The sequence below is a fragment of the Amblyraja radiata genome, chromosome 37, assembly GCF_010909765.2.
Source record: "Amblyraja radiata isolate CabotCenter1 chromosome 37, sAmbRad1.1.pri, whole genome shotgun sequence".
NCBI classification, from domain to species: domain Eukaryota; kingdom Metazoa; phylum Chordata; class Chondrichthyes; order Rajiformes; family Rajidae; genus Amblyraja; species Amblyraja radiata.
In genome coordinates, this window is record NC_045992.1 from 17,462,805 (window position 1) to 17,713,350 (window position 250,546).

Genomic DNA, 250,546 nt, shown 5'->3' on the forward strand with positions numbered 1-250,546 from the left:
ACAGTGGAACTGGTAGGACGACCAGGGTGGGAGAGGGCAGGGAATGCAGGGGTTACTTGAAGTTGGAGAAATCCACGTTCATACCGCTGGGTTATAAGCTGCCAATGCAAAACATGAAGTGCTGCTCCTCCAGTCTGCGTGTGGCTTATCTCTGGAGAATAAGGATGGGTGACATTTCTGGTCAGGATCTGTCTTCAGAAGCATCTTTTCTCCTCCCATCCTTTTTCTCCAGAGACACTGCCTGACCCGCTGAGTAACTCCAGCGTTTTGTGTCTATCTTTGGCATAAACAAGCATCTGCAGTTCTTTGTTTCTACAATCTGAGTTGTTGAGGAGGCATCTAGAAAGATTAACCAAGGCAGAGCGTTAGGCCATAAGGATTAGGAGTAGAATTAACACATCAAGTGTACGCCATTCAATCATCTATCTCCCTCCTAACCCCATTCTCCTGCCTTCTCCCCATAACACTTGGGATGATACACTTGAACATTAGTAAAACTTTTGACAAGATTCCGGTTGGCAAACTGGTCCAGAAAGCCAAGACACCCCTGGATTCTGAGGCAAGATGGCAAACTAGGCCAGATGTTAGCTTGGTGATAGTAGACAAAGGGGAGTTTGATGAGTTTTTCTCATTGAAAGTCTGTTACAAGTGGTACAATGCAGGGATTGCTTCTGGGATCAATGTTTTTAATAACACGAGAGAAATCACATGGAAATTGGTGGCATTTAAAGAAAGGATGTTTTTACGAGGATGTTGCCAGGACTCAAGGGGCTGAGCTATAGGGAGAGGTTGAGCAGGCTAGGACTTTATTCCTTGGAGTGCAGGAGGATGAGGGGTGATCTTATGGAGGTGTAGCAAATCATGTGAAAAATAATTTGGGTAAATGCAATCTCTTGCCCTGAGTAGGGGAATCAAGAACCAGAGGACATAGGTTTAATGTGAGGGTGGAAGGATTTAACAAGAACTGAGGGGCAACTTTTTACACAAAGGGTAGTAGGTGTATAGTAACTTTCCACCCAAAGGGTGGTGGATGTATGGAACAAGCTACCGGAGGAGGTAGTTGAGGCAGGGACTATTGCACAGTTTAAGAAACATTTAGACAGGTACATGGATAGGACAAGTTTAAATGATATGGACCAAACTCAGGCAGGAGGGACTAGTGTAAGGTGGGTCAGTGTGGGCACATTGGGCCAAAGGGCCTGTTTCCATGCTGTATGAGTTTCACCTCAAAAACAGCTACACCGACCCCTCAGTGCAGAAGGGTGGGATTCCGGGAGTTCCCGGCTGCTTGGAGCACACTGGAGTAGTCACGCAGCTCATTAGAGAAGCCCATGAAAACAGAGGCGACCTGGTTGTTCTGTGGTTGGACCTCGCCAATGCCTATGGGTCCACACCTCACAAACTGGTTGAGCTTGCACTACACCGACACCATGTTCCCAGCAAGATCAAGGTCATGATCTTGGATTATTACCATAATTTCAGGCTGAGAGTGACTTCTGGGTCAGAAACATCAGACTGGCATCGGCTTGGAAAAGGAATAATAATGGCCTGCACCCATTTCTGTTCATCTTTTTGCTCTTGCCATGAACATGGTGGCCAAGCCAGCTGAGGTGCAATGCAGAGGCCCCCTAACCAAGTGTGGTGTACAACAGCCCCCAATAAGAGCTTTTATGGACGACCTTACCATCACCACAACATCGGTCCCAGGAAGTAGGTGAATCCTACAAGGACTTGAGAAACTTATCACTTGGGCAAGGATGAGTTTCAAGCCAACAAAGTCAAGGTCCATGGTGCTGAAGAAGGGGAAGGTGACTGACAGATTCCATTTCTTACTATCCGGAACTGCCATTCCTCCCATCACTGATCCATCACCTGTCAAGAGTTTGGGGAAGGTTTTTGATGCAACTCTGAAAGACTCTGCCGCCATTCAAAAGTCCATTGAAGACCTTGAAGCCTGGCTTACCAAAGTCGACAAGTCAGGTCTGCCAGGCAGATTCAAGGCCTGAATCTATCAGCATTCCATCCTGCCCCGAGTCCTGTGGCCTCTGCTGGTTTATGCTGTTCTATTGACCACCATTGAGTCCCTCGAAAGGAAGATCAGCGGCTTTCTCCGCAGGTGGCTTGGCCTTCCCCGCAGCCTCAACAGTGCTGCACTGTATGGGACCAGTAACAACTTGCAGCTCCCATTCAGTGGCCTCACGGAAGAGTTTATGGTGGCGCGAACAAGAGAAGCTCTGCAGTACAGGGACTCCAGGGACCAGAAGGTGTCATCGGCTGGCATCGAGGTGAGAACATGGAGAACGGAGAAAGCAGCGGAGGTGGCAGAGTCACGCCTGAGGCAAAAGGCATTGGTGGGAGTCATGGCAACTGGCAGAGTGGGTTTGGGATACTTCCCTAAGACCAGGGCAAGGAGAGACACCATCTAATCCAGGAAGAGGTCCAAGCAGGTGTGGAGGAAGTGCATGTGAGCAGGACGGTGGGGCTCGGGCAGCATGGAGCGTGGACAAGGTGGGAGAACATACCACAGCGCAGGATTGCCTGGTCAAACATCATGCAGGCAGACTTCCAGCCCGTATGGTTCCTTGTCCAAGCTGTCTACGATGCCCTACCAAGCCCAGTGAACCTCCACGTCTGGGCCAAGAGCGAGACACCTTCCTGCCCACTTTGCTCTGGAAGTGGATCATTAGAACATCTCCTCAGCAGCTGCCCAAAGTCCCTTGGGGAAGGTCGCTATCGGTGGCGCCATAACCAGGTGCTCAAGGTGGTTGCTGAGAGCATAGCCACTGCCATCGGTAACAGCAAACACCACCACGCCCCAAAGAAATCAATCACCTTTGTCAAAGCTGGAGAGAAGCCCCGACCACAACCAAAAACAAGGACGGGCCTCCTCTACACAGTCACTGACTGGCAGCTGCACGTCGATCTGGGCAAACAGCTGAAATTTCCACAGCAACATCACTCCGGCCAGACATCATCACCTCCAAAGTGACAAAACAACTGATCATTCTGGAGCTGACAGTGCCCGGTGAAGAGCGTATTGAAGAGGCTAACGATAGGAAACGTGCAAAGTACCAAGAACTGGTGGAGATGTGCCAGGACAGAGGCTGGGAGACATACTATGAGCCCATAGAGGTGGGCTGTAGAGGCTTTGCAGGATGCTCACTCTGCAAAGTCCTCAACCAGTTGGGCATTATGGGGCTGGCAAAGAAGAGGGCCATTCAATCCGCAAGCGAAGCCGCAGAGAAAGCCACTAGGTGGCTTTGGATTAAGAGGGCTGATCCATGGGCGGTTGCTGCTGGGACGCAAGACGGGGCTTGATCAACCCCGGCTGGGTCGCCTGGGCGAGGATGTCTCTTGTTGTGAGACCCGAAACACCTGATGACCCCAGGTCACATCACTGAGGATGCACCTCAGCGCATCTAGAAGATGTACCTTTCACACTTCACATATTCTAACTGGTACAATGCAGGGATTGGTTCTGGGACCAATGGTTTGAATAACGGATGAGAGACATGACACAAAAATTAGTGGAGTTTTAAATAACAAAGAAGTTTTACAAGGATGTAGCCAGGGCTCGAGGGGCTGAGCTATAGGGAGAGGTTGGGCAGGCTAGGCCTTTATTCCTTGGAGCACAGGAGATGGTGGGGTGATATAGGTTTTAGGTGAGAGAGGAAAGATTGAATAGGAACCTGAGGGGCAACTTTTTCACTTAGGTGGGTGGGTGCATGGAATGAGCTGCCAGTGGAGGTAGTTGAGGCAGGTAGTATAACATTCTCTTTCATTCTCTGTATCTCTCTTTTTAGGGTTAGCAGGCCTTTCAGCCCCTTTGTCGGTTCGTGCCCTCTAACAGCTGAGATATCATGGCTATTGTTCATATTATTCACTGCTGCTACTCATATCCTCACTTCTGCCATTCAAACTCTTCTGGGTACCTCTCACAAATCTTCCCCACTTCTTCTTTCCATCCCTCCCCCTGACTAACCTCAAACCTGCATTCCTGACAACCAGTAGGAACATCTGCAGATATATAAGATGTTGGTGAGGCCACATTTAGAGTATTGTGTTCAGTATTGGTCACCCTATTATAGGAAAGATGTTGTCAAGCTAGAAAGGGTGCACAGAAGATTTACGAGGATGTTGCCAGGACTCGGTGGCATGTGCTTATAGGGAGAGGTTGAGCAGCACGGACTCTATTCCTTGGAGTGCAGGAGGATGAGGGGTGATCCTATAGAGGTGTCCAAAATCATGAGAGGAATAGATCGGGTAGACACACAGAGTCTCTTGCCCAGAGTAGAGGAATCGAGAACCAGAGGACATAGGTTTAAGGTGAGGGGGAGAAAAATTAAGCGGAACCTGAGGAGTAACTTTTTCACACAAAGGGTGGGGGGTGTATGGAATGAGCCATCGGAGGAGGTAGTTGAGACTGGGACCATCACAAAGTTTAAAAAACATTTGGACAGGTATGTTGATGGGACAGGTTTAAAGGGATATGGGCCAAACGCAGGCAAGTGGGACTGGTGTAGATGGGGCATATTAGTCGGCACGGGCAAGTTGGGCCAAAGGGCCTGTTTCAATGCTCTATGATGCAAGATGACTGATGCAATACCAGAACAGGAAGCTTTGCGTAGTAATGGAGCAGAGGCGAGCTGAATAGCAGCATGAACGGTATTGAGGTAGATTCAGAACAATTTACCGGAATTATACGAGGGATGAAAATCTGTAGATACAGGGAACTGCAGATCCAGGTTTACACCAAGTGCTGGAGTAACTCAGCGGGTCAGGCAGCATCACTGGAGAACATGGATAGGTGATGTTTCGAGGCCCTTCGTCAGACTGATTGTTGGTGGGTGGTGAGGGATGAAAGGAGGGACAAAACCTGTTAAGTAATGGGTAGATACAGGTGAGGATGGTTTTTTCACAGGCAGGTGGTGGACGAAGGCCAGAGACGGCACAGTAGCGCCAGAGACCCAGGTTCGATTCTGACTACGGGCACTGTCTGTACTAAGTTGCATATTCTCTCCGTGACTGTGAGTTTTCTCCGGGTGCTCCCATTTTGTAAGTTAATTGGCCCTCTGTAAATAGTAAAATTGTCCCTAGTACGCAGGATAGTACTAGTATACGGAGTGATCGCTGGTTGGTCGAAGGACCCTGTTTCCACGCTGTATCTCTAAAGTAAAGATTAAAAGGCGGAAGCTGTGAGACAAAAGGATTGAAGAGTTGTAAATTGTGAAGCTAGATGAAGGAATATGCATGGTAGAGGGGGAGGGAGAAATAGGTGGGGCACGGGAGGAGGAGGGGGTGGTGGAGAAGGGAGAGGGGAAGGGTTTTGTAGTTACCTAAGCTTGAGGAGAATTATTTTACATCAAGAATTGATGTGGTCTGACTTTGGACTTTGGAGATACAGTGTGGAAACAGGCCGTTCAGCCCACCGAGTCTGCTGCACTGACATGGAAGGTGATGGACACCTGTAAGGCGCTGCCAGGGATTATTTGGAGGCAGAGATTACAGTGGCATGTATGAGACATTGAGATGAGTATACAGGGAATGGAGGGATATGGATCACATGCAGGCTGAAGGGATTTGTTTAATTTAGCATCACGGTCATAGAGTGATACAGCATGGAAACAGGCCCTTTGGCCCAACTTGCTCATACCGCCCAAGATATCCCAACTACACAAGTCCCAACACATCCCTCCAAACCTGTCCTATCCATGGATCTGTCTAACTTTCTTAAATATTGGGATAGTCCCTGCCTCAACTACCTCCTCCGGCAGCTTGTTTCATACACCCATCACCCTCTGTGTGAAAAAGTTACCCATCAGATTCCTATTAAATCTTTTCCCATTCATCTTAAACCTACGTCCTCTGGTCCTTGATTCGCCTACTCTGGCAAGAGACTCTGTGCATTTACCCGATCTATTTCTCTCATGATTTTATATACCTCTATAAGATCACCCCTCATCCTCCTGCAATCCAAGGAATAGAGTCCCACCCTACTCAACCTCTCCCTCTAGTCCTGGCAACTTCCTTGTAAATCTTTTCTGTACCCTTTCCAGCTTGACAACATCTTTCCTATAACATGGTGCCCAGAACTGAACACAATATTCTAAATGCCAAAAGCCTTTTTGACCATCCAATCTACCTGTGACTTCACCTTTAGAGACCATGCACCTGAACTCCTAGATCCCTTTGCTCTACAACTCTCCCCAGAGGCCTGCCATACCCCGTGTAGGTCCTGTCCATGTTAGACCTTCCACATTGCAGCATCTCTCATTTCTCTGTATTAAATTCCATCAACCGTTCCTCAGCCCACCTGGCCAATCGATCAAGATCCTGCTGCCACTTTTCACAACCATCTTCAATATCTGGAAAATCGCCCACTTTTGTATCATCAGCAAATTTGCTAATCTTGCCATGTATGTTCTAATCCAAACCATTAATGGGCCCAGTAGCGAACCCTGAGGCACACCACTAGTCACAGGCCTCCAGTCCAAGAAGCAACCTTCCACCATCAGCCTCTGCTTCCTTCCATGGAGCCAATTTTCTATCCATTCAGCTATCTCTCCTTGGATCCCATGCGATCTAACCTTCCAGAGCAGCTTACCATGCGAACATTGTCGAATTTGCTGAAGTCCATGTACACAACATCTACAGCTCTGCCCTCATTAACCTTTTTGGTCATGTCTTCAAAATACTCAATCAGATCTGTGAGACACGACCTCCCATGTACAAAACCATGCTGACTATCCCTAATCAGCCCTTGCCCATCTAAATACCTGCATAAACTATCCCTCAGAATACTCTCCAGTAACTTTCCAACTACAGATGTTAAGCTCACCGACCTATAGTTCCCAGCATTTTTCCTGCAGCCCTTCTTGAATAGAGACACAACATTTGCCACCCTCCAGTCTTCCGGCACCTCTCCTGTATTTAAAGACGACTCTTAAATTTCAACCAGGGCTCCGGCAATTTCCTCTCTAGTTTCCCACAATGTCCTTGGATATATCTGATCAGACCCTGGAGATTTGTCTACCTTCATACACGATAGTACCTTCAGCACCGTTACCACCATAACACAGACTGCTCTCAAGACACTTCCATTGATCGCCCCAAAGTTTCTCCATCAGTAAATACGGAGGACAAATACTAATTGAGGACCTGTGGCTCCACACAGAATTGACCGCTTTGATTCCTGAGAGGTCCCACTCTCTCTCTAGTTACCCTTTCCCCCTAATGTATTTATAAAATCTCTTGGGATTGTCATTAATGCTAACTGCCAAAGCTATCTCCTGGTCCCTTTGTGCCCTTCTGATTTTTTTTAGTTTGCTTCTTAGTTCCCAAAATACCTCCAGGGATACACTTGATCCCAGCAACTTTTGCCACACCAAACGAGTCGACACTGTCCTTAACTCTGCAATGAGCGTCATCACAGGGATGCTTAAGTCAACACCTTTGCAGTGGCTCCCTGCCCTCTCTCACATCGCCCCTCCCAGCATACGCAGAAGGGAGAGGATGTTGAAAGATTGGTGCACCATCGAGGCCAACCCTGACCTTCCCATCCATGCTGACTTGAACAAACTGCCCAACATGTACCTGAAGTCCCGCAAACCCTTCTGGCCTTCAGTCAAATCCCTGGAAGACTGAGTGGCGCAGAGCCTGGAAAGATGCCAACACCAACAACGGAGAGGTGATCACAGACCCCACAGTGAAACCACCGGGATTTGACCTCCATCGCAAGCAATGGTTAACCCTGAACAGAATCCACACCCTCCGTGCAAGAACAGCCCATCACCTGCATAAGTGGGGGATGATGGACAGCCCTGCTTGTGACTGCAGACATCCCACACATCATGAATGACTGCTCACTGAGGCTTTTCCCTGGGGGCACCAAAACCATCCACCCAGCAACTGAAGCTGTCCTGGTCTGGATGCCTACCCTTGACCTACAACTTTAGGCTGTGCACGCCTTACGCAAGAAGAAGCAACCTATACCTGTCCCATGCATCCTTCTTATTCTTGACCAATGCCTCAATTTCCCTCATCAGCCAAGCCTCCTTACATTTGCCTGCCTTTCCCTTCACTCTAACAGGGACGTGGATATCCTGGGATCTTGTCAGCACACTTTAAAAAACATCCCATTTGGCGGATGTTCCTTTCCCCTTCAAACAGCCTGCTCCAATCAACTTGAGCAAGAACTTCACTCACACCCTCAATGGTTGGCACAGACATTGTGGCCACACAGTATGACCATATTAATCTATGAGTGAGCTTTGTAAAGCAAAATCCAGAAAATGCTCAAACTTTTAAATAAAGACTGATGGCATGGTGGCGCAGCGGTAGAGTTGCTGCCTCACAGTGCCAGAGACCCAGGTTCGATCCTGACTGCGGGTGCTGTCTGTACGGAGTTTGTACGTTATCCCCGTGACCGCGTGGGGTTTTCTCTGGGTGCTCTGATTTCCTCCCACACTCAAAAGGCGTACAGGTTTGTAGGTTAATTGGCTTCGGTAAAATTGTAAATTGTCCCCTAGTGTGTAGATAGTGTATGGGGTGATCGCTGGTCGGCTCGGACTCGGCAGGCAGAAGGGCCTGTTTCCGTGCTGTATCTCGAAACTAAACTGATAAAGCTGCAGGGACTCAGGAAATTGTGCAGCTACTCAGGAAATTGTACAGCTTACGAGGAGGGAGAAAGAAATTGGGGCTCAGGTCCTTGTCTTCTGATTAGAGTGTGGAATATGGGGTGATTATAAATTGTATCAATGTGTCCTGGCACTACAGTCAACATGGTCCACCACCAGGTGGTGCTATGGTGCCTCTTTCCAGTGCATTGGTCCCTCCATTCCCCAGCCCCCACTGCTTAGTTTAGTTTTAGAGATACAGCGCAGAAACAGGCCCTTCAGCCCACCACATACGTCCCAACCAGCGACCCTCGCACATTAACATTATACTTCATGTACTAGGGACAATATTCAATTATATCAAACCAATTAGCCCACAAACCTGTAGGTCCTGGGAGTGTGGGAGGAAACCGGAGCAGCCCAGATAAAACCCACGCGGGTCGCTGCCGCTGTAACGCAGCAACCTTACCGCTGTGCCTCCGTGCTGCTCTCAATAACAACGGGCAGACTCCAAACATAACCTGCTCACAGTGAAAGGAGGCACAGGGAAACCAAACAAATGCTCTGCTGCAAAGGTCCAGATGAGGAGTTGACGATTACAAAGCAGAGATAGCACATTCAGGAATATCCAGGCACGGTGGTGCAGTGGTAGAGTTGCTGCCTTACAATGCCAGAGACCCGGGTTCGATCCTTACTATGGGTGCTGCTGCAACGGAGTTTGGATGTTCTCCCTGTGACCTGTGTGGGTTTTCTCCGGGTGCTCCGGTTTCCTCCCACACTCCAAAGCCGTACAGGTTTGTAGGCTAATTGACTTGAAAAAATTGTAAATTGTTTCTAGTGTGTAGGATGGGGCTAGTGTACGGGGTGATCGCTGGTCACTCAGTAGCCCAAAGGGCCTGTTTCCACGCAGTATCTCGAAAGTCTAAAGTAAAACACAGGAAAATTGAGACACAAGTAAATGAAGATGCTCAAATCCTGAGGAAAACACAAAGTGCTGGAGGAACTCAGTGGGTCAGGCAGCATCTGTGGAGGGATGGGATTTGTGACATTTTGGGTCTGGACCTTTCCTCAGACTGAGAGTCAGGAAACACTTCTTGATTCCACGGGCCGTTGAACTTGGAATTAGGTTTCTATAGACTCATGCAGCACGGAAACAGATTCTTCACCCATCCAGTCCAGGGCAACCATGGATCACCCACTCACGATCCCTGCAATTCATATAACCATATAACAATTACAGCACGGAAACAGGCCATCTCGACCCTTCTAGTCCGTGCCAAACACGTATTCTCCCCTAGTCCCATATACCTGCGCTCAGACCATAACCCTCCATTCCTTTCCCGTCCATATAACTATCCAATTTATTTTTAAATGATAAAAACGAACCTGCCTCCACCACCTTCACTGGAAGCTCATTCCACACAGCCACCACTCTCTGAGTAAAGAAGTTCCCCCTCATGTTACCCCTAAACTTCTGTCCCTTAATTCTCAAGTCATGTCCCCTTGTTTGAATCTTCCCTACTCTCAGTGGGAAAAGCTTATCCACGTCAACTCTGTCTATCCCTCTCATCATTTTAAAGACCTCTATCAAGTCCCCCCTTAACCTTCTGCGCTCCAAAGAATAAAGCCCTTACTTGTTCAACCTTTCTCTGTAACTTAGTTGCTGAAACCCAGGCAACATTCTAATAAATTTCCTCTGTACTCTCTCTATTTTGTTGACATCCTTCCTATAATTAGGCGACCAAAATTGTACCCCATACTCCAGAATTGGCCTCACCAATGCCTTGTACAATTTTAACATTACATCCCAACTTCTATACTCAATGCTCTGATTTCTAAAGGCCAGCACACCAAAAGCTTTCTTTACCACCCTATCTACATGAGATTCCACTTTCAGGGAACTGTGCACAGTTATTCCCAGATCCCTCTGTTCACCTGCATTCTTCAATTCCCTACCATTTACCATGTACGTCCTATTTTGATTTGTCCTGCCAAGATGTAGCACCTCACACTTATCAGCATTAAACTCCATCTGCCATCTTTCAGTCCACTCTTCCAACTGGCATAAATCTCTCTGTAGACTTTGAAAATCTACTTCATTATCCACAACCCCACCTATCTTAGTATCATCTGCATACTTACTAATCCAATTTACCACACCATCATCCAGATCATTGATGTACATGACAAACAACAGTGGACCCAACACAGATCTCTGTGGCACCCCACTAGTCACTGGCCTCCAACCTGACAAACAACCATCCACCATTACTCTCTGGCATCTCCCATTCAGCCACTGTTGAATCCATCTTGCTACTCCACCATTAATACCCAACCATTGAACCTTCTTAACCAACCTTCCATTAGGAACTGATTGTCAAAGGCCTTACTGAAGTCCATATAGACATCATCCACTGCTTTATCCTCATCAATTTTCCTCTTCAAAAAATTCAAGAAAATTAGTCAAACCTGACCTTCCAGGCACAAATCTATGTTGACTGTTCCTAATCAGACCCTGTTTATCCAGATGCTTATATATATTATATCTAAGTATCCTTTCCATTAATTTGCCACCACTGACGTCAAACTAATAGGTCTATAATTGCTAGGTTTACTCTTAGATCCCTTTTAAAACAATGGAACAACATGCGCAGTACGCCAATCCTCCGGCACTATTCCCGTTTCTAATGACATTTGAAATATTTCCGTCATAGCCCCTGCTATTTCTACACTAACTTCCCTCAATGTCCTAGGGAATATCCTGTCCGGACCTGGAGACTTATCCACTTTTATATTTCTCAAAAGTGTCAGTACGTCCTCTTCTTTGAATCTCATAGTTTCCATAGCTACTCTACTTGTTTCCCTTACCTCACACAATTCAATATCCTTCTCCTTGGTGAATACCGAAGAAAAGAAATTGTTCAATGTCTCCCCCATCTCTTTTGGCTCTGCAGATAGCTGTCCACTCTGACTCTCTAATCGACCAATTTTATCCCTCGTTATCCTTTTGCTATTAATATAGCTGTAGAAACCCTTTGGGTTTACTTTCACCTTACTTGCCAAAGCAACCTCATATCTTCTTTTAGCTTTTCTAATTTCTTTCTTAAGATTCTTTTTACATTCTTTATACTCCTCAAGCACCTCATTTACTCCATGCTGCCTATAATTATTGTAGATCTCCCTCTTTTTCCGAACCAAGTGTCCAATTTCCCTTGAAAACCATGGCTCTTTCCGATTTTTACTATTTCCTTTCAACCGAACAGGGACATAAAGATTCTGTACTCTTAAAATTTCACCTTTATTTTTTTTATTTGTTTATTTTATTAGAAGTTAATACAATACAAAACAATACAGTGGCACCTAATTTTAGATGCCAACTATGTCATACCGTAATCCATTCTATGTACAACCTCTAGTTTTATGTTATGAGAAGGAAGTAAGCAAGACAAGAAAAAGAAAACAATAGAAAGGGGAAAGAGTGGAAAAATAGATGGTAGAAAGTAGAAAAATGTGAAGTGTGTATATAAAAAATAAAAATTAAAATTAAAAAAAAATAAAATAAAAAGAAAAGGTGGAAAGTAGAAATAGAAGAGAAGGCCCCTTAAAAGAGAATTTTTCAAATCTTTATTCGGAGATGTAGATCCATCCACGTCATGAACTGAAATCAGCAATCCTTATGGCACCGCTGCATCACATGATTCCAAAAAGTCGATGAAAGGAGACCAACTCCTTAAGAATTGGTCATATTTATCTATTAGTCGGAGTCTCATTTCTTCAAGGCGTGCTATGTCCATCATATTCCTAATCCACATTTTAACAGTTGGTATGGTTGTATTTTTCCAAAATTTAAGTATCAATTTCTTTCCAATTATTAACCCATAATTAAAAAAAACATTTTGGTCTTTATTTAAATTGGTATCTTCTCCTATTATTACAAATATAATCCATTCCATTTTGGGTTCTATTCTTGACTTGAAGAGCTTTGTAAATATATCAAATATATCACTCCAAAATTCATTCAACTTTGTACATCCTACAAATGAATGTGTTATATTAGCGTTATGAAACAAACATTTATCGCATCTGGGAGAGACGTTTGGATAAAATTTATTCAACCTCGTTTTTGAATAATATAGTCTATGTAATAATTTGAATTGAATTAAATTATGTCTTGTATTAATAGAACAGTTATGTGTATTCATCAAATACTTTTCCCATCTATCCTTCGAGATCTTTATCATTAGCTCATGTTCCCAATCTTCCCTTAGTGCTTCTGTTGAGGGTGATTCTCTATATAATATATTATTATAAAAGTATGATATTAATTTTTGTGAATCAGCCTTAATATTCATTGCTTCTTCTAAAGGGTCTAAAAATATAGTTTGAAATCTATGTGTATATTTCGTCATAAAGTCACATACCTGTATATATTTAAAATATTGATTATCCTTCAATTTAAATTTAAATTTTAAATGTTGAAATGATACCAGTTTACCCAATTCATACATATCCCCTACTTTCCTAATCCCCAGTCTATCCCATTGTTGATATGTGTTGTCGATGAGAGAAGGTTTGAATGCGGGGTTGTTCAATAGTGGGGTTAGTACTGATAAATTATTTAATTTCAAGGATACTTTTATTTGTTTCCAAATTCTTATTATATTGTGAATAATTGGGTTCTTCTTATATATTATACTATTCAATTTTATCGGTGAGAGCAGGATCGTTCCTATATCGTGCGGATAGCACTCCTCTTTCCCCATTCTTATCCACTCCAACTGCTAAGTGGAACTATCCAGCCAGTACATTATGTTCTTAATATGTACTGCCCAGTGGTAATACATAAAGTTAGGTAATGATAAACCCCCAACTTCTTTAGATTTGCACAAATGCTTTAGTTGAATTCTATGTGTTCTGTAATCCCATATAAAATTAGTGATAGTGGAATCTAGGTTTTTGAAAAAATATTTTGGAATATATATTGGGATCGCTTGAAACAAATATATTAATTGTGGTAAGAAAGTCATTTTTATAGCGTTAATTCTACCTATCAATGAGAGCGGAAGTGTTTTCCAAAATTGAATCATATCATTCAATTTATTTAATAGTGGTATAAAATTGGCACTAAATAATGATTTGTGTCTTCTCATAATTTAAATACCCAGATACTTGAATTTTTCTGTTGCAATTTTGAAGGGGAATTTTAGTAAGTGTCTCGAATCCTGTGGTTTTAAAGACATAATTTCGCTTTTATTCCAATTTATTCTATATCCTGAAAAAGAGCTGAATTCCTCAATTAGTGTTAATAAGGTGGGTATACTCGTTTGTGTATTAGTAATATATAAAAGAATATCATCAGCATATAGTGAAATTTTATTCTTTGAATCCTTAGTGTTATATCCGTGAATATTCGGGTGATTTCTAATCCTTTCGGCCAACGGTTCTATCATAAGGGCAAATAGCAATGGTGATAAGGCACACCCTTGCCTATTACCCCTTGATAAGTAAAATTTTGGAGATAGCGTATTGTTAGTTAATATTCTTGCCGTAGGTCTATCGTAAAGCAGTTTAACCCATCTAATAAAATTCTCTCCCATATTGAATTTTTGGAGTACAGGTGCACAACCTTTTATCCGAAAGCCTTGGGACCAGACACTTTTCGTAATTCAGAATTTTTCGGTCTTCGGAATGGAAATTTTTTAGCGTAGATTTTAATGGCTGGCTCAGTGGTAGAGTGCTCGGCTCATATCCGCAAGGTCGCGAGTTTGCGCCTTGATCCTGGCAGTTACTCGATCGCGAGTTTGAGTCTTCAATGTCGTTTTTTCTTGCAGAATAAATGTTTGTATGAAATACAGTGTAGGAGAAGTGTACTGACTGTGTGGGCAGAACTTTGGAAGTGATTGCCCACCAGTCTAAAAAGCCGCTGTGTCTCCCTGTCCCTGGGATAGCAGGGGGCGATCAAACAGCACAATACCCCCTCCAACTCCAGAGGAATCCGCTCCCCGATGGGCCGCTACCAAAGATCATAGAGGAGCTCCTCTATGATCTTTGGCCGCTACAGCGACAAGTGGCAGTTCGCCCACAGCCCGAGCTGCGCCCCCTCATCCGCCACCCCAAGAACAAGACGTACCTTGCACACCATCAGCTTCTGCCCCTACGTGTTCCTCTGGAGTTGGAGCGGGGCTGGGCTGGAGTTGCTGCTGGCTGTGGGTCTCTGGGATCTCCGTGCTTGCAGTGGGCCTGGGGGTCGGTGGGCGGCGGTGGGAGCTGTGGACCTACGGACCTACCTCCGTGGAGCTAGCCAGCTTCGGAGCGTGGAGAGCTGCGGGGGCGAGCTGCTGCGACCCGACGCCGGTGGATGGTGACACCAGGAGCTCGCGGGTCTCCGGTGGGAGACTGCTTTGCGGGGCACCGGCAACGGCGACTTCTCCCGCCCGAATTACGGGGTTGAGAGCAAACATCATAGAGGTTGAGAGTGACCTGGAGGGGGGCCTTACAACGCCCGGCGCGGCTGTAAATTGCCGCGGACTTGCTAGCGCCCGCCGGGGGCTCCAACATCAAGACCGGGGCAGGGCCCTACATCTCCCGGCGTGGCTTTGAGTGGCCGCTCCCCGATGGGCCCCTACGACGCCCCGAGCTGCGCCCCGTCATCCGCAACCCAGGTTCCTCTGTAGTTGGAGTGGGGCTGGGCTGGGCTGGGCTGCTGTTGGCTGTGGGTCTCTGGGATCTCCGTGCTTGCGGTGGGCCTGGTGGTCGGTGTCCAATTGGTCCTGGCACGGTCCTGCTGCAATCGCCGATGTGAAGACAGTGCAAAGCCCCCGCGCCGGTGCAATGGGCGGGGAGCTGGAGAGGGGAGGGAAGGGGTCGCACACATGGCCGGGAAGCAGAGGGGTCTAGGTGGGGTGATACTGAAGCGAGCGACAATCTGCTGCTGCCTGCCCCGCTGAGTTAAAAAGTTCCCACGCAAGACTCACGAAACACTGTATATCATGAGTCTACCGTGGGAACTTTTTAACTCAGCGGGGCAGGCAGCAGCATATTGTCAATTATTAACCCTCCCGCGCAATATACCCTCATCTTCTCTTTTATGAATGGGGATTTAGTTCCCCTTTCTTCGAGGACTGACCGGAGGTTCCGCTGTCACCTCTGCGGGCCGCCCTCGGTGAACGTTTTCAAGGACCTTTCTTCAAGGACCGAAAAAATGGCCGCTATTCGGAGGTTTTCGTTATTTGGATCTTCGGATAAAAGGTTGTGCACCTGTACCTTGTATAAATACTGCCATTCTACTTGATCAAATGCCTTCTCTGCATCCAGCGTGAAAACTGAAATATCTTCATTGTCCTCATTAGAGTACATTATATTGAAAAGCCTTCTCAAATTATTAAATGATTGTCTTTTGGGTATAAATCCCGTTTGATCCGTATTTATTAAATTGTTAATATAATTATTTAGCCTTCTAGCTAGAATCTTTGCTAAAATTTTCTGATCCGTATTTAGTAGTGAAATAGCTCTATAAGAACCCGGTTCATCTAAATCTTTATCTTTTTTTGGTATAAGTGTTATTGTTGCTTCTGCTAGGGTTTCTGGTAGTTTATTTTCGGTATAAGCCTGCGTGTATAAATTGAATAATCTTGGTATAATTGACTCCTGAAATCTTTTATAAAATTCATTACTAAAACCGTCTGGTCCTGGGGTCTTCCCATTTTTCAGTGAGTTTATTATTTGTTTTATTTCTTCACTAGTAATCCGTGCTCCTAATTGCTCTTCTAAACTATCCAATTTTGGGAGCTTGCAATTATCTAAAAAATTTGTAATTTTACTTACATCTGCATTTATTTTAGATGTATATAAATTGTGATAAAATTGGGCAAACCTCTTATTAATATCCTTAGGCAGTGTTAAAAACTCACCCTTATCCGATTTAATTTTAGTAATAGTTTTTTCCTTTTCTCGTTGCTTCAGTTGCCTCGCAAGTAATTTATGTGGCTTATCCCCAAATTCGAAGTGTGCTTGTTTTGTAATTTGGAATAATCTTATTACTCTAGCCGATAGTATTCTATTGACTTTATATTTCAATAAAGTTATCTTATTATGTTTATTTATGGTTGGGTCAGTTGCATTGTCCAGTTCTAGTAGTTTTATTTTCTGTTCTATCCGCTATGTCGCTCTTCCAGGGAGATGCTAAATGCATTTCGTTGTCTCTGTACTGTACACTGACAATGACAATTAAAATTGAATCTGAATCTGAATCTGAATCTGAATCTGAATCTGAAGTTCTCTTTTATTTTCCTTATTTTGAAAACTTTGGTAAGAAATTATGACGCCGCGAATATATGCCTTGAAGGTTTCCCATAATAGCGGTGCAGAAATACCCGGCGTGTCATTTATTTCGAAAAAAAGTTTTATTTGTTCTTTTATAACCCTGCGGGTTATTTAATATATGTACATTGAATCTCCAAAAAGGTTTTATACTCGGCATTCCCTCAATTTTAAGTATAAAAGTCAATGGTGAATGATCAGAAATAATACTATTATGATAGGATGGTTTATTCGTATACGGGATTAATTTTGTGTCCAATAAAAAATAGTCAATTCGCGAATAAGTTTTGTGAACTGATGAATAAAATGAGTATTCCCTACCGCTTGGATTTGCTATTCTCCAAATATCAGCTATGTTATTATTTTTTATATAAGTATTTAAAAATTCACAGGTCTTAGTTTTAACAAGACGCTTCCCTAGCTTTATTGATTTATCTAAGTATGGATCTATAACACAGTTAAAATCTCCCCCCATTATTATATTTTGATAATTATGCTCTGCGATTAAATCTATTATTTTCCTAAAAAATTGTGGGTTATCAAAATTAGGCGCGTAAATATTAATCATAGTTAATGGTGTATTGTAAATTTCTCCCGTGACTATTACATATCTTCCCTCTTTATCGGATATAGATTTCTTTAATTTAAAAGGTATACCCTTCCGAATTATAATAGCCGTGCCTCTTGCTTTAGAGGTGAATGAGGAGTAATAGGTTTGACCTATCCAATTTGCCCTTAATCTGATCTGAGTTTGTTGTTTCAGATGTGTCTCTTGTAGGAAAGCAATATCCATATTTAATGATTTTAATTGTGCCAGAATTTTACCCCTCTTAATTGGCTCATTCGCACCTCTGATGTTCCAACTACAGAAGGTGAGACCTCCGATATTTATTCGACTATTATCTTGCATTGGCTATTATTACCAGACTGTATGATTCATGTGATGCAGCCAAGTACCTCGGAATCCCGAATCCAGAGTTGTCCTTCATAATTTCTACAGTAGTTCTACATCTCCTGACACTATTAAACATAATTAAGGGAAAGAGAAAAACATAAAATAAAGTGTACATAAAAATTGTTAAGTCACACAACAAATAATTGTGAATAAACAAAAAAAGTGAATGTAATTTATCAAAAAAGCAATAAATTACAAAAAAGCCACCTAAGGTAGCTAGATTTGTTTTTAAATTGACCTCCGTCGATGAGATTATGCACTGGGCCTTATCCCCCTATTAGAATTTGACCCAACGTTAGTCGGTTCCCTCTAATTGTTACCAAAATTATCATATCAGGTCAATTAATCGCTGAACAGCTTAAAATAGAATAAAATAAAAGGGAAGGTAGAAGATTTGGATTAAAATTAAAGAAATTATGGGTTAAAGTACCTCGTCAATAATGACACTTTTCATTTACCTGTATGTTAATTAATTCATAATTAGTATTTAGTATTTAAAATATATGTCTAACCTCCCCCATCCTTCCTGCTATATAGTTAGTCGTGTTAGTATAGTACATTACACCTTTAACGTTAGTTGAGTTTATTGCGCGTAAGTGGTTAATTAGTTAGTTAATTATATATATAAATAATAGGTCATATAGTGTGGAACAGATGCCTCATAATGGCCATTTCAAAAGGAGACGGTCACATAGTTCTCCGTGCTGAGGGGTTTGTTGACGAGCTTGCGACCTTGAGCTTCCATCTGTGCTTTCAGTTCAGAAGTTTAATTCGGCCTCTGTTATTGAACAACACATTCTTGCCAGATAAGCCTGTCTGGTAACCGTCTGAAGCGTTCTAGTGTCTTAATTGAAACAGAAAAAACAAAGTTCCACAGATAAAATGTCTATTATTCTGTTCCTCCTTGAATTTTGTTTAAAATCTCCTGGGCGTATTTGCAAGCAGAGTCCGGGTCCGTAAATGAGCGTTGCTTGCCCTTAAACGTAATTAGCATTTTCGCTGGATAGATCATGCCATAACGAACTTCAGAATGTCCATATAAAATACTGCTTGCCCTTTTAAACTCGCGTCTTTTTGCCAAAATTTCCCGAGGATAATCCCTGTAGAATCTTACGATATTATCAGCAAATGTAAGATTTTCTCCATAGGTTATCTTCTTTAATAGAGTTTCCAAAGTTGAAATATCCAGGAACTTTACAATGATTTGCCTTGGTTTAGCATTATCATGTTTTTGGAAGCGACCCACTCGATGAGCCAGATCTATCTTTGGTTTTTCTGGAAGTTTGAAAACATCTTTAAGTAGATTAGTAATAAAATCACGCATTTGAAGGCCGTGTTCAGCACCCTCTTTAACTCCTACTATTCTCAGATTTTGCCTCCTTGACCTGGCCTCTAAATCTTGACATTTCTCATTCAGTTTATTCGTTAGCTCCCAATTAGTATCGTGTTGTTTTTTCAGACCTTGTATTTCTTGGCTCATCTGTTCCATTTCACCATCCATCTCTTCCATCAATTTTTCCGAGTCTGAGCAGGGTGTCATGTTTATTGTTATAATCTTTCTGCATACTTTCCAATTCCTTCGCGTCCTGGACTCCAAATCTTTAAACTGCTGGTTCAGGGCTACATAAAGCTCTTTTACTTCGCCGCAGCTATTATCAATTTTCTTAGAAAGATTGCCCTCCATAGTGGAGAAGTTGTTCTGAATTGTAGAATTCATTTTGGCAAATTGCTTCTGAAGATCTTTAGTAATATCTTTAAGAATATTAGATCTTACCGTTAAATGTACTCCATTTCTCTTCCACATCTTTCCCATAAAACAAAATGTCCCAATTTACTCCTTTTAAATCCTTTCGCATCTCCTCAAAGTTAGCCTTTCTCCAATCAAAAATCTCAAGCCTAGGTCCAGTTCTGACCCTCTCCATAATTATATTGAAACTAATGGTATTGTGATCACTGGTCCCGAACTGTTCCCCAACGCATACCTCTGCCACCTGACCCGTCTCATTTCCTAACAGGAGGTCCAGCACCGCCCCTTCTCTAGTAGGTACTTCTATGTATTGCTGCAAAAAACTATCCTGCACACATTTTACAAACTCCAACCCATCCAGCCCATTTACAGAATGTGTTTCCCAGTCTATGTGTGGAAATCTCCCACAATCACTACCTTGTGCTTACTACTAATATCTGCAATCTCCTTACATATTTGCTCTTCCAATTCTCGCTTTAGTTTTAAGGTGAGGAGGTAATGATTTAATAGGAATCTGAGGGGTTGTAACAATTGACAATAGGTGCAGGAGTAGGCCATTCGGCCCTTCAAGCCAGCACCGCCATTCAATGTGATCATGGCTGATCATCCCCAATCAGTACCCCGTTCCTGCCTTTTCCCCATATCCCCTGACTCCACTATTTTTAAGAGCCCTATCTAGCTCTCTCTTGAAAGCTTCGGCGGCGGTGCAGCGCTGGAACGCTATCGCAGAGCGGAGCGGGCGATGCCTTGCCTGGGTCGTCGCGCTGGAGCTCGGGTGAGCTGAAGACCGGCGATAAAAACATCGCGGAGCTGCGGGTCTGCGGAGCGGGCAGCTGCGGGCGGCGGCACTGACTTCAACATCTGGAGCCTGGGATCTCTCGATGAGATCGCCAGTGGTGGAGCTCCAACCGTCGCGGCCTTGTCGGCTTCGGAAGCCGCGGCCTCCAGTACGGAAGCGGCCGTTCCAGGTGTCCCTAGCCGCTGAGAGGACTCTCCCGACGCCGGAGAACCATCACCCGGCGAGAACGGCCTGGAACATCGGGCCTCCATAGAGGCAACTGTGGAGGCCTCAATTGGCCCGACTATGGGTGAACTGGGGATGGGGACTGGACATTGTGCCTTCCCCCATAATGGTAACCATTGTGGGGGGATGTTTCTATGTTAAAGATCCTTATTGTTCCGTTTCCAAGATGGCTGCCGGAAGGGAGAGTGAACGCTGGCGCGATTAGCTGCCGCTGCTCTCTTTGAATTGTGTCTTTGAATTGTGTCTTTGAATTGTGTATTGTTGATGTCTTTACTATTTTTTTTATTTTTTTTTGTCGTTATTTTTGGTTTTGTTTCATTCCGCTTACATGTTTTGTATTCTGTTTACTAAATTTTGTAAGGTGTCCTTGAGAGTCTTGAAAGGCGCCCATAAATAAAATGTATTATTATTATTATAATTATATGTGGAGAAGGCAGGAACGGGGTACTGATTGGGGATGATCAACCATGATCACATTGAATGGCGGTGCTGGCTCGAAGGGCCAAATGGCCTACTCCTGCACCTATTGTCTATTGTTACCACAGAGTGATTTCTTACATGGATAAAATTGACCTCTAGACGGCTGTAAAAACACAGAACCTGCTGCTGACACGGATACAGCCTGGACAGTTGTAAACACATGGATAACATCAAGTAACAGTGGCACGGTGGCGTAGCAGTAGAGTTGTTGCCTTACAGCGCCAGAGACCCGGGTTCAATCCTGACTACGGGTACTGTCTGTACGGCATTTGTACGATCTCCCTGTGACCACATGGGTTTTCTCCGGGTGCTCCGGCTTCCTCCAACACTCTAAGGAGGTACAGGTTTGTAGGTTAATTGGCTTCGGTAAAAATGGTAAATTGTCCTTCGGTGTGTAGGATAGTGCTAGTGTACGGGGTGATCGCTGTTCTGTGTGGATTCAGTGGGCCGAAAGGCCTGTTTCCACGCTGTATCTATAAACTAAACTGAACTATTGTGTTTACCAGCTTATTGTGCTGCTGCATGTAGCAAGGACTTCAGATACAACACGGACTACTGCCACCTGCAGGTTTTCAGGTGAGTCTGCAATTGTGGGCTGCATCAGTGAGGGGAGGGAAGCTGAATACAGAGGTGTAGTCAACGACATTGTTGGGTGGTATGGGCTGAATCACCTGCAGCTCAACACCGACAAGACTGAGGAGTTAGTGGTGGACTTTAGGAGGAGAGGAACACCCCTGTCCTCAGTCTCCATCAATGGTGTGGATGTGCAGTTTACCAGGGAGTACAAATACCTTGGAGTTTACATTGACAGTAAACTGGACAGGTCCAGGAACGCTGAGGCCCTGTACAAGAAGGGACAGAGCCGGCTGTACTTTTTGAGAAGGCTCCGCTCCTTCAACGATTCCTACAGTGAGATGCTGCAGATGTTCTACCAATCGGTGGTAGCCAGTTCCATCTTCTTTGCTGCCGTGTGCTGGGGCAGCAGGCGAAGGCTGCGGATGCCAACAGAATGAACAAACTCTTCAGGCTGGCTCCATCCTGGGGGCGGAGGTGGATTTATGGGAGGTGGAATTGGAAGAGAAGATGCTCCTCAAACTGTGGAGCATCCTGGACAATACAGTTCATCTCCTCCATGACACACTGGTCAACCTGAGCAGTACTTTAAGCAACAGACTGGTTCCACCAAGATGCAGCACAGAACGCCACAGGAGATCCTTCTTCCCTGTGGCTATCAAACTGTACAACTCTTCCCCCTACTGTCGTGGGGTAGTCTGACTTCCTTCCACCTCCCAAGCTTTGTACATCCCCAAAGCGTTACCACCCGTCACTTTACTTTTGTGTATCTTGTGTTTAATGACTGTTGGCAGACCAATTTCCCTCCCTGGGATAAATAAAGTTGTATTGCATCGTAAGAATCTGAAGAAGGGTCTCGACCCATAACGTCACCTACTATTCTCCAGAGATGCTGCCTCAACCGCTGAGTTTCTCCAGCATTTTTTGTCGGCGTAAGAATTTATTTGTTGCATTTGACATTTGTACACGCGACATTTAAACATTCTTCACTTTTGAGAATGGATAGTCATGCAATCCCACGCTGTTCATTGATGCTCTCCAATGAAAGAAATCTGCTGCCAGGCCTACGTTAACCATATGTGGGTGCTCTGCCCATTGATGGGTGGTTGGCCATTAATGCATCTGCAGGTACCCAACCAACCACTCTGTGGTGTCCAAATGCTGCATTGAATGCAGGAGGACCAGAGCCAGCAGGATCCTGGCCAACCAACCTCCCTTCCATTGATTCCATCTGCATTTCACACTGCCTCGGCAAGGCCAGCAGCATAATCAAGGACCAGTCTCACCCCGGTCACTCCCTCTTCTCCCCTCTGCCAAGAGTAAGAAGCAAGAGTTGCAGATGTGTGAAAACGCACACACTCTAGATTCAGGGACAATTTCTTCCCAACTGTTATGGCACAACTGAACCATCCTCTCACCAAGTAGAGAGCTGTCCTGACCTCCCGTCTACCTCTTTGTAGACCCTCGGACTATCTTTAATTGGACTTAATTGGGCTTTATCTTGCACTAAACATAATACCCTTTATCCTGTATCTGTACACTGTGGACCACTTGATTGTAATCACATATTGTCTTTTCCTTGCCTGGTTAGCACGCAACAAGAAAGCTTTTCACTGTACCTTGGTACATGTGACAATAAACTGAGCTCAACTACCTTAAGCCCAGTCAACCTTGTGACATCCTCATCACCAATCTGTGGGGATTGATTCCCTGTTTGGTGGCACAGTGGTGCAGCAGTAGAGTTGTTACCTCACAGCACCAGAGACCCGGGTTCGGTCTGACTACGGATGCTGTCTGTACGGAGTTTGTACGTTCTCCCTGTGACCAGCATGTTTTCTTCGGGTGCTCCAATTTCCTCCCACACTCCAAAGACGTGCAGGTTGGTAGGTTAATTGGCTTTGGTAAAATTGGAAATTGTCCCTAGTGTGTGGGATATTGTTGGTCGGCGCGGACTCAGTGGGCCGAAGAGCCTGTTTCCGTGCTGTATCTTAAACTTAACCATGAAGAGGAAGTCCAAAGTCAAATATTCCCATTATCAATAACTGCATATGGGAATCAAAGGTCGATGAACGAAACCCTGACTCAGTCTCTTAAAATATAATCCTGATACTTTATCCATTGTCCCATGCTTCCTGGCCTCGATAAAGCCAGGTGCAGGAAATGTTGCTATCTAGAATAGTTCCAGCTCCCAACTATAGACATTGATCTACAGCTAATATCACCATGGCCCTTCCTTGAACCCAAACGTTCCAATGGATGTGACCTTTGAACATAAAACAGTACTACTACATCAGGCAACAGAACCATCCTACCACAACTAGAGAGCGGTCCTGAACTATCTACCTCATTAATGACCCTCAGACTATATTTGATCAGACTTTACTGGCTTTAACTTGCACTAAACATTAATCCCTTATCATGTATCTGTACACTGTGAATGGCTCGATTGTGATCATGTATTTTCTCTCTATTGACATTATTGGAACCACTGACGTAGAGATACGGTGAGGAAACAGGCCCTTCAGCCCATCAAGTCAGCGCTGACCAGTGATCACCCTGTACACCAGCACTATCCTACGCAGTAGGGACAATTTTTCAAATTTTACTGAAACCAATTAACCTGCACATCTTTGGAGTGTAGGAGGAAACTGGAGCACCTGGAGAAAACCCACACTGTCACAGGGAGAATGTGCAAACTCGACATGGGCAGCAGTCAAGGTCAGGATCGAACCTGGGTCCCTGGCGTTGTGAGGCAGCTGCCCTACCCGCTGCGCCACAGTGCCACCTTGTGATTTGATGCCCAGTCGCTTTGACCAAAGCTTGCTCACGTGCTTCCTTGATGTCATCTTGCCTCAGTTCTGGATTTCATATCTTTGGTTAGAAAAATAGATGGCATCCTGGGGTTTATCATAGAACTCAGAACAGTACAGCACAGGAACAGGCCCTTCGGCCCACAATGTTTGTGCCGAACAAGATGGCAAGTTAAACTGATCTCTTCTGCCTGTACATGATCCATATCCCTCAGATCCCTGCACTGCCATGTGCCTGTCTAGAAGCCTCTTAAACTTCAAACTTATGTGATGGGAGCAGAATTAGGCCATTCGGCACATCAAGTCTACTCCACCATTCAATCATGGCTGATCTATCTCTACCTCCTAATCCAATTCTTCTGCCTCCTCCCATTACCCCTGACACCCGTATTAATCAAGAATCTTTATGTATTTCAGCCTTAAAAATATTCATTGACTTGGCCTCCACAGCCTGCGGTGGCAGAATTCCACAGATTCCCCACCCTCTGAATGAAGAAATTCCTCCTCATCTCTTTCTTAAAGGAACATCCTTTGATTGTGAAGCTAAGACCACTAGTCCTGGACTCTCCCACTAGTCGGTAAACTTCAATGAGGTATCCAATCATCCTTCTAAACTCCAGCGAGTACAGGCCCAGTGCCGACAAATGCTCATTATATGTTAACCCACTTGTTCCTGGGATCATTCTAGTAAACATCCTCTGGACCCTCTCCAGCACCAGCACATCTTTCCTCAGATATGGTGCCCAAAATTGCTCACAATAATCGAAATGCGGCCTGATCAGTGCCTTATAGAGCCTCAGCATTACATTTTTGTGCTCTCTGTAAGTCTCTGTGATCAGAAGATGCTTTTTGAAGTCGAGCTAGGCATACCACAGAGTTGCCTTGAGATCAGTACTGGGACCACTGCTTTTACTGCTATAGGTGCATCAGAACAAGGACAAATAGACTCAAGAACAGTTGCTTTCCAAAAGCCATAACCTCTCTGAACTCACACATGCACTGACTTCACAACCTAACCCCCGGACTTCCATCTATCCACCTACTGTAATTTGTACTGTAACTGTAATTTTTAATATGTGCAATAACCCATACTGTATATAGGAATCCTATTTATTCACTCTATTCACCCATTGTCTTTTTATAGATATGTATATAGCGCCGCAGAACTGTGCACCTTATCCCCCCCCCCCCCCCCCTTTGTTTTTGTTTTTTGTTTTTTGAACTAATTACATGTTTGCACTGAGTACGAGCTGCTTTTAATCTCATTGTACATGTGTATAGTGACAATAAAATGGCATTCTATTCTATTCTATTCTATTCTACTAGTATACTGGAAAGGTCACAGAGAAGATTTACAAAGATGTTGCCTGGGCTAGAGGATTTGAGCTATAGGGAGAGGTTGAGCAGGCTGGGACTCTATCCTTGGAGTGCGAGGATGAGGGGTGATCTTATAGAGGTGTATAAAATCATGAGAGGAATAGATCGGGTAGACGAGTCTGTTGCCCAGAGTGGGTGAATCGAGGACCAGGGGACATAGGTTTAAAGGAAAGGGGAAAATTTTTGAGGGGTAACTTTTTCACACGAAAGGTGGTGGGTGTATGGAATAAGCTGCCAGAGGAGGTAGTTGAGATATTAATTATCGCAACATTTTAAGAAACAGTTTTTTGGGTACATGGATAGGACAGGTTTCGAGGGATATTGGGCCAATCGCAGGCAGGTGAGACTGGTGTAGCTGGGACATGTTGGTCGTTGTGGGCAAGTTGGGTCAAATGGCCTGTTTCCACGCTGTATCACTCTATGACTCGATATTGTGGCCAGGACTTCAATTTACATCTATTATTTTTAGATAACAAGAAAAGTAGAGGTAGAACAAACTAAGCAGGATCGTAATGGGCATAAAAGAAGCGTAGAGAGTCAATAGATGTCAAATTAAATTCAATGGGGAGAAATGTGAATCACTCCATTTTGGTAGGGAGAACAAAAGGTGACAATCACAAGTAGAGGGCAGAGTTCTCAAGAGAGCTGAGAAATATCGATGTGTTTGTGCCCGGTTCATTGAAAGTTGCAGGGCACATTGAGAAGACTTTCTATTTCAGGGTGGCATGAGGCAGCACCCAGTGGCACGGTGGCACATCGGTGGAGCTACTGCTCTACAGCGCCAGAGACTCGGGTTCGATCCTGGCTACGGGTGTTGTCTGTATGGAGTTTGTACGTTCTCCCCGTGACCTGCGTGGGCTTTCTCTGAGATCTTCGGTTTCCTCCCACATTCCAAAGACGTACAGGTTTGGGGGTTAATTGGCTTGGTGTAAATGTAAAAAATGTCCCCAGTGTGTAGGATAGTGTTAGCGTGCGGCGATCGCTGGTCGGCGTGGACGCGGTGGGCCGAAGGGCCTGTTTCTGCGCTGTATCTCTAAACTAAACTAAAACACTTCCTCTTTCCCGATACAGACGTTCCCGGAAACATCACCGTATCCCACCCTTAAGTGGCCAGCTTCCGTCCTTCACTCCAATGAATACCAATGAGAAATATTCATTTAGGATCTCGCTTACACTCTCTAGTTCCACATTGCGATTAACCCTTTTGTTCCTGAGGGGAACTACTATTTCCCCTTCAAAATTGTGCATATAAACATGGTATTTACATGGGGGCATGTTGGTCAGCATGGGCACATCGGGCCGAAGGGCCTCTTTCCACACTGTATGGCTCTTACATAATAACGTGGAAACTTTCCCATGTAAAGTTGGTCAAAAACCAGAAGTCAGGCAAATCAGAGGATGATAAGGTGAGAGGGGAAAGATTCAAAAGCATCCTGAGGGGCAACTTTTCACACAGTGTGTGGTGGGTTTATGGAACGAGCTCCCAGAGGAGGTAGTTCTATAGACTCTCTGCACCCACAATCATCTCAAACAGGTCCATAGAGTCACACAACGTGGAAACAGGCCCTTCGGCCTAACCTCCCCACGCAAACCAACATGCCCCATCTACACTAGTCCCACCTGCCTGCGTTTGCCCTTATAAACCTGTCCTATCCATGTACCTGTCCAAACTGCGATAGTCCCTGCCTCAACTACCTCCTATGGCAGCTCATTCCATACACCCACCACCCTTTGTGTAAAAGAGTTGCCCCACAGGTTCTCCTTGAATCTTTCCCCCCTCACCTTAAACCTATGTCCTCTGGTTCTCGATTGCCCTATTCTGGGCAAGAGACTGTGCGTCTACCCGATCTATTCCACTCACAATTTGTACATCTCATCCTCCTGTACTCCAAGGAATAGAGTCCGAGCCTGCTCAACCTCTCCCTTTAGCTCTGGCCCTCGAGTCCTGACACTATCCTCGTAAATCTCTGCCCCGAACAGTGACATCTTTGTAACAAACTACACCTGAACTGAACGGTTTGTGAGTGAGTGTTGGAACGCTGGAGCTTCTGTGTGTAACACATGGGCCCTGATGCAAACACATGCCACAGGGGTCACCATCTGTGTGTGGAGGTCATCTGTGGGTCCTGTGTGCCAGGGCAGGGGAGAGAGGGGGTGGTAGGGGAGTGAGAGGGGGAGGTGAATGGGAGGAGGGGAAGGGGAATGAGGGGAAGGGGGGTGAACTGAAGAGGGAAGGAGTGAGGTTGGAGAAGGGGAGTGAGGGGGGGGAGGTGAATGGGAGGAGGGACCACGGGAAAGGGAATGAGGGAGAGAAGAGGGAGGAAGTGGGACGAGGGAGAGAAGGGATGGGAGAATTAGGGGATGGAAAACGGGGTAGAGGTTGGGATAGGAGAGGGGATGAAGAGGAGCAGGAGGAGGCAAGAGAAGAGGAGGCGTAGTGGGGAGGGAGAGGGATAGGTGAAGGGAGGGGAAGTGGGGAATCAGAGAGGGAAGGAGGGGCGGGGGGCGAGCGGACAGGGGTTAGGAGAGGGATAGGGAAGTGAAAGGGGATGAGGGGAATGGGAGAGGGAGGTGTGGAGAGGGGTATGTGGAGGTGGGGTAGAGAGGGGGGGGGGGGTTAGGCGGGGTGAGCGATTGGCGAGAGTGCGAGGCTAGTATAGGTGCGCGTAGGCAGCTGGGCTTCTAGAAGAGGAGGAGAGTCTAGGGAGGAAAGGGCGAGTGTTGGGGGGCGGCCCTCTGAGGAAGGAGGCTGAGCCTCGCTGGAGGGAGCAGGAGGCAGCGCGTGCCGCTGAGGTCCGAACCCGGCGCCGCGTGGAAACTGCCCCGGCCCAGCAACCATGTCCGCCGCAGGTAACCCCCTCCCCACCATCCCCTCTCCCCCCCACCCCCACCTCCGGACCCTCTCTCCCTCTCCTCCAGCGGCTCCCTGGTCCCGGGACGTCCCGTGGGGGTCATGGGGCCGGTGGAGCCGTCACCCTGGCTCACTCGTCCTCTCTCTCACACAATCTCTCCCCCTCACATTACCCCTCTCTCCCTCTCCCTCTCCCTCTCCCCCTCTCCCCCTTTCTCTCTCCCCCTCTCTCTCTCCCCCTCTCCCCCTGCCCCTCTTCCTCTCCCATTTCCCCTCTCTCCCTCTCTCCCTCTCCCCCTCTCCCCCTCTCCCCCTCTCTCCCTCTCTCCCTCTCCCTCTCCCCTCTCCCCTCTCCTCCCTCTCCCTACTCCCTCTCCACCCTCTCCCCCTCTCCCCTCTCTCCCTCTCTCCTCGCTTCCTCTCCCTCTCCCCTCTCCCCTCTCTCCCTCTCTCTCCTCTCCCCCTCTCTCCCCCTCTCCCTCTCTCCCTCTCTCCGCTCTCTCCCCCTCTCCCTTCTCTCCCCTCTCTCCCTCTCTCCCTCTCCCCCTTTCTCTCTCCCCCTCCACCCTTTCCATCTGCCTCTCCCCCTCTCCCCCTGCCCCTCTTCCTCTCCCATTTCCCCTCTTCCCCGCTCTCTCTCTCTCTCCCTCTCTCCCTCTCTCCCTCTCTCCCTCTCTCCCTCTCCCCCTCTCTCCCCTTCTTCCCTTCTCTTCCTCCCTCCCTCCCTGTCACTCTGTGACTTTGACCCATGCCGCTGTGGCCATTGCGTGCTGAGACCTGCTCTAGTGGGTGAGATGTACATGAGGAAACTCTGAGCACTTGTGAGACCTGGGTTATGTTTCAGGACTTCCTGACCAGAATTGTCAACGTTGACCAGATAGATTCAATAGAAACAGACAATATTGACTGTACCTTGTACCTTGTACTCATCACTTCATAAGAGTCCACCACGGACTATACTGGAAGTTGGATAATTTATACAGGGCAATTTTTACATTTACACCAAGCCAATTAACCTATGAACCTGTACGTATTTGGAATGTGGGAGGAAACCGAACATCTTGGCGAAAATCCACGCAGGTCACGGGGAGAACGTACAAACTCCGTACAGACAGCGCTCGTAATCGAGATCGAACCCGGGTCTCCGGCGTTGCATTTTTGTTGTAAGGCGGCAACAAGGTAGTGGTGAATCTCTGGAACTCTCTGCCACAGAGGGTAGTCGAGGCCAGTTCATTGGCTATATTTAAGAGGGAGATAGATGTGGCCCTTGTGGCTAAGGGGATCAGAGGGTATGGAGAGAAGGCAGGTACGGGATACTGAGTTGGATGATCAGTCATGATCATATTGAATGGCGGTGCAGGCTCGAAGGGCCGAATGGCCTACTCCTGCACCTAATTTCTATGTTCTATGTTTCTATGTTTCAACTCTAGCGCTGCGCCACCGTGACTGTAGAAACTAGTAACTTGAATTATAAGCAAAACATTCAGTGCTGGGGGAACTCAGCGTGTCGGGCAGCATCTGTGGAGGGACTATGGATGGACCATGTCTCGGCTTGGGACCCTTCTTCAGATGTTAACGTGTTTAACGTGTACAACTGAGTGGCTCCATTGCAAAAACTGCGGTTAAAACGGTTAGAGGTTGCACAGTGGCGCAGCGGTAGAGTTGCTGCCTCACAGCGCCAGACCGGGTTTGACTTTGGGTGCTGCCTGCACGGAGTTTGCATGTTCTCCCCGTGACCTGCGTGGGTTTGATCTGGTTTCCTCCCGCATCCCAAAGACATGCGGGTTTGTAGGTTAATTGGCTTCTGGAAATGGCCCCTAGTGTGTAGGGAGTGGATGAGAAAGTGCAGCACGGAGGCACAGCTGGTAGAGTTGCTGCGTCACAGCGCCAGAGACCCCGGTTCGATCGTGACCACGAGTGCTGTCAGTTCAGAGTTTGCACGTTCTCCCCGTGACCTGCGTGGGTTTTCTCCAGGAGCTCCAGCTTCCTCTCACACTCCAAAGATGTACAGGTTTGTTGGTTAATTGGCGATTGTAAATTGTCCCTAGTGTGTGTGTGTAGGATAGTGTTAGTGTGCTGGTTGGCGTGGGCCGAAGGGCCTGTTTCCATGCTGTATCATGCAATCAAACATCGCGGGAGGTCGTAGCTGTTTCTCCCAGCATTGACCTGTGGTGTCTCTGAAATCCCCTTCAGGAACTTTGCTGTTGTTAACTCTGTAAAGAGGGGAAAGTTCCCCTCGTTATCTTTCTTAAAAGACGTCAACAGCTAGTTGAAACGAGGAAGAATCAATAGTTCCGATGTACAAACACACAGTGTTCAAAATAAGGAAGTAAAAAGTTGCTTTACAGTAATGGTTTCAAGGCAAGTATTAACTTGGCTTCAAACTGTTTTTGTTATTTATCTACTTTCAAGGTTAACCCGGTGTTTAGTCTGAGTTTTACTCCCCTGGACTGTGGACCTAGAGATTGAGAGAAAGTTTGTGTGTCTGGTGTGAAAGGTTCAGCAGCATAATGCTCCTTAAAAAGGTTTCCCACTTGCCAGGTTTGTCCCGCCTTAACATTTTTCCAGTATTCCCCCCCCATTACCCCCCCCCCCCCCCCTCTTCCCTCCCGACAATAATCAGTCTAAAGCTGTCTCAACCTGAAACATCACCTATCTACTTGAACCATCCACATTTTCTAGATGAGCATCTGCTTTGATCCATCCTTTTCACACCTTACATTCTCTTTGTACCCTTCCATATCAGATATAGACACAAAATCCTGGAGTAACTCAGCGTGACAGGCAGCACCTCTGGATAGAACAAATGGGTGACGTTTCGGGTTGAGACCCTTCTTAGTTTCCCTTCCCCATGACTAATAGTCATGGGAAGGGTTTCCACCCAATACATCACCCATTCCTTCTCTCCAGAAATGCTGCCTGTCTCGCTGAGTTACTCCAGCATTTTGTGTCTACCTTCAGTTTAAACCAGCATCTGCAGTTCCTTCCCACACAGCATGGGATCCAAGGAGAGATAGCTGAATGAATAGCAAATTGGCTCCATGGAAGGAAGCAGAGGGTGATGATGGAAGGTTGCTTCTCGGACTGGAGGCCTGTGACTAGTGGTGTGCCTCAGGGTTCGGTGCTGGGCCCGTTACTGTTTGTCATCTACATCAATGATTTGGATAAGAACATACAGGGCAAGATTAGCAAGTTTGCTGATGATACAAAAGTGAGTGGTTTTGCAGATAGTGAAGATGGTTGTGACCAATTGCAGCAGGATCTGGATCGATTGGCCAGGTGGGCGGGGGAATGGTTGATGGAATTTAATACAGAAAAGTGTGAGGTGTTGCATTTTGGGATGTCAACCAAGGGCAGGACCTACACAGTGAATGGTAGGCCTCTGGGTAGTGTTGTAGAGTAGAGGGATCTAGGAGTACAGGTGCATGGTTCCTTGAAGGTCGAGTCGCAGGAAGATAAGCTGGTCAAAAAGGTTTTTGGCACTTTGGCCTTCATCAGTCAGAGTATTAAGTATAGAAGTTGGGAGGTCATGTTGCAGTTGTATAAGACGTTGGTGAGACTGCGTTTAGAATATTGTGTTCAGATCCGGGCACCATGTTATAGGAAAGATATTGTCAAGCTTGAAAGGGTTCAGGAAAGATTTATGAGGATGTTGCCAGGACTAGAAGGTGTGAGCTATAGGGAGAGGTTGAGTAGGCTGGGTCTCTATTCCATGGAGCACAGGAGGATGAGGGGAGATCTTATAGAGGCGTACAAAATCATGAGAGAAATAGATCGGGTAGACGCACAGAGTCTTTTGCCAGGAGCAGGGGAATCGAGGACCAGAGGACATAGGTTCAAGGTGAAGGGGAAAAGATTTAATAGGAATCTGAGGTGTATGGAACAAGCTGCCAGAGGAGGTAGTTGAGGCTGGGACTATCCCATTGTTTGAGAAACAGACAGGAACATGGTTAATACAAGTTTGGAGGGATATGGACCAAACGCAGGCAGATGGGACTAGGGTAGCAGGGATATTGTTGGCCAGTGTGAGCGAGTTGGGCCGAAGGGCCTGTTTCCATCCTGCATCACTATGACTCTGACCCTCCGCTCTCTTCCATATACCCCACTTGAATGCGCACAAATTTCTATATTCCTGACCCCTCTCATATCCGCCCCGCATATCTCTCTCCCCCGTAATCCTCTCCCCCGTATCTCCCCCCATCTCCATATTTCTGCTCCCCCCCCCATATCCCTCTCCCCCCCCCCCCCCCCCCCCCATACTTCAATTATTGACATGACCCTGTAGTCATCGAGTCACAGCATGGAAACAGGCCCTTCGGCCCAACTAGCCCATGCTGACCAATATGTCCCATTTACAATAGTCCCATTTACCAGTTTGGCCCATATCCCTCTAAACCTGTCCGATGTATGAACCAGACCATATATGTTCCTGCCCCCCCGTATCCCTCTCTCCCCCCCACATATCCCAGGGAAGAGGGATGTGGAGGGCAGAAGGGAGGGGAGAAGGAGGGAGAGAGAGGTGGAGGGGGGAGCAAGAGAAGTGTAGGGAGAGGGAGAGGAAGAGAGGGTGGGCGGAAAGGTGAGAGAAGCAAGATTGAATCGGAACGCGAGATTAGAACATATACCAGTGCATAGGAATACACTCTTGAGCCGATAATGTGTTTTGTGAACATGATGCCAAGATAGTTCATCTCCTCTGCCTGCATGTGATCAGTATCTCTCCATTTCCTGCAGATGTATCTGCCTATCCAAAAGCCTCTTAATCACCACTATCCTATCTGCCTCCACCACCACCTTTGGTATCACGTGCCAGACACCCACCACCCTCTGTGAAAAAAACCACTCTGTTCATCTCACTTACAAGCTATGACCTCTCGTTTAGACATATCCATCCTACCCTATCTATGAAAAGGCGAACTAGAATTTTTTTATGGTCCAAGGTTAATTTGATCGGCAGAAACACCAGTTGCTGGTTAAGACACAAAAGGACACAAATTCAGCGTGCAGTCTGTGTTTCTGTGTGCCGTGATATTAGAGCTTCAGGTTACTGCTAGCCACCTCAAGACCTGATCTCCGTTTCCGATTACTTGCCCCGGCGGAAGAGTTTATGATAAACACGGTGTTTCACAAAACAAAATGTGAAAGTTATTTTTGTGCTGATCAAGATGAACAAAATGTACAGCTGAAGAAATGTTCATGTCAGCCACAAGACGGATAACTGCTGAGTATAATTCCCCTCACATGGTCCCACTCACATGCACTTCCTCCAACCTCATCTATGGAGTCGGCATGGTGGTGCAGTGGTGGAGTTGCTGCCTTACAGCGGCAGAGACCCGGGTTGAATCCTGAGTACAGGCGCTGTCTGTACAGAGTTTGTACGTTCTCCCCGTGACCTGCCGATACAGTAGCACTATCCTACACACTAGGGACACTTTACAGAAGCCAATTAACCTACAAACCTGTACGCAGCACCTGTAGTCAGGATCGAACCTGGGTCTCTGGCACAGAGGCAGCGGCTCTACCCTTGTTCTTGGATTCGTTGGTCACAGTTTTCAGCCCTTCGGCCCATCGAGTCCACGCCGACCATCGATCACCCGTTCACACTAGTTCTATGTTCTTCCACTTTCCCATCTACTCCCTACACACTAAAGGCAATTTAAAGAGGTTTGATTCACCTACACACCTGCCCATCTTTGGGACGTGGCCTGTACATAATTGACCTGCTGTTGAAAGAGTTGTAGTGGGCAGCTCTTTTTAAATAGATGTCGAGGTGATGTTTCAAGTGACCTCTCTTTATATCTGAGGTTTTGATGATACTATCAAAATAGCTCCACTGAAAATCAGGAAGTCCTTAGCACAGTTTGAGGCTGTCAGCAATTCTATTGAAAATTCTCAACAAGACGACACAGTGGTGCTGCTGCCTCCTGCGCCAGTGCCCCGGGTTCAATCCTGTCCTCGGCTGCTGTCAAACGGAGTTTGTACGTTCTCCCCCTGTGACCGCGTGGGTTTTCTTTGGAAGTTCCGGTTTCCTCCCACATCCCAAAGACGTGCGGGTTTGTAGGTTAATTGGCCCTCTGTAAATTGCCCCTAGTGTGTCGGGAGTGAATGGGAAAGTGGGATAACATAGAACTGGTTTGAATGGGTGATCGATGGTCTGTGTGTGGCAGGGCCTGTCTCCATACTCTATAACTCTATGCCAACCTAATTCCAAGTTGCACAGACCCATGGTAACAAGAAGTGTTTCTTGACTTTCAGTTCGAGGCAGTGTTGCAACTTGTCGCCTGTCCATTCCCTCCGCAGATTCTGCCCAACCCGCTGAGTAGCTTGAAATTTCCGCTGTAAATGATATGTAGGGAGTGGGAAACATAGATCTGGTATGAATGAGCGTTTGATGTTCAGCATTTACCCTATGGGCCAAAGGGCCTTTTTCCCTGCTGTATCTTTCAATCAATCAATCAATCAATCAATCAATGTTTTTCTAGTTATTTAGATGCAGCATTGAAATAGGCCCCTCGGCCCACTGCATCCGTGCCGACCAACATTTACCCATACACTAGTTCTCTCCTATGCACTAGGGACCATTTACAGAAGCCAACTATCTTACAAACCTCTGCGTCTTTAGAGTGTGGGAGGAAACCGGAGCACCCGGAGGAAACCCACCTTGTCACGGGGAGAACGTACAAACTAAGTACGGACAGCACCCATAGTCGGGATCGAACCCCGGTCTCTTGCGCTGTGAGGCAGCAACTCTACCGCTGCGCCACCCCTGATCTAGCAAGGTGTATTTGGAGTTTGCATTTCTGAATATACATCCACAAGTAAACTGGGTTTGTGCTCCTTAGAATGGTTGGTTAGTTTGAGTTGTATAGGAAGGAACTGCAGATGCTGGTTTATACCAAAGATAGACTCAAAGTGCTGGAATAACTCAGCGGGTCAGGCAACATCTCTGGAGAGGAGGAATAGGTGACGTTTTGGGAAGAAGGATCTCCACCTGGAACGTCACCCATTCCTTCTCTCCGGAAATGCTGCCTGTCCCGCTGAGTTACTCCAGCATTTTGTGTCTATCTTGGGCTGAATGCAATTTGGTTTCACTTGGAATCTTTGTGGAGAGGTGGTTGTGAGGGGGGCAGATTACCAGGCTACGGAGAATGTGTTTGGAGCCTTGGCCATTGGGTTCCTCCAGCACAAGACCAATGATGAGCCAAGTGGTTTAGAAGGGACATAGTGGGGGTTCAGGTTCCCAAGCGGATGGCATGATTGGGGAATCTGGGATGACAAGGGGTGCTGAGAGGTGAATGATACAGCGTGTGCAAGAGAGAGCGTTAAAAAGAAATGAGACCGGCAAGGAGGGCTGTGAAATATCAACAGTAGATAATATTCATGTGAATCCCAAGGTATTCTCTAAGTATGTTGTGGGGAAGAGAATAATTAAGGAATGAGTTAGCTCTGAATAAAAGGAAGCACTTTCAGAAAGGAGATGATGAGGAATGTCTTTAGCCAGAAGGTGGTCAATCTGTGGATGTCATTGCCATAGACGGCTGTGGTTGCCAGGTTATTGGGTATTTTACAGGCGGAGATTGACAGGATTGGTACGGTTGTCAGGGGTTACGGGGAGAAGGCAGGGAAATGGGGTTGAGAAGGAAAAGTGTATTCTGAGGCTGTGCCCTCTAGTCCTAGACTCTCCCACTAGTGGAAACATCCTCTCCACATCCACTCTATCCAGGCCTTCCACTATTTGGTAAGTTTCAATAAGGTATCCCCCCACTCATCCTTCTAAACTCCAGCGAGTGCAGGCCCAGTGCTGTCAAACGCTCTCCATTCATTAACCCATCATCATAGGGATCATTCTTATACACCTTTCGATAGACGCAAGATGGATATCAGCTGGAAAGTCGCGTGGAGCCGGGTCAATAACAATTTCCTCCTGACAGGTGTCGGAAGTTATGGGGAGAAGGCAGGAGAATGGGGTTAGGAGGGAGAGATAGATCAGCTATGATTGAATGGCAGAGCAGACTCGATGGGCTGAATGGCTTAATTCTACTCCTATCACTTATGACATGAGAAGTGTGAGGTGAGGAATTGTGGAAACAAGAGGACGGTAATGTTGATTAACAGAGAGGTTTTGGGGTGTATCCATGGATCCAAAAGAAGGAGCGCACAATGGACAAGGTGGCAAAGATGGCACAGGGGATGCAGGCCTTCACCGGCCTGGCGTACAGCATGTGAGCTGTTGGTTCAACCACCGCTGGAGTAATGTGCACAGTTCTGGTCGTCACATCTCAGGGGGAGATGATTGCACTGGAGGTGGTGTAGGGGGACCCACCACCATCGTGCCTGGGATGGAGAGGTGGGACAGTTGCAAGGAGAGACGGCACAAGCTGCTGTCATTTTCCCTGCAATGGGGAAAGCTTTCCCTGCAATGGGGAAAGCACCTGTATGATGTCATAGCGTCATCCAGTACGGAAATAAGCCCATCGGCCCAACGTTCCCCACCTGTCCCACCTGCCTGCATTTGGCCCATATCCATCCAAACCTGTCCTATCCATGTACCTGCCTTAACTACCTCCTCTGGCAGCTCGTTCCATACACCCACTGCCCTCGGTGTAAAAAAAGTTGCCCCTCAGGTTCCCATTAAATCTTCCCCCCCACTTCACCTTAATTGTATGTCCACTGGTTGTTAATTCCCCAACTCTAGTAAAAGACTGTGCATTTACCCTATCTGTTCCTTGCATGGTTTTGTGCACCACTATATGGTCACCCTCATCCTGACCTCCAAGGAATAGAGTCCCACTCTGCTCAGCCTCTTCCTACAGCTCAGGCCCTCGAGTCCTGGCAACATCCTCGTAAGTCGCTCCTGCACCTGGTCCAGCTTCAGAACTTCCTTCCCATAACAGGGTGAACAAAACTGAGCGCAATACTCTAAATGTGGCCTCACCAATGTCTTGGACAACTGTGACCTGATCTCACAACTTCTCTACAGGACCCTGACTGCTGAAGGCCAATGTACTGAAAGCCTTCATGACCACCCCACCGACCTGTGACACCACTTTCAATGAACCATGTGCCTGCACTCCTAGATCCCTCTGCTCTACAACACTCCCCAGGGCCCTCTTCACTGTCTAGAGTCACACGGTGGTGGGGAGTGATGTTGGGGAGGTGGTTGTAGCAGGAGTTGATGAGTGGAGATGGTGTGGAGATATCAAATCGGGCTGGAATAAAATATCTTTTATTTTAGTTTAGTTTAAAGATACAGCACGGAAACAGGCCCTCTGGCCCACCGACCAGTAAACCCCGTGCACTAACACTATCCAACACGCACCAGGGACAATTTTACATTCATACCAAGCCAATTAACCTACAAACCTGTCCATCTTTGGACTGTGGGAGGAAACCGGAGCACCTGGAGAAAACCCACGCAGTCACTGGGAGAACGTACAGACTCTGTACAGACAGCACCTGTGGTCAGGATCGAACCCGGGTCTCTGGCGCTGTGAGGCGGCAACTCTACCGCTGCGCCGTTGTGTCGCCCTTTTTGCCCAGTAATTAATAGCAATGAATTTCTCTTTCAGGTCAGGTGCCTGATGTGGTGATCTTTAACACAGAAGATGCGAGGGAGTGGGTGAATTATCTGGGCAACTTGCTGACCACGACACGTGGCCTTGACGTTCTACCCTACTCTATCAGCGAGGACACCGCCTTCAGCAGCCAGGACTGGGCGCGGTTTAAGAGTTGTAAGTGCCTCCTGCTGGTGCTGTCGCCACAGTTGCTGGACTGGCTTGTCCAGGCTGGGATGAGGTGCGGACTGCACAAGGCGCTGAGGCCTCCGCACAAGGTGGTGGTGCTGTTGTGCGGCGCGTACGAGACCCCCCAGCTACGGTCCTTGTTCGGGGACTGGCCAATGTGGACACACACGTCGTGCGACGAGGAGCCAGAGGTGTTTGCCGCTGCTGTAGACGTGGCCATCACTGAGAGTAAGTCTTCAACTTCAACTTCAACTTAAGGGTGGCGCAGCGGTAGAGTTGCTGCCTTACAGCGCCAGAGACCTGGGTCCGATCCTCACTACAGGTGCTGACTGTACAAAGTTTGTACGTTCTCCCCATGACCTGCGTGGGTTTTCTCCAGGTGCTCCAGTTTCCTCCCACACTCCAAAGACGTACATATTTGTAGGATAATTGGCTTGGTGTGAATAATATCCTAGGGTAGTGTTAATGTGCGGGGATCGCTGGTCGGCACGGACTTGGTGGGCCGAAAGGCCTATTTCCGCGCTGTATCTCTAAACTAAACTAAACGTGAACTTGAACATGATGGATCTCGTGGCGAACACCCCCCTCCATGGGGATAAGGCAGGAGAATGGGGATAGGAGGGAGAGATAGATCAGCCATGATTGAATGGCGGAGTAGACTTGATGTGCCGAATGGCGTAATTCTGCTCTTATCATGTAAGAACTTAAGACTTAGCAGCACACAGTTCGCAGCTGGTAAAGCCGCTACTTCACAAATCGCCAGAGACCCGGGTTCGATCCTGACCTCCGTGTGGAAGACACTGTGGGAAGGTGGAGAAGAAACTACAGGAGCCCTAAATGAGATATATGATCGGTCGACATATACAGAAGCCAAATTAACCTACAAGCTTGTACGTCTTTGGAGTGTGGGAGGAAACCGGAGCATCCGGATGAAACCCACATGGTCAAGGAGAACATACAAACAGCACCCATAGTCAGTATGGAACCTGGGTCACTGGCGATGTGAGGCAGCAACTCTACCGCTGCGACACCATGCAGCCTATTCTAGTTGAAGTATTCTTTCCCTTCCCCAAACCAGGAACATTAATGTTAGTAAATAATCTCTCTGCCATCCTGCTGTGGATCCCGTAGCTTTGAGGTGGAATCTGGTAGGTGCTGGTTATCTGATCCCAGGTATGGTTTAGAGCTTTGGGATTGGCACATGAACTTTACGGATGAATGCAGTCATTGCAGGTTGTGTCACAGTGGGTATCGCTGTATCCTGGGGTACAGGCGATCCCAGGCCATGCTCATACCTGGTCTCTTCCCTCGTCTCCTGTCAGTTGCTGAATAAGCTGACCAAGGTGGGTGGCATCAGCACTGCCCAGGACATCGATGACCCCACTCCACCCAGTGACACGGACATAGACTTCTGCATGTTTTCATGTTGCATTTACACACAAAGTTAATAGACCACATTGGGATTTTTGAGTATGTTGTCGTCACCCCATTGTGGACGCAAATGAGACTCATTGAAATAATTAAATAAATATTGATTATAATACTAGACCAAGTGGACCTTGTTCCCCCAACGCAATAATCCCCCAACGCGACCCGTTCCCCCAATGCAATAATCCACCACTCACCCATAGCCCCGAAGGGAGGCCTGGTCCCCTAACGCAATCTGTTCCCCAACGTAAGATTCTACCACTCCCCTGGACTTTAAATATAAATGCACTTGCACTTCCCCTGCCTCCCCCAGCACTTCAAATTCCAATTCCACTTCCCCTGGCCCTTCCCCCTCCCCCTCCTGTTCAATCACTTGCTGCCAGGACCACGCCTAAGTGTTTTGTGATGGCAACATTGTTGCAAATGTCGGGTGGAGGACTGTGAGATCCCATTGTGACGTCATAGCTGCAACTGCCAGCACTGAAGTGTTGCCGTGATTATCAAAGTGGATTTAGTAAACTTAAAAATGTGATAACTTGTGAAATATAATATAAGTCTGAGCGAAATTGATACAAACAACCACAGGTGAGTAAGGTGGTGCAAAAATGTTTGCGCTATTGTGTATCATTTTGGCGTAGTTCCTTGAGATTGCACGCACGCAGACAGACAGACGTCCAAACAAGACAAGAATTTTAGTAATATATAGATGGCTGGATTAACATTTACAAAGATACATTAATGGATAACCAAATGTTTATTGAAATGTTTCAAAAATATTTTTTGATAGATGAATCAAAAAATATTGTTCAATGCACAATAATGTAAGTACACACGAGGGGCTGAGGAATGGCTAATGCAGGTTAATTCAGATAAGTGTGAGGTGTTACATTTTGGGAAGTCAAACCAGGGAGTGGTTCATTGTGAATGGCAGGGCCCTCGGGGAGAGTTGTTGAGCAGAAACCTGGGAATGCAGGCACATACTTAAGTGGCGGTCCAGGTGGTCAATAAGGCTTTTGCCACATTGGCCTTCATCAGTCAGGGCACTGACTATAGATGCTGAAACATTATCGTTGTACAACATGTTAATGAGGTTACACCTGGAGTATTGCGTTCCGTTTTGGTCACCCTGCCATGGGAAAGAATCCATGAAGTTGTTTATAGCGCAGAGAAGATTTGCGAGGATGTCGGCAGAACTCGAGGGCCTGAGCTATAGGGAGAGTTTGAGCAGACCGGGACTTTATTCCTTGGAGTGCAGGCATCCGAGGGGTGATCTTCTGCAGGTGTACAAAATCATTAGGGGAATAGATAGGATGAATGCACAGTCTTCATCCCAAGAAAGGGAATGAAGACCGAGAGGGCATGATAAAGGTGAAAGGAGAAATATCTAATCAGAACTTGAGTGGCAACGTTGCACACCGAGTTTGGTGGGTGTATGGAACAAGCTGCCGGAGAAGGTGGTTGAGGCAGGTACTAATCATAGCGTTTAGGAAACTTTTGGACAGGTACATGGATAGGACAGGTTTAGAGGGAACTGGCCAGATGCGGGCAGGTGGGACTTGTGTGAATGAGACATGTTGGTCGGTGTTGGCAAGTTGGGCCGAAGGGCCTGTTTCCACACTGTATGACTCTATGTCTCTATAACACAAAGTGCTGAGTAACTCAGCGGGTCAGGCAGCATCTGTGGAGGGACTGACGAAGGGTCCCGACCCGAAAAGCCGCCTATCCTCGTCCTCCAGAGTTACTCCAGCACTTTGTGGACTATGCCAGATGAAGTAGTTGAGTCAGAACATATTCTGAAAGGTACCCAAGAGGTGGCATGGTGGCACAGCGGTAGAGTTGCTGCCTCACAATGCCAGAGATCCGAGTTCGATCCTAACTATGGGTGCTGTCTGTACAGAGTTTGTCCATTCTCCCCGTGACCATAGTGGGTTTTCTCTGGGTGCTCGGGTTTCCTCCCACACTCTAAAGACGTACAGGTTTGTAGTTTAATTGGCTTGCTAAAATTGCAAAATTGTCCCTAGTGTGCATGGGATAGTGTTAGTGTGCGGGGATAACTGGTCGGTGTGGACTCGGTGGGCCGAAGGGCCTGTTTCCGTACTGCATCTCTAAACTAAAAATTCTAAACTAAACTAATTCCATTAAGAGACACCAGCTAACATTATCACTTGAAACTGAGGACAACCTAGTAACCTGGTTAGGAACGGTGAGAGTTGAAGTAAACACTGTCTTGTCGATAATCTGTATGAGATAAATGATGCCAGGAGTTTAGTTTTTGGGTCTTGCTTTCTCAAGTCAAGTCAAGTCAAGTTTATTTGTCACATACACATACGAGATGTGCAGTGAAATGAAAGTGGCAATGCTCGCGGACTTTTGTGCAAAAGACAAACAACCAAACAACCAAACAAACTATAAACACAATCATAACACACATATTCTTTTACATAATAAATAATGGAAGGAAAAACGTTCAGTAGAGTTAGTCCCTGGTGAGATAGGCGTTTACAGTCCGAATGGCCTCTGGGAAGAAACTCCTTCTCAACCTCTCCGTTCTCACCGTATGGCAACGGAGGTGAGAACGGATCTCCTATGTGTATCCATGACTTGGATAAATGATTCAAAGCCACAGAAAGCCACTTCTATTGACAGAGGGTGGTGAATCTGTGGAAGTCTTTGCCACAGAAGGCTGTGGAGGTCAAGTCAGTGGGTATTTTAAGGCAGAGGTAGATAGATTATTGATTAGAACAGGTGCCAGAGGTTATGGGGAGAAGGCAGGAGAATGGGGTTAGGAGGAAGAGATTGATCTGCCATGATTGAATGGAGGAGTAGACTTGATGGGCCGAATGGTCTAATTCCTATCACATGACCTTGTGAGATGTGACACAGTGGTGCAGCTGGTAGAGCTGCTGCCTCACAGCGCCAGAGACCTGGGTTCGATCCTGACCTCGGGTACTATCACAGGTAGATAGGGCGGTCAAGAGGACATTCGGCATCAGTCAGGGTATTGAGTATAGAAGTTGGGAGGTCATGTTGTAGTTGTATAAGTCGTTGGTGAGGCCACATTTGGAGTGTTGTGTTCAGTTTTGGTAACCCTGTTATAGGAAAGATGTTCACGTGGGAAGAAACCTGAGCACCCGGAGGAAACCCACGTGGTCACGGGGAGAACGTACAAACTCCCTACAGACAGCACCCGTCGTCAGGATCGAACCCGGATCCCTGACGCTGTGAGGCAGCAACTCTACCGCTGCACCACCGTGTCTACCTAAATCTATAGCTGCGTTTGAAGCTGTGCCTCTGCTCCATAGATGCTGCTGCACCCGCTGAGTTTCCCCAGCAATTGTGTGTACCTCTGATGTTTGAACCTGGTCTTTGGCTGCAACTCCACGTGTCACTGTTGTCCCCAATAACACAGTCCATAAATTACAGGGCAGAGTGGTTGTGTGGGCAAGAGAGACAAACGAGGATGTAGGAGATGAAACGTGTATCAAATGGTGAATATTTCACTTGTACGGGTTGCAACGTGTAATGTGTTTTCCAGATTGTATTGGCTAACAACCACAAAGGGATTGATTGGATGAGAGATACAGCAGGGAGCCAGCCCCTTCAGCCCACCGAGTCCACACTGACCATCCATCACCCGTTCCTATAATATACCACTTTCTCATCCGCTCCCCACACACTAAGGGCAATTTACAGAGGGCCGCTTAAACTATGTGGGATGTGGGAAGAAACCTGAGCACCCAGAGGAAACCCACAAGGTCACAGGGTGAACCTGCCAACTCCACCACAGAGAGCAACTGAGGTCACCATTGAACACTGGTCTCAGGCACTGTGAGGTAGCGGCTCTACCCGCTGCAGCTCTTATTTTCCAGGGATAACAAGGAGAATTATAAAGGGGGGGGGGGGGGGAGGGACAAAGTTAGTGAGGTTGAAGGTAGAGCGACTGTGGACAGCCCCCCGGGACTGGGGCACAGCTGTCTGAGCAGCACACTCTTCTCTCCAACACAACCACAGTTTCAGTTGCTGAGATATAAATGGGGTAGTGACTGAAAGAGGAAGCCCATGAAACACAGGATATGTAGAACTGCTGATCCTTAACTGATGTTACAGGCAAGCACCAAAATAACATCTTGAGGGGTAGACAAAGTGCAGCCTAGAGCAAAAACAGAGAGAGAGAGAGAGAGCTTTGGCAAACAAATGCAAATGTACCCTGGGATCCAAAGTACCAAAAGGCACTGTGGAAATGAGATGCAGTGCATGAATCTGCCTCATCAGAATCTCTTAAGGTTTGAGCAAATGCATTTGGGAGAAGTTTTGTTTTAAGGCATTGGTGTAACTCTTTATATACAGGTCCCACCTCAGTAGCAAAAGATGCAGTAAAACAGTCTTCACTTTGAGGTGAAGACTGACACAAAACGCTGGAGTATCTGTGGAGAGAAGGACTGAGTGACGTTTCGGGTCAAGACCCTTCTTCAGACTGAGTTTTCTCAACCCGAAACGTCACCCATTCATTCTCTCCAGAGATGCTGGCTGTCCCGCTCAGTTACTCCAGCATCTTGTGTCTTTCTTCAGTGTAAACCAAGATCTGCAGTTCCTCCCGACGCAGTGTTTATCTTTGGTATTTTTATTGACTGCCTTTAGTTCACTTTTAGTTTGGAGATACGGAGTGGAAATAATATCAAGAAGTGTTTCCTGTCTCAGTTCAAGGAAGGGTTGCAATCTGAAATGCCGCCTGTCCATTCCCTCTGCAAATACTGCCTGGCCGACTGAATTTAAGTTTATGTAGGGCGTGGGATAACGTTAAACTAGTGTGAACAAGTTATCAATGTTCGGCATGGATCAATGGGCCGAAGGGTCTGTGTCCATGATGTATCTTTCAATCACTCAATGCTTTTATTTAGCGGTTTAATATTTTTTAGAGACAGCGTGGAATTAGGCCCTTCTGCCCACCGAGTCTGTGCCGACCAAAGATTCAGATTCAGATTCAGATTCAATCTTTATTGTCATTGTGCAGTGTACAGTACAGAGACAACGAAATGCAGTTAGCATCTCACCCAGAATAGCGAACATAGAATAATGAGCAATAAAGTATATATATATGTACAACAATTGTAGTAATGCAATTTTTCTGGGGGAAGGAGTGTCCGGGGGGGGGGGGTGACTGGCAATCACCAAGGTGCAGAGTTAAGTAGGGTAACAGCCGCAGGGAAGAAGCTGTTCCTGAACCTGCTGGTCCGGCAATGGAGAGACCTGTAGCGCCTCCTGGATGGGAGGAGGGTAAACAGTCTGTGGTTGGGGTGAGAGCAGTCCTTGACGATGCTGAGCGCCCTTCGCAGACATCGCTTGCTTTGGACAGACTCAATGGAGGGGAGTGAGGAACCGATGATGCGTTGGGCAGTTTTCACCACCCTCTGCAGTGCTTTCCAGATGGAGACAGAGCAGTTGCCATAGCATACTGTGATACAGTTGGTAAGGATGCTCTCGATGGTGCAGCAGTAGAAGTTCACCAGGATCTGGTGCACCAGAAAGATCACCCGTTCACACTTATTCTATGTTGTCCCAGTTATACGTCCTGCACACTAGGGGATGATTTCCACAAACCAATTCACCTACAAACCTGCACGTCTTTGGGATGTGGGAGGAAACCGGAGCACCCGGGGAAAACCCAAGCAGCCACAGGGAGAACGGACAAACTCCGTACAGACAGCCACCCATAGTCAGGATCGAACCCGGGTCTCTGGCGGTGTAAGGCAGCAACTCTACCGCTGCGCCACCGTGTCAGCTTTATTTCTTATTAGTAATAGAGGATGGAACAGTACAGTAAAGGGCCCTCTGGCCCACAATGTTGGTGCCAATCATGATGCCAGGTTAAAGTAATAATAATAATAATAATGGATGGGATTTATATAGCGCCTTTCTAATACTCAAGGCGCTTTACATCGCATTATTCATTCACTCCTCAGTCACACTCGGTGGTGGTAAGCTACTTCTGTAGCCACAGCTGCCCTGGGGCAGACTGACGGAAGCGTGGCTGCCAATCTGCGCCTACGGCCCCTCCGACCACCACCAATCACTCACACACATTCACACACAGGCAAAGGTGGGTGAAGTGTCTTGCCCAAGGACACAACGACAGTATGCACCGAACCTTCCGGTCGCCAGCCGAACACTTAGCCCATTGTGCCATCTGTCATCCTGCTCAACCTATCGGCCTGCACATTATCCACGTTTCTCCATTCCCTGCACATCCACACGCACATCTAAAAACCTCTTCAACGCTACTATCATACCTACCTCCACCACCACCCTGGCAGCGTTTCAGGCACCCTCAACCATCTGTGTAAAACACAACTTGCCCTGCACATCTCCTTTAAATGTTGCCCCTCTCACCTTAAAGCTAAGCCCTCTAGTCTTTGACATTTCCAACCTGACAAATAAAACCTTCTGTCTAATCTCAATCTCCCTATATAAGGTCAATATTGGCGCTGGTGATAAATAATTCTTCAGAAACAAGGAACTGCAGATGCTGGTTTACAAAAGGAGACACAAAGTGCTGAAGCATCTCAGCGTAGTCGGGCAAAAATTCACAGCGATAGATTTAAAGTTGAATAAGGCACTCTGTAAGTTTTTAACAATGGGGACACAAGAACAATATATGTTATGTGTAGGAAGGAACTGCAGATGCTGGTTTACACCAAAGATAGACACAAAAAGCTGGAGTAGCTCAGCGGGACAGGCAGCATCCCTGGAGAAAAGGAATAGGTGACGTTTCGGGCCGAGACCCTTCTTCAGACTGCAAGTCAGGGGGGAGGGAAACCAGAGGTATGAAAAGGCACAGAACAAATCAGAGCCGACACCGATGACCAAGGGAAGGTGGAGCCCACAATGGTCCATTGTTGGCTGTGGAAGAGGTGATAATGAGGCGATACGAACAGTGAAATTAGTAGGATGACAGTGAGTTTAGTAAAAAAAAGACGCAAAGAGCTGGAATAATTCAGCGGGTTAGGCAGCAGCTCAGGAGATCTTGAATAGGTGATGTTTCAGCTTGCGACCCTTCTTCTGATAGAATTGCTAATACATAATTATTTGATTGTTTAATGTAAAGTTTCTTTGCTTTCCAACGGATGTGATGGGTGTGTGCATGCTGATGTTGGGAGGGAGGCCACGGGTGAGAGGAGGGGTGGAATGACTGATGTTGAAAGCTCCTGTGATGAAACCCCAGGATATTTGTAACCGAAACGTCACCTAATTCCTTCTCTCCAGAGATGCTGCCTGACCCGCTGAGTTACTCCAGCACATTTAGGGAGGCCACGGTGGTGCAGCGGTAGAGTTGCTGCCTGACCCGCTGAGTTACTCCAGCACATTGAGGGAGGCCACGGTGGTGCAGCGGTAGAGTTGCTGCCTGACCCGCTGAGTTACTCCAGCACATTGCACATTTAGGGCGGCCACGGTGGTGCAGCGGTAGAGTTGCTGCCTTACAGCGAATGTAGCGCCGGAGACCCGGGTTTGATCCCGACTACGGGTGCTGTCCGTACGGAGTTTGTACGCTCTCCCCCGGACCTGCGTGGGTTTTCTCCGAGATCTTCGCTTTCCTCCCACATTCCAAAGACGTACAGGTTTGTAGGTTAATTGGCTTGGTAAATGTAAAAATTGTCCCTAGTAGGTGTTAGGATAGTGTTAATGTGCGGGGATCGCTGGTCGGCACGGACCCAGTGGGCCGAAGGGCCTGTTTCTGCGCTGTATCTCTAAACTAAACTAAAATAGTAAGATTAAACGAGAACTTACCAGTTTGAAGTTTGATCTGTATTTTATGAGGAGTTACGATGAGGGATTACGTGAAGAGCCCGCTCAGCACGCATGCGCGGCATACTTCAAAGCAGCGGTGTGGAATCACAGATAGACACAGTTATTGAAGTAAACATAGTAAAGAAAAGGAGACATCAGTTTATCAGTTTGACCCATATTAATGAGGGTGGGAGCGGAGGGCACGTAATCCCTCATCGTAACTCCTCATAAAATACAGATCAAACTTCAAACTGGTAAATTCTCGTTTAATCTTACTATTTTACTTCGGAGACACGTGAGTGACTACGTGAAGACTTCAAAGCTCTGTGATTTCAAACCGTGTAACAGTTATTACTTCACGCACTGCCGAAGTCCTTGAGGGAGGAAGTGTGTTATCGTAATCAACCAATGAATCTGTTTGTAGAAAAACACAATGGTATTTTTTAACAATAACAACAAAGAAATTAAATTGCTCCCCTGGGCTTAAATTAAATATTTGCAGTCAGTAAAAAAAAATGTTTTGCAAATAAAGCAGGTTTTGCCAACGGCTTATTATAAAATTTCTGAACGGTCTTGACCCCTGACCATCCTGCTGTAGCCAGGATGTGGTCTATAGGCACGTCCATTCTTTTAGCCGTCGACGTGGATGCTGCCCTGGTGGAGTGAGATTTGTACATGTTAGTGTTTATCCCAGCAGCTTTTAGCACCTGCTTGAGCCATCTCGAAATGGTTTGGCTCGTCACCCGACCATAAGGTTTTTTATGACTGACCCACAAGGCTTTTCATCTCCCTCGAATATTTTTGATTGTGTCTATGTAGGATAGTAGGTGGGTCATGGCACATAACCGTGGTTCTGGCGGGTAAACCCGGAATTCCACGACTGGATTAGGTGTTCCTCGTGTGCTCTGTTTGATCATTCCCTGGATAACGACAGAGATCTGGTCTGGAGTTGTGAGCATGCTGTCCAGTCGCAATAGGTGTAGTGACTGCAGATACAAGTGCCATCAACATGAGTGTTTTGAGCATAGATTGTTCCAGGTTGAGGGATCTGGCTGGTGGCCATCCCCTGAGGTATGTCAGGACCACACTGACATCCCATGTATGGGTGTACCTTGGTCTAGGGGTTAGAGTTGTAAATACCCCTCATTAGTTTGACCACCAGCGGGTGGGACCCCATGGCCTGTTGTCCTGGAGCTGGTTTTAAATAGACAGACAGGGCACTTCTAGCTGTGTTGATGGCTCTGTAGCTGCGTCTTTCATCGTGGTGAAGGTTCGCCAGGAATTCCAGTACGTTGGTAACTGTAGCGGTTGAGTAGGTGGTCCCTGTATCCAAGCAGTACTTCTCCCATTTTTTGATGCTGGACAAGTGCTGTTTTTTAGTGGATGTTCGGAGGGATGCTGACATGGTGTCGACGGTTTGTTCTGATAATCCCAGTCCCAGAAGTGGTTTGTGCAGAATCTGCAACCCAGTAGTTTGATTTGTTCATGGCACGGGTGGCTTGTGCCCGACATTGGGTGTTAATAACTCTGGGTCACTGGGGAATACCATCGGAGCTTCAACAACCATGTCATGGAGTATTGGGAACCATGGCTGTGTAGGCCAGTCAGGTACTATCAAAATACCTGAAGCAGAGTCCATTTGTATTGTGCGTAGTCCCCGACTGATGAGGCAGAAGGGAGGAAATGCATAGAAGAAGAATTTCCCCAATCCAGCGCGAACGCATCTACCGCTGCTGCCTCAGGGTCTGGTTCCCAGGCGACATACATAGGTAGCTGGTGATTTAGCCTTGATGCAAATAAATCGATATCTGGCGTGCCATATTGCTTGATAACTTTTGCAAATTTTTTGGGGTTTAACATCCATTCGATGTTGTCATTAAATTTACGTGACCTGGTGTCTGCCACTGTATTTAGCTTACCTGGCAGGTAAGTTGCTGATAGCCACATATGTCTTTCGACACACCATTGCCAAATTGTGTTGACCAACTTGTCGCATGATACCGATTTTATGCCGCCCATATGGTTAATGTAGGCCACCACCGTAGTATTATCTATTTGTAACCGTACATGCAAGTGATGCATATTTGTGCATATGCTTTTAAACCATAAAAGTCACCCAACATCTCTAGATAATTAATGCCCAGTGTAAGTGGTATTGATGACTCTGGGTTAGTCCATCTACTACCTGTGCTGGATATAGAGTTAGTTGCTTCCCAGCCTTGAGCACTGGTATCTGTTTGGATAACTAACGTAGGGTTGGTGATGATAATAGGGCTGAAAACTATGCCAAACGTTTTTTTGCCCACCACTGTAGTTCTGATATTGCTTCAGTGGGTAACTTCATGACATGTCGTTTTGGTGCCTGTACCTTTGCTCTTTGTAAGTTTTGACAGTCAAAGGTCCGAACTGTGTAGCCGGAAATGCTGCTACCATTTTCCCAATTACTCTGTTACTTGTCGAATAGTTGGTAGTTCGTTGACCATTAAATTGTTGCATGATTGTGCCAATTCAACTGTTTTGTCTCTTGGCAATGTTACAGTCACGTAGACTGAATTAATTGTGAAGCCCAAGTAGTCCATGATTGTGGATGGCTTCAACTTAGATTTATCTGGATGTAAGACAATCCCAGGGTTTCGAATAACTGTTTGGTAGCTGATACAGCTAACATAGTCAATTCCATGGTCTTGCCTACTATTTAAGATATCATCAAGATATGCCATGACAATATGTTTTTGTCTTCTGAATATTGCCAGAGCTGGTTTTAGTATCTTGGTGAATAATCTTGGGCTGATGTGAACCCATTGGGTAATGCTTTAAACTGCCATAGCTGCCCCATCCAGGTAAATTTCAGGTATCTGCGATGATCCTTGTGAATGGTACTAAATAGTAAACATCTTTAAGATCAATGCTTGCCATGAAGTATCCTTTAGAAATTAGTTGTTTGACAGTAACAACCATTTCCATTTTGAAATGTATATACTTAAAAAACATATTTAGTGAAGTTAAGTCAATGATGATGCGACATACACCATCTTTTTTGGGTTTAGTGAATATATTTGATACAAATTCCAAGGGTTCATGTTTTCCCATGATATCCTTTGTAATTTGTCTCACCAGTTCAGCTTGTCCCTCTCGTTTCTTTAACGGAGGGGGGAAAAATACCCACTGGGGTGAATGTTGAACTGGTGGAAATATTTCTAGTATGAATTGTATTTGTATCCACTAATGCCATTGAGTATATACTGAGCACTCGTGAGACTCCCGTGCTTCTTTAAACAGGTGAAATCTCCCCCCTGTTAGTATTAAGCCCCTATTTTCTATATGCTGGTAGGAACCAGACCCACCTACCTCCATGGTTATGGGTATTGTTCTGTTTCCTGCCGGTCCAACGAGTCTTGCACGTCGTTTGACGTGGCGGTGATGTTGGGGGGTGGCACATTTTCCATGGGGTCCGCTCTGGGCCCTGGTCTAAAGAAGACTTCCGGGGATAGAATGCGGACCCCGAGCTTTACACCAGTCCCATATGGTAGACGTCGACTGATGGACGCGATGGGGTGCTACTGCTTAGGAATGATTGTTTTTGGTTTGCTCGTCCCGGGGCCTGCCCTCATGAGACCGAAAGTTTTTTAAGGCCTCTTCCATATCCTTCATATGCTTTGTGAGGTTTTTGCCAAAGAGCAGTGGGTCTGGCTCAGTGGCTGGGGTATGCACAACCCCGCAAATTTAGGATTTTATGGCAGGTCTTTGTGATTTGTTTACGAAGGTTGTGGTAATCTCCGTATTTGTCCACGGAACGAGGAAACGATGTGATGGCTGACGTCAGGAGCCTGAGGATCCGCTGCAGTTTTAGCTCCTGGTTCCGAATATGTGCCCCAACGTGCCCCCACTTTTGGCTGTTTACAGCCGGCACTTTAAGGGACTCACAGTTCTCTGGAGCTGTATATGTTTCTAAGGCCTCATTGACCACCTCTCCTGTAGGGGCCTGAAAAGCAGAAGGCTCCCTGTGAAAGAAAACCCGACCTCAGAGCTTACCTGACGGTCCGTTCTTTCACCCCGTAGCGGGAGCGCCTGATTCCCGATGCGGCCGCTGTTGCACTGCTGAACGTAATGCCGCGCATGCGTGCTGAGCGGGCTCTTCACGTAGTCACTCACGTGACTGAAGTAAAATTGTGTCTGTCTTCAGTTTAAACCAGCATCTGTAGTTGCTTCCTTGCTAAGAGAGGGTGCAGGGGGCAGGGGTTGGCCAATTGCAACAGTTATTGGCACACAAACTTTCACTCAGTGTGCGTGGTTCGAGCTGACTCGATGAAACAATCGTTTTGATCACGAGCAGACTGAGAATTATTTTTGCCTCACTCGAGGTTCCTGTTCGAAAACGAAAACTGCATTTTTTTATTCCCGCAATTGTACGAATAAGAATAAGGAGTAAGCCATTTAGAACGGAGACGAGGAAACACTTTTTCTTACAGAGAGTCGTGAGTCTGTGGAATTCTCTGCCTCAGAGGGCGGTGGAGGCCGGTTCTCTGGATGCTTTCAAGAGAGAGCTAGATAGGGCTCTTATAAATAGCGGAGCCAGGGGATATGGGGAGAAGGCAGGAACGGGGTACTGATTGGGGATGATCAGCTATAATCACATTGAATGGCGGTGCTGGCTCGAAGGGCTGAATGGCCTACTCCTGCACCTATTGTCTATTTATAAGGCCAGTGCTTGTAGAATGGACACGAGGAGGAAGTTCTTCAGTTAGAGGGTGGAGGATTTGTGGAATTCATTGGCACAGATGGTGTTGGAGGCTGTAAAAAAACAGACAATAATAGTGGAAAATAAGCCAGAACCAATGCTCCCAAGTCTATGGAACTTACTTGGAGGTTGTAGTGTTTAATAGCCTGATGGCTGCAGGGAAGAAGCTGTTCCTGAACCTGGACGTTACAGTTTTCAGGCTGCTGTACCTTCTTCCCGATGACAGGAGTGAATTGAGAGCGTGACCAGGGTGGTGTGGGTCTCTGATGATGCTGGCTGCCTTTTTGAGGCAGCGACTCCTGTAGATCCCTTCGATGGTGGGGAGGTCAGTACCCGTGATAGACCTGGCAGTGTTGACCAGGCGTTCGAGTTCCTGAACCAGCCCGTGATGCAACCAGTCAATATGCTCTCTACTGTACACCTGTAGAAGTTCAAGAGAATCCTCTCTGACATACCCACTCTGCAATCTTCTGCTGCCTGACCCGCTGAGTTACTCCAGCACTCTGTGTCTTCTTTTGTACACCTGCATCTACAGTTCCTTGATTTAACGTTACCAGAATGCTGTCTGGATTTGAGGGTATTAGCTGAAAGGAGAGATTGGCTTGGTAATATTGTAAATTGTCCCTAGTGTGTGTAAGATTGTGTAAGTGTGCGGGGATCGCTGGTTAACGCGGATGGTGGGCCGAAGGGCCTGTTTCTGTGCTGTATCTCTAAACTAAACAAAACAAAACTAAATGAAGGTCCTTTCCATTAAATGAAGACCATATTGGATTCAATCACCCGCTCACACTCGAACTAATGATCGATGGTCGGTGTGGACTTGATGGGCTGAAGGGCCTGTTTCTATACTGTATCTTGTATAATTACATTCATAATTTAAGATACTTTTTTAATTCATCTACCATCACCTTGCTTCTGATTAGTTATCCCCCACAGTCACTCTAACATGCTCAATCCTTGCCTCCATAACATTTTTATAAAAGTCTCTGCAGATGTTCTTGTTACATTTGACAAGCACTTTATATTTTACTTCCTTGTTTATTTTTAGCCATTCGATCTTATCTTTTGAATTCTGTTCAATTTCTGACTGCCACGCATCTTTACGCAATTAAGTACATTTACATTTGATGCTATCAAATGTTTCTTGTTACCAGCAGAAAGGCGACCGTCATTGGAGTTTTTCTTTCTTCGTTGAATGCTCTTTGTGAATTCTGAAAGTTTGCCTGAAATGTTTGCATGGTTTTAGTTTAGTTTTCGTTTTAGATATACAGCGTGGAAACGTGCCCTCTGTCCCACCGAGACCATGCCCACCAATGATCACCCATACACACTAGTTCCATGTGTAGGATCGAACTGCAGACACTAGTTTACACCAAAGATAAACACAAAATGTTGGAGTAACTCAAGGGGCAGGCAGCATCTCTGGACAGAAGGAATGGGTGACATTTCAGGTCGAGACACTTCTTCAGACTGAGAAGAATCTTGACCTGAAACATCACCCATTCCTTCTCTCCAGAGATGCTGCCTGTTCTGTTGAGTTACTCCAGCTTTATGTCACACTGGTTCTATGTAATCCCAGTTTTACACTCTACACACCAGGGGCAGTGGGCATGTGCTATAGACCTGCACGGGAAGGTAGACGCTCCTGCCCCCACGAGTCTCGGGCAGATGGGGCTAGTCAACCTGGGTAGGCAGACCATCTAGGAGAGGGAAAAGGTTGTAGACAATGACAAACTGCCTATGAGGCAGCATCTCTAGCACTTCGCCACCGTGTCCTTTTCTTGCAAGGATCTGGAAGGGTTGTTACAGAAATGATGAGGAAGGTTTCGGCCCGAAACATTGCCTATTTCATTCGCTCCATAGATGCTGCTGCACCCGCTGAGTTTCTCCAGCTTTTTTGTGTACCTTAACCATCTTATATGTTTCAATGAGATCCCATCTCATCCTTCTAAACTCCAGAGTGTACAAGCCCAGCTGCTCCATTCTCTCAGCATATGACAGTCCCGCCATCCCGGGAATTAACCTTGTAAACCTACGCTGCACTCCCTCAATAGCAAGAATGTCCTTCCTCAAATTAGGGGACAAAAACTGCACACAATACTCCAGGTGTGGTCTCACTAGGGGTCTGTACAACTGCAGAAGGACCTATTTGCTCCTATATTCGATTCCTCTTGTTATAAAGGCCAACATGCCATTCGCTTTCTTCACTGCCTGCTGTACCTGCATGCTTCCTTTCATAGACTGATGTACAAGGACCCCCAGATCCCGTTGTACTCCCCCTTTTACCAACTTGACGCCATTTAGATAGTAATCTGCCTTCCTGTTTTTGCAGCCAAAGTGGATAACCTGTCATTTATCCGCATTAAACTTCATCTGCCATGCATCTGCCCACTCCCCCAACAGTCTGCGCACTAGTTGTTGTGAGCAGATCCAGGCGAGCCCCAGGCTGCTGCAAGGCCTCCATCCTTGGACGCCACGTCCCCCTACTCGCCCGCCCACCTTTGTTCCCCGGGAGGGTGGGAGCCTCCGGCAGCTGACCTCGAGGGCGTGGTGGGCAAGATCCCGGTTCCCTCTCCTCTCCCACCGGCCTCGCTCCTGGCCCGTCATGTCCACCGTCATCACCGCCGGCTCCATCCTCCTGCTCTCTGGTCTCCAGGCGATGAGCAGCGGCCGGCCCAGTGGCTTCCACACGCCTCATAGAAGAAAGACAGGCTTTGGACAGGTTGTAGACACAGTCCAGACCAGCATGCAGACCATCACGCAGACCATCATGCAGACCATCATGCAGACCATCACGCAGACCATCATGCAGACCATCACGCAGACCATCATGCAGACCATCATGCAGACCATCACGCAGACCATCACGCAGACCATCACGCAGACCATCATGCAGACCATCACGCAGACCATCACGCAGACCATCACGCAGACCATCACGCAGACGAGAGAGCAACGAGAGAGCGGTCCTGACCTCCCATCTACCTTATTTGAGACATTCAAACTATCTTTAATCGGACTTTACTGGACTTTATCTTGCACTAAACGTTATTCCCTTTATCCTGCATCTGTACGTGGCTCAATTGTAATCATAGATAGCTTTTCCACTGACTGGATAGCACGCAACAAAAGCTTTTCACTGTACCTCGGTACACGTGACAATGAACTAAACCAAACCAAACTATTCTGGAAGATGGAAAAAAACATGATAATTTTTTGTTTATTAGCCGTCTCTGAGGAACAGGATTTGATTACAATTTTAAGTATCTATTGCCAAAGTTTAAAAGCATGATTAAATTAAATCCTTTTATGATCGTTAAATAGAAACTTCCGCTCAATGGTGTAAGCTTACATGTGCAATTCTGTATTTCCTCAATGAGTCATTGGGGTGATGGTGGGGATTCCCAGCTCAGTCCCTTCACTCGGACATTGCCCTTATTTCACAACAGTTCTACTTTTAGTCCACCAAGCTGCCTATTAGAACATAGAACAGTAATAGCATAGTGTAGGAAGGAACTGCAGATGCTGGTTTAAACCGAAGATAGACACAAAATGCTGGAGTAACTCAGCGGGACAGGCAGCATCTCTGGAGGGAAGGAATGGGTGATGTTTTGGGTCGAGACCAGACTGAAGAGACCAGAAATGTCACCCATTCCATCTCTTCAGAGATGCTGCCTGTCCCGCTGAGTTACTCCAGCTTTTTGTGTCTATCTGCAGTACAGCATAGAACAGGATGCCTAGTTATCATGTATTACAATGATCATATATTATCTTTCTGCTGATTGGCTAGCACGCAACAAAAACTTTTCACTGTACCTTGGTACACATGACAATGAACTAAATTGTCCGGAACTCATCTCTTCTGCCTGCACATGATCAATATCCCTCTATTCCCCATTTCCACGTGCCTATCTAAAAGCCTTAAACACCATTCTCTCTGTAAAAAAACTTGTCTCATACATTTCCGTGAAACTTTTCTCCACTCACCTTATAGCCGTGCCTTTTCATATTGGACATTCCCACCCAGGGAAAAAGAATCTGACTATTTTTGCCTCTCATAATGTTATATACTTCTCCGACGTATCCCTTCAACCTCTGATGTTCCAGAGAAAACAATCCAAGACGATCCAACTCTCCCTGTAGCTGAAACCCTCTTCTCCAGACAGTATTCTGGTAAACCTCCTCAGCTCCTTCTCCAAACCCCCCCCACATCATTCCCATAATGGGGGTGACCAAAACTGCACCCAATACTCCAAGTACAGCCTGACCAAAGTCCTATAGAGCTGCATATTACTTTCAACACACAGACACCATGTCCAAAACATTCATAGCATGGCTTGGGAACAGCTCCATCCAAGACTGCAAGAGATTGCGGATAATTGTGGATGCTGCCCAGACCATTCGGTACACCGAGTCCTTTCTGATCATCAAACACCCATTTACACTCATCTCATTTTACTCTTCCCTCATTCCCATCAACTCCCCGCAGATCCCATCATGCACTTACTTGGGACAATTTACACTGACCAGTCACCCAACAGACGAACAAGGACCAGTCCCAGTCCTACTTCCTCTTCTCCCCTCTCCCATCCGACAAGAGGTACAGAAATGAAAACGCACACCTCCAGATTCAGGGACAGTTTCTTCCCAGCTGTTATCAGGCAACTGAACCATCCTATCATCAAATAGAGAGTGGTGCTCAGCTACAATCTAATCATTGGAGACCCTTGGACTATCTTTAATCGGACTTTACTGGACTTTATCTTGGACTAAGCGATAATCCCTTTATCACGTACCTGGCGTGTGGATGGCTCAGTTGTAATCATGTGTTGTCTTCCAGCTGACTGGTTAGCACGTAACAAACACATTTCACTGTACCTCGATACACGTGACAATAAACTAAAGCTAACTTTAACTTACCTTTAACTAAACTAAACTTAACTTAATCTATACATAACTAAAACTCTGATCTTGTGCCCTTCCGGTGTGCACGTTTTATCTATCTGCACAAAAACGGTTCGCGATAGCGCTACGATTTTTCGCCAGCTCACTCACCGTTCTCCTGTGCTGCGAGTGTAACAAGTTTCGTTCCGATCGGTGATATATTGTAAAAGTTAGCGAGGTTTAAAAATCTTAAAAACCGCACGTGCGCAGATCGATCTCTTCTCCTGCCATTCAGCGCCGCGTGGATTAGTCTCTTCGCCTGTCACTCCGCGGGACGGTCCGCCCCTTCATGCGCCATCGCGTCTTTACTGGAGCTGAGGATGGCCGGCGGAGGTCTTCAACTGGACACAATTTTCGGAGGGACTGGAAGCGGTCCGGCACGGCGCGGCGATCTCGCCAAATGGGAAGCGGAGAATCTGATCCCGGCGGAGACCATCCAGCGCCAGCTGTGGGTCACAAACGCAACGCCATCACAATGCCTAGCAGTTCCAGCCCCTTCCCCTCTGGTCTCCCTCGCTGGCTCCTGCCCCCCTCCCCATGATACCCCCCTCTCCCCCATGGCTCTTCCCCAGTCTTTCCTGCCAAGCTATCCCGCCCGCACGCCGGCGCAGCCGTAGCTGCTGGTACTTCCGAGCCGAGCCGAGGATGCGCGCCGACGGCTGATGCTCCTCCAGGGCACGCAAGAAGGGAGAGGAGCAGCAACGTCAAGATCCTGGGGAGGGAGAGTGGGGGAGGAGAGGGGATAGAGGTAGAGGGGAGGAGGGAGAGAGGTTATGGAGTGAGGGAGGGAGTGACTGAGGGTAGGGGAAAGGAGAGGGAGAGAGGTGAGGGAGGGATTGGGAGAGGTGAGGAGGAGAGGGGAAATAAGAGGGAGGGTGAAGAAGAGGGGAGAGAGAGTGCTAGGGATGAGAGGAAATGTGCTGCGCCTGTGTAGTTGGGGTGCTATGGGTGAGTGGTGGAATATTGCGTTGGGGGACCAAGCCTCCTGTGTGAAAGAGACCCAACGGGTCCCACATCCAAGTTCAAGTGAAAAAAGCTTCCATGAAAGAATATAAACATGCCTTGAGATCTGCTTGGCGACACACAGTTTGTGTTCCAGCAGGTTGAGATGACTTCACACCTTGCTGTCGCCTTGCTCCAAACTTAGTCCTAGAAGCTGGATTTCAGAGCTGCAGTGAGAGTGGCCGGTTTTGCCGTTGAGACTACAGATGAATGAGTGCATTGTCAACAAACCCCAAAGCAAGGAGATAAAGCTAGAAAGCTGCAACACGATCTCCTGACTTTATAATTTAGAGATACAGCATGGAAAAGGGCCCTTCAACCTGTAAGTAGCTCGTTCTAAGCTCCCCCCAGTCTAGTTTCAGTCAATAAAATACTGAATCAAGCACTTGAGCAACTATCCTTTATTTTGAATAATACAACACAAATTCCCCTATACAATACCTAACCACCGCGGGTTTGATCCTTATATCTGCTTGGCCAAGCCCTTCTAGCCTCGTGCAAGCAGAGACACTCCAAAAGGTCACGCAGTCCCAAGCGTTTTTCCAGAAGATCGACATCAGACCTCGTAGGAGCTACTTTTTATAGGTCCCTGAACCTTGAGGGGCCGAACCACATGGGGGTGGTCTCTTTATAAAACAATTAAACATATTGATAATAACAGTATATAATTGACAGTTCTCTAACCCAATGATACAATCTTGAATACATTGTATTTGAAAGAAGCTTTTAGATGGAGGCAAACTAGAATAAACAGTGCAACATGTGCCCTGGGATTCAAACAGTTTCTCCAAGGCTTAACATTTCAACCAATCAATGGGATAGCCGTCTCGCAACATTATTTATACTATTTGCACTGCATTTGCAGCGGTCCAATCGAAATTATGCATTTAAGGTTTGTTTGCAAAACTGCTATACATTTTATCGTTAGGAGAAACAAGGAGAACACCTGGATCCCTCACCATCCTCAATATCAGTCTGAGCCTAGACTGGCTGGCGCCATCCAAAGCCTGTAAATTTCAGCTGATAAGGGTTAAGCAATTCTGACAAGTGCAGGGATCCTCCATTTTATGGTATCTTTTATGGCCAGTTTTATCATTTTTATCCCCCGTTTTATCATTCATGATAACCCTCATCATTAATGACAGCTCAAAATACAATGATGACTACTTTACTTTAACAAATGTTCCAACAAGAAGATATTGATGTAGCTTCTCAGAATTTCATCGAGCTTCCCGAATTGTCATGGGCGTAGCTCCATGATTCCGTCTGATGAGTCTTCACCTCCCGAATTTTCGTGGGCGCGAATCCTATCCATCAATCTTGACACTTCATTGGTCCTTGAATTGTAATAGAGTGGAGAATTCCTAAGAAAACATTGGAGGAAACAAGTTAACAACCTATACCTTCACTAATACTTTTACAATGATGAAGATGCACCCAGGCATTTCTTCCCTCTACCTTTACTGCTGCTAGAGTCATTAGCAGAACCTGGTAAGGTCCTTTCCAACGAGCTTCCGATCCTTTCCTCACCCAATTCTTCACGAGGACGTAGTCTCCAGGTTTTACTTTAATGGGAGTTACTAATGAAGGCATATCCGCATAGGCTGCTGTCGCTTTACAATGTAAATCCCTTAACGCTCTGGTCAAGGCTAAGATGTAGTCGGTCATCTCCGCAGTCATATGGTGGAAATTAACTATTTTCATCGCATTCTGGTTCCAAGGGGTTTTTAAATGCCTACCGTAAATAATTTCAGCTGGGCTTAATCTAGATTTCTCTGCAGGTGTGACTCTCATCTGAAATAGGGCTATTGGGAGTAATTTAATCCATCCAAGTCCAGTCTCCGCTTTTAATTTGTCTAATTTGGTTTTAAGGATCTGATTTGCCCTTTCTACGTCCAGCAGCATGCGATAGATAAGCACTGTGTAATTGCTGCTGGATCCCCAGATTACACAAAATTCTGTATTGATCTGTCCAATAAAGTGTGCACCGTTATCTGAGCTAAGTCCAATGGGGATGCCAAATCTAGGGACAATTTATCTCATTAGCACCTCGACAACAGTAGCCGCTTTATAGTCAAGGGTTGGGTATGCTTCGATCCACCGGCTGAATACATCAACTATGACAAGCACGTATTTGTATCCTTGGCACCTTTCTAGTTCAATATAGTTCATTTGCATTGTCTTAAAAGGACCCATAGGTAATGGTGTTTTCCCTCCTTCACATCCTATTCCTTTCCATGGGTTGTATTGCTGGCAGACCAGACAATTACTGTTAACCTTCTGAGCAAAAGATTGTAATTTTGGATGCCACCAAGTAGCTAATAGAGTGTCCCCTACTGGTCTTGCACCACAATGGGTTGCATAGTGCACACACTCAATAACCCATACGGCCAATGAGTCTGTCATGCAAGTTTGCCCTGCTGGAATGGTCCACAGCCCAGTCATACAATCCAGTACACATCCCAGTTGTCTCAATCTCTCCTTATCTCCTTCAGTAGCCTCTTCCTGTAATCGAACGATTTCTTGGATAGTTGGCATCAGTTTCGCCAAGGGGGACTTGTTACATACTTTTAGTCTGCCTCATCATTTTTGGTACCACCACCTAACGTTCCCATGATACTTTCTTAGCTACCAAGTCAGCATTACGATTCCCAATGTCTACTGGAGTCTGTCCTTAAGTATGGGCGCTACATTTTATTACAGAGATTTGTCTGGGTAGCATTAAGGCCTTCAATAAATCTGTCACTAATTGTTTGTGTGATATTTGGGTACCTGCGGAAGTTAGGAATCTATTTTTCCATAATTGCACAAAATCATGCACCACCCCGAATGCATATCGAGAATCAGTGTAAATATTTACTTTTAGATTTTCCCTGATAATACAAGCCCGAATCAAAGTGAATAATTCAGCTTCCTGTGCTGAATAAGGTGACTCAAAGGCAGCTGCTTCTACAATTTCCGTCTTTTGATCAACAATTCCATACCCAGACAATCTCTCAACCCACAGTCCAATGGATGCCCTCCTGTCCACATATAATGTGTTGTCAGAGTCCTCCATGGGTGCATCCCTCAAGTCATCTCTTACCGATGTTTCTTCCTCCATAACAAATAGACAGCCGTGTCCTGCTTGTGATTGCTCTTCTGGGGGTGAAATAAGAAAGGAGGCTGGGTTAATCAATGTACAATGTTTGAATTGCAATTTCAGATTATTCAACAGATAGATCTCATACTTATTTTAGCGGGCCATTGTTAAGTGCTGGATTTAAAGCTGCCCCAACAATGCCGGTACCGAATGTGAGCTGTACACTACAATTTCCTGCCGGAGTGTCAAATTAGTGGCTGATTGTAAACTATTATAGATAGCAGTTAAAATCTGAGTGCAAAAGCGATGTCCCCTGGCTACTGGATCTAATTTAGAAGAGTAATATGCAACTGGTCTATGTCTATCCCAATGCTTTTGAGTTAGCACTGAAGTTACACAGTCAGAGAGAATTGTACAACAGAGCTGAAAAGGTCGGTCGTATAATGGTCTTCCCAATGTCGGGGATTGCTTACCTTCTGAGCAAAAGATTGTATCAATGATCTTTTTAAGTTTTCAAAAGCCTCCTGTGCTTTCTTTGTTAATTTAAATTCACCCTCCTTGCTGGTATAGGGTGTTAGCTCGTTGGTTTCCAGAGGTATATTTGGAATCCAGGGTCTGCAATAATTAAACATGCCCAGCCATTGCCTCATTTGTTTGGCTTCTTTTGGGATTGGAAATTCGCAGATAGGTTTTTTTTAATTTTTTTAAAAATTATTTTTATTAGAAGTACGGTAAATTACAATAACACACAACACATATATCTTAATACATTTTTTGTACCGCTTCATTTTTTTTTTTTTTGAAGCTTTAAGAAAAAGATAGAAGTAAGGAAAGTAAAGAAGGTGCGCAAGAGTTGTGAAGTGCAAGAGAGTGTTGGGAAAAGAAAGCCCCTTAGAAAAGAAGTTAGAGAAGGAAGTAAAGTAAGAAAGTAGACCCTGGAAAAGAAAGAAAAAGAAAGTAAGGACAATCGCTCTATTATAACATTAAACTCCGCAGAAAGACTACCAACCAAGTCTGTTTTTGTTGTTTTATCTCCCAGTGCCAGGTCCTGATACCATTTATTTATTTATTTATTTTTAAAATTACTATTGCACCTCATGCTTGTAATAGGTCCATAAACGTAGACCACGTCTTTTGGAATTGGTTTGCTTTACCTGCTAAGAGGAATCTCATCTCTTCCAGATGTAATGTTTCAAACATATTTGATGTCCACATTTTTATTGTTGGTGTGGGCGCATTTTTCCAGAATTTAAGTATGAGCTTTTTTCCCATTATTAGCCCAGATTCGCAGATAGGTTTGAGTCTGCTATTCTCAACACTTCTTTCGGTGGCTGAAATTCTAATTCCTAGACATTTTACTTTCTCCTGGGCTACCAGTAATTTTGATGGTGAGACCACATATCCTAGATCAGCTAAATGGTTTAGTAGTTGTGCAGTGTCTTTCCGATTACTGGATTCATTTTTGCTGGCCACTAATAGATCATCGACATACTGCACTAATGTTGAATTCATTTTGAACTTCAAAGTACTCAGTTGGTCCTGCAGACACCTGGAAAATAAAGTAGGCAAATTAATAAATCCTTGAGGCAACCTGGTCCAGGTGTATTGTTGGCCCATATATGTGAAGGCAAACAAACATTGGCTGTCTTCATGAAGAGAAAGAGAAAAGAATGCAAGTTGACTATCGAGAAGACTTTTGCTTCAGCCGGTATTTGGGCTAGGGTAAGGGCAGGGTTTGGCACTAGGGCGTGGAGTGGTTCCACAACTGAATTGATTTCTCTCAGGTCTTGCACAAGTCTATATTGGCCCTCCTTTCCCCATTTTGGAACGGCAAGAAGAGGGGTGTTACAAATTGATTGGCACTTCACCAATGTTCCTTGTTCTAGCAAACCCTGAATTAATTTGTCAATGCCTGTAGTTTTAATGGATATTGTTGGGTTGAAGGAAGTGTTACCTCTTTCTGGAGAGTTACACGGATGGGACTGATGTTCACACATCCTACCTGAGCTGTGTCTTCTGCCCACACTTGAGGGTCCACATACTCGTATACCTCACTCCCTAGATGATGGCGTAAGTGGGCAACAACCTTCCTTGGGGCCTGGTAAAATTCAACAACATATTGATTAGACAAATTTTGCTTTTGATAATTATTCGGGTCTGCCTTTCTTACCATCGTTCCTAGGTCTTTAGTTCTAGCTGGGAAATTCACCTTTCGGGTGATGTGAGGAGCAACTTCTTCAGATCTTTTCCATAACTGTGCTGGTATTTTAGCATATTCGACAGCTCCCTCTTTCCCTTCCACCAGTGCCAACACTTCTACCTCCCAATCCTGTCCTTCGTATGATTTAAAGAAGGTTTCCAGCTCTTTGTCCTTCCCACTCCTATCGTAAACCAGTGTAATGTGAAGTGGGGGTTCTTCGTCCAGATCTAAGGACCACCATTGAGGGGTCACTATGGAGTAACATTGTCGAGCATGGACCCAGGGGTCACTACTATACCTCTATCACCGCATTCTTCGGAGGGGGCGCTGCTCTGGCAGCAGCCATGTCATGCAGCTCGTCAGTTTTTCAACTTTTTAATTTTTTTTTAGTATGTTTTAAAGTCTGTATTTAATGTTTCTTTGTGTGTTTTGTGTGGGGGGTGGGGTGGGGGGGGGGGGGGGGGGAACCGCTTCGGTCGCCTCCTCCACGGAGAGGCGAGTTTTTCCAGGTCGCCTCCCCCGTGGCCTAACATCAAGGATCGACGCGGCCTTTCCCGGAGACGCGCCCGGGGCTTCAGCGGCGGGCGCAGCGTGGACTCTCGGCGTGGAGTGGGTGAGCCCTCGCTGGGGCTCGCTGGAGGGGAGCGCTCCGTTTCGCTGGCCCGGGGCAGCCCGCAGCCTGAAGCCGCGGTCTGCAGAACTCCAGCTCGTGCGGCGTCTACAGCCCGGGATCTCACGTTGGGGACCCGGGGGAAGAAGAAGCCATCACTGCCGGCCCGCGGCCGACTTCTACCGCGGGTCCGGCATGGACTTACCATCACCCCTGGAGGGGAGCTTCGACCGCCGGCCCTGCAGTCTACGGTGCTTCTGGCTATGGCGGGGACTTAAATCTTGACCGCCGGTCTGCGGCCTACAACAACTAAAGCCGCGGTCTCTGGTGAGGAAGAGCCGATCCTGGACTGACTCTGGACTCTGGGCCTGACCACGGGGCGAAAATGGAGGAGGACTGGCCAAATTTTGTGCCTTCCACCACAGTGATGAATGCTGTGGTGGATGTTTGTGTTACAGTTTTGTTGTGTGTTCTTTATTATTGTATCGCTGCAGACAACCCAAATTTCCACCAGCCTGGCTGTGTGGCAATAAATTATATCTAATCTAATCTAATCTATTTTTAGTTGGAAAGCACAGAGCAAATCTCTACCAATCAGGTTGCAATCTAATCCGGTGGTTATCACAAATCTATGTCTGATTGCTTCTCCTCCATCGACTGACGCAGAGATGGGATACTGGCAAACTTGTCCTTGAAACCCAGACAGATTCTCAACTTCTCTTGATTCTGCTAAATTATAAATTGATTGAAGAGATTACATAAAAGCACCTGTGTCTACTAGGAAGGTGCAGATTTTACCTTCAACCTGTAGAGACAAATAGGTTCCTCATCAGACTTGCATCCAGTCTCTACTAGGTTTGCTAATCATAGGTGTGTAAATGGGTTATTCTGGGAAAAGGAGATTTGTCCCCTTGTTTCTTGATTTTCCTGCCAGTTCTCTAGGACCTCCATACTCTCTAGGATCTCGTTGATCCCTCCATTCTCTTTGATCTTGGAGATTTCTTCTGTGACCCCCCCCTCTGTCGTTCCTTTCTTTATTTGGGCACCCCCTACTCCAGTGACCTGCCCCTCCGCAACTATAACACTGGCCCACTCCTGATGTCCTCGACCCTGGTCTTTGGTAGACTGGCTCTAGGGCAGATGTTTCTCTATGATATCGGTCTAGATACTCCGGAACTCTAACTTCTCCCAGTCCATAGTTTGCTGGTACTCTGGCGTCGAATTTTGGCATTTCTTTTCTGATCACATATTCAGTTTTTTGTTTTACTGCAGGCGGTCTATCCTGCTTCTTTATGTCCCTCCAGTGACATCTTACAGCCCTAGCCATTTGCCTGGCACTATTTCTGTCCAGTCCATGTTTTTATGGCTTCTGCTACGTTGGTAGGAAGGCAATTCAATAAGATGGTACAATATTGAGGGGAATTTACTCCATTTCAGTAATTTACTGTAAGTCACCCGATTGATCCATATATAATTCAAAGAATCGCTCTAACAATTCATTCGCTCCCTCTCCCCTTTTTGGTATTACATCTAATATTCTGGCCAAATCGATTGGTTTCTGAAGGGTGTTTGCAAGGGCTCCTCTTCCCTTGCACCATTGTCCGCTATTATATTTGCGAGAGCTTCTTGCGACGGATGCCCTAAATTTGTTAGGAATCTGGCATGCTCACTTGGGGTTATTATTTGCTGGATCACTGCCCATAAACCTCGGGAATCAGCGTGATAAACGCACATTGTAGGTCTTAAGTGATCCACAAAAGAAGCGGGTGATTTTCTATGATCGGGTATTTGACTTAAAATGGCCATCATCTCGTTAGGCTTCCATGAGGAATAGACTCTAATTGTACGGGGATTATTTGCACTCCCCGTTTTACCTGCTCAAAAGGATTTCCTTCTCACCTGCTTGGCACAAGGTGTCAGCGCCTAGCCTCTTCGCGCTGGCAGTCGATGCCGAGTTTCGGAACGTACCTTTCCAATCAGTGCTCCAAGCAACGACAGGTTAAATGCTTCAAAACCAAACTGGTTTTCAATATCCCACCAATTGGATACCAAATCTGGGTAGGGCTTTTAACCCAAGTCTGAATTTATGGTTTTTGCCAGAAGCTGCAGTCTGCCAACTACGACCAAGTTTTGGGCCTCTGTCCCTGGAAGGGGCCTCTAACCCAACCCCAGCGGGGCCTCTAACCCCACCATGGTTTTATGGGCCCCTAACCCAAAGAGTGCTCTCAACGACCCCCCCCCACCCCCCTCCTGTGCTTGCTAGACTCTGTTCTCAAATCTTGTTGGGACCCTTTCCCAAGCCTGCGAATGATCGATCCGCTCCGACTAGCAAAGTGCTGAAAATCAATGCGAAAACCGCACCGTGGCCGCAACCAACCGCAACCAACACCCTTAATCGCAAACTTGTGGTTGGTTGCGGTTGGAAAAGGACCCTTCAACCTGTAAATAGCTCTTTCCAAGCTCCCCCCAGTCTAGTTACAGTCAATAAAATACTGGATCAAGCACCTGAGCAACTAAACATTATTTTAGATAATACAACACAAATTCCCCAATACAATACCTAACCACCGCGGGTTCGATCCTTGTGTCTGCTTGGCCAAGCCCTTCTAGCCTCGTGCAAGCAGAGACACTCCAAAAGGTCACGCATCCCAAGCATTCTTCCAGAAGATCGACATCGGACCTCATGGGAGCTACTTTTTATAAGTCCCTGAACCTTGAGGGGCCGAACCACATGGGGGTGGTCTCTTTATAAAACAATTAAACATATTGATAATAACAGTATATAATTGATAGTTCCCTAACCCAATGATACAATCTTGAATACATTGTATTTGAAAGAAGCTTTGGCTGTCAGTTACGAGACAGGTCGGTGGCACGCGAAGATTCCATGCAGGATGAAGTCCACACTCCTCCACACCACTCCATGCGCCCGTCCCGTGCTACCCACACGCTACCCACACGCTAGCAGGTCGTGTAAATGGCGCGCGAATGACGGCCAAGTGGGACAGGCCCTTTACATTCGACCTCCCAAAGTACATCACCTCACATGATACAATACGATAGAACTTTATTTGTCCCGGGAGGGAAATTGATCTGCCAACAGTCATAAAACAAGAAATACATGAAACATGAAATTAAAGTGACGTGGAAAGGATTGGGGATGTGCAAAGATTGAGGAGGGGGAGAGTGGGGGGGGGGGGGGGGGGGGGGGGGGGTCAGTCTACCCCATGCCAGAAGGGGGAGGAGTTGTACTGTTTGATAGCCACAGGGAAGAAGGATCTCCTGTGGCGTTCTGTGCTGCATCTTGGTGGAACCAGTCTGTTGCTGAAGGTGCTCCTCAGGTTGACCAGTGTGTCATGGAGGGGGTGAGCTGTATTGTCCAGGATGCTCCGCAGTTTGAGGAGCATCCTCCCTTCCAAGACCAACCTCCCTTGAATCCAGTAGGATGGGTGCTACCACTGTAAGATGCCTGCTACACACTCACACACACAGGAGTGAGTTCGGACAGGAGGTTCGAGGGCTGGCAGCGTGATGTTTAGGCTATCATGGGGCTGACGGAGAAAGGGAATCGGCAGCTGTGAAGATGGACACAGAAAACGGGTGTAACTCAGCGGGACAGGCAGCATCTTTGGAGAGAAGGAATCAGCGACGTTTTGTGTCCAGACCCTTCTTCAGATTGTCACAATTCCAGTCTGAAGAAGGGACTGGAACTAAAAAGTCATGTAGTTGACATGTAGTTACTCCAGCATTTTGTGTCTATCTTTGGTTTAAACCAGCATCTGCAGTTCCTTCCTGCACGGATTGGCAGGTCCGGCGGGCGGAGACCGTGGCAGCCGACAAATGTCCTGACAGCAGCGTCGGTGACGGTGACGAGACATTGATGTAACCGGAGGAAGTTGCCCCACATCTCATTGAGGAGGGGGGAGGGGGCAAGATCCTACACACACTGGGACAATTTACAATTCTACCAAGTCAATTAATCTACAAATCTGCACGTCTTTGGAGTGTTTGAAGAAACCGGAATCCAGGAGAAAACCCACGCAGTCACGGGGAGAAAGTACAAACTCCGTACAAACAGCACCTGTGGTCAGGATCGAACCCGGGTCTCTGGCGCTGTGAGGCAGCAACTCTACCGCTGCACCACCCTTGCTGCCCTTTGTACCATGGATGTTGTTTAGTCTAGTTTATTGTCACGTGTACCGAGGTACAGTGAAAAGCTTTTGTTGCACGCTATCCAGTCAGCAGAAAGACTAGACATGATTACAGTCGAGCCGTTCACAGTGCACAGATACAGGATAAAGGGAATAATATGAGTAGCCGGAGGAAGTTGCTCCACATCTCGGCTGTCGACGTTACGGAGGTGGGAGGGTGCGCGACCGGCTGTCGATGGAATATCTCGATATTCTCACCCTGCGTGTATTGGATTAACCTCAAACCCTGGTGGAGGTGAACCTGAGGAACCCGGAACCAGGCGAGAGGAACGGGGCCGCAGGTTGATCCTTGGGGTGGGAGAGCTCGCATGGATCGGTGAGGGTTGGAGCAGAGGTATGTCTGTGCCACGGACAGAGGCATCCACCATAAAAATGGCTGCATCCACCATGGTGGTGAGGTGGTAGAGCTACTGCCTCACAGCGCCAGAGACCCGGGTTCGATCCCGACTACAGGTGCTGTCTGTACGGAGTTTGTACGTTCTCCCCATAAGTTGTCTCCGAGATCTCCTTTCCTCCCACTCTCGAAAGATGTACAGGTTTGTAGGTTACTTGGCTTGGTATAAATGTAATATTGTATCTAGTGTGTGTAGGGTAGTGTTAATTTGTGGGGATCGCTGGTTGGCATGGACTCGGTGGGCCGAAGGGCCTGTTTCCATGCTGTATCTCTAAACTAAAATGAACTTAAAGGACCGGCTGACTGGGCAGCCTGGATCTGCCCCTATTTTCCTGACATATTGTTATGAAGCAACATGCTGTGGGTATTGAACCGTAGGGCTGACGATGGGGTGTGGCTGAAGAGTTGTGGGCTCATCTCAAAGCGGAAACATGAAGTACATGCTCATTTTTGTATTGAACAGCTTGATTGCTGGACCATTAGTTGAGAACAGCGGGCAGGATGCGCAATGGCTCAGCGGTAGAGTTACTGCCTCACAGCGCCAGAGATCCGGGTTCATTCCTGACCTCGGGCGCTGCCTGTGTGGAGTTTGTACGTTCCCCTGTGCCAACGTGGGTTTTCTCCGGGAGCTCCAGTTTCCTCCCACCCTCCAAAGAAGCAGAGGTTTGTCGGCGAATTGGCTTCAGTAAAATTGTAAATTGTCCCTAGGATAGTGTTAATGTGCGGGGATCGCTGGTCGGCACGTACTCGGGCCGAAGGGCCTGTTTCCGCACTGTATCTCTAAAGTCTAAAGTCGAAAATTTGATGTGGAACATTTGAAGGACTGCATTCAAGGTTCTTCTGTGTAATATTGCAGAGCAATGACAGGTAAAGGGGGTTGAGGTAATCCTGCGACTCTTGCTTCTTGGTTCTTGGTCCTCCAAAATATTCCAAATAGAATTTAAACTGGAGGTGGCAGAGGGTGGACTTAAGCAAAAAAGGGTCCTTGGAGAAGAAGAGCTACCTTAAATGTAGTTGCGTCTGGTTGGGTAACTATGGTAGGGTGAAGACTATTCCATGCTTTAATTGTGCGGTGGAAGAATGCTGTACACATCTGTCTTGGTAGCTGGTATCTCAAATTGGATCGAATGGGAAAGACTCTTCCAGGCAGAACCACCTTTTTGATCATGGTCGTTCCCCTGCCAGGTAAGTGGGCCTGGGCCTCATCCATTGTCAGAGTGAGGCCCAGCACAAATTGGAGGAACAGCACCTCATATTTCGCTTGGGCAGCTTACAGCCCATTCCAAAAGCATAGAAACATAGAAAATAGGTGCAGGAGGAGGCCATTCGGCCCTTCGAGCCAGCACCACCATTCATTGTGATCATGGCTGATCGTCCCCTATCAATAACCCGTGCCTGCCTTCTCCCCATATCCATTGACTACTCTAGCCCCTAGAGCTCTATCTAACTCTCTCTTAAATCCATCCAGTGACTTGGCCTCCACTGCCCTCTGTGGCAGGGAATTCCATAAATTCACAACTTTCTGGGTGAAAAAGTTTTTTCTCACCTCAGTCTTAACTGTCCTCCCCTTTATTCTAAGACTATGGCCCCTGGTTCTGGACTCGCCCAACATTGGGAACATTTTTCCTGCATCTAGCTTGTCCAGTCCTTTTATAATTTTATATGTTTCTATAAGATCCCCCCTCATACTTCTAAACTCCAGTGAATACAAGCCTAGTCTTTTCAATCCTTCCTCATATGACAGTCCCGCCATTCCAGGGATCAATCTCGTGAACCTACGCTGCACTGCCTCAATCACAAGGATGTCCTTCCTCAAATTAGGAGACCAAAACTGGACACAATACTCCAGATGTGGTCTCACCAGAGCCCTATACAACTGCAGAAGAACCTCTTTACTCCTATTCTGAAATCCTCTTGTTATGAAGCATACTGGTTTGTGGGAAAATTGGCTTTGGTAAAATGGTAAATTGTTCCTAGTGTGTAGGATAAGTCATGGGAGAAACCTGCCACTAACATCACCCGGCAAGCCCTGAAATGGAACCGCCAAGGAAAAGGGAAAAGAGGTCACCCCAGGAAAAGCTGAAGAAATGTGTGTGATTGGGCTCAACTGGGGAGATCTCGAAAGAACGGCCAACAACCAAGTGAGGTGGAGGACACTTGTCAATGGCCTATCCTGGGATGTCAGGACTTTCATATGAAGAAAGACTGGATAGACTCGGCTTGTACTCATTAGAATTTAGAAGATTGCGGGGGGATCTTATAGAAACTTACAAAATTCTTAAGGGGTTGGACAGGCTAGATGCAGGAAGATTGTTCCCGATGTTGGGGAAGTCCAGAACAAGGGGTCACAGTTTAAGGATAATGGGGAAATCTTTTAGGACTGAGATGAGAAAAACATTTTTTACACAGAGAGTGGTGAATCTCTGGAATTCTCTTCGACAGAATGTAGTTGAGGCCAGTTCATTGGCTATATTTAAGAGGGGGTTAGATGTGGCCCTTGTGGCTAAAGGGATCAGGGGGTATGGAGAGAAGGCAGGTACAGGATACTGAATTGGATGATCAGCCATGATCATATTGAATGGCGGTGCAGGCCTGAAGGGCCGAATGGCCTACTCCTGCACCTATTTTCTATGTCTATGTCTATGCTCCCTAGAGGAGAAAAAGGCTTAAGAAGAAGAAGTAGAAGAAGAAGAAGAAGAAGTGTGTAGTATAATGTTAATGTACGGGGATTGCTGGTTGGTGCAGATCCGGTGGGCCAAAGGGTTAGTTTCCTGTATCTCTAAAACTAAAAACTAAAACTAAAAATCTAAATACTTGTAAATTTTGTATTATGGTGGGGGGTGTTTTGTTATTTTTTGATGCGTATATTTTTTTGTAAATATATTAACATTTGTAAAAATAAGCGAGACAGCTCAGTTGGTGGGGATTTGTCTTTGGGCATCAATCTGCTGAAACTTTACAGTCTTCTCTGCAGAGTCTGTGTGCCTGTCCCTTTACCTCCCCCCTCGACTCCATCCAACGACCCAAGCAGTCTTTGAAGGTGAGGCAGAGGTTCACTTGCACCTCCTCCAACCTCATCTATTGCATCCGCTGTTCCAGGTGTCAACTTCTCTACATCGGCGAGACCAAGCGCAGGCGAACACCTTCGCTCAGTCCGTCTTAACCTACCTGATCTCCCGGTGGCTCAGCACTTCAACTCCCCCTCCCATTCCCAATCTGACCTTTCTGTCCAGGGCCTCCTCCGTTGCCAGAGTGAGGCCCAGCACAAATTGGAGGAACAACACCTCATATTTTGCTTGGTTAGTTTACACCCCAGCGGTATGAACATTGACTTCTCTAACTTCAGATAGCCCTTGCTTTCCCTCTCTCTCCATCCCCTTCCCCTTCCCAGTTACCCCACCAGTCTTACTATCTCCGCATTCATTCTATCCTTGTCCCGCCCCCCTCCCCTGACATCAGTCTGAAGAAGCCAAAACGTCACCCATTCCTTCTCTCCAGAGATGCTGCCTGTCCCGCTGAGTTACTCCAGCTTTTTGTGTTGCCGGTCCTTTATGCTGTCCTGTGACAGTGCCTGTCTCCCCACAGATCGAGAGTCTTTGTTTAGTTTAGAGATACAGTGTGAAAACAGGCCCTTCGGCCCACCGAGTCCGCCCCGACCAGCGATCCCTGTACATTAACACTACCCTACACACACTAGGGGCCTTTATATTTTACATTTATACCATGTTAATTACCCTACAAAATTGTACATCTTTGCCATGCGGGAGGAAACTGAAGATCTCAGAGAAAACCCACGCAGGACACAGGATGGAACCCAGGTCTCTGGCGCTGTGAGGAGATCTCCATCTCCTCCGCCTCCTAGACCTTCCCTGATGTTAACGTTAACAAATCAAGTTTAGTTTAGTGTTTAGAGATGCATTGTGGAAACAGGCCCTTTGTCCCACCTAGTCAAAGTTGCGTCACGGTGGTGCAGCGGTAGAGTTGCTGCTTCCCATGCAAGAGACCCGGGTTCCATCCTGACTACGGGTGCTGTCTGTACGGAGTTTGTACATTCTCCCTGTGACCTGCGTGGGTTTTCTCCGGGTGTTCCAGTTTCCTCCGACATCCCAAAAGCGTACAGGTTTGTAGGTTAATTGGCTTCGGTAACAATTGTAAATTGTCGTGTAGGATAGTGCTAGTGTACGGGGTGATCGCTGGTCGGTGCTGACTCGCCAACACCATCTTTCCCTCTCAACCCCATACTGTTGCCTTCTCCACTTAATCCCTGACACACTTACTAATCAAGAACCAATATCAACCGGCTAGGAGGGTTTGAGCAGATGTAACACAACAGTCTAGTTCCTGTGTAAATGGTTGCGTGCAACCTTCTTCAGGGTCAAAGCAGCCACAGGTTTGATCACATAGTTAAACGGAAACCCTTCAGGGAATTGTGCGTGTGTGTGTGTGTGCTGTGTGTGTGCAAATGAACATTGTGTTTCTCCTTTTAGGGGACATTTTATGACGTTTGTTTCAATAATATTATCCAGTCCCTCGGTCTGGTTTGTTGTCTGGTGAGTTATTCTGAAAGGGAAGGAGAGCGGAACATGGTGTGAATAAGCTACACGTCTGGTTAATGACCCTGGACAACAGCAGACTGTCGATGTGTCCACTAGTGGGAGAGTCTAGGACTAGAGGTCATGGCCTCAGAATTAAAGGACCTTCTTTAAGGAAGGAGACGAGGAGAAATGTTGTTAGTAATAGGGTGGTGAATCTGTGGAATTCTTTGCAACAGCCAACTGTGGAGACCAAGTCAGTGGATATTTTTAAGGCAGAGATAGATAGATTTGTGGTTACTATGGGTGTCGGAGGCTATGGGGAGAAGGCAGGAGAATGTGGTCAGGAGGGAGAGATGGATCAGCCACGATTGAAGGGCGGAGTAGACTAGATGGGCCGAATGGCCTAATCCAATCACTTATGAACTCACCTATTCCAATTTCCTTGTCGAACTTTGATGAAGGCCCATATTTGTTTTCTTTCCTTATTTGCCACAAGCATTTGGTACGTTTGTCCTCCAAGCTGATCCTCAGAATCTTTCGTAAGGAACTTTGATGCTATTGTTCCAGGGCTCTCAGGTGCCTGCTGTAGGTGGTCCATGACTCAGCTCCATACAACAGGGTGGAGAGGACAACGGCTTTGTAGACCAGCAGTTATGCTGAGTCTTTAGGTCTCGGTCTTCAAAGACTCTTTTCCCGAGTCTGGCGTAGGCTACGCTTGCACAACTCAGGCGATGGTTGACCTCAGACTCGATGTCAGCTTTTGAGGAAAGAATATTGCCAAGGTAGGGGAAGTGGTTACGTTTTCAAGAATGGTGTCGTCCACAATATAGTTGTCTGAGTAGACGGCTGCTTGGGTGGAGGTTGATGTAGGAGCTGGGTCTTCTTGATATTTAAGGCTAGGCCCATGGCTCTGTGTGACTTGGCAAATGCATTCAGGATGCCCTGGAGGTCTTCTGCAGAGTGTGCTGCAATGGTGCAGTCGTCTGCGTACTGAAGCTCCATGATGGCGGTGTTACTGACTTTGCTCTTGGCCTTCAACCTATTAAGGACACATTAGGATACCCTACACACTACCCTAACATCTTTGGAGTGTGGCTGGAAACCGGAGCACCCGGAGAAAACCCACACAGTCACAGGGAGGACGTACAAACTCCGTACAGACAGCACCCGTAGTCAGGATTTGAACCCGTGTCTCTAGCGCTGTAAGGCAGCAACTCTACCGCTGCGCCACTGTGCTGCAATATTTTCCCCTCTCAACCCAATTCTCCTGCCTTCTCCCTGTAACCTGCACACTGAGGATGACTTGATTGGAATCATGTATAGTTTTTCCGCTGTCTGGTTAGCACACAACAAAAACATTTCACTGCACCTCAGTACACGTGACAATCAACTAATCTAAACTAATCAAGAACCTATCAACCTCCACTTTAAAAGCACCCAATAACTTGGCCTCCACAGCTGTCTGTGGCAATGAATTCCACAGATTCACCACCCTCTGGCCAAATAAATTCCTCCTCATCTCCATTCATAAGGGACGTCCTTTTGTTCTGAGGCTGTGCCCTCTGGTCCTAGACTCTCCCACTAATGGAAACATCCCTCTGGTTGTAAGCTATCCAAGTGGAATATGAGGTGCTGTTTCTCCAGTTTGCGTGCAACATCACTCTGGCAATGGGGGAGTCCCAGGACAGATAGGTCAGTGTGGGAAAGATAGACACAACGTGCTGGAGGAATTCAGTGGGTCAGGCAGCATCTCTGGAGAAAAGGACGAGGTGACGTTTTGGGTCAAGTCCCTTCTTCCAGAACTTCCAGGACTTCCAGAAGGCTTTCGACAAGGTCCCACATAAGAGATTAGTATACAAACTTAAAGCACACGGCATTGGGGGTTCAGTATTGATGTGGATAGAGAACTGGCTGGCAAACAGGAAGCAAAGAGTAGGAGTAAACGGGTCCTTTTCACAATGGTAGGCAGTGACTAGTGGGGTACCGCAAGGCTCAGTGCTGGGACCCCAGCTATTTACAATATATATTAATGATCTGGATGAGGGAATTGAAGGCAATATCTCCAAGTTTGCGGATGACACTAAGCTGGGGGGCAGTGTTAGCTGTGAGGAGGATGCTAGGAGACTGCAAGGTGACTTGGATAGGCTGGGTGAGTGGGCAAATGTTTGGCAGATGCAGTATAATGTGGATAAATGTGAGGTTATCCATTTTGGTGGCAAAAACAGGAAAGCAGACTATTATCTAAATGGTGGCCGACTAGGAAAAGGGGAGATGCAGCGAGACCTCGGTGTCATGGTACACCAGTCATTGAAAGTGGGCATGCAGGTGCAGCAGGCAGTGAAGAAAGCGAATGGTATGTTAGCTTTCATAGCAAAAGGATTTGAGTATAGGAGCAGGGAGGTTCTACTGCAGTTGTACAGGGTCTCGGTGAGACCACACCTGGAGTATTGCGTACAGTTTTGGTCTCCAAATCTGAGGAAGGACATTATTGCCATAGAGGGAGTGCAGAGAAGGTTCACCAGACTGATTCCTGTGATGTCAGGACTGTCTTATGAAGAAAGACTGGATAGACTTGGTTTATACTCTCTAGAATTTAGGAGATTGAGAGGGGATCTTATAGAAACTTACAAAATTCTTAAGGGGTTGGGCAGGCTAGATGCAGGAAGATTGCTCCCGATGTTGGGGAAGTCCAGGACAAGGGGTCACAGCTTAAGGATAAGGGGGAAATCCTTTAAAACCGAGATGAGAAGAACTTTTTTCACACAGAGAGTGGTGAATCTCTGGAACTCTCTGCCACAGAGGGTAGTCGAGGCCAGTTCATTGGCTATATTTAAGAGGGAGTTAGATGTGGCCCTTGTGGCTAAGGGGATCAGAGGGTATGGAGAGAAGGCAGGTACGGGATACTGAGTTGGATGATCAGCCATGATCATATTGAAAGGCGATGCAGGCTCGAAGGGCCGAATGGCCTACTCCTGCACCTAATTTCTATGTTTCTATGTTTCTTGAGAGTAAAAGATAGAGGTGGTGGGAACAAAACAGGGCTGACAACAGATTGTGGCATTCACGCCCTCGTTGGTTTAGCATACAGCCTGTCACCGCTAGCGACACACCAGCAGCCTCACGAGAAGGTCCAGCCACAAGAGAATGACAACTCTAAGGTCAGATGCACTAATTGGCCTTATCTACCCATGGGTAATGATTAATGAGAATGTAGATAAAAGGGGCTTCTGGAATAAACGTGACACAAGGCGTCTGGCTCAGCTAAGTGTCGTTTGTTCGTTGCTTTCTGTCGTGAGATTCAGTTGATCCTACAACTAGTGACCCCGTTTCTTCACGCAACCTTCCACTTACTCGCAAAATGTATGAGGATAAAAGTGACAAGGTGTCAGCCCACGAAGTAAAACTCGACGTCCCAACTCTTTTTACAACCAACAAGAGTGTGGTTTTCAATACCAGAAGCTCGAGTTCACCCGCTCAATGTCACGAGCCAACGGACAAAATTCACGTTCCCAGCAGCTCGGCTTCCACAAGCACCTTTTACCTACATTCTCACCAATCATAACCCGTGTGTAGATAAGGCCAATGAGTGCATCTGACCTTAGAGTTGTTATTGAGCTGTCGTGGCTGGAACTTCTCGTGAGGCTGCTGGCAGGTTGCCAGCAGTGACGGGCTGTATGCAAAACCAACATGGGCGTGAAGGTGCCACAAGACAACTCTGGAAGGGTGGGTTCAGATCTGTTGATTGACTTGGCCGCTCAAGAAATGACCATTTTTTAGCTTTGAAAAACTCCTATGTTGCTTTAGCAGTATGTTTGGGATCATTGTCTTGCTGTAGAATGAACCGCCGGCCAATGAGTTTAGAGGCATTTGTTTGAACTTGAGCAGATAGGATGTGTTTATACACTTCAGAATTCATTATGCTACTACCATCAGCAGTTGTATCATCAGTGAAGTTAAGTGAGCCAGTATCTTCAGCAGCCATACATGCCTAGGCCATAACACCCCCACCATCGTGTTTCACAGATGAGGTGGTGTGCTTTGGATCTTGGGCAGTTCCTTCTCTCCTCCATACTTTGCTCTTGCCATCACTCTGATATAAGTTAATCTTCGTCTCATCTGTCCACAAGACCTTTTTCCAGAACTGTGGTTGCTCTTTTAAGTTCTTCTTAGCGAACTGTAACCTGGCCATACTATTTTTGCAGCTAACCAGTGGTTTGCATCTTACAGTATAGCCTCTGTGTTTATGTTCATGAAGTCTTCTGCAGACAGTGGTCATTGACAAATCCACACCTGACTCCTGAAGAGTGTTTCTGATCTGTCGGACAGGTGTTTGGGGATTTTTCTTTATTATAAAGAAAATTCTTCTGTCATCAGCTGTGGAGGTCTTCCTTGGTCTGCCAGTCCCTTTGCGATTAGTAAGCTCACCAGTGCTCTCTTTCTTCTTAATGATGTTCCACACAATTGATTTTGGTAAGCTTGAGGTTTGGCTGATGTCTCTAGCAGTTTTATTCTTGTTTCTCAGTCTCATAATGGCTTCTTTGACTTTCATTGGCACAACTTTGGTTGACAAACCGCAATAAAAGTTTCCAAAGATGATGGAAAGACTGGAGGAAAGACCAGGTGCTGAGAGCTCTCTTCTACCTGTATTTAGGAGGCAATTAAACACACCTGAGCAATTAAAAACACCTGTGAAGCCATGTGTCCCAAACATTATGGTGCCCTGAAATGGGGGGACTGTGTATAAACACAGCTGTAATTTCTACATAGTGAAACCAAAATGTATAAAAATGGTCTTCAATAAAATCTGACAATGTGCACTTTAACCACATGTGATTTTTTTTCTATTGCAAATTTAAAATTGTGGAGTATAGAGGCAAATAAATAAATGATGGGCCTTTGCCCCAAACATTATGGAGGACACTGGAGCAGGATGACTTGGGGAGAGAGGGGGAAGAGATGCAGGAGTTGAGATTGTGGTCAGTATGGGGACGGGAAGGGGAGTTTAAATGCTATAGATCGACCATACTTGCTGTTTGTGGGATCTTGCCGAGTCTAATTGCACTCAACTGTCAATTACCAGTTGGTGGCAAAAGATCTCGGGATTGTGAAAAGGGCGTTATAATTTTCAATTTCATTAACTCGGTAAATCGAAATAAAAACCTTTAGGCCAGTTCCTGCTGACAGATTATTTTCTTCGTACTCTCAACTTTCTTCGTAGCTAAGTTAACTATTTTTAGCAAAGCTTTGATCTTGCATTGATAAAGCTAATTATACACTGTGGTGGATCACAGTTGATTTAACATCAAAGTTTCCAATTATAAATGCTTTCGGTTGTATTGTGAGCAGTTCCTTGCTGCAGGTCTGGTCACACTGTGTGAGCAATGCAGTCTCTCAAGCCACTGATGGGCGTTTCGTTTACTTTTTGAGAAACCGTGCGGAAACAGGCCCTTTGGCCCACCCTGTTCACAATCCCCGTACACTAACACTATCCTGCGCACACTAGGCACAATTTACAATTTTTCCGAAGCCAATTAACCTGCAAACTTGTACGTCTTTGGGATGTGGGAGGAAACTGGAGCACCTGGAGAAAACCCACATGGTCACGGGGATAACGTACAAACTCCGTACAGACAGCACCCGAGGTCAGGATCGAACCCGGGTCTCTGGCGCTGTAAGGCGGCGACTCTACCTGCTGCACCACAGAGATACAGTGTGGAAACAGGCCCTTCAGCCCACTGAGTCCATGCCAACTATCGATCACCCGTTCACACTAGTTCCATGTCATTCCACTTTATCATCCACTCCCTATACACGAGGTGTTGGTTTATACTGAGGATGGACACACAGTGCTGGAGTAACTCTGCGGGTCAGGCAGCATCTCTGGAGAGAAAGAATGGGTGACATTCTGGGTCAGAACCCTTCTTCAGCCATGATCACATTGAATAGCGGTGCTGGCTCGAAGGGCCGAATGGCCTACTACTGCACCTATTGTCTATTCAGACTACAAGCTAGGAGCAATTTACAGATGCCAATTAACCTACAAACCTGTAGGTCTTTTGCATGTGGGAGGAAACCGGAGTACGCGTAGAAAACCCACATGGTCACAAGGAGAAAGTGAAAACTGAAACTGATAGTCAGGATCGAACCCGAGTCTCTGGTGCTGTGAGGCAGCAACTCTACCGCTGCGCCACTAAAGGAATAACAGTCTGGTACTCTGACTGTGAATCCTATATCCACCAAGTTTTCAGGAATGAGGTAAGCTCATACAATGGGAAAAGAACTGTGAACCTGATGGATGAAGGAGTTATAGACCATTTGAAATCGGAGCATAATTAGGCCATTCAGCCCATCGAGTCTACTCTGCCATTCAATCATGGCTGATCTATCTCTCCCTCCTAACCCCATTCTCCTGCCTTCTTCCCATAACCCCTGACACACTTGTAGAATGTTGCTTCCTTCCCCCACACGTGACCCCCAAGTGACCAGACCAGTGCTCTGTGCTAACATCGTCCCTTCCTCGTGAACCCTCGATGCTGATCAACCAGGCCGCACTCTCCCTTTACTCACACATCTCCTCCACTGGAAAAACCCAGCCGTGCCCTTTACTTAACACTCCATCCATGCCCCTCCTGGGGGCAAGCTTCAATATGGTCAACTATGATACTGCTGGCCTTGCCGAGGCAGCGTGGGGTGTAGATGGAGTCGCTGGGAGGGAGGTTGGTTTGTGTGATAGTGTGGGTGCGAACTAACCTCCCTTCCATTGGCTCCATCTACACCTCACGCTGCCTTGGCAAGGCCAGCAGCATAATCAGGGACCAGTCTCAACCCGGTCACTCCCTCTTCTCCCCCCTCCCATCAGGCTCGAGGTGCAGAAGTGTGAAAACGCACACCTCCAGATTCAGGGACAGTTTCTTCCCAGCTGTTATAATGCAACTAAACCATCCTCCCACCAACTAGAGAGTGGTCATGACTTCCCATCAACCTCATTGTGAGACCTTCAACGTATTGTTAATCGGACTTTATCTTGGATTAAATATTGTTCCGTTTATCGTGTATCTGTACACTGTGGACGGCTCGATTGAAATCATATATAGTCTTTCTACTGACTGGTTAGCATGCAGCAAAAAAGCTTTTCACTGTACCTCGGTACACGAGACGAGAAACTAAACTGAACTAAGTGGTGTATGTCTCAAACATGACCACAACCGAGGCACTGCATCTCCTGAACTGGGCTACATTCTCTTACTAGGTGCCACCACAGTGATGCCATCTACAAACCTAGACTCTTACAGCACGGAAACAGGCTCTTCAGCCCAACTTGGCCGTGCTGACCAAGATGCCCCATCTAACTAGACCCATCTGCCCGCATTTGCCCCATATCTCCCTAAACCGTTCTTATCCATGTACCAGCCCAAGTATATTTTGTGCTGTTATAGTTCCTGCCTCGTTCGATATTCCCACGCACATTTGAGAGGTTGTTGCCTTGACACCATGTTGCTAAGTTCTCTAACTTCATCCTATACACATCATCGTTGATGACCCGGCACATTACAGTGGTGTCATCTGCAAACCCCTGGCCCCTCTATCCATCAGTGGTGTGGATGTGCAGTTGTACCAAGGAGTACAAATACCTTGGAGTGTGGCTGGACAGTAAACTGGACTGGTCCAGGAACGCTGAGGTCCTGTACAAGAAGGGGCAGAGCTTTGCACATCTTGGTCAGCATGGGCAACTTGGGCGTAAGAGCCTGTGTCTGTGCTGTAAGAGTCTAGGTTCACAGATGACACCACTGCGGTGGTACAGAGGATACGAGTGTGAAACCCAGTTCAGGAGATGCAGTAACTCAAGTCGTCAAGTCAAGTCAAGCCAAGTTTATTCGTCACATACACATACGAGATGTGCAGTGAAATGAAAAGTGGCAATGCTCGCGGACTTTGTGCAAAAAGACAAACAAACAAACAACCAAACAAACTACAAACTCAGCGGGACGGGCAGCGTCTGTGGAGAGAAGGAATGGGTGACGTTTCGGTTCGAGACCCTTCTTACTCCAGCATTTTGTGTCTACTGATTTTATCCAGCATCTGCAGTTCTTTCTTACACATAAGGAAATGCATTGGCTGGCTTGTGGTCTTGTTTGAGAGGTAGGCCCCATAGTTTAGTTTCCACTACTCAATTTCATTTCATCTTTCATGTGTCTTGTGTTTTATGACAGTTGGCAGATCAATTCCCCTCCTGGGATAAATTAAGTTCTATCGTATTGTATCGTAAACCTGGAGTCATACGGCGTGGAAACAGGCCCTTTGGCCCAACATGCCCATGCGGAACGACATGCCCCATCTACACTAGACTCACCTGTCGAGGAGTCAAGGGATATGGAGTCAAGGGATATGGAGTCAAGGGATATGGGGAGAAGGCAGGAACGGGGTAAAGATTGTGGATGATCAGCCATGATCACATTGAATGGTGATGCGGGCTCGATAGGTGATCTACTCCACCTATTGTCTATTGTCTATTGTCCCTGTTTGCCCCATGTTCCTCTAAACATCTACGATCCATGTATCTTGCCAAATGCCTTTTAAATGCTGTTATAGGACCCACTTTAACTACCTCCTCTGCTGCACGTTCCATTTAGCCTTCACTGAGTGAAAACATTGCCCCTAAATCTTTCCCCCTCTCACCTTTAACCCATGTCCTCTTGTTCTTGATTCCCCTACTCTGGGTAAAAGACTGTGCATTCACTCTATCTTTTCCCCTCATGACGTTATATACCTCTATAATATCACCCCTCAGCCTCTTGCTTTGTAAGGAACAAAGTCCGAGCCTGCCCAGCCTCTCCCTTTAGCTCAAGTCCTGTGTCCTGGCAACATTCTTGTAAATCTTATCTGCACAAATTCCAGTTTAACAACATACTTTCTGTAACAGGGTGAGTAAGATTAAACACAATACTCCAAATGTGGCCTCACCAATGCCATGTACAACTGTAACATGACCTCCCAACTCTGAAGAAGGGTCTCAACCCGAGACGTCACACACTCCTTCTCTCCAGAGATGCTGCCTGTCCTGCTGAGTTACTCCAGCATTTTGTGTCTATTTCTACACTCTGCGCCCTGCCTGATGAATGCCAATGTATAACTCTGCCTCACTACACACCAAGGAATGCCATGATATGCCTATCCCATTACGACAGTCGATGAAGTACTTAGTGTGGGTCGTCTCTCTCGCAGTTGCCATCCAACCGAACGGCATTGTGACCATGTTACATTTCCGTCAGCTCAAGTCAGCTACACAATAACCAGATTAAATGAAACCCTGGGATTAACACCGAACAATGCAGCTTACAAATACTAAAGATCATAATACTCAGCTATCTGAGCAAACTCGTAACCTTGGCGATTAGCTGTGTGAATCGTGCGGCACGGTGGCGCAGCGGTAGAGTTGCTGCCATACAGCGCCAGAGACCCGGGTGCCATCCTGATTACAGATGCTTGTCTGTACGGAGTTTGTACCCGTAGTCAGGATCGAACCTGGTATCTGGCGCTGTAAAGCAGTAGCTCTTCTGCTATGCCACCGTTGCAAACTTCCTCAGCCTTCTAAGGAAGCCGAGGCATTGGTTGGGATCCTTCTTCAGACTTATAAACCAGCATCTGCAGTTCGTTTTATTATCCCTAAAATTAGTTTATCTGCACAAGTCATTATCCAATCTTGCGGCAGCAGCAGCTTGCTCTTTGTTTTACTTCCATATATGGTTGAACAAAGAACACAGAACGGTACCGAAAGTCCTGGAGTAACAGTAAGTCAGGCAGCATCCGTGGAGAATGTGGAGAGGTGACTGTTTGGGGCGGAACCCTTCTTCAGACTTATGTATCGAGGCCCTTTGTCTGACTGTCGACCTATGTTAGTCCAACCTCTCCTTATAGCTCATAGCCTCTAACCCAGGCAGCTAATGCCTTCCCATCTACTCATAAAGGCTGTGCATATGGATATACAGTGAATAGAGGGATATGGATTATGTACAGGCAGGTAACAGTTGGTCTGGGCATGATTCTAGGCTCTTGGGTTGTCCTGTCACTTGTGATATTATTCACCATTGTTGACCTGCCACATTGATGACTTTCTTGTTCCTATATTGATCTCCAAACCAGATAGTTGTGCCTCTCTCTGTTTTTATTCGAAGGGAAACACTTTCTTTAGACTTTACTTTAGATTTTTTTAGACTTTTTTTAGAGGTACAGCACGGAAACAGGCCCTTTGGCCCTTCGAGTACAGGCCGACCAACGATCGCACCGTACACTAGCACTATCCTACACACTACACGATTTTTAACCAAAGCTAATTAACTACAAACCAGCACGTCTTTGGAGTGTGGGAGGAAACCGGTGCACCAGGAGAAAAACCCACGCGGTCACAGGGAGAACGTACAAACTCCGTATAGACAGCAACTGTAGTCAGGATCGAACCTGGGTCACCGGCGCTGTGAGGCAGCAACTCTACCGCTGCACCATCGCGCCACCCCTCAGCAAAATGCGATCTGTCTTCAGCAGATTGTTCATTCAGTTTAAAATGGTGTCGGCTTCACAAAGCATTCAGGATCCTTGGTCAAGCTACAGGAAGTTGCCATTACCGGCATAGACCCCACCTTACTACTGCGGTGTCACAGTCACAGGCTCATGGTTAATGATGCACCCAGTTGCTGCACAACCGATTCACAGTTCTAGCAGCTACATAGATCATAAAATCATAGATCATAGCACAGGAACAGGCCCTTTGGCCCACAGTGTCTGTATCGAACATGATGCCAAGACCATACCTGCACTTAATCCATATCCTTCCATCCCTGTGCATACATTTTCAAGGTTAACTCATCTCATCTTCCTGCATATAATCCATATCCATCTAATCCCTGCATATCCATATATAAATTAAATTCATCTCATCTTCCTGCATATAATCCATATCCATCTGTTTCCTACATGTCCATCTAATCTATACCTACATCTATATAACTAAAAGTCTCATCTTGACCACTTCCTGTCTGCGCTGTATATTGATTTTAGAAAAAACGCTACCCTGTATCGCTATGATTTTTGGCCCTTACTAACAGTCCTCCTCCGCTGAAGCAGCCCCGAGGATTTTTCCAATCGATGAAAAATAAAAAAGTTATGAGCGTTTAAAAAATCTTGAGATCAGCTGATTGGCCCTCTCGCCTGTCAATCACCATGATGAAGGTAACACCCCTTGCAATGAGCTGGTTGGCCTGCCCTCTGCTTGAAACTGCAATGGAAATGTAAATGAAATGAACATGCAATTAGCTGTTTGGCCTGCCCTGTGCTTGAAACTGCAATGGATATGGAAATGAAATGAAAATGCAATGAGCTGTTTGCCCTGTCCTGTGCTTGAAACTGCAATGGAAATGGAAATGAAATGAAAATGCAATGAGCTGTTTGCCCTGCCCTGTGCTTAAAACTGCAATGGAAATGGAAATGAAATGAAAATGCAATGAGCTGTTTGACCTGCCCTGTGCTTGAAACTGCAATGGAAATGGAAATGAAATGAAAATGCAATTAACAGTTTGGCCTGCCCTGTGCCTGAAACGGCAATGGAAATGGAAATGAAATGAAAATGCAATGAGCTGTTTGGCCTGCCCTGTGCTTGAAACTGCAATGGAAATGAAATGAGCTGTTTGGCTTGCCCTGTGCTTGAAACTGCAATGGAAATGAATGAAAATGCAATGAGCTGTTTGGCCTGCCCAGTGATTGAAACTGCAATGGAAATGGAATTGAAATGAAAATGCAATGAGTTGTTTGACCTGCCCTGTGCTTGAAATTGAAATAGAAATGGAAATGAAATGAGTTGTTTGGCCTGCCCTGTGCTTGAAATTGAAGTGGAAATTAAATGAAATTAGTTGTTTGGCCTGCCTGAAACCACTAATTTCGGCCCACAAGGCCCCTATTAGCTGTGAAACCAGTCCCTTTTGCCCAAAATGCCTGTATTTGCCCAAGAGGAGCATTTCGGCCCAAAAGGCCCGTGCCAGGCCAGGAAAAGTCCAGAAAAAGTGCCTTTCACTGAGATTTCACTCAGACTTTGTTTAAGAGCCTCTTCGGCCCATCAGGCCTGTACTAGCCCCGGAGGAGTCCCTTCGGCCCATCAGTAAGTATTCCCCCTGAAAGTATTAAACCTCACCCCAGTATTTTTCTCCCTCCCTTCATTTGCTCCCTGTGAGGATAGACTTTCCTCCTTCATTGCTGTGATCTGCAGAAAAAGATGAAAAATGTCTAAAATTAATTCTCCATCCTCTCCCCCTTCTCTCTCACAGTCTCTCACCTGTTTTGGTCAGAATTTTTGGCAATTTCTGAGCTGCCAGCCCACCAGGCCTGAGTGACTGAGCAGCCAGCCCACCAGGCCTGAGTGACTGAGCAGCCAGTCCACCAGACCTGAGTGACTGAGCTGCCAGCCCACCAGGCCTGAGTGACTGAGCTGCCAGCCCAAGAATCCATTTGGCCCACGTCCATACTAGACCTCTGGAAACCAGTCCCTTCAGCCCACCACACCCATACCTGTGCTCCAGAAAGCCCCCCCCCCCCACTGGCCACCAATATTGGAATTGGTGGAGAGGTGGAATATTGCGTTGGGGGACCAGCCCTCCCGTGTGAACATGGGATCAACGGGTTCCACATTTTTTTCTTTTTTCTTTTATTTATTTTTTAAACAAGGATAGTGCATATTGATAAACATTTACATGTAAAAATGCAAGATTATAGCCAGTAGCTAATTTCCATCTTTAGTCCCTTTGGCAGGTTGATGTTAAATAATCGTTAAACACATCACAATGCAATCAATCAATAAGAAAAATGTATAACAATAAAATAAGAAAATTAACAATAAAGAGTACAATAAACAAACAGATGCTGCTTATGACAGACCAGATAGCGGTGGATAATTTTAAGGTATATTATGAGTACAGTATTGATTTTCCAGTAACCATGTTTTGAGATGTTTGGTAAATGAGGTAAAGGTTGGCAGATCCCGTTTGACGCATGGTATCGTGTTCCAGGTCTGCGACGCTCAATATGAAAACACTGACTGCCCAAAAACACTTTTCCTAAATGGGACCAGCCAATCACATCTGGAACCTGCTCTAGTCGACCTATCTGTGTTTTTCTTCATAAAGTCCTTTAACGGAGTTGGGGCTAGTCCATGGAAGATTTTGTAAACCAAAATAGAATCTGCATATTTTATTACGTTTTCCCAGCTCAGCAGATCATATTCCTTCAGCATAATCATTGCATTAAAATATAGTTTAGCTGATTAGTCTAGTATAATCTATATCCCATGATTCCCTGCAAATACCTATACGTTAAACAAATCTCCTCTGCCTGCACTTAATCCATATCATCAGATCATAAGATCATAAGTGATAGGAGAAGAATTAGGCCATTCGGCCCGTCAAGTCTACTCCACCATTCAATCATGGCTGATCTATCTCTCCCCCTTAACCCCATTCTCCTGCCTTCTCCCCATTACCTCTGACACCCATACTAATCAAGAATCCATCGATCTTTGCCTTAAATATATCCCCTGACTTGGCCTCCACAACCTTCTGTGGCAAAGAATTCCACATATTCACCACCCTCTGACTAAAGAAATTCCTCCTCATTTCCTTCCTAAAAGAATGTGCTTTAATATTGAGGCCGTGAGCTCTAGTCCTAGACTCTCCCTGGCCTCAGAGATCGTCAACTAATGGGTCAGAAAGTCAAGCATGTGGAGAGGATGTTTCCACTAGTGGGAGAGTCGAGGACCAGAGAGAACAGCCTCAGAATAAAAGGACTAAGGACGTGCCTTTAGGAAGGAGGTGAGGAGGAATTTCTTTAGTCAGAAGGTGGTGAATCTGTGGAATTCATTGCCATAGATGGCTGTGGAGGCCAAGTCAGTGAGTATTTTCAAACCGGAGATTAACATGTTCTTGATCAGTAAGGATGTCGGGGAGAAGGCAGGAGAATGGGGTTGGGAAGGAAAGATAAATCAGCCGTGATTGAATGGAAAGTAAACTAGATGGGCCGAATGGCCTAATTCTGCTCCAATAACTTATGAACTGATGAAGTATTCTATCTCTGACCCTCTACATCTTATAACCCTCATCCCTCAGTCTCTGGTGGTCTAGTGAGAACAAGCCCAGCCTGTCCAGTCTCCACTTGTAACTAAAACCCTCTCCTCTGTGCCTGCTCTAACACTACACGATCCTTCCTGTACTGTGCTGACCAGAACTGCAAACGACACTGCAAATATTACGTGATCCAACTCCAGGTTCAAGAAAACCATCTTCCCAACAACCATCAACCTCTTGAAAACTGCACAATGAATGTCAACAATGAGCTTTTAGTTGCCTTTAGTTTAGTTTAGTTTAGTTTAGAGATATAGCACAGAAATAGACCATTCGGCCCACCAAATCAGTGCCGACCGGCGATACCCACCACACCGTATTATGCGCAGTTTTCGTCCCATAATTTGAGGAAGGATATTCTTGCTATTGAGGGAGTGCAGCGTAGGTTTACAAGGTTAATTCCCGGGATGGCGGGACTGTCATATGCTGAGAGAATGGAGCAGCTGGGCTTGTACACTCTGGAGTTTAGAAGGATGAGAGGAGTTCTCATTGAAACATATAAGATTGTTAAGGGTTTGGACAACCTAGAGGCAAGAAACAAGTTCCTGATGTTGGGGGAGTCCAGAACCAGGGGCCACAGTTTAAGAATAAGGAGTAAGCCATTTAGAACGGATACGAGGAAACACTTTTTCTCACAGAGATTGGTGAGTCTGTGGAATTCTCTGCCTCAGAGGGCGGTGGAGGCAGGTTCTCTGGATGCTTTCAAGAGAGAGCTAGATAGGGCTCTTAAAAATAGTGGAGTCAGGGGATATAGGAGAAGGCAGGAACGGGGTACTGATTGTGGATGATCAGCCATGATCACATTGAATGGCTCAATGTTTGTACGTTCTCAAAGGGCCGAATGGCCTACTCCTGCACCTATTGTCTATTGTCTATTGCACTATCCTACACACTCGAGACAATTTACAATTTTTACTGAAGCCAATTAACCTGCACACCTGCATGTCTTTGGTGCTGGAGGAAGCCGGAGCACCCGGAGAAAACCCACACGGTCACAGAGACAATGTACAAACGGCGTATAGACAGCACCCGTAGTCAGGATCGAACCAGGGTACCTGCCGCTGTGGGGCAACAACTCTACCGTTGCGTCACCGTGCTTGTAATGATGGGTGAATCAAAAGTAAAACGTCGTGGATATCTTCATTAAGGGCGGCACGGTGGCGCAGCGGTAGAGTTGCTGCCTCACAGCGAATGCAGCTCTGGAGACCCGGGTTCAATCCTGATTACGGGTGCTGTCTGTAAGGAGTTTGTACGTTCTCCCTGTGACCTGCGCGGGTTTTCTCCGAGATCTTCGGTTTCCTCCCACATTCCAAAGACGTACAGGTTTGTAGGTTAATTGGCTTGGTAAATGTAAAAATTGTCCCTAGTGGGTATAGGATAGTGTTAATGTGCGGGGATCGCTGGTCGGCACGGACCCGGTGGGCCGAAAGGGCCTGTTTCCGCGCTGTATCTAAAACTATAAACTAAACTACATAAATGGGGAACTATCACAGCAACTGGATTCTGAAAGAGGTCCTGTAGGTTTTTGCAGCTTCCAACTAAAGTCCATTTACCTGGTTCAGATTGTGCTGAATCAGCTTTATTTTGACCCCGACTCTCAGTCTGAAGAAGGGTTTCGACCCGAAACGTCAACCATTCCTTTTCTCCAGAGACGCTGTCTCACCCGCTGAGTTACTCCAGCTTTTTGTGTCTATCTTCAGATTTATTTTTAGCTCTGTTTGTCACAGGGAGAACATGCAAACTCAACACAGACAGCACCTGAGGTCAGGGTCGAACCTGGGTCTCTGGTGATGTGAGGCAGCAACTCTGCCACTGTGCCACCCTTGATGATCATTTAGTGAGAAAAGTGAGAAAATGAAAGAGTTTTAAGTTTACAGATATGTGGACTGCAAAGACTTGAAGAGATTTGGGCCAAACTCGGACAGGTGGGACTAGCATAGATGGGGCATCTTGGTCAGCATGGACTTTGGGCCGAAGGGTCTCTTCCCACACTGTAGGACTCTAAGTTGTAAGGGCTGGAAGAGGTTAAGAGTAAAAATAGGGACTTCCCTGACAGGGTTGTGACGACATGGTATAGGTATAACAAACACTGTTTGGCGGCTTGTGAGAGAGTGTGATGAAGGCTTGTGGATCATTGCTGGTCTGTCTAGAGTAGGTGGATACAGAAGTGATGAGGGAGATATAGAGGGGAAGGGGCCAGTATTAGAAAACAGGACACAGTAAAAACCAAGCAGGTCAAGCAGCATCTGTGGAGAGAGAAACTTTGTTAGTTTATTTTAGTTTAGTTTGGTTTAGTTTAGAGATACTGCGCAGAAACAGGCCCTTCATCCCACCATGATGTAAGATGGACAAGCAAGGGAACGACAGGCTGACTGACGTCAGTGGTGGGTAAGTTGTTGGAGGGGATTGTTTGTGTTTGGATCGGCACGGACTGATTACAGATTAAGGGCAGCACGGTGGCGCGGCGGTAGAGTTGTTACCTCACAGCGCCGGAGACCGGGCTTTGATCCTGACTATGGGTGCTGTCTATACAGAATTTGTACCTTCTCCCCGTGACCATGTGGGTTTTCTCCGGGTGCTCTGGTTTCCCCCCACACTCCAAAGACAAGTTAATTGGCTCCGGTAAAACTGTAAATTGTCCCTGGTGTGTACGATATTGCTAGTATGCGGGGTGATCGCTGGTCGGCACGGACTCAGTGGGCCGAAGGGCCTGTTTCTGCACTGTATTTCTAAAAATCTACAAGTTAAAAAGAAAGTAAACAATGGCGAAGCAAAAAACTGCAGATGCTGGTTTACAAATAAAGACGCAAAGTGCTGGAGTAACTCAGAGGCTCAGGCGGCATCTCTGGGAGAACATGGAGAGGTGACGTTTTGGGTCTAGTCAGCATGGCTGTATGCATGGGCAATCATGTCTCAAATCTGATGGAGGTTTTTGAGGAGGTTCCATGAGGATTGATGAGGGCAGGGCAGTGGACAGGGGGTATATGGACAGATATGGACAGGTTCAGAGGGCTTTGGACCAATGCAGGCACATAGGACTAGCCCAGTATGCCAACTTGGTCAGCATGGGCTAAAGGGCCTGTTTTTGTGCTGTTCCATGACGACAGCTCTGAGGCTGGTTATCTGAAATTGTTTAAACTAATGCGCTACGGTGCTGAGACCATTGTGTGAATTGTGTTGATGTCCCATCTTCTCAGGCAACAGCAGAGACTCTGGCTGCGATACGACGGAAACAGAAGGGGAGGCACACAACAGGGTGCGAGGCAACATGGCCAGACCAGCGGACGCTCCACATAGCACGTCCCCCGCGGAACATCGAGAGAACATGTTGAAGGTTTTACCCGAGAGGATCCAGTGTGGGGTAGGTGACAAGCAGCAACCGGCCGCAACCAGCACACCGTTCCTGGGAGAGGGAGCACATAGAGGGGAGAGGGGAGGGGAGTGGGGGGGGGGGGGGGGCAGTTGTGCAGAGAGGAGGGGAGGGGAGATGAGGGCAGGGCAGGTGAGGGGAGGGAAGGAGAGGGGAGGGGAGAGGAGGCTGGGGGTGGGGAGGGATGGTGTGGGGGGGAGGGGTTGGAGGAGAGGCAGGGCATGTGAGCGGGGGGGTGGGAGTGGGGGAGGGGAGGAAGGGGGCATGGGGTGGGAGAGGAAGGGGGTGGGAACGGGGCAGTGGAGGGGTGTAATCCGGAGGTGGATGGGGGAGGAGGAGCGATGGATGCAGGGGGTGGGATAATGGGGAAGCATGGAGGTGAGGACTGAATGATGAGGAGGAGTATGAGCTGAGAGATGGGGGAGTAGAGGGGTGTGGGGGATGGGCGAGGAGGAGGGAGTGTAGTTTGAGGGCAAGGAAGAGTAGTGCGGGGTGCGGGGAGGTGCACTCAGGATGGGCACAAGGGGAGTACCGAATGAGGAGTGAGGAGAGGAGCTGTATGCTCTGTGATGCAAGTTTGCGTGTCGAATGAAATGGGCAGGGAGATGGCAGATGGAGTTTAATGCAAGAAAGAATGTCTAACGAAGTGTTTACAGAAAGGAAGGGTGAATAGCCAGGCTGACACAGCGTGCTGTCCACCAACTACAGATTGGTGACGGAAAGACAAGCAGGGAGAGAGAGAAAGACGGGTAGAGTAAGGAAGAAAAGAGTGGGAAGTTGCTCTTTATCAATTTATCAATATGTTTCTACATTTCTATATTTCTATTTATCCTTGGGATGGTGAGACTGTCATATGAGGAAAGATTGAAAAGACTAGGCTTGTATTCACTGGAGTTTAGAAGGATGAGGGGGAATCTTATTGAAACATATACATTTATAAAAGGACTGGACAAGCTAGATGCAGGAAAAATGTTCCCAATGTTGGGCGAGTCCAGAACCAGGGGCCACAGTCTTAGAACAAAAGGGGAGGTCATTTAAGGCTGAGGTGAGAAAAATACTTTTTCACACAGAGAGTTGTGAATTTGTGGAATTCCCTGCCACAGAGGGCAGTGGAGGCCAAATCACTGGATGGATTTAAGAGAGAGTTAGATAGAGCTCTAGGGGTTAGTGGAATCAAGGGATATAGGGAGAAGGCAGGCACGGGTTATTGATTGGGGACGATCAGCCTTGATCACAATGAATGGCGGTGCTGGCTCGAAGGGCCGAATGGCCTCCTCCTGCACCTATTTTCTATGTTTCTATGTTTCTATGAGGTGAACAAATAATTACACCTAAAAAAGACACAAATAAACTCAGCAGACCAGAGAGCATCTGTGGAGAACATGGATAGCTGATGTTTTGGGTCGGATCTCTTTCCGAAAGAAAGCTGACAGAGAGCAGAGAGTAGGATGGCGCAGCGGTAGAGTTGCTGCCTCACAGCGCCAGAGACCTGCTTTCGATCCTGACTTCGGCTGCTGTCTGTACGGAGTTTGTACGTTCTCCCTGTAGCCTGCGTGCGTTTTCTCAGGGAACACTGGTTTCCTTCTACGCTCCAAAGACGTACAGGTTTGTAGGCTGATTGGTTTGGTATAATTGTAAATTGTCCCTCGTGTGTGTAGGATAGTGTTAGTGTGCGGGGGTCGATGGTCGGCACGGACCGGGTGGGCCGAAGGGCCTGTTTCTGCGCTGTATCTCTAAACTAAACTAAAAAAATGGAAAGGAGTGGGAAGCATTGCTTAATCAATGAGAAGTCAACAAATATTTACAGCTAAGAAAGTGCCAGACAGCATCTTTGGAGAATATTTTGGGTCGGGTCTCTTCTTTAGACTGATTCTAAGGGGAGGAAAGAAAGCAGGAAGAGAGGAAGGCGGGACAAAGTGTGGCAGGTGAAAGGTTGAAACAGGTGAACGGGGTTTTGAAAGGCAGATGGGGACAAAGAACAGAGATGAAAAGAAAGACTACAATCGGTCTGACTCCGGAAAGGCAACTTGGTCAGTAGGGAGGAGTTGGGCCGAAGGGCCTGTGTCCATGCTGCACGATCCAATGACATTGTAATCATCTCCACCTCAGCTATGAGGAAGAGTGTGGGAGATAATTGGCGTGACCACAACTGCTGAATTTCCTCAATAATCTGCTTTAATTCCAGGTCCCGCAGCAGGTTTTTGTTATTCTAAAGGTCAAACTGGACAGCGAAGTAAGAAACGAAATGGACTTTGTGTTGGATACGACGGCGTCTGCACGGGTCCCCGCACTGTTTGTGAACGAGTACACCCTGTCTGCTGATGCTCCAGGTGGGTGTCAACCTCCAAGTGGCCAACATGAAATAGGAAGGGACTGCTAGTTTATACCAAAGAAAGTGCTGCAGTAACTCAGTGGGTCAGGCAGCATCTCTGGAGAAAAAGGATGGGTGATGTTTCAGGTCGGGACCCTTCCTCCCAGTTGCCAATTATTTTAACTCACCTTCCCATTCCTACACTGACCTTTCTGTCCTGGACCTCCTCCATTGCCAGAGTGAGGCAACACGCAAACTGGAGGAACAGCACCTCATATTCTGCTTACGAACCTAGTGGTATGAATATGGAATTCTCCAATTTGAAGTAACATACTAACTCTCCCCTGGCCCTTTTCCTCCACCCATGTCATTTAAACCAGTTCCACAGTTCATTACAATGTACCCCCCTTACGATCACACTCTCCCTGGACAACACTTAGCCTATCAGGAAACCTGAGGTCATCGGTAGACAAAAGTGCTGGAGAAACTCAGCGGGTGCAGCAGCATCCATGGAGCGAAGGAAATAGGCAACGTTTCGGGCCGAAATCCTGCAACAATCTGAAGAAGGGTCTTGGCCCGAAACGTTGCCTATTTCCTTTGCTCCTTAGATGCTGCTGCACCCGCTGAGTTTCTCCAGCACTTTTGTCTACCTTCGATTTTCCAGCATCTGCAGTTCCTTCTTAAACAACCTGAGGTCATCTTTTGCCAGCCTGTTTTGTCCTGGTCTTTTCTCGCCTCTAGTTCTTCTCCCCCCTCCCCCCTTACTTTAAATCTGAAGAAGGGTCCTGACCTGTTCATGTTCTTCAGAGATGCTGCCTGACCCGCTGAGTTACTCCAGAACTTTGTGTCTAACTCCAAACTGCCAGTGTGGTTTAAGTTCAGATTCACATTCAGTTTTATTTCTTGTTTTGAAGCCACTTATTTACACAATTCCTCCTTCGCCTCCAGTTCTATTATTACTGAGAGGAATATAGTTTAAACCTTTCTCCATTGATGTTGATCTCCACTGTGTAATGTTTAGCAGTATCAGCGTGTGTTCAACATTGGCTTACTTTCTTATACTTGTGCTGGCTGTTGTCAGTATCTGTTTACATAACCTCCTTGTCCTGATCACAGGCCTCCAGTCTGTAAAATGTCCTTCAACCACTTCCACCCACAAAGCCACAATTCTCTATTCTGTCGTTCACCATTTCAACTTCAAACTAGACCACATGTAATTCCAGAAAGTTGTGGATGTAGCCCAATTCTTGCTATTGAGGGAGTGCAGCGTAGGTTTACAAGGTTAATTCCCGGGATGGCGGGACTGTCATATGCTGAGAGAATGGAGCAGCTGGTCTTGTACACTCTGGAATTTAGGATGAGAGGATATCTTATTGAAACATATAAGATTATTAAGGGTTTGGACACGCTAGAGGCAGGAAACATGTTCCCAATGTTGGGGGAACCAGAACCAGGGGCCACAGTTTAAGAATAAGGGGTAAGCCATTTAAAACGGAGATGAGGAAACACTTTTTCTCACAGAGTTGTGTGTCTGTGGAATTCTCTGCCTCAGAGGGCGGTGGAGGCAGGTTCTCTGGATACTTTCAAGACAGAGCTTGATAGGGCTCTTAAAGATAGCGGAGTCAGGGGATATGGGGAGAAGGCAGGAACGGGGTACTGATTGTGGATGATCATCCATGATCACATTGAATGGCGGTGCTGGCTTGAAGGGCTGAATGGCCTACTCCTGCACCTATTGTCTATTGTCTATTATCCATCACACACCCCGACTCCCATCTACACTTCACCCTGCCTCGGGTAAGCAGCCATCATAATCTGGGACCACTCACACCCCAGTCATTCCCTCTTCTCACCAATCCCATCGGACAGAAGATGCAGAAGCGTGAAAGCACGTCGTGCCAGCTTCAGTCTCTCTCCAGAGATGTTTCAATGTAAGTGCAATGTACATCAAGTCATTGATGTGGATGTCAGTGTGCGGGAATTGCTGGTCGGCACGGACTCGGTGAGCTGAAGGGCCTGTTTCTGTGCTGTAAATTAAACTAAACTAAACCAAACCAAACTAAATTTAACTGGGGAGCACATAAACAAAACGTCACTGTCTTTTGATACACAAGCCAATACCATTAATGTATTGACACTTAAGGAACTTTAAAAGCTGGAATCTTAAGCAAAACACAAGCGCTGGTCAGGCAGCATCCGTGGTGATAATGGATAGGTGACGTTTTGGGTCGGAACCCATCAGACTGATTGTAGTGGGGGGGGGGTGGGAACAGGATAAGGACTAGTGTGATAGGTGGATACAGGTGGGGGGGAGGGTATATTTGGCAGATGGGTGGACAAAGGCCAGAGATGAAAAAGAGACAAAAGGGTGTGAAATAAGGGGAGAAGAGGAGTGAAATGTGCCGTTAGAGGGAGGGGTAGATGTGGAGATGGGGAGGAATTTCATTTAGCCAGTGAATCTGTGGAATTCATTGCCACAGACAGCTGTGGAGGCCAAGTCAATGAGTATTCTTAAGGCATTGAGATTGACAGGTTCTTGATTAGGAAAGGCATTATGGGGTGAAGGCAGGAGAATGGGGTTAGGAGGGAGAGATAGATCAGCCATGATTGAATGGCAGAGTAGGCTTGATTGGCTGAATGGCCTTATCTGCACCTATGTTTTATGTTCTTAAGATGGGTTAAGTGGGGCAGGATAGTGGGAGGAATCTGTGTGCCCCAGAGAAGGGGGTGCTATTACAAATAGAGAGGGGGAAGGGGTAATTAAAATAATGATTGCACGGGGAAATGGGTGATCAAAACAATGGACATTCCCCACCATTTTTTATGTGCCAAATTAATTTTCATCAATTATTTACAAAAATGAAGGTAGACACAAAATGCTGGAGTAACTCAGCGGGACAGGCAGCATCTCTGGAGAGAAGGAATGGGCGACGTTTCGGGTCGAGACCCTTCTTCAGACTGCTGTCAGGGGAGGGGGCTGGACAAAGATAGAATCTAGTAGGAGACAATAAGACTAGTGGAACTGGGAAAGGGAAGGGGATGGAGAGAGGGAAAGCAAGAGCTCTCTGAAGTTAGAGAAGTCAATGTTTATACCACTGTGGTGTAAACTGCCCAAGCGAAATATGAGGTGCTGTTCCTCCAGTTTGCGCCGGGCCTCACTCTGACAATGGAGGAGGCCCTGGACAGAAAGGTCAGATTTGGAATGGGAGTGGGAGTTGAAGTTCTGAGCCACCGGGAGATCAGGTAGGTTAAGACGGACTGAGTGGAGGTGATCACCGAGCCTGCGCTTGGTCTCGCCGATGTACAATACAAATGATATGTACAATACAAAACAATACAAACAAACTCACCACCATAATACAAACTGAAACAAATATTCTAAAATACTAAATAAATGATTCTACAACTGTATCCCCATCTTTATTAAGGATGTATTCCACCCCCCGCGGTGCCCAGCGGTCCCAGACATCCCCCAGGGGGCCCGTGGACAGCGCATAATCCCTCTCTAACACAACCCAGGCACCATTCTCGTGCATTAGTATTGGTGATGAGATCTTTCGGTGTGGAATTTGTAACTCCTCTTAATTTTGGACAGATATGCCTCCTGGATTGGTCACACTCACCGTCTACTCTGGAGACTTGAAAATATGTTCGGCGACTTTAACCTACCACACTGACATGGAGGAAATTGAGAACCTCTTGAACAATGTTATCAACCCCGTGGAATTCATGTGCCAGGTAAGGGGCATCGACATTTATGTAGCACGTCTGAACCAGCCTCTAAATGTGTCTGTGTTGGGAGGAACTGCAGACGCTGGTTTAAACTGAAGATTGACACAAAAAGCTGGAGTAACTCAGCAGGACAGGCAGCATCGCCGGAGAGAAGGAATGGGTTACGTTTTGGGTGGAGACCTTGTTCGGCTTCTAAATGTGTCTCAATGTACTCAAGGACCAAGCTCATCTTATTCAATGGTCCTTTTATTTGTCACAGTGAAATCCATAATTTTCAGCAGCAGAATAAGGCCATTTGGCCCATCGAGGTCACTCCGCCATTCTATCATGGGTGATCTATCTGCGGCACTCGCTGGGAGCTTCCTAATGCCAGGGAACTATCCAGCCGTTCCCTGGGTCACACTGGGGGGCTTCCGGTCATTTCACACTCCGGAGCTGCCTCTCACTGGGGGGCTCCCGATAACATCACCAACTGGCCTCAGTGATACGAATCATCATCGTAGAGTCACACAGCATGGAAACAGGGCCTTCAGCCCATCGAGTCCGTGCCGACCATTGATCGCCCAAACACTACCATACACACTAGGGACATGTTTTTACACCTTACTGAAGCCAATTAGTCTACAAACCTTCAAATGTGGGGGGAAACCGGAGCACCCAGAGGAAAAGCGCGTGGCCACAGGGAGAACGTGCAGACTCCGTACAGACCGCACCAGTGGCCAGGATCGAACCTGGGTTACTTGCGCTGTGAGGCAACAACTCTTCTGCTGTGCTAGAGTGTCACTCTCTAAGTTGCTTTAGCCCAGGGTAATCTCCATCTACTCTGAGCTGTACCTACCCTGGGAGTAGCACCCAAATGCTGAGCTATTTACTCTGGTTTAGAAATTCCTTCAGCAAGGTTATCCTCATTATTTAATTGTACACAAATGGTTCACGTGTCCCCATGTAACATGGGATTGTGTTTCTGTAGATAGTTCAGTGATAATCCTACTGTACATGACACACAAACATACCAAGTACAAGAGTGTACAACAGTAGACCACACTGAATCTGTCAACAAGAGTCGCCATGTTTTAGTTGCCATTCAGGGTGGCACAGCAGTTAGAGCTGCTGCCTCACAGCGCCAGAGTCCCGCCTTCCATCCTGACCTCGGCTGCTGTCTGTGCTGAGTTTATATATTCTCCCTGTGACCGTGTGGGTTTTCTCCAGGTGCTCCGGTTTCCTCCCACATCCGAAAGACGTGCAGGTTTGTAGGCTAATTGGCCCTCTGTGTTTGCCCATGGTGTGTAGGATGGGAAAGTGGGATAACATAGAACTAGTGTGAATGGGTGACCGATGGTCAGTGTGGACTTGTTGGGCTGAAGGGCCAGTTTCCATGCTGTATCTCTACATCTCTGAACTAAATTCCCATCATTCCCAGAACAAAAGTCCCAGGTGATGGTTTCCAGGTTGAATAGGATGCTCTGGAAGTTCAAGTGTTTTCCACTTCAGTCAAAGTGACTCTTTTTCAATGGAGACACAAGAACTGCAGAAGCTGGTTTACTGAAAAAGGCACAAAATGCTGGAGTAACTCAGCGGGTCAGGCAGCATCTCTGGAGAACGTGGATAGGTGATCTTTCAGGTCGGGACCCATATCATCTCCACTGATGCTGCCTGATCTGTTGAGTTACTCCAGCACTTTGTGTCTTTTTCTCTACTCTTGTACAACGTTGACAGGGAAATTAGTCAGCGTAGCTGTGGTGGGGTCCCATAAGCCAAAGTCTTACTCACTCTGCTTGCTCTGTAGCAATGCGATGCAAACAGGCCTCCCGGAACAAATTGTACACAGCCATAACCAACCTTCCTCACCCATCATCTTCCCAAGCTGACTGTTGCCCAACCCAATGCTCCCCACCCCTCCACTCCCTCCCCAGTTGACTGTTACTTGATATAAGGCTGGTTGCTGCCTTACAGCGCCAGAGAACCGGGTTCAATCCTGACTACAGTGCAAAATTTGTACGTTCTCTCTGTGACCTGCGTGGGTTTTCCCCAGGAGCTCCGGTTTCCTCCCACACTCCAAAGGCGTACAGTTTTGTATGTATAATTGTAACTTGTCCCTCAGATAGTGTTAGTGTGCGGGGATCACTGGTCGGTGCGGACTCGACAGGCCGAAGGGCCTGTTTCGGCTTTGGCACTATAAGACAACAACTCAACCGCTGTGCCACCATGCCGCTCAAACCCGACTCCCCGTCAGGGAATTGAACCTGGTTTCCCGGGTGATAGGTGGGGATTCTAACCACTATACTAATGAGTAGAGAGAGCCAGGATTTTGCCATAAATGCCATGTGCATTTTCATGCCTTTTTTGATGATTTCAGGAAGATAATGCCTTTTTCACGATCGAGTGCCTAAATCAGTCTTTTTTGCAGTTTTTACCGTAACTTACATGAGAATTTACACCACCGGGGCAAAACCCAGCTGTAAGTGGGTGTTAAGTGGTGATTGGAGAGGGGTGAGTGGGAAAGGGTCCAGTCTTTGCAGACTGGAGTCATGCTTTAAGTAGGTGGTGATTGGGGAGGAGTAGGTCTTTTCAAACTGGAGTCAAGCTGTGAGTAGGTGTGAAGTGTTGGTTGGGGTCACCAGGGTTAAGTTCCTTTTTGTCGAAACTGCACTAGAACTCGTTCAGGTCGTTGGTCAGCTGACGATTGTCCAAGGAGCGGAGGGTTTTCCTCTTGTGATTTCTTGCAAACCCTTCCACAGTGAAGATGAGTCATTTGCTGAGAACTTGCTCCTCAACGTCTCAGAGTACCTTTCCTCGGCAGCTCTGATTCCTCTTCTTAGCTTGTACTTGGCCTGCCTGTAGAGGTCTGCATCCCCGCTCCTGTAAGATCTACCCCTGCAAGCGTCAAAATAGCTAAAGTCAAGTCAACGCCTTGTAAAATACTGAACGATTTGGTGAGAGTGTACTGGAGGGATATATTCTCTACAGGCAACTGTGTGCTGTTTTGCAATGCATGTGAGAAAGCAGTGAATCGTGAGAAAAAATATTTCATCTCCATGCATGTACAGACAGCTAAACACAAGTTGGCGACAGAGAAACAGAAGGTAGGAAATACACAAGCTTGGCTCCTCACAACATTTATTGCTGGCTCCAATCGCAAATCTGAATTTTTGAGTGATCTGTGCAATGCATTCATTGATGCTGGAATTCCACTGTGGAAATTGGAAAACAAATCTCTCAGAGGTTTTTTACGGAAATACACAGAGGAACATATACCAAGCGAGTCATCATTACGGAAAAATTATGTTGACAGCAACTTCAACATTGTTGTGTAGAAAATTAGAGATGAAGTTGCATGCAACAAAATATGGATCTCAATAGACGAGATAACTGATGCTGTGGGGAGATATGTTGCTAATGTGGCCATTGGTACAATGGAGGCAGGTCAACCATCAAAGGAGTATTTCTTGACATTGGAAGTATTGGAGAAGTCAAAGATCTGAACTATTGCTCAGTTGTTTACATCTTCACTTGCTGTACCAAGTACTTAAAGTTCCTGGCGATGTAGGTGAAGACATACAAGGAATATGTGAGAGGGTGATTTTAGCTAACAAAGATCTTGAAGAAGTACAAAACATAGATAAAGTTCTCAAAGGTAGTTGTAATGCACAAGATATCGACATGAATATATAGTCAGTAGCTTGTTTTGGGTATGCACCAGTGACCTCAGCTGAGGTAGAAAGAAGTTTTTCACAACTGTAGCATATTCTGTCTGACAGATGGCATAGTTTAACACCAGATAATTTGAAAAAATGCTGGTAGTAATGTGCAACCAGGCAACTTTGGTTCTGTAAGTCACACACACGCATGCACAAACACAGTGCGCACATGGAAGGGGTCAGGCACACGCATCCACGGTCAAACACATGGACACGGTTGCACACACATGAAGATGGTCACGCGTACATGTGGACAGGATCAGATCGACATGTTCATGCACACGCACCATTACGATTACCCACACGCATGGACACGGTGTCATACATGCACGGACACACACACACAGACACACACACACATACACTCAGACAGACAGACACACACACACACACACACACACACACACTCACTCGGACAGACAGACACACACACACACACACTCAGACAGACAGACACACACACACACACACACACACACACACGGAGACACCCGCAGACCCACTTCCCCCACGGGACAAACAGCGACAGTGCGTCGGACATTTCCCCATCCAATTGGTTCTCGTGAATGAACAGTGTGTGTTCACCTCCTGTGGCCTTGGACCTGGCATATGCTAGGCTCTAGATTAACTTGTAAAAAGCTCATCACTAGACCTGCCGCGGAGAGAGGTCTTTGTCGTTCTGCTTTAGATTCAGGCTGTAGGTCGTCGTGACAAAGGAACTTGAGTGAGGCGTGTACCCCTCGGATCGGCTGCTTTGGTTAGATTGTTAGGGCGGTTTGTGGTCTGTTTGATGGTTCACCTCTGCGGTGTAACCACAGCGTACCTACACCAACCTAACCAAGACACCAGTGTCGAAAGCCAGTGCTTCATCTTCATGGCCGTTCAACTGTAGGGAGTGCAGTCACGCAAAAATCAATCACATGGCCGTACCAGCTCAAGTCATTTAATGTGGTTTGGTTTGTTATCACGTGTACCGAGGTACAGTGAAAAACTTTATTGTTGCAGAAAGACAATACATGATTACAATCGAGTCATCCGCAACATACATATATGTAGGATAAAGGGACTAACGTTCAGTGCAAGATAAAGTCCAATTGAAGATCATCAGAGGGTCTCCAATGAGGATTCTATCATCAAATCTCCAATTTGATTCTTAGTTTTATTTTAGTTTTGTTTAGAGATACAGCGCGGAAACAGGCCCTTCGGCCCAGCGAGTCAGTGCCGACCAGCAATCCTTGCACACTAATTCCATCCCGCACATACTAGGGGCTGTTTACAATTTTTACCGAAGCCAATTAACCTACATACATGTACGACCTTGGATGTTGCAGGAAACCAGAGATCCCAGAGAAAACCCACGCAGGTACAAACTCTATACAGACAAGCACCCGTAGTCAGGATCGAACCCGCGTCTCTGGCGCTGTAAGGCAGCAACTCTACTGCTACGCACCCGAGCCGCCCAGAAATTCTATCATCCTTTGCTGAGTGGTTTTGTGAGCTGCCTCCCCAGGTCACCAGCCACCCCATCACCTGATCTGTTTTAGCATTGATTTCCCATGTTTCAGGTTGCGTATGAACAGTGCCATGCACGTGCCACATAACTGTGTCCTTGCATCACCTCTCACTCCCTCCCTTCCCCACCCTAGTCCTCTTGCTAATTTCACTGTTTGTATCCCTTTGTTATCACCTCGTCCCCAGCCAACAATGGACCATTGTGGGCTCCACCCTTCCTTGGTCATCTGTTGCCGGCCCTGCTTTATGCTGGCCTTATCCTGCCTCCAGTTTCCCTCCCCCCTCACTTTCCCCCCGCCCTTGGTTTTCAGTCTGAAGAACGGTCTTGACCCAAAACATCACCCATCCTTTCTCTCCAGGGATGCTGCCTGACCCGCTGAGTTACTCCAGCATTTTGTGTCTAGCTTTGGTATAGACCTGTATCTGTTCCCCACATCTTCAGTAAAGCCACGACTTCCACACCTGGTTTAGTTTAGAGAAACTGCACAGAAACAGGCCCTTCGGCCCACCGAGTCCGTACCGTCCCTGCACACTAACACTATCCTACACACACTAGGGACAATTTACAATTTTACGGTAAATTAACCTGTATGCCTTTGGAATGTGACTAGTGGGTTGCCTCAGGGATCTGTGTTGAGTCCTTTGTTGTTTGTCATGTACATCGATGATCTGGATGAAGGTCTGGTAAATTGGATTAGTAAGTATGCAGATGATACCAAGATAGTATCATGTTGTGGATAATGAAGAGGATTTCCAAACTCTACAGAGTGATTTAGGCCATTTGGAAGAATGGGCTGAAAGATGGCAGATGGAGTTTAATGCTGATAAATGTGAGGTGCTACACCTTGGCAGGACAAATCAAAATAGGACGTACATGGTAAATGGTAGGGAATTGAAGAATGCAGTTGAACAGAGGGATCTGGGAATAACCGTGCATAGTTCCTTGAAGGTGGAATCTCATATAGACAGGGTGGTAAAGAAAGCTTTTGGTATGCTAGCCTTTATAAATCAGAGCATTGAGTATAGAAGCTGGGATGTAATGTTAAAATTGGCATTGGTGAGACCAAATCTGGAGTATGGTGCACAATTTTGGTCGCCCAATTATAGGAAGGATGTCAACAAAATAGAGAGAGTACAGAGGAGATTTACTAGAATGTTGCCTGGGTTTCAACAACTAAGTTACAGAGAAAGGTTGAATAAGCTAGGTCTTTATTCTCTGGAGCTCAGAAGGTTAAGGGGGGACTTGATAGAGGTCTTTAAAATGATGAGAGGAATAGACAGAGTTGATGTGGACAAGCTTTTCCCTTTGAGAATAGGGAATATTCAAACAAGAGGACATGACTTCAGAATTAAGGGACAGAAGTTTAGGGATAACATGAGGGGGAACTTCTTTACTCAGAGAGTGGTAGCGGTGTGGAATGAGCTTCCAGTGGAAGTGGTGGAGGCAGGTTCGTTGGTATCATTTAAAAATAAATTGGATAGGCATATGGATGAGAAGGGAATGGAGGGTTATGGTATGAGTGCAGGCAGGTGGGGCTAAGGGAAAATAATTGTTCGGCATGGACTTGTAGGGCCGAGATGGCCTGTTTCCGTGCTGTAATTGTTATATGGTTATATGGTTAATGTGGGAAAAACCCAGAGCTCCCGGGAAAAACCTAAGCAGCTCACAGGAAGAACGTACAAACTAGTTACAGACAGCACCCGTAGTCAGGATCGAACCTGGGTCTCTGGCGCTGTAAGGCAGCAGCTCTACCGCTGCGCCACCATACCGCCCACGGTCTTAACATATGATGAGCACTTGACGGCGCGAGGCCTATATTCACTGGAGTTTAGAAGGATGAGGGGAGCATCATTGAAACATATCAAATAGTGAAAGGCCTGGATAGAGTGGATGATGAAAGGATGTTTCCACTAGTGGGAGAGTCTAGGACCAGAGGTCATAGCCTCAGAATAAAATGATGTACCTATAGAAAGAAGATGAGGAGGAATTTCTTTAGTCAGAGGGTGGTGAATCTGTGGAATTCATTGCCACAGACGGCTGTGGAGGCCAAGTCAATGGATATTCTAACGGTGGAGATTGACAAATTCGTGCTTACTGAGGATGTCAGAGGTTATGAGGAGAAGGCAGGAGAATTGGGTTGAGAGGGAGAGGTAGATGAGCCATGATTGAATGGCGGAGCAGACTTGTTGGGCCGAATGACCTAATTCTGCTCCTAGAACTGACAAACTAATAATGTGCACCCTCTCCTGACTTTTCCCCATGTGGTGTTTGACAGATTCTTAGAGCAGTGTAGGGAATGGATGGACGCATGTGGATCACGTGCGGGCCGGCAGTTCACTCTCTGAAATTGGCTTTAGACAGCAGAGACACAAGGAACTGCAGGTGCTGGTTCACAAAACAAATGACACAGAATGCAGGAGTAACTCAGCGGGTCAGGTTGCACCTCTGGAGAACATGGATAGGTGATGTTTATGATCGGAACCCTACTTTAGACTCAAGAAGGATCCTGACCCAAAACCTCCCCTACTCATCCTCCAACGATGCTGCCTGACCCGCTGAGTTACTCCTGCACTCTGTGCCTGGCTTTGGACAATCCCCCCATTGAAAGGTCTTTCAAACTGTTTCTGCTTTTTCTTATGATCACATATATGTAATACAGTTGAGCAGCGCTGAACTACTATCTACCTCTTTGGTGACCCTCAAACTGCCCTTGATCGGACTTTGCTGGCTTTACCTTGCACTAAACGTTATTCCCTTATTATGTATCTGTACACAGTAAATGGCTCGATTGTAATCATGTCTTGCCTTTCTGCTGACTGGTGAGCATGCAACAAAAGCTTTTCACTGTACCTCGGTTCACGTGACAATAAACTAAACTGATTTCACACAAATATATTTAAATAATACAAAAAATTCCAATTGACCATAAAATAAATTAGAAAATGAATGTACTTAGAAATTTACAAAAGCAGTACTGGTGCAGCGGTAGAGTTGCTGCCTCACAGCGCCAGAGACCCGGGTTTAATCCTGACAATTGGTGCTGTTTGTACGGAGTTTGCACGTTCTCCCTGTGTCCGTGTATATTATCTCCAGGTGCTCTGATTTCCTCACCCACTCCAAAGACGTACAGGTTGTAAAATTGTAAATTGTCCCCAGTGTGTGTAGGAGAGTGCTAGTGTACAGGGTGATCACTTGTTGGTGCGGACCCAGTGGGCCGAAGGGCCTGTTTCCCTGTTGTATCTCTAAACTAAACTAATACTATTCATTAATATCATGATGAAAAGCATCTACAACACTTACCTATTATGTTAATTGGGGTCTGTGAGCTATTGAAGTAAGTGACACTGCGCCACATGTCTAGCCATGCTGGGTGCAAAGTCACTCTCTTGAAGGTTATTAAATGCTGGCAGATGTTAGCAAAAAATTACTGAGGGGCCAGAACTGTAGTGCATCCTGTCTGTCAGTTCATGGTGGTTATGACTTCCTCTGGTCTCACCGGTGACTCCAGAGATGGGGTAAGAATTCAGAGGGGCCAGCAAGGTGAAGATTAGTTTAGTTTGGAGATACAGCATGGAAACAGGCCCTTCAGCGCAACGAGTCCGCCCAACCAGCGATCATCCAGTACACTAGTTTAGTTTAGAGATACAGAGTGGAAACAGGCCCTTCAGCCCACCGAGTCCACACTGACCAGCGACCCCTGCACATTGACACTATCCTACACACACTAGGGGCAATTTACTTTTATAGCAAGCCAATTAACCTACAAACCTGTACGTCTTTGGAGTGTGGGAGGAAACTAAAGATCTTGGAGAAATCCCACGCCGGTCACGGGGAGAACGTACAAACTCCGTCCAAACAGCACCTGTAGTCGGGATTGAACCTGGGTCTCTGGCGCTGTGAGGCGGCAACTTTACTGCTGCACCACCGTGCCACCACAGGTTGGCATGGACTCGGTGGGTGAAAGGGCCCGTTACCAAGCTGTATTTCTAAAGCCTAAACTGTAAAACATTACACAACGGAAAGTTATTTTCTGCAACAAGGTGGATAACAAAAATGTTTGTGTCGATCTGGAAATTCATCCCAGCGTGACGTGCCTTGTACCCTGATGTGTGTAGGAAGGAACTGCAGATGCTGGTTTATACCAAAGATAGACACAAAATGCTGGAGTAACTCAGCGGGACAGACCGCATCTCTGGAGAGAAGGAACGGGTGGCGTATACATATATTTCGGGTCTCAACTCAAAACATACTCTCAATCTGAAGAAGGGTCTAGGCCCGAAACGTCACCTATTCCTTCTCTCCAGAGATGCTGCCTGTCCCGCTGAGTTACTCCAGCATTTTGTGTCTGTCTTCGGTTTGTACGCTGATGTAGTATCCACACTAGGTTCATGTATAATCCCTCTTCAGCCTTGCTGTGGTCTGATAAATTACTTGTCTCCATGCCAACCACAACGTACTGGAAGCGAGATGAAAATGCAGAAACACAGGGGCCAGTGTCAATGGAACGAGAAACAGAAAGTGGTTTAAGCCAAACATGCTTCAGTTGGAATGGTAACAAAAGAGTCAGTGGTGTAGGGGTGAGGGGCACAGTGATGCAGCAGGTAGTGCTGCTGCCTGACAGAGAGAGACCTTGAACCAGAGAGACTAGAGAGACATTCCTGCTCGGGTGCTGTCTGTGTGGAGTTTGCACATTCTCCCTGGATTTCCACAGGATCCCACATCCCGAAGGCGTGCGGGTTTGTAGGTTAATCGGCCCTCTGCAAATTGCCAATAGTGTGTGGTGAGTGGATGAGAAAGTGGGATAGCATTGAACCTGTGTGAAGGGCCTTGTTTCCATGCTGTAATTTTCAATCAATTCAAATTTGTACATTGTCACATGTACCGAGGTACAGTGAAAAGCTTTTTGTTGTGTGCTATCCAGTCAGTGGAAAGACTATATATGATTGCAATCGAGCCGTCCACAGTTTCAGGCCCGTGCGAAGCTTTTCAAAATGGGGGTGGCATGACAGCATTACAAAAATTTAAATGTGAAATAATGTGCGCGCTGCGTACATCACGAGCGCGAAGCGTGAAGTCCCTCGATGCCGGGGTCCAGGGCCCTGGAAGCTCAGGGGTTTTAGATGTTCTCTGTTGCATTCTGAGCCTTATTTTGGAGCATTTTTGCACCAAATTTATGACCGATATTTCAGAAATTAACAGGAATCTGAGAGGTAGCTTTTTCATACAGAGGGTGGTGGGTGTATGGAACGAGCTGCCAGAGGAGATAGTTAAGACTGGGACTATCCTAATGTTTAAGAGACATTTGGACACGTACATGGATAGGACAGGTTTAGATGGATATGGGCCAAACGCGTGTGAGCGGGACTAGTGTAGATGGGACATGTCGGTCCGTGTGGGCAAGTTGGGCTGAAAGGCCCGTTTCCACACTGCATCACTCTATGACTAAAACGTTAAGAAGAAAAATGCACGTAGATAAGTAGAGCAGATTTGAAAGAGGAGCGAAATGTAAAGGCAGAGAGAGGTTCATGGGTGGAAAGGAACATAGGAAAGGAGGGGGGAGAGTGGGCTTGGGCGAAGGAAAAATAGTCACAAAGTGCTGGATAACTCAGTGGGTCAGGCAGCATCTGTGGAGAACATGAATAGATGACGTTTCACAGTGTGCTGGAGTAACTCAGCGGGTCAGGCAGCATCTCTAGAACATGGGATAGGTGACATGTCACAGAGTGCTGGAATAACTCAGTGGGCCAAGCAGCATCTCTGGAGATTATATTTCGTGTCAAGACCCTTCTTCATTAATATTCATGACGTGACATGCAGACATTCCTGAATGTTACCCAAACCATCGTGAGCTACTTTGTTACGGTGCTTGCCCTCTCCCATAATGTCTCTGCTGCCTTGGGTGATGCAGGACAGGACACAAGCTTTGGGACATGGTATGAAGCTGTTGCAGTCTGTCCCTGCCTGAGGAGGCCAAGTCAACGGACATTTTTCAGGAGGAGATTGATAGATTCTTGATTGATACGGGTGTCAGATGTAATGGGGAGAAGGCAGGAGAATGGGTTTAAGAGGGAAAGATAGATAGAGTCATAGAGTGATACAGTGTGGAAACAGGCCCTTCGGCCCAGCATGTCCCATCTGCACTAGTCCCACCTGCCCACGTTTGATCCATATCCCTCCAAACCTGTCCTCAGAACTGCTGTAGGTTTGGGAGCAACAACAGCAGCAGGAGTTTAGCAAGAGATACGACTGATTGGCTCTAGCCCAAGTGGGAGGAGAGAAGTGAAAACAATTAAAGTACAGGTCAAGGGACAGGCAGACTTGACTCAGAACTGCTGTAGCTTTGGGAGCAACAACAGCAGCAGGAGTTTAGCAAGAGATATGACTGATTGGCTCTAGCCCAAGTGGGAGGAGAGAAGTGAAAACAGTTTCAGTGCTGGGAAAACAGTTGAAAACTGAGGAATTTGGTTTGTAAATTGGTAAATCAGGCAATTTATCAGTCAATTTAAGCAAGACTGCTCTTAGTGAGCAGCAGTGAGTGAGTGGCCTTGTGAGGGAAGTGCCCTGTGAGAAAAGTGTGAGTCTTTGGCTCGAGAGTCTTCGGCGAGGAGATGAAAGAAAGAGATGTCAGGCAAGCTGATTCAGTGCGATGCTTGCAGTATGTGGGAGGTCAAGGACATCGCCGGTGCCTCTGGCTGCTACAAATGCGAGAAGTGCATCCAGGTAGAGCTCCTGAAGGGCCGTGTTGGGGAACTGGAGAAGCAAGTGGATGACCTCCGGTTCGTCCGAGAAACGGAGTCGTTCCTCGACAAGTCCTACAGTACGATTGTTACACCTAAGGTACTGGAAGAGAGAAGGTGGGAGACTGTGAGAACGGGAGGGAAGCATGGAATGCCAACGTCCCCGGGTGTTGTACCTCTTGTGAACAGGTTCACCCACTTAGAAGCTGTCGGGACAGAAGAGGTGTTTACACTGGGCGGCGGACTGGCTTGTGATGCGAATAGGGCTGTTGAGCCAAAACCAAAAAGGCCTAAGGCAGGCAACGCCATTGTAGTGGGAGACTCCATTGTGAGAGGTACAGACAGGGGTTTCTGCGGCAACAGACGGGATGCGAGGATGGTGTGCTGCCTTCCTGGTGCCAGGATCCAGGATGTCATGGACAGAGTGCAGAAAATCCTCAAGGGCGAAGGTGAACATCCGGAAGTGGTAGTGCATGTCGGCACAAACGATGTCGGAAAGAAGGGGATGAATATTCTGCAGCGTGACTTTAGAGAGCTCGGAAAAATGCTGAAAAGCAGGACCTCCAGGATTGTTATCTCCGGTTTGCTTCCAGTTCCTCGTGCTGGCGAGAGCAGGAACAGGGAGATACGGGACCTGAACGTGTGGCTGAGGAACTGGTGCACGGGCAGGGATTTAGATTCTTAGATCACTTGGATCTGTTTTGGGGTAAGGGGGAACTGTACAAAAGGGACGGATTGCATCTTAACAGGTGTGGGACCAGCATTCTGGCAGGCAGGTTTGCCACTGCTACACAGGTGGTTTTAAACTGAATAAGGGGGGTGGGGTGTCGAATGGGCTAGTGGAGGATGGAGTTAAAGGGAAAGGGTTTCTTAAATGTGTGAGCGTAGAGACAGAGGGGTGTAAAATGAGGGTAGAAGCAATAGGTAGCAAGGTGAAAAGTAAAAGTGGCAGGCCGGAAAATCCAGGGCAAAAATCAAAAAGGGCCACTTTTCAACAAAATTGTATAAGGGGTAAGAGTGTTGTAAAAACAAGCCTGAAGGCTTTGTGTCTCAATGCAAGGAGCATTCGTAATAAGGTGGATGAGTTGAATGTGCAGATAGCTATTAATGACTATGATATAGTTGGGATCACGGAGACATGGCTCCAGGGTGACCAAGGCTGGGAGCTGAACATCCAGGGATATTCAATATTCAGGAGGGATAGAGAGAAAGGAAAAGGAGGTGGGGTAGCGTTGCTGATTAGAGAGGAGATTAACGCAATGGAAAGGAAGGACATTAGTTTGCAGGATGTGGAATCGGTATGGGTAGAGCTGCGAAACACTAAGGGGCAGAAAACGCTGGTGGGTGTTGTGTACAGGCCACCTAACAGTAGTAGTGAAGTTGGAGATGGTATCAAACAGGAAATTAGAAATGCGTGCGACAAAGGCAAAACCGTTATAATGGGTGACCTCAATCTACATATAGATTGGGTGAATCAAATTGGCAGGGGTGCTGAGGAAGAGGATTTTTTGGAATGTATGCGGGATAGTTATCTAAATCAACATGTAGAGGAACCAACGAGAGAGCAGGCTATTTTAGACTGGGTATTGAGCAATGAGGAAGGGTTAGTTAGCAGTCTTGTTGTACGTGCCCCCTTGGGCAAGAGTGACCATAATATGGTTGAGTTCTTCATTAGGATGGAGAGTGACATTGTTAATTCAGAAACAATGGTTCTGAACTTAAAGAAAGGTAACTTTGAGGGTATGAGACGTGAATTGGCCAAGATTGACTGGCAATTAATTCTAAAAGGGTTGACGGTGAATATGCAATGGAAGACATTTAAAGACTGCATGGATGAACTACAAAAATTGTTCATCCCAGTTTGGCAAAAGAATAAATCAGGGAAGGTAGTGCATCCGTGGATAACAAGGGAAATCAAGGATAGTATCAAAGCGAAGGATGATGCGTACAAATTAGCCAGAAAAAGCAGCATACTGGGAGAAATTCAGAGACCAGCAGAGGAGGACAAAGGGCTTAATTAGGAAAGGAAAAATAGATTATGAAAGAAAACTGGCAGGGAACATAAAAACTGACTGCAAAAGCTTTTATAGATATGTGAAAAGAAAGAGATTAGTTAAAACAAATGTAGGTCCCTTGCAGTCAGAAACAGGTGAGTTGATAATGGGGAACAAGGATATGGCGGACCAATTGAATAACTACTTTGGTTCCATCTTCACTAAGGAAGACATAAATAATCTGCCGGAAATAGCAGGGGACCGCTGGTCAAAGGAGTTGGAGGAATTGAGTGAAATCCAGGTTAGCCGGGAAGTGGTGTTGGGTAAATTAAATGGATTAAAGGCCGATAAATCCCCAGGGCCAGATAGGCTGCATCCCAGAGTACTTAAGGAAGTAGCTCCAGAAATAGTGGATGCATTAGTAATAATCTTTCAAAACTCTTTAGATTCTGGAGTAGTTCCTGAGGATTGGCGGGTAGCAAACGTAACCCCACTTTTTAAGAAGGGAGGGAGAGAGAAAACGGGGAATTACAGACCAGTTAGTCTAACATCGGTAGTGGGGAAACTGCTAGAGTCAGTTATTAAAGATGGGATAGCAGCACATTTGGAAAGTGGTGAAATCATTGGACAAAGTCAGCATGGATTTACAAAAGGTAAACCATGTCTGACGAATCTTATAGAATTTTTCGAGGATGTAACTAGTAGCGTGGATAGGGGAGAACCAGTGGATGTGGTGTATCTGGACTTCCAGAAGGCTTTCGACAAGGTCCCACATAAGAGATTAGTTTACAAACTTAAAGCACACGGCATTGGGGGTTCAGTATTGATGTGGATAGAGAACTGGCTGGCAAACAGGAAGCAAAGAGTAGGAGTAAACGGGTCCTTTTCACAATGGCAGGCAGTGACTAGTGGGGTACCGCAAGGCTCAGTGCTGGGACCCCAGCTATTTACAATATATATTAATGATCTGGATGAGGGAATTGAAGGCAATATCTCCAAGTTTGCGGATGACACTAAGCTGGGGGGCAGTGTTAGCTGTGAGGAGGATGCTAGGAGACTGCAAGGTGACTTGGATAGGCTGGGTGAGTGGGCAAATGTTTGGCAGATGCAGTATAATGTGGATAAATGTGAGGTTATCCATTTTGGTGGCAAAAACAGGAAAGCAGACTATTATCTAAATGGTGGCTGACTAGGAAAAGGGGAGATGCAGCGAGACCTGGGTGTCATGGTACACCAGTCATTGAAAGTGGGCATGCAGGTGCAGCAGGCAGTGAAGAAAGCGAATGGTATGTTAGCTTTCATAGCAAAAGGATTTGAGTATAGGAGCAGGGAGGCTCTACTGCAGTTGTACAGGGTCTTGGTGAGACCACACCTGGAGTATTGCGTACAGTTTTGGTCTCCAAATCTGAGGAAGGACATTATTGCCATAGAGGGAGTGCAGAGAAGGTTCACCAGACTGATTCCTGGGATGTCAGGACTGTCTTATGAAGAAAGACTGGATAGACTTGGTTTATACTCTCTAGAATTTAGGAGATTGAGAGGGGATCTTATAGAAACTTACAAAATTCTTAAGGGGTTGGACAGGCTAGATGCAGGAAGATTGCTCCCGATGTTGGGGAAGTCCAGGACAAGGGGTCACAGCTTAAGGATAAGGGGGAAATCCTTTAAAACCGAGATGAGAAGAACTTTTTTCACACAGAGAGTGGTGAATCTCTGGAACTCTCTGCCACAGAGGGTAGTCGAGGCCAGTTCATTGGCTATATTTAAGAGGGAGTTAGATGTGGCCCTTGTGGCTAAGGGGATCAGAGGGTATGGAGAGAAGGCAGGTACGGGATACTGAGTTGGATGATCAGCCATGATCATACTGAATGGCGGTGCAGGCTCAAAGGGCCGAATGGCCTACTCCTGCACCTAATTTCTATGTTTCTATATTTCTATGTTTCTATGTTTCTATCCATGTATCTGTCTAACTGCTTCTTAAATGTTGCAATAGTCCCTGCCTCAACTACCTCCTCTTGCAGCTTGTTCCATACACCTACCACCCTTTGGGTGAAAAATATACCCCTCAGATTCCTATTAAATCTTTTCCCCCTCACCTTAAACCAATGTCCTCTGCTCCTCGATTCACATACTCTGGACAAAAGACTCAACCATATCTATTCAAATCATGATTTTATACACATCTATTAGATCAATCCTCATCCTCCTGTGCTCCATGAAATAGAGTCCCAGCCTACTCAACCTCTCCCTATAGCTCTGGCCCTCTAGTCCTGGCAACATCCTCGTAAATCTTCACTGGACCCGTTCCAGTTTGATGACATCATTCCTATAACATGGTGCCCAGAACTGAATACAATACCCTGAATGCGGCCTCACCAACTTCTTATGCAACTGCAACATCTACAATTGCATCGCAATATTCCACAACTTACCCAGAGTAGACACGAGGCATCAAAGTTATCGCTGATTGTGTGGACTGCAAAATGCGATTTGATCCCGCCCGGGCCCACTGCGCTCGCGCAGAGAGACAGCGTTATTTTGCGTCGCTACTGTGTCACCGGCTTCCCCCAACTGCGCAGGCGGAGATGGTCGCAATTTTTTTCCCCCAAAATCATCCAGCGGGCGGGAACCAGAATTTCGGGTAAACGCTGATTGCGCTCCAATTTTATTTTCCTCGGGATTTTTTCATACTGTGGGAATAAAAGGGGGGTGCGAGCGCACCCAACGCACCCCCTCTTTGGACGGCCATGAGTGTACAGATACAGGATGGCGTGATTATAATGATATTGGCATGTGTATTTTTTTTTATTTCATGGACTTGTTTCTGCATTTGGGCTGTGATAACTAAGCTGTTTTAAAGTAATTGTTATATGTGCGCATGTCCCATTTACACACTGCTCTGTCATGTACCTGCAGGCATTCCACATTATACCGTACAACAGAGAAACACTGGACAAACTACTGACAGAGTCATTGAGGGGCAACATGCCTGCCAATGGCCTTCATATATTTGGAATTAATCAGCTGGAAGAGGATGATGTGTCTACAAGTAGGTGTTGATGTTGTTCTGGGGACTTTGAAGAGATGTAGAGATTGACTTCAAACATTATCTAAGTGATCTATATAACGGTAATCTATATCATTAAAGTGAACTTGATCCTAATTGCCCCAATTCCTTTAACTTTATTCGCAAGGAATAGGAGTGGAATTAGGCCATTCTGCCCATCAAGTCAATCATGGCTGGTCGATCTCTCCCTCCTAACCCCATTCTCCTGCCTTATCCCCATAACCTCTGACACCTGTTATTGGCCACTTATGGCCCTGAAATCATGTTCCTAGTGCAAGCAACATCCTCACAATGGCTCACGACTGCCTCCTGCTCTTCAGCTCCCAACAAGACCCAGAAGATCTAGAGGGGCCAGGTTTGAAGTGCATCTAGGTCCATCAATCCATTGATTGGAGCCACCTCTGGGTTCAAGTGGTGACTCGAGGGAAGCAGCAAGAATTTGGACGGGCCAGTGGTCAAGGAAGGACTACCCGTTACAGGGGTTTAAGTTACTAAAAGAGAAGATAGCGTGAAACTCTTTGTTCTGGATCGAGCCGAGAGGAACGGTACGTTATGGGAAAAGCAATTGGGGATCATTTTTAGCAGAGATACAGCGCGGAAACAGGCCCTTCGGCCCATCGAGTCTGCGACAACCAGCGATCCCCGCACACTAACACTATCCTACACACACTAGGGACAATTTTTTTACAATTTTGCCAAGCCAATTAACCTACAAACATGTATGTCTTTGGAGTGTGGGAAGAAACCGGAACACCTGGAGAAAACCCACGTGGTCACGGGGAGAACGTACAAACTCCGTACAGACAGCACCCATAGTCAGGATTGAACCCGTGTCCCTGGCGCTGTGAGGCAGCAACTCTAGCACTACACCATCATGTGCCAAAGCACTTCCCACAGAGAGGCAACATTTCAGATACACTCTCCAAAACAGCCATTGGGACTGAGGGCCAATTGAAAATGTCAACACATTTTAGGCCAGTTAAGGTTTATAGAGCAAACACTGGGGTGACGGTCACACACGGATCAACCATTACGATGTTGAATGGGTCAAAAGGCTGAATAGTCCAGTATAGACAACAAATGGTGGACAGGCAGCATCTCTGGAGAGAAGGAATGGGTGACGATTCGGGTCGACACCCTTCTTCAGACTGAGACCAGTCCAGGATTGACTGATTACTATCAGCATCCACACCATCACACCAGCAGGGTCATAGGTGACGTCAGGGAGGGGGTGCATATTCTACCATCAGGTGGGTGAGGTGGGTATTGATGGGGGTGGGGGCTGTGGAGAGGCACAGGAAGTTTGATGGCACGTAAGAGCAGGAGGGATTTCCAGCCGCTTCCTGTGTTGAATGAATGACAATAGACAATAGGTGCAGGAGTAGGCCATTTGGCCCTTCGAGCCAGCACCGCCATTCAATGTGATCATGGCTGATCATCCCCAATCAGTACCCCGTTCCTGCCTTCTCCCCATATCCTCTGACTCCACTATTTTTAAGAGCCCTATCGAGCTCTCTCATGAAAGCATCCAGAGATCCTGCCTCAGAGAATTCCACAGACTCACCACTCTCTGTGAGTAAAAGTGTTTCCTCGTCTCCGTTCTAAATGGCTTACCCCTTATTCTTAAACTGTGGCCCCTGATTCTGGACTCCCCCAACATCGGGAACATGTTTCCTGCCTCTAGCATGTCCAAGCCCTTAACAATCTTATATGTTTCAATGAGATCCCATCTCATCTTTCTAAACTCCAGAGTGTACAAGCCCAGCTGCTCCATTCTCTCAGCATATGACAGAATGAACAATACTTTATTGTCACAATTGACCGGTCTCAGTGATATTCTTTGTTTTGCTCACCCAGGGTATGCAATGAGTCGCCACATAAAGGGCCATGTAGTTACAAAGTATCCCGCGACGGCTCCTCCTTTGTTCCCCCTCGCCCCTCCCCCCTCACCCTACGCCCCTCTCCCTCACTCCACCCCCCCTTGCCCCTCCCCCTCACCCCACCCCCCTCGTCCCACCCCCACCTCACCCCACCCCCTCGCCCCTCACCCCACCCTCCTCGCCCATCACCCCACCCCCCCTTGCCCCACCCCCCTCGTCCCACTTCACCTCACCCCTCACCCCATCCCCCTCGCCCATCACCCCACCCCCCCTTGCCCCACCCCCCTCGTCCCACCTCACCTCACCCCTCACCCCTCACCCCACCCACCTCGCCCATCACCCCACCCCCCCCGCCCCTCCCCCCTCACGGCGGCCCCCCGACGCAGAGAGAGTTATGGTTTCTCCCTGCGGTGTGGTGACGTGTGTTTGCTCTCCCCACAGTTCAGCGGGACAAGGAGCTGCCGACCCTGCTTCACTTTGCAGCAAAGTACGGGCTGAAGAACCTGACTGCTGTGCTGCTGCAGTGCCCCGGCGCTCTGCAAGCCTACAGTGTGGCCAACAAGGACGGAGACTACCCCAACAACCTGGCCGAGAAGAGCGGCTACAAAGATCTCCGCCAGTTCATCGACGAATATGTGGTGAGCGTACGACACATCTAGGTCTTAAGTGAAAGGAGCAGAATTTGGTCATTCGGCCCATTCAAGTCTACTCCGCCATTCAATCATGGCTGATCTATCTCTCCCTCCCATCCCCATTCTGCCACCTTCTAGCCATAACCCCTGACACCTGTGCTAATCTATCTGTACCTTAACAATATCCATTGACTTGGCCTCTACAGCCGTCTGTGGCAAAGAATTCCGCAGATTCACCACCCTCTGACTAAAGAAATTCCTCCTCATCTCCTTCCTAAAGGTACGTCCTTTAATTTTGAGGCAATGACCTCTAGTCTTAGACTCTCCCACTAGTGGAAACATCCTCTCCACATCCACTCTATCCAAGCCTTTCACTATTCTGTACGTTTCAATGAGGTACCCACTCATTCTTCTAAACCTCCTCCAGTCAGCACATTCTTTCTCCCAAAATTGCTCACCATACTCCAAATGCGCTGACCAGCTCCTTATAGAGCCTCAACATTACGCCGCTGTTTTTGTATTCTATGTATTCTAGTGCTAGCATTGTGTTTGCCTTCCTTACTACCCATGTGCTCTGCATCTCACAGGCAGACACAAAACGCTGGAGAAACTCAGCAGGTCAGGCAGCATCTTTAGTTGTAGTTTAGAGAAACAGCTCAAACAGGCCCTGACCAAACAGTCGGCGCCGACCAGCAATCGCCACACGTTAGCACTATCCTACACACACTTGGGACAATTTACATTTACACCAAGCCAATTAATCTACATACCTGTACGTCTTTGGAGTGTGGGAGGAAAGCGGAGAATTCCACAGACTCACAACTCTCTGTGAGAAAAAGTGTTTCATCGTCTCTGTTCTAAATGGCTTCTCCTTATTCTTAAACTGTGGCCCCTGGTTCTGGACTCCCCCAACATCGGGAACATGTTTCCTGCCTCTAGCGTGTCCAAGCCCTTAACAATCTTACATGTTTCAATGAGATGCCCTCTCATCCTTCTAAACCCCATAGTGTACAAGCCCAGCTGCTCCATTCTCTCAGCATATGACAGTCCCGCAATCCCGGGAATTAACCTTGTAAACCTACGCTGCACTCCCTCAATAGCAAGAATGTCCTTCCTCAAATTAGGGGACCAAAACTGCACACAACTGCAGAGTAGACGTGATGGGCTGAATGCTCTATTTCTGCTTCTAGAACTTTTGAACTTATGAAGTTATTCTTGAAACCGGAGGAAAAGGAGTTTTGAGGCTCCATTCTGGGGTGGTTGTGAAAGGCATGATGCATTTGAAGGGTGAGGGAGAGTTCACGGCACAGGGGACAGGAGTGTCAGATCATGGCGCAGATAGAGAGCATGGTGTTTGTTTCCAAAAGGCCCAGGCACCTGCGGTCAGATGTATGTGTGAAGACTTGTTCAGGATGTGTGAATGAATGGCCGCCAAGCTTCCCTGCTCCGTACTTTGGTGTTGCAGACTGATGCATGAAGAAACACATCACCACATTAACACACACCTCACCACTTTCACACTTGCTAAGGATGAGAGGGTTTCTCATTGAAACATATAAGATTGTTAAGGGCTTGGACACGCTAGAGGCAGGAAACATATTCCCGATGTTGGGGGAATCCAGAACCAGGGGCCACAGTTTAAGAATAAGGAGTAAGCCATTTGGAACGGAGACGAGGAAACACTTTTTTTCACAGAGAGTGGTGAGTCTGTGGAATTTTCTGCCTCAGAAGGCGGTGGAGGCAGGTTCTCTGGATGCTTTCAAGAGAGAGCTAGATAGGGCTCTTTAAAAATGCGGAGTCAGGGGATATGGGGAGAAGGCAGGAACGGGGTACTGATTGGGGATGATCAGCCATGTTCACAATGAATGGCGGTGCTGGCTCGAAGGGCCGAATGGCCTACTCCTGCACCTATTGTCTATTGTCTGTTGTCTATTGTCTCAGTATGTTAACAGGTCAGATCTGGCCGGGATGTTTATGAAAACTGCAATGCTGGAAAAATCAAAGGTGGACAAAAAATGCTGGATGATGCTATTGCATGTTTCATTGACTGAAACCATCTTTAATATTCAAAATGAAAGCATTCCTATACACCACAGTTTGCTGGGCTGCTGGTGAATGTCCCCCCCCCCTCCACCACCCCTCCCACAAACTCCGCGGCATTTGCAATGTTACCGGATTTAACGCACCATTGTCTTTAGTTTGCTGCTGCAAGTAAGGATTTAATTGTTCCGTAGATAGACGCAAAGAGCTGGAGTAACTCAGCAGGGCAGGCAGCATCTCTGGAGAGACGGAATGGGTGATGTCTCGGGTCCAGACCCTTTTTCATTTTTCCCTTTTTGGTACAAGTGACAATCAAACACTCTTGAGCCTTAAGTTTAGTTTAGAGATACAGCACGGAAACAGGCCCTTCAGCCCACCGAGTCCACGCCGACCAGCGATCCCCGCACACTAGCACTATCATACACACTACAGACAAACTTACAATTTTTACGAAGCCACTTAATGGACAAACCTGTATGTCTTTGGAGCTTGGGAGGAAACCGGAGCATCCGGGGAAAACCCACGAGGTCACAGGAAGAACGTACAAACTCCGTACGAACAGCACCTATGGTCAGGATGGAGCCAGGTCTCTGGTGCTGTAAGGCAGCAACTCGACCACTGTGCCACCGTGCCCCTATTCCCCTGCTGTATCTTTAACTCTCCCTAAACTCCAAGCGGTGAGACACTTTCTCCTTTAAGGCACTCTTTAAAAGTCCTCATTCTTGTTCACCTGTCCAGTGTCTGCTTGTATGTTTAGGGCCCTATGTTCCATGGTCCATGTCAGACCTTTATTAATCCTCTCGTGACACAAGATCTGGCCCGGATGGTCAAAGGGAAAGTGAACCAAGCTGGGATAATGGCAGTGAATGTTGTGGACATGTGTACGGAGGTTTAGGCCCAGGGCTAGGGGGCCACCAACGATCACTGCTGTCCGACATAAAAGCACTACCCTTTCCTTTAGACTCTGGAGACACAGAGTGGATACAGGCCCCATGGCCCACCGAGTCCACGCCGACCAGTGACACTAGCACTATCCTACACAATAGGGACAATTAACAGAATCCAACTAACCTACAATCCTGAGATACACACAACCTGCTGGTAGAACTCAGCGGGACAGGCGGCATCTCTGGGGAGAAGGAATGGATGACGTTTCGGGTCGAGACCCTTTTTCAGACTGCGAGTTAGGGGAGCATAACTCTCAGTCTGAAGCTGGGTCTCAACCGAAAACATCACCCAATCCGTCTCTCCAGAGATGTTGCCTGTCCCGCTGAGATACTCCAGCCTTCTCCTGTCCATCGTTGGTCTAAACCAGCATCTGTAGTTCCTTCCTCCACGACCTACACACCTACATACCTGCACGCCGGGAGGAAACTGCAGCATCCGGATTGTGAAGTTAGAGGAAGGAATGTAGGTGGAAGGGGTGGGGGATGGGAGAAATAGATGCCAGTCCAGGTGAGGCATAGGGAGAGGAGGGGGGGTTATATGGGTATAGAGGGGAGATGGGGAGGGTTATGTTGTTACCTAAAATTGGGGAATTCAATGTTCATTGTTGGGTTGTAAACTACCGAAGCAAAATATGAGGAGTTGTTCCTTTAGTTAGGGCTTGCTTCCAATTTAAAATCTGTTCCTGTGATACGGGATGGTGTGGGGGAGGGTGTGTGGTGCTGGACGATGGACAATTGGACATGGATCTCACACATTGGACAGTGGGCCATGTTACATCTCCACCCAGTTTAACCGGCTGCCACTGAGACTGAATGTAACCCACCTCCCTCCAATTTAAACCACACTCCCCTTGCACTTTCCCACCGCTGATATTGACTCTTTCCCCAGTAACGTTCATTCTGTTTCACTCCCGCTAATTTTGCCACACCGGCTGAACACTTCCTGCATTCCAGATACTGACAGGTTCGGTCGCAGCTCCTACTGCTGCTGGAAACTAATTTTGCTTATCAAAAGTTGCGGCACGATGGCGCAGCGGTAGAGTGGACCACGTGAAGATTGCAACCTTCCACCCCAGGACAGTGTTGGTATACAGGGACTCGGTGGGCAGAAGGGCCTGTTTCCATGCTGTATCTCTAAACTAAAGTTGTTCTATCACCTCCAGTTATTGTTTTAGATTTCAAAAGGCAACCAACCTCCTCCCTGCCTACACTGCCGTTCATTCACCTGTGGTCCTCTGCTCTCTCTCTTCCCTGCTCTATTGTCCTCCAGCCACCTCTCCCAACGTTGCCTTCTCCTACATGAATCCATCCACACCCTACCCATCTCCACCAGCCTTCTCATTCTACCCCAGTCCCCTTCCACTGGCTTTAGCTGCTGCCCTCCAAGTCTCGACCTCTTGTTGGTAGATTTGGACCCCTTAACTGTGGGGGGATGTGCTGGCATTGGAGAGATCCAGAGGAGGTTTAGAACAATCCCGGGGATGATTTAGTTACCTTATGATGAGCGTTTGACGGCACTGGGCTTGTAATCGCTGGAGTTTAGAAGGATGAGGGGGCACCTCATTAAAACTTACCGAATTGTGAAAGGCCTGAATAGAGTGGATGTGGAGAGGATTTCCACTAGTGGGAGAGTCTAGCACCAGAGGCCACAGCCTCAGAATAAAATAATGTACCTTTACAAAGGAGATGAGGAGGAATTTCTTTAGTGGTGAATGTGTGGAATTCATTATATAGAAGGCTGTGGAGGCTGTCGTTAGGTATTTCTAAAGTGGAGATTGACAGGTTATTGATTAGTAAAGGAGTCAGGGGTTATGGGGCGAAGGCAGGAGAATGGGGTTGAGAGGAAAAGATAGATCAGCCACGATTGAATGGCGGTGTTGACCCAAAGGGCCGAACAGCCTAATTCTGTTCCTATGATTATGAACATAAACTTGGGTCATTCCCTCCTCACCTTCTCCTGCACGTCCCACTCCCCTCTACTGACACCCTAAAGACATCCATAGTAGTCTATAGTTGAGGTTAGTGTTGGGCAGTGTTCTCCATCCTGATAGCTACTGGGAAGAAGCTGTTCCTGAACCAGGAGGTCACGGTTCCCAGGCTCCTGTACCTTCTTCCCGATGGTAGTGGCAAAATGAGAGTGTGGTCAGTGTAGTGTGGGTCTTTAAGAAGGAACTGCAGATGCTGGAAAATCGAAGGTAGACAAAAGTGCTGGAGAAACTCAGCGGGTGCAGCAGCATCTATGGAGCGAAGGAAATAGGCAACGTGGCACGTTGCCTATTTCCTTCGCTCCATAGATGCTGCTGCACCCGCTGAGTTTCTCCAGCACTTTTGCATACCTAGTGTGGGTAGGCATGTTGTGCAATGGCCACTGCCTATAACTCCATCCACAGCTGCTCTTCACTAAGCGAGTGCAACTCAGATTCCATTCGTGCATTTAGATCATGTCAAGAGTCAAGTGTTTCATTGCCACTTATACTGACAACACAACAATGCCATTCCTTCTTGCTGCTGCTTAACAGACCTGTAAGTGTAATAACACATGGATAAATATATAACAATAAAAAATACAATAAAGTAATAACCCTAATTCTAAGTCAAGAGTGTTTTAGTCATATGTCCCAGATAGAACAATGAAATTCTTGCTTGCAGCAGCACAACAGAACATGTATTCATAATAAATAATATGATAAACGAGAGAAAAACAAAGTTCAGTGTATATACATACACATACTCACATATGTTTATATATATTTGTACACACATACTCAAAAAAAAACAATAACAGTGCACCAGTAATAATAATTATAATAGTTTATTGTAGTCCAGAGCTTAGAAAACATAAAAAATAGGTGCAGGAGGAGGCCATTCATTGTGATTATGGCTGATCGTCCCCTATCAATAACCCGTGCCTGCCTTCTCCCCATATTCCTTGACTCCAATAGCCCCTAGAGCTCTATCTTTAACTCTCTCTTAAATCCATCCAGTGACTTGGCCTCCACTGCCCTCTGTGGCAGGGAATTCCACAAATTCACAACTCTCTGGGTGAAAACGTTTTTTTCTCACCTCAGTCTTAAATGGCCTCCCCTTTATTCTAAGACTGTTACAGCTTATGAGGTTGTAGTGTTTAATAGCCTGATGGCTGCAGGGGAGAAGCTGCTCATGAACTGGACGTGACAATTCTCAGGCTGTATTAATGTGACCTTAATGGTGCAGAACGGAAGTGGTAGTCCAGCTAAAGACAGTTCATAGTAGTCTAGAGTTGAGGTTAGTGTTGTGCAATGTTCTCCATCCTGATAGTTACTGGGAAGAAGCTGTTCTTGAACCAGGAGGTCACGGTTCCCAGGCTCCTGTACCTTCTTCCCGATGGTAGTGGCAAAATGAGAGTGTGGTCAGTGTAGTGTGGGTCTTTAAGAAGGAACTACAGATGCTGGAAAATCAAAGGTGGACAAAAGTGCTGGAGAAACTCAGCGGGTGCAGCAGCATATATGGAGCGAAGGAAGTAGGCAACGCTGAGACCGGAGATGCAACCTGACCCGCTGAGTTACTCCAGCACTTTGACACTTTTTTTTTGTAAACCAGCATCTGCAGTTCCCTGTTTCTATGGGGAAGGGATACAACGGGATCTTGAGTGCAGTCCATAGCTCCTTGGAGGTCGCAACACAATTAGATAGAGTGGTGAAGACGGCATGAAGCACACTTGTTTTATTGTTCTGGGGTGTCCAGTACAAATGTCAGGATGTCATGCTCCAGCTGTATGAAGCATTGGTTAAGCTGCTCAGCCTGTGGTGCGGTGTGAGTGGGGGAGAGAGTTGACTCTGACAGATTCACTTGCTGATTACAGGAAACGGCAGATATGCTGAAGACTCATCTCAAAGAGGAGATGTGCGACCAAATGAAGGGGAAGGAGAACGACGACTTGTACGAGTCGATGGCAACAGTGTCCAAAGACATCCTGATGAAGTGCAGCTTGAATCCCGGCTGCGATGAGGACATCTACGAGTCGATGATGGAGATGCTGCCTCCCTCTGGCATCATGGAGGACACCTGTGAGTCTGAGCACAGCCCTGTGGCTCCAGCACTGGCACAGAGACTGAATTATCTTCAGCTCAGTTCAATTCAGTTCAGTTTGGTTCATATTGGTTTTAATTTAGTTTTGTTCTGTTCCATTCAGTTCAGTTTAATATACAGTGCATTCAGAAAGTATTCAAACCCCTTCACTTTTTCCACATTTTGTTACGTTGCAGCCTTATTCTAAAATGGATTAAATTCTTTTTTTTATCATCAATCCACACACAATTACCCATAGTAAAAAAGTGAAAACAGGTGTTTAGAAATGTTTGCAAAGTAATTAAAAATAAATCTGAAATATCATTTACATAAGTATTCAGACCCTTTACTCAGTACTTTGTTGAGGCACCTTTGGCAGCGATTACAGCCTCAAGTCTTCTTGGGTATCACGCTACAAGCTTGGCACACCTGTATTTGGGTAATTTCTCCCATTCTTCTCTGCAGATCCTCTCAAGCTCTGTCAGGTTGGATGGGGAGCATCGATGCACAGCTATTTTCAGGTCCCTCCAGAGATATTCGATCTGGTTCAAGTCCGGGCTCTGGCTGGGCCACTTACGGACATTCACAGACTTGTCACAAAGCCACTCCTGCATTGTCTTGGCTGTGTGCTTAGGGTGGTTGTCCTGTTGGAAGGTGAACCTCCGCCCCAGTCTGAGGTCCTGAACACTCTGGAGCAGGTTTTCATCAAGGATCTCTCTGTACTTTGCTCCGTTCATCTTTCTCTCGATCCTGACCAGTCTCCCAGTTCCTGCCACTGAAAAACATCCCCACAGCATGATGCTGCCACCACCATGCTTCACCGTAGGTATGGTATTGGACAGGTGATGAGCGGTGCCTGGTTTCCTCCAGACGTGACACTTGGCATTCAGGCCAAAGAGTTCAATCTTGGTTTCATCAGACCAGAGAATCTTGTTTCTCATGGTCTGAGTCCTTTAGGTACCTTTTGGCAAACTCCAAGCGGGCTGTCATGTGTCTTTTACAGAGGAGTGGCTTCCATCTGGCCACTCTACCATAAAGGCCTGATTGGTGGAGTGCTGCAGATATAGTTGTCCTTCTAGAAGGTTCTCCAATCTCCGCAAAGGAACTCTGGAGCTCTGTCAGAGTGACCATCCTCCCTGACCAAGGCCCTTCTCCCCCGATTGCTCAGTTTGGCCGGGCGGCCAGCTCTATGAAGAGTCCTGGTGGTTTCAAATTTCTTCCATTTAAGAATGACGGAGGCCACTGTGCTCTTCGGGACCTGCAATGCTGCAAAAATTGTTTTAAACCTTCCCCCAGATCTGTGCCTCGACACAATCCTGTTTCGGAGATCTACAGACAATTCCTTCGTCTTCATGGCTTGGTTTTTGCTCTGACATGCACTGTCACTGCGGGACCTTATATAGACAGGTGTGTGCCTTTCCAAATCATGTCCAATCAATTTAATTTACCACTTGTGGACTTCACTCAAGTTGTAGAAACATCTCAAGGATAATCAATGGAAACACGATGCACCAAAGCTCAATTTTTAGTGTCATAGCAAAGGGTCTGAATATTTATGTAAATGTGATATTTCAGTTATTTCTTTTTAATTACTTTGCAAAAATTTCTAAACGCCTGTTTTCGCTTTTTTATTATGGGTTATTGTGTATAGATTGATGATTAAAAAAAATAATTTAATCCATTTTAGAATAAGGCTATAACGTAACAAAATGTGGAAAAAGTGAAGGGGTCTGAATACTTTCTGAATGCACAGTAGTTTAATTTTGTTCAGTTCTGTTTAGCTTAGTTCCATTTAGTTGAGAGATACAGTGTGGAAACAGGCCCTACGGACGACACAGTACACGCCAACCAGCAATCGCCCCATACACTGATCCTATCCAACATATTAGGGACAATTTACAGAAGCCAATTAACCTACAAACCTGCACACCTTTGGAGTGTGGGAGGAAACCAGAGCACCCGGAGAAAACCATTGTAGTCGAAGGGAGAACGTGCAAACTCCACACAGACAGCATCCATGGTTAGGATCGAACCCGGGTCTCTGGCACTGTAAGGCAGTGGCTCTATCATCGCGTCACCATGATGAGACCAGGCCTGATGTCTCAGAGCTCCTAGTCTCGGCCACTGGTCAGTGCGAAGTGTCAGGGCGTGGGGATGAATAGCCAGGACTATTGGCATAGATAATGTCAATGCACAGATTCTTTTATCCAAGATAAGTGAATCAAGACCCAGAGGACTTAGGTTTAAGGTGAGAGTGGAAAGATTTAATAGGAACCTGAGGGGCAACCTGTTCACACAGAAGGTGGTGGATGTATGGAAAGAGAGGTAGTTCCAGAATGTTCTCCAGAAAGTGCAGGAGTAACTCAACAGGTCAGGCAGCATTTCCGTGTGACTGCGTGGGTTTTCTCCAGGTGCCCCGGTTTCCTCCCACACTCAAAGACATGCAGGTTTCTGGTTTAATTGGCCTCTGTAAATTTTCTCCAGTGTGTACGACGTGAAACAGAGATAACATAGAACCAGCGTGCGGGGAAGCGCTCAAAATTATACATTTATGCCATAACACCAGGATAAGCGCTCAACCAAGAAAATCAGGCCCAAAGCCAACGTACTATCTAAACTGATTATACTAAGGACAATAACTAACTCTATATTCAATAATCAGCTACCTACATATTAACACAATTGTGTAAGATGCAAGTATATCATTGAGGTTAGATACAAAAAGCTGGAGTAACTCAGCGGGACAGGCAGCATTTCTGGAGAGAAGGAATGGGTGACGTTTTGGGTCGAGACCCGTATTCAGTCTGATTAAGTCACCCGTTCCTTCTCTTCAGAGATGCTGCCTGTCCCGTTGAGTTACTCCAGCATTTTGTGTCTATCTTCGGTTTAAACCAGCATCTGCAGTTCCCTCTTACATAAATCATTGAGGTTTTCAAATGGGTACTTCCCTTCACTGGTGATTTGTTGAGTTAGGCCTGTCACACCTCAGGAAGGCTCAACAGTTAGTTGTGGTGTCCCAGAACCTTCTGCTTAATGTATAAGCAGGTTTTGGCACAAAAGTTAATGTTTGAATTGATTGTGTGGTTTCTGTGTGACAACATTTCAATCAAACTTCTTGCAGATGTGTCTATGACCAAAGCATCTGATGTGGCCCCTTCATCTCCATTCTCCCCTCAATCCTTTGGCCCTAAAAAGGATTCCATACTGAGAAGCTTCCTTCAAGGTGAGTTGAATACTTACCCTTTCATTCCATCATAAGGTCATAAGGAATAGTAGAACTAGGCCATTCGGCCCATCAAGTCTACTTCGCCATTCAATCATGGCCGATCTATCTCTCCCTCCTAACCCCTTTCTCCTGCCTCCTTCCCATAACCTCTGACTCCCGTACTAATCAATAATCTATCTATCCCTGCCTTATAAATATCCACTGAGAGCCTCCACAACTTTCTGTGGCCAATAAATAAATGAACAAATCCTCCTGAAGATCTGCATGGGAACATTAGGCAGATGTTAGGGATACAGTGTGGAAACGCCAGGCCCTTCAGCCCACGGAGTCCATCTAGACCAGCCATCGCCGCACACCAGCACCATCCTACATACTCGGGACAATTTACAATCTGTACCAAAGTCAATTAACCTACAAACCTGTATGTCTTTGGAGTGTGGGTGGAAACTGAAGCACCCGGAGAAAACCCACGTGGTCACAGGCAGAACGTACAAACTCCGTACAGACAGCACCTGTGGTCAGGATCGAACCCGGGTCTCCGGCGCTATAAGGCAGCAACTCTATCTGTGCCAATCCCTGAATCTGATTAGAGTCATACATCGTGTAAACAGACCCTTCTGCCCAACTTGCCCGTGCTAACCATTAGTGGGCCTTGGGATATATGGGGAAGCTGCCGGGACCCCCATGGCCACGCACGGCAACAGGCCTGGCTCGCTGCTACAAAGGAAGAAGGAACCGGGGGGCCGCGGCCTGCGGGGGGAAGCTAGGAAGCCGCCGAACTCGGCCTCGGACACCGGCCGGAGAGTCAAGGAGGAGGGAGCTACTGGCCACGCCGGACGTGAGGAGTGGGCTTGTGGGAGAGGGATCGGGGTATTGCCCCCAGAGCCTTCAAGCTCGGATGCGGGAGGCGCCCCTCCCAGGACACAGAGGTGGTCGGGCGAGGAAAGGGACGTTGGTTGGCGGTCCGAGCCAGTTGAGGGTGATGGAGGAGGCCCTGCCGCAGCCTGGGGCTCGCCTGAATCGGGAGCCGCTCCAGTACATTGAGCGCCTGGACCGGACTTTGGAGTTTTGCAAAATATGGTGACTCGTGCATGTGTGACCTCTGCAAAATGAATTTCACTGTTACAGCACACGGGACTATAAGGCACCATTAAAGTATTGCCCATCTTCATCCAAAGGCTTGTTCCTTCCCCAGAGGGTCCAGTTAGATTGTGATTTGGTGCTTTCCTGCAGAGTACCCCAGTCAGTCAGCGACATGTTGACCTCCAAACCTGGCTTGGAGTGGGCCCCTCTCGTGGGCCAGTGGCACCAAACCCATCCTTGGCCCCTGGATCTACACATCATCCCGCTGGTCAGTGCTTCCTTCATGTGCTACACCTTGCTCTCAATGTCAGTAAGACCAAGGAACTGATTGTGGACTTTGGAAGAGGAGGAATGAAGACCCACAAACATGTCTATATCGACGGGTCAATGGTGGAGAGAGTCAAAAGCTCTAAATTCCTGGGCATGCACATTTTAGTTTATTTCGAGATACAGCTCGGAAACATAGAAACATAGAAAATAGGTGCAGGAGGAGGCCATCCAGTCTTTCATTGTGATCATGGCTGGTCGTCCCCTATCAATAACCCGTGCCTGCCTTCTCCCCATATCCCTTGACTCCACTAGCCCCTAGAGCTCTATCTAACTCTCTTAAATCCATCCAGTGACTTGGCCTCCACTGCCCTCTGTGGCAGGGAATTCCATAAATTCGCAACTCTGGGTGAAAAAGATTTTTCTCACCTCAGTCTTAAATGACCCCCCTTTATTCTAAGACTGCGGCCCCTGGTTCTGGACTCGCCCAACATTGGGAACATTATTCCTGAATCTAGCTTGTCCAGTCCTTTTATAATTTTATATGTTTCTATAAGATTGCCCCTCATCCTTCTAAACTCCAGAGAATACGAACCTAGTCTTTTCAATCTTTCCTCATATGGCAATCTCGCCATCCCAGGGATCAATCTCGTGAACCTACGCTGCACTGCCTCAATCTCAAGGATGTCCTTCCTCAAATTAGGAGACCAAAACTGGACACAATACTCCAGATGTGGTCTCACCAGAGCCCTATACAACTGCAGAAGAACCTCTTTACTCCTATACTGAAATCCTCTTGTTATGAAGGCCAACATTCCATTAGCTTTCTTCACTGCCTGCTGTACCTGTAAGCCAACTTTCAGTGACCGGTGTACAAGGATGCCCAGGTCTCACTGCACCTCCCCCTTACCTAACCTAACCCCATTGAGATAATAATCTGCCCCCTTGTTTTTGCCGCCAAAGTGGATAACCTCACATTTATCTATATTATACTGCATCTGCCACGCATCTGCCCACTCACTCAACCTGTCTAGGTCACCCTGCAACCTCCTAACATCCTCTTCACAGTTCACACTGCCACCCAGCTTTGTGTCATCTGCAAACTTGCTAGTGTTGCTCCTAATTCCCTCTTCCAAATCATTAATATATATGGTAAACAGTTGCGGCCCCAACACCGAGCCTTGCGGCACTCCACTCGCCACTGCCTGCCATTCTGAAAAGGTCCCGTTCACTCCTACTCTTTGCTTCCGGTCTGCCAACCAATTTTCTATCCATGTCAACACCCTACTCCCAATACCATGTGCTCTAATTTTAGTCACCAGTCTCCCGTGCGGGACCTTATCAAAGGCTTTCTGAAAGTAGATACACTACATCCACCGGCACCCCTTCATCCATTTTACTTGTCACATCCTCAAAAAATTCCAGAAGATTAGTCAAGCATCATTTCCCTTTCATAAATCCATGTTGACTTGGACTAATCCTTTTACTGCTATCCAAATGCCCTATTATTACCTCTTTAATAATTGACTCCAGCATCTTTCCCACCACCAAAGTCAGGCTAACTGGTCTGTAATTCCCCATGTTCTCTCTCGCTCCTTTCTTGAAAAGTGGGATAACATTAGCTATCCTCCAATCCACAGGTACTGTTCCTGAATCTATTGAACATTGGAAAATGATCACCAATGCGTCCACTATTTCTAGAGCCACCTCCCTGAGGACCCTGTGATGCAGACCATCAGGTCCAGGGGTTTTATCATCCTTCAGTCCCATTAGCCTACCCAATACTATTTCTCGCCTAATGACAATTTCTTTCAGTTCCTCTACCCCCTTAGATCCTCTGTCCTCCAGTACATCTGGGAGATTGTTTGTGTCTTCCTTAGTGAAGACAGATCCGAAGTACCTATTCAACTCTTCTGCCATTTCCTTGTTGCCCATAATAATTTCACCCGTGTCTGCCTTCAAGGGACCCACATTTCACTTTGCTGCTCTTTTCCCCTTAACATATCTAAAGAAGCTTTTACTGTCCTTCTTTACATTCCTGGCCAGCTTCCCCTCGTACTTCATCTTTTCAGCCCATATTGCCCGTTTTGTTTCCTTCTGTTGTCCTATTAAAGTTTCCCAATCCTCTGGCTTCCGGCTACTCTTTGCTGTGTTATACATCTTTGCTTTTAGTTTTATTCTATCCCTAGTTTTATTCTATCCCTAACTTCCCTTGTCAGCCACGGTTGCCTCCTACTCCCCTTAGAATCTTTCTTCCTTTTTGGAATGAAATGATCCTGCGTCTTCAGGATGCCCAGAAATTCCTGCCATTGCTGTTCCACCGTCATTCCTGCTAGGATCCCTTTACAGTCTACCTTGGCCAGCTCCCCTCTCATGCCTTCATAGTCCCCTTTGTTCAACTGCATCACTGCCACATCTGATTTAACCTTCTCCTTCTCAAATTGCAGATTAAAACTAATCATATTATGATCCCTACCTCAAAGAGGTTCCTTTACCTCGAGTTCTCTTATCATATCCTCCAAAGAGGCCCTTCGGCCCATCTTGTCCGCACCGACCAGTGATCACCGCACATTAACACTACCCAACACACACTAGAGACAATGTCAATCCAATTAATCTACAAACCTGTACATCTTTGGAGTGTGGGAGGCAGGAGCTCTACCGCTGCACCACCATGCTGCCCAGATCTCTGAAGATCGTTCCTGGACCCAGCACACTGATGCAATTATAAACAAAAGCCCATCAACCCCTCTGCTTTCTGAGAAGGTTGCAGAGATTTGGAATGTCAGAACGGCAGCCAGCATCATCAGAGACCCACACCACCCTGGCTACACTCAGCCAGCATCATCAGAGACCCACACCACCCTGGCCACAATCAGCCAGCATCATCAGAGACCCACACCACCCTGGCCACGCTCTCATTTCACCCCTGCCATCGGGAAGAAGATATGGGAACCTGAAATCTGTAATGTCCAGGTTCAGGTGCAGCTTCTTCCCGACAGCCATCAGGCTATTAAACACTACAAATAAGCTCCGAACAACCTCCAGATAAGCTCTGAACTGCATGGACTTGGGGGCATTGGTTTTGTCTTTTTGCACTATCATTGTATATATATATATACAACACATACATATATATGTGTACATATATATATATATATATATACACACACACATACACATACATACTTAATATATATATATATATATATATTAACACTTGTAAAGTTCCATCAGCGATGTCTTTGAAGCAGCTTAAATAGGGAAGGCAGAAGAACCAACGTCAGCGTGCTGAATGAAGCAAAAACATCTAGCATCGAAGCCTTCGTCATCAAGAACCAACTAAGATGGGCCGGTCATGTTGTTCGGGTGGAAGACGAGTGTCTACCAAAGCAAACCTTCTACTCCCAGCTTAAAGAAGGCAAACGTAATAGAGGCGGACAAAAGAAGAGATTCAAAGACACCTTAAAATCCAGCATGAAGAAATGTGCAATCGACATCGACAATTGGGAAACCAATGCCAAGGACAGGAAACTCTGGCAAACCATCATCCATGAAGGAACAGCGACCTTCGAAGCCAAGAGATGCGCAGAATTAGAAGAAAAGAGAAGAAACGGAAAGAGAGGCAGCAACAACTAAAGCCCGATCTGCCATCTGGAATTACCTGTCCTGAGTGTCGAAGAACTTTCAAAGCCAGGATTGGACTCATAAGCCACCTGAGAGTCCATAAATACAACAGAACGTACCCATCATCCTCGACCTCGAGGTGTACCCACGATACGATACATATATTTCGGTTCTCGACCCGAAACGTCACCCATTCCTTCTCTCTAGAGATGCTGCCTGGCCCGCTGTGTTACTCCAGCATTTTGTGCCTAACTCAGCGGAACAGGCAGCATCTCTGGAGAGAAGGAATGGGTGACGTTTCGGGTCAAAACCATTCTTCGTTATGTATTGAACTTCTTTTTACTTATTATACTGTTTACAGATGTACTATGTTTACATATTGTGTTGTGCTGCTGCAAGTATGAGTTTCATTGTTCTGTTTGGAACATACTGTATGATAATCAAACACTCTTGACTATACTGCAACTTTCCCTAGCACTGTCCCATGTAAAATATGATCTGCTTGAGGAACGCAGCGAGTCGACCCACATCCATTCAGGCAACGGGATGATCAGCCTTTCAGGCCCGAAACGTCGCCTATTTCCTTCGCTCCATAGATGCTGCTGCACCCGCTGAGTTTCTCCAGCATTTTTGTGTACCTGAGACCCTGTATGAGTCCTGATGCAGTCTTGATCTGAGAGGTTGCCTCCACATGTGCTGCTTGGCCCACTGAGCTGCCCCGACAGATTGGCCATTACTCCAGATACCATCTCTTGGTGCTGGAATTAAGAGATCAAAAGGTCATGAGTAATGGGAGCAGAATTAGGCCATTCGACCCATCAAGTCTACTCCACCTTTCAAGACAAGAGACAGTCCCGTGTATGGCCATTGTTTAACCTGTTTGCTTGCTTTCTATTGCAGGGCAGATGCAGTATGATGCTTTTGCAGAGGCAGAAGAGGGCACATACGATACGATGATAGAAGGCGGCCAGGCTCCAGAGATCGTGAACCGACCTCCAGCTCCTAACCCAAGAATGCCGCCCATCGGCAACATTGATGACGTGGTGCCCTACATTTCCAAAGGTGCTGAGGCAGTGTTCAAATTAACGATAAACTGGTTCTTGTTGGTTGGTGCTGACCCAGTGGGCTGAAGGGTCTCGACCCAAAACATCGCCATGCTTTAGTTTAGTTTATTGTCATGTGTACCGAGGTAGAGTGAAAATCTTTTGTCGCGTGCTATCCAGTCAGCGGAAAGACAACACATGATTACGATCGAGGTTATGCAGTTTATAGATACAGTACATGATAAGAGAATAACATTTAGTGCAAGCTAAAGCCAGCAAAGTCCGAACAAGGATAGTCCGAGGGTCACCAGTGAGGTAGGTAGGCTGATCTATTCCTATTCTCCAGAGATGCTGCCTGACCCGCTAAATTACTGCAGCTTTTTTATGTCTGTCTTTAGGCTGAAGGGTCTGTTGTTTGACTGTGCTGTACAACTTGTGTTTCTTCTGTATCGAAACTCAATGGAAAATTCTGTGTTACTTCTGCTTCTGTTTGCAATCACCTGACCTGCAAACACTTCCCCTTCTCATTTCAAAAGTTATTTATGAATGAGGCTTTTATTTCACTGAAATATCTCAGTTTCCTGTTTCCAAATAAGTTTTTTGTTTCCTTTAAGCCTTTTGCAAGTGTTGCAAGGGCTCGGAGGCCCAGTGGCCTTTGTCCCACAGACTGGACTTTGCAGACTAGTTCATTTTAGCAGTGGCTGGTTTTAGCTTAATGTTTGCATTACCTGGTGCATTGCAAGAGCAGTTAGCATATATATTAGAAAAATGTCTTCAGATTTTAGAAATACAGCGTGAAAACAGCCCACCGAGTCCTGCCGACTAGCGATCACCTGTACACCAGCACTAGCCTGCACACCAGAGACATTTTACCATGTTTACCAAAGCCAAAAACCTGCACATCTTTGGAGTGTGGGAGGATACCAGCGCACCCGTAGGCCAGCCAGGCGGTCACAGGGAGAACGTGCAAACTTCGTTCAGGCAGCACACGCGGTGAAAAGAAAGCCGAAGAAAAAACTACAGGTGCTGTAAATCTGAAATAAGTTCAGAGAATGTTGGAGAATGCTGTCCAGGTGTCACAGTGGCACAGCGGTAGAGCTGCTGCCTTACAGCGCCATTGACCTGGGTTCCATCCCGACTACGGACGTCTAGCCTAATCCTGCTCCTGCAATTTATGAATTTATGTGGGAGGAAACCCAGAGCACCCGGAGGAAACCCGGAGGAATGCGGTCACAGAGAGAATGTGAACATTCCAGGCAGATATTTGTAAGGTGGAGATTGACAGATTCTTGATTAATAAGGGTGTCGGGGATTATGGGGAGAAGGCAGGAGAATGGGGTTGAGAGGGAGAGATAGATCAGCCATGATTGAATGGTGAAGTAGACTTGATGGGCTGAATGGCCTAATTCTGCTCCTATCACTTATGAATTTATAAATCCCTTCCACTATCTCCTCCTTCTCTCCTTCAACAACCCTTCAACATTACTTGTTCAAGCATTTGGTGTGTTGCGTGCAGTTCTGGTCACCCCATTACGTGGAGGGTTTGGAGTATTATCTACAAGGAGAGCTTGGGCAGACTTGGGTTGTTCCTCTGGAATTGCAGCATTTGATGGAACACACAAAGTATATAAAATTATGAGAGGCATAGATAGGGCAGACAATCACAACCTTGCTCCTAGAGTGGAAATGACACATACTAGAGGGCACAGCTTTAAGGTGAGAGGGGCAAAGTTCAAAGGAGATGTGCGGGGCAAGTTTTGTTTCATGGTGGGTGCCTGGAACACATTGTCAGGGGTGGTGGTGGAGGCAGGTACGATAGTGGTGTATCAAAGGCCTTTAGATATGAACATAGATATACAAGGAAAGGAGAGATATTGGTCACGTGCAGGCAGTGGAGAGTAGTTTATCTTGCCATCTTGTTCGGCACAAACATTGTGGGCCGAAGGGCCTGTTCTTGTTCTGTGTTCTATAACCAGCCTTACTAATTTCTCTCAACTTTTAACATTTAGGTCTAGTAGTTCGGCTTTCGTTAGACTTTTAGGCAGCCTATTGCCCTCAGTAGGGAGCAAGACAGATTACTTGTTAAATGCCTTCTAACTAGCTCGAGACCCTCGGACTATCTGCAATCAGACTTGACTGGACTTTATCTTGCACTAAACATTATTCCCTTTATCATGTTCATAAGTTCATAGGTTATAGGAGCAGAATTAGGCCATTCGGCCCATCAAATCTACTCAGCCATTCAATCGTGGCTGATCTATCTCTCCCTCTCAACCCCATTCTCCTGCCTTCTCCCCATAACCCCTGACACCCGCACTAATCAATGTTAATTGTAATCACGTATCTGTACACTGTGGACGGCTCGATAGTGATCGTGTATTGTCTTTCTGCTGCCTGGTTAGCACGCAGCAAAAGCTTTCCACTGTACCTCGGTACACAGAGAATAAACTAAACTGAACCCTAGCTTGATCTTGCATATCTGCATCGGTCACCTGCTCAGCCCCCATCAACCCGCGCTCATTATTCACGCTGCTGTGTTTCACATTCACTTTGTGCTCTTGCCATTCTCCTCTCCCTGTCCTTTTCACTTCCCCTCTCGGCTTTCTACATGCCTCACCCGAAAGCAAACCTGCAGATGGCGGAATTCTGAAATAAAAACAGAAAGTGCGTTGGTGGCGGAGCAGAGAGAGAAGCAAGGTTGTCCGAGAGACCAGGGTTGTTCACAAGCACGCAATGCTGTGCGTGTCACCTCCGAGAGGGTGACTCTTGTGGTTTGGTCACCACAGGTCTGTTTGGGGGGGGGGGGGGGGGACGGAGATGAATGCAGACAGAAGAGAGAATAACTTTAACAGTGAGATTCAGAAAGTTGCAGTTCCCAGAAATCTCACATAACAGAGAGTTTGGAAAATACCCAGCCGAGTGGATCACCTGTGAAGAGAGAAAAACTGGGGTTTTAGTTTTAGAGATATGGCACAGAAGCAGGCCCTTCGGCCCAACGAGTCCATGCCGACCAATGATCACCCCGTATACTAGCACCGTCCTACACAATAGGGACAATTTACAATCTTTACCAAAGCCGATTAATGCACAAAACTGCACATCTTTGGAATGTGGGAGGAAACCGGAGCCCCCGGAGAAAACCCACGTGGTCACGGGGAGAACGTGCAAACTCTGTACAGACAGCACCCGTAGTAAGGATTGAACCCGGGTCTCTGCAGCTGTGAGGCAGCAACTCTACCACTGCGCCATTGTGCTATTTAATCAAAATAGCATGGATATCTTCCGGGTGCTCCGGTTTCCTCCCACATCCCAAAGACGTGCAGGTGTGGAGGTTAATTGTAGGTCTGTAGATTTCCCCCAGAGTGGATGAGAAAATGGGATATCGTAGAACTAGTGTGGAACGGGTGATCAGTGGTCGGCGTGGACTTGGTGGGCCAAAGGTCCTGTAATACTATTCATAGATACAAGCAAGCCAAACTCATGCAATAGTGGAGCAAATGGGAAGAAACATAGTGCAGAATATAGTCTCAGCATTGTAGCGCATCAGTTCCACAGACAAAACAATGTCCACAATGGGGTAGAGGTGAATGGGACAATACCCTAGCTTATGGAAGGACTGTTCAGAATCCTGATAACAGAGGGGAAGAAGCTGCTCCTGAGGCTGGTGGTGTGCGCTTTCAGGCCTTTCAGTGGAAGGAAGGCAAGTGCGTTGCCAGACACTGGAGTAATTCAACAAGACAGGCGACATCTCCGGAGGCCCTTCAGCCCACAATGTTTGTGCCAAACATGAAGCCAAGTTCAACTTGATCTCGTCTGCCTGCACGTGGTCCATGTCCCTCTATTCCCTGCACTTCCATCTGCCTGGCGAAAAGCCTCTTGAACACCACTATCGTATCTGCCTCCACCACCACCTCAGGAGTCCTGGCCCCCACCACTCTGTGCCCCACTCATCTCTATTCAACTTTCCCCCTCTCACCTTATGCCCTCTAGTGTTGGACAAGCTGGGATAAAGGTTCTGGCTGTCTACCCTATCTATGCCTCTCATAGTTCCTTTGCAAGCTACTCTTGAACTTTATATGTTAAACACTGTAACATTGGGTGATGTGGGCAGCACCCTGGTAATCATTTGGAATGTGGAACAGTTCTGTCTCCAGGTCACCAGAGTCCTCGTTACTTCATGATCCAAAACTCACATCTGGGGGGCACGATGTCGCAGCGGTAGAGTTGCTGCCTTATGGGCCTGTCCCACTTAGGCAACTTTTTGGGCGACTGCAGGAGACTATACTATCGCCACATGTTCGCGGGTGGTTGCCGGGGAGTCGCCTTCATGGTCGTGAAGAGTTCCCGCATTCTGGGAACTAGTTGCGGCCTCATTATGGTCGCCGCAAATTTTTCAATATGAAAGATTAGCGGCGACCAGAATGAAGCGCCATGGAGATTAGCGAGAATTCTCGTGCCGTAGGTGGGTCGCCAGGAGGTCGAAGGTTCTCGTAGGTTGTAGCTGGTGCTGACCGGTGAATTTCATTGGCTCATTGGGAAAAAAAACATAAGCAGTAGTTTTCAGAACCAAGGATAATCGACCTGTAATGTTAATGTCCAACGAGCTTCACAGCCGTGTATCTCTGGCTTCTTAAAAGTTATTTCCACTCCTTCTCCCTTCTTAATGACAGGGCCAACCTTCCTGTTCATTCCGGTGTGTGTCTGTATCACATTGGCTTTGCACCATGTGAATTTCACTCAGACAGCGCTCCCCCTGCTTGCCCTGTCCCCCGCCTGCATAACGGGCTGGTGAAGCAAGCGATGTGTGTGTGTGTGTGTGTTCCACTTGACAGTCGCCGGCAGTCGCCTGAAAAATGTCCTAAGTGGGCCAGGCCCATTACAGCGCTTACAGCGCCGGATACCCGGGTTCGATCCCGACTACGGGTGCTGTCTGTACGTTCTCCCCGTGACCTGCGTGTGTTCTCTCCATGATCTTCAGTTTCCTCCCACACTCCAAAGACGTACAAGTTTGCAGGCTTGATAGGGTGAATGCACAGAGTCTTTCACCAGAGTAGGGGAATCAAGGTTTATGGAGAGAGGAGAAGGATTTAATAGCAACCTATGGGGCAACGTTTTCACCCAGACAGTGATGGGTTTATGGAATGAGCTGCTGGAGGAGGTAGTTGAGGCAGGTATTATACAACATAATAAAGGACACTTGGACAGGTACATGGATAGGAACGGTTTAGAGTGATAAGGGGCTAAAGCGGGTAAATGGGATTAGCTTGGTCGGTATGGATGTTGGGCTGAATGGCCTGTTTCCATGCTGTGTGATTCTGTGATATAGGTTCAGTAAGAAACAGCAGCATTTGTACAGAATCTCTCCCTTGTGTCCTGTAGGCCCCAGGCCTGTCATATAACCAGCTGCAATAGTTCTGTTGCAGAAAGCAGGGCATTAGATGGGCAAGTGGGACAAATGTAGATGGGGCGTGTTGGTCAGTGTGGGCAAGTTGGGCTGAAGGGCCTGATTTCGAACTCTATGCCTAGTACTTGGATTTGAGTATAGGGGCAGGGAGGTTCTACTGCAGTTGTACAGGGTCTTGGTGAGACGACACCTGGAGTATTGCGTGCAGTTTTGGTCTCCAAATCTGAGGAAGGACATTATTGCCATAGAGGGAGTGCAGAGAAGGTTCACCAGACTGATTCCTGGGCTGTCAGGACTGTCTTATGAAGAAAGACTGGATAGACTTGGTTTATACTCTCTAGAATTTAGGAGATTGAGAGGGGATCTTATAGAAACTTATAAAATTCTTAAGGGGTTGGACAGGCTAGATGCAGGAAGATTGCTCCCGATGTTGGGGAAGTCCAGGACAAGGGGTCACAGCTTAAGGATAAGGGGGAAATCCTTTAAAACCGAGATGAGAAGAACTTTTTTCACACAGAGAGTGGTGAATCTCTGGAACTCTCTGCCACAGAGGGTAGTCGAGGCCAGTTCATTGGCTATATTTAAGAGGGAGTTAGATGTGGCCCTTGTGACTAAGGGGATCAGAGGGTATGGAGAGAAGGCAGGTACGGGATACTGAGTTGGATGATCAGCCATGATCATATTGAATGGCGGTGCAGGCTCGAAGGGCCGAATGGCCTACTCCTACACCTAATTTCTATGTTTCTATGTTTCTACTGGAAGTGTTGGCGATGATGCTACGAAGAGGCACTTCATTACCACGCAACCCTGTTGACTGTAGAATGTGTTTTCCTTCAGTGTTTTGCGGTGAAGAGAGGCGAGCGGAGAACCTTTACATCACGCCAGTGTCGACCACGATGACCGGACACTCCGGACCAGGTACTGAGCCCGTGATTCCTGCCCACTCGTGCATTCCCTCCCTCCCCTCACATCAAATCCTCACCCGGGTGGGAAGGTGGGAAGAGGCTGAAGGGAGGGTCAAGGGAATAATATCATGGAATGATGAATGGGTAGAATGTAGGAGGGATGGATGTCTGAAGGAATTGTGTTCACAGTTTTGTACTGTGACTCACTGATCCATGAGACCAACGAGTATCTGACGTGGGGGGGGGGGGGGGAAACTCTGTAGAGACAGCACCCATAGTCAATATTGAAGCCTGATCTCTGGCGCTGTACGGCATCAACTCTACCGTAAATTGGCCCCATTGTATGTAGGGTGGTGCTAGTGTATGGTGTGATTGCTGGTCAGTGTTCGATCCTGACTACGGGTGTTGTCTGTACAGAATTTGTACGTTCTCCCCGTGACCGCGTGAATTTCCTCCCGGTGCTCTGAATTCCTCCCACACTCTGGTGACTTGCAAGTTTGTAGGTTAATTGGCTTCTGTAGATTGGCCCTAATGTGGAGGATAAAACTAGTGTGAATGTGTGATCGCTGGTCGCTGTGGACACAGTGGGCCGATGGGCCTGTTTCCACACTGTATCATTAAACTAAACTAAACTAAACATGAACACAGAATGCTTGAGTAACTCAGCGGGTCAGGCAGCATCTCTGGAGAAAAGGAATAGGTGACATTTCTGGTCGAGACCCTTCTTCAGACTGAGAGTCAGGGGAGAGGGAAAATAGAGGTAAGAAAAGGTTCAGAACAAATCAGAGCCGGCACCGATGACCAAGGAAAGGAGGAGCCCACAATGGTCCATTGTTGGCTGTGGAAGAGGTGATAGCAAAGGGACATGGACAATGAAACTAGCAGGGCGCCTAGGGTGGGGGAGGGGTGGAGAGATTGGGAATGTGAGGGTTACTTGAAATGAGATCAGCTTAACAGCATCATGTTCGGCTCAGGCATCGTGGGTCAGAGGGCCTGGTCCTGTAGTGTATGTTCTGTTTAGTTGAGGGGGGAACCTCATTGAAATTTACCGAATAGTGAAAGGCCTGGATAGAGTGAATGGGGAGAGTGGGAGAGTCTAGGGGCAGAGTTATAGGACATTCCTTTAGGAAGGAGACGAGGAGGAATTGCTTTAGTCAGAGGGTGGTGAATCTGTGGAATTTATTGCCACAGACGGCTGTGGAGGCCAAGTGGATATTTTTAAGGAGAGATTGATAGATACTTGATTAGTACGGGTGTCAGGGGTTTTGGGGAGAAGGCAGGAGAATGGGGTTAGGAGGAAGAGATAGATCAGCCAAGATTGAATGACAGAGTAGACTTGATGGGCCGAACGGCCTAATTCAGCTCCTATCGCTCACGAACGTATGAACTGTGCGCTGTGGGGAAGTGAGTGTGTGGCTGGCCCTTGTCTTGCAGTCCTGCCGTCCCGCAAGAAGCAGTCTCTGGCCAGAGTTGCGTCCAGCGACTACGACCCGTTTGCGGGCATGAAGACCCCTGGGCAGCGGCAGCTCATCACCCTGCAGGAGCAGGTCAAGCTGGGCATGATCAACGTGGACGAGGCCCTCCTGCAGTTCAAAGAGTGGCAGCTCAATCAGAAACGGCGATCGGACTCCTTCCGCTTCCAGCAGGTAACTCACCTCATCCCCCTTCACGCACGCACACAGCAAGAGCTTTCTTTCCACCGTACCTCGGTACACGTGACAATAAACCTGACTAACGTAAACTTGGTGAAGAACATTTCTGCCAATGTTGGCATCGTGACTGATGGGCTAAATCATTTATTTGAATGTACAGCATTGGATCCCAGGAATGAGTGGGTTAACAGTGAAAAGCTTTTTTGTTGCGTGCTATCCAGTCAGTGGACAGACTATACATAATTACAGTCCAGCCGTCCACTTTCCATGTGATATGATCGTGATAAAGTAAGAAGAAAATAGAGATTAGGTGACGAGAGAGTGAGTATTTGGAGTATTGCGTGCAGTTCTGGTCGCCCCATTACAGAAAGATTTGGAGAGGGTGCAGCGGAGGTTCCCCGAGTGCCTCCTGATTAGAGGGTTTCAGCTACTGGGAGAGGTTGGAGAGACGTGAGATGGACACAAAGTGCTGGAGTAAAGCCCCTGTCCCACTTAGGAAACCTGAACGGAAACCTCTGGAGACTTTGCGCCCCACCCAAGGTTTCTGTGCGGTTCCCGGAGGTTTTTGTCAGTCTCCCTACCTGCTTCCACTACCTGCAACCTCCAGCAACCACCTGCAACCTCCGGGAACCGCACGGAGTGCTTTACATAAAACATTAAAAGCATTGGAAAGAAACACATATAAAATGACATTTAGATGTAAAATGATTATTAAATTATTCAGATAAAATAATTACAAAATTAAAAGCAATCAAATAAAATATTTAAAATAGAATTAAACCAGGAATAGAAGTTACAGTGCAGTATAGGTAATTAATAAATTGTATTGTTTACTGAAAGGCAGCGGCAAACAGAAAAGTCTTCAGTCTAGATTCAAAAGAGCTGAGAGTTGCAGCAGACCTGCAGTTTTCTGGGAGTTTGTTCCAGATATGTGGTGCATAAAAACTAAATGCTGCCTCTCCATGTTTAGTTCTGACTCTGGGGACACAGAGCAGACCTGTCCCAGACGATCTGAGAGGTCTGGGTGGTTCGTAGCTAAGCAGAAGATCAGAAATGTATTTTGGCCCTAAACCATTCAGTGCTTTGTAAACCAACAGTAGTATTTTGAAATACTACTTGTATTTCAAAATACTACAAAATACCTTCGGCCCACCAAGTCCGTGCAGATCAGCAATCCTAGTAGTACACTAACACTGTCCTACATACGAGGAACAATTTACAATTTTTATATTGTAATTGTAATTAATTTATTAGCCAAGTATGTAAAAACACACATGGAATTTGATTTGCCGTACAGTCATACCAAAAAATCGACAAGACACATAACTTCATAAAAGTGAACCTCAACAATGGATTTCCTCACTGTGATGAAAGGCAATAAAGTCTAAACTTCTTCCATCTTTATTCTCCTGCGGTCGGGGCAGTCGAAGCTCCCGTGGTTGGAGCTCCAGAGGTCGGTCCCTAACCAAGGGACCGCGAGCTCCACAATGTTAAGTCCGTTGGTTCTCGCGGTTGGAGCTCCCGAAGTCGGTCCCCAGCAAGAGTTCGGAAGCTCCACGACGTTAGGCCGCACTGTGGACGGAGATACGATACGAAAAAAGTTGCATCTCCGTCGAGGAAAGAGATTTAAAAATCGACCCCCCCCCCCCACACATAATACAAGATAGCACGAGACTAAAGAAAAGGACTAGACAGACTGTTGGCGAGGCTGCCATCGTACGGCACCATCCGAAGCCAATTAACCTGCAAACCTGTACGTTTCTGGAGAATGGGAGGAAACCGGAGCAGCCGGTGAAAACCCACGCAGTCTCAGGGAGAATGTGCAGACTCCATACAGACAACATCCGTAGTCAGGATTGAAGCCGTGTCTCTGGCGCTGTAACGTAGCAACTCTACTGCTGCGCCACCGTGCCGCACCAAAAATGGGAGGGTGAAAAGTAAGGGTGACATCGTGGCGCAGCTCTGAGAGCCGCTGCCTGACAACGCCCGTGACACGAGTTCCATCCTGACTTTGCGTCATGTCTGTGTGTACGGAGTTTGTATGTTCTTCCTGTGACCGCATGGGTTTCATCCAGGTGCTCTGGTTTCCTCCCACTTCTTCAAGGCATGCGGGTTTGTAGATTAATTAGCCCCTAGTGCGTAGGGAGTGGATGAGAAATTGGGATAACATAGAACTAGTGTAAACGGGTGATAGATGGTCGGAGTGGACTCTTCTGGGCAATTTTGCTGTATCTTTCAATCAATCACTGGAGACCCTCGGACTATCTTTAATTGGACTTTAGACACAAAATGCTGGAGTATCAGCGTGTCAGGCAGCATCTTTGGGGAAAAGGAATAGATGACGTTTCTGATCGAGACTCTTCAGACTGATCAGACTGTATCTGATGAAGAGTATCGACCCAAAACATCACCTATTCCTTTTCTCCAGAGATGCTGCCTGACCCACTGTGTTACTCCAGCACTTTGTGTCTATCTTTAATTGGATTTTACTGGATTTAATCTTGCACTAAGTGTTACTCCCTTTATCATGTATCTGCAGACTGTGGATGGTTCGATTGTAATCATGTATTGTTTTTCCGCTGACTGGTTAGCACGCAACACAAAAGCTTCTCGCTGTACCTCGGTACAGGTGACAGTAATAAGCTACAATTGATGGGATAGGCCTGTGAAAGTATTTGCATGGTGCAGATTGCTGATGCTATTTGGGGTGAGAACAGGGTGTATAATGCTCAGTGTTTGAGGTAAAAGAGAGGCCCAGAGCAGGAGTGAAACAAGGAAGGCAGCACTTGGGCCCGACAAGGGTTAATAGAACTGTACTTCCTCATCTGGTGGAAGTGAGTGGAGTGAAAGGGGAAGTGACTCAATGTGGGAGGGGATCAGACAAGCAGAGGCGGGGTGGGATGGGGATGGGGTTGGGGTGGTGTGGGGGGGGGGGGGGGGGGTGGGTTGGTGTGGGAGGGTGGGGTGGTGTGGGGGGGTGAGGGGGTTAGGAGACATCCCAAAGTATCGTGTCTACTTCCCCCACTGGCCCTGGCAGCCTGTTCTAGCACTGACATCTTGGAGGTGGATAACATCATGAGTGAGATAGACAGGGAGTCTTGTACCCAGAGTAGGGGCATCAAAAACTAGAGGATACAGGTTTAAGATGAGGGGTAAGATTTAATAGGAGCCTGAGGGGCAGCTTGTTCACATGGTGGGTATTGGGAACGAGCTGCCAGAGGAGGTAGGTTAAGTCAGGTACCATCACAACATCTAAAAGACACGTGGAGAGGTACATGGAAAGGAAAGGTTTCGAGAGATGTGGGTCAAACACAGGCAGATGGGGCTGGTGTAGATGGGACATCTTGGTCGGCAAGATCAAGTTGGGCTGAAGGGTCCATTTCCCTGCTGTATAACTTTAGACTTTAATTTAGATTTTAGAGATACAGCGTGGAAACAGGCCCTTCGGCCCACCAATTCCATGCCGACCCCGTACACCAGCACCACACCACATACATTAGGGGCAATTTACAATTTTACCAAAGCCAATGCCATATACTGAATATCGAAACCGGAACCACTAGACATCGGAGCAGAAATTAGTCATTCGGCCCAGCACGTCCACTCTGCCATTCAATCAAGTCTGATCTATTTTTCCCGCTCAACCCCATTCTCCCCATAACCCGTACTAATCAAGAATCTATCAATCTCCGCTTTAAAAATAACCAATGATGGCCTCCACAGCCGTCTGTGGCAATGAATTGCACAGAGTCACCACCCTCTGACTAAAGAAATTCCTCCCCATCTCCTTTCTAAATGTACGTCCTTTTATTCTGAGGCTGTGCCCTCTAGTCCTAGACTCTCCCATTACTGGAAATACCCGCTTCACAACCATTCTATCCAGGCCTTTTATTATTTGGTAGGTTTCAGTGAGATCCCTTTCATTATTTTAAACTCCAGCGAGTATAGGCTCAGTCAACAAAAGCTCCTCGTACATTAACCCAATCATCTCTGGGATCATTCTCGTAAACTGGACCCTCTCCAACGCCAGCGCATCCTTCCTCAGAAATATTTCCTTCGCTCCATAGATGCTGCCGCACCCGCTGAGTTTCTCCAGCATTTTTGTCTACCTTCGATTTTCCAGCATCTGCAGTTCCTTCTTAAACACCTATCTAGATCCACCTGCCTTTATTTTTTTCCTGGGCTGTTTTCACCCATCACCCACCAGCCTCTGACACTCCTCCACCCGGCTCCCTCTGCCCAGCATCCTTCACCCCTCCGTGACCCGTCTACTAACCTCCCCCCTCCTCTTTATATCACCCACCTTCCCTCTCCATTCTTAAAGTTTACTTTATTGCCACGTGTACCGAGGTACAGTGAAAAGCTTTTTTGTCGTGTGCTATCCAGTCAGCGAAAATAATCGAGCTGTCCACAGTGTACAGATACAGGATGAAGGGAATTAAAGATAGTGTGAGGGTCTCCAATGAGGTAGATGGGTGAGATTAATAGATGAGATATTCCCTTTATCTTGTATCTTGAACAGACAACAGAGGGTGAAGATACATAACACAATATCTCACCCCCTGCACCTTAGCACAGGAGCCCATCAGGGCTGCGTCTTGTCCCCCTGGTTATTCTCACTCTACACAAACCAATTCACATCCCAGCATAGTTCAGTTAAAATTTATAAATATGCAGATGACACAACCATCATTGGTCTCATCTCGAACAATAATGAAACAGAATACCGCACTCAAACACACAAAGCAGTCACTTGGTGCACAGACAATAACCTCTCACTTAACACATCAAAAACACACGAACTCATCATTGATTTCAGACGTAAGGCACAACCCAAGACCCCCCTACTCATCTCAGGCGAACCCATATCCACCACTGACTCATACAAATTTCTAGGCAATAACCTCAAATGGAAAATCAATTCAAATCACATCTACAAAAAAGCCAACCAGAGGCTCTTCTTCCTCCGCCAGCTCAAGAAGTTTAGAGTAAGGAAACACCTCCTAATCAAATTCTACACAGCCATCATCCAAAGCATGCTCACTTCATCAATTACAGTCTGGTTCAGCAGTTTAGACACTCACTCCCGTAATAAATTACAACGCATAGTTAACAAAGCATCCAAAATCATCAGCACTCCCCTCCCATCAATAGAATCACTCCATCACAAACGGTCTGTGTCAAGGGTGAAGAAAATCATCTCTGATCCCTCCCACCCAGCACACCACATCTTCCACCTGCTGCCATCAGGAAGGCGCTACAGCTCACTGTCCGCCAAGACATCTCGATTTAAAAACAGTTTTTACCCACACGCAATCCGAATTCTGAACACACTATAACAGCACATATCCTCCCCATGCATGTACTGTATATTGTATGATGTTGTGTTTTATGTTATGTTTGACGGGAATCAGCCTACCTTGTAACATCCTGTACTGAACCTGAATTCCACCAGCTTGACTGTGTGGTCATTAAATAATCTAATCTAATCTAATCTAATCTGCACACTGTGGATGGCTCGATTGTAATCATGTATTGTCTTTCCACTGACTGGTTAGCACGCAACAAAAGCTTTTCACTGTACCTCGGTACACATGACAATAAACTAAACTGCAAATTAAATTAGGTTAGGGCCGTTCTCTGGTCGGTGAGAGGACGGTTCAGTTGCCTGATAACAGCTGGGGCAGCGCGGTGGTGCAGCGGTAGAGTTGCTGCCTCACAGCGCCAGAGACCCGGGTTTGATCCCGACTACGGGTGCTGTCTGTACGGAGTTTGTACGTTCTCCCCGTGACCGCGTGGGTTTTCTCCGGGTGCTCTGGTTTCCTCCCAAGACGTACAGGTTTGTAGGTTAATTGGCTTCGGTAAAAATTGTAAATTGACCCTAGTGTGTGTCGGATAGTGTTAAGGGCCTGTCCCACTTACGCGTCCTTGGCTCGCAAATTACGCGATCTCGTGGTTGCTTGAGGCGTACGGGCACCGTATGACCGCGCGGGGCCGATCCCACTTAGAAGCTCGGAGGGGTATGGAGTTGTGTGGGGCCGGTCCCGACATCGCGCGGGGCTCCGAAATTCTTGCAGTGAACGAAATCTTCGCACGCCAACGGCCTGTCGTGTAACTGACGGCCAAAGTGGGACAGGCCCAAGACCCTGGCGCGACGCAACGTCTCACCTCCAACAGCAGCAGAACCAGGCAAACGATCGCCGAGCTCGGCCTGGGGCTCACGGCCGTTGCGGTCCGGATCCGCCCCCACTTCTACTCCCAGAGCGGGGCCAAGAAAATTGAAAATAGACACAAAATGCAGGAGTAACTCAGCGGGACCGGCAGCATCTCTGGAGAGAAGCAATGGGTGACGTTTCGGGTCAAGACCCTTCATTTCAGACTGAAGAAGAGTCTTGACATGAAACGTCACACATTCCTTCTCTCCAGAGATGCTGCCGGTCCCGCTGAGTTACTCCGGCTTTGGGTCTATCTTCAAATAACGTCACGCGCTCCAGACGGCTGTGCGGTCGAATGAAGTCGCGCGCGACCTTCGCTCGACCGTCTCGGCTCAACTCAACCACGAGGTCGCGTAAGTTGCGTGCCAAGGACACGTAAGTGGGACAGGCTCTTTAATGTGTGGAGATCGCTGGTCGGTGCGGACTTGGTGGGACGAAAGGCCTGTTTCCGTGCTGTATCTCTAAACTAAACTAATTTAAACTAAGCAAGCTGGAGTAACGATGTGAGATGTAACCGTGTCTTTACGCCCGCCAGGAAAACCTGAAGAAGCTTCGTGACAGCATCACCCGCCGGCAGTTGGTGAAGGGGCGAGACGGCAAGCATCGAGGTAACCTCACTCACTCACACCCTCCATCATGGCACCTTCTCTCTTCAGTCTGAGTCAATGTGCGTCATAGACTCATGACAAGGAAACCCCCCCACTCGGTCTGAAGAAGGGTCTCAACCCAAAACATCACCCATCCCTGTTCCCCAGAGATGCTGCCTGACCTGCTGAGTTACTCCAACACTTTGTGTCTTTCCCTCACAGTTACCAGCTGCATTGAGATGCCTGGGAATGAGGTGCTTTGTGACCATCGATAGACACAGGGCTGGAGTAACTCAACTGGTCAGGCAGCATCCCTGGGGAACATGGATAGGTGGTGGTTCGTGTCCAAAGAGGGTATTGACCCAAAACGTCACCCATCCATGTATTGATGTATTCAAGAGAGAGTTAGATATAGCGCTTAGGGCTAACGGAATGAAGGGATACAGGGAGAAAGCAGGAACAGGTACTGACTTTGGATGATCAGCCATGATCATATTGAATGGCGGTGCTGGCTCAAAGGGCCGAATGGCCTTCTCCTGCACCTATTTTCGTCCATGTTCTCCAGAGATGCTGCCTGTCCCGTGGAGTTCCTCCAGCATTTTGTGTCTACCTTCGATTTAAACCAGCATCTGCAGTTCTTTCCTACACTTTAGACACATTTTGTTCGATAGAGGATTTCAAAATCAGGATGGACTAAATATCTACATGTTTAGCTTCCAACTCCCTACAATTTCTGTCTCCAATTTGAAGATCAACAGCTAGCAGTTGTGGCACAGTAGCGCAGCAGTAGAGCTGCTGCCTCACAGCGCCAGACACCCGGGTTTGATCCTGACCTCAGGTGCTGTCTTTGTGGAGTTTGTGGGAGGAAACATAGAAACATAGAAAATAGGTGCAGGAGGAGGCTATTCGGCACTTCGAGCCAGCACCGCCATTCATTGTGATCATGGCTGATCGTCCTCTATCAATAACCCGTGCCTGCCTTCTCCCCATATCACTTGACTCCACTAGTCCCTAGAGTCTCTCTTAAATCCATCCAGTGACTTGGCCTCCACTGCCCTCTGTGGCAGGGAATTCCACAAATTCACAACTCTCTGGGTGAAAAAGTTTTTTCTCATCTCAGTCTTAAATGGCTTCCCCTTTATTCTAAGACTGTGGCCCCTGATTCTGGACTCGCCCAACATTGGGAACATTTTTCCAGCATCTAGCTTGTCCAGTCCTTTTATAATTTTATATGTTTCTATAAGAAAACGGAGCACCTGCAGGAAACCCACGCAGTCACAGGGAGAACGTGCAAACTCCACTCACAGACAACACCCGAGTCTCCGGTGCTGTGAAGCAGTAGCTCTACCGCTGTGCCACTGTGCCGCCAACAACCCAGATATGTGCGGATTGGTATAGTCATTGGCCTCTGTGAAAATTGTCCCTTAGTATGTAGCGGGTGAATGAGAAAGTGGGATAACATAGAACTAGTGTGGTCACTTGATTGCAGGTCAGTGTGGACTCAGTGGGCTGAAGGGCCTGTTTCCAGGCTGTTTATCCCTAAACACTAAACTCTGAACAGAGAGATGAACAGAAAAGTTGAGATATTGTGTATACGAACGTGAAATGCAATAAAATCCAAGCCTATAGCCCCGTTTCTCAGGAGGGTGGATAAATATTGAAGGATAATGTTCTTGGGAAAGAACAGGGAACCACAATTAGGTGGACAGACAGTTGCTACAGTTTAGAAACTAGTAGATTGTGCATTTCCCACGTTGAAAGTAACTTTTAATTCTGTTTTCTTCGAGTGGTTAAATAAAATGATTGGTCTCTATGTCTAATACATCAAGAACAAAGGTTTGAAGGATTTGATACGTGGGGGGTTCATGGAATCGCTGAAATTTGATGATACAAATGGAAATTGCATGTTTGTGCTGGTAAATAAGGGCCCAAAATACTGGAGTCACTCAGCGGGTCAGGCCACATCTCCAGAGAACATGGATAGATGACGTTTAGGATCAGGACCCTTCTTCAGATTATTGTGACAGGAGGGGAGAAAGCTTGAGGAGAGGTGAAAGCAAGGAAAAGTCCGGAGAGTGATAGGTGGATACAGGTGTGCGGGAGTTTTAATAGACCGTTTTTCACACAAAGGCTAGAAATGAACAAATAATGTAAGATAAGGATAGATGAGGTGCGAATTGTGGCGCCAGAGGAAGGAATATAGGTAGACGCAGTGGGGGGAGGAGATGAATGGGGGCATGTCCAGGTGGGGTACAGAGAAGAGAGGGGATAAAAGAGGGGGAGGAAGAAGGGGGGGTGTTGATAGGTAGGTTACTTAAATTGGAGAATTTACTGTTCATACATTGGCCTCCAAATTCTTCCCCCCCCCCACACCTGTATCCACCTATCACTCGCCAGGCATTATCCTGCCCCCACCTCTCTTCCGCATTCTTCCCCCTACTACAATCAGTCTGAAGAAGGTTCCTGACACGAAACGTCACCGAAACGTTCTCCAGAGATGCTGCCTGATCCGCTGAGTTGCCTGACCTGCTGAGTTACTTCAGCACGTTGTGTCTTTATTGTAAACCAGCATCTGCAGTTCCTTGTTTCTCCAGTCTGAAGAAGGGTGCCGACCTGAAACGTTACCTATCCATGTTCTCCAGAGATGCTGCCTGATCCACTGAGTTACTCCAGCACTTTGCGTCCTTTTTTTTTTGGTAAACCAGCACCTGCAGTTCCTTGTTTCTCCATGATTGTGCCGGTCACAACAGCAGGTTGTGTTTAAATGCAGTGACAATCTCTACTGACCATAGTCTATGTCATCTTTTCCCAAGGCTACAACTTTCTAGACCTAACAATATCCTGGTTAATCCCGGCTGTACCTTGCCCAGTGTTGCCGCATTATTCATGTAATGTAAGAACCAGAACTGTAGGCTGTGCTAAAGCCATGATCTACTAAAGCAGAAGTAAAATACTGCTGGTGCTAGAAATCCACCAGGACAGCATAGTGGCGCAGTTGCGCCTCGCAGCACCAGCACATAGTTGCTGCCTCACAGCACTAGAGACCCGGGTTCCATCCTGACTACAGGCGATATCAGTACGGAGTTTGTACGTTCCCCTTGTGACCTGTGTGGGCTTTCTCCGAGACCTTCGGTTTCCTCCCACACTCCAGAGTCCATGCTGACCAGCGATCCCCGCACACTAACACTATCCAACACACACTAAGGACAATTTTATATTTATACCAAGTCAAATAACCTACAAATCTGTACATCTTTGCAGGGCCGGCCTTAAGCCGATTTGACCGATTGCTCCCAATTGGGCCCCGCGCCTAAGGGGGGCCCCGCACTAATGTTCCGTATTTCGTACGGAAATACGAATTCTCTTTGTTAAATAAAGATTTTTTTTTAATTCGCCATCCGGATTTCTTTTTTAAACGAACATGTATAACAACCGCTGCACGGCCATCAGTTAACGATTTGTTAACTAGTGCTGTTAGCACTTCTTAACAGCAAGTAGTTAACAAGTCATTGTTGTCATCAATGTATCCATCCGCTTTCCTCAGTAAATGTTATTGTGTTTTGAACAAGTATTAATGACGCCGCGTTCTTTGAATAAAATTCACGCGGCGTCATTAATACTTGTTTAAAACACAATTACATTTACTGAGGAATGTAGATCGATGACACATTGAGAATTTCTTTAAACTCACCATCATGAGTGAGGGCCCCGGACTGCGAGAAGGGGCTTCTTCTTGGTGTGTAGGTTAGTCATTCTCCTACCGACCCACGTTGTGTCTCTCTGTGTCTTGCTCTCTCTCTCCCTCTTTCTCTCGCGCTCTCTCTCCCGCTCCCCATCTCGTCTCTCTCTAGCTCTCCCACTCCCTCTCTATCACCCTGTCGCCTCGGCATTCCCGGAATCATTGACGTTTAGCGGTAGACAAAAATGTTGGAGAAACCCAGCGGGTGAGGCAGCCGCCTTGCGCGTTGAGTTCCTCCAGCACTCTGTGTTTTTTGTTTGGCTCTGAATCTGAAGGTGGCTCAGCGGGACGGGCAGCGGCTCTGGGGAGAGGGTTGCGTTTCTGGTCGAGACCCATCTTCAGACAATCACAAGTACTCTCACCGACGAGAGTTCAGTTCAGTCTGAAGAAGGGTCTTCTCTCCAGAGTCGCTGCGCTGCCTGTCCTGCTGAGTTACTCCAGCTTTATGTCTATCTTCAATTTCAGAGAAATACAATTTCTCACGGGGGGGCTTATAATGTCTCTAAACCCCTCTGGGACCCTCTCCAAACCCCCTCCAAACCCCCTCCTATTTCCCTCCTATTCCCCTCCTATTCCACTTCTGAACCCATCTGAAGCCCTCTAAACATCTCTAAACCGTTTAAACCCCTCTAAACTAGGAGTCTACAAGGTGACATGGATAGGCTGGGTGAGTGGGCAAATGCATGGCAGATGCAGTATAATGTGGATAAATGTGAGGTTATCCACTTTGGTGGCAAAAACAGGAAAGTAGACTATTATCTTAACGGTGGCCGATTAGGAAAAGGGGAGATGCAACGAGACCTGGGTGTCATGATACACCAGTCATTGAAAGTAGGCACGCAGGTGCAACAGGCCGTGAAGAAAGCGAATGGTATGTTAGCATTCATAGCAAAAGGATTTGAGTATAGGAGCAGGCAGGCAGGAACTGCAGTTGTACAGGGTTTTGGTGAGACCACACCTGGAGTATTGCGTACAGTTTTGGGCTCCTAATCTGAGGAAGGACATTCTTGTCATAGAGGGAGTACAGAGAAGGTTCACCAGACTGATTCCTGGGATGTCAGGACTTTCATATGAAGAAAGACTGGATAGACTCGGCTTGTACTCGCTAGAATTTAGATTGCGGGGGGATCTGATAGAAACTTACAAAATTCTTAAGGGGTTGTACAGGCTAGATGCAGGAAGATTGTTCCCGATGTTGGGGAAGTCCAGAACAAGGGGTCACAGTTTAAGGATAAAGGGGAAATCTTTTAGGTCTGAGATGAGAAAAACATTTTTTACACAGAGAGTGGTGAATCTCTGGAATTCTCTGCCACAGAATGTAGTTGAGGCCAGTTCATTGGCTATATTTAAGAGGGAGTTAGATGTGGCCTTTGTGGCTAAAGGGATCAGGGGGTATGGAGAGAAAGCAGGTACAGGATACTGAGTTGGATGATCAGCCATGATCATATTGAATGGTGGTGCAGGCTCGAAGGGCCGAATGGCCTACTCCTGCACCTATTTTCTATGTTTCTATGACTGCGTCCAACTGCTGTCTGGTTCGTTGATCGGTTTGCTAGATATGAACTGTTTTGGGAGAGAAAAATGCTCATGGCCCCCAAACGTGTTAAACAGAAATTGGTCAGATATTGAGCTTTACACAATGAGAAATCATGTGAAATAAACACTGAATTTAATTTTAAATGAATGTACCTGCATGTTATACTGTTTAGTTTGGAGATACAACCAAATAGTCCACTGAATTCGCACTGACCAGCGATTTTTGTTTTCCTATTTGACAATTTTATTTGTCGGCCAATCAATCGCTGTCTCTAAGGGGGTTGCATCCAATCACCAACCAGCTTGCCGTAAAATTCCCGTCCAATCAACAAATAGGTCTCCTCCCATCCAATCAGCCGCTGTCTCCAAGGGCATTGTGTCCAATCATATAATGCAGTTTAATGGTCATTAGCTGCTACGGTAAAGGTTGGAAGCCAGCGGTCTACTGACAGGCAAACGGGAGGGAGCAGGAGAGATTCACACAGTGTATAATCCATAGCACCTAGTGTACAATTTCATAATATATACTAAATAACTGGGCTGACAGACCTTGGCTGGGAACCTGGGGTTCACCAAAATTGTTCCCAATTGGGCCCCGCATCCCCTAAGGCTGGCCCTGCATCTTTGGAGTGTGGGAGGAAACCGGAGCACCCGGAGGAAACCCACGCAGGTCACGGGGAGAACGTACAAACTCCGTACAGACAGCACACGTAGTCAGGATCGAACCCGGTTCTCTGCCGCTGTGAGGCAGCAACTCTACCGCTGCACCACCGTGACGCCCTCAAATATATCCTACGATTAACTCTTAATGTTGGTAATTGTGTATCATACGCATGTATATGGATGTATAATATTTTGATGGGGCCACTGTCGGAGGCTTGGGTACACGGTGGCCATTTGCAAAGGTGTTTCTATCCAGGCAGATTTGTCAGGTGGGATCAAGTGGACTAAACGGAGCTGTTTTCTTGTCTACCTAGTGATGGAGATCACCCTTCCTGCTCGTCCACAAGACCTTCCAGACAGCGCCGAGTGTGGCGTGTACGAGACCAACCCCAGGTTCCACCCACCCTTACCGGCCCAGGACGGGATTCAGCGAGGACAGTGGAACACAGGCAGCACCTCCAGCACAGCAAGTATGAGCATGTCTAAGCAACGTTCCGACATTCTTAACTCCGTCAGCATCCGCTGTGGGAAGCACTAGATGGTGGGGTGGATGGAGAATGTGGGAGCAGTGTGTCAGTTTGTCCTTACACACACTGTACACATGAAGCCACTCTCACACCCTGCGGCCTGCGTTGGCTCCTTGTTTAATTTAGAGATACAGCGTGGAAACAGGCCCTTCGGCCCGCCGAGTCCACGCCGACCAGCGATCCCCCCCAATCACAACATGGTTTGGGAACAGCTCCGTTAATGACCGCCAGAGATTGCAGAGGGTTGTGGGCGCATCACACAAACCAACCTCCCTTCCATCGACTCCATCTACACCTCACGCTGCCTCGGCAAGGCCAGCAGCATAATCAAAGACCAGTCTCACCCCGGTCACTCCCTCTTCTCCCCTCTCCCATCGGCCAAGAGGTACAGAAGTGTGAAAACGCACACCTCCAGATTCAGGGACAGTTTCTTCCCAGCTGTTATCAGGCAACTGAATCATCCTATCAACAACTAGAGAGCGGTCCTGAGCTACTATCTACCTCTAAGATATGCACAGAATGCTGGAGTAACTCAGTGCGTCAAGCAGCATCTCTTCTGCACTGATCCCACATCCATTGTTTCCCTCAGCATGCCGAGATCGATTGATGTTGGTCTTGTGTGTATTGAACCGCCAAACAACTGTTTTTGGGGAGTGAATTTCAAAGCACGGCACGGTGGCGCAGCCGCGAGAGTCACTGCCTCACAGCGCCAGAGACCAGGATCTGATCCTGACCTCGGATGCTGTCTGTGTGGAGTTTGCATGTTCTCATGTGACCGCGTGGGTTTTTTCCGGGTGCTCTGGTTTCCTCCCACATCCCAGATGTGTGGGGTTTGTGGGTTAATTGGCCCTCTTTAATTTGCCCCCTCGTGTGTAGGAAATGGATGGGAAAATGGGATAACATAGAACTAGTGTGAGCAGGTGATCGATGGTCGGCGTGGACTTGATGGGCCGAAGGGCCTGTTTCCATGCCTTATCTTTCAATCTATTGATCGTTTCACCACCTGGTGAGAAAATTTATTCTTGCCTGTCCTGAAAAGATCGTACTTATTTAGAAACCAGAATCCCTGTTTCAGTTTCAGTCTAGTTTATTGTCACGTGTACCGAATACAGTGAAAAGCTTTTTGTTGCGTGCTGTCCAGTCATCAGAAATACAATGGCATTTTTTGAAGATGTAACAAGTAGAATGGATAAGGGAGAGCCAGTGGATGTGGTGTATCTGGACTTTCAAAAAGCCTTTGACAAGGACCCACACAAGAGATTAGTGTGCAAAATTAGAGCACAAGGTATTGGGGGTAGGGTATTGACATGAATAGAGAACTGGTTGGCAGACAGGAAGCAAAGAGTTGGAATTAACAGGCCCTTTTCAGAATGGCAGGCAGTGACTAGTGGGATGCCGCAAGGCTCAATGCTGGGACCCCAGTTATTTACAATATATATTAACGATTTAGACGAGGGAATTACACGTAACATCTCTAAATTTGCGGATGACACAACGCTGGGTGACAGTGTGAGCTGCGAGGAGGATGCTGTGAGGCTGCAGGGTGGCTTGGATAGGTTGTGTGAGTGAGCAGATGCATGGCAAAAGCAGTATAATGTTGATAAATGTGAGGTTTGTCACTTTGATGGCAAGAACAGGAAGGCAGATTATTATCTGAATGGTGTCAGATTAGGAAAAGGGAAGATGAAATGAGACATGCATGTACATCAGTCACTGAAAGTAAGCATGAAGGTACAGCAGGCAGTGAAGAAAGCAAATAGCATGCTGGCCTTCATTGCAAGAATATTTGAGTTTAGGAGCAAGGAGGTCCTACTGCAGTTGTACAGGGCCCTAGTGAGACCACACTTGGATTATTGTGTGCAGTTTTGGTCTCCTAATTTGAGGAAGGACATTCTTGCTATTGAGGGAGTGCAGTGTAGGTTCACCAGGTTAATTCCCGGGATGGTGGGATTGACATATGATGAATGAATGGGTCAACTGGGCTTGTATTCGCTGGAATTTAGAAGGATGAGAGGTTATCTTATAGAAACATATAAAATTCCGAAGGGATTGGACAGGCTAGATGCAGAAAAAATGTTCCTGATGTTGGGGGAGTCCAGAACCAGGGGTCAAAATTTAAGAATAAGGCGTGGGCCATTTAGGACTGAGATGAGGTGACATTTTCACCCAGAGAGTTGTGAATCTGTGGAATTCTCTGCCACAAAAGGCAGTGGAGGCCAATTCACTGGATGTTTTCAAGAGAGTTAGATTCAGCTCTTAGGGCTTACAGAATCAAGGGATATGGGGGAAAAAGCAGGAACGGGGTACTGATTTTGGATGATCTGCCATGATCATATTGAATGGTGGTGCTGGCGCGAAGGGCCGAATGGCCGACTCCTGCACCTATTTTCTATATTTCTATGTTAATACATGATTACAATCGATCCATTTGCAGTGTATATGGATTACATGATTATGTTTCATGATAAGGGAATAATGTAAAGCCAGCAATGCCCAATGACGGATAGTCCGAGGGTCACCAAAGAGGTAGATTGGTGTTCAGTGCTGCTCTCTGGTTGTGGTCGGATGGTTCAGTTGCCTGAAAACAGCTGGGAAGAAACAGTCCCTCAATCTGGAGGTGTGCGTTTTCACACTTCTGTTCCTCTTGCCTGATGGGAGAAGGGAGAAGATGGAGTGGCCAGGGTGCGACTCGTCCTTGATTAAGCTGTTGGCCTTGTCGAGGCAGCGTGGGGGTATAAATGGTGTCAATAGAAGGGAGATCGGTTTGTGTGATGATCTGGGCTGCTTTCACGATTTGCTGCAATTTCTTGTGGTCTTCAATGGAACTGTTCCCAAACCAACCTGTGATGCATCATGATAAAATGCTTTCTATGGTGCATCTGTCGAAGTTGGTGAGAGTTGTTGGGGATATGCCAAACTCTCTAAGCCTTCCAAGGAAGTAGAGGCGTTGGTGTGCTTTTTGGTCGTTGCTTCAGTATGGGTGGTCCAGGAGAAGTTGTTGGTGATATTGACTCCTGGGAATTAGAAGTTTTCAACCATCTCTACTTCGGCACCGTCATAGTAAACTGGGGTATGTGTACCGCTTCACTTCCTGAAGTCCATCACTATCTTGCTGACATTGAGAGAAAGGTTGTTGTCTCGACACCAAGACACGAGGTTCTCAATCTCCTTCCGGGATGGCGGGACTGTCATATGCTGAGAGAATGGAGCAGCTGGGCTTGTACACTCTGGAGTTTAGAAGGATGCAACGGGATCTCATTGAAACATATAAGATTGTTAAGGGCTTGGACACGCTAGAGGCAGGAAACATGTTCCCGATGTTGGGGGAGTCCAGAACCAGGGGCCACAGTTTAAGAATAAGGAGTAAGCTATTTAGAACGGAGACGAGGAAACACTTTCTCTCACAGAGAGTTGTGAGTCTGTGGAATTCTCTGCCTCAGAGGGTGGTGGAGGCAGGTTCTCTGGATGCTTTCAAGAGAGAGCTAGATAGGGCTCTTAAAAATAGTGGAGTCAGGGGATATGGGGAGAAGGCAGGAACGGGGTACTGATTGGGGATGATCAGCCATGATCACGTTGAATGGCGGTGCTGGCTCGAAGGGCCAATTGGCCTACTCCTGCACCTATTGTCTATTGTCTATTGTCTAACTGTTCAGCCCAGTTCAGCTCCAACTCCACCTACACGTTGGCAGATGACACCACTGTGCTGGGATAGATCATGAACAATAATGAGACAGAGTACAGGAAGGGGATAGAGAGCTTCGTAACATGGTGTCAGGACAATTACCTCTCCCTCAATGAAGGAGCTAGTTATCGACTTCAGGAAGCATGGTGAACAGCATCAATGGAGCTGATGTGGAAATGGTTAACAGCTTCAAGTTCAAGTGTGGTGTAAATATTCCCAATGATCTGTCGTGGACTAAACCACTCCCCTGTTGAAGTCCTGCCTCCCCGTTCTCTGCCCCTACCTCACTAATCTCTTCAACTCCTCATTGTCCCAAGGAATTGTCCCCTCCGCTTTCAAAACTGCTGCCGTTACACCAATCTTAAAGAAACCTGGTCTTGATCCCTCCTCTCTCATTAACTACCACCCAATCTCAAACCTCCCCTTTCTTTCAAAAACCCTGGAGCGTATCGTTGCGTCGCAACTTCATTCCCACCTCCTTGCGTATAACCTACTTGAACCCCTCCAATCTGGCTTTTGCCCCCTCCATAGCACAGAAACTGCTCTCCTCAAAGCTCTCAACGACCTCCTCACCTCTGCTGACACTGGTTCCCTCAACATCCTCATCCTCCTCGACCTGAGCGCAGCCTTCTATACAGTGAACCATAACATCCTGCTCACCAGACTCAAAGACCTCGGCATTGAAGGCTCTGCGCTCAGCTGGCTCCGTTCCTACCTTTCCAACAGATCCCACTTCATCTCTCTCCACAACCACACCTCTGCTATAGCCGCAGTCACTCAAGGCGTTCCCCAAGGCTCCGTACTCGGCCCCCTCCTCTTCATCATCTACATCCTCCCCCTTGGTCAGATACTCCGCCACTTCAATCTGGACTTTCACTGTTACGCTGATGACACCCAGATTTACCTTGGCACCAAATCCCCCCACAACCCCCCCCCTCTCCCATATCAACTCCTGTTTGTCAGTTATAAAAACCTGGATGCAACATAACTTCCTCAAACTCAACAGCGATAAGACAGAATTCCCCCTCATAGGCTCCAAAGCCACACTCAGCAAAATCAATAACCCCACTCTCACCAACGACGGCACCACTGTCTCCCCATCTCCCCAGGCCCGCAACCTTGGCGTGATCTTTGATTCCACCCTCTCCCTTGAGCCTCACATCCGCCATGTCATTAAAACCTCCTTCTTTCATCTCCGCAACATCGCCAAACTCAGACCCTCTCTCACACCGCCCGCTGCTGAAAGACTCATCCATGCCTTCATCTCCTCCCGACTGGACTATTGCAACTCACTTCTCCTTGGCATCAGCTCCACCTACATCAACCGACTCCAACTGGTCCAGAAAGCAGCCGCCCGACTCATCACCCACACCAAATCCTGGCATCACATCACTCCAGTCCTCAAACAACTTCACTGGCTTCCCATCTCCCACCGGATCACCTACAAAATCCTGATCCTCACCTACAAAGCCCTCCACCATCTGGCCCCCCCATATCTCATTGACATCCTCTCCCCCTACCAACCCTTACGGTCCCTCAGATCCACATCAGCCGGTCTCCTCTCCATCCACAAGTCCAACCTCCGCAGTTTTGGGGACAGAGTCTTCTCCAGGGCAGCTCCCAGGCTCTGGAACTCCCTCCCCCAACTGATCCGCAATTCCATGTCCCTCACCATCTTCCAGTCCCGCCTCAAGACCCATCTCTTCACCTCTGCCTATCCTTAGCCCCACGTCCCCGTCCCTTTTCATCTGTGCATTAATTGCCTCATACTGTGTTTTGTATTGAATTCTGTCTTTACTTTGTGTACTAGTCATGTCTCTACTATTTATTTCATTCCCCTTACATGTTTTTCCTCTACATGCTCAATTTTTGTAAGGTGTCCTTGAGACTCTTGAAAGGCGCCCATAAATAAAATGTATTATTATTATTATTATTGATGCCACAGCCCAGAAGAGACACACCAATACTTCCTCAGGAGACTGAGCAGATACACCATGGCAAGCACTGCTCGCATCCATATATCCCTTCGTTATCACCTCTTCCCCAGCCAACAATGGACCATTGTGGGCCCCACCGTTCTTTGGTCATTGTTGCCGGCTCTGATTTGTTCGGAATCTTTTTTGTACCTCTAGTTTCCCTCTCCCTGACTCTCAATCTGAAGAAGGGTCTTGACCCGAGACATCACCTATTCCTTTTCACCAGAGATGTTGCCTGATTTGCTGAATTACTCCAGAATGTTGTGTCCATCTTTCTTGTTAAGTAATAATAATAATAATGATGGATGGGATTTATATAGCGCCTTTCTAATACTCAAGGCGCTTTACATCGCATTATTCATTCACTCCTCAGTCACACTCGGTGGTGGTAAGCTACTTCTGTAGCCACAGCTGCCCTGGGGCAGACAGACGGAAGCGTGGCTGCCAATCTGCGCCTACGGCCCCTCCGACCACCACCAATCACTCACACACATTCACACACAGGCAAAGGTGGGTGAAGTGTCTTGCCCAAGGACACAACGACAGTATGCACTCCAAGCGGGATTCGAACCGGCTACCTTCCGGTTACCAGCCGAACACTTAGCCCATTGTGCCATCTGTCGTCCCGTTAAGTAGCATCTGCAGTTCCTCCCTGCACATAGAAAGTATGATGTCGGGTTGCATCTTAGCTTGGTTTGGCAACAGCTCTGCCCAAGACTGCAAGAAATTGCAGAGAGTAGTGGATGGAGCCTAGTCCATCACACAGACCAGACCTCCCACCATTGACTCCATCTACACTTCAGAAAGCAGCCGACATAATCAAAGACCTGTGTCACCCCAGTCATTCCTTCTTCTCTCTGTTCCCGTACAGCACAAGACACAGAAGCTTGAACGCACGCACCACCAGACTCAGGAACAGCTACTTCCCCTCAGTTATCAGGCTTCTGAACAGTCCTACCATAAACTAAGATACTCACCTCTACCCCACTGCGGACATTGGACTTTGTCTCTGGAACTGAGCGCTACGATGCTGAGATTTATACTCTGCACTTTGTATCATCCCCTTTGTTCTACCTGTTGTACGAGTTTGATTTGATTGTATTTATGCATAATATTATCTGATCTGATTGGATAGCATGCGAAACAAAGCTTTTCACTGTACCTCAGTACACATGCCCATAATAAATCTAATCCTACCCATAAACCTAAACTGTATGTTTCTTTGAAAATAGATTTTATTCTTCTTAATAATAGTTTCCAGTCAGTCTTTGGTAGCGGGACAAAGCTGCATTTCCAGAATGCCACAGAGGGCTGTGGAGGCCACGTCAAAATACATGTTTTTAAGGGGTTGATTGATAGATTCTTGATTAGTACGGGTGTCGGGGTTATGGGGAGAAGGCAGGAGAATGGGGTTAGGAGGGAGAGATAGATCAGCCATGATTGAATGGCGGAGTAGACTTGATGGGCCGAATGGCCTAATTCTGCTCCTATCACTTATGACTTTGTGAATCGGATGAAGATTCATTGTAATTTCCCTGTTGCTATTTTAACGTTAATGTGGACATTAGATGATTCAATGGTTCAATGGTACTTTGTTGTCACATGTACCGAGGTACAGTGAAAATCATTACTGTGTACTTTATGTAAGCCCTTAGATACATCCTAGATAAGCGCCTCTCAGTTGGTGTATGTGTATAATAGTAATGCACTGAGCCAGTATACAGAGTCGCCAGATTTGGCACCATTTTCAAATCCCAGTTGTTATAGGTGTAGAGTTCTTAATCTGACTCTTATTAGAGTTCTTAATCTGGCAGGCATCTGGTAGAACTGCAGCTGCTGAAATTCTGAACGATTCACTAAGTGCTGGAGTGCTAACGCATCCCTGAAGATAGGTCCCGATCAGAAACGTCACCGATCCATGTTCTCCAGAGATGCTGCCTGACCTGCTGAGTTACTCCAGCACTTCGTGTCCTTTCTTGGTGTTTTTGTCCTTGCTTAGGTAGAGCAGGAAGAATGGTTCACATCATTCTAACTGTAGTCCCACCAGAGCTCTGTATAATTCCTGACAAACATTTGTCCTCACATCACCTTGCAATGAGGGCCAGTGCAATGCTTCTGTTTTTTGTTTTTTTAAATTTATTAGAAGCAAACACATATTATAAACATTTCATGTATATCAGTTGTACATTATTAATATTATCAATTGTGGATTGGTTCTGCTTCTAGTTTTTTTTTAAAGATAGGAAGTAAGAGAGAAAGAGGAAAAAACCCCACAAATGTCAATATTTTTTTTTAAATGGAATGATTTACTAATAATACATCTTTGGAGATTGGTTCGTGGATTATAAAGTATAACTTTACATCTAATCCTGAGTTCAAGCTTCAGTTAGGTTCCCGTGCTGAACCGATCTACCTCTTCAAATAGTCAATGAATGGAGATCATATTCTGATAAAAAGTTCTTGTTTTAATTGTGGGGGTTATAGGGCCTTTCCAAAATGTTAGTGTTAATTTTTTCCCAGTTATACTGTAGCCAAGAAAGTTTATTTGGCTTGTTGTGAGTGTTAGACTTTGTTCTGATTTGCCAAGTATTATTAGTTTTGAATCGGGATCCAATTTAGTATTGATAACTTCAGAAATTATTCTAAAAATATCAATCCAGAAATTTTTGACTTTTATACAATTTACAAAAGTATGTGCTAGGTTAGCCTCTAGATGCACACAACAAAAGCTTTTCACTGTACCTCGGTACACGTGACAATAAACTAAACTGCACTGATCTGCGCACATTCATCTTTAGTAATTCATGTACAGTTCCCTCTGTTCACCAGCACCTTTTGTTAGTTTATTTTATTTTAGTTTAGTTTTTCGTTTAGTTTAGAAATACAGCGCGGAAACTGGCACTTCGGCCCACCGGAGTCCATGCCGACCAGTGATCGATCCCTGCACATTACACTATCCAACACACTAGGGACAATTTACAATTATTACCAAAACCAAATTAACCTACAAACCCTGTACATCTTTGGAGTGTGGGAAGAAACCGGGGCACCTGGAGAAAACCTACGCAGGTCACAGGGAGAACGTACAAACTCCGTACAGACAGCAGCCGTAGTCAGGATTGAACCCGGGTCTTTGGCGCTGTGACGCAACAGCTCTACCCCTGCGCCACCGTGCCATCCAGCATTTCACTCTTTCAGCATTTTAAAAATACACTCTGCTTTTCCGTGTGTCCGCTCTATATTTATTTCTGTCACGTTCTCACTTAACCATGTCCCCACGATGACACTCCACATCTTGCATCAGAAGAAACTTGGGATACGTTGCATCTTTGACGTACGTTGGGGAGACTATGCAGCTCCGATCCTGTATCACCCTCATTCTGCCAGTTATACCCTCATAAAACTCACATCTGTCCACAATCTATTCATCTCTGATGACTCTATCCAATGCAAACACTATTATCTAAGTAAAACGCAAAGTACTGGAGTGGTGCAGCGGTAGAGTTGCTGCCTCACAGCGCCAGAGACCAAGGTTCGATCCCGACTACGTGTGCTGTCTGTACAGAGTTTGTACGTTCTCCCCGTGACCGCGTGGGGTTTCTCTGGGTGCTCTGGTTTCTCCAATACTCCAAAGATATACAAGTTTGTAAGTTAATTGGCTTGGTAAAATTGTCAATTATACCTGTATGTGTGTAGGATCGTGCTAGTGTACGGGGATCGCTAGTCAGCGAGGACTCTGTGACTGTTTTCGTGCTGTATCCCTTAGCTAAATTAAACTCAGTGGGTCAGGCAGCATCTGTAGAAGAAATGGATAGATGATGTTCCGCCTTAGGACCTTTCTTCAGAATCGGGTCCTGACCCAAAACATCACCTGTCCATTCTCTCCACAGATGCTGCCTGACCCACTGAGTTGCTCCAGCACTTGGTGTTTTACACAAGACAGGTACATGAATAGGACAGGTTTGGAAGGATATGGGTCAAACGCAGGCAGCTGGGACTAGTGTAGATGGGGCATGTTGGTGGGTGTGGGCAAGTTGGGCCGAAGGGGCCTGTTTCCGTGCTATATGACTCTATGACTATTCCATCATATGTGGTTCCTTGTGTCACTAGTTTCTAAGTGACATGTTCACTTGTGCCTGTTAATGGATGTTACCAGTTTCTCTACCACTGATGTTCTCAAGATCTCTCTTCCCATTCCCTGTCCGTTCCTACATTGGGGGCTTGCACCTTTTAACCTGTGGGAACGATTGCGGAATCCTGTCAGCTTTGGCCAATAGCAACCAGCGTTTCACTGTATCAGTCACCACCTCCTTCAAACCCATCAAAGGCAAGTTATAGTCTCACAGCACGGAAACAGGCCCTTCAGCCCAACTTGCCCACACCCACCAACATGCCCCATCTACACTAGTCCCAACTTCCTGCGTTTGGCTCATATCCCTCTCAACCTGCCATATCCATGTACCTGTCTAAATGTTTCTCAAATGTTGGGATAGTCCCTGCCTCAACTACCTCCTCCAGCAACTCGTTCCATACACCTACCACCCTTTCTGTAAAAATGTTACCCTTTAGGTTCCCACTAAATCTTTCCCCCCCCTCACCTCAAACCTGTATCCACTGCTTCTCAATTCCCCAACCCCTCATTCTCCTGCGCTCCAAGGAGTAGAGTCCCAGCCTAGTCATTGCGTTCTGGTGGTTGTTTTTCAGCTTCTGTCTAACTCATTTCTCCAATTATTATTTTTGTTCATTTTTGCCAGTTTCTTTGAGTTTGGAGATATTACACCTCCTTCCCTAAATCTAGACTATCTGCATCTTCATCCACCCAGGTCAGACAACACAATTCTGTTTAATTTCTCTGTCATTTTCCTATTCCCCAGCATAAGTCTGAGTGCATAAGATCTCGCAATATCTTTGCTAACCTTTTTGTTTTTAATCATCTATTATAACCTTCCACTGTTATGTTTGCTGCTGATAACTCTTATATTTTGCTTTCCTTTTGACTTCAGACTTTACTGTAGAGATACAGCACGGAAACAGGCCCTTCAGCCCACCAAGTTCGGACATTCCATTACTTGCACTAGCAATATCCTACACATTAGGGACAATTTATAATTTACAATTTACTGAAGCCTATGAACGTACAAACCTGTATAACTTTGGAGTGTGGGAGGAAACCGGAGCACCTGGAGAAAACCCATGCTATCACAGGGAGAATGTACAAACTGTGACCAGACAGTACCCGTAGTCAGGATCGAACCTGTCTCTGGCGCTGTGAGGCAGCAACTCCACTGCTGCGCCACTGTGCTCTTACTGTTACAACCAAATTCCTGGTTGTTCTTTACAGTGTTCTGAAATATTTCAAGTCCTCAGGCTTGTGATCATTTGTGATGCATCTCATCATTTGATATGCACCTTTTACCCAGAGTAGGGGAATCAAAAATCAGACAACATGGGTTTAAGGTGAGAGGGGAAAGATTTAATAGGAACCTGATGGGCGACAGTTTCACTGAGAGGGTGGTGGGTGTGTGGAACGAGCTGCCAGAGGAGGTGGTTGAGTTGGGTTCAATAACAGTATTGACATGCACTTGTACATGTGTGTCATTGTGCCGCCCTGCTCCAGAGTGTGCACCCGCTCCAAAGTTTAATAATAATAATAATACATTTTATTTTTGGGCGCCTTTCAGACATCTCAAGGACACCTTACAAAGATTAACAGGAATAAAAAACATATAATCAGAATAAAATAAATAATAAAGACATCACAGAAACACAAATTAAAAACAGAATTCAGTCCAAAAACAAAAAATCAAAAACACAATGTGAAGAGAGAGCAGCGGCAGCTAAAGCGCGCCAGCGTCCACACTCTCTTCACGGCAGCCATCTTGGACAAAGACTAACAGGATTACGTACAGACAAAAAATCAACCCCCCACAAAGGATACCACTGTGGGGGAAGGCACAATGTCCAGTCCCCAACCCGAAGTTCACCCAAAGTCAGGCCTATTGAGGCCACCGCAGTTGCCTCTACAGAGGCCCGATGTTCCTGGCCGTTCTCACCGGGTGCTGTTGCCCCGGCGTCGGGAGAGTCCACTCAGCGGCTGGGCCACCTGGAACGGCCGCTTCCTGACTGGGGACCGCGGCTTCCGAAGCCGACAAGGCCGCGCCGGTTTGGAGCTCCCAGGCTCCCGATGTTGAAATCGGCGCCGCCCGCTCCGCTCCGCAGACCCGCAGCCCGGAGGTGTTGAACTCGGCGGTCTCAGCTCACCGGAGCTCCAGCGCGTCGATCCAGCGCGGCGAACCAGGCAAGGCATCGCCCGCTCCGCTCCACGATAGCGCTCCAGCGCTGTGCCGCCACCGAGGCCGAGGTGCTGGGTGGTCCCTGCCAGGAAACGGCGCTCCAAGCCCGCTGGTAGGCCACGAGGACGGGTCGACGGGCAGCCCGGAGAAAAAGCTGCCTCACCGACCAGGTAGGGACCTAGAAACAAAATTGCCTCCTACCCCCCACATTTAAAAGTCCATTTCTCCAAACGGACGAGACACAGGACTAACTAAAACCTTTAAAAAAGCGAATTAAACGGACGGCTGCTGGTTAGCAGCCGTTCCCCAAGATGGCTCCTCCTCCAAAGTTTACACCCGCTCCAGAGTTTATATCTGCTCCAGAGTTTACACCTGCTCCAGAGTTTACACCCGCTCCAGAGTTTTACCCGCTCCAGAGTTTATATCCGCTCCAGTGTGTACATCCGCTCCAGAGTGTGCTCCCGCTCCAGAGTTTATATCCGCTCCAGCGTGTACATCCGCTCCAGAGTGTACACCCGTTCCAGAGTTTACACCCGCTCCAGAGTGTACACCCGCTCCAGAGTTTACACCCGCTCCAGAGTGTACACCCGCTCCAGAGTGTGCTTCCGCTCCAGAGTTTATATCCGCTCCAGAGTGTACATCCGCTCCAGAGGTTACACCCGTTCCACCGGCTCCGGAGTTTACACCTGCTCCAGAGTTTGCATGTTTCCCTGTGACCATGGGTTTGCTCCGGGTGTTCCTGTTTCCTCCCACATCCCAAAGACGTGCGGGTTTGTAGTTTAATTGTCCCCAGTGTGTAGGGAGTGGATGGGAAAGTGGGATAAGATAGAACTAGTGTGGACGGGTGATCGGAGGTCGGCGCGGTTCCACGATGTACATCTAAATTCCAGAGTTTGATGTATAAAAACAATGTGATAGAAAGAAGAAACACTGGTCCAGAACAAGGGGTCACAGTTTAAGGATAAGGGGGAAATCTTTTAGGACCGAGATGAGGAAAACATTTTTCACACAGAGAGTGGTGAATCTGTGGAATTCTCTGCCACAGAAGGTAGTTGAGGCCAGTTCATTGGCTATATTTAAGAGGGAGTTAGATGTGGCCCTTGTGGCTAAAGGGATCAGGGGGTATGGAGAGAAGGCAGGTACAGGATACTGAGTTGGATGATCAGCCATGATCATATTGAATTGCGGTGCAGGCTCGAAGGGCCGAATGGCCTACTCCTGCACCTATTTCTATGTTTCTATGTTGAGATTAGCTTGCTATCATTTGCATTGAGGTGCATGAAGCTCAAAGAGAGATCAATATAAATAATAATGGAGGCGGAAGAGAAGGATCCTTACCCAAAACGTAACCTATCCATGTTCTCCATTGATACTGCCTGACCTGCTGAGTTACTCCAGCACTTTGTGTCCATGGATGATAAGGATAGATACAACAAATGCAACAAGGTGGCACAGCGGTAGAGTTGCTGCCTTACAGCGCTAGAGACCTTGCTTGATCCTGACCACGGATGCTGTCTGTACGAAGTTTGTACGTTCTTCCCGTGACCTGTGTGGGTTTTCTCTGAGATCTTCAGTTTCCTCCCACACTCTAAAGACGTAGAAGTTTGTAGAATATTTGCCGTGGTATATTTATTAATTGCCCCTAGTGTGTGTAGGATAGTGAATGTGCAGGGATCGCATATCAATGCGGACTCGGTGGGCCGAAGGGCCTGTTTCCGCGCTGTATTTAACTAAACTAAAAAAGAAGAGTCTCGACTCGAAATGTCACCTATGCTCGGCCTGACCCGCTGAGTTACTCCAGCACTCTGTGTCCATAGATTCAGCAACAAATATAACAGTGAATGGATGCAAGGCAGCAGACTGGGGCAGAAATTGTAGTGTAGTCATTGAAGTGCAGCCTTGGTATGACAGAATGATCTAGATTTAGGTGTAAGTGTTCAGGGCACTGGGAAGTGGGTATAGAAGTAGTCGGATAGCAGTGGGGAAGAAGCTGTTCTTAAGTCTGGATCTAGACACAAAAAGCTGGAGTTAAGGGCCTGTCCCACTTGGCTGTCATTCGCGCGCCATTTACGCGACCTGCTAGCGTGTGGGTAACGCGGGACGGGCACATGGAGTGGCGTGGAGGAGTGTGGACTTCGTCCTGAACTAAATCTTTGCCCGCCACCGGCCTGTCGCGTAACTGACGGCCAAAGTGGGACAGGCCCAAGACCCTGGCGCGACGCAACGTCTCACCTCCAACAGCAGCAGAAGCAGGCAAACGATCCCCGAGCTCGGCCTGGGGCTCACGGCCGTTGCGGATCCGGATCCGCCCCCACTCCTACTCCCAAACCAAGATGATTTGAGATAGACACAAAATGCTGGAGTAACTCAGCAGGTCCGGCAGCATCTCTGGAGAGAAGCAATGGGTGATGTTTCGGGTCGAGACCCTTCTTTCAGACTGAAGAAGAGTCTCGACCCGAAACATCATCCATTCCTTCTCTCCAGAGATGCTGCCGGGCCCGCTGAGTTACTCCTGCATTTTGTGTCTATCTTCAAATGACGTCACGCGCTCCAGACGGCTGTGCGGGCGCACGACCGTCGCACGTCAGTCACTACCGGCCTGTCATGTAAATGACGGCCCAAGTGGGACAGGCCCTTAATTCACCGGATCGAGCAGCATTTCTGGAGAAAAGCAATAGGTGACATTTCGGGTCGAGACCCTTCTTCAGTCAGAATGGTCTCGAACTGAAATGTCACCTATTCCTTTTCTCCAGAGATGCTGCCTGTCCCGCTGAGTTACTTCAGCGGTTTGTGTCTATCTTCGGTTTAAACCAGCATCTGCAGTTCCTTCCAGCATCTTAAGTCTGGATGTCTGGGCTTCCAAGCTCCTGCATCTTCTCCCAGAAGGTAGAAGAGAGAAGTGGGAATGACTAGGGTGGTGACGATACCTCCATCCTTCCTGATGCAAGGCCCTGTTGATGGACTGGGTGGGTGGAAGTGTCGAGGCTGCGATGGACTGGGCTGTGTTCACCGCAGGTTCAGGTGGACAAGAGCAGAGGGGTTGCCAGACCAGGTCGAGACGCATCCCGTCAGAATAGTTTCTATAGCGCATCTGTAGGCGTTGGTGAGAATCCTGGCGGACATGCTGGCTGAGTGCCGTGGCTGCACAACCTGGCACCCGCCCGAAGGGCCAAAGGCTCATCGGGCCGCGAGGGAAGCCGCCAAGCCCAGACCCTACTCATTCCTTGAAGACCAGAGAGCCGATGAGGAGGAAGGAAGATGTCGGACTGGAGGAGGGTGAGCCGGGGTAATGCCTTCAGCGCCTTCAAGGTCGGCTGCCGGAGGCACCCCCGGGACACACAAGATGGCCGGGCGAGGAGAGAGGAGGAGAGGGACATCGTTTTGCGGGCTGATCCAGTGGATGGCGACAGAGGCAGGCCTGCAGGAGCCTGGGGCTCGCGTGGATCGGGAACAGCTCCTGTACATCGAGCGTGCGGGCAGAACGGACTTTGGAAATGGGCCAAAACATGACAGCGCCCCACATGTGTAAATATGCAAAGATAATTGAATTGTGCAGTTGCACGTGTGACAAATGAAGCACAATTGATCTGATATTATAGAGGTGTACTCAGTCATGAGAAGAATAGATTGGTTAGACGCACAGAGTCTCTTGCTCAGAGTAGGGGAATCGAGGACCAGAGGTTTAAGGTGAGGGGGGAAAGATTTAATGGGAACCTTGGAGATAACTTTTTCACACAGAGGGTGGAGGGTTGTCTGGATCGTGCTGCCGGAGGAGGTAGTTGAGGCAGGTAGTATCGCAATGTTTAAGAAACATTTGGACAATTACATGGATAGGACAAGTTCAGAAGGATATGGGCCAAATGCAGGCAGGTGGGACTAATGTAGATAGGACATGTTGGTTGGTGTGGGAAAATTGGGCCGAAGGGCCTGTTTCTATGACACTGTGACACTACTGTGTATCACTCTATGACACTATTGAACCATTGAATCTTATCAGACATCTATGGAAGTAAATTCGCTGAAGAACGTTATTGATCATTGCACCAGTGTGATGCGACCAGGTTAGGTTGCTGGCTAATGGGTACCAAGCAACGTGAAGTTGTCAACCATGTCTACAGCAGCTCCGTTGAAGAGGACAGGATGATGTTATAGACAATAGACAATAGGTGCAGGAGTAGGCCATTCGGCCCTTCGAGCCAGCACCGCCATTCAATGTGATCATGGCTGATCATCCCCAATCAGTACCCCGTTCCTGCCTTCTCCCCATATCCCCTGACTCCGCTATTTTTAAGAGCCCTATCTAGCTCTCTCTTGAAAGTATCCAGAGAACCGGCCTTCACCGTCCTCGGAGGCAGAGAATTCCACAGACTCACCACTCTATGTGAGAAAAAGTGTTCCCTCGTCTCCGTTCTAAATGGCTTACTCCTTATTCTTAAACTGTGGCCCCTGGTTCTGGACTCCCCCAACATCGGGAACATGTTTCCTGCCTCTAGCGTGTCCAAGCCCTTAACAATCTTACATGTTTCAATGAGATATCCTCTCATCCTTCTAAACTCCAGAGTGTACAAGCCCAGCTGCTCTATTCTCTCAGCATATGATAGTCCCGCCATCCCGGGAATTAACCTTGTAAACCTACGCTGCACACCCTCAATAGCAAGAATGTCCTTCCTCAAATTAGGGAACCAAAACTGCACATAATAGTCCAGGTGTGTTCACCCCCTCGCTTCCTTAGGTCAAACATTTTTCGTCTTGCTGCCATTAGTTCAGTTTAGCTAATTATCACACGTGCCGAGGTACAGTGAAAAGCCAGCGGAAAGACAGTACATGCTCACAATGGAGCCGCCCACAGTATACACACACATGATAAAGGGAATAATATTTAATGTAATATAAAGCCAGTAAAGTCCGATCAAAGATAAGTGCAAGGTTGTTGTTCTCACACCACCACATAAAGTTCACAATCCCTTCCCTCCACTCCATCCCACCATCGTTGTTCATCTTCACCAAGACTGTGGAGTCATCAGCAAACGCAAACACTGAGCTGGCCTTGCAATTGGCCACAAAGCCATAGGCAGGGGTCTGAACACATAATCCTGAAGAGCACCAGTGTTGCGGGTCAGGGGTCAGTTGAGTTTATTGTCACGTGTGCCGAGGTACAGTGAAACCCCTTTGTTGTGCGCTAACCAGTCAGCGGAAAGACTGTACATGATTACAATCGAACCATTCACTGTGTACAGATACATGATAAGGGAATAACATTTGGTGCAAGGTAAAGCCTGTAAAGTCCGATCAATGAAAGTCCGATCGTAGTTCAGGAGTTCTCTCTGGTAGTAGGATGGTTCAGTTGCCTTATAACAGCTGGGAAGAAACTGTCCCTAAATCAGGAGGTGTGCATTTTCACACTTCTATACCTTTCGCCCGATGGGGGAGGGGAGAAGAGGGAGTGACCGACTGGGGTGCGACTTGTCCTTGATGATGCTGCTGGCCTTGCCGAGGCAGCGTGAGGTGTAAATGGAGTCAATGGAAGGCAGGTTGGTTTGTGCGATGGTCTGGGCTGCGTCCACAATTTGCAGCAATTTCTTGTGGACTTGGATGGGGGGGATGAAATGTTACGACCAATTCTAGCCAACTGAGTTCTGTCGTCAGGAGGTCCAGAAGCAGATGGAGGCTCATAGGAAACCGGAGCACCCAGAGAAAACCCACGTGGCCACGGGGAGAAGGTACAAACTGCACAGACAACACCCATAGTCAGGATGGAATCTGGGTCTCTGATGCTCTAAATGCCCCTGTCCCACTTAGGAAACCTGAACGGAAACCCCTGGAGACTTTGCGCCCCACCCAAGGTTTCCGTGCGGTTCCCGGAGGTTGCAGGTGGTTGCCGGAGGTTGCTGGTAGTGGAAGCAGGTAGGGAGACTTGACAAAAACCTCCGGGAACCTCCGGGAACTGCACGGAAACCTTGGGTGGGGCGCAAAGTCTCCAGACGTTTCCGTTCAGGTTTCCGTTCAGGTTTCCTAAGTGGGACAGGGGGGGGGGTTTGTGTACCTCGGTCTTGGAGCCTCATCTGCACCTGGCTTCCAGAACCTTCTGACGAGCAGACCTGTACGCTTTCTCTCGCTGACGTTGCTTCTGTGGAGTGTTCCATTTCTAAAGGACTTCTCCTTTCCTCCAGGCAGCCTCAGCAGTCGCTCCAGCACTCGCAGTGTGCTCAGCTTAAGCAGTGGAGCAGAAGGGGACAATGAGGTAAGACATGCTTAATCACACACCATCTCGGTTCACACATGGCCTTTCATGAAAGAAACCCAAAAGTGGCTGAGGGGGCCACCATGAGAGGGGGGAGGGGAGGGGGGGGGATAGAGAACGACAGAAGACCTGGCGTAGGATACATTGAAACGTTGTTGGCGCTCCTTATGTGGCTTCTATAACTTTATGAATAGACTCAATGGGCTGAATGTCCTCATTCTGCTCCTATAACTTATGAACAATGAGGGATAGTCCATTATCATCACTGAGGAAGTCACTTTGATCCCAAGAAGACGTTGTGAGATGAGACGGGGGTGAGGGTGGGCTGTGAGATGGGCGCGGGGATTTAAAGGTGGATTTTGTGGTTGGAATGTGTTCAGAGAGGCTGGGATGGTGGGTGAAGTTTGAAGTGGGAGGGGGGAGAGGATGGGTGAAGGTTGGCGTCATGGGGAGGGGGATGGGGGAGGGGAAAGGGGAATGATTGGGTGACTATCCGTCAGGGGCAGCGACTGTGATTTCCACAGCCAACTACCTAAAACTTTAGACTTCAGAGATACAGCACGGAAACAGGCCCTTCGAGCCGCTGAGCCCGCGCCCGTGCCAGCCAGCGATCGCCCCGTAAACAAGCACTATCCTACACACCAGGGACAATTTTTACCAAAGCCAATTAACCTACAAACCTGCACGTATTTGGAGCGTGGGAAGAAACTGGAGGACCCGGAGAAAACCCACGCAAGTCACGAGGAGAACGTACAAACTTCGTACAGACAGCACCCATAGTCAGGATCGAACCCGGGTTTCTGGCGCTGTAAGGCAGCAACTCTACCGCTGCGCCACCGTGCCATACCTAGGTCCCTACACCATGTCATGGATTAGACTGGGTGACCGGGGGAATGCAGTTGGGATGTAGCGGTTTGTTAGCGTGACGTTACGGAGATACTACATCACACGCTGCCAATTGCAGGCAGGTGGGACTAGTGTAGATGGGACATGTTGGCTGGTGCGGGCAAGTTGGGCTGTAGGGCCTGTTTCCACACTGTTTCACTCTTTGACTCTGTGCTCTCATTGACACCAGGACAACGAGCCAGCGAGCTTCAGGACCTCCAATGCCCGCCTGAGTCGACACCGGCCGCCCAGCTTACCTCCGCCCCGCGTGCCACCCCGTGGACAAGCCAGGTACCCCCACCCCCACCCCCCCCCAACACACAATCACCCACGGCCCACCCACTCACCCCAACATGCACTCACCCCCACACACACTCACCCCCACACACACTCACCCCCTACACACTCACCCCCACACACACTCACCCACTCACCCCCACACACACTCACCCCCACACACACCCCCACACACACTCACCCCCACACACACTCACCCCACACCCACTCACCCCCACACACACTCACCCCACACCCACTCACCCCCACACACACTCACCCCCAACACACAATCACCCACGGCCCACCCACTCACCCCCACACACACGCACCCCCACACACACTCACCCCACACACACTCACCCCCACACACACTCACCCCCACACACACTCACCCCCACACACACTCACCCACTCACCCCACACACACTCACCCACACTCACGCCCACACACACTCACCCCCACACACACTCACCCCCACACACACTCACCCCCACACACACTCACCCACTCACCCCCACACACACTCACCCCCACACACACTCATCCCGTCACCCACTCACCCCCACACACTCCCCCCACACACACTCACCCACACACACTCACCCCCACACACACTCACCCCCACACACACTCACCCCCACACCCACTCACCCCCACACACACTCACACCACACCCACTCATTCAGACAGAACATTGTATCGATGCTCTGTGTCGGGCCTCTGTACCCACTCTCTGTAACTCAGCGGGACAGGCAGCATCTCTGGAGAGAAGGAATGGGTGACGTTTCAGGTCGAGACCCTTCTTCAGACCCTAAACGTCATCCATTCCTTTACTCCAGAGATGCCGCCTGTCCTGCTGAGTTACTCCAGCATTTTGTGTCTATTTTCAGTGAAAACCAACATCTGCAGTTCCTTCCGACACATAGTCCAGTAAAGCCCACTTAAAGACCAGCAAGTGGCTGCCTCGCCAGCAGCCTGTCTGTCCTGTCTTCTATTTTGTTATTTTAAGTATGTGTTAAAAGTATGTTTTAGTGTTCCTCTGTTTGTTTTTGGGGGGTGGGGGTTGGGGGAAACTTTCTTCAATCTCTTACCTCGACGGAGATGCAATATTTTCCTGTCCCCACTGCGGCCGAACATGGTGGAGTGGTGCGGGCTTTCCTGGAGACCGACCCGGCGCGGCGTGGACTTACAATCGTGGAGCTTGCCGGGAGATCGACTTTTGCTGGGGATTGACTGTGGAGAGCTCCAACCGAGGGAGCCTCTGGACTAACATCGTGGCGCCCCTGGTTAGAGACCGATTCGGGAGCTCCAAGCCGCGGAGAGTTTCAACCGTCCCGACGGGGGAGATTCGATCACCTCGACGCGAGAGCTTCGGATCGCCGGCTGCTGGAGCTTTGATGGCCCCAACCGCGGGAGAATGAAGAGGGAGAAGATTGAACCGTCCATCACAGTGCGGAATGTGGAGAGCCGCTGTGGTGCATGTTTATGTTAACGTTTATTTATGTGGTTGTGTGTCCTGTTACTTTTCACTTCGTATGGCCATAGGGTAACTCAAATGTCACTGTACCTTCATTGGTACATGTGACGATAAACTGACCTTGAAACCTTGATAGTCCGAGGGTGTCCAATGAGGTAGATGGGAGGTCTGTACTGCTGCCTAGTCCTGAATCTGGAGGTGTGTGTTTTCACATTCTGTGGGGGAATGGAATAGTCAGCTTACAGGAGGCAGAGCAGGGAGGTGGTAATGTTGACCTAGGCTGTGGGAACTTGTGAGCTCCAGATGCCCGGCTCACAAACTAAACAACAGAATCAACCAGATACCCACCACATGACAATCCCTGCCATTTGCACCCACTGCCTATCAGAGGCAGCACGGTGGCGCAGCGGTTGAGTTGCTGCCTCATTGCGCCAGGGACCTGGGTTCAATCCTGACTACGTGCGCTGTCTGTACAGAGTTTGCACGTTCTCCCTGTGACCTGCGTGGGTTTTCTCCGGGTGCTCCAGTTTCCTCCCACACTCCAAAGATGTACAGGTTTGTAGGTTAATTGGCTTCGGTAAACCTATAAATTGCCCTTAGTGTGTGGGGGATAGTGCTAGTGTATGGGGTGATGGCTGGTCAGCACGGACTCGGTGGGCCGAAGGACCTGTTTCTGTGCTCTATCTCCAAAGTCTAAAGACCACCAGATTCTGGGTTGCAGGAGGCTTATTGGCACCTAGCTGGTGAATGTTCTGCAGAGGGCGATTCGGGTTGAATTTGTAATTGTGTCGGAAGGAACTGCAGATGCTGGTTTACACCGAAGACAGACACAAAATGCTGGAGTAGCTCAGCGGGACAGGCAGCATCTCTGGAGAGAAGCTAAGTGGCAGAGCAAGCAGCAGAGACCAAGCCGCCTTCTCCTATTCCCCCTCCTATTTTTAAGTTTGTCTGATATTTAGCAGAATAATTTAGCACGATGCAATCATGATTTGAGGAAATAATTAAGGAAGGACATTCTTGCTATTGAGGGAGTGCAGCGTAGGTTTACAAGGTTAATTCCTGGGATGGCGGGACTGTCATATGCTGAGAGAATGAAGCAGCTGGGCTTGTACACTCTGGAGTTTAGAAGGATGAAAGGTAATCTCATTGAAACATGTAAGATTGTTAAGGGTTTGGACACACTAGAGGCAGGAAACATGTTCCCGATGTTGGGGGAGTCCAGAACCAGGGGCCACAGTTTAAGAATAAGGAGTAAGCCATTTGGAACGGAGACGAGGAAACACTTTTTCTCACAGAGAGTGGTGAGTCTGTGGAATTCTCTGCCTCAGGGGGTGGTGGAGGCAGGTTCTCTGGATGTTTTCAAGAGAGAGCTAGATAGGGCTCTTAAAAATAGCGGAGTCAGGGGATATGGGGAGAAGGCAGGAACGGGGTACTGATTGGGGATGATCAGCCATGATCACATTGAATGGCTCGAAGGGCCGAATGGCCTACTCCTGCACCTATTGTTTATTGTCTATTATCATAATATGCTGCTGTTCCACAGAACTCGAGACAGTTGCGCAAAGCTCTTATTCCAACTGGACCTTCTCTCCAGAGATGCTGCCTGTCCCGCTGAGTTACTCCAGCATTTTGTGTCTATTCTGTTCAGTCACTAACACTTCTCTTGGTCTTTGCAGGAGTCCAGTCCAGCCAAGGGGGAAGTCATCTCCTGCCCCGCCAGTGCCACCTAGAGGCTGGTAGTCGTATCTCCCACAACTGGACCTCCCAGAGGAAGCACCAGGCAACACAACGTCACCACCCAGATGGAGCAAGAAGCCAAGGAGTTTCACACCTCAGCAGCTTCTTGTGCTAAATGCCTGCCGCTCTTTTGTTGACCCGGCCACGCAGGGTAGTCTCCAAGAGCGCCCGTGTTGTCTATTGGTACGGAAGTGTGGAGAAAAACGACCAAGTGACTTAGTTAAAACCGCAATGGTGAAGCTGCGAGCACCTACGTTCCAGCCAAATGCAAATGAGACCAAACTTGCCCGATACTCAAATCTTCTTCCAATTCTCTTCGTGACCCTGTGAGGTGCCACGACACCCTGTTGTTGGAATATAACACACACAGACTCCATTCAAGAAGACCCTGTAAACCATTCCAAAATGTAAAGAACGTGATGAAAGATTGGGATGTTGAGGGCAGTGTGGAGCAGGAAGGGCAGTAGACCTTGCTAAGAGGCAGAGCAAGCAGGAGAGACCAAGCAGCCTACTACTATTCCCCTTCCTAGTTTTAAGTTTGTATAATATTTAGCTGAATAATTTAGCACGATGCAATCGTGAAGATGCTGTTTCATCGCAGAATTCGAGATGGTTCCGCAAACCTCTTATTCCCACAGGACCAAGCATAGCAGGGCAATCCAAGAAGTCACTCATCCAGCTGAGAGCTTGGGGGAGAATTCACCCTTATCTCACCTCGCTCACTCCATCCACCTCTCTCAGCGGGGAAGAATGGTGTGTGCTGCAGCGATCCAGAGAATGGCGATCCACACCCCCAGGGATTGAGGGACAGCAAACGCATGGAGATCTTTATCAGGTCACAGGTAGATCAGGCAACATCAGTACGGTGGGCAGGATAGGACCTTATTCCTTGGCATGCAGGAGGATGAGGGCTAATCTTGTAGAGGTGTACAAAAACATGTGGTGAATAGATTGTGTGAATGCACAGTCTTTTACCCAGAGGAGGGGATTCAAGAACCAGAGGACATATGTTTAAGGTGAGCAGGAAACGATTTAATAGGAACCTGAGGGGCAACTTTTTCACTCAGAGAATGGCTGGTATCTGGAACAAGCTGTCACAGGAGGTAGTTGAGGCAAGTACTATAACAATTTAATAAAGGACATTTGGACAGGTACATGGATAGAAAATGTTTAGAGGGATAGGGGCCAAAAGCGGGCAATTGAGTTTAGCATAGATGGGGCATCATGCTTGGTATGGATGTTGGGCTGAATGGCCTGTTTCCATGCTGTATGATTCTGTGATAAAGGTTCAGTAAGAAACAGCAGCCTTTGTACAGGATCTCTCCCTTGTGTCCTGCAGCCCCCTGGCCTGTCATATAACCAGCTGCAACAATTCCGTTGCAGAAAGCAGGGCGTTGATGGTGGTCATTGTAGAGGATGTGTTTATACTTTGTGCACTTTAACCTTGTGAGTTATCCTCCTGTGTGGCCTGACAAACTCTGATAGCGCTCTCCTGGTGAATGCCACTTTGAAATCGATTGGATATTGGACCAGCCTGTATGCAGAGCGGAAGGAAGACTGATTTAGCTGCATGAACACACATTCCAAATCAATTTAAGGCGGCACGGTGGCGCAGCGGTAGAGTTGCTGTCTTCCAACACTTGCAGCGCCAGAGACCCGGGTTCCATCCCGACTACGGGTGCTGTCTGTACGGAATTTGTACGTTCTCCCCGTGACCACCGCGTGGGTTTTCTCCGAGATCTTCGGTTTCCTCCCGCACACCAAAGACGTGCAGGTTTGTAGGTTAATTGGCTTGGTGTCAATGTAAAATTGTCCCTAGTGTGTGTAGCATAGTGTTAATGTGCAGGGATCGCTGGTCAGTGCAGACTCGATGGGCCGAAGGGCCTGATTCATAGAAACATAGAAAATAGGTGCAGGAGTAGGCCATTCAGCCCTTCGAGCCTGCACCACCATTCAATATGATCATGGCTGATCATCCAACTCAGTATCCTGTACCTGCCTTCTCTCCATACCCCCTGATCCCTTTAGCCACAAGGGCCACATCTAACTCCCTCTTAAATATAGCCAATGAACTGGCCTCAACTACCTTCTGTGGCAGAGAATTCCAGAGATTCACTACTCTCTGTGTGAAAAATGTTTTCCTCATCTCGGTCCTAAAAGATTTCCCCCTTATCCTTATTCAGCACTGTATCTCCAAATAAAAGCTTTTAGATAGCGCACATGAATAGGCAGGGAATGAACGGGTATGGACCATGTGCAGTGAGAGGAGATCAGTTTCACGGCATCATGTTTGGCACACCGGGGTGGTGGTGTGGGCCAGGGGTGGAGGTGTGGGCCGGGGTGGAGGTGTGGGCCGGGGTGGAGGTGTGGGCCGGGGTGGAGGTGTGGGCCGGGGTGGTGGTGTGGGCCGGGGTGGTGGTGTGGGCCGGGGTGGAGGTGTGGGCCGGGATGGTGGTGTGGGCCGGGGTGGTGGTGTGGGCCAGCGTGGCACAGCAGCCCAACCCAGCGGTGAAGGTCGGCAGATCCGTCCACTATAACCGAATCCCGTTATAAAGAGGTCCATAATAACCAGGGTTGACTGTATTTTGATGGTGAGACGTTTTATCTGTGAACAACTGTATGCTGTGATGGTCTCATTACCATTCACCCACTGGCTCACTGCAGTCTGTTTTCACTAATTCGTCTGATGTGGACCTCTCCCATATCAACTCCTGTTTGTCAGCTATAAAAACCTGGATGCAACATAATTTCCTCAAACTCAACAGCGATAAGACAGAATTCCTCCTCATAGGCTCCAAAGCCACACTCAGCAAAATCAATAACCCCACTCTCACCATCGACGACACCACTGTCTCCCCATCTCCCAGGCCCGCAACCTTGGCGTGATCTTTGATTCCACCCTCTCCCTTGAGCCTCACATCCGCCATGTCATTAAAACCTCCTTCTTTCATCTCCGCAACAGCGCCAAACTCAGACCCTCTCTCACACCGCCCGCTGCTGAAAGACTCATCCATGCCTTCATCTCCTCCCGACTGGACTATTGCAACTCACTTCTCCTTGGCATCAGCTCCACCTACATCAACCGACTCCAACTGGTCCAGAACGCAGCCGCCCGACTCATCACCCACACCAAATCCTGGCATCACATCACTCCAGTCCTCAAACAACTTCACTGGCTTCCCATCTCCCACCGGATCACCTACAAAATCCTGATCCTCACCTACAAAGCCCTCCACCATCTGGCCCCCACATATCTCATTGACCTCCTCTCCCCCTACCAACCCTCACGGTCCCTCAGATCCACATCAGCCGGTCTCCTCTCCATCCACAAGTCCAACCTCCGCAGTTTTGGGGACAGAGCCAGCTCCCAGGCTCTGGAACTCCCTCCCCCAACTGATCCGCAATTCCGTGTCCCTCACCATCTTCCAGTCCCGCCTCAAGACGCATCTCTTCACCTCTGCCTATCCGTAGCCCCACGTCCCCGTCCCTTTTCATCTGTGCATTAATTGCCTCATACTGTGTTTTGTATTACTTTGTGTACTAGTCATGTCTCTACTATTTATTTCATTCCCCTTACATGTTTTTCCTCTACCTGCTCAATTTTTGTAAGGTGTCCTTGAGACTCTTGAAAGGCGCCCATAAATAAAATGTATTATTATTATTATTAATCTCACCCCCACCGCATTTGTCTTTGGGATTGTTGAGCTGACATCTCCAGGGACGTAGGTTCGATCCCGGCCTTGGCTGCTGTCTGTCTGGAGTTTGCACTTTATCCCTGTGACTGCATAGAGTTCCCCTTTTTTTTCATACAAAATGCTTTTATTCAGAACAAACAAAAATACAAAGTAGTAACACGACCAATGAATGCCTATATTGGCATTTTACAAACAAAGTTATCAAATTAAAATATGAACATTTTTATCAACAATACATTCGACCTCCGGCGGTGACCAGCGTTCACGGACGGCCTCCAGAGTCCCCGTGGTCACCGCGTGTTCCCTCTCCAGGGACACGCGGGCACGAACATAACCCCGGAAAAGGGGCAGGCAGCCATAGAGTTCCCCTGGGTGCTGTGGTTTCATCACGCATCCCAAAGACATGTTCCTACACTGACCCATGTGAATGACCCCTCAGTGTCGGCTGAAGGGGCGTGTGTGGGAGAGGATGCAGCAGAGATGCAGGGGCCAATGGCTTCTTTATTTTCACGTGTACTGAGGTAGAGGTTAGTACAGAATGTACAGAACAGCCCATTGAATCCATATGCAAGAGGTGCCATGTTGCTCCCATTTCCCAGTCCCAGCAGTAGCCTGCCACAAAGGCCCGTTGCAGCCATCGCCTGCATTCCTGTCATCCCGTGAACCCCTTGTTCCCCGGTGGTGGGTGGGGGAGGGTGCCTCCCGCAGCTGACCCTGGGACCGCGGAAGGTAAGACCCCCCGCCCCCGGGCCCTTTGTCCAGCATCTGTTGCCGCCATCTCCCTCCGTCCCCCTCTGCGATTCCGTATCCACGGGGGGAGCAGGGGGCCAGGCCCGGCGACCTTCCCTATCCGGGTGAGCCGGGCTGGCAGTGAGGAAATACGGAGAAAGGGAATAGGATAAATGGGAATTTGCCCCCCAGAAGTCAGTATGGATCAATGGGCCGAATGGCTGCCGCCCTCACCTTCATGTTTACTTTAGAGATATAGCACGGAAACAGACCCTTCAGCCCACCGAGTCCATGCCGGCCGGCAATCAATAGACAATAGGTGCAGGGGTAGGCCATTCGGCCCTTCGAGCCAGCACCACCATCACTGTGATCATGGCTGATCATCCCCAATCAGTACCCCGTTCCTGCCTTCTCCCCATATCCCCTGACTCTGCTATCTTTAAGAGCTCTATCTAACTCTTGAAAGCATCCAGAGAATTGGCCTTTGGGATGTGGAGGGAAACCGGAGCACCCGGAGAAAACCCACGCGGTCTCGGGGAGAACGAACAAATTCCGTACATACAGCACCCGAGGCCAGGATCGAACTCGGGTCTCTGGCGCGGTGACCCAGCGGCTCTAACGCTGTTAACAATAGGAAGAATCTGATTAAACTTAAAGGTACAAGGAAGATTCTCAGGGATGTTGCCACGATTCATGGGCTGGAGTTTTCGGCAAGGACTTAATGAGTTAGTTTGAGGTCATGCAAGGGTTGCCACCAAAGATCCTACAGCGAGCAAGATAGTCCACTCGACGAAAAAGACGTAGTACGGTCATGGGCAGATTCATGGGTAATTTTTTGCTCCATTTCCGTAACCGGCTTCCGTCTCCGCACCAAAGATCCCATAGGATACTAGTGCGGAGACGGAAGCCAGTTACGGAAACATCCTCGTAAAAATAAAAGTTATTTGGTAAAAATCTTTTCATATTCAGAATTATAATTTATTAGCACAAACTGTTCCCCTGCAACGTTGATTACAATGCGCGTCGGGTCGGTATACTGAAATGGATGAAAAAAAGGCCCACGTTACGCTCCATTGCATACTACACGTCAGCCCATTGCATTTAGCAGGAGTGGTCGATCTTGCTCCACTATGGGAACTTTGGTTGACACAGTTGGGCTTATGGAACGAGCTGCCGGAGGAGGTACTTAAGGCAGGTATTATTGCAACGTTTAAGAAGGAATTAGGTACGTGGACAGGACAGGTGTAGAGGGATATGGGCCAAACGCAGGCAGATAGGACTAGTGTTGATGGGGCATGTTGGTCAGTGTGAGCAGGTTGGGCTGAAGGGCCTGTTTCCACACTAACTATGACTCACTGAAAGGTTAATATGTAGTGCTATTTTTTTGTAAATTTCCAACATAGACTTTATTGGAGTGCTATGCTATGTCCGCCTGCCTTTCCCTGCAGTCCTGTATGTTGTTGGAGCCATACTTATCTAAGCCAGCCAGGAGCATTCCCTAGCACTTCTAAGCTAGGGTGAGTGAGCCAAGTTGGCCAAGGTGTGGGTTACAGGGAACAGGCCTCTGGCCTGCCCTTGTTGACTTGGTGTCAGTGCACCAGGTTGCTCCAGATGTCTGGCCCTTGGTGATCTGATGCTGGTGGTCTGGCATTAGATGATGGTCATGGCACAGAACGTGGTTAGACTTTGTGCACTTTAACCTTATGAATGACCTTCCCGTGCGTGGTCTGACCAACTCTGACCCTTAAACCTTTAAGTCGGAGGTGTCATGTTTTAACCAGTGTTAAGTGACTTAAAAATACACAAAATATTGTCCAGTCTATCGGAAAATATGGATTTTAATCAAATGATGTTGCAATCTTAGAAATTAAAATGACCTATCTGAGCACAACAATGTGGTTTGTTATTTGTAACTTCACCCACCCTCAAGAACAAGCTTTTCTTTGGCAACAGGGCGGCACAATGGTGCAGCGGGTAGAACTGTTGCCTCACAGTGCCAGAGTCCCGGGTTAACCCTTCTAAAGGATGCCTTTGTTGGAACCCAAGGCTCTCATGAATCTGAGGCCAGTCGTTTCTCATTGTCACCCAATAACCAGAAGGCATCTATCTTCTTTGCTTCTCAGGCTACAGTTCTTATTTATGTTGCTTGTTCACATTTCCCTTCCCATCATACTGTCCATTTGCAAAATGGCCCTTCCCAGAGACCTGACTACAGGTGTTGTCTGTACAGCATGGTGGCACAGCGGTAGAGTTGCTGCCTCACAGCACTTGCACCGCCAGAGACCCAGGTTCGCTCCTGACTACGGGTGCTGTCTGTACGGAGTTTGTGCGTTCTCTCCGTGACCCTTGTGGGTTTTCTCCAGGTGCTCCGGTTTCCTCCCACATCCTAAAGATGTGCAGGTTTGTAGGTTAATTGACTTGTTACAATTGTAAACTGCCCCTAGTGTGTGTGGGATAGTGTTCGTGTGTGCGGGGATCGCTGGTCAGTGCGGACTCGGTGGGCCGATGGGCCTGTTTCCGCGCTGCATCTCTAAAGTAAACTTCACAAACAGTCACGACAAATGAGGGATGCAGAACTTTTGTCAGGAGTAATGCTGTAAGGAAACAAACGGTTCAGGATCGGTCATTCCAGGTCCGTTGAAGATGATGAAGATATATATTTTAGATGGGCAGCAACTTCTAAATCTAAAGAGGATGTGCCCAATAGACTCTCTCATTGATAGACACAAAGTGCTGAAGTAACTCAGCGGGTCAGGCAGCATCTCTGGAGAATATGGCGAGGTGACGTTTTGCGTCGGGATCCTTCTTCAGACTGTCTCTTCCATTGATTCAACTGGTTCAGGAGCTCTTGACTCTCGTACCTCTATAGGGTATCAACTGAGGTGTCAAACTAAAGACTCTAAACCAATCTTTATTCACACTTGAGGATGCATGCAAACCACTGACATCTAATAACTTCTCATCTGCTTTACTATTCCAGTTTATCATTTCTTACACTAAATCTCAAAACTCATGACTTGGACTCAGATATGCGGTGGTGCAGAGATAGAGGTGCTGCCTCACAGCGCCAGAGACCCGGGTTCGATCCTGACCTCGGGTGCTGTCTCTATGGAGTTTGTACATTCTCCCTGTGACCTGTATGCGTTTTCTCGGGGTGTTCCAGTTTCCTCCCAGGACTTGCAGGTTAAATGGCTTCTGTAAATTGTACCTAGTGTATAGGATAGAACTCGTGTACGGGGTGATCACATGCTGTCACACTCAGTGGGCCGAACGGCCTATTTCCCCACTGTATCTATAAACTAATTAAATAAATGTTAAATAAATATGAATAAATTGGGCAAATTCACTGTTGTTAGTGGGTTGTCTCATAGTAACATACCCCGTTCCTGCCTTCTCCCCATACCCCTTGATTCCGCTAGCCCTAAGAGCTCTATCCAACTCTCTTTTGAATGCATCCAGTGAATCGGTCTCCACTGCCTTCTGAGGCAGAGAACATCGGGAACATCGGGTTTTCTGCATCTAGTGTGTCCAATCCCGTAATAATTTTGTATGTTTCTATAAGATCACCTCATCCTTCGAAATTCCAGTGAATACAAGCCCAGTCGACCCATTCTTTCATCATATGTCAGTACCGCCATCCCAGGAATTAACCTCGTGAACCTACGCTGCACTCCCTCAATAGCAAGAATGTCCTTCCTCAAATTAGGAGACCAAAACGGTACACAATACTCCAGATGTGGTCTCACCAGAGCCCTGTACAACTGCAGTAGGACCTCTTTGCTCCTATACTCAAATCCTCACGCAATGAAGGCCAACATGCCATTCGTTTTCTTCGCTGCCTGCTGTACCTGCATGCTTACTTTCAGTGACTGATGTACAAGGACACTCAGCTCTCGTTGTGCTTCCCCTTTTCCCAACTTGACACCATTTAGATAATAATCTGCCTTCTCACACAACCTGTCCAAGTCACCCTGCATTCTCCTAGCATCCTCACAGTTCACACTGCCACCCATCTTTGTGTCATCTGCAAATTTGCTAATGTTGCTTTTAATTCCTTCATCCAAATCATTGATGTGTATTGTAAATAGCTGCAGTCCCAGCACCGAGCCTTGCGGTACCCCACTAGTTACTGTCTGCCATTCTGAAAGGGACCCGTTAATCCCTCCTCTTTGTCTCCTGTCTGCCAACCAATTTTCTATCCATGTCAGTACCCTACCCTCAATACCATGTGCTCTAAATTTGCCCACTAATCTTCGTGGGACCTTATCAAATGCTTTCTGAGATTCCAGGTACACTACATCCACTGGCCATCCCTTGTCCATTTTACGTGTTACATCCTCAAAAATTCCAGATTTGTCAAGCATGATTTCCCCTTCGTAAATCCATGCTGACTCGGACCGATCCTGCTACTGCTATCCAAATCTTTGATAATCAACTCCAGCATCTTCCCCACCACCGATGTCAGGCTAACTGGTCTATAATTCCGTTTTCTCTCTCCCTGCTTTTTTTAAAAGTGGGATAACATTAGCTACCCTCCAATCCACAGGAACTGATCCTGAATCTATAGAACATTAGAAAATGATCACCAATGCATCCACGATTTCTAGAGCCACCTCTGTGAGTATCCTGGGATGCAGACCATCATGTTGTTGCTACCGATGTCTCAGATCTTCATTTACACTATATGTTCCTTCAGCCGCCTAAAGGAAGCCCAAGGCTCTCTCGATTCTGGGTGGAGTTAAGGGCTTGTCCCACCTAGGCGACTTTTCAGCGGACTGCCTGCGACCTTTAAGCTCGGGGCACTCGCCTGAAAAACCATGAACTGGAACGGCGACCGTCAGAGCGGAACACACACACACACACGCACGCACACACACACACACGCACACACACACACACACACACACACACACACGCACACACACACGCACGCACGCACGCACGCACATCGCAAAGGCCGGGGGCCAGGGAAAGCGGGGGGAGCGCTGTCTGAAATTCACACGGTGCAAAGCCAAGGTGATACAGACACAAACCGCGATGAACAGGGAGGTTAAAGACGGCTAGCACGGTGTATGGTAGTCCTTTAAAAGAGCGGGGGGAAGGGGAGAAGTTGGGAAGAAGGGGGGGGGGGGGGGAGAAGGAGTGGAGACACTTTTAAGAGGCCAGACAACTTTTAATAAGCCAGGGATACACAGCTGTGAAGTTCGGCGGACATTTAACATTACTGGTCGTTTTTTCTTGGTTCTGAAAACGACGTTTTTTTCCCCCAATGAGCCAATGAAAATGCCCGGTCAGCAAAGGTGATTAACTAAAACTACCTACGACTACCTCGACTACCCATAACTACATGGCGACCCCACTACAACTGCACCTACCACTACAGGATTAGCAATTTTCTCCATGGCAACCAATTTTCAACATGTCGAAAATTTTGCTGAGGCCGCGGCTATTTCCCAGAATGCGGGAACTCCTCGTGACCATGAAGGGGACTAACCAGAGACCACCAGCGGACATGTGGCGACCATGTGGCGAGCGCAGAGTCTCCTGCAATCGCCTAAAAAGTCACCTCAGTGGGACAGGCCCATTAATCATTTCAAGTTGTCACTCATCCAGGGGCTGAATAAGCAAAATGCATCTTCATTGCTTATCAGGCTAAAGAGTTCTTCATTATGTTACCTATTCATATGTCCCTTCCCATCATACTGTCATAGTCATAGAGTGATACAGCATGCAAACAGGCCCTTTGGCCCAACATGTTCCAGCTATACGTCCCACCTGCCTGCGTTTGGTCCATATCCCTCCAAACAATACAATACAATACAATACAATTCAATTTATTGTCATTTGGACCCCTTGAGGTCCAAACGAAATGTCGTTTCTGCAGCCATACATTACAAACAAATAGACCCAAGACACAACATAATTTACATAAACATCCATCACATTGCTGTGATGGAAGGCCAAAAAAACTTATCTCTCCACTGCACTCTCCCCCCCGATGTCAGAGTCAAAGTCAAAGTCAAAGCCCCCGGCGGGCGATGGCGAATTGTCCCGCAGCCATTAAAGCCACGCCGGGTGATGCAAGGTCGCACACCGGGTCTTAATGTTAGAGCCCCCGGCGTGCGCTCGCAGTCCCGCTGCCATTCCAAGCCGCGCGGGGCGGTGCTGTAAGGCCCCGCTCAGGTGCTCTTCAACCCCGCAACTCGGGCGGGAGAAGTCGCCGTTGTGGAAGCCCTGAAAAGCGGTCTCCCTACAGGGACCCACGGGCTCCCGGTGCCGCCCGCCAGACCCGCAGTTGCAGCCACCGAATCTCCGGGGGTCGGGTCGCAGCAGCGTCCACCACAGCTCCACCCGCTCTGGACTCGGCCAGCTCCGCGACGGTGAGGCGAGTAGTCAGCACCACAGCCCCCGGTCTTCCTGTTGGAGGCCGCTCCTCGTTGCAGCCCCAACGACAACGGAGACCCAACAAAGAAAAGGTCGGGTCTCCCGTGCAGGGAGAGATTTAAAAGTTACCCCCACACCACCCCCACCCCCCCCCCACACACATACCCCAACAAAAATAACAAAAACTACATAAAAACATAAGACATAAAATAATAAAAACGCAGACAGACTGCAGAGGCCGCTGCTGACGAAAGTCGCGCCGCCCACCGATCACCTGTCCTATCTATGTACCTGTCTAACCGTTTCTTAAACATTGAGATAGTCCCTGCCTCAACTACCTCCTCTGGCAGCTTGTTCCATACACCCACCACCCTTTGTGTGAAAAAGTTACTCCTCAGATTCCTATTAAATCTTTTCCCCTTCACCTTAAACCTATGTCCTCTGGTTCTCGATCCACTTATTCTGGGCAAAAGACTCTGTGCATCTACTCAATCTATTCCTCTCGTGATTTTAGACACCTCTATAAGATCAACTCCTTCCTTATCCTCCTGCACTCCTAGAAATAGTTCCAGCCTACTCAACCTCTCCCTATAGATCAGACCCTCTAGTCCTGACAACATCCCCTTACAAAATGGCCATTGCCAGGCACCATATCTGCTCAAGGCCACGCTCCATAGCCATGGAGTTACCTTCAGCTCTGCTTTAACCAGATGTCCATCACGTGACCATTTTCACAGTACTGTTTTGTTCTCCTGGTCCCAGCATTTCTCTCTGTCTCTCTCTCGCAAGCAGCAACTCCCAAAGCCTGTCTTGACATCGTCTCTGGCTGTAGATGAGTGGTTCAGTGTGGCCGTCTGAGACCAAGGCCGTTGAAGGCCTGTGTGCTAACACATCCAGCCTCACACACACCCACTGCTCCTCTGCTTCCTTCCCCTGCATCTGTCCCTCCAGCCCTCTGGCCCGGGACAGTTTGAGGAAGGGTCTTGACCCGAGGCATCACCCATACAATACAATACAATACAATTTATTTGTCATTTGGTCCCCTTGAGGTCCAAACGAAATGACGTTTCTGCAGCCATACATTACAAAACAAAAAGACCCGAGACACAACACAGTTTACACAAACATCCATCACATCGCTGTGACGGAAGGCAAAAATACTTATCTTTCCACTGCACTCCCCCACGATGTCAGAGTCAGAGTCAAAGTCAAAGCCCCCAGCTGACGATGGCGATTGTCCCGCGGCCATTAAAGCCACGCCGGGTGATGCAAGGTCGCACACCGGGTCTTGGTGTTAGAGCCCCCGGCGTGCGCTCGCAAAGTCCCGCGGCCATTCCATCCATCTCCTCCATGGGTGCAGCGGTAGAGTTGCTGCCTCACAGCGCCAGTGACCTATGGGTTCGATCCTGACTACGGGTGCTGTCCGTATGGAGTTTGTACATTCTCCCCGTGAACTGCGTGGGTTTTCTCCAGGTGCTCCGGTTTCCTCCCACACTCCAAAGACGTACAGATCTGTAGCTTAATTGGCTTTGGAATAATTGTAAATTGTCCCTAGTGTGTGTCGATAGTGTTAATGTGCGGGGATTGTTGGTCAGCACAGATTTGATGGGCCACAGGGGCTGTTTCTGCGTTGTATCTCTAAACTAAACTAAGATGCTGCCTGATCCACTGAGCTCCTCCAGCACTTTGTGCTTTACTCATGATGCCAGCATCTGCAGTTCCTTGCATCGCCTGCTTAACATCCTATCATTTGATCGAACTTTTATACATCTATGGATGGATGAATTGATTGATTGAGCAACAGGCCCTTCAGCCCTTCTAGTCCATGCCAACCATCAATCACCCGTTCACACTACTCTTTTGTGTGAAACTCAGTTTAATCTAGTTAGTTGCCACGTGTAACGAGGTACAGTGAAAGGTTCCGTTCTCCAGAAGTCAGTATGGATCAATGGGCTGAATGGCTGCCTCCCTCACCATCTTGTTAAGTTTTAGTTTTATAGGTACAGCAAAAAAACAGACCCTTCGGCCCACCGAGCCCATGCCGACCCGCGATCACCCACTCACACTAATTCTCTGTTATCCCACTTTCTCATCCACTCCCAACACACACTAGGAACAATTTAGAGAGGGCCAATTTAGAGAGGGCTACACGTCTGTGGGATGTAGGAGGAAACCAGACACAGGGAGAACATGCAAACTCCACATAGACAGCACCCAAGGTCAGTATCAAACCTGGGTCTCTGGCACAATGAGGCAGTGGCTCTACCAGCTGTGGTGTTTTCTTCACGGGTTTAGTGGTGCTGTATGGTCACATGTGGAGAGTGGAATTCGTTCTGCATAGATCGCACATGCACGAGTCGCCATGTTTTGCCGCCAAAGTCCAAAGTGCGGTCCACGCGCTGGATGTTGTGGATCTGTTCCTGATCCAGGCGAGCCCCAGGCTGCTGCAGGGCCTCCTCCGTCACCCTCGGCCTGTTGTCCAGCCTGCCTTCACCGTGCAGGGTCCATTGGCCAGGGTCCATCATGCTGGAGTATCGCCAGGAAGGTGTTCCCACTCTGCTGAAGAGTCGTTCATTCCAGGACATTGTTCAGACATGAAAGAACATTTGGCCAATGGCGGGATTGTGCGTGATCCAGATCGGAGGTTATTCTTCTGTTGTAAGCTCTTACACAAAAGTCTTTTGTTGAGGTATTTCCAGAGCATAGAATTCCAAGTTCAGATGGACGAGGCTACAGAGTGAAGGCTGGCAGGAGCAGCAAACCCTGGATGACAAGGGGAGGGGAGATGAACACAGGGCACAACAGATGTAAACTCACGGATAAAAAAAAAAGCTGGAGTAACTCAGCGGGTCAGGCAACATCTCTGGAGAGAAGGAGTGGGTGACGTTTCGGGGCGAGACCCTTCTTTAGACTGATCCACATCCACCCCATCCACCCATATTCCTTCCTCTAGCTTCGCAACTCTTCAATCCTTTTGTCTCACACCTGTCTTTTCATCCCTGGCCTTTGTGCAACAATCGGCCTATCAACGCTCCCCCTCCTCACCTGCATCTACCTTTCACTTGCCAGGCTTTGTCCTGCCCCTCCTCTCTACCAGCTTTCTTCCTCCTCTCTCCCCCATCGCAATCAGTCTGAAGAAGCGTCCCCTCCTGAAACATCACCTATCCATGTTCTCCACAGATGCTGCCTGACCCGCTGAGTTACTCCAGCACTCTGTGAAACGTCACCTATCCATGTTCTCCACAGATGCTGCCTGACCCGCTGAGTTACCCCAGCACTCCAGTGTCTATTTTTACCAGAATGATGCCTGGTTTTGATAAAGAAGTTGGGCAAACTTGGATTGTTTTATCTACAGTGTCAGAGACTGGGGGGGGGGGGGGGGGGGGGGACAGATAGAAATGTATAAATTTATGAGGCATAAGAGAATTACTCCAGCACTTTGTATTGTTTTATTTCAGAGATAATATCTTTCCTCGTCTTTTAACTCTCAGGCCTTCTGAAGACGGGTCTTGACCCGAAACGTCACTCATTCCTTCTCTCTGGTGATGCTGCATGAGAAAGCTGAGTTACTCCAGCTTTTTGTGTCTATCTTTAGTCCTTTCCCTCGTTCTCTGTTCTTCCTGAATACAAGAATCCTTGGATGTTCAGCTCCCATCCCTGGTCTCCATGCATCCATGTCTCTGCAATCACATTCAAATCACTGCTAGTTCCTGCTAGTTTCAATGTCCATATCTCTTCATAATCACCTCCTCCACAGCCAACAATGGACCATTGTGGGCTCTTGGGACATCAGAGCCAGCTCTGACCTTTTTATACCTCTAGCTTCCCTCTACCCTGACTCTCAGTCTGAAGAAAGGTCTCGACCCAAAACGTCACCTACCTGTCTTCCTTTTCTCCAGGGGGCAGCACAGCGGTGCAGTGGTAGAATTGCTGCCTCACAGCGCCAGAGACCCAGGTTCGATCCTGACTACGGGTGCTGTCTGTATGGAGTTTTTAACGTTCTCCCCATGACCAGTGTGGGTTTCTCCGGGTGCTCTGGTTTCCTCCCACACGCCAAACGCGTACAGGCTTGTAGGCTAATTGGCTTTGGTAAAAATTGTAAATTGTCCCTAGTAAGTGTTGGATAGTGTCAGTGTGCGGGGATCGCTGGTCGGCGTGGACTCGGTGGACCCAAGGGCCTGCTTCCATGCTGTATCTCTAAACTAAACAGAACTGCAGCCTAACCAGCTGAGTTACTCCAGCATTTTGTGTCTATCTTCTCTGTAAACCAGCATCTGCAGTTCCTTCCATCTGTTTGTGTGATTCATTCCTCTGTTGCGAATACTCTGCATGTTGAGACAGAAGGCGTTCAGGCATTCATGGTCATTCTTGCATCTATTGCCACACTGCTACTTCATCTCTCCGTCCACACTTATCCTTTTGTCCACAATTTGAAGAAGCCTCCTGACCCAAAGATCAGTCCAAAGAAGGGTCCCGGCCGAAATGTTGTCTGTCCATTTCCCTCCACAGAGGCTGCCTGACCCACTGGATTTCTCCGGCACTTAGAGTTTCGTTTGACTTTTATCTTCCTGCCTTGTGTTTTGATCCATGTGAACTCTTGCTCAGAATCCTTGAAAGGACACAAAGTGCTGGAGTAACTCAGCGGGTCAGGCAGCATCTCTGGAGGACGTGGATAGGTGACGTTTCTGGTCGGGACCTTTCTTCAGACTGGTGAGGAAACACGCGTAGCTGTGGTAGCGATTCCGAGTCAGAACGTTGTCATAGAGCAGGGAAACAACAGGAATCACGGGGGGGGGGAGGGGGGGAGTGAAAGAGGGTCTCACAGAACTCCCGGCAGAGCGAGGAGGGGAACTTCTTCAAAATAGGAATCATTTGAGGAGATTTCACAGTGGAACAGACGAAATGTCGAAACAGGAATCTGCAGATGCTGGTTTACACAAAAGGACACAAAGTGCTGGAGTAACTCAGCGGGTCAGTCAGCATCTCTGGAGAACATGGATGGGCGATGTTTCTGGCCGGGACCCTTCAGTCTGATTCACTTGGAGGCACAAGGAACTGCAGATGCTGGTTTACCAAAAAGGACACAAAGTGCAGGAGTACCTCAGCATCTCTGGAGAACGCTTCGGGTCGGGACCTTCTTCTGATTTAGAATCCTTGCTCAAGTTCCTACTCCGCTGCTATTTTGGTTTAAATCCCTGCTCACACCACGAACAAATGTTGCCACGACCTGGTTGTGAAGTTGTCAGCATTGGCCATTTAAGTGAAGGGAACGAGATCACAGGACAGACACGTGTACAGAATGGTGGACGCTGAGACAAGGGCGGCACGGTGGCGCAGCGGTAGAGTTGCCGCCGCACAGCGCCATAGGTCCGGGTTCCATCCTGACTACGAGTGCTATCTGTGTGCAGTTTGTACCATCTCCCCGTGACCTGCGTGGGTTTTCTCTGTGATCTCCAGTTTCCACCCACACTCCAAAGACGTACTGGTTTGTAGGTTAAATGTAAATTGGCTCTAGTGTGTAGGATATTGTTAATGTATGGGGATTGCTGGCTCAGTGGGCCATTTATGCACTGTATCTCTAAACTAAACAAAAAAAAATAAAAACTAAGAATGTATGTCGATGGATTGTCAATCCCACGGTAGTACAGGTATTTTAAAACTTCATGGATATAATGTAACAAAAATATATCTTTATAGAATTAATCTTGGGTTGCAGCGTTATATGGTACAGGCCATTCAGCCCAACTTATCCATGCCGACTAGGATGTCTACCTGAGTTGAGCTGGCCCCATTTGCTCAGGTTTGGCCCATATGTCACTAAATATTTCCTATCCATGTACCTGTCCCAGTGTCATTTAAACATTACAGTTGCACCTGCCTTTATCACTTCCTCTCACAGTTCATTCCATATACTCACCCTCTTTGTGTAATGAAGTTGTCCCTCAGGTTCCTATTAAAACTTTCTCCTCTCATCTTAAACCTTTGGTCCACATTTCAGATTGCCTTATCCTGGCCAAAAGACTGTGACCATTAGTAAGTAAGTAATTAAGTAATTTTTATTTATATAGCACGTTTAAATCAACTTGCGTTGAAACCAAAGCTTCAATGCTCTACATAGAAGAAATTAGCTTTCCATACATCCATAAAAAAAAACACAACACACTATAGAATTTAACATTAACGTCCCCCCCTCCCCCCCCCCCCCCCCCCCCCTCACAGCAGAATCAACATTTTCCACTGAGAGGGAAGCCACTAAAAAGTCCAGTCCTCTTCCTCTGTGATCATCCAAGGTCGGGGCCTATTTGAGGCCTCCACAGTCACCGCAACGGCGGCCCGATGTTACAGGCCCTCTCGCCGGATGATGGAGTTCCGGCATCGAGAGAACACTCCTCAGCGGCTTGGAGTGTCTGGAACGGCCGCTTCCTCCCCGGAGACCGCGGCTCCCGAAGTCCACAGTCCGCGCTGGTTAGAGCTCCAACACTGGCGATCTCGGCGACAGATCCCAGGCTCCGCGGTGTTTAAAAGTCAGCGCCGCCCGCGGCTGGACACTCCGCGACCATTCACCTTACTTACAGTCTGTCCCTCTTGGTTTATTATATCTCTGTAAGATCACTCGTGACTGGTCTACACTCCAGAGGAAAAAATTCCGGCCCACCTAGTCTCTCCTTATAATTCAACCCCCACCAAGCTATGTCACAGTAAAACCCTTGTGAATATATTGTGTGCCTTGTCAAGCTTAATAACACCCCCCCCCCCCCCCCCCCCTGCTGCTTGTTGACCAGAAACGCTCCCAATATTCTAGAGTCAAGAGTGTTTTATTGTCATGTGGCCCAGATAGAACAATGACGTTCTCCAACAGTGGCGTCATTGGCGAACATGAAGATGGAGTTGGAACTGGGCCCAGCTACACAGTGGTGAGTATAGTGAGTAGAGCAGGGGGCTGAGCACGCAGCCTTGAGCTGCTCCCATACTGATAGACTTTGAGGTTAGGGGGGACCTCATTGAAACGTACCGAATAATGGATAGTGGATGTGGGGAGGATGTTTCCACTAGTGGGAGAGTCTAGGACCAGAGGTCATAGCCTCAGAAATAAAGGGCGTTCCTTTAGGAAGGAGATGAGGAGGAATTTCTTTAGTCAGAGGGTTGTGAATCTGTGGAATTCATTGTCACAGTAGGTTATGGAGGCCATCAATGAATATATTTAAGGCAGAGATTGATAGATATTAGATTAGTACCGTTGTCAGGGGTTATGGGGAGAAGGCAGGAGAATGGGGTTGAGAGGGGAAGATAGATCAGCCATGATTGAACGGACCTGATGGGCCGAATGGTCTAATTCTGTTCCTATCACTTATGACTTTATGAGGAGGAAGTGTTGCTGCAATACTGCAACTGCGGTGTCTACAATGACTTAGACATTTGCAACAGGATGTCTAGCTCCTTTAGTAAATGCCTGACCGATGAAGGCAAGCTTGCCAAATGCACTCTTTGCCACCTTGCCTACCAGAGCCACCACTTACAGACAACTATGTACCCACCCCGCTATTGGCATACCCTGGGTACACAAGCAAAGAATTTCACTGTGCCTCTACATGTGACGATGAAGTGTTCCATCCCATCCCACCCCCAGGTGGCAATGTTCTATAATAATCTCCTGTGTAAGACTTGCTAAAATGAAACACCTCCCACGTGACCAAGCTGAATTCCAACAATCCAGAGGGTTTAATTTTCATAAACGGAACAATGCAATTCTTAATTGCAACCGCATAACAGGTTTGTAGACACGACAAACAACCAAGAGAAGTTCAATAAAGGTTTAAAGTTAAGGGGGAAAGATTTTATAGGAATCTGAGAATTCACTTTTTCACACACAAAGGCCAGTGGGTGTATGGAACGAGCTGCCGGAGGAGGAGGTAGTTGAGGCAGGAACTATCCCAAACTTTAATACACATTTAGACAGATACATGGATAGGACAGGTTTGGAGGGATATGGGCCAAACGCAGGAAGGTGGGACAAGTATAGATGGGGCATATGGGTCAGTGTGGGCAAGGTGGGCCGAAGGGCTTGTTTCCACACTGAATGTATTATTCGTAATAAGGTGGATGAGTTGAATGTGCAGATAGCTATTAATGACTATGATATAGTTGGGATCACGGAGACATGGCTCCAGGGTGACCAAGGCTGGGAGCTGAACATCCAGGGATATTCAATATTCAGGAGGGATAGAGAGAAAGGAAAAAGAGGTGGGGTAGCGTTGCTGATTAGAGAGGAGATTAACGCAATGGAAAGGAAGGACATTAGTTTGCAGGATGTGGAATCGATATGGGTAGAGCTGCGAAACACTAAGGGGCAGAAAACGCTGGTGGGTGTTGTGTACAGGCCACCTAACAGTAGTAGTGAAGTTGGAGATGGTATCAAACAGGAAATTAGAAATGCGTGCGACAAAGGCAAAACCGTTATAATGGGTGACCTCAATCTACATATAGATTGGGTGAATCAAATTGGCAGGGGTGCTGAGGAAGAGGATTTTTTGGAATGTATGCGGGATAGTTATCTAAATCAACATGTAGAGGAACCAACGAGAGAGCAGGCTATTTTAGACTGGGTATTGAGCAATGAGGAAGGGTTAGTTAGCAGTCTTGTTGTACGTGCCCCCTTGGGCAAGAGTGACCATAATATGGTTGAGTTCTTCATTAGGATGGAGAGTGACATTGTTAATTCAGAAACAATGGTTCTGAACTTAAAGAAAGGTAACTTTGAGGGTATGAGACGTGAATTGGCCAAGATTGACTGGCAATTAATTCTAAAAGGGTTGACGGTGGATATGCAATGGAAGACATTTAAAGACTGCATGGATGAACTACAAAAATTGTTCATCCCAGTTTGGCAAAAGAATAAATCAGGGAAGGTAGTGCATCCGTGGATAACAAGGGAAATCAAGGATAGTATCAAAGCGAAGGATGATGCGTACACATTAGCCAGAAAAAGCAGCATACCGGAGGACTGGGAGAAATTCAGAGACCAGCAGAGGAGGACAAAGGGCTTAATTAGGAAAGGAAAAATAGATTATGAAAGAAAACTGGCAGGGAACATAAAAACTGACTGCAAAAGTTTTTATAGATATGTGAAAAGAAAGAGATTAGTTAAAACAAATGTAGGTCCCTTGCAGTCAGAAACAGGTGAGTTGATCATGGGGAACAAGGATATGGCGGATCAATTGAATAACTACTTTGGTTCCGTCTTCACTAAGGAAGACATAAATAATCTGCCGGAAATAGCAGGGGACCGCGGGTCAAAGGAGTTGGAGGAATTGAGTGAAATCCAGGTTAGCCGGGAAGTGGTGTTGGGCAAATTGAATGGAATAAAGGCCGATAAATCCCCAGTGCCAGATAGGCTGCATCCCAGAGTACTTAAGGAAGTAGCTCCAGAAATAGTGGATGCATTAGTAATAATCTTTCAAAACTCTTTAGATTCTGGAGTAGTTCCTGAGGATTGGCGGGTAGCAAACGTAACCCCACTTTTTAAGAAGGGAGGGAGAGAGAAAACAGGGAATTACAGACCAGTTAGTCTAACATCGGTAGTGGGGAAACTAGCAGTAGTGGGGAAACGAGTCAGTTATTAAAGATGGGATAGCAGCACATTTGGAAAGTGGTGAAATCATTGGACAAAGTCAGCATGGAGTTACAAAAGGTAAATCATGTCTGACGAATCTTATAGAATTTTTCGAGGATGTAACTAGTAGCGTGGATAGGGGAGAACCAGTGGATGTGGTGTATCTGGACTTCCAGAAGGCTTTCGACAAGGTCCCACATAAGAGATTAGTATACAAACTTAAAGCACATGGCATTGGGGGTTCAGTATTGATGTGGATAGAGAACTGGCTGGCAAACAGGAAGCAAAGAGTAGGAGTAAACGGGTCCTTTTCACAATGGCAGGCAGTGACTAGTGGGGTACCGCAAGGCTCAGTGCTGGGACCCCAGCTATTTACAATATATATTAATGATCTGGATGAGGGAATTGAAGGCAATATCTCCAAGTTTGCGGATGACACTAAGCTGGGGGGCAGTGTTAGCTGTGAGGAGGATAATAATAATAATAATAATAAATTTTATATTTAATGGGCGCCTTTCATACAAAATCTCAAGGACACCTTACATAGTAATCGGAATAAAAACATATAATCGGAGTAAAACAAGTAATTAAAGACATCACAATGACACAAATTAAAAACAGAATTCAATCCAAAAACAGAAAATCAAAAACACAGTGTGAAGAGAGAGCAGCGGCAACCAATTCGTGCCAGCGTCCACTCTCCCTTCACGGCAGCCATCTTGGACACAGACCTACAAGACTACAGTTAGACAAAAAAAAATCATCCCCCCACAGTGGATAGCACTGTGGGGGAAGGCACAATGTCCAGTCCCCACCCCTTGTTCACCCCAAAGTCAGGCCTATTGGGGCCACCGCAATTGCCTCTACGGAGGCCCGATGTCCCTGGCCGTTCTCACCGGGTGGTCTTGCCCCGGCGTCGGGAGAGTCCTTTCGGCGGCTGGGCCACTTGGAACGGCCGCTTCTTGGATGCTAGGAGACTGCAAGGTGACTTGGATAGGCTGGGTGAGTGGGCAAATGTTTGGCAGATGCAGTATAATGTGGACAAAAACAGGAAAGCAGACTATTATCTAAATGGTGGCCGACTAGGAAAAGGGGAGATGCAGCGAGACCTGGGTGTCATGGTACACCAGTCATTGAAAGTGGGCATGCAGGTGCAGCAGGCAGTGAAGAAAGCGAATGGTATGTTAGCTTTCATAGCAAAAGGATTTGAGTATAGGAGCATGGAGGTTCTACTGCAGTTGTACAGGGTCTTGGTGAGCCCACACCTGGAGTATTGCGTACAGTTTTGGTCTCCAAATCTGAGGAAGGACATTATTGCCATAGAGGGAGTGCAGATAAGGTTCACCAGACTGATTCCTGGGATGTCAGGACTGTCTTATGAAGAAAGACTGGATAGACTTGGTTTATACTGTCTAGAATTTAGGAGATTGAGAGGGGATCTTATAGAAACTTACAAAATTCTTATGGGGTTGGACAGGCTAGATGCAGGAAGATTGCTCCCGATGTTGGGGAAGTCCAGGACAAGGGGTCACAGCTTAAGGATAAGGGGGAAATCCTTTAAAACCGAGATGAGAAGAACTTTTTTCACACAGAGAGTGGTGAATCTCTGGAACTCTCTGCCACAGAGGGTAGTCGAGGCCAGTTCATTGGCTATATTTACGAGGGAGTTAGATGTGGCCCTTGTGGCTAAGGGGATCAGAGGGTATGGAGAGAAGGCAGGTACGGGATACTGAGTTGGATGATCAGCCATGATCATATTGAATGGCGGTGCAGGCTCGAAGGGCCGAATGGCCTACTCCTGCACCTAATTTCTATGTTTCTATGTTTCTATGACTTTGACTCTACATTTTACTTCGGAGTCACGTGAGTGACTACGTGAAGAACCCGTCCAGCACGCATGCGCCGCATGAGCGTTCACGCAGATGCAACAGCGACGAACGGGAGCACAGGCGCTCCCGCTACAAGCCTGAAGGAACGGACCGTTAGGTAAGTACTTACCCACAGGTTCGATTTTACAACTTTGCTCATCTTTGTGCACCAGGGGAACTGGAGACAGCAAAGCAGCAGAGGGAAACTGCCCCCGTTCGATTCCAGGGAAGGAGCGTTCCGTCAGTGGAGGGGGTAGAGGCGGCAACGGGACCGCACACGCTGTGGTCCACAGTCAGGGTACTGAGCCGATGCCCGGTCCGCTAACAGCTGTCTGACCAACAGCAGCAGACTGGAGGGAAACTAAAAAAACGGCCGGTAACCCCTGCATACTCCCGACAAGGAGACTCGCCGCCCGAGAACCGCAGAAATGCCGCCCAAAAACGGCAGGCAGCCTCTAGAGCAAAGTCAGCAACCAAACCTCAGGCTGGAGACAGACACGGAAGATGGAACCGGCACTTCAAACTACCGCCCGAGAGCAAGTAAGTGTCTGTTCTCCAAGCCTAGAGTAAGGCCATGGAGTAAAAAACTGCAGCGAGACTTGCCTCGGGAGCTGGGGCAAGCTCGCCAAAGGAGCATAACACTCCCACTCCAGTGCACTGCAGCAGTGGCCATCTCCCTTATCGAGGGATCGATGGCGACCAGGGCTGGGCTGGTCAAGAAGAGGGGTCACTGGCTGAACAACATCACTTTAAACCTTTATTGAACTTCTCTTGGTTGTTTGTCGTGTCTACAAACCTGCTTGAGCTACAGGATCAGGAAGAGCTGCTGGGTGTGAGCTACCGCTATGTGGCTACACCACGAGCGAGATGGCTTTTTCAGTCTAAACTGAGGGCCAGCTTACTATCTGTTTTTTCAACAAAAAAAACCTCTCCAAGACAGGTAGTCATGAAGCGTTGGATTTCATCACGCCTCCCCAAAATTGCATTTACTCAAATTGCCCACCATTATTGGGGGTACATTGAGCAGGGCATTTAAAAACCCAAATATCTTAAATTGCATTTGATACCCCTGACGTCGGCTATCATTTTCGCATGCTCATTCCAGAGGGGCAGGGTAGTATGGCAAAACACCTGACCCTACTGTTCACAGTATGCTCTGCAACTTCTCGAAGGAAGTGATAAAACCTGCCCAAAACCTAAAACATTCACAGGACTGTGAGAACGCCGACCTCACAACCACAGATCCTGCTATCTGGTAAAGTTACCAAATCAAGCCTAAAAATTGGACGAAGTATCCAAGATATTCGGCATCATGTGGGCAGGGCCTGGAATGAGCAAACCACACAAAACCAGACAGCAGTACCTCCACGCATCCACCAGTAGGCGTCTACTTAATGGTACTGGTGAAATTTCGGGGCCCGCATGCCAGTCCCCGTAAGCCTTTTCAGGCCAGGGCCCAGAGCGGGGCCCCATGGAAAATGCACCACCCCCCAACAACACCATCCCGACAGACAAGGAACCAGAAACCGAAGAAATGAACACACCACTAAACAACAGTGGAGGCAGGTGAGTATGGTTCCTAACATCACATAAAAGGTGAAGGGTTTGTACTAACGGGGGGGGGGGGGGAATCACACCTGGGTTGGAAACATGAAGAACTATCACACTTGGTAGTTATATACCAAAAGTATTCAAGGATAAAAATTGAATTAAGAAACTTGCCACCAGTTCAGCATGCACCCCAAAGGGGTCTACCCTCCCACTAAAAAAGAACATGAGGGACTAGCTAACTGGAGAAGATATACAAAGGGGTCATAAAAAAGTCTAATATGAACCTTTGGTCCAAAAAACCCAAAGATGGTGAATGTCGCACCATCATTGACAACCACTTGAGTATTTTCACCAGGTATACACACTTTATGGAAACTTGTAACTGCTAACCATGGATTTCCTAGGATACTTTATGGTAGACATCGACTTAAAAGATGCATACTATTCAGTACCCATTCATAAAAGATTTTCGGAGATACCACAATTTACCTGGATGGGGTAACTATGGCAGTATAAATTATTGACAATGGCTAATATGAGCCAAAACTGTTTCCAGATATTCAAACCAGCCCTGACACTATTAAGGAACATATCGTCATGGCATGTCTCTAGGATATTAACGACAGACAAATCCATGGAAATAGCTAAATCAGCAGCATTAGCTACTAAAACTTATTTAGCCTGGGCTCTGTCATATTATCCAGATAAATCTACGTTGACACCATCCACAACTATTGACTATCTGGTATTCAATTAACGCTATCCACTCATCTATAACATTGCCATAAGGGGAGTCAGCGTATGGCACAACCTGTAACAATTAATGGTAACAATCAACCAACCATTCAACAAGTGGCTAGAGTAATTGGGAATTAGTAGCAGCATTACCTGCTACTTAACAAACCTTTCCATTAGAGCTAAGGTGCTAGTGTTTAAACAAAATAACCCATACCCAGAACATGGTGGCAAATGGAGTCATCAACACTATAGACACTGGGCATAAAACCTAGTTGGAAATATTGAGTACGTTCTATTGGTAAAAGCATATTGTTCAGTAGTGCACCGTTTTGCATGTTCGTTTATAAATTAACAACATCACAGTGGTGGCATATACCAAACCACTTGGGCGGAATAAAATCGATATAATGTGACAATTTATTTAACAATTGGTAACCGTATGTCGTCAAACATATTTGACCATCAGCAACTTACCTACCAGGTGAGCTAAATACTGTAAACAGACATTAAACCAAAGTATTTGCTGAAATTACAAAGCAATATGGAACACCAGATATCGATTTCCTTGTATTCCAATTGAATCATTACGTACCGATGTATGTCGCATGAAACCAAACTTTGAGGCAGCCGCAATGGATACATTCCCGCTGTACTGGGGGGGGGATCTAATCTCTATGTTCTCCCCTTTTTTCTACCTCATCAGTCAGGTACTACGGCCTCATCAGTCGGGTACTACGCAAAATACAGATGGACTCTGCTTCAGGTATTTTGATAGTACCCGGCTAAACCCACAGTCATGGTTCCCAGTGGTCCTCGACATGGTCATTAAAACCCTAATGATTTCCCAGTAGCCCAGACTTATCAACTCACCCAGTTTCAGGCATAAGCCACCCATACCACGATAAATTAAACTACTGGGTTGCAGATTTGAAAAAACCACTGCTGGGCCTGGGTTGCAGAATTGGGAAGACCACTGCTGGGCCTGGATTGTCAAATAGCACTATCGACACGATGACAGCATCCCATCGCATATCCACTAGGGAACATACTTGGCGAACATCAAGAAGTGGGAAGATACTGTTCAAATACAGGAACTACATATTCAACTACAACTAAACCTGTACTGGAGTTCCTGGCAGGTCTTCACCACAATGAAGGACTCAGCTACTGCGCCATCAATACAGCCAGAAGTGCTCTGTCAGCCTACTTAACTCAGGCACCAGGACAACAGGCCATAGGGTACCACCCACTGGTGATCAAATTCAGGAGAGGCATATTCAACTCTAATCCCCCAGACCTAGGTACACACAAATCTGGGATGTCAGTGTGGACCTGACGTACCTTAGGGCATGGTCACCAGCCAGGTCCCTCACCCTGGAACAACCCACCCTGAAGACGGTCATGCTGATGGCCTTGTCTCAGCACAAAGGGTCCAGTTCCTCCATCTACTACGATTGGACAATATGGTTATAACACCAGACCGTGTCTCATTCACCATTCAGGAGCTGGTCAAACAGAGCAGACCAGGAACATCAGGTCCAGCCATGGAATTCTGGGCATACCCACCTGAACCACGGTTATGTGTCATGACCCACTTATTGAACTACATCGACACAATAAGTAATCCCCGAGGGAGAGAAAAAGCCTTATGGGTCAGCCACAAGAAACCTCATGGTCGGGTGACAAGCCAAACTATCTCAAGTGGCCCAAGCAGGTACTGGGAGTTGCTGGAGTAAATACTAACGTGTATAAATTTTACTCCACCAGGGCAGCATCCACATCGGTGACTAAGAGGATGGACGTGCCTATGGACCACATCCTGGCTACAGCGGGGTGGTCTAGGGAGTATACGTTCCAAACTTTTATAACAAGCCGCTGGCAGAACCTGTATCGTTTGCAGAAAAAGTATTAGAATCTGAAAATATATAATTTAAGCCCGGGGGAGCATTTTGGTCTTGTTATTGTTAATAACACCATTATTGTTTTACAAACAGATTCATGGTTGATTAGGATAACATACTTCCTCCCTCGAATGACTTCGGCAGCGAGTGAAGTATGAACTGTTACACGGTTTGAAATCACAGAGCTTTAAAATCTTCACGTAGTCACTCGCGTGAATCCGAAGTAAAATAGTAAGATTAAACGAGAACTTACCAGTTTGAAGTTTGATTTGTATTTTATGAGGAGTTACGATGAGGGATTACGTGCCCTCCGCTCCCACCCTCAATAATAGAGATCAAACTGGTATCTAAGCTCTGCTTTTCTTTACTATATTTATTTCAATTATTTTGTTTTCTGTGATTCCACACCGCTGCTTTGAAGTATGTCGCGCATGCGTACTGGAAGGGTTCTTCACGTAATCCCTCATCGTAACTCCTCATAAAATACAGATCAGACCAAACTGGTAAGTTCTCGTTTAATCTTACTATTAAAAAAAAATAGGGTAGCGTATTATGTGGTGTAATATAATATAATTGTAATATGCACCATTCCCATGCCCACTTTTCCAATTTGATAAGGTGCAGTTATAATCTTAGCTGACCCTCTTCACTGTCGACGGTGCCATTGATGTCATCTACACTATTACACACCGCCAGGCCAACTATCTTCACAGTAACGACCCCCATAGCCCACCAGCGGTCATATGCCTCCTCTCTGATTCACACCAGAGGGCGGTCAGGGTGGCACAACGGTAGATTTGCTGCCTTACAGCGAATGCATCGCCGGAGACCAGGTTCGATCCCGACTACAGGTGCTCTCTGTACAGAGTTTGTACATTCTTCTCCGGGTAATCTGGTTTGCTCCCACACTCCAAAGACGTACAGGTTTGTAGGTTAATCGGCTTGGTATAAGTGTAAATTGTCCGTAGCATAGGTAGGATGGTGTTAATGTGCGGGGATCACATTTTGGCGTGGACTTGGTGGGCAAAAGGGCCTGTTTCCACGCTGTATCTCGAAAGTAAACTAGACTCCGGGATTAGAGAGGAGCTTTGGATAGGAGGTGGAAGGAGTGGAGTGACAGGTCTAGTGGGAAATGGTGAGAGATATTGATGTGCACTCGGTAGGGTGGGCTGGGGAACAAAATGGTGGGTAAAGGTGAAATATTCCTTGAAGTGGGAGAGTTGACCATTCATACCATTAGGTTATAAGCTGCCCAAGTGGACTTGGAGGTACAGAATTTTTGACAAGCTTATTCACTTATTCAGACAATACCCTTTCACACTCACCTGCAATAAACTGCATCAACCATTCCTCAGCTTATTTTCCCAACTGATGAAGATCCTGCTGTAATTTGATAACCATCTTTGCTATCTCCGATACCACCTTTTGCAATATCACCTGCAGCTCCTCCAGTTTGTTTGGAGGAAGCCCAGGACAGAAAGGTCAGTGTGGGAATGGGGAGTTACAATAGTTGGCAACTGGGAGAATGGTTTACCTCCCTTTAACTGTGTGGTAACCTGCTAAACAGGAGCTTCGGCACCGCACTGACTAGCAATCCCCGCAAACTAACACTATCCTACAAACACTTGGAACAATTTGCATTTATACCAACCAAGCCTGAGTCCACGTCTAACAGCGATCCCCACACACTGACACTATCCTACACACTAGGGGCAATTTTACAATTTTTACCCCAGCCAATTAACCTACAAACCTGTACGACTTTGGAGTGTGGGGGAAAACTGGAGCACCCGGAGAAAACACACGCAGGTCCAGTACAAACTTCGTACAAACACAGGATCGAACCCGGGTCTCTATGGAGTTTGTCCGTTCTCCCCGTGACCTGCGTGGGTTTTCTCCGGGTGCTCCGGTTTCCCCCCACACTCCAAAGACGTGCAGGTTTGTAGGTTAATTAGCTGGGGTAAAAATTGTAAAATTGTCCCTAGTGTGTAGGATAGTGTCAGTGTGTGGGGATCGCTGTTAGACGTGGACTCAGTGGGCCGTAGGGCCTGTTTCTGCGCTGTATCTCGAAAGTAAAAAAGTAAAATTAGCTGCCAGAACGGTAGAGGTGACTTACCTTCCCCGTCCGCCCCTGTGACAGGATCTGGTCCAGGAGGCCAGGATGCTGCTGACATATTCCCATCCCTTCCAATAGACAATAGGTGCAGGAGTAGGCCATTCGACCCTTCGAGCTAGCACCGCCATTCAATGTGATCATGGCTGATCATCCCCAATCAGTACCCCGTTCCTGCCTTCTCCCCATATCCCCTGACTCCGCTATTTTTAAGAGCCCTATCTAGCACTCTCTTGAAAGCATCCAGAGAACCTGCCTCCACCACCCTCTGAGGCAGAGAAATCCACAGACTCACCACTCTCTGTTTGTAGGACGACAGATGGCACAATGGGCTAAGTGTTCGGCTGGCGACCGGAAGGTAGCCGGTTCGAATCCCGCTTGGAGTGCATACTGTCGTTGTGTCCTTGGGCAAGACACTTCACCCACCTTTGCGTGTGTGTGAATGTGTGTGAGTGATTGGTGGTGGTTGGAGGGGCCGTAGGCGCAGATTAGCAGCCACGCTTCCGTCAGTCTGCCCCAGGGCAGCTGTGGCTACAGAAGTAGCTTACCACCAACGAGTGTGACTGAGGAGTGAATGAATAATGCGATGTAAAGCGCCTTGAGTATTAGAAAGGCGCTATATAAATCCCATCCATTATTATTATTATTAAACAGAACTGCAGCCTAACCAGCTGAGTTACTCCAGCATTTTGTGTCTATCTTCTCTGTAAACCAGCATCTGCAGTTCCTTCCTACACGTATGTGTTTACATCTGTTTGTGTGATTCATTCCTCTGTTGCGAATACTCTGCATGTTGAGACAGAAGGCGTTCAGGCATTCATGGCCATTCTTGCATCTATTGCCACACTGCTACTTCATCTCTCCGTCCACACTTATCCTTTTGTCCACAATTTGAAGAAGCCTCCTGACCCAAAGATCAGTCCAAAGAAGGGTCCCGGCCGAAATGTTGTCTGTCCATTTCCCAGTGTGACTGAGGAGTGAATGAATAATGCGATGTAATGAGTATCTAGAAAGGCGCTATATAAATCCCATCCATTATTATTATTATTCTCTGTGGGAAAAAGTGTTTCCTCATCTCCGTTCTAAATGGCTTACTCCTTATTCTTAAACTGTGGCCCCTGGTTCTGGACTCCCCCAACATCGGGAACATGTTTCCTGCCTCTAGCGTGTCCAAGCCCTTAACAATCTAACAATTGAATGGCGGTGCTAGCTCGAAGGGCCTACTCCTGCACCTATTTTCTATGTTTCTAACCTCAAATAAGCTCTGAACTGCATAGACTATTTTTCTAATAATTACACTATTATTGTTTGTTGGTTTGTTATGTGTATGAATTTGTGTGTGTGTGTGTGTGTGTGTGTGTGTGTGTGTGTGTGTGCGTGCGTGCGTGCGTGCGTGTGTGCGCGCGCGTGTGCGTGTGTGAGAGTGTGCGTGAGTGTGTGCGTGTGTGCGTGTGTGCGTGCGTGTGTGCGTGTGTGTGTGTGTGTGTGAGTGTGTGCATGTGTGTGTGTGTGTGCGTGTGTGTGTGCGTGGGGATGGACACACACTGAATGTTTGTTTTCTCATTTATCATATTGTTTACAGTGTACTATGTTTACATATTGTGTTGTGCTGCTGCAAGTACGAATGTCATTGTTCTAACTGGGACACATGACAATAAACACTCTTGACTCTTGACTGCATGGATTGTCTCCAGGTGCTGCAGTTTCCTCCCACATCCCAAGGGCGTGCAGGTTGGTTGGTTAATCAGCTGCTATGGATGGCCCCTAGTGTGTAGGTCAGTGGTAGAATCATGTAAGAGTTGAAGGAATAAACCATGGGATAGGTGTACAATTATGGATGGTCAGTGTAGACTGGGTGTGGACTGGGTGTGGACTGGGTGGGCCAGAGGCTGCACTGGTGCTGCACTCTATGCCTGTTGGAAAGGTTTGCGGCTTTCACCTGCACCCTCAATCTGGCTTTAACGTGGAATGTAGCAAAAATATCACAGTAGTGGAGATTCTCCTGAACAAATCGGTTTAATTATGTGCCTGTCCCACTTAGGCAACTTTTTAGACGACTGCAGGAGGCTGGGTGGCAGTGTGAACTGTGAGGAGGATGCTATGAGAATGCAGGGTGACTTGGGCAGGTTGGGGGAGTGGGCAGATGCATGGCAGATGAAGTTTAATGTGAATAAATGCGAGGTTATCCACTTTGTTATCAAAAACAGGAAGGAAGATTACTATCTAAATGGCGTCAAGTTGGGAAAAGGGGAAGTACAACGGGATCTGGGGTCCTTGTTCATCAGTCAATTAAAGTAAGCATGCAGATAGAGCAGGCAGTGAAGAAAGCGAATGGCATGTTGGCCTTTATAAGTGGTCAAGTATAGGAACAAAGAGGTCCTTCTGCAGTTGGACAGGGCCCTAGTGAGACCACACTTGAAGTATTGTGTGCAGTTTTGGTCCCCTAATTTGAGGAAGGACATTCTTGCTATTGTGGGAATGCAGCGTAGGTTTACAAGGTTAATTCCCGGGATGGCGGGACTGTCGTATGCTGAGAGAATGGAGCAGCTGGGCTTGTATACTCTGGAGTTTAAAAGGATGAGAGGGTATCTTATTGAAACATATAAGATTGTTAAGGGTTTGGACACGCTAGAGCAGTGGTTCCCAACGTGGGGCATACGCCCCACAGGGGGGCAATTTGATTTTTAAGGGGGGCAATTGAGCGCGACTGAGGAGGTCTGGGTCCAAATTTTCGATTTTTATTTTTTTGGATTTTCCATCAGATAAACATATGTAGTTTATGTTTCAGATGTTATTTTGAGTAAATAATTTTTTTTGGGTAAAAAAGGGGGGGGGGGGGGGGGCACCAGGATTTTAGAGGTGATTAGGTGGGGCATGGCCAAAAAAAGGTTGGGAACCACTGCGCTAGAGGCAGGAAACATGTTCCTGATGTTGGGGGAGTCAAGAACCAGAGGCCACGGTTTAAGAATAATGGGTAAGCCATTTAGAACGGAGACGAGGAAGCATTGTGAGTCTGTGGAATTCTCTGCCTCAGAGGGCGATGGAGACCGGTTCTTTGGATACATTCAAGAGAGAGCTAGATAGGGCTCTTAAAAATAGCAGAGTGAGGGGACATGGGGAGAAGGCAGGAACGGGGTACTGATTGGGGATGATCAGCCATGATCACATTGAATGGTGGTGCTGGCTAGAAGGGCCGAATGGCCTACTCCTGCCCCTATTATCTATTGCCTCTTGCTATGCAGTCGCCAAATGGTCGCCACATGGTGAAAATTTAGCAGCAACCAGAATGAAGCCGCCATGGAGAGTAGCGAGAATTTTCGTGCTGTAGGTGGGTCGCCAGGAGGTCGAAGGTTCTTGTAGGTTGTAACCGGTGCTGACCGGTGAATTTCTTTGGCTCATTGGGAAAAAAACGTAAGCAGTAGTTTTCAGAACCAAGGATAACCGACCGGTAATGTTAATGTCCGCTGAGCTTCACAGCCGTGTATCTCTGGCTTCTTAAAAGTTGTCTCCACTCATTCTCCCCCCTTCTCCCCCATCTCCCCCTCTCCCCCCCTCTTTTAAAGGACTTACGTGACCCTTCCCGAACACTGTGCTTTCACCGTTTTAATTACAGCACCAACCTTCCTGTTCATCGCAGTGTGTGTCTGTATCACGTTGGCTTTGCACCGTGTGAATTTCACTCAGACAGCGCTTCCCTCGCTTGCCCTGTCCCCCGCCTGCATAACGGGCTGGTGAAGGAAGCAATGTGTGTGTGTATATGTGTGTGTGCGTGTGCGTGTGCGTGTGCGTGTGTGTGTGTTTGTTCCACTCTGTCAGTAGCCGGCAGTCGCCTGAAAAATCGCCTAAGTGGGACAGACCCATAAGGGTAGAGAAAGGAACTGCAGATGCTGGTTTACACTGAAGATCTTCGGTTTAATGTTCGGTTTAATACAACCTTCGGTTTAGTAAGGCCTAATTGCACTATACTGGAGGGTATTCCTGAGATCTCAAAAATCCTCTACCATCCCAAAAACCCCTAGTACCTTTTAGTGTTCACATTACATTGATACACAGGGGTTCTAAAGTTTCACAATTAATCATCAAGATCCTATTCTCTTCAATCGGAGATCACGACCATGAGTTATTGATATAAATGGTTCTTGTCTGAATGCTACCTGGATTACAGGGTATTAGCTACAAGGAAGTATGTCTACTTTGAAGAAATTCTCCTCCTCTCTCTGACGAGAGTTCGGCAACACCTTCTCTCGCTGCTCCCCCTCTGTGCGAGATCTCTCTTTATCACCATCTCCATCCCTCATTTCCCTTTCCCCTGACTCTCATAAGGTCATAAGGAATAGGCCCATCAAGTCTACTCCACCATTCAATCATGGCTGATCTATCTCTCCCTCCTAACCCCATTCTCCTGCCTTCTCCCCATGACCTCTGTACTGATCACCGCCTTAAAAATATCCACTGACGGCCGCCACAGCCTTCTGTGGCAAAGAATTCCACAGATTCGCCACTCTCTGATGACATAAATTTCTCCTCATCTCCTTCCTAAAACAACATCCTTTAATTTGGAGGCTATGACCTCTAGTCCTAGATTCTCCCATTACTGGAAACATCCTCTCCACATCCACTCTATCCAAGCCTTTCACTAATCTGTATGTTTCAATTAGGTGCCCCCTCATTCTTCTAAACTCAGTCTGAAGAAGGGTCTCGACCCGAAACTTCGCCTATTCCTTTTCTCCTGAGATGCTGCCTGTCCTGCTGAGTTACTCCAGCATTTTGTATCTGTCATTAGCTATAAGGAGATGTTGGCCAAACTTGGGTTGTTTTCTCTAGAGTTTGATAGTATGTAGAATGATGAGGAGCATATGTAGGATAGACATCCAGAACCTATTTGACAGGGTGGAAATGTCAAAGACTAGAGGGCAAAGCTCTAAGGTAAGAGGGGCAAAGCTTCAAGGAGATGTGTGGACACGTTACGGACACTGAAGGTGGCGGGTGCCAGGATCGCATTGTGATGGGTGTTGGTGGAGGCCAATACAATAGTGGCATTTAAAAGGCTTTTAGAGAGGCAGATGAATATGCAGGGAATGGAGGGACATGGATCATGAGCAGGCAGAAGAGATGACTGTATCTTGACATCATATTTGGCATGGACATTGTGGGCTGAAGGGACTGTTCCTGTGCTGTTCTACATCGGCTGACATCAGGTCCTCCATCATCCTTGTAGACAAGGATTCCTCTTCGGAGGGTCTACTTTCCTGTTCTAATTCACACTGCCCTGGTCTCAGCATGTCCCCACTCTAATTACCGCCATTTCCTTCCCAATGAAACCCTGATGTTACCTGCAGTCAGACTAATTTCCCACCATCCTTTTTAAGAAAGGCACTTTGGTACAAAGCGTCTTTAATTGTCACGTGTCCCAATTAAGGTAGAGTGATACTTGATTTTCCACACAGCCGTTCTAAAAAAAGCAACAAGACACACAACATAAAAGTTAACATCAACATCCACCACAGTGGATTCCCCACATTCCTCACTGTGATGGAAGGCAATAAAGTTTAATCTTCTTCCCTCTTTATTCACCCACGGTCGGGGCAGTCGAACCGTCCGCGATCGAAGCTCCCACAGCCGCCGATCGAAGCTCAGCGTTCGGGGCGATCGAAGCCTCCACGTCGGGGCGATTGAAGCTCAGCGTTCGGGGCGATCGAAGCTCAGCGTTTGGGGCGATCGAAGCCTCCACGTCGGGGCGATTGAAGCTCAGCATTCGGGGCGATTGAAGCTCCTGCGGTTGGAGCTCCCAAAGTCGATCCCCAGCAAGAGGCCGTCAGCTCCTCGATGTTAGGCCGCAGTGCAGACAGAGATACGATACTCAAAAATATCGCATCTCCATCGAGGTAAGATATTTAAAAAAGTTTCTCCCAAGTCCCCCCCCACAGAAAACAAGCTAAAGCACACTAAAACATACGTTTAACACATACTATCAAACAAGATCAAATTACGAGACAGACTGTTGGCGAGGCAGCCATTGCAGTGCCACCCGGTGGAAATTTACAATTTATGACCACATTTGCAACATATCCTTCTTCACAAGTAACTGCAGACGCTGGAATCTTGAGCAAAACAAGCGTTGGAGGAACTCAGCAGGTCGGGTAGAATCTGTGATGCGAAACGGACAGGCGACCTTTTGGGTTGGGGCGCTTCTTAATACTGATCACACCTCTTACACACAAAATGCTGGAGTAACTCAGCAGGACAGGCAGCATCTCCGGAGAGAAAGAATGGGTGATGTTTCAGGTCGAGACCCTTCTTCAGACCACACTTCTTCCCTTTCTACATTAAGAAGCTGAAGGAAGGGACTGAATTTCAGTTGGTGGTTTGTGGTTCACTTCCCCCAGCTCACCATCCCACACTAAGCACAAAGGCAAACATCAGAGATTTAGCTTAGTTTAGTCTAGATATACAGCGCAGAAACAGGCCCTTCAGCTCACCGAGTCTGCACCGACCAGCGATCCCCGCACACTAACACTATCCTACACACACTAGTCACAATTTACAATTATACCAAAGCCAATTAACCTACAAACCTGCAAGTTTTTTGAGTGTGGGAGGAAACCGGAGCTCCTGGAGAAAACCCACAGTATCACGGGGAGAATGTACAAACTCCTTACAGACAGCGCCCATAGTCAGGATTGAACCTGGGTCTCTGGCGCTGTGAAGAGGCAACTCTACCGCTGCGCCACCGTGCCGCACCAGGAAGATGTTGAGAAACACTCAGAAACTGTCAAAAGATAATCAGTTTCCTGTTTTTGACACTCTGAGTGAAGTAACAAAAACAACTGTGACTTTGGTTCTCTGCAGCTGCCGTGCAGCACTGAGGTGAATGCATGGATACGTGCAGCACCCTTGCAGCCCCACCGTTAAGCTTGGGAATCCCAGCAACTGCACCCTCCCTCACCACATCCATCGGTGAGCTGTGGCAACAGGTGCTGCACAGTGGGTGGCACGGTGGCGCAGCGGTAGAGTTGCTGCCTCACAGCGCCAGAGACCCGGGTTCGATCTTGACCACGGGTGCTGTCTGTACGGAGTTTGTACGTTCTCCCCGTTATCTGCGTGGGTTTTCTCCGGGAGCTCCAGATTCCTCCCACACTCCAAAGACGAACAGGGTTGTAGGTTAATTGGCTTGGGTAAAATTGTAAATTGTCCCTGGTGTGTGTATGATAGTGTTAGTGTACGGGGATCGCTGGTCGGCGCGCTCATGTTGATCCTGTTTCCACACTGGAGCGATCAAGTCTAAAGTCTAAAAATATCTCCCTCTCTTGTAAACTCCAGTGAGTACAGTCCCAGGGACGTCAAACGCTCATTGTACATTAACGTGATCATCTCCAGGATCATTCTCGTAAAACTCCTCTAGAATCTCTCCAGCGCCAGCACATCCTCTGATATGGGGCCCAAAACTGCTCAAGATATACAAAAAAAATAATGATGATAAAGGAAACAGGCCATTGTTAGCTGTGGTCTAAGTGAAAACGATTTACAGACAATGAAACTCAGCAAGACATGCATGGCGTTGTGTACCGGTAGGGCGTGGGTTAACAAAGTCAGTCACCTTCTGCTCCCCAAGCTTCTCCGCTAAATGTTAATGGAATGTTTATCCACTGGTGCATTTTCCCACAGGTTTGCATGTTCAGCTTGTCTCTCGTTGCTTGAGGCTACAGGCAAGCCAGAACCTGCGTCATGTATGTTTGACTGCCGAGGACAGATGAGGAGCTGCAGGTAAATGTTAAATCAGCCGTGAGCGTGTCATCTGGCGTGTTACAGTCTTGACGTCTTCCGGAGCGGGGCTGTGCCGGGGTGTGAGGGGCTGCGGGCGAGGTGAGTGCTCTTTGCCGTGTGTTTCTTCACTGGTGTGGTCTGGTGGGGTGCGGCACAGTGTGGTGTGTGGTACAGCCGGGTATGGTGTGGTGTGGGGCAGTGTGGTGTGGGGTGGGGTGAGGCGGTGTGGTGCGGTGTGGTGTGGTGTAGTGGGGTGTGGTGTGGTGTGGCACAGTGTGGTGTGGCACAGTGTGGTGTGGCACAGTGTGGTGTGGTGTGGCACGGTGTGGTGCGGTGTGGTGTGGTGTAGTGGGGTGTGGTGTGGTGTGGTGTGGCACAGTGTGGTGTGGTGTGGTGTGGCACAGTGTTGTGTGGCACAGTGTGGTGTGGTGTGGCACGGTGTGGTGCGGTGTGGTGTGGTGTAGTGGGGTGTGGTGTGGTGTGGTGTGGCACAGTGTGGTGTGATGCAGTGCCCAGTGCTGGCCGTGCAGAGCCAGAGACACGAAGGGAAGGGCAGCACTCACTGGGAGACCGGCACCAGCTACACCAAGCTGAACGCAGAGGCACAAGGGGCTGCAGATGCTGGAATCTGGAGCTAAACACCAAGTGCTGGAGGAACTCAGTGGGTCAGGCAGCATCTGTGGAGGGAATGGACAGACGATGTTTCCAGTCGGGAAAATTGTGCGAATGAGTGATCGATGGTCGGCATAGACTCAGTGGGCTGACGTACCTGTTTCCAAACTAAACTAACAGTGTGGCATTGTATGTTAATCTGTAAATTGTCCCTAGTGTGTAGGGAGTGGATGAGAATGTGGGATAACATAGAATTAGTGTGAACGGGTGATCACTGGTTGGCATGGACTCGATGGGCTGAAGGGCCTGTGTCCGTGCTCTGTTTTTCAATCATTCAATTAATAGATGAGGCTGATACAGTCATGAAAACAATGACCTTATGTGCGTTGGTCTCAGCTCCAGTTTAAGCCGAGCCACTGACCAGATAACATCACTGTGGTCATTTATTCCCCTGTAGCCCTGTAACCAGCCTCACACTGCAAGCAGCAAAACACCGCCCCAAAACAGGCAGCTCCCTTCTACAGAAAGACACAAAGTGCTGGTGTAACTCAGCGGGTTGGGCAGCATCTCTGGAATAAAAGGATGAGTGACGTTTCGGGTCGGGAATGGGCAATAACAAGAAATAACTTGCCAGCAATGGTTGGAGATATCAGTCAGTTTTTAATTCAGATGTAAACAATATGCGGAAAATATATGTATAAGATGTACAACGTGTATCGTGCAAACGCTCTGAGATTCTTTCCCCACATTCAGTCCAGTAGAGTATTGCCGTACCCAAACACATCCCCGATTATCAAGTGTACGGAAATAGTCCACTGAGCCCGCAAGCATCATGTGTTGGCTCCATTTCCCAAGTCTAGTTCTCTAGCTGTTGTGAGCGGTGCCCGATCCAGGCGAGCCCCAGGCTGCTGCAAGGCCTCCAGCCGTCTCCATCCTTAGACGCCACGTCCCTCTCCTCGCCCGCCCACCTTTGTTCCCCGGGTGGGTGGGAGCCTCCGGCAGCCGACCTCAAGGGCGCGGTGGGGTAGACCCCGGTTCCCTCTCCTCTCCCACCGGCCTCACTCCTGGCCCATCATGTCTGCCTTTGTCACAGCCAGCTCCCATTACACAGGACTACAGAGCACAGGGCAGATAGAGAATCCTGTAATGTCAGAAATGACTTGAGTTCAGTTTAGTTCAGTTTGTTGTCACCTGTACCGAGGTACAGTGAAAAGCTTTTGTTGCGTGCTAACCAGTCAGCGGAAAGACAATGCATTACAATCGAGCCATTTACAGTGTACATGTGTACAGTACAACTCCCACTAGTCTTACTGCCTCCGACTACATTCTATCTTTGTCCCGCCCCCACCCCTGACATCAGTCTGAAGAAAGGTCTTGACCCGAAACGTCGTCCATTCCTTCTCTCCAGAGATGCTGCCTCACCCGCTGAGTTACTCCAGCATTTTGTGTCTACCTTCGATATAAACCAGCATCTGCAGTCCTTTCTTGCACGTAACAATGATCTATTCTACATTTTCCTTCAACTTCATCTCCTTTGATCTCTCGTTTTCACACTTTACCTTTCCCCTCTCCCCTCTCTCCTTCTTGATTAGTACAGGTGTTCTTGATCAGTACGGGGGTCAGCGGTTATGGGGAGAAGGCAGGAGAATGGGGTTAGGAGGGAGAGATAGATCAGCCATGATTGAATGGCGGAGTAGACTAGATGGGCCGAATGGTCTAATTTTACTCCAATCACTTATGCCCTTATGACTAGCAGTCTGAAGAAGGGTCTCCCATTCCTTTTCTCCAGAGAAGCTGCCTGTCCCAATGAGTTACTCCAGCATTTTGTGTCTATCTTCGGTGTAAACCAGCATCTGCAGTTCCTTCCTACATACTAACTCCAACTTCTTTCACCAGGTCAGTATCAGAAGGTGACAGTTTTGTGAAACCCTGAGCCATGGCTTTCAATGGAGATTGGAAAGTCTGTGAAAATGATAACTTTGAGGCAGTTCTAATTGCCTTGGGTAAGTTTGAGTTGAGTTTAGTTTATTGTCACGTGTACCGAGGTCCAGTGAAAAGCTTTTGTTGCGTGCTAACCAGTCAGCGGAATGACAATACACGATCACAATCGAGCCATTCACAGTGTACAGATACATGATAAAGGGAATAATGTTTAGTGCAATATGTCAACGCTCCCTGAGTCAGAGAAGATCATTTACAGGCAGCACGGTGGCGCCGTGGTAGAGTTGCTGCCTCACAGCGCCAGATACCCGGGTTCGATCCTAACTACGGGTGCTGTCTGTACGGAGTTTGTACGTTCTCCCGTGACATGCGTGGGTTTTCTCCGGTTCCCCCACATTCCAAAGGCCTACAGGTTTGTACATTAATTAGCTTCAGTAAAAATTGTCCCTGGTGTGTAGGATAGAACTAGTGTGTGGATGCTCACTGGTCAGCGAGGACTCGGTGGGCCGAAGGGCCTGTTTCCAGGCTGTAGCTCTGAACCAAACATGCCATTCCCAACAAAGATCGTCACACGTTTTAGAGAGGAACTTAACATTTAAGCAAATAGTTAAACACTGCATCTGAATGTTTTAAAAATCAGTTCCACAAGATGGGTGAGCTAACATTATGAAGAGAGAGTAAAAAACAAAGTGCTGGTGGAACTCAGCAGGTCAGGCAGCATCTGTGGAGGGAATGGAAAAAGGACGTTTAGGATCGGAACACTCGATGGAGAAGGACACACCATGGAGAATGAGATAGGTAGAGCTCCTAAAGATAGCGGAGTCAGGGGATATGGGGAGATGAAAGGAACGGGGTACTGATTGTGGATGATCAGCCATGATCACAATGAATGGCGGTGCTGCCTCGAAGGGCCGAATGGCCTACTCCTGCACCTATTGTCTATTGTATATTGAGAAGGCTACTGTCCCAGTCTTGAGCCAATGCTACCTGAGACACTGAGTTCCTCCAGCACTTTTGCTCAAGATTTAAGTGTCTGTAGATTCTTGTGTCTGTCTCAATTATAAATGGATATACAGGTCTGCATGTTTGGACGTGTTCACTATGGTGTTGTGGGAAGTTCTCAAGGTCTGTGATATTCACCTTTTTGTTCCTTACGAAAGATGGACTGATTAAAGGGTGGGGTATTCACTAAATACAAGTTAGTTTTAGTTTAGAGATACAGCGTGAAAACAGGCCTTTGGCCCTCCATGTCCATGCTGACTAGCGATCCCCCATACACTAATATCATCCTACACACTAGAGACAATTTAGAATTTTACAAAAGCCTATTAACCTACAAACCTGTATGTCTGTGGATGTGGGAGGAAACTGGAGCACCCAGAGAAATCCATCCAGTCACAGGGAGAACGTGCAAACTCTGCACAGACTGCACCTGTAGTCAGGACCGAACCCGGGTCTCTGTTGCTGTAAGGCAGCAACTCTACTGCTGCGCCACCGTGCTGCTCTCAATCATTGAAATTTACCGCATAATAGAAGGCTCGGACAGCGTGAATGTCAATGTTTTGTTTATTATCACCTCTACCAAGATACAGTGAAATACTTAAGTCCTCCTGTAAGGACTCCATCCCCTACTCCCAATTCCTGCTCCCAGGATGAGGTGTAACAACACACCCACCAACACCAAAACAAGAACAACAACACCAACAACACACCAACAACATCAACAACACCAACACCAAAACACCAACAACAACACACCAACAACAACACACCCACCAAAACCATAACAACAACATCAACAACACACCAACAACAGCACACCAGAAACAACACACCAACAACAACATCAATGCACCAACAACAACAACACATCCACATCAAAACATCAACACCAACACACTAACACTCCCAGAGCGGGGCCAGGAGAGGAGCGTTTCTGCTGGCGGGGAGGTTTTGATGAACTTTCGGAAGGATTTGTTTGGCAGGGAGAAACAACAGCAGTCAGACTTTGCAGTTCAGAGCTTTGTCGATCTGCAAAGACTTTCTTTGTTTCAAAGATTCCTCTAATTAGGGTGGATTTGTCCGTCTATCTGTAAAGTCGTAGGAGAGCCTGTGGTTGGCGGAAGGCCAGGTTACACTTGTACAAGTCGGAGCTGAGTCTGAACAGTGTTTGTGGACAGTAACATCGGAAAGCTCCCTCCTACACCGACTTGCCCGGCCTAGGTGTGCTGGGTAAGAACGGCAATAGTGCTTTGGATCTCCTTGAAGCCGGGGAGGCGGCGGAGACCTGGGAAAGAAGCCTCTGGAAGCTCCATTTTTAACGACGGGAAGGGTTGGCACGGACACTTCCTATCTTATCAGGAGACTGCTTCTGTTGCTTGCCAAGAAAGACTTCACAAGACTACTTAACTGCTGGAAAGGAGTGGAGGTGCAGCAACAGCAGAAAGACTGCTTGGATTATAAAGTACTGATACTTTGTGTGTTGTGCCACGCCCTAAAGATGGCGGCTCCTCAGAGTTATGCAGCTGTCGCACGGCCGGCAGTCTCGGAGACTGAGGGTCACGAGTTGATGGGGCGCACATATGGTATAAAAATGTACATGCAGAGCAACCTGCCCTTCAAGGCCTTTCTAGATGCGCTGGGTGAGACTGTTGGCAAGAAAGCCATAGTCTCGGGCGCGGTGGTCAGTGGGAAGGTTGTTGTTCTATTAAAGACAGAACAGGCGGTGGCTCTGGCTCTGGAAAGGGGGGTAACAGCAGGCGGGAACTTCACGGCGGTGGACCCATGGGGGGGGGGGTCCTGCTTTGCCGGTCATTCTGTCCAACGTTCCCACTTTTGTTCCAGATGCGCTCCTGATCCCACATGTAAGGAAGCTGGGGGAGGTGCGGTCAGGGCTCACCAAACTGTTGTACAGGTTTGACGATCCTGAGATGCAACATATATATACGTTCAAGCGTCGCGTGTATATACAGTTGGCACAGGGGACGGACACGGAGGGGAGTTTTGAGGTGGAGGTGGATAATTTCTCCTATCGCGTGTTCTGGAACGCGGGCCAAGTGCGTTGTCACGCTTGCAAAAAGGTGGGGCATTTTCGCAGGAATTGTCCCAGGACCCGGGCTGCCAGTTCCACCACGATGGCCCGGGAAAGCACTACTGGCCCATCTGGGGCTGCTGGTTTTACCAAGGTGGCCTGTGAAGGCAGTACTCCCCTACCCCTAACCCCTATCCCCCTACCACCCCCATGTCCAGTACCTGTGGCGGTGGATGCCGGAGAAGTGCGTGGGGTGGATGGGAAGGTTTGGGAGCAACAGCGGGGGAAGAAAGTCAAGAAAAAGAAGAAACATCTCCAGGCGGGTCCCCTAGGAGATGACCACCTCCAAGCGGGACTCCTGGCAGCAGAGAATTTTGTACACGCCTCTGAGATAGATGGTAGCGCGGAGATAGAGGCTTCTGCAATGGAGCTCACCGTACCACCGCACGCCAGTGGTTGGAAGAGGAGGAGGCATGGATCCTCCGATACACAGAAGGGCCCTGTAGGTCAGGGGCAACCTGAAGGGGGACCTTCCCCTCCTGTTGAGGTAGAGAACCCAGGGCACGCTTCCCATGAGGGGGAGGATACCTCTGTAGGTTAGGGACCACCTGAGAGTGGCGATATATTACTCATGGGGGCTGTTCCCTCAGAGAACGCATCTGCTAGCTTAGTGGATGACCAGGGAAAGCCTGAAGGGGAGAATTTGGGTGAGGAGGTAGGTCCCCAACAGGAGCTCCCTGTTGAGGCTACAAGCCCAGTTGAGGGGTGTGATGCACCACTGGTTGAGGGAGTAAGGGGGACTCCAGTAACATCGGCCCCTGAGGGCCACAGTGAGGTGATTCACCTGTTGAAGGGGGACGGGGACTCTCTGGGTGATGGTGCAGGGGCGGGTACCCTGGATGAGAAGGAGGGTAAGATCGTTTTGGATCGTGTCCTTCGGTCGGACTCCAGGCAGGCCCGCTCACAGCAAGGCCCGGAGACTTGGTCCGACTTCACTGTTCCCAATCCGGTTACAGAGGGCAGTGGGAGCGTGCAGGAGAATGGCCAATTGTCAGATAGCTTGCCGCAGTCAGAAGCAATGGTACCTGCCCAGGTCACTGATCCTGGAAGTGGGATGATGACAGAGGAGGGACTGTGTGATGTGGCTGAAATGCCCACCTCACAGGGAGGGGTGAGTGAGGCGGCTGAGAGTAATAATCTTCCAACTTCGGGCTCGGACATTGAGTGCGAGGAAGTGGGGTACGCGGAGTCCATCGACAGTGAGTTGACGGACTGCTCCACCCGCGGCCCCGTGTCTCGACTTGTCGAAGTCTGGGAACTTCGGAAGTTCTTAAAGGACACTAGAGGGAGTAGGAACAAGCTGGATTTGGCTGTCGACCGCTGGTCGGATCTGAGGGCGCCCATGCAGTCCATTCATGCCATCCTTCAGAAGAAGGGGAATGAGGCGGGGCTAATAAGAAATGAGAGGCGCCAGTTCCAAGAGCTTTTTAAGGTCCTAAAGAGAGGGCAGAAGGTTAGGGGCGGCTCCAATCCTTCACCGGGGGCGGGTAAAAGATCTAGTGTGCTTTCAAAATGAAGCTCACTATAGCCAGCCTGAATATCAATGGGGGCAGGGGGTCTCTCCGTAGGTTTCACCATCTCTCAGTGCTCAGGGACGGGAGGTATGCGGTGAGCTTCCTGCAGGAAACACACACTGTGGCTAGTGATGAACCCACCCGGCTCCTGGAGTGGGAGGGGGAGGTCTACATGAGTCATCTCAGCTCCAATTCGAGTGGAGTGGCCTTCCTGTTGGCCCCGTCTTTCCAGCCAGAGATCCTCAAAGTGCAGGACATTGTACCAGGCCGTTTGCTGTATCTGGCCGTGCGCTTGGATGGCGTGCCATTACACTTCATTAATCTGTACGCCCCCAAGATCGGCGTAATGCAGACGTGCTTAACAAGAGAAGTGACCACATTGTTGAATACTATCGACCGTGGGGAGTCTGTTTTCCTTGGGGGAGATTTTAATTGTGCCCTCGAGGCAAGAGATCGCTCTGGCGTTCAGCGTGACCCGGGTGCAGTAAAGACTTTAAGGGAGATGGTGGACTCTTTTGAGCTGGTAGATGCTTGGCGGAATTTCCACCCCGACTCGAATGCCTTCTCGTACAGGTTTGAGGGTGGTGGTTCCCGTATTGATCATTTATACGTGTCCAAGGCCTATGTCTCCTGTGTTTCGGCGGCCTCCATGCAGCCGGCACCATGCTCGGACCATTGCCTGGTGCGAGTGGATTTTATCCCGATGCGCACACGGGCTGGGTCCGCGTACTGGCATTTTAATAGCCAGCTGTTGGAGGATTGCCGATTCCAGGATTCATTCAGGCAGTTCTGGGCGAAGTGGAGAGAGAGGCAGGGGCGTTTCCTTTCCCTAAGGCAGTGGTGGGACGTGGGGAAGGTCTATGTCCGTCTGTTTTGCCAGGACTACATGAGGGGGTCGACTAAGAGGCGAGACTCTGAGATCGGACGGCTTGAGAGAGAGTTGCTCGACTCGGGGGCACGTCTGGATCAGACTGGTGGGGCTTCCTGTGAGTGGGAGGAGTACCAGGAGAAGAAGGGAGCACTGAGGGACTTGCAGCTTAGGAGATCCCGGGGTGCGTATGTGAGGTCGCGAGTCCAGATGTTACACGATCTGGACCGCGCCTCCCCCTTTTTCTTTTCTCTGGAGAAGGGGCGAGGAGCCCGCAGGCAGCTTGTTGAGTTGCTTGCGGATGATGGCTCCTCTGTCACAGATCCAGAGAGCATTGGTGCCTCAGTTCGGTCTTTCTACAAGACTCTGTTCTCGGCAGGCACATCGAGTGGGGAGGCACAAGAGGTCCTGTGGGAGGGTTTACCTGCTGTGTGCAATGATGTGGCTGAACACCTGGATGATCCCCTAACTCTGGAGGAGATGACTGGTGCCCTGCACCAGCTCAAGGGGGGCAAGTCTCCAGGGCTGGATGGGCTGACTGTGGAGTACCTTAGAGCCTTCTGGGATGTCCTGGGGGATGACTATATGAAGGTCCTGGGAGAGAGCCTGGCAACTGGGGAGATGCCCTTCTCGTGGCGCAGGGCAGTTGTTGTCCTGCTGCCCAAGAAGGGCGATCTCCGCCTTTTGAAGAACTGGCGCCCGGTCTCTCTCCTCAGCACGGACTATAAAGTTTTTGCCCGGGCATTAGCGAATCGCCTGGGTCCCGTGTTGTCCCAGGTGATCCACCCTGACCAGTCGTACACAGTTCCGGGCCGGTCCATCCAGGACAATGTTCATCTGGTCCGGGACCTGATCTATCTGACCCAGGGAGCTGGTCTGTCGGTCGCCTTTCTCTCCCTCGACCAGGAGAAGGCGTTCGACAGGGTGGAGCATGATTACCTTCTGGGGACTCTGCAGGCGTTCGGATTTGGACCACACTTTGTGGCCTGGGTTCGACTTTTATACACTGCTGTAGAATGCATTGTTAAGGTCAACGGCTCTTTGTTGGCCCCCTTTCCCTTTGAGAGGGGGGTTCGTCAGGGATGTCCCATGTCCGGCCAGCTGTACTCCATCTGTTTTGAGCCTTTCCTGTGCCTTCTCCGGAGACGGTTGACAGGCCTGGCTTTATCAGGGCCGGGGATGGAGGTGGTCCTCTCGGCCTACGCCGACGATGTCATTCTGATGTTCACCGACCCTGTTGACCTGCGGAGGATGCGCGAGTGCCAGCAGGTTTTCTCGGCTGCTTCCTCCGCCAAGATCAACTGGGGGAAGTGTTCTGGTCTCTTGGTAGGTGGGTGGCAGGTGGACTCCCTGCCGGAGGAGATGGCAGGTTTTGCGTGGAATACCACACACCTCCTCTATCTGGGGGTCTACCCGAGTCCCGATGAGAGGGGGTGGCCGGCGAACTGGCAGGAGCTGGAGGCGAAGGTGATCGCCCGGCTGGGACGTAGGTCCGGCCTACTTGGAGTGCTCTCTTACCGGGGCAGGTCTGTAGTTATAAACCAGCTGGTGGCCTCTCTGCTGTGGTACCGGATGGCCACTATGGTCCCGTCCTCTTATTTTATAACCATGTTACAGAGGAGATTGGTCAATTTCTTCTGGGGCGAGAGGAACCACTGGGTCTCTGCTGGGGTTCTGAGTCTCCCATTGGAGGAGGGTGGTCAGGCGCTGGTCTGTATTCGTACCCAGGTGGCGGCTCTCCGACTCAGGACCCTGCGGAGGTACATCTACTCGGACTACCATCCTAAATGGCACGTGTTGGCGACGTATTTTTTACGCCAGGGGCGCTGCCTTCAGGAGGGCTCACGGCTCCCATTAGCGGGCATGAGTCGACGCGCTAGGCGGGAGTTGCCTGGCTTTTACCGTGACCTCTTGAAGGCCAGGAATTTGGTCACCTTCAGCCAGGGCCCTACTCCTCAGGGGGAGGTGGGTGTCGTGGCTGTGATGGTGGGTGTTGAGGAGAGACGTGTGCATGGAACGATTCCGGACAAGCTTACCCCCGTTCAGTCGGAATTGTTCATAGGGCCCAAGGCCCGGGTCCCTCCCCGAGAGCCGGCCCCATGCAACATGAGCCGCCTTTCCGAGATGCCCAGCGTACCGTTCTGTGACGCGGAGAGGCGCGTATTGTACAGGCTGCTCCTGCAGACTCTCCACTTCCTCGCCCTCGTCTTTCGTCCAGACACACCCTGGCGGTCCGTGTTACCACCTGACGAGGGGAGCGGTCCCCAGTGGAGGTCTATCTACAAGGGCGTCCTCCCCCTTTACATCGGGGACCTGGGCAAAGATCCTATATGGATTACTCTCACGCAAACGTGTAGTACGCTCATGGGCGGATTCATGGGCGATTTTATGACTCATTTTAGCAACCTTCCCCCTCCATCTTGTTCCGCCATTTTGCTCCGCCCTCTTGCTTCCGGCCAAAGATTGGATCCGCAGCGGGGAGAAGGAGTGCGGGGCCAGGGGCAGCGGGGAGAGAGAGTGCGGGGCAGCTGGGAGAGGGAGTGTGGGGCATAGGAGGGGGGGAGACATTGTAGTGAGGGGGCAGGCGAGGGAGTGCCGGGGGGGATAAGGCCTAGTGTGTGTGAAGTTGCGGGGAGGTTTACAATGTTTCTTATTTACAATGTTTCTTATTTAATGTCCCTTGTCTAGTCTGAAATAAAGTTCATTATTGGATCAGAAGAAATATAATTGTGTGTGTTATACGATTATATACATTTATATCACATTCATGTATGTGTGTTTATAAACATTTTATTCTTTAACAAGAATTAACAGAATTATGAACTAACAGAATTATGAATCTAACCCTATATCACGCAAAGTTCCGCAATGTCAATCACCCTGCGAGTCGGGTCGGTTCCGGATACTACAAAATCAACTCAAACACTGCTTGTGAACCATTTAAAAAGAAATGATTTAAAAAACATTAAAAAAGACAATTACCAGAATCAAATGTTATTGTTGACAAGAAGTATGAACTGACAGATTTATGAATCTAACCCACACAAACTGTTGCCCCACAACATTGATTACACTGCGAGTCGGGTCGGGTCAGGTAGGCTCAGGTTACTAAAATGGGCGTGGAAAAATGCCCATGATCCCCTCCATAGCGTACTACACGTCAGTCCATTGCATTTCGCAGGAGTAGCCTATCTTGCTCCGCTATAAGATCTTTGGACCTGGGGTGGAGAGTATTGCACAAAGCCGTGGCCTGTAATAGGTATTTGAGCCGGTTCACGGACTCTTCCTCTGCTTGTCATTTCTGCGGTGAGGAAGAGACCGTGTTCCATGTGTACATAGAGTGTGAGAGGTTGCAGCCACTGTTCGAATATCTGAAAGGGCTGCTCCTCAAGTTTTGGCTACATTTTAGTCCAACACTATTAATTTATGGGCAGAGGGGGGAAGGATGGGAGGGAGGAGTGGGTCTTCCTGTCGGTCTGCTCCTGGGCCTGGCCAGGATGACCATTCGCGGGTCCAGGCAGCGGGCAGTCGATGGCCGCACACCGGTTGCCTGCCTGCCCCTCTTCTGGGGTTACGTCCGAGCTCGCGTGTCCCTAGAAAAGGAACACGCGGTGTCCATGGGGACTGTGGAGGCCTTCTGTGCACGCTGGTCACCACAGGAGGTTGAATATATTATCGATAAGAATGTTAATATTTTAATTTGATAATTTTGTTTAAGTGTTAAGAGGGAACACGTGGTGTCCATGGGGACTTTGGAGGCTGTACATGAATACTGGTCGCCGATGAAGGTCGAGTGTTTTGTTGATAAACGGAACACTCGACCTTCAACGGCCATTCGTGGGTCCAGTTGACGTTGACGTTATTAATTTGACGATCATTTCTTTGTAAACTGGCAGCATAGGCAGTCTTTGATTGTGTTAATACTCTATGTTTATTTTTATTTATTGAATAAAAGTAGTTTCATAATAAAAAAAATTTTTTTTTAAAGGATGAGGTGTTCCACACCAGGGCATCTGAAATGTCCTCATTCTTCAGGGTTCCCCTCCCCCACCATAGATGAGGCTCACACCAGGATCTTTTCCATACCCTGTAACACTGCTCTCTCTCCCCATCCCCCCACTCGCAACAAGGGCAGAGTCCCCCTAGTCCTCACCTTTCACCCCACCAGCCGTCACATACAACAAGTAATCCTCCGTCAGTTTCGCCACCTCCAACGTGACCCCACCACTCACCACATCTTCCCATCTCCCCCCATGTCTGCCTTCCGCAAAGACCACTCCCTCCGTAACTCCCTTGTCAATTCTTCCCTTCCCTCCCGTACCACCCGCTCCTCAGGCACTTTCCCTTGCAACCGCAAGAGATGCTACACTTGTTGCTTTATCTCCCCCCTCGACTACATTCAAGGACCCAAGCAGTCGTTCCAGGTGCGACAGAGGTTTACCTGCATCTCCTCCAACCTCATCCATTGCATCCGCTGCTCTAGATGTCAGCTGATCTACATTGGTGCGACCAAGCGGAGGCTTGGCGATCGTTTCGCCGAACACCTCCGCTCAGTCCGCGTTAACCAACCTGACCTCCCGGTGGCTCAGCACTTCAACTCCCTCTCCCATTCCGTATCTGACCTCTCTCTCCTGGGTCTCCTCCATGGCCAGAGCGAGCACCACCGGAAATTGGAGGAACAGCACCTCATTTCCGCTTGGGGAGTCTGCATCCTGGGGGCCTAAACATCGAATTCTCCCAATGTTGTTAGCCCTTGCTGTCTCCTCCCATTCCTATTGGGGCTTTTTCACGGGGCGAGTTGACGCAAGATGTCACCAGAGTGAAGAGGTCGTGGTCCAGCACGAGTCTCGCACGATATAACGGGGGTAGATAAAGAGTTCCCACGGTACTCGGCATTTCTGTTATTTGTGCGAGTGACTTGTCCGTTTCCTGAGCTTTCGCGTTAAATCTTGAATGAACATCGTGAACTACACGTGACACAAATGATGTAACTTTTTTTTTCACACACTATATATATCCTCCCTTGGTTGAATTGGCTCATTTGGAGACATATTTTACTGTGTATGTGGGAGACACAGATGGACTGAGCACAGTACCTCGGTCTTACTGTGTGTGGGAGAGGGGGAGAAAGAGACGTACACTCACAGAGGCAGAGTCTCTCAGCCTGTGTAAGAGGGAGGGAGAGAGAGAGAGAGGCACACACAAGGTGGATGTGAAATCTCACCTGCCTGTTTCAGTGACAGACACCCGCCGCCAGTAAATGCCAGTCTCCCCCTCCTCTCCCTCGACTCCCCCACCTTTCCCTCCCAACTCCAGTCCCGTCCCGACCCCCTGGGAAACTGAATAGAGCAACAATATAGATATAAAAACTGAAACAATATAGAAACTGAATAGCGCAACATGGCAAAAACATCTCTGACACGCTTTACCCCCTTTCTTTGAGATTTTCTGGGAGCCATCTCTGCAAGTGTTCCTGTTAAAAAGATTATCCAACAATGACAATTAGGTGGGACGTCCTCGAAGGACACATGTTCCCTTGTCGATATTGAGACCACCTGTTTTACTCACCTTCTGTCCCCTCTGTCCAGCTTCCGGGTTTACCGTTCGCTGGAGTTCCCACGCGCTATATCTCTAAAATCTGAAGTTAGGTAATGTCTAAAGGAACTGCAGACGCTGGTTAATGCTGGTTAATACGCACAGAAGGACACAAAATGTTGGTGTAACTCAGCAGGTAAGTCAGATCTGGGAAGAAAAACATAAAAAGCTGGAGTAAGTCAGCGGGTCAGGCAGCATCTCTGGAGAAAAAGAATAGGTGACGATTCGAATCGGAGCCCTTCTTCAGACAGCCTAATCGGAATTGAGTCTGAAGATGTGTCTCGTCCCGAAACATCAGCTTTTTTTCTCCAGAGATGCTGCTTGACTCGCTGAGTTACTCCAGCTTTTTGTGTCTGTCTTCGGTTTAAACCAGCATGTGCAGTACACGGGTCTCTGTACAACATTGATTGGTAGCGTTCCGGACCCCTGGACCCGAGGACTCCGACCTGTATCTCTCAAAGAAGTACATGTGAAAAATTTCTCACGGACCATAAAAATGCGTAACCTTTCAGTAAAGTCCCTTTTAATGTCCCTTTTAAAGATTATAGTTATTTTCTTGAATCTCATTAACATAACTCATGAATAAGTTGATGTCCATATGCGGATGCAAATCTTTATTTTTATTTATTTTTTAAATTCAATCCCACAGAAGATAATTTTTACTCACTTTCTGTCCCCTCTGTCCAGCTTCCGGGTTCACCGTTCGCAGGAGTTCCCACGGTACCCGCAAGAGTTATTACGGATATCGCACTGGCCACTACGTTCATATAATGTTGCAATACTCAACCACAAGTGTACAAGTCAATCTTGGAGAAATTCAAACTTTCTTGAATTTTCTCCCGAGTGACCAAGTTACACGATGACCTGCCGTTAGCGCTACGGTGGTCCACGGTGGTCCACGAATGCCGTACTGTTATCGCACGAGGTTCCCACGATGTTAAACTCCGGTTAACTCTTGCGTCAAGTCGCCCCGTGAAAAGGCCGCTTTACTCTCCCTCAGACCTCAGGCTCCTCCTCCTTTTTCCTTTCTTCATATTTCCTTTCCTTTGTCCATATACCATTATATAAATATATACACACATGAATAAATAAACAGATAAAGTGCAAATAAACAGATAATGGGCTATTAATGTTCAGAGTTTTGTTTCGGTTGAGTTTAAGTGGCGGCGCTGCCCTGGCAGCAGCGGCTCACCTGCAGTCCGTTTGTTTTTGCTTTTTTTGTGTTGTTTATTTCGTTTTGGCTAGTCCAGTTTTTGGTTTTTTAGTTTGTGTTTTGGGGGGGGGGGGTTGAAACGGGGCTTGCTGTCTCTCCCTGCGGGGGAATGCGACTTTTTTGTCGTATTCCCCTTCTCTGCCTCCGTCTGCGCTGAGGCCTAATGGCGGAGCTGGCGACCTCGAGGCTCAGGAGGCAGAGCCCGCCAGGACTCGCACTGAGCTCGCTCCCGTGAGGACGGCCCAGCTCGGGGCTGGAACAGGGCTTCCGTGAGGGGCTGTGACGCTCCCGTGAGGACGGCCGGCCCGAGGAAGGAACGGTGCTCCCGTCGGAGTGGCCGAGCTCGGGGAGGTACGGCGCTCCCAGCCCGAGGGAGGAACGGCGCCCAGTCGGGGCGGCCCAGCCCGAGGGAGGAGAGGTGCCCAGTCGGGGGGCCCAGCCCGAGGGAGGAGCGGAGCCCAGTCAGGGCGGCCCAGCCCGAGGGAGGAGCGGCGCCCGGTCGGGGCGAGCCCGAGGGAGGAGCGCGCCGGTCGGGGTCCCAGCCCTGAGGAGGAGCGCGCCCGGGCGGGGGCGGCCCGCCCTCCTTGGAGCCCAGGGATCGGGCTTATGCGGCGCCGTCCTTTCTGGGGGGCCCGCCCGAGGGAGAAGCGGCGGCCTGGCGCGAGGCTGAGACAGTAACGGCACTCACGTGAGGGCGATCCGGCTCGGTGCTGGAACGATACTCCGGCGGCTGGGACTGTGTTCTGGCGGCGGTGACCTGAGTCCGGGGTTCGGCCGCGGGCCAGCGGCTGTGTCAGCAGGACTGGTGGACGGCAGCTTTGACCACCCCGGGGCCGCGGTGTTTGAGCCGCGGGACTGTTTGCTACATCGCCCGGTGGGGTATCGCCTCAGCGCAGAGAGAGAAGAGGAGGGGAGAGACTGCAGCCCTAAGACTTTTGCCTCCATCACAGTGAGAAGGTGCTATGTGGACTCACTGTGGTGGATGTTAATATGTGTTTATTGTTGTTTTTTTATTGTATTGTATGTATGTATGGCTGCAGGCACGAAATTTCGCTCAGACTTCGGTCTGAATGACAATAAAGGAAACCCTGTAACCCTGTAACCCTGTAATAAGTCTGAAGAAGGGTTTCAGCCCGAAACGTTGCCTATTTCCTTCGCTCCATAGATGCTGCTGCACCTGCTGAGTTTCTCCAGCTTTTTTGTGTACCTTCGATTTTCCAGCATCTGCAGTTCCTTCTTGAACATGAGTTTAATAGCCTGGTGGCTGTGGGGAAGCAGCTATTCCTGAACCTGGATGTTGCAGTCTTCAGGCTCCTGTACCTTCTACCTGAAGGTAGCAGGGAGATGAGTGTGTGGCCAGGATGGTGTAGGTCCTTGATGATGCTGCCAGCCTTTTTGAGGCAGCGACTGCGATAAATCCCCTCGAAGGAAGGGATGTCAAAGCCGATGATGGACTGGGCAGTGTTTACTACTTTTTGTAGTCTTTTCCGCTCCTGGGCGCTCAAGTTGCCGAACCAAGCCACGATGCAACCAGTCAGCATGCTCTCGCTCCACAAATATTCCAGAAATACTCTGGGTATGCTCTGGGATCACTCTGGGATCACTGGGATTGCTCTGGGAATACTCTCGGAATACTCCGGGAATGCTCTGGGAATACTCCAAGAATTGGGATAGCTTTGAGATTGCTATGCGATAGGTCTGGGATTGTTCTGGGAATACTCCAGGAATACTCTGGGAATACTCTGGGAATACTTCAGGAATACTCTGAGAATACTCCGAGAATTGGGATAGCTTTGAGATTGCTATGGGATTGGTCTGAGATTGTTCTGGGAATACTCCGGGAATACTCTGGGAATATTCGGGAATACTCTGAGAATACTCCGGGAATGCTCTGGGATTGCTCTGGGGCTTAACGTTGAGGGTGCTCCCCGGCCCCTGCCACAGCGTGGTGGCCTGATGAGGTGCGCTGCTCTCTGTTACAGGGGTGCCTGAGCAGCACAGGACCAAGATGCTGGAGGACAAGACGGAGATGAACATCAAGCAGGTGGGCGGCACCTTCACCATCGAGGAGAGAAGCTGCCTCCGCACAAAGACCTCGGAGTGGAACGTGGACGAAGAATTTGAAAGTCCTCTCGCTGACGGGAGTCAAGTGAAGGTATTGCCAGAAGACGTCACCCCCCCCCCCCCCCTCCTCCCCCCTCCCCCCTCCCCACTTCCTCAGTGACCCCCTCCCCAGGTTCCCCCCTTCCCTATCTTCCCCACTTCCAAGAGTCCCCCCTTCCCCCTCCCCTTCCCCCTCCCCCTCCCCATCCCCTTCCCCCTCCCCTTCCCCCTCCCCTTCCCCCTCCCCTTCCCCCTCCCCTTCCCCCTCCCCTTCCCCCTCCCCCTCACCATCACCTTCCCCCTCCCCTTCCCCCCAACCCCTTTCTTCCTCTGGCTTCACATTTTCACACATCTTCTCTCCTGGCCTCCTTATCTCATAGCCTTTTGTCTTTCCATCTCTGACCTTTGTCCACCCATTTGGCAATCTAATGTCTCTCACCTGTATCCACTTGCCAGGCTTTACCTTGCCCCACCTCTCTTCCAACTTTCTCCATGTTCTTCAGAGATGCTGCCCGACCCGCTGAGCTATTCCAGCACTTTGTGTCTTTCTGTAGAAGGGCGCTGCCTGTTTTGGGGGCAGTGTTTTGCTGCTTGCAGTGTGAGGCTGGTTACAGGGCTACAGGGGAATAAATGACCACAGCGATGTTATCTGGTCAGTGGCTCGGCTTAAACTGGAGCTGAGACCAATGCACATGAGGATATTGTTTTCATGCCTGTGTCACCTCATCTATTAATTGAAAGATCGAAAAACAGAGCATGGAAGCAGGCCCTTCGGCCCATCGAGTCCATGCCAACCAGTGATCACCCGTTCACACTAGTTCTATTTATTCCACTTTTTCATCCACTCCCTACACTCTAAGAGCCATTTTTCAGAGGCCAATTAACTTACAAACATACACATTTAGTTTAGTTTAGTTTAGTTGTTTAGTTAAGTATGGAAACAGGCCCTACTATCTAAATGGCGTCAAGTTGGGAAAAGGGGAAGTACAACGGGATCTGGGGGTCCTTGTACATCAGTCTATGAAAGTAAGCATGCAGATACAGCAGGCAGTGAAGAAAGCAAATGGCATGTTGGCTTTTATAACAAGAGGAATTGAATATAGGAGCAAAGAGGTCCTTCTGCAGTTGTACAGAGCCCTAGTGAGACCACACCTGGAGTATTGTGTGCAGTTTTGGTCCCCTAATTTGAGGAAGCACATTCTTGCTATTGAGGGAGTGCAACGTAGGTTTACAAGGTTAATTCCCGGGATGGCAGGACTGTCATATGCTGAGAGAATGGAGCATCTGGGCTTGTACACTCTGGAGTTTGGAAGGATGAGAGGGTATCTCATTGAAACATATAAGAATTGTTAAGGGCTTGGACACGCTAGAGGCAGGAAACATGTTCCCGATGTTGGGGGAGTCCAGAACCAGGGGCCACAGTTTAAGAATAAGGTGTAAGCCATTTAGAACGGAGATGAGGAAACACTTTTTCTCACAGAGAGTGGTGAGTCTGTGGAATTCTCTGCCTCAGAGGGCAGTGGAGGCAGGTTCTCTGGATGCTTTCAAGAGAGAGCTAGATAGAGCTCTTAAAGATAGCGGAGTCAGGGGATATGGGGAGAAGGCAGGAACGGGGTACTGATTGGGGATGATCAGCCATGATCACATTGAATGGCGGGCTCGAAGGGCCGAAGGGCCTACTCCTGCACCTATTGTCTATTGTCTTCGGCCCAACAAATTCACACCAACCATCGATCACCCGTTCACACTAGTTCTATGTTATCCCACTTTCCCATTCACCCCCTATACACTAGGGGTAATTTATTGAGGCTGATTAACCTACAAACCCACACGTCTTTGGGATGTGGGAGGAAATTGGAGCACCCGGAGAGAACCCTCAGGGTCACAGGAAGAATGTGCAAACTCCACACAGACAGCATCCGAGGCCAGGATCAAACCTGGGTCAGTGGCCCTCTGAAGCAGCGGCTCCACCAGCTGCTTGGAGTTACTCGCTAATCATGAGCAGGTTAACTGTGGTGTCGTTGTGTGACAGGGAGGACATGGCCAGGCAGTATCCCAGTAATTCACAGACATCCTTATCCAGCCCTGATATCAGCAGAGCTCTTTAAAGTAGCAGCCAGTAAATGCCATGAGATCAAAGACATTAATAACTCAGTGGGACAGGCAGCATCTCTGGAGAGAAGGAATGGGTGACGTTTCAGGTCAAGACCCTTCTTCAGACTAGTCAGGGGAAAGGGAAACGAGAGATATAGACGATGGATGATGTGGAGAGATAAAGAACAAATACCTGAAAGATATGCAAAAAGGTAACAATGATAAAGGAAACAGGCCTTTGTTATCTGTTTGTTGGTTGAAAACGAGAAGCTGGTGCGACTTGGGTGGGGGAGAGATGGAGAGAGAGGGAAAATGAGATGCTGTTCCTCCAATTTATGATTAGCCTCACTGACAATGGAGGAGGCATAGGTTTCAGGATTTGAGGCCGAGGTTTCAGCATCTGTGGAGGGAATGGACAGGCGACATTTCACGTCAGGACCCTTCCTCAAACTGCACTGTAAAGAGAAGATAGACACAAAATGCTCAGCGGGTAACTCAGCGGGACAGGCAGCACCTCTGGAGAAAAGGAATATGTGATGTTTCGGATCAAGACCCTTCTTCAGACGGAGAGTCATGGGAAAAGGAAACCAGAGAGATAGACAGTGATGTGGAGACGTATAGAGCAAATGAATGAAAGATATGCAAAAAAGTAAAGGGCCTGTCCCACTTTCACGACCTAACTCACGACCTCTGCCAAGTTTGCCCTTGACTCATACTCGCAGCATGGTCGTCACGGGGTCATAGGAGGTTGTAGGTATGTTGTGATGCTAGTCGTGGCAACAAGTAGGTTGGGGCGTTTTTCTAGCCCGATGAAAAATGTCCACGAGTAAAAAAGGTCGTGAATTAGGTCATGAAAGTGGGACAAGCCCTTAACAATGATAAAGGAAACACGCCATTGTTAGCTGTTTGTTCGGTGAGAACAAGTACTGACAATGAGACTCAACAAGATGACTGATCAAGCTGGTACATGTTGGGTGGGGGAGGGATGGAGAGAGAGGGAGTGCAGGAGTTACCTGAAGTTAGAGAAATCAATATTCCTACCACTGGTTGTAAGCTGCTCAAGCGAAATATGAGATGCTGTTCCTTCAATTAGCCCCACTCTGACAATGGAGGAGGCCGAGGACAGGCCAGTGTGGAATGGGAAGGAGAATTGAAGTGTTTAGCAACCGAGAGATCAGATAGTTCCAGGCGGACTGAGGAAAAGTGTTCGGCGAAACGATCACCCAGTCTACGTTTGGTCTCACCGATGTGTAAAGCCCCAGTCCCACTTACGTGTCCTTGGCACGCTAATTACGCGACCTCGTGGTCGCCTTCAGGTGCGACGATCCCGCGAAGGTCGCACTCGTCATCATGCGCCCGCACAGCCGCCTGGAGCGCGTGACGTCATTTGAAGATGGACACAAAATGCTGGAGTAACTCAGCGGGACCGGCAGCATCTCTGGAGAGAAGGAATGGGTGATGTTTCGGGTCAAGACTCTTTTTTAGTCTGAAAGAAGGGTCTTGACCCGAAACGGCATCCATTCCTTCTCTCCAGAGATGCTGCCGGTCCCGCTGAGTTGGCCGTGAGTTGCTTCTGCATTTTGTGTCTATCTTCAATTTTCTTGGCGTCTGGGATTAGAAGTGGGGGCGGATCCGGACCACAACGGCCGTGAGCCCCAGGCCGAGCTCGGCGATCGTTTGCCTGCTTCTGCTGCTGTTGGAGGTGAGACGTTGCATCGTGCCAGGGTCTTGGGCCTGTCCCACTTTGGCCGTCAGTTACGCGACAGGCCGTTGGCGCGCGAAGATTTTGTTCGCTACAAAAATTTCGGAACCCCGCTCGATGTCACGCACAACTACATATCCCTCAGCGCTTCTCAGTGGGACCGGCCCCGCGCGGCCACATGATGCCCGTGCGCCTCATTTGCGTGCCAAGGACACGTAAGTGGGACAGGTCCTTGAGAGTCCACATCTTGATAAGGATATGAATGTGAATGGAAAACTGAACAAACCAGTAAAACAGCAGATGACTGAACGCATTGAAAAGATAATTGAATTCAAGGTACAGATGGCAAGTGATGCTTCATGTTTGGGCACTTCTCCAGACTGAGGGATCCCAACCAAAACCATTGTCTGTCCATTCCCTCCACAGATGCTGCCTGACCCGCTGAGTTCCTACTGAGTTACAGAGCACTTAGTACTTTGCCAAAGATTCCAGCTTCTGTGGTTCCTTGTGTCTCCAATAACTGAAGATAGACACAAAATGCTGGAATAACAGCGGGTCAGGCTGCATCTCTGGAGAGAAGGAATGGGTGACATTTCGGGTTAAGACCCTTCTTCAGCCACCTTCAATAATCCCCTCTTTCTGTTTCAGGGAACATTTGGCTTGTCCAAACCAAATTGCTTGAATGGACATTTTAAGAGGCTCTCGGATGGAAAAGAGTTCAGCATCATGAGAGAAGTTAGTGGTGATACACTGGTGCAGGTAGGTCATGGGTTGATGAAGGTTTAGTGGAGCCCGCTGCAAATTGGAAGTTCTGGTGGTTTGGACTTGGGACAGGCGAGGCTTGTGGATGAAGCCACTCTCATCCCACAATAGAAACTTGGGGTAGCGCTTCTGCCTCACAGTACCAGAGACCTAGGTTCAATCCTGACCTCGGGTGTTGTCTATGTGGAGTTTGCACGTTCTCCCTGTGACCACATGGGTTGTCTCCTGGTGCTCAGGTTTCCTCCCACATCCAAAAGACGTGCAGGTTTGTAGGTTAATTGGCTTCTGTAAATTGTCTGTAGTGTGTAGGATAGCACAAGTGTACAGGGTAATCATTGGTCGGCGTAGACTCGACGGGCCGAAGGGCCTGTTTCCATGCTGTATCTCTGAACTAAACTAAACTAAACTAAACTAAACAAAACTAACACAACGAAGATGCCAGGACACTCATAGGGCCAAGTTGCAGGGAATGGAGGGATATGGATCATGTGCAAAGTAGAGTTGGGCTTGGAATGATGTTCAGGACAGGCATTGTGGGCCGAAGAGCCTGTTCCTGTGTTGTACTGTTCTATGTTCTATGCCTCGGTAATTGTAGACATCGTGTGAAATGATAAGGAGGAAGTGAAAGAGAAAAGCCTATCCAAAGCCTCTTAAACGCCACTATCATATCTGCCTCCACCACCAACTCTGGCAGTGTATTCCAGGCACCCACTGTGATATAAAAAACTTTCCCCGAACATCTGCCATCAACTTTGCCCCTCACACCTTAAAACAATGCCCTCTAGTAGTTGATTGTTCCATTCTGGGAAAAATGTTCTGACCCTTTCTGTGCCTCTCATAGGTTTGTGTACCTGTTAGGTCTCGGAGCCTCCGACATTCCAGATAAAACAATCCAAGTCTGTCCAACTTCCCCCTGTAGCTAATGCCCCCTAATCCAAGCAACTATGGGCTAAATACATTGATGGGTTACAAGCAACAGACTCGCTCATTAACATGTTGGGTGATACCAACAACTGCACACACTAGTCATTATTGTTACATGTACAGAGGTACAGCGAAAAGCTTTTGTTGCGTGCTAACCAGTCAGCGGAAAGACAATGCATGATTACAATCGAGCCGTCCACAGTGTATAGATACATGTTAAAAGGAATAACGTTTAGTGCAAGATAAAGCCAGTAAAGTCTGATCAAAAATAGTCCGAGGGTCTTCAATGAGGTACATAGTAGCTCAGGACCGCTCTCTAGTTGGTGATAGGATGGTTCAGTTGCCTGATGACAGCTGAAAAGAAACTATCACTGAATCTGGAGGTAGACAAAAATGCTGGAGAATCTCAGCAGGTGAGGCAGCATCTATGGAGCAAAGGAATAGGCGACGTTTGCCTCAGCTGCTGAGTTTCTCCAGCATTTTTGTCTACCTTCGATTTTTCCAGCATCTATAACCATATATTGGAAAAATCTGCAGTTCTTTCTTAAACACTGAATCTGGAGGTGAGCGTTTTCACACTTCTGTACCTTTTGCCCGATGGGAGAGGGGAGAAGAGGGAGTGACCGGGGTGAGACTGGTCCTTGATTATGTTGCTGGCCTTGCCGAGGCAGCGTGAAGTGAAAATGGAGGCATCTTGCTCCTAACCAGATATATTTTCCTCCAAATGTAGGTGATGAAGATCGATGGACAGGAAGCCAAAAGAATCTTCAAGAAAAAATAAGGCAGCAGAGTTGAGAGATGCCGTCAGGATTCAAATATAAAACAGTGCCAACGTAGTACATCGTGTGTGCCAACTATATTCAGCAGCTGTTCAATCAGATTCTATTTACTGATCTGATGTACAAGTTTTACTGCATAATTCCATGAGCTGTAAATTGATGGATGACATTATGCAAACAGGTGATCTTCTACTGAACCAATAAAAAGGTGGAGGAAGTGAGGCCAATCTTGCTTTGTTATTCTGTGTTGGGCCAGACTAGTTTAGTTTAGTTTAGTTAAGAGATACAGCACGGAAATAGGCCCTTCGGCCCACCAAGTCCTCGTCAGCCAGCGATCTCCACACTTGTGTACTATCCCACACACCTGGGACAATTTACGATTTGTACTGAAGGCAATTAACCTACAAACATGTATGTCTTTGGAGTGTGGGAGGGAACTGGAACACTCGGAGAAAAGCCACACGGTCACAGGGAGAACGTACAAGCTCCGTACAGACAGCACCCGTAGTCAGGATCAATCCCGGGTCTCTGGCGCTGTAAGGCAGCAACTCTACCGCTGCGCCACTGTGCCGTCCTAATCTCTGCTGCCTGCACGTGATACATATCCCTCTTATTCCCTGCATATCCACGTGCCTGTCTAAAAGCCTCATATATGCCAGTGTTGTATCTGATTTCACCACCAACCTTGACAATGCGTTCCGGGCCTTCACCATTCTGTGTAAAAAAAACTTGTGCCACGCATCTCAATTAAACTTTGTCCCTCTCATCTTAAGGCTATGTCCTGTGCTCTCTGTCATTTCCCCCTGAGAAAAAGGTTCTGATTGTCTACCCTACCTGTGCCTCTCATCATTTTTAATATACTTCTATCATAATATAGGTCTACCCATAACTTACGATGCTCCATAGAAAACAATCCAAGTCTGTCCCACCTCTCCCTGTAGCTAGCACCCCTCATCCAGGCAGCCTTCCTCCTCTGCTCCCTCTCCGAAGACTCCACATCCTTCCTGCAATGGGAGCGACCAGATCTGCATGCAATACACCAAATGTGGACTAAGCAAAGATTTACATAGTGACAACATGACGTCCTGAGTCATATGCTCAATGCCCCAACTGATGAAGGCAAGCATGCCATACGCCTTTTTACCATTCTATCTATATGCGTTTCCACTTTCAGGAAATTCTGGACTTGGACCCAGATGTCCCTCTGTACGTCAATAATGTCAAAGGTCTTGCCATTAACAGTATGCATTCCCCTTACATTTGACCTCCTAAAGTGCACCTCCTCAAACTTGCTTGGATTAAACTCCATCTGCCATTGCTCTGCCCATTTCTGCAGCTGATCTACAGTGCATTGAGAAAGTATTCAGACCCCTTCACTTTTTCCACATTTTGTTACATTACAGCCTTATTCTAAAATTGGTTACAGTCATTTTTTTAAATCATCAATCTACGCACAATACCTCATAATATAAAAGCGAAAACAGGTGTTTAGTAATTATTGCAAAATAATTAAAAACAAATAACTGAAATATCACATTTACATAAGTATTCAGACCCTTTGCTGTGACTCTCAAAATTGAGCTTTGGTGCATCGTGTTTCCATTGATTATCCTTGAGATGTTTCTACAACTTGATAGTCGTCGACAAGTGGTAAATTAAATTGATTGGACATGATTTGGAAAGGCACACACCTGTCTATATAAGGTCCCACAGTTGACAATGCATGTCAGAGCAAAAAACAAGCCATGAAGACGAAGGAATTGTCTGTAGACCTCCGAGACAGGATTGCGTTGAGACACAGATCTGGAGAAAACATTTTTTGGAGCATTGCAGGTCCCAAAGAGCACAGTGGCCTCCGTCATTCTTAAATAGAACTTTGAATCCACCAGGACTCTTCATAGAGCCTGGCCAAACTGAGCAATCGAGGGAGAAGGGCCTTAGGATAGAGACTTACTAACATATTCAGGGAGGTGACCAAGAACCCGATGGTCACTCTGACAGAGCTCCAGAGTTCCTCTGTGGAGATGGGAGAAACTTCCAGAAGGACAACTATATCTGCAGCACTCCACCAATCAGGCCTTTATTGTAGAGTGGCCAGACAGAAGCCACTCCTCAGTTAAAGGCACATGACAGCCCGCTTGGAGTTTGCCAAAAGGCACCTAAACAAGATTCCCTGGCCTGATGAAACCAAGATTGAACTCTTTGGCCTGAATGCCAAGTGTCACGCCTGGAGGAAACCAGGCACTGCTCATCACCTGCCCAATACCATATTTACGGTGAAGCATGGTGGTGGCAGCATCATGCTGTAGGGATGTTTTTCAGCAGTAGGAACTGGGAGACCAGTCAGGATCGAGGTAAAGATGAACGGAGCAAAGTATAGAGAGATCCTTGATGAAAACCTGCTCCAGAGCGTTCAGGACCTCGGACTGGGGCAGACGTTCACCTTCCAACAGGACAACAACCTAAAGCTTACGTCCAAGACAACGCAAGAGTGGCTTTGTGACAAGTCTGTGAATGTCCGTAAGTGGCCCGGCCAGAGCCCGGACTTAAACCCGATCGAACATCTCTGGAGGGATCTGAAAATAGCTGTGCATTGACACTCCCCATCCAACCTGACAGAGCTTGAGAGGATCTGCAGAGAAGAATGGGATAAATTACCCAAATACAGGTGTGCCAAGCTTGTAGCGTGATACCCAAGAAGAGGTTGTAATCACTGCCAAAGGTGCCTCAATAAAGTACTGAGTAAAGGGTCTGAATACTTATGTAAATGTGATATTTCAGTTATTTATTTTTAATTATTTTGCAAAAATTTCTAAACACCTGTTTTCACTTTTTTATTGTGGGCTATTGTGTGTAGATTGCTGATTAAAAAAAATGAATTTAATCCATTTTAGAATAAGGCTGTAACGTAACTAAATGTGGAAAAAGTGAAGGTGTCTGATTACTTTCTGAATGCACTGTATATCCCACTGTATACTCTGACAATCTTCCTCACTGTCTGCAACCTCATCATTTGTGTGTCATTAGATTAGATTAGATTAGATTAGATTAGATAGCCTTTATTGTCATTCAGACCGAAGTCTGAACGAAATTGAAGCAGTCATACATACAATACAATACAATAAAAAACAACAATAAACACATATTAACATCCACCACAGTGAGTCCACCCAACATCTCCTCACTGTGATGGAGGCAAAAGCCTTAGGTCTCCAGTCTCTTCCCTCCTCTTCTCCCTCTGCGCTGAGGCGATACCCCCCGGGCGATGTTACAACTGTCCCGCGGCTCAAACACCGCGGCCCGGGGTGGTCGAAGCTGCCGCCCACCAGTCCTGCTGACGCAGCCGCTGGCCCGCGGCCGAACCCCGGACTCAGGCCACTGCCGCCAGAACACCGTCCCAGCCACCGGAGCACCGTTCCAGCCCCGAGCCGGATCGCCCTCACGTGAGTACCGTTACCGTCTCAGACTCGCGCCAGGCCGCCCCGGCATGGGCGCCGCTCCTCCCTCGGGCTGGGCCGCCCCGACTGGGCGCCGCTCCTCCCTCGGGCTGGGCCGCCCCGACTGGGCGCCGCTCCTCCCTCGGGCTGGGCCACCCCGACTGGGCACCGCTTCTCCCTCGGGCTGGGCCGCCCCAACATGGGCGCCGCTCCTCCCTCGGGCTAGGAGCGCCGTACCTCCCCGAGCTCGGCCACTCCGACGGGAGCACCGTTCCTTCCTCGGGCCGGCCGTCCTCACGGGAGCGTCACAGCCCCTCACGAAAGCACTGTTCCAGCCCCGAGCCGGGCCGTCCTCACGGGAGCGAGCCCAGTGCGAGTCCTGGCGGGCTCTGCCTCCTGAGCCTCGAGGTCGCCAGCTCCGCCATTAGGCCTCAGCGCAGACGGAGGCAGAGAAGGGGAATACGACAAAAAAGTCGCATTCCCCCGCAGGGAGAGACAGCAACCCCCGTTTCAACCCCCCCCCCCCCCCAAAACAGAAACTAAAAACCAAAACTAGACTAACCAAAACGAAAATAAACAACACAAAAAACACAAAACAAACAGGACTGCCGGAGAGCCGCTGCAGCCAGAGCCGCGCCGCCACTAATATTCTGCAGACTTCCTAGCTAATCCATTAATGTTTAGGAACGTTCTCACGGCTCTACCTGGAGGTGAACCCAATGAGTTCACAAATTATTGGAGTAGAAATAGGCCATTCGGCCCATCGAGTCTACTTGTCATTCAATCATGGCTGATCTCTCACTCTTAATCCAATTTTCCTGCCTTATACAAAAATAATCCTCCAACATTTTCGCCACCCCCAGCGAGATCCTACCACTGGCCACATCTTCCCATCTCCTCCCCTTTCTGCTTTCCATAGAGACCGTTCCTTCCGTAACTCCCTGGTCAATTTGTCCCTTCCCACCCGTACCAGCCCCTCCCCAGTACTTTCCCCAGCAACCGCAGGAAATGCTACATGTCGCTTTACCTCCCCCCTCGACTCCATCCAAGGACCCAAACAGTCTTCTCCAAGTGAGGCAGATGTTCACCTGCACCTCCTCCAACCTCATCTACTGCATCCGCTGTCGTAGGTGTCACCTTCTCTACATCGGCGAGACCAAGCGTAGGCTCGGCGACCGCTTCGCCCAGCACCTCCGCTCAGTCCGTACTAACCAGCCTGATCTCCCGTTTGCCCAGCACTTCAACTCCTCCTCCCATTCTGAATCTGACCTTTCTGTCCTGGGCCTCCGCCATTGCTAGAATGAGGCCCAGTGTAAATTGGAGGAACAACACCTCATATTTCGCTTGGGTAGTTTACACCCCAGCGGGCATGAACATCGATTTCTCTAATTTCAGGTAGTCCTTGCTTTCTCCCTTCTTCACCTCCCCCTTCCCAGCTCTCCCACATAGCCCATTGTCTCCGCCTCTTCCTTTCTTTCCCCCCCCCCCCCGCCACATCAGTCTGAAGAAGGGTCTCAACCCAAAACGTCGCCTACTCCTTTTCTCCATAGATGCTGCCTCACCCACTGAGTTTCTCCAGTATTTTTTGTCTACTTTCGATTTTTCCAGCATCAGCAGTTCCTTCTTAAACAGAGTCATAGGGACAACGTGCAAACTCTGCAGTTCCTTTTTGAACACAGCAGGATGCCAGAGGCAGTTCGGCCCGACCACAGAGGTTTGCTCAGCAGGGGGAGCTTAGAGAAAGAGAGAGATTTTGTTCCATTTCCTGAAGACAGACACACACTGCTAGAGTAACTCAGCGGGTCTGGCAGCATCTCTGGAGAAAAGGGATGGGTGATGATTTAGGTCGGGGTCCTTCTTTAGTCTGAAAGTGGAGTCACAAAACACCACCCATCCTTTTTCTCCAGAGATGCTGCCTGACCCTGTGAGTTACTCTAGCAGTGTGTGTCTGTCTTCAGGAAATGGAACAAAATCTCTCTCTTTCTCTAAGCTCCCCCTGCTGAGCAAACGTCTGTGGTCGGGCCGAACTGCCTCTGGCATCCTGCTGTGTTCAAAAAGGAACTGCAGATGCTGGAATATCGAAGGTACACAAAATTGCTGGGGAAACTCAGCGGGTGCAGCAGCATCTATGGAGCGAAGGAAATTCTCTGAAGAAGGGTTTCGGCCCGAAACGTCGCCTATTTCCTTCGCTCCATAGATGCTGCTGCACCCGCTGAGTTTCCCCAGCAATTTTGTGTACCTTCTGGCATCCTGCTGTTGTATCCTGTTGCGTTCCTGCTGTGTTTGCTCAGGCTGCACGTGATGCTGGCTCTGAGTTGCTGCAGTTTGTTCAGTGCTGGCTCGGTGCGTTACCCACTCCACTGTTTACACATCCAGGTCAACATCCACTCTGCACTCTGATTGCAAACATGCACCTTCTCATTAGTTCATCAGTGATAGGAGCAGAATTGGGCCATTCAGCCATGGTTTACTCTGCCATTCAATCATGGCTGATCTACCTCTCACTCCTAATCCCATTCTCCTGCCTTCTCCCCATAACCCCTGACACCCGTACTAATCAAGAATCTATCCATCTCTGCCTTAAAAATATCCATTGACTTGGCCTCCACAGCCTTCTGTGGCAAAAAACTCCACAGGTTCTACCCTCTAACTAAATAAATCACTCCTCAACTCCTGCCTAAAGGAACGTCCTTTTTTTTCTGAGACTAGGACGTCTGGTCCTAGACTCTCCCACTAGTGGAAACATCCTGTCCACATCCACTTTATCTAGGCCTTTCTCCCAGCCAAGCCAAGTCAAGAGAGTTTATTGTCATGTGTCCCAGATAGGACAATGAAATTCTTGCTTTGCTGCAGCACAACAGAGTATTGTAAGCATAAATACAGAACAGTTCAGTGTGTCTATATAGCAGAGACCATATATATACACATAAATAAACAGTTAAAGTGCAATAGGCTGTTGTAGTTCAAAGTTTGTTTGATGGTGAGTTTAATAGCCTGATGGCTGTGGGGAATTGCTGTTCCTGAACCTGGATGTTGCAGATTTCAGGCTCCTGTACCTTCTACCTGATGGCAGCGGAGAGATGAGTGTGTGGCCAGGATGGTGTGGGTCCTTGATGATGTTGGCAGCCTTTTTGAGGCAGTGACTGCGATAGATCCCTTCGATGGTGGGGAGGTCAGAGCCGATGATGGACTGGGCAGTGGTCACAACTTTCTACGTTCTTTTCCGCTCCTGGACGCTCAAGTTGCCGAACGAAGCCACGATGCAACCAGTCAGCATGCTCTCTACTGTGCACCTGTGGAAGTTCGAGAGAGCCCTCCTTGACATACCGACTCTCCGTAGTCTGCTCAGGAAGTAGAGGCGCTGATGTGCTTTCTTTATAATTGCATCAGTGTGCTGGGGCCAGGAAAGATCTTCAGAAATATGCACGCCCAGGAATTTGAAGTTCTTGACCCTTTCCACCATCGTCCTGTTGATATAAATGGGATTGTGGGTCCCCATCCTACCCCTTCCAAAGTCCACAATCAGTTCCTTGGTTTTGCTGGTGTTGAGGGCCAGGTTGTTGTGCTGGCACCATTTGGTCAATCGGTCGATCTCACTTCTATACTCTGACTCGCCACCATCAGTGATTCGTCCCACAACAGTGGTGTCGTCGGCGAACTTGATGATGGAGTTCGCACTATGTCCAGCTACACAGTCATGAGTATAGAGTGAGTACAGCAGGGGGCTGAGCACGCAGCCTTGAGGTGCTCCCGTGTTGATTGTTATCGAGGACGACACATTTTCACCAATACGGACAGACTGTGGTCTGTGGATGAGGAAGTCGAGGATCCAATTGCAGAGGGATGCACAGAGACCCAGATCTGAGAGCTTGGTAACTAGCTTGGAGGGGATGATGGTGTTAAACGCCGAGCTGTAATCAATGAATAACAGCCTGACATATGCATTTCTATTGTCTGAGTGGTCCAGAGCCAAGTGGAGGGCCAGCGAGATCGCATCCACCGTTGATCTGTTGTAGCGGTAAGCGAACCGCATTGGGTCCAGGTTTTTGTCGAGGTAGGAGTTGATATGCGCCATGATCAACCTCTCCCATTGTTCATCACCACAGACGTTAGTGCCACTGGTCGATAGTCGTTGAGGCACGTCGTCACCTTGCTCTTCTTGGGCACCGGTATTATTGATGCCTTTTACAGCAGGTGGGGACCTCAGACCTCAGAAGTGAGAGGTTGAAAATGTCCATAAAAACTCCAGCCAGTTGGTCCGCACAGGTGCTCTGGTTTCCTCCCACACCCCAAAGACATGTGGGTTTGTAGATTAATAGGCCTCCAAATACTTCTTATGTATCGAGAGTGGATGAGAAAGTGGAATAACAGAGATCTAATGTGAGCTGGTGATCGATGGTCGTCGTGGACTCAGCGGGCCGAAGGGCCTGTTTCCATGATTGTCTCTAAACTAAATTGGGGGTGGGAAAGGAGTGGCGTATTTAATGTGGTCTCGGCAGCCAGTGGGTGATGGAGTGGCTGCAGTGGGATGGTTGTAGGGGGATCACTCAGGTCCTATCTGTCTGTCTGTCCATGGGCAAGCCATGGCTCAGACGAAGACTAAGGCAGCGGTTACCTTAGGCATAAGTTCATGAGTGATTGGAGCAGTATCAGGCTATTCGGCCCATCAAGTCTACTCCACCATTTAATCATGGCTGATCTATCTCTCCTTCCTAACCGCATTCTCCTGCCTTCTCCCCTAACCCGTGACAAGCTCTGGCAGCAAGCAGGAGGAGATAGTGCCAGGGATCAAGAGGAATGCGGGAGAGATGGGGCCACACACAAGCAGTATGGAAATGGAGGTCAAGCTCACGTTTATTGCTGCTGATCTGGATAAAGCGCAGCTCCTGGATGGGGGAGTGGAGAGAGATAAGTACTCAAAATTGATGGGAGGAGGCTGAGAGGCAGTTTAGCTTGATATGCACACTTCCTCTTCTTAGACGTAGAAACAAAGAACTGCAGATACTGGTTTACACAAACGACACAAGGTGTCATTAAGTTTTAGTCATAGAGTCATACAGCCTTTGGCCCAACTTGTCCACACAAACCAACATGTCCCATCTACACAGGTCCCATCTGCCTGCATTTGGCCCATATCCCTCCAAACCTGTCCTGTCCATGTACCTGTCTAAAGGGCCTGTCCCACGAGCATGCGACTCCATGCGGCAAGCGCGACCTAACGTGGTCGCTTGAGCCGTACGGCCTCGCGGGGCCGGTCCCACTTCGATCGCCGGAGCTGTTGTTGTGCGGAGCTGGTCCCGACATCGCGCGGGGCTCCGAAAAACTGACACTGTTCAAAAATTCCGCGCGGCAACGGCCTGCCGACCCGCAGCCGCCTCGACGCCGTACGCACCGACTCGACGGGCGTGCACAGCGTCTCGACGCCGTACGCAGCGTCTTGACGCCATACTTCCCGCAGACTTCGCTCGAACTTCACGTCACTCACTCAACCTCCGCGCGGCCCCCGCTTCCGGTTTGGTCGCGTTCGCTGCATGCAGGCGCATGCTGGTGGGACCTGCCCTGTACGGGGATCACTCGACCTCCGCGTGACCCCCGCGCGGCCCCCGCTTCCGGTTTGGTCGCGCTTGCCGCATGCAGTCACATGCTCGTGTGACAGGCCCTTAAATGTTTCTTAGACGTTACGATAGTACCTGCATCAACTACCTCCTCCGGCAGTTAATTCCATACACCCAATACCCTTTGTGTGAAAAAGTTAGGTTCTTAGGATCTTTCCCCTATCAACTTAAACCTCTGTTCTCTGTTTCTCGATTCAACTACTCTGGGCAAGACACTCTGCATCTACCTGATCTATTCTTCTCATGATTTGTTACATCTCTAAAAGATCACGCCTCTTCCTCCTGCACTCCAAGGGATATTGTCCCAGCCTGCTCAATCTCTCCCTCTAGCTCAGGCTCTCAAGTCTTAGCAACATCCTCATGAATCTTCTCTGCACCTTTTCCAGTTTGACAACATGTTTTCCTACAACAAGGTGCCCAGAAATGAACACAGTTGAAGAAGGGTCCTGACCCATATCATCACCAATCCCTGCTCTTCATAAATATTTGCCTGTCCTGTTGAGTTACTTCAGCACTTTGTGTCTTTTTTTCCTCCTCTTAGATATAGGGCACATTAAGTGTTCTGGTCTCTGATAAGAACAGAATGTTAGCAGGAGAAAAATCATCTAGCGGAGAGTACACAAAAATGCTGGAGAAGCTCAGTGCGTTTAACAGCATCTATGGAGCGAAGGAAATAGGCAACGCTTGATCAAGACAGCCCATGTTTACAGCTAACTAAGGCCAATGATGTGACAGGAAGCATGGGTTAGTTTAATTTAGTTTAGCGATACGGCATGGAAAAAGGCCCCACTGAGCCCATGCCAGCCATCGATCACTCATTCACACTGGATCTATGTTATCCCCCTTTCTCACTCACTCCCTACACACGGGACAATTTACATGGGCCAATTAACTTACAAATTTGGAATGTAGGAGGGAACCGGAGAAGCCGGAAGAAACCATGCAGTCACAGGTAGATCGTGCAAACTCCACGCAGACTGGTCCCATGGACAGGATTGAACCTGGGTCTCCGGGGCAGTGGCTCTACCAGCTGCGCTTCTGTGCCGACTTGAAAGCCAAGCTGCAGAAAAGTACAGGCAGAAATATCAAGGTGCAGCACTGTAGATAAAACAGGCATTAGGGGTAAGATTCAGGGGTAAATACTGCTTGAAGCATCCGCTGGCAAGCTTGGTCTTAGGCCTGCGCTCTGTAATACCAGGCCTTCTTTAGTATGGCATGGTGGCGCAGTGGTAGAGTTGCTACCTTACAGCACCAGAGACCCGGGTTCGATCCTGACTACGGGTGCTGTCTGTACGGAGTTTGTAGGAAGGAAACAGGGTTGTGATTGAACGGTGATATCTAGGCTGGAGGTTACTGACTAGTGTAATTCTGTGGGTATCTGTTTTTAGTTTAGTTTAGTTTAGAGATACAGAGCGGAAATGGGACCTTCGGCCCACCCAGTCCGCGCCGACCAGCGATCCCCGTACAATAACACTTTCCTGCTCTCTAGAAACAATTTACAATCTTTATCATAACATTACAAGATAATAAGTGATAGGAACAGAATTAGGCCATTCGGCCCATCAAGTCTACTCCGCCATTCAATCATGGCTGATCTATCTCTCCCTCCTAAGCCCATTTTCCTGCCTTCACTCCGTAACCTCTATCGAAGCCAATCAACCTGCAAACCTGCACGTCTTTGGAGTGTTGGAGGAAACTGAAGATCTCGGAGTAAACCCACGCAGGTCATGGGGAGAATGTACAAACTTCATACAGACAGTATCCGAAGTAAGGATCAAACCCGGGTTTCTGGCGCTGTGTGGCGGCAGCTCTACCGCTAAAAGTCTGATCTTGACCACTACCTGTTGTTCTGTATATTGATTTTAGAAAAAAACGCTGCCACTGACGGCTGTGATTTTTGGCCATCTTACTCAGAGTCCCCCTCCGCTTATCAGATGCTGAGTTTTCCCATCGAAGAAAAATAAAAGAGTTATTAGTGTTTAAAAAATGTTGAAATTCTCTCAATCATGCCATGAAGGCCACGCCCCTTCTGGTGCGAGGGAGGGAGGGACTATAAAACCCAGAAGTGTGGGCGTGGCTCAGTCTCTACAAGATGGAGGAGGGAGAGGTCATGACTCGCTGTCTTTAGTGGCCTTGCACCCTGCTTGAAATGGTATGAAACTGCACTTGAATTTGGTGGCCTTGCACCCTGCTTGAAGTGGTAAGAAACTGCACTTTAATTTGTTGGCCTTGCACCCTGCTTGAAATGGAATTTCAAGGAATAGCCGTGTCAACTGCCAGCCCACCAGCCATGAGTGAGTGAGCTGCGAGCACAACAGGCTTGAGTGACTGAGCTGCCAGCCCAAGAATCCATTCGACCCACAATATACATACTAGCCCTCTTGAAACCAGTCCCTTCAGCCCACAACACCCATACTAGCGCTCCCCCCCCCCCCCCCCCCCCCCCCCACTGGCCACCAATATTGGAATTGGTGGAGAGGTGGAATATTGCATTGGGGGACCAGCCCTCCCGTGTGATGCTGGGACCCAACGGGTCCCACTTAGTCTAGTAATATATATAAACAACATGGACTGAAATGTGGATGGGTTGGTTAGTAGGTTTGTAGAAACACCAAATGTTGTGAAGCTGTAGGCAGTGATGAAGGGTGTCATGGGACATGTTGGGATATAAATAATTTACTGATATGGACAGAGAATTGGAAGATGGAGTTTAAACTGAAGAAATGTAAGGTGGTGCACCTATAGAAACTTAGAAAAATAGAAACATAGAAAATAGGTGCAGGAGGAGGCCATTCGGCCCTTCGACCCAGCATCGCCATTCATTGTGATCATGGCTGATAGTCCCCTATCAATAACCCATGCCTGCCTTCTCCCCATATCCCTTGACTCCACTAGCCCCTAGAGCTCTATCTAACTCTCTCTTAAATCCACCCAGTGACATAGAGGTGGAATATAAGGAGAAAGTATGTAGAGAATGCAAGACCCCTAACTGCATTGATGTACAGAGGAATTTACCTGGATTAGAGGGTAATAGATACAAGGACAAACATGGTGTGTAGGAACAAACTGCAGATGCTGGTTTAAACTGAACACGACACAAAGGAGACATTTTGGGTCCCATTCCATTTATCCAGAGATGCTGCCTGTCCAGGATTACTCCAGCATTTTGTGTCTATCCTCATCCAACTTGCCCAGCTGATCAAGATCCTGCTGCCATGTTCAAGTCGTCAAGTCAAGTTTTATTCTTCACTTGCACATAAAGTGCAGAGCAATTTGCCAGCAGCGGTACAATAAAAAAAGACCACACAATACACAATAAACATTTAACACAAATATCCACCACAGCATTCATCACTGTGGTGGAAGGCACAAAGTTTGGTCAGTCCTCCTCCATTTTCCCCCGTGGTCGGGACCGCAACCCTCCGCAGTTGTCGGTAAGTTGAGCAGACAAGGTAAGTCCAGGTAAGTCCTGAATCGGTGCTTCCCCACCGGTGACTGCGGCTTCAAGATGGTGTAGGCCGCAGGCCGGCGGTCGAAGATCTAATGACGACGCAGCCAGAAGCACCACAGGCCGGCGGTCGGAGCTCCTCTCCAGGGATCCCCGGTGAGGGATCCCATTCCGGATGGCAAGTCCCCGCTGCGCCCGCGGGCCGGCAGTCGGAGCTTTTCTCGTCCGGGGTCCCCAACGAGGGATCCCAGGCTCCGGACGCCGCGCCAGCTGGAAGCGCCGTAGTCCGCGGCTTCTGGATGATGTAGGCCGCGGGCCATCGGTCAGAGCTCCTCTCCAGGGATCCCCGGCGAGGGATCCCATTCCGGATGGAAGTCCCCGCCGCGCCCTCAGCTAGAAGTAGGCCGCGGGCCGGAGCTCTTCTTCCCTCAACGAGGGATCCCAGGCTCCGGATGCCGCGCCAGCTGGAACTCCGCAGACCACGGCTTTAGGATGCCGCGGGCCAGCAAACGGAGCGCTCCCTCCGTCAACCTCCGGTGAGGGCTCGCCCGCTCCGCGACGAAAGAATCCGCGCTGCGCCCGCAGCTGAAGCCCAGGGCGCATCTCTGGGAAGGGTGACGTATCGAGCCGAGGCATATCTCTCAATTCCGTTTCCCCTGACTCTCAAGGGTCTCGACCTGAAACGTCACCTATTCTTTCTCTGCAGAGATGCTGTCTGTCCCGCTGAGTTATTCCAGATTTTGTGTCAGTCTTTGGACAAACTTGGATTGTTTCCTATAAGGGTGCGGAATTGGAGGGTGAGGGAAACATAGAAAATAAGTGCAGGAGTAGGCCATTCGGCCCTTCGAGCCTGCACCGCCATTCAATATGACCATGGCTGATCATCCAACTCAGTATCCTGTACCTGCCTTCTCTCCATACCCCCTGATCCCTTTAGCCACAAGGGCCACATGTAACTCCCTCTTAAATATAACCAATGAACTGGCCTCAACTACCTTCTGTGGCATAGAGTTCCAGAGATTCACCACTCTCTGTGAAAAATGTTTTTCTCATCTCGGTCCTAAAGGATTTCCCCTCTATCCTCAAACTGTGACCCCTTGTCCTGGACTTCCCCAACATCAGAACAATCTTCCTGCATCTAGCCTGTCCAACCCCTTAAGAATTTAATAAGTTTCTATAAGATATCCCCTCAATCTCCTAAATTCTAGCGAGTACAAGCCGAGTCTATCCAGTCTTTCTTCATATGAAAGTCCTGACATCCCAGGAATCAGTCTGGTGAACCTTCTCTGTACTCCCTCTATGGCAACAATGTCTTTCCTCAGATTAGGAGCCCAAAACTGTACGCAATACTCCAGGTGTGGTCTCACCAAATCCTGTACAACTGCAGTAGAACCTCCCTGCTCCTATACTCAAATCATTTTGCTATGAAGGAAGACATGATAAAACGATCATTGCCAGCATAGACCCAGTAGACAGTCAAAACTATTTTTGCAGTGTGTGTGGGAAAGTAAAACGATCTTTGATGTAAAGGACCAGAGGACAGAGCTGTTGGGTGAGAGGGAAGGTAAAGCCCCGCCCCTATACACCAGCCACGCCCACATCTCCTTCCTGGCCCCGCCCACCATGCCGGCCACTCTGGGCCCCGCCCACGCCACGCCCACGCCTCCCTGGCCCCGTCATTGTCCACAGGCCCAGCCCACACCTCCCAAACCCCGCCCATTATACCGTCCCGCCCACTCGCCCATGGGCCCTCCCCTGCAACGCCTCTATAGCCCCGCCCACTACAGTGACTCCGTCCACTATCTTGGTCCCTCCCACTGCAGAACCCGTCTGCGACACGGGCCCCGCCCTCTATAGTGACCCCGCCCACACCGCCCAGACCGCGTCCTCTACAGACCCCGTACTC

General features: G+C 47.8%; 2 protein-coding genes and 1 pseudogene across 5 annotated transcripts; all 3 read left to right on the forward strand.

The window, feature by feature from the left end:
- The first annotated feature begins 1,160 nt into the window (after nt 1–1,160).
- LOC116966408 lies at nt 1,161–3,267 on the forward strand (annotated as a pseudogene).
- Nucleotides 3,268–28,706: 25,439 nt separating this feature from the next.
- On the forward strand, nt 28,707–176,965 carry pik3ap1 (phosphoinositide-3-kinase adaptor protein 1). Of its 3 annotated transcripts, XM_033012490.1 has the most exons (17): nt 28,707–28,750; nt 38,321–38,722; nt 90,774–90,937; nt 93,132–93,276; nt 96,853–96,995; nt 113,848–113,980; nt 116,320–116,516; nt 123,339–123,543; nt 126,666–126,767; nt 132,648–132,809; nt 139,032–139,112; nt 140,534–140,745; nt 147,502–147,574; nt 153,806–153,961; nt 172,140–172,210; nt 173,286–173,386; nt 176,529–176,965. In XM_033012490.1, the coding sequence occupies exons 1-17, from the start codon at nt 28,738–28,740 to the stop codon at nt 176,590–176,592; spliced, it is 2,424 nt and encodes an 807-aa protein (XP_032868381.1). In that variant the 5' UTR covers nt 28,707–28,737; the 3' UTR covers nt 176,593–176,965. The 3 variants fall into 3 exon arrangements, with proteins under 3 accessions (XP_032868381.1, XP_032868382.1, XP_032868383.1); XM_033012491.1 differs by lacking the exon at nt 173,286–173,386 and having other exon boundaries at nt 176,529–176,722; XM_033012492.1 differs by lacking the exons at nt 172,140–172,210; nt 173,286–173,386; nt 176,529–176,965 and adding an exon at nt 160,548–160,880.
- Nucleotides 176,966–212,908: 35,943 nt separating this feature from the next.
- Nucleotides 212,909–236,362, forward strand: LOC116966446 (fatty acid-binding protein, intestinal-like). Of its 2 annotated transcripts, XM_033012689.1 has the most exons (5): nt 212,910–213,041; nt 215,451–215,557; nt 229,759–229,931; nt 234,324–234,434; nt 236,092–236,362. In XM_033012689.1, the coding sequence occupies exons 2-5, from the start codon at nt 215,491–215,493 to the stop codon at nt 236,140–236,142; spliced, it is 402 nt and encodes a 133-aa protein (XP_032868580.1). In that variant the 5' UTR covers nt 212,910–213,041; nt 215,451–215,490; the 3' UTR covers nt 236,143–236,362. The 2 variants fall into 2 exon arrangements, with proteins under 2 accessions (XP_032868582.1, XP_032868580.1); XM_033012691.1 differs by lacking the exon at nt 234,324–234,434 and having other exon boundaries at nt 212,909–213,041.
- The last annotated feature ends 14,184 nt before the right edge of the window (nt 236,363–250,546 follow it).

Coding starts and splice junctions, on each gene's coding strand:
- pik3ap1 (XM_033012490.1), top strand. Junction 123,544..126,665: donor TGGCATCATGGAGGACACCT/GTGAGTCTGAGC, acceptor AACTTCTTGCAG/ATGTGTCTATGACCAAAGCA. Junction 139,113..140,533: donor GACCGGACACTCCGGACCAG/GTACTGAGCCCG, acceptor CTTGTCTTGCAG/TCCTGCCGTCCCGCAAGAAG.
- LOC116966446 (XM_033012689.1), top strand. CDS start 215,491: ATGGCTTTCAATGGAGATTGGAAAGTCTGTGAAAATGATAACTTTGAG. Junction 215,558..229,758: donor GGCAGTTCTAATTGCCTTGG/GTAAGTTTGAGT, acceptor TCTCTGTTACAG/GGGTGCCTGAGCAGCACAGG. Junction 234,435..236,091: donor GTGGTGATACACTGGTGCAG/GTAGGTCATGGG, acceptor CTCCAAATGTAG/GTGATGAAGATCGATGGACA.